Source organism: Melanostigma gelatinosum, assembly GCF_949748355.1.
Source record: "Melanostigma gelatinosum genome assembly, chromosome: 19".
Classification (NCBI taxonomy): Eukaryota; Metazoa; Chordata; class Actinopteri; order Perciformes; family Zoarcidae; genus Melanostigma; species Melanostigma gelatinosum.
This window is the reverse complement of record NC_136652.1, coordinates 3585966-3874323: the sequence shown is the minus strand read 5'-3', so window position 1 is coordinate 3874323 and position 288358 is coordinate 3585966. Positions and strand designations below refer to the sequence as shown.

The following is a 288358-nucleotide window of genomic DNA, read 5'->3' as shown; positions in this document are numbered from 1 at the left end:
ATCGTTTCAGTTCCAGTAAGAAGTCCTCGATTCATGGACGCCGTGACAGTCGAGCCGCCCCTGTATTTCACCGGTCTATGGCGGCCATTCGCACCTGCGCCGGCCCCGCCCCGACCGTCGCCCGGCACGAGCGCACGGCGCAGACCGCGGTTATGGAGAAAAGTTTTTAAAAGCACCGTAGTGTCCAGCCGTGCTATGGCGTCTCAGATCGCGAGGAGTAGTATAATGTCAGTTTATACTGTTGCTACAGTTTTCACTGATTATTGACTTTCGGTATTAGAGTCAATTGAACGTGTTCTGTGAAGCATATAATATAGTCGGGCCGGCGATGTCAGAGACCGGCCCAAACCCCGTCGGCCTACCGGGGATTCCCCCGGTATCCCCGATGGCCAGTCCGCCCCTGCTCTCACGGCTCTCATCAGTGTTGTTTCCAGCGGCAGCAGGAAGCGGTTTTCAGGGAAAAAGCTCTAAAAGATCAACGTACACAACCTGCCCAACAACAAACATACAAAGATGGCAACTAGCTAGTTAGCATTTAAACAGCTAGAGCCAGATAATTCCCCCGTATTGCATCCAACTGAACACCGCTCCGCTCACCCCTCTGTTTCCAAGCACTTTGGAGAACTACGGTGGCCTTCAGGTGATTTAAAAACGTGAAAGGCGCTCTCTTGAGCCAGTGTTTGGTTTGTCTGTTCTGGGCTACTGTAGAAACATGGTGGTGAAACATGGCGGACTCTGTGAAGAGGACCCACTCTATGTATATATGAAGTGCTCATTCTAAGCTAATGAAATCACAACAAATCTTAGTTTCAGGTGATTATACACCAATGAAAACATAGTTATGAATATTATATTTAATTTCTGCCAATAAATCCCCCGAAATACTACACACTGTTACTTTAAGCAGCACATATGCAGCAGATCAGACCCTGACTGCTGTGTGACACCTCTAAAATGTAGCACTGAGCTAGATTCATTGTGTGAGCTGCAGTTTGTGGTGCATGGAAATGGGCCGAGATGAAGACATATGAAAAGGTCAGATGATTTAAGGTTAAGTTAAAAATATTGCAGATCGGAATAGGAATGTGAGCAGAGTGTGAACACGTGAAAAGAACAAAAGAAACAAAACAATTCCCCTCTGTGTCTGTTTTTGGCCTCTGCTTATTCTTCAGTCTTTGCTAAAAATGTTGTGTTCTCCAGTGGTCCATTAGGGAATGCTGGGAATTTGGATCTACAATACAGCATAAGCAGTTCCAATGTCTGGGCTCCTTTTGAATTATCTACCCAATGGTTTCAACCTCTGGGATTCCTCCGCTGAGTCGGTCAGGGGTCTGTATTCTATTTTTAGATGGAATCACATTTCCATCAATTAACCAATTCTGTACAAATCTATACCTGGTATTGTCTGCCAAAATCCACAACACCGCTTGTCATGCATGGCCTGAACTTCATTTCATTTCATGTCAAGTTCGCCATTTGGTTTGAGTCAATCGTGCTTCTTTAGCTGGTGGCTAAATAGTGCGTGTCAACCTATAACGTCAGGGTACCAAAACATATTAAAGATATTGTTTCATGATGTTGAAGTGTGTCCAAGTCTCACCTGATCTTCAGCCATTTCACTTTAAAACGACAAAATCTGGTTCCTGTGAGAAAACACACATGCGGTACAGATGCCTCATAGTATGAAATATGGATTCATTTTGTCACGAGCCTGATCTTACAGGCACAAAGCCAAACACATGAAAACATTTTGGCATCTTTTGAAAAGACGGTTCCTTCGGGGCAGTAATGATGATGTTATATGAAGACAGGGAGAAAACAATTAACCATGTCACTGATAACAGAATAGCCTTTTGAGGGTCATCAGTCACCCTAATTCACAGGAATTCGGTGAAGAGGTCTGAGCCGACCATTCTGCATTAGTTCAGCGCCTTTATGGGGGCCAGACACAGATGTGCACTTGTGGAAAAGTGAATTCCCCCCACTGTGATCGGGGGGCCCGTCACCTGACCACCACACTCTCGTAAACCGAGGCCAGACCTCTGCCACGCCTTTGATCACCATGCACCTTGAAGAACTCCTTCATATATATCACCGCCTTAAAGGGGGGCTCAGAGATCTGATGATCTCACGCATTCCTCACGTGTTCCCTTATAGTGTTTTCTTAGATGGAGATTTATCGCTGTTCCATCGACACAAAAGCACAAGTATCAGCTTTGGAAAAGAGCGTTCAGTGAAGGCCTTTCACAAAGAAAGTCTTTCTGGGCCTTTCTGCATGCTGGAACGGGACAAGTTGAAAACACACACAAAAAAACACTACTTAAAGCTGCACCAATCAACATTATTATATCAACAATGAATCAAATGACAAAGTGCAGTGTGAAAGGGGTTGCTCATCGTGACCCTAAGAGAATTATCACCCATGTTATGTTTTGCTTGTGGTTTTGTCTGTTTTATCATCCCAGCTCCTGACCAAAACAAAGTTAGCGGCTATATCTAGTGAACATAGTGGAGCACATAGCTGCTACAGTGCCAGTGTTTCCCTCGGCAGTTGGTGGAGACCAAAACAGAGCTAAAAGAGAGTGAATTTTAGATTTTTAAATTAATGATTGTTTTGCTTCATATCTGTTTGCTAACATGTCACCTATATTCATTTTGTAAGGTCACTTTGTTTTAATCCACCTGTTGTAATATGCGGTTTTAGTGTGGACACATAAAATGTCTGTAAACACTGGAAGTTTTATTTTTACATTTAATCATTTCACCTTCAGGCCTGAACTAATCTAACAATCCTTTGACACCATGTATATATTTGAAGGTTTACAAACATTCAACATGAACAGTAAGAGTACCTCTAAAACGTATGACCTCACATTGGCCTTTTCAGTGAAACCCCTGCAGTGTGTCACATCTTAGATTTGACCTGTACAGCTCCCCGCTGGTGGTTCCCCCAGCGGTGCTGTTAACAAGCAGGAAGGATGGAGGCATTCCTCCATCCAGGGCCTCCTGCTTCTGCTTCCCTCTCATCTCGCTCTAAATCACAGCAGCAGGGCCTGCAGGGGGCAGAGGGGAACATGAAATGCCGCTGCTCTGACAAGCATTACAGACTGTGACGATGCTGCTCGCTGTAGGACGACTGCTGGGAGCTGAATGCAGGACACGTACAGATGAATAAATGGATGAGGGATGGATGGATACCCTGGACTAATGCATAATGTCCATTGACTCAGGCAGGGGGAAAACGTGAAGAAACCTTTTTACTGACCCCCCTCAAATAGTGCCTCAACTAGTTTCAGTAAAACTATGTGTCATTTTAAAAGACATTATTATTGTTTTTCATTTGAGGCGAGACTTCTTGAGCCTAATTAGCAGCCAGATATGAACATTTAAAATGAAATGCGATAAGTCTTTTGACATAATCGGAATGCTTATGATAAGCCTCCTCTGGTTCCAAGTGCAGCGCAAGAAAAAAAAAGTTATTGGAAAGTGTCTGAACGGCCCAGGTCTGGTTTGAATCAGCTTCAAAAACACACCACTACTTCTTCCCCGGGACTTCACCGAGGTTTATCATCTCTGCCTCGACGCTTTTGTTTTGAAAGCCTTTCAGCAGGCAGTTGAATGTGTCAGGACTGATAGAACAATCAATGAGGAGAGGAGCAGCACTTCAGACAGGACAGTGTGTGTGTGTGTGTTTACAGTGAGTGTGTTTAAGTGATAAGAATGAGGCATTGCAGTAAAGCTTGGTAAAATATGAGAGATAAGCGTACAGACATGAGACACCGTTGACAGTTTTTTAAGGATTTGGTCCAATTTAGCGCAACTACAGCAAAGGTGGTGTGAAGAGAGATTGCAAAAATGTGTAATCTGAACCACCAGCAGTAGAGATAATGGAATACAAGATTAAAATAAGATGTGATGGAGCCTGTAAACTGTCTTTTGAATGGATTAGTTACTTTTGCTCTGATGGCGGCTGGTCCACCACTTTGGTCCAGACTGAAACGTCTCAGCTGTTGGATGGATTGTCCACATGGTCCCCAGAGAAACAATCGAAGTCTTTGGTGATCTGTCTCACATTGCCATGAGGGTCGACATTTTTGGTTTTGTGTGAAATATCTCAACAACTATTTGACGGATTGCCATGAAAGATATGAAATGTCTCCGGATGATGTATTGTACTCACGTTGGTGATCTTCCGACTTATATCGAGCGCCGCAAGCGGATCAACGTTTTCAATTATCCCCCAAAATTCAACATCCAGCATCTACTTGATGCATTGGCGAAAATTTGGGTAGAGATAGTTTCCTGACAATGTAGCCAAAGTTGGTGGTCCCCTGAATTTATATCCAAGTTATATCCAAGTAACTTCTCATTACTGAATAGGAGACCACTACCATGCAGTTGACGTCTTTATTTTCCTTCACTCACCGTGATAAGTTCGCAGAGGAAATGTTTTTGTTCGATGTGCGCTGCTGAAAAGGAGACAACATCTGAGTCGTCATTAAACCATCGCCACTGAAGGAACTTGGAAGAGATCACGGTTCCTGCGGCCCATGGTAGCTCTATATCCCTCATATGAATGCAGACGTTAACGCAGAGTTTTAAGTCTGATGTAAGATGTGAACGTGGTAAATGTTGCATGAAAACATCGACTCGTTTGCATTGTGATTGTGAGCCTGTTAGCATTGAGTTCAAAGCACTGCTGTGCTCATGTGCAATTTCTCAGAGCCGCTATAGCGTGCCTGCAGACCAGCAGTCCTGTTGGTCATTCAGTTACATTAGCATTACAGTCAATCTCTGTGATCTCACCATGCGCAATGTTTGAAACAGCTTTTGAAGCAAGACGTCAACCGGGCCATCTCGGCCATTTTCCACTCAGTAGATTACTGTTTTTGTCCATGTTGACTGCAGACCGGACGGAAAAGGTAAACGTCAATGACCCAGGACAAAGGTCCCAGTCTCGTCTCTGAATCAACTTCACTTTCACTCGGTCTTGTCTCGGTCAAAGACTCTGGAGTTTATTTCAAGACCACTCACTAATCTGCTTGTGCATTGTCTGATTTATTTGTTTTCATCACTACTGTGACTGCTTATAGACAACAAACAAATATTCCCAAACTTTAGATTATCAAGATGTTTCTCATGGTACACGTATACATACACACATATACAGAACATATGGCAATAAAAGAGGTGAATGAAGGGGAATCTTCCTCTGTTTTTATGTTAATGTAGATCCTTCAGAGTGTCTATGGTTTGCATGTTCCATATTTGATTGTAAGCGTGTCATGCAGTGTGGGACTCGGACTAGTGTGGTCTTGGTCTTGACTCAGTCCCGCCCTGCCTTGGTCTTGGTCTTGACTTGGTCTCAACCCCTCAAAGTCTTGGTCTTGTATCGGCCTCGATACACTCTGGTCTTAGCCTCGGTGGTCTTCACTAGGGATGCACCGATCGGCTGATAATGAGTTCTGAACCATTAACAGTGTTTAATTAATAAGCTGCATGTATTAGGCAACATCAGGCCTGACTTAAACATTGCTTTGCAAACTTTGTAAAAGAAAATGTAACAAATAAATATATAGATATAAATGTACTTAATTGTTACCAGCTATTGTTACCAGTTATCTTAATCGTTATCAGCAAACGCAGAAACAAGCTGATGTTCGCTCGTTCGCATCTCATTAGGAAGACGTACGATAAAGTGACTTACTGGACTCAAGGTTTTTACCTGACAGCAAGCATAACTATCAAATGACCGTTGACCGTTGGCCGTTTCTCAAACTGTCACCGTTGCAGCTCAGAAGAAGTGAGGAATGAATAAACTGCACTACAGGGAGTGTGCTCCAAGCATTGGGGGTTTTATTGGGGAGAGGCCTGGGAGGAGGGCTGGATGTGAAACGAGTCAGTTTGTGTGTGTGTGTGTTTGCCACGTGTGTTTTAAAGTGTGTGTTACAGTGCCTGTCAGGTCTGTTACCTCAGGTCTGCAGAAGCCATGCTTTGTTGGTGCTGTTGCTACTGTTGTGTGTGTGTGTGTGTGTGTGTGTGTGTGTGTGTGTGTGTGTGTGTGTGTGTGGTAAATTGCCCTCTGTGTCCTTCCATTTAGTCTCGGGGCTAAACGTACATGACAGGCCCTCACTGTTGCAGCTGATCTCCACAGCCAACAGCCTCCAGCCTCTGATCCCAGACCAGCAGGGCTCCTTATCCCCGCGCAGCAGGGAGAGACCGCTACCGAGGCTGCAATCACACACTGTAACAGCCAGACAGACGAGCTTCTGTTTGGTTATCACTCCAAGTTTTAAGATCTAACTTTAACTTGATGATTTTCAAAATAATTCAGTTGCCCTTGTCTTTCCTCACAGATCGTGGAAAGGATGAAAGCATTGCATTCACTTGTGTGTCTAAAGTAAAACATCTGAGGTGTCTTTAAGTGACAGTTTTGCCTTTGGGACTTTTAATTCTTGCATTACGGTCAGTTTGGAAACCATAAATACCTGTGATGACACGATGATCAAAATTGCCCAGAGTTATCATCAGATTCTTGCTAAAAAGAAAAACGTGGACATAACAGAGTGACCCGCAAATACAAAAACAGCATGAGATCTCCATGGTGACGTCTGGCCTGTAGCCTTAAACAAAGATGATACTTCATCTCTGTAGACACAAGGTGGAAACGACATAATCCCACTGTACAAGTACTGCACCAAACTGTAGGAACAGTTAGCCACTAGCTGGTGAACATTGTGGAGCATTTAAAGGCTAAAGAGATGTGTCCCTCATGAGTTGGTGGAGAGCAAAATGGAGAGTGAATAGAATCAGCTGGATAACTCAGACTGATGCATATGTTACCCCGTGTTTGCTCAATGTGTAAATAAGGCATGTCTCATACATACTTTGGAGTCCCCGTGATTTTGAAGTTCGAGCGTCTTTAGCGTCTGTTCTGAGAGTGGTTGGCTGTAAGGGCGGCTACAGCTCAGGGTCCTTCTACCACACTGGCAGGCGGCTTGATAGAAGTCACTCACAGTAACTTTAGCACACTTCATACTTTGTTTTACAGGACGATGATGATGATGATGGGATTTTGTCTTTGCATATGTTGTTAAATAGTTTAAATAGTTGCACAATATGACCAGGGATGTGATATCAAAGGTTTAAAAAGGCCTTTTCATTTCATCCCAACTTTAAGGTGATAGCTGATGTTGTGGTTACAGCTTGTTGCACTGCCCCCAAATGACAAAGCTTATTTCAGGATTTAGCACACATAAAGAAAGCCAGAATGGGAGTTATACACCACTGACTGCACTGCTTGTGATACAAAATGAGTGTGAGAAACAATGGTCTGTGTGAGAAGTTAATAACGCTCTGGAGCCGCTTAGATTCCTCTGTAAACAGTCCCGCTGTGGGTCGTGAGCAACTGATGGCAGGCCAAGGTCAAGTAAACAAGTTAGCGGGATTCCTCCGGCTCCCCAATCAGCCAGTCGTCGGCCACCTGCTGCTAATCTGCACGGCTACTGGGCCTCTGCAACCACAATACTTTCTGTCACTGATATTCCGCATGAAGATTCAAGCCTCAAATACCTGGCCTGCTTACAGAAATGTGTGTTGTGCATCATACACACGCAGGATTTGTTAACCCTGTTTCATGTTATATGTTGCCTGACTCCTCTTTGGTGCTCAATCAGGTGTACAAAAGATATTGCCCAAATGTTTGGAAACTAAGGCATAGGCCGTAAAGTAGGCCTACCGTCTCCCCCACACGTTTAAACACCCACACACGCACGCACACACACACACACACACACACAAGCTCCAACCTTGGCAGACACTCATCGGCTGGACCCGGAGCTGCTGCCCGTGAAAAGGGAGATTCCCAAAGTAGAGTGAATAAGGTAATGTCAAAGGAATGTTTTACCATAACATTAGGCCCATGGAGGGAGGTGCTGACTCAGTGTGTATATTTCCCACAATCCAGTGAAGCATAAAGATAATGGAGTCGCTTGACAACGTTGGACAAATTAAGGTATAGGAGTTCAAATGGAAACAATTTACAATGTCCTGGACCACTGAACCATTTTCATTCCTTCACTTGAACCCAGTCAGATACGTACATGTAATAGAAACACATCCAGTGTTTGGATCAGAGGTGGTGGTGTCATGGTTTGGCACGAGAACAGGCCCCTGATAAGCAGAAGGGCTTTGCCTGCCAGTTCTCAGAGATAAAAGGAGATCTTGTTCACAGATCAGTGAGCCCTGCCTATCTCTGGTTTGATGCTGAGGTCAAGGTGGCCGTCCCCCACAGCTGGCACATACTGGACAATGTTCCTGGCAACACTCGTTGAAGGAAAATGATTTTATTCCCAGGGCCTGGTCACTGCAGCATTTTAAAACAGCAAAAGTTGAGTTAATTCCGGGGTACACTGGTAGCTCACCGGGTAGAGCGTGTACCTTTAAGGTTGAGTCCTTACCGCAGCAATGTCGGAACCCATCAACCATCGGTCTTACGTCCATAAGCCTCTGGGGTCAGGGGGCTACATTTCTGGGGTTCCGGTGTAGCCCGCGGATATCTGGGCGACGACTTCCTTTTCCATGCGCTGCTCGTTGTTTACAGTCCGATAAGCAACTCGAGATGCGGGACTGGAGTTGAAGTGGAGCCGACCGGACAGTTTCACGAGTAGCCAGTTTACAAGCTATATCTAAACCAACGAAAAGCCAAATTATCGTCAGACGATAGCCGGTGGGTTCCGCCTCTTCTGCTCTCCTCACAGACTGTTTACCTGCATTCAACCTAAACCTGCTCAAACCTGACAGTAACACTACAAAATGGAAACCATACCCTAACACTTCTTTTACCAAAAGCTTGTCCTGTTGCCTACAGATTATATGATTACTGCAGCCGCTTGGATTCTAGTCAAACCCAGGGCCCTTTGCTGCATGTCATCCCCTCTCTCGCCTCTGCCGTTCCTGTCAGTCTCTCTCTATCAAAAAAAGAACAAACACCCATGAAAAAAATCTGTTCACTCAAATTGAATTTCCACAATTTGTGGCAAGAGCAAAGTGAATTATGTACAATTTTCTTCGCAAATTGAGTTCAACTATGGGGAACTTTTTCATTGAGGGACCAGAGAGCTGGAGCGTCTGAAATGGTGGAAGCTGGTGTGAACTGCAAATAAACAAGCTTTGCTAACCAATTATTTAAAGAAGTCCCTTTAAAGCTGCTGTAAGCTGCTGGACTTGAGAATCAAAACACTCGATTCAGAAGCTGAAGAGGTCGTAGTTTGAAATAGGCTGTGAATAAGAGAGGAGATTCCTGCTCACATCTGATGTATGGGATCATACCAGTGGCTCCGTACTCCTGTGAGCTCTGGGAGTATAAGTAACTGTCTCAAACCAAAGTCACTTTCACACTATTCTCTACAGTACAGCCTTTTCCTCGATGTGATCTACAGTACTGTAGCAGTTACACCTTTGCTTTCCTTGATAATTAAAAGTGGTTGAGCCCAAAACACTGGTGTGTTGTCCTAAAACACTACCCCTTCAGAATCCAGTGCTACAGGACTGTGTGTTGAGGGGACTATTCATTCAGTGCTATTCATGTTTTTCCTTTCCATGAAATATCAGCTCTGCGTTCCTCTCCGTCCTGTTGGCCGCTGCTTTCCGTATGCCGTCAGAGCCGTGGGCGTCGAGGACGGCGGACCAACGCATGAATGCCGGGCTTTGTGTGCTGGGAAGTGGGGGCTGCGATCGCCTCTGGTCTTACCGTTTAGGTGGAGGCGTGAGAGGGGGAAAAAACATAGGGTTCGCCTTACCGCTGCTGTATGAAAACCTTACTTTTAATATGGGAATTCCTAACATTTCCACCCTGGTGCTTATGATTTTCACATCAAAAGTGCAGGGAGGAGCTGGGGAAAGTTCTGGCTTGAATTAAAAAAACAAGTTATTGCAATTGGAGGTCCAAGCAATGGCAGCAATTGACGATTCACAATTGGCGAAAGGCCTGCTGGGAGCCAATAATCAAGTTTGCTACCAATCGTCAGCGCTGCATATTCAGGTGGCAGTATCTGTTTCGGCTAAACAGCCCCAGTTTTAATCGAGGGCGGACTCCCATGTGCCTCACCAGATCAATACACATCAGTGGGGACAAAGAGCGCCTTTTAGAAAACAAAACATTCCAAGTAGCGGGAATCCAAAGTGAAACAGAAGCACTGCGGTGTTTGCTTTGGATGGAGTTTCACCGTCACACTGAACCTGAACCTGCTGCTGAAGGCGACGGGTGGCGTAGATGGTGGTTTATAAGATGGCCTACTCCTACAAACACAAACACGCACACACTGAAAGGGCCAACACATTTAAAAGTGTTTTTCCCCCCCTTGTCTCTCAGTCTTTCTCTCTAACTCACACACACACACACAGACACACACACACACACACACACACACACACACACACACACACACACACACACACACACACACACACACACACACACACACACACACACACACACACACACACACACACACAAAGGAAGGCTTTCTTCACTTTTGCTTTTTTAACTCTTCCTCTCATTAAAGCCCCTGCTCCTGCTGCGGCCTGGCTCGCTGGTCCATGAGGTAGTCAGTTGAGGGGTCAGGTTGAGCCGTAAATGCACTCAAGCATGAGTTTGGCCCCAGAAGACCCTAAATTCTCGAGGATGGACATTACCTTCTTGGGAGTTGGGAAGCAAGGCGAGGGGTTAGGGATCTCTTCAGTGTCACATTTTAAAATGGGATCATGCAAGTTAACTTTTTTGTAAAAAACATCAACACATTTTTGTAAAATGATTATTGACACAGGGAATACTGCATATTGTATGCCATTATCTTGTGTATCTTTCTCCTTTTTTATTGTATATTCTCTTTTTAAGCTACCGCAGCCATAAAGAATATCAATCCTTTGCCAGATCGTCCTTTTTTCCGTAAAGGCCACTGTTGTTGCTGCTGGAAACATAAAACATAAGACTTCCTGTGGGGATTTCTTTGCTGAGAAAGACCTACCTGACACCAGACTTTGGAACAACAGAGTAAATGTTTTCATGAACTGGATATAGAGGGAATCACAGCTGTGTTACATCAGTTAGCAATAGAGAGCAAGATTTAGATAAGTGGACATTTTCTATGACATTGTCAAAGGTTATTGCTGATAATGATACTTATAAATATGACATAAATGTTATTTTCAGCGAACAGACTTGACCTCCTACTCTGACCTCAGCAGCCAAGGGCCATGCAGCGGTCACTGTCATTGTCTGATTGAGGGCAAACAATACGATATGATAGGGTACCGTACTGTGTGGTACGAATGACATGATACCAACGATGCAATACTATCCTATGCAATACAATATTACACCATACCATACAATACCATACCATACGGAATGAACCATACGGAACAATGTGATGTGAATGGTATTATACGATACGTATGAACGATTTTAAAACATGCGATACGATATGAACTATACAAAATATATGACACGATACAAAGGATACAAAACAATGCGTTCCAAAAAATACCATATAATACGAACGGTACGATATGATACGAACAATACAATACGAACGATACAATACGAACGATACGATATAATACGAACGATACAATACGAACGATACGATATAATACGAACGATGCGAACGATACGATACGAACGATACAATACGAACGATACAATACGAACGATACGATATAATACGAACGATACGATATGAACGATACGATATAATACGAACGATACAATACGAACGATACGATATAATACGAACAGTACGATACGAGCGATACGATATAATACGAACGATACAATACGAACGATACGATATAATACGAACGATACAATACGAACGATACGATATAATACGAACGATACAATACGAACGATACGATATAATACGAACGATGCGAACGATACGATACGAACGATACGATACGAACGATACAATACGAACGATACGATATGAACGATACGATATAATACGAACGATACAATACGAACGATACGATATAATACGAACAGTACGATACGAACGATACGATATAATACGAACGATACAATACGAACGATACGATATAATACGAACGATACAATACGAACGATACGATATAATACGAACGATACAATACGAACGATACGATATAATACGAACGATACGATACGAACGATACGATATAATACGAACGATACAATACGAACGATACGATATAATACGAACGATACGATACGAACGATACGATATAATACGAACGATACAATACGAACGATACGATATAATACGAACGATACGATACGAACGATACGATATGAACGATACAATACGAACGATACAATACGAACGATACAATACGAACGATACAATACGAACGATACGATATAATACGAACGATACGATACGAACAATACAATACGAACGATACAATACGAACGATACAATACGAACGATACGATACGACCGATACGATACGAACGATACGATATAATACGAACGATACAATACGAACGATACGATATCATACGAACGATACAATACGAACGATACGATATAATACGAACGATACAATACGAACGATACGATATAATACGAATGATACGATACGAACGATACGATATAATACGAATGATACGATTAATACAAACAATACGAACGATACAAACGATACGAACGATACGAAACAAACAATGCAATACGAACGATACAATACGAACGATACAATACGAACGATACAATACGAACGATACAATACGAACGATACGATATAATACGAACGATACAATACGAACGATACGAACGATACGATATAATACGAACAATACAATACGAACGATACAATACGAACGATACGATATAATACGAACGATACAATACGAACGATACGAACGATACGATATAATACGAACAATACAATACGAACGATACGATATCATACGAACGATACAATACGAACGATACGATATAATACGAACGATACAATACGAACGATACGATATAATACGAATGATACGATACGAACGATACGATATAATACGAATGATACGATTAATACAAACAATACGAACGATACAAACGATACGAACGATACGAAACAAACAATGCAATACGAACGATACAATACGAACGATACAATACGAACGATACAATACGAACGATACAATACGAACGATATGATATAATACGAACGATACAATATGAACGATACGATATCATACGAACAATACGATACGAACGATACAATATAATACGAACGATACAATACGAACGATACGATATAATACAAACGATACGATACGAACGATACGATATATGAACGATACAATATAATACGAATGATACGATTTAATACAAACAATACGAACGATACGAACGATACGAACAATACAAACGATACGATACGAACGATACGAAACAAACAATGCAATACGAAGAATATGATATGAAGCAAATGACACAATGCTATGCAACACCAAGCGATGCCACGGGATGGGATGCGATATGATATGATAGGAACGATACAAACTATATGATACAATACTAACAATATAATGTAATGCGAAAACAACTTTTTGTCAGTCTACACTGAAATTCATTTTGAATCCTTGGGCAGTTCCGTTCAAGAAATTGAACGACTACCACCATTTGCACTAATATCCCAAATCCATTGTCCATTGTCATGGTTGTTCTTCAATATATTTTGATATTTATAATGTTAAATGTTCATGCTTAGTGTCTCTGTTCCACTTTGTTGTCTTTATTGTCCTTGATTTTATATTTTGACCTTCCATCTCCATTTATGAGCACAACACATAAAGCACAAAGAAGTTCACTCACTGTTTGGTAAGCAGAGCAACAGTGCAAATGTCAGAACAGAATGTGGCTCTGCCAAAATCTAGCTGTTATTTTGAGTTCAGACCAATTGTTGTCCCAGGAGTACCAGCCTCAAAATGAAAGTTCAAACGAGGGCCAGTTACACTGAAAATGCATCTAAATGGCCAAAATAAGCTGAGCACAGATAATGAAGACAACTTAGTTTCAAACAAGGTTTTTTTTCCCATGGGAGAGCAACATAACGACAAAGCATTCACTGCAAGATGTGGGCAATCGCCGCGGACACATGGTAAACATTATTCAGCAAGTGGAATGCTCATAAATAGAGAAATTGTGCAAATGTGTTGTTTTTATTCATGTATTTTCACCATGTGTGTCGTGGTGTTGGACTTCTGGTTTAGCTTCAGGATTAAAACTTTGCAGATGGAGACTGGACCGGTGGACTCTTCTCCCTCCTCTCTTCCTTCCCTCTCTGTCTGTCTGTGTCTCTCGTGCGAAACCTCTCCGTCTAGCCTCCGCCGTCAGATACTGTGAGAGAATGACTTTTATAGCTCAGTAACAGAGCACCAAAATTAAACAAATCTTGTTAAGGTTATTTTACTGAATATAAAAGCGGTGTTGCTGAAGTTAAGCAGTGGTTTCTACTTTTACTGGGCTGTCTCTGCAGGATTTACAGAACTGTCTGGTGTTGCATTGTGTGTACATCTATATGTATGTGAATGAGCGTGCATATGTGTGTGTGTGTGTGTGTGTGTGTGGCAAAGGCCCCGGTGCTTAAACCTCTGCGGTTCCTAATTCATTCTACCTCACATCCCCATAAACATCCTGCTGCAACTCCCTGGTGGTTTGTTTATGAGCTCAGCCTCTTCAAACAAAGCCCACACAGGAGGTTGGTTTTCATCTCGTATGGCAAAAGGCATCACATCATCCACACTGTGTGCCATCACTGGCAGCAATTAAGTAGCTTGCAAAGTGCCGTAAAATAAAACGAATAAAAACACATCAGCAATCATCAAAATACAAAAAAAGGGTTTTCTCTGTCAAATATGACGGATTATTGCTTTAATAGAGGCATGTGGCACTTAGAGTAAATTGGTGGCTGAAACCCAGCATCTATTCTCAGTTCCTCGAATAACCCCCTGCTTTCTCTTATGCAGGGACAATATGAGACAATGATGTGATTTGTGGAGCGGCGTGCTGCACATTGAAGGCCTATCTTCTACTGTATAAACATTCAATGAACACAGTTCAGCTTTAAAAAGCTTCGGAGACAAAACCAGCTTGAAACATCTTCATCCTCTCAAGGGATAACACCGTCCTCGTCCTCACAAACACTGTGCTAAAGCAGGGTCACTTAGACTGACATCCATGACGATAAGGGGGGGGGGGGGGGGTAATGACCACAATGATAGAGAAATCGTTTTCCCTGCGCCCCGCCCGACATCACTGGGACATCAGTTGTTTCAACAGTGCAGAAGGAAGAGCAGAGGCCCAGGTCTGAGTATTTATTTCGAGATGTGATAGTGACGAGACTTTATCTTGAGAAAATAAATGCAAGCGTGCCTGTGTTAGTGTTGGAGGACCAGATTCTACAAGTTCTTAAAGGTAAAGTACAATAATGGATCTTTCCTTGAATTAGGGGTTTGTAGGGTATAAAAAACTAAATTTAAAATGTTGAAGCTGTTCTGATCAAAACATTTATAACAACATTCAGTCAGATGATGTGTAATGTGACAGTTGTAGCAAACCATCAGCCGACGCTGGACTTCCCTTCGGCTTTGCAGGTCTTTTTTAGTATCTTTCAGCTCATCGAGGGGCATGCAAGAACCACTCATGAAAAGATGCTAAGCTAAGATTCTTAAAGGGCCAGTGTGTGGGATTTGGCGGTATCTAGCAGTGAGGTTGCACACATTGCAACCAATGGAACTATACAGCGTGTGGGAGAGCTGAAAACACTAATGTGCCATGTGTTTGGTTTGTCCGCTCTGGGTTACTGTAGAAACATGCAGTGCAACATGGAGGACTTCCTCAAGAGGACCCGCTCCACAAGTAGATATAAATGGCTCATTCTAAGCTAAAGAAAACACAACTGTTATTATCAGTTGATTATACACTATAGAACACATACTTAATCTAATATTTAACTTCTGCTGATATATCTCCCAAAATACGACACACTGGCTCTTTAAATGACTCGTACGAGTGACTGAAGATACTTTTTGACATTCATATTCTTGTACTTTTCTCGCTGGTACAAACAAAATATACGGTTGGTCCACATCTGTCGTCTGAGTCGTGAACAGGGTGCAAAAAACACGAATGAGACTTAAGAATCATAATGCCTTAATCTGAATGAATTTGGAGTTAAAAAACTGAAACGAAACAAAACGAATTGCATAAACGTTTGAAGAAGCAATCCAAAATGAATATTCTGTTCACCATTATGACCATCATCATTTTGGCTCGCCAATTTTCAGAGTTTTTTTTAGATTCCGTTTAATCCTTTTTTGGCGTATTTTGGCACAGAAACATTGAGTTCAGTAAGATAATTCTCCCTCTGCCAGCTGCCTCAGGGTCCTAATGCAGGTCTCAGCAGTGTCATTCTCTGCTGCAGCCGACAGTGTGACAACTACTACTGAAGGCTTTTATATTCTCTCATGCAACATCTCTGTGACTGTTACGCCCCCTCGTCTCATATTAGTTTGCTTTATGAAGATGTTTTTAAGGTATAACTCCCCGTTGAAGTGTTTCCCCTTCTTTTTGTCTGTCACAGTACAGCACTGCACTGATGACACGTTGTTGGCAGCTACACTATTTATACTGTTTGACACGGCTCGATTCTTTTGTTTTTCTCTGCTGATTCACAACAGCAGCACTTGAAGCTCTGCCATGTGAAAAAAGCCTCACAAAACAAAAGTAAGAGGGATTTAGGAAAATAAAATATTGTTCTTGAATGAGGCTTGTAACTGTCCTGTTTTTGTTCACTTTCATAGCTCTTATTGCAGATGTTTCCATCTACAGCAGCCAGCTGTTTTTCGTAATAAATAAAAAAGAAGCTTCGAATAAGCCACTGTACACGGACACCTGTTCAGCAACAAACAGCAGACAAAGCTAGCGGCTAGCTGGCACACAGTGAAACATTTACTCTGTGTTGATATTACTCAAACTGCAATGACCAGAAGCCGAGTGGGAAATACTGTTGATGCCAAGCCTTCAAGTTGTAGTTCTGAGTCAGAGACGTTGGGGACTGCTGACAGATACAATGTATCCCATTAGGTGGAGAGAGGTTTGGAGGTGAAAAATGGCTGCAAAGCCACCACCACTGGTAATCAGTCTGCAGTCCAATATTTAAACAAAAACAATTAATTTCGTTAATGCAATAGAAACTACAGACTGTTTGTATCTGCTTTCACTTAAAGGGCCAGTGTGTAGCATTTAGGGGGGTATATTGGCAGAAATGGGGTATTATAATAATAAGTATGTGATCTTAAGTGTATGATCTGGAAAAAGAATGGTGTTTCCGTTACCTTATTGTGAGCCGTTTATATCGACATACGGAGCGGCTCCTCTTCACGGAGACAGCCGCCATGTTTCTACAGTAGCCCTGAATGGAAAAATCGCTGGCTCTAGATGGGCCATTCACGCTTTATCGTGTCGGTTCCGTGGTTCCTCTCCATGCTTGGCACACAGGAGAAGTTTCAGCTGGTTGTAGTATGCAACCTCCCCGATAGATGGTGCCAAATCCGACACACTGGACCTTTAACAATCTGCTCCAAATACACAACACAGCTAAAGTAAGGCTAAAGGCTACAGGCTAGCAGTGTGGTTGGGAATAACGCATGAACATTTTGGGGAAAATTTCCTATTCCTCTCATTCTCCCTAAATTGTGTGAATGCGGCATTGGCAGCTCAAAAGCCATACGTTTCTCTCGGGAGCTGATGGAAACCAAAACAGAACAAAAATAGGATTTACATTCATCAAGTCAGCTGAGAAACTATTCCGAACGAATGCTAATGTTGCTCCATGTCTGCTCTATAATGTAAAAAGTCAACTGTTTGCTAATAGATTCGTCATTTGTCAACTTTATAAGGTGATGATATGTGAATGTGGTGTTGCAAAGCCCCAAAGTGGCCAAACAGGCCGACACATTTTAACATTCTGTGTCGAGGCCTTGCTATGCTTTGAAAAGTCCCAAATATCTATCAGCCAAAGACGACACGTTGTAAGAATAGTTGTTGTTTTTGTAAATGGTGGAAATCTGATTTCGCAGGGAAAGTCACACATTTTATTGTTACCAGAAAAGTGTTTAAGTGTTTAAGTGTTACCAGAAAATGTCTGACCACTGCAGCTGACGTCAGCAGGATTAAAGTAATGGAACACAGCATTCATCATCCCTGATAGTGCCGTAACACCAAGATCAGGGTCCAGGAACACAGCTCAGCTTATGGATGTAAGTCATGCGAACCATTCTCCTCCATGACTCTGTACCATCAATTATTCCCGTCACAGCACAGAGGCCAATCAGCAGACCTCTAGAGCAGAGGTCTTCAACAGGGGGTCCGCGGCCCCCAGGGGGTCCACGGAGGTACTGCAGGGGGTCTGCGAAATTTTTGGTTGATTAGAAAATAAAAATAAATAAATAAATAAAAAAATGATCTCAACATGAATCTGTCCATTATTTTAATAGTTCAGTATTGTATGAAAGATAACAGGTATCTTTATGCATGGCAGTGGTACTAATAGGCCATCAGTCATTTTTCGTTTCCACGTTTAAAATTAAAACATCAGTTTGAATATCTTGTGTGCATGATGATCATGCAATTGACAGACAATGTTGATGTTGGCATTGGTATCAGTTGACAAGGTGTGTTTATGTATGGCAGTGGCACGGCCTCCCTACTCACTGTAGCTTACACATGTTTAAAATAAAAACATGAATATATGAACCTGTGTATTATTTGAATAGCTTATTATTGAATGCACAATAAAGAGGTATGTTTATACACGATCCTAGGCCCATTTAATATAGAACACAATTGTATACAATATATATCGTCGGGGGTCCCTGCTCCATCTCTCTATCAGTTTGGGGGTCTTTGGCCTGAAAAACATTGAAGACCTCTGCTCTAGAGTTTAAGTTTCCAATAACGTTGGTGAATGAACTTGTGTCCTGTGAGGGAGGGTCACTGCCAGATTGATTATATTTACATTGCCCTTTTTTAGGGGGGAATGTGAACGCGCTATTCCTAATTATTTCCTGTCCGACTGCAACTTTTGACTTTTGACTTTGACAACTTTTTGAGTGACTTTACTCTTTGTTTTTCTCTGTGTGACAAGAAGCTGGCTTTAAAGTGAAGTCACTTTTAGCTGGAGGACCATAAAAGAGTCAAGATATGGGTCAGATACAGTGGTGTGTGTGTAACATCTGGAAAAGACATGAAGGTACTTTGTGTGATAAGAGCCTGGGTTTGTTTAGGACTACTGTATGTTTGCTGCACACACACACTACAGTGTGACTCATGAACGTACGCCGTCTTGTCAGTGCATGTGGCCCGGCCATCTGAAGCCTCAGCAGGATAAAATCAGTCAGCGGGTCCAGAGCTTGACAGGGCTACGCTCCAAAGACACCTCCCCCGAGGATCAAGTCTTTTCTGTGCAGCGGAGCATATACACACCTGCGGAGGCATTTTAAAGGTTCCTTCAAAGTGCGAAATAACAACTGGGGGTCTCCCATAATAGTCAAAGCAAACAAAACACGCTGGCCCACGCAAATGTGAAATGCAGGCCAAGCCCCGAAGAATGTCAGCATGGCAGCCGCAAAGCATCAGAAACATGCGGCGGTCAGACACCACACACATACAAAGGGTAGATAAAGGCTGCAGAGGAAGCGGTGGGAGCAGATAAAAAAAGGAACGGGGCACAATGGGAACAATGGAAAGGGCTCATAATTCAAGTTTTTCACACAAGTCAGACGGATACAATCACTGTTTCGAGGAATGGTGATGTGAATATGTTACCGCAACAGAAAGCCCTGTTGTTTGTTTTGTTGTGTATGGTCTAATCCTGCCTATTTATAATGGCAGAAAAACAGCCCCCCCCCCCAGGAATGTTAATCTTCCCAAGGGCTTTGGTCAAGAGTCCAGTGGCCCAGCCATCGAACGCCACACAGCTGACAGGGTCGACCCAAGTACATCCCAATCTGAGTTGGCTCCTTGAGGAAGATCCAATCACTTCAAAGCCACAGGAAAAGAAAGAAATGCAGCCCAGTTGCATTTTTTAGAGGCAGCCTCATAGTGTGACCACAGAAACCGACGAAAAGCCAGAGATTCCAGTGAAATGAAGCGAACTGGGAGGAAGAAAAGCAGAAGAGACTCATCAGCGGGTTTCACCCTGCAGCACCTTCAGTCGAGAAATACAAGTTAACAGCACATGAAGTGAAAGAAACAGCCCGACACACTGTCAAATAGTACAGAGCTCCCATTGGACATGGGCTCTTAGGTATCTTCAACATAAATGTTATCCTGTGTTAGGGACTAGAGGAGGGTCCAGCTGTGGACCCTGAGAGAAAGAGGATCAAAAAAGCAGATTTTTAAGCTGTTGCATGGCTCCTTAAAAAAAATGGATGGGCTGTTATGAAATTTGGTTCCCACATTCGTTTTCACTTCAGGATGAATTGTAATAACTTAGGTGCTCTCAGGAATGGCGACGGCCAAAAACCAGGATGGCGACATCCACAATGCTGAGCTGGAGGCTTCCAAACCACAGTCCACAAACCAGTGGGTGACGTCACGATGACTACGTCCACTTCTTATGTACAGTATCTGCTAAACATCAGCAGGTTAGCATTGTGACTAATAGCATGTTATCCAGCCCGTACTCATTCCCAGGAAGTCAAATACCAACGCTTTGTCAGACCCCTCAGCATCTAATACCGACGCACAAGGTCCCCGATAGAGTCTGGATGGGAAGCCAAACACAGGACTTTCAACTGGAAGACCGGTGTCCATGTCCCAAAGTGTGGTTGGGTTATTTTGAAGTGTCTTATGTATTTATGTGCTGTTGTTTATGTTTCTCATGATGTTTTTCCCAAGCAAAGATCAAAATAAATCATTGACTTTGGGACGAGAGGACTCATTTGGGTTTTAGGACTCAATCCTGCAGCAGAGCGGCACATGGAACAATGTGGCATTTAAATAATTCAGACAACAGGTTTTTACTGTACATTTCTTCAGTTCAACCTTCGTTTCCTTCATGTGTGAGCGACCATGCAGGCAGTCTTAAGAGCGAGAACCTTCCTCTTTCATGGTAAAGGGAATTTGAAAATAGCTCCAAAGAGTCCTCCACACGCACACTGTCAGCAGCCTCCGGGATGATGGAATATGTTGCACAGCACACAGTGTGTTTGCAATGTGCTGCAGATAAGCTGGCGACACCTTCCTAAATGACACACAGCCGCATAACGCTGTCATATTTCCAACCGGCAGTAATTCATGCATCTGAGTCAGGAAATGTTACAGATACATCTTGGCGAGCGTTGGCTTCATGGGGAAGGAAGTCGTTTAGGGAAGGAATTTGGCTGAGATGTAACAGGGTGTGACCGTGTCTGCGAGTATCTCTCCAGATGAATTGCCGTTTTAAAAATTATAGTAGACAAAACGGGGGATGGGAGTCATAATTTGTGAGTTTGTGCAAGATGAACGCCACCCTTCTTCACCCCCCCCCGTTAGAGCTCCTCTTATGTCTGGTTTGTGTCATGCATCACGTGGTTTGTGAGGCCTCTCATTTATTCTCGGCCTTATCACGTCTGCCGCTGCCTGGCCAGCATCTCACACCAGCCACAGCGCATTTGAAAGGTACAGTATCCAAATATGCAACTACGGTGAATGAGCCATCAGTAGAGTGGGCCTCCCATCACCAAACAGAGGTCACCACTTCCCAATCTGCTTGTTATGCGCCAGCTTTTTATTTGGCAAGCGTTTATAATGCATTGTTTTGCACCGACCCCCCCAAAAAAGTCAGAGGTCAGTGTGCTTGGAATCCACTTTATGTGTCCGCCAGATACTTTGACTCTTTTAACTGTCAGCTAGATTTATAATGGTGCAGCTAAAGTGCATCAAAACCAAAGGCAAACATAGCAGTCATGGAACAAAATGTGCCACAGTTTGACAGCTGCGTCTTCATTCAACATCCAATTCATGTGATTCATGTCTTAGGTTGGTATAGCAGACCGATACTCGCATTAGATCCATCATGCATGAAGAGGTGGTGGCTGTATGTTTCCTGTAACGGTCTCATGCTCCCATCCTCAGGGCGCCTGGCTATGCTCTCTTGGTGGAGAGTCTGTGACAGAGCAGCTGGGAGAGCTGATCTCATTAGTGGGCCGACGGGAGGACTGCTGAGCTGGGCATTCCTCCGTGGCAGCAGCGGAGGAGATGTACAGCTTTCATTGAGTAAAAAAATGTAGAAATAAACTGGGGCAACAGAAGAAGCGAAAGAGAAAGTAAGCAGCAGTGTTCAAGGCTCTGAGAACATGAATTACCAAATGGAAAAGAAAGAGAAACCCAACAGGATGACATGGAATTTAGCTTTGTGTCTCTGAACCGCTGCTATTTTTAACTTTTTGGCATGTACGCTAAATTTGGATTCAGATAATAACAGGAAAAGAGGTAGAAGGTGGGGGAAAAAAGCATCAATCACACCTCGAGAACAGCCTCCTTATCCAGCGGATAAGGACTTGCTACTATGTTCTGTGTGTGTGTGTGTGTGTGTGTGTGTGTGTGTGTGTGTGTGTGTGTGTGTGTGTGTGTGTGTGTGTGTGTGTGTGTGTGTGTGTGTGTGTGTGTGTCAGATATCATCCTCTTCTCAGATCGGTATCTGTCGTTGGGATCAAAAGGGAGACAGGGCAGACAGGCTGATTGCGTTAAGATCGACAGTAATTGTGAAGGAGGAGGACAGTAAAGCATCACGATGAATGTCATTGAGCTGCTGCTCAACACATTCACTGAAAGAGATTTATTCTCTTTGCTGAATTATTTACCAATACACCAACACCAACACCAACATTACATGCCGAGACTAAAAGTTCATTCTTGACATCGGGAACGATACAAAACGATGCCACCACAAGGTCCACTTTGCTGTGGACTGTGGGGGGATTGTACCGTTTAGAAGATTTTTCCATATGTTGCAGCATTTTATGCTCATCCATGTTGCTGTAGATCGAGTTGAGATTGACACTTATTGTCAGTCGCGTTGGATAAAAGCGTCTGCTAAATGACTGTAATGTACTGTAACGTAATGATGCAATTCATGATCTTAAAAACAGCAAATGACAAAAACAATCAAGTTTGGACTTTTTCTTCAACATTTAAAGTCAGACTGTAACTTTCTAAAGAAAGGAAAAAAGAGGAAAAATGTAATTCTTAAGCAAAAAAATGCAATTGTGGATTCAATACATTCAGGGGTGTTGCTGTTACACCTCTATGTGGTATGACCAGTGGCTGTTGTTTACTAATGTTAGCCGACTGGAACAGACTTGACTCAGGATTCGAAAATGTTAGGAAATAAAGAATAGATTTAATTTAGCCAATTGTAGCCTTCAAACGGGGTTGTGTCAACCATGTTCACTGGAAGAGCCCCCCCCCCCCCCTCGTGATATTCAACACCTCATAAGTGGGAATCTTCTGAAGTTCAGAGTTCACAAGTTGTGAACAATGTTGGTATTCCTTTTTTCTGTCGTTAGGCCTTTGCAATTCCTCGGTGGCTCCGTTCAAAGGCGCCAATAGTCTCGTTTGAAGATAACACATCTACAAATCCATAGACTATAGTGCTATAGGAGCCGGTTCTTTCGGACTCTCGTCTTCATTATTTTGCTGTACACTTGCTTTGGCAAGGTCTAAATTGGGCTTCTTTATAATGCCAGTGAAGCAGTTAAAGTAGAAGAACTGAAAGGGGAAAACGTAGGCTGCACCAGGGCAGAGAGAGAGAGAGAGAGAGAGAGAGAGAGAGAGAGAGAGAGAGAGAGAGAGAGAGAGAGAGAGAGAGAGAGAGAGAGAGCGAGAGAGACCCTGAGCGGGCATGACGGCTGTTGGAGCTCTGACAGGAAACTGTTCTTGTTGTTGCTCCGCTGCTCAGCTCCAGTCAGACTCCACCGCTTCAGCGACTGAAATGTACTTGACTGGATCCACTCATCCCGTGAAGTCATGGCTCTGCGTCTTCACTCACCGGCGGCGCGTCACTGAAGACCTCAGACAGTAACCGTGACACCTTTGCAGGACAAAGCTCTGGAGCTAAACGACCTTTTTCTTTTTGTGCGTTTGACGCGAGGAGGATGGAGACGGGGTTTTACCTGCTCGCCTGCCTCTCGTTGGCCCGGGTTAGTTGGGGTCTCGGATATGCGGAGTCCGGTGTGCAGACGGGACAGAGAGCGGCCAGCAGACACAGGTAGGGTCCACGTGAACGGAGTCCACGCGTGTGAATGTGTTGGTTGTGTTTGCGTCAGGAAAGAAGAGGAGAGCTGCAGTTCAAAACCTTTTAAAATGTTGCCTATGATGAACTGTGGTTCTATAGTGAGGTGCGGGAACGTCCAGGGGTCCTTTAGGGGCTTCCGGTGGGTCCCTCATAACAATATGTGAAATAGTTCAGGGCTGAAACAACTAAACGATCAATCTGATTGATTAATGTGGAGATTTGCTGTTTATTTAATTTGATATAATTGTAAATGGAATATGTGTGTGTTTTGGACTGTGAGTGTGAGAACATGCAGGCTATTTGAATGGTCTTCGGTTCTGGAAAATTCTTCATCAAAACAATTCGATGAATCGAAAAAACATATATAACATCAAAATAATCTGTGTTTGCCACCCTGATGAGGGATTCACTGTAATAAATGATTAAATGAATAAAATAAATAAATAAAACATGATCTCACTCAAATAATAACAATAAAAAAGGATCATTTAAAAACTAGCACCAACAAAAACTCTCCCATGGGGCAGACTGGGACAAAATCCTCTCAATGTTGGGGTCATTTCCCTCATGCAAGTCTCTTCACGAGAAGCACACGTGATGTTGATTGTTATTTTCAGAAGAAATGTCTTGTTGGTGATTAGGTCTCTTACACTGCAGGGCCCCTCCCTGAAGGGGTGTGTGTGTGTGTGTGTGTGTGTGTGTGATGATGCGGGTTGGGGCGGGGGGGGGGGGGGGGGGGGGGGGTTATAGGGATTATAGATATTTACTGTTTCAGGGCCCCCAAGTGAAAAGTGGTTCAGGGGGCCCGGTGTTTCTCGTTTGGAGGGGAATTCATCAGTTTGGCAAACAGGATGTCCCAGTCAAGTGAAGGTGAATGGGCCCTAACGGGGGGTACTGGACTCTGGACGTCGTCAATCCAGAAGACTGATCGGCGTATAATCGAGTTTCAAATTGAGCGATTCCGACTGCCGTCTAGTCCTATTTTATGGGGACGGTGGGGAAATCCTTCAGATCTCAGAGACGCTTGATTAAATGTTGCTTGTAAATCAGTGATGGCCGTTGGACTCCCTGCTCGTAAAGTTGTGGGCCGACACATGTTTGTTTTCATGCTGCTGCTGCTGCCCCCATAGTGCGTTATTAGCATGCCATTGAGCTCCTGCCCGATGGCCCCGTGTGTGGACGGCCCCCCTCACCTCTGCGGACAGATGTGCGAATCGTTTGTTGTGCGGGGTGGTTTACACCGATTGACTGAGAGCGTAGGTGTGTGTGTCTGTGTGTGCACGAATAAAAGGGTGAGGGAGTGAATGAAGTCCATCCCTCACATGTGGTACGTGTCTGCCTGCATGTGTTTGTATTTAACGTGTGTGTGTGTGAGCATGAGAGGCAGGCCAGGCTACTGGGAGTTGAGCTGCTGTAATAGTAGCTTCTATCAGGTTTCTCTCCACATCAGAGCGCAGTGTGCTGCTGCTGCTGCTGCTGAGTGCTGAGACATGGATGGTTGGCCTCTTTGGTGTATGATGAAGCTGAGACGTTGGCTACTGGGAGTGAGCGAAAGAGGGGGGACAGAAAGAGTGAGAAACAGGGGAAAAAGATTGATTGACGAAGTGGAAATGAGTGCCAAAATGTCAAGAGGTGGAGGTAGGTGATTATGAGGGGGGAAGGATAAAGCATTGGGTCGACAGAGGGTGAGATAAGTGAGAAGCACACAAGAGGACTAGAAGAAAAGAAAAGAGAGAACCGAGCAGGCGTGACAAGGGAGGACGAAAGAGTGTGAAAAGGAGGGGAGGAGCAACAGGACAGGAGAAAAGACAGACTGACAGTAGAAGAGAAGATGGGGCCCGGGTCCTCAATCGGCCTTCCCCCTCTTCTGAACCCAGCAGGCTACGAAGGAGTCAGCATGGCTGTCCTGTGACGTACACACACACACATGCAAACCACACACACTCACAAAGTGACACGTCGGGGGGGAAGAATGCGCTGGCCCGTGGCAATGCGGTTTGCCCCTCTGACACCCATTTGAACTCCATTGATCTGTTTTGACAGATGTGTGAAGTACTCCATATGCGATAAAGGCTGTCGGATGAACTGAAGGCATCCAGCGAGGGGTCTCATGCGGGGCTTCAGGACGAGGACCCCCGGGCCGTCCGACACATCTCCTGCCAAAAAATATCAGAGCTAAGACGTCAACCCGCCGGCTGCAGAAAGCAACGGAGGAAGAGCGACGGGTCTGAGTGTAGGTGGACTGCTGATCTGTTAGGCTCACGTACGGTTTGGAGGACATCACCACTGGAGCGTAGCAAGAAGCAGATACATTAATCACACTTCACTAGCTTAGGGCCCCACCTCGGCGATTTGGCCGGCTGGAGAGTTTTAGGGATGGTTGGTGGAGGGTAGCCTGAGCGAAGCGGTTTGGGGAAAGGCTAGTTTGAGGGTCCACTGCGGCTCCCGGGCCTTGCAGACCCCCCCCGGTCCATGTGGGACAGTAGTGGCTGTGGAGGCAGGTGGCCTTCCGGGAGTGGTTTTAAAGAGGGGCGGGAGGGTGGGGTGCGAAAGGCGTAGCAGGCTGAGCTATGGTGGCCGTGGGTATTTGTAGGGTGTGGCCGGAAGTGGCCCCGTGGAGGTGTGGCCCTGCTCCTGAAATTCAGCTAAGGTTTATCTCCAATTCACTAGCTTAGGGCCCCACCTCGGCGATTTGGCCAGCTGGAGAGTTTTAGGGATGGTTGGTGGAGGGTAGCCTGAGCGAAGCGGTTTGGGGAAAGGCTAGTTTGAGGGTCCACTGCGGCTCCCGGGCCTTGCAGACCCCCAAAAGCCTGCCTACGGGAGCAGTGCCGCCTGCCCGTTGCGCATGTCGGTGGCGCTGTGGCGGGTGTAGAGTTGGTAGGCGTGGGAGGGCCAGCGGCCCAGGCTTTGATGGTGGTCTGGGACTCCTCTGCTCGCTGCGATGGTGGCGGCTCCTACGCGGGAGGAGTGGCCAGGGAAGGAGCCGGGATTGATCCCGGAGATGGTTAGGATTCCCCTGAAGTGCAAGAGGAACCAGGATCGTTCGGCGATGCGGCCAGTCTCTGTGGTGAACAGTGGTTCGTGGGGGGCGGTTTGTGCCGTGGCGGTGGCTTCGAGCGCGGCGTGCTGGGATGCTGGAGTCGCCGGAAGCCGGGCTGTCGGAGGTTTGTCCCCGAGCGCTGCGTCCGGAGCGAGCGGAGGAGGAAGGGGGGGGGGGGACTTCCGCGTCCGTTGCCCGCGTTCGGGGGCAGCGGATCGCCGTCTGCCGCGGAGGCGTGCCGGTGTGGGACTTGGTTCGCTGGAAGATGACGGTCGGTCTGGGTCCCCGTACTGGCGGATTGCCCGGAGTGAGGGATTCCGGTCGATGGATGTGGCCGGTCGGCGGGTTCGGCTGCGTTGGGCCGCCGGGGCGCTCTCGGAGGCGATCGGTGGCGTCTGGAAGCCCTGCCTCGGTGGAGTGCGGCCCCGGGCTGTGCGGGTGGCGGCTGGGGAGGCAAACGGTTCGTCGTCATCGGGAGGCCCGGTTAGTAGCAGGTCCATGCTGGCGAGGTAAGGGGTTTATTTTCCTTTCCTGTTCGTTGTTTTTGCGGTGCTGCGGGCGTTCTTGCTGTTTGGTGCGAACGACGTAGCAGCCTTACGGTTTGGTGCGAAAGGCGTAGCAGGCTGAGCTATGGTGGCCGTGGGTATTTGTAGGGTGTGGCCGGAAGTGGCCCCGTGGAGGTGTGGCCCTGCTCCTGAAATTCAGCTAAGGTTTATCTCCAATTATAGTCCACTTATTTCCTTACGTTGGCATCAGGGTGCTCCATGAAGACAGACAAATGGGCACACTTAAAATAACCTGCTTTTATGGCCTTCTGCTTTGTGGATTGTGGCAGGAAAATCAGAAGAGCCAAAGAGACAAACACTTTGTTCTGGGGCCATTAGCCCGAGAATGGCCAACAACACTGCATGCCAAGCTAAGTTCAGGTTTTCATGATTTGGGCGGGGGCTTAGTTCCATGAATGAATCCTTTATGCTATAGCATAATCTCAAATACTAGTGTCCTTTCAAGTTTGTGGTGCCAGTTTGGGCAAGGCCTTTTCCTGTTTCAGTGTGACGATGTCCCCGTGCACGAAGCCAGGCCCGAACAGAAAGGGTTTCCCCAGTTTGGTGTGGAACAATTTGACCGACCTGCACAGAGCCCTGAACGCAACCTCATCCAACACCTTTGTGGTGACATCATCTCCAAGCCAGTGCCAGACAGGCCTTTAAGTGACCGGCTGTTAAGTATAAAAAAATAAACAGAGAGAAACAATGGATTAAAAACGATACGGTAAAATCAAAGAACGCGCAGGATTCCATACTCACCCGCCGGCTGGAGAGAGAAATGAGTCCTGCCTTGTATTGAATGCGGAAGTGTCTTAAAGCTGCATTCTTTCTACTGACCATCAGGGGGCGACTCCTCTATGGTCTCAATCTCTGGTTTCAAGTCTTCTTCAATACAGCATGATGTTCATTTAGTAAATTATAGTCCATTTAGAGTCAGATAGACCATAAAGCAGGGGATGCTTTAGGGCGAGGCTACCTTGTGATTGACATGACGCTACAATGACATTGTCCGGTTTGGGAGTTGCCCGTGTGTTTGTCTTACAACTTCAACCCTTTGACAGTGTTTATTCACTTCATGAATGTTAATTGTTAACAATTTGGTTGGCAAAAAATGGTTTATTCAGTGTTCGGATGTACTTAGCTCCGCCCGCTCTTGTCACTTCTGGTTTTAAAAGAACAAGATGGCGACGGCCAAAATGCCAAACTCGAGGCTTCAAAACAACAGTCCACAAACCAAAGGGTGACGTCACAATGACGATGTTCACTTCTTATCAACTTTACAGACCCCTGACATAGTTTTCTTTCAGTAACAATGAGCAGAGCTGTGACTAGTTCCTGGATATATCTATGAAGGACTGTGACAGGTAGTATGTCCGACCTCACTAACATGTTGTGAAAAGCCTGCTCAGAAGCACTGAGACTGTTAAAGCAGCTATACGTGCTCATGGTTTTGGAATTAGATGGCAAACAATCACATACAATTGCAAAGTTCAGACGTTCGCATTATATGTTTGTTGTAAATACCACACGTTCTGTCACTCGTCCATCGGGACATTCATACATATTACTGCTCCAGATAAAGGACACTGATCTTGAGGAGAATATCAAAAATAGATTCTTTTTTTCTTATTCATCAATCGTAAACATCAAGCTTCAGTCCGTCAGTTAGACAACAATGGCTGCTTTCTAATGCTGACTTTTAGCACCAATATTTGAATCAAACAAATGCAATACTGTCCTCTGACAGTACACCAGGGAAATGAAGCCGAACTCATATCTCAATGACTCTAATCTATTTTTGCTCATGATATTTGTCTGTCTACCTACATACAGTAGAACCAATGGCAACTATTACTGTGTTTACACACACAACAACAAAAGCAAGACAAATGCCAAGCATGGAAGTGTTCTCTGATGTAGCTATGTCGTTAAATATCACTGGGGACCGGCTCACGGCATTATTTGAATGGAACGGAACAGGGTGAGCCAAGAACATATGATTCACCGCGTCATTCAAATGCTGAAAAAAACAGCGTCAGTTTGTAGCTTCATGTCACTGTTGTGATCGCAGCGTTAGTTCATGACTCTTCTGTCGTTGGTGAAATGTAGGAGGTTGTAAAATACTTTTGGAAGACATTCAACATCAGTGAGTCACGTACTCTAATGGTGAAAGAGAATAATCGTCGGTAAGCTTCTTTTAATACGTCCCATTGGCTCCAGAGCAGCAGATGTTTCTTAGCGTAGAACAGCTTTGAGAGCATTATATATATTTCCCAGAATACACTGTAATATGGTGAAAAGGCCTGTTCACTACAGTTAAGTTGCCAGGCGAATGGACTGTGATGGGATTCTCCTCATCTTGACAGACCTCGGAAAACATCCAAACTCACTTCATCTGTGAGGATTTTCTGCATTAGTGCAGTAAACAAATCTCATTATATATGGTAATGTGTACGTGGGAAATGGGATCCTTTCCAGTCACAGCCATTGTGAGTTAATTACCAGAGTTCCTAGCATGCATTTCATCTAAGAAAGCCTTGTTTAGATAAACATTCAGAATGATATAGAGGTTTGGATCCCTTCCCAACACTCTCCCCATTCAAACCGCACCAGAAGGACTGAACCTGTAAACCTGCTCTCAACATCCAGAGTAAATGGAAGCAGACATTTACATGCTGAACTCACTGTTTTATACGTCAGAGCAGTCAAACTAAAGTTCTACCTGCATAAATAGTCCGTGCTACTTTTGCCAAGTGTAGCTTTATGGCCTTTGAGGAAATGTGTGTCTCAAAATGCTCATACCTCCATAAATGGTTAAAACGCAAGCGAGCCACAGAGAAAACCTGCGGCCCTCCGAAAGAACAGACCACAGACGTATCTGAGCAATAACGCAAACGTCAGTATCGTGGACATTCTCAGTCTATCTTCGTGACCGCCAGGCTAAACAATCAGAGAGAAGTTTACACAGTCACGCTGTCCCCAGATGCTGGAACCAGTCCAAAAGGGGAAAAAAACCCGGTGCGTGTGTGTGTGCCTGCCTTTGTGTCTGTCTGTTGGCGTGCGATCGCGAGTGAGTGCACTCGAGTGTGCGCGTGGTCGTCTGCCGGCGGTCCGTGTGCTGTACAGGGGTCAGGGGTCAGGGGTATACCGCTGGAGGGGCCGCTTGACCTTTTGGGCCGCACGGTTCAAACGCAGAGGCGCGCCCCCTTTACATCCACTCATTCAGGTCGCTGTCGAAAGCCGTCCCTTGAAGCTAAATGAAAGATCCCTAAACAATCGGCGCCGCCAAGTGCTTTCTTTGTTTGAGTAGTAACCCCCCCCCCTTTTTACCCCTTTCTTTCATTCCTTCTTCCTCCCACTTACTCTCCCTGTCACTTTCGTCAATGATTGTTCCAGTTTTTACCCACAATGCTCCTCTGGAGAGGAGGGTGAATAAATCCATCCTGCGTGGGCTGAGATGTCAGACATCTTCCTGCCCTGGCTGTGAAGTGTCTGTCTGCCGTTTTATTGAGGCGGGAAATTTACTGGGAAATAAAGTGATGCTCAGACAGGTGCAGGAGTCCCTCTCATGCTGAGTTACAGCTGAATAAATACAAATAAAACGTGTGCAATGGAAGTTTCGCTGCCGCTGCTGGGCAGAGAGGTAATGAAAGTATTTGTGTGTCTGTAGGAGGACAAAGTGTGTTTGTGGTAATTAACAGTGGTCATTTACAAGCTTTACGTGTGTGTTTAGACTTGTTTCCCGTGTTTGTTTCCGTATCCGTCTGGGTGTACTTCATCTAAAGTGTGAAGCCAAACAGCTCCTCATATGCTAACTTTGTGTGCCGGCCTCTTGTCACTTGATGGTATGGCAGACTTTTAGCTCACACTTTTCAGTCTGTTTCCTTGAGTGCGTGTTTCATCATGTGTCCATGTTTGAAATACAGTTATCTCCTTTCTCTCCCCTTATGGGCCGATCACGCCGAGACGCGTCACTAGAAACCGTTGTTTTCCTATTGCCGCGTTTTTCAGGAGTTTTTTTGATGCACATAAAAGTAAAAATATTCTCAACTTTTCAGCGCCAGCCGCGGAGTCGTACCGCTCGTCAATGTCACAGTTGACCGAGGCAGCCAATCAAATCAAGCAAGAGGCGGGCTTTACTTCTCTACCACTGACTTCCTATTTATATACCAGTTGTTGGGGTTGGAACAGACATTGATATTTGTGATAGTTAACTATGATCAACAATATCATTTTCCCCTTCTCCTCATTCAACAACAGAACAAAAGCAAGAGCTCAGTGTTTGCATTAAATCAATTTTCCCCCGTTTACATTTGATTGCCTGGTTGGTTCACTTTCAGTTCTCTCATCTGTGTTGCTTCCAGACACAGCTGCAGAAAAGCTCTAAAACAAACCTCTGTGCACTTCCTGCCCAGCAGCACCAAATGTGAGATGGATCACACAGTTCACACAGTGGAGCGTTTAGCAGCTAATGAAACAGATATATTCCTCAGGTGATGGTGGAGAGCAAAAAGGAGAGTGATTATTGGACTGGCATTATCCAGGCAGACCCAAACATCCCTCCAAATGAATGACAATGGTGCTCCGTATCTGCCGGCTCTGCAAAGTAGCAACTGCCATGTCAATTTGAAAGGTAATAATATGTTTATGTTGTGTTCACAGCTACTTTTTACTGCTCCTAAGTGGCCAAAAATCAACAGGTGTGAAGCATAGACTGTATATAAGAAGTGGACAGAGTCACTGTGACCTCATCCATTGGTTTGTGGACTGTGGTTTTGAAGCCTAGAGTTTGACGTTTGGCCGTTGCCATACTGACCTTTTGCATCCAGTGAATGGAAGTGACCATATTTGGACTGCGGATGAGTGACATAGAGACCCTCTCTATACGGCTCTGGTAGAGACCTGTCAATCACAAGGTAGCCCCGCCCTAAAACATACTGTGCTTTAAAGTCTATTTATAAAGGTACAATGTGGAGTTTTTGAGTGCAGTGCAAATTCGAAGCGAACCGATTGCTTGGCACCTAGAAGTGCTGCTTGCAGCGTTCTCTGGAACTGCTCATTGCTCATTGACTCCAGGGAAGTGAAGACGGGTTTGGTTGTAACGTCAGTATGTCCAGCATCAAGCAGCAAAAGTGAAGTGCAGTCAATAAGGTTGACGACGCGCTGGACCCTGAAGCCCTGCTCCCAAATTGCACCAAGTTCAGCAGTGCATGTTCTTGTGTGCCCATCTATGCACCTACCAAGTGTGAAGCAGATCGGATCAACTGGTGACAAGATGTGCGAAGGACAGACAGACACACACAGAGACACACACACACACACAGACACACAGACAGACACACACAGAGACACACACACACACACAGACACACACAGAGACACACACACACACACACACACAGACACACACAGAGACACACACACACACACAGACACACACAGACACACAGACAGACACACACAGACACACAGACACACACAGACACACACACACACAGACACACACAGACACACAGACAGACACACACAGACACACAGACAGACACAGAGAGACAGACACACACAGAGAGACAGACAGACAGACAGACAGACAGACACACACAGACACACACAGACACACAGAGAGACAGACAGACAGACACAGACAGACACAGACACACACAGACACACACAGACAGACACAGACACACACAGACACACAGACACACACACACACAGACACACACAGACACACACAGAGAGACAGACAGACACAGACAGACAGACAGACACAGACACACAGACACACAGACACACAGACACACAGACAGACACACACACACAGAGAGACACACAGACACACAGACAGACAGACACACACAGACACACACAGACACACAGACACACACAGACACACACAGACACACAGACACACAGACAGACAGACACACACAGACACACACAGACACACAGACACACACAGACACACACAGACACACAGAGAGACACACACACACAGAGAGACACACACACACAGAGAGACAGACACACAGACAGACAGACACACAGACACACAGACAGACAGACACACACAGACAGACAGACACACAGACACACACAGACACACAGACACACACAGACACACACAGACACACAGACAGACAGACACAGACACACAGACACACACACAGACAGACAGACACACAGACACACAGACAGACAGACACACACACAGAGAGACACACAGACACACAGACACACAGACACACACAGACACACACAGACACACAGACAGACAGACACAGACACACAGACACACACACAGACACACAGACACACAGACAGACAGACACACACACAGACACACAGACAGACAGACAGACACACAGACACACAGACACACACAGACACACACACACACAGACACACAGACACACACAGACACACAGACAGAGATTCCTTGCGTAATAGTTAGAGTGCACTAAATAGGACTGTTTATATGGTTTCATTTGTATCACATGCATTAGCCAGAGTATGCACATGGACACGGCGTCGCCACACAGACTGCTGATGGTGAAACTCGGTTCCACTGATGACGGCACTGGAGTTAACCAGATGTGGATTCGCCAAACCAACCAGTTAGACCTCAACTTTGAAGTCTCCCACATGTGAAAGTGAAACATGGTGTTCAACAACATTTGGTTCCACGAGACGGCATTGAGGATGAGGACGAACCGGTTGGTCGGTTTGCCACGTCTGGTTAACTCTGAGAAGGAGCAGCACACGGTTTACCTCACGTTACACCAACACTCAACAGAAAGCATTGTACTCTAGTGTGACAGTTCCCTCTGTATCTGCTGCTGGCCTGATACACATTCTACAAATACATTTTGTGGTTGTAAACGTTTGCTGATACGTGGGGGAACTGGGCTGTTTGTGGGCAGATTAACATGGAGATTAGCTGCTCATTGAATGGAAGACCAAACAGCCCCACTGGCAACTCCCCATTAAACACCATGTTCGGCCGTACGCTGTCATTGTTACACCGCGGTCTGGCAAAGTGGAGCAGTAAGCAGGCTAGCCATGTTTGAGTCTATGTATCTGCATGTCTTAGTGACCTTGTCTGGCTGTGGAAGTCTCGTCAACGTGTAGTGTGTTTGTCTGTTAAATGATTGTGTGCGTGTGTGTGTGTGTGTGTGTGTGTGTGTGTGTGTGTGTGTGTGTGTGTGTGTGTGTGTGTGTGTGCATGCTTGTAATTGTTTTTTACGCTTATGGAAAAGATGCCAAATCTAGTTAGTGGACTTTCATCTGGATTAATGGGACTTTATAGGATTACTGCTCAGAATGCTTGAGGCGAGGCTGGCTAGAGAAAGAGAGGGAGATAGGGAGATAGGGAGAGAAGGAGAGAGAGACAGAGGGAGAGAAGGAGAGAGAGAGAGAGGGAGAGAGAGCGAGAGAGGGAGAGAAGGAGAGAGAGGGAGAGAAGGAGAGAGAGAGAGGAAGAGAGAAGGAGAGAGAGGGAGAGAGGGAGAGAGAGCGAGAAGGAGCGAGAGAGAGGAAGAGAGAAGGAGAGAGAGAGAGAGCGAGAGAGAGAGAGAGAGGGAGAGAAGGAGAGAGAGGGAGAGAAGGAGAGAGAGAGAGAGGGAGAGAGAGCGAGAAGGAGCGAGAGAGAGGAAGATAGAAGGAGAGAGAGAGGGAGAGAAGGAGAGAGAGGGAGAGAGAGAGAGAGAGAGAGAGAAGGAGAGAGAGAGAGTGGGAGAGAGAGAGAGAGGAGAGAGAGAGAGGGAGAGAAGGAGAGAGAGAGAGAGAGGGAGAGAGACAGAGAGGAGAGAGAGCGAGGGAGAGAAGGAGAGAGAGAGAGGGAGAGAAGGAGAGAGAGAGAGGAGAGAGAGAGAGAGGGAGCGAAGGAGAGAGAGAGAGAGAGAGGGAGAGAGAGGAGAGAGAGAGAGGAGAGAGAGAGAGGGAGAGAAGGAGAGAGAGGAGAGAGAGAGGGAGAGAAGGAGAGAGGGAGAGAAGGAGAGAGAGAGAGAGGAGAGAGAGAGAGAGGGAGAGAGAGCGAGAAGGAGCGAGAGAGAGGAAGATAGAAGGAGAGAGAGAGAGAGGGAGAGAAGGAGAGAGAGGGAGCGAGAGAGAAGGAGAGAGAGAGAGAGGGAGAGAGAGCGAGAAGGAGCGAGAGAGAGGAAGATAGAAGGAGAGAGAGAGAGAGGGAGAGAAGGAGAGAGAGAGAGAGGAGAGAGAGAGAGGGAGAGAAGGAGAGAGATAGAGAGAAGAGAGAGAGGGAGAGAGAGAGAGAGAGAGAGAGAAGGAGAGAGAGATAGTGGGAGAGGAGAGAGAGAGAGGGAGAGAAGGAGAGAGAGAGAGAGAGGGAGAGAGACAGAGAGGAGAGAGAGCGAGGGAGAGAAGGAGAGAGAGAGAGGGAGAGAAGGAGAGAGAGAGAGAGGAGAGAGAGAGAGAGGGAGAGAAGGAGAGAGAGAGAGAGAGAGGGAGAGAGAGGAGAGAGAGAGAGGAGAGAGAGAGAGGGAGAGAAGGAGAGAGAGGAGAGAGGAGAGAGAGAGGGAGAGAAGGAGAGAGAGAGAGAGAGAGGGAGAGAGAGGAGAGAGAGAGAGGAGAGAGAGAGAGGAGAGAGAGAGAGGGAGAGAAGGAGAGAGAGGAGAGAGGAGAGAGAGAGGGAGAGAAGGAGAGAGAGAGAGAGAGAGGAGAGAGAGAGAGGGAGAGAAGGAGGGAGAGAGAGGAGAGAGAGAGAGGAGAGAGAGAGAGGGAGAGAAGGAGAGAGAGGAGAGAGGAGAGAGAGAGAGGGAGAGAAGGAGAGAGAGAGAGAGAGAGGAGAGAGAGAGAGGGAGAGAAGGAGGGAGAGAGAGGAGAGGCCAGTGGTTTGGTGCTGTTCAAGGTGTCACTTGAAACACATGAAGAAATCCACTGTTCTCTTTTTTATTTTTGTGAAGGGCATACACCTAGAGAAGCACAGCCACACACTCTGCCAGCGCTGCGCTAACACATTAGTCATCCACAAATAAAGGCTCCTCTTATGTGTGTGTGTGTGTGTGTGTGTGTGTGTGTGTGGGGGGGGGGGGGTTATGTACAGTAAGTGCGAGTGTTTTTGGACGCTGCGGAGACGGGAGGAGCTGTGTGTGTTTTGTTTTCATCCGTATGTGTGTGTGTCCACATCTGTGTCTGCTCAGTGGTGAAAACATGGTTGAGTTTATTTACACAGAGCGCGGTGCCTGTTCTCTGTCAGCGAGGAAACGCTGCCAGCTCCACGCTTTATCTGTGACCCGGGGAGTCAGTGCGTCGCAGGAGCTGTTCTGATTCATCGGCGCTGTCTTTCTTTTTTACATGTTGTGTATCCCTCCCGTGTCGGTCCAACTCCTGGTGGAGATGTTGGACTCCCGTTTCCCAGAGACCTCCAGTCTGACATACTCAGTGCAGTACATCAGACCCCAGATAACCCAGCAAACCCTCACACCGCGAAACCCAACCAGAATCGCTGCGTCGGCAGAGTCGCTTCAAGCTCTGGTAGAAGCATTAAATGCAATGGAAGAAACCACAGAATGGAGCAGCAAAATAAACGTAACGTGATTCTACGTGTGGCGGGAGGAGGCCTGTGGATCGCTGTGAGGAACCGCACATCTCAGCCAAGCGACGTACCAGACTTCACTTTCAATCAGCTCAAGGCAACTTGCCATCCTGTGAATATGCACAATCAGCAAAACTTACAGTGAAGGATTTCTCCACGAGCTGTTTCCTCTTCGTTTTCCTGAAGCAGGAACTGAGCGCAGCCGACACACACACCACTGGCCTGCAATGCTAACCGGCTACAGTGTAACTGTAATCAGACATGGAGTAGTGCAGAATGAATTACATTTGATATTTGAATGCTTTAAGTACATATATATATATATAATTCAGGTCAACCAACCGTCCTGAGAAAAACAACCTCCAACGAGGTAATTAGTCCTGTCCACTTTCCCACATACTGTAGCAAGAGGAACAGGAGGTCACGAGGTGCAGGGGAGGACCGAAACATGATAAACTCTTCCTGTCAGTCAGACAGGCTCTGGAATGAAGGGGAGGAACGAGTCTCACTGGAACAGAGGAGAGGTGTAGTCACACACAGGGGGAGAAAAAATATGAGAGACAGAGAGGGACAGGGAGGGACGCAGGTAGAGGGGCGAGTGGGAAGAGACGGCAAGAGTGAGAAAAAGAGTGAGAGGGGGAGAAAAAGGTGCACACGGACAAGGAGTCGAAAAAATAAGAATACAATGAGTTACACAGAGGGAGACATGCAGACAGAAAGACAGACAAAGTGAGGAAAGCTGCTGATTGACTCACCAGCATGAAGGAACTCCTTGTACTTTTATCCGTAAAACTTTTATCCGTAAAACCCTTCATAGCTCTGCTCCGGCGAATCGGAGTGACACTAATTGGCCATAATAACCATCAGGGATGGGGATTCTGGGTAATACACAAATGATGATGGAAAGCGTCTGAAGGACGTCTGTGCCTTAAAGCTATCTGCAGTTGTTATCAAGAGAGATATCTGAGGGTCAAGGGAGGTCACATTGAGTCACATGTAGACAGGGGGAGTGTGTCTCTTCTGTCTCTTCTAATTCTGTCCCTTTGAGTGGCACCAACATTTGGTGGAGCATTTAGCAGCTGTAAACTCGATATTTCCCTCAGGAGTTGGATGAAGAGGGAAAAAGTACTTCACTGGGAGTGAATATTCCACTTACAGTCGCCAAGCGGTCGGAAACACGACTCCTAATAAAGCTCATGCTGCTCCGTGTTTCTGTGAGTTCACTTTATCATCATGTGGACGCAAAATCAGTGAATCCAGGGTTGAATCTGAAATAGAGAAAAGCCCTTTTGCCCGTTTCTTTTTTAATTTGCACGATAATATATATTTTTATCAAACTATTAAATGCTCAGAATGCAAACATTGTGCTCCAAAAAAGCAACGTGATATTGTTATTATATTGTTATGCAAAGCAAATATAGGCATTAAGCAATCAGGTTGTGGAATGTACACATGCAAAACAAACTACAATGTTCAACAGCACAGAGGCTCTGCAGTCAGACTGTACACTGTATATGAGGTGGACGTAGTTTCCTGACGTCATTGGTTTGTGGACTGCTGTTATGAAGCCTCAAGTTCGGCGATTTCGCCGTTACCATCTTGGAATATGGCCGTCGCCATGTTGTTCTTTGCAACCTATTAACAGAAGTCAGCATATTGGGAATGCGGAGGAGTGACGTAGAGATGCCATATACGTCTCTGGTAGCAGCAGCGACCTGTCAATCACAGTAAGCCCCGCCCTAAAGCACACTCTGCTTTATGGTCTGTGTGACTCTAAATGGACCATAATGTACTAAATGAACATCATGCTGTACTGAAGAAGACTTGAAACTAGAGATTGAGACATAAACTCATGTTTACAATGTTTACTGAGGTAATAAATCAAGAGAGAAGTAGAGTCATTTTCTCATAGACTTCTATACAACCAGAGGAGTCGCCCCCTGGTGGACATTGGAGAGAATGAACGTTTTAAGAAACTTCTGCATTTGGCTTCACTTTTCAGAACCGGAGGTTGCCGCCTGTCTGTATTCCGAACCAAGATCCTCAAACTTTATTACTCTTTTAAACCTTGACAAAGGCAGCGCAGACCAAATCCACTCCTTCCGTTCATACCTTTCACAATAAAAGCCCTAGACATATATGTCAGACGCTGCTCTGGGTCAACAGGATCCAGGTAGCCGGTCCTCTGCCTGCATAAATCTATTCACATCTTTTATAAATTCTGAATAGTTTTAATGTGAAATATTAGCAAGCGAGTATTCCACATTTTCATGTGATTTATTTGCCATGCCCCCAGTGTGTAAAGGCCTAAAGCGTTAAACCTCCTGCATGAAAGCCGGTTTAACCTCAAGTGTTCAACCATAAGTTATATATATTAACTTTAATACAAATGATTCATTGTAATGATCTACACAGCCACTCTTTAGCTCCATGTGTTAGTCTTCCAGCGAGGACTAAATATAACCAATGGTAGTTTTTCACATGGACATACAGCATGTGTGTGTGTGTGTGTGTGTGTGTGTGTGTGTGTGAGTGTATGTGTGTGTGTGTGTGTGTGTGTGTGTGTGTGTGTGTGTGTGTGTGTGTGAGTGTATGTGTGTGTGTGCGTGTGCGTGTCTTTGTGTGGGTTGGTCGTGTGTAGTTTGGGAGGCATACAATGGCAGCCATTGTTGAAATCGTGCAGTTATCCTGAACCAATCTGGCATTTTCAACAGTGGACAATTTCTCTTGAATGTTGCACAGAAAAACTATTCAGACCCTGGGGTTTGAGATATTGATCTGGAAACTCAAACAAGTGTCCAGATTTTTGATTGTTATTTTGTTTTGTGCCAATCTTTCATCTGTTTTTGCCTGGAGACAAAGAGTGTATACAGAGTGTAAGAGGGCTGCTAAGTTTGCGTCAACGCCCGACTCTAAACTCACAAGTCCTTTCCTTGTGCCTGTGCTTTCTCAGGAACTGGTGCGCTTATGTGGTGACACGCACCGTGAGCTGCGTGATGGAGGACGGGGTGGAGACGTACATCAAACCGGACTATCAGCGCTGCACCTGGGGCCAATGTCCTCGAGTCGCGTGAGTATCCATCCCCTCTCTCCATTCGCATCTTCTCTGAATCCTCCTCTCTGTCGCTGGAATCTAATCTGTGTTCTATCCTGCTCCTCCAACTTCCTTTCCTCGGCTCCGCAGACGTTTGTGCCCTCTATCCGATCCATCTCTGTTTCCTGTCTGTGGATACTGAATCCACTCTGCTCGGTTCCTGACCCGGGGACATCCGACATCACAAAAATCGGAGCACATTTACTCAAGATGTGATGGATGGAATGATTTTATTTTTTTTACAAATGTTGTCCTCGCTCCTGATGTTTCTCACCCTGTCGGCTGACTCTGGTCCGGCTACCTGATCCCCCGTGCCAGCCGCGGGGGCCTCGGCCCTAAACCTGGGCTATGCTAAGAATGAAGCCAACAGGGGTTTCCAGGCACCGCAGTCTGGTCTCCCACCCTGTAAAAACAACCTCTTCTTCTCCGTCTTTCTCTTTACGACTCTCCTCCTTCCTTACTTCTTCTCCAACTCCTCCTCCTGCCCCTGTTTTTGTATCCCCCTTTCTCACGCTCCCAGAGCGAGAAACTGGAAGATGAAGTCTTTACTGGGGTGCAGGAAAAGGCCCCCGCGATACCTAGAGTGATGTTCGTGGGTTGGCATGAAGGAGAGTCGGGGCTTGTTAATGCGAGACGCTGCCATACATCTTGAGTGAGACTTCCGGCCAATTCTGGTCTATTTATTGCATTGTTCCTGTAACAGGGAGTCTCTTCAGTCGCAGGGCTAAAGGACACATTAATGATGAAGCTATCCAAATAAAATACTTCATTGTTTTCAGATGTCTCTGAGCGGCAGATTAAGATACAGTACTGGCTAAATGCAGTTTAGGAGAATGGGAAGAAATAACAGTCTGTGGTTTAGAAAGAGCTCTTAATCCCATCCATCATCAGTAGACGAGTTGCAGCTATTTCCCAGACAGCCGATGACTCAGTGCACGTCAGCAGTCAGCGGTGGTATCCAATGCAGGGTTCAGGGACCGCTCCAGGTCCTTAACTGGGTTATCGGGATCACGCTACAGATTTTTCGTTTCAATGTTGCATTCTGACACAAGTCAGCGATGCTCAAGTCTCAAATAACTCTGGAGTCTGAAGACACAAATCATCGGACTAGGAGTCACATGCTGATGGTGTGTCAGGTCCACCATGCTCCCCGTCTTAGTTTAACACAAAGAACAGGAGGGGATGTCGGGTATGTTTTGCAGGAATTGGGTCATAGATCAAAGTACATACGATTTTTGACTTGAAATCAAAGAAATTCTGAGTCGACTAACAATTTTGTAGACGAATCGATTAGTTGATGTAATCGACAGATCTGTAACAATGAGTTCCTCTACAAAGAATCACACAAAAGTACCACTTTAAATATCGTGTTTACCAGAGACGTGCCCATTTTATTCAGCATGTAAAAGTCAATCCTAAAAAGCTACGAATCAAAAGTCGAAGGATCACTGCATGTATTAGGAGTCACCCTTTGGGACCACACATGTCCGTATGAAGTTTCCTGGTGATCCAGCCAATAGTAGCAGAGATATTTCAATCTGGACAAAAGCGGTCGGCCGACCAACCGTCCCACCAGCTTTGCTGTCAAAAACAGGAAGTCCATCATTCATTTAGAATCTCTTGTCAAACCAGAACAAATGAAAGTCCATTTCCGTTTTCGTCCTCAGCTACCGGACATACAGGAGGCCGAGGTATAAGGTAGCTTACAAGATGGTGACAGAAATGGAGTGGAAGTGCTGCCACGGTTACTCCGGGGAAGACTGCCACGATGGGCCGAAGGGAACCGGCGACACCCAGGTCGGTGGAGGGCGACCCCGCGTCACGCAGACGGGCTTCAACACGGCCGGCGGGCAGAGAGGAGAGGGCAGAGACGGTGAGAATCACATCTACGGAAAATAACGTTCAATGTCGTCACGGTAACTCATTTTGTGGAACTGGTAACATGCTCAACATGTGCAGAGCAGGTCTAAAGCATGAATGAATGAATGTGTCTTACTTTTCAAGTCGATATGTGAGAGCAAAATGACAACTTTAAGCAGATCTAGGGACAGTTATATGAAACACAACATTGAATATGCTTTCCTCTAAACATTATTCATGACTAAATCAGCAACAATCAAAGTTCGTCCTCATGGGTTTCCAGGGCCTGTAACAAATATTCAAGGTTCCATACTTTGTAAATATGTAACCTTAGGATCAAACATTTCCTCTCTCGCATCGACATTGCTCATTCTTCGTCTCCAGGCGACGGGGAGAAGATCAAACAGCTGGAGGAAACCATCCGAGGTCTGACCAAAGACCTCCACAACATGCAGACCACCATCCACGGCATGAACCAGCGGCTGTACGTGAGCACTGTTTCCAGCACATCACATGCTCGTGTTATTCACCTGCTGCACCGTCATCTGCATTAAAATGCTGTTTTCTATTTCATTCCAGCAGTTCAGTTTAGTGAGAAAGCGCTTGTTTATGAACATAAATACAGAGATTAGTTAGGATGCTACATTCAGATGAAGCAATGTGACAATTATTCTTACATCCTTCTCTTTGATGTCATATATTTAACATACACCTCTTTTTATGACCAAAACCTGAGGGAATCTCAACTCTTCTTCTTCTTCTTCTTCTTCTTCTTCTGTGTAGGCCTGGTCTGAACGGGGCTATTGTCCCTGCTGATTCAGCTCAGCCACACATGAAGGAAACCATCAACAGCATCCAGACCAAGCTGGACCATCTCTACAACCGGACACAGGTAAAGCAGTATCTTTATGGTCAGAATTCAAATGCAGAGGGTAGACTTCTTCTTTTCCTTCACGTGCACGTGTTGCTTGCTCAGGTCCATGACCAGACTCTGCTCAACATCAATAACCACCTGGTGAACGGAGGGGGCAACGAGCTGGACGGAGTGGCCGGAGGAGGAGGAGGAGGAGGGGGAGAAGGAGGAGGAGGAGCAGGAGGAGGAGCAGGGGGAAACCAGCTCACCACCCTGAAGGAGGAGATCCTGACGGAGCTAGAGAGAAGGGTGTCTCTGTCCTGCTCTTCATGCCAGGTGAATCTCACGATGTAAAAAACGCTTTGTTAGTGATTTCTAGTTGTAGTTTGCGTAAAATGTTTCTGCTTCGCTCCCCGTGGCCTTCTGCTGCCTGAAGCCATACAAAAATATTAGCCACATCCAGGCAGTAAAACAAGAAAATTGCACTCGCACGTAATGCACTGCACGAACGACAAATGAAACAATACTGCAGTGAAAGGACAGATAAGGCAAATTGCAACGAGGCCAAAAAACTATTTCCCAGCAGTTTGAAAGAGTGGAAGGATTTTATTTTGCCCCATTCTACGTGCTTTCATTTTCACTGTAGGTTTACTGTCGCCTCCGTTATGCACTGCTCAGCTGTATTGTGTCGGGAAGAATTTAATATGAATAATATTTACTTGGGGGTATTGGATCAGGAGCAAAAACAAACTGAGCTCTTTTAAAACGAGAATTAAAAATGTAGTTTTTCTTTTATTTCTTCATTGTTATACCACTGGGTTGCGTATGCATTTTAAGTAATTGATGAATTCATTAATTATGGTTTTCGTGCCTCTTTCTTCTTTTACTTTGCTTTTACATGTAAAGCACATTGAGTTTTTGAAATGTAATGCCTTGCCTCTTCTTTGGAGCTGGCAGTCAGTAATGTGTGCTATACAAGTGCTATGCATAATAATCATAATGATTAGTGATAATACTACTAATACTAATGATAAACATTACTCATAAAGCTCTTTTCAAAACAAAGTTACAAATTGCTTTACATGGTCGAACCACGATTGAAATATTTCAGGACTTTAAGCGAATGACAGCAGGAAAATAAGACTGCTGAAACAAATAAAAGGCTTTTTTGAAAAGATAAGTTAAGATGTGATTTAAAAGCTGTCCCTGATTTTGCAAGCGTCGTAAGTACAGTATTGTTTTTTTTTGTTCATCGAAATTGAAGAAGCCAAACAACCTCACAGTTCAGATTAAAATGTCCTCCAGTTGTTGGTACAGACTGTAGGTGTGCACTTTACTCCATTTGGTGCTCAGGGAGGGGGCATTAGACACTATTTGCTTTCAAACCAAACAATTTGGGACACAGACACAAACACCTCAATACATAATCAGTACAAACTATAGAACCAGCAATATAATTCCAGTCTTCATTATCCCTGCTCCCTCTAGGCTGGCGTGGAGGACCTGAGGCGCCAGCAGCAAGAGGACAGGGAGCGCATCCAGGGTCTGGAGAAGCTGATCAGCTCCTTGGACCAGCACCTGAGGCAGAGCCTGGACATCTCCCGCAGTGAAACCCTGCGCTCCCAGGCCTGCTGCAACACCGTCACCGAGCTGGAGAAGAGGATGTCCACTCTGGAGCTCCGAGTCACCTCCACCGCCAACAAGTGCGACGCCGTTAAAGGCCGGCTGGACAAGGAGCTGGCAGGGACGGGCGGCGGGAAGGGACGAGTGACGGAGGACAGGTTGAACGGCAGGCTGAGAGAACTGGAGAAGAGGGTGAATAGCACGGTGAGGAAGACGGAGCAGAGGTGCACCAACACGGGGAACAACGTGAAGGACAACGTCCAGAGGGACGTCACGCAGCTGCGCATCATGGTCCTCAGCCGGCTCGACGACCACGGCTTCAAGATCGGCAAGCTGGAGCTGGACGTGGCCGTCCTCGGAGATACGGTCAGGGACCACAGCCGGCGTTTAAGTCACCTGGAGAACACCACGACCTTCCTGGACAGAAGGCTAACATCCACCACCAACATGTGCAATGAGACCTGTGGACCTAACGGGAAAGGCCGCAAGACTGATGACACTGTGAAAACCTTAGAGTGGAGAGTCGTGGATAACCAAGAGGACATCCAGAAGTTTAACACCAGGCTAAACGACCTGTCCGTGTCAGGGGACTCGCTGGTCGACAGAGTCATCAACTTAACGGACGACGTCAAAAAGATAATAGCTGTGACGGGGGAGAGCGGCGAGCATTTCAACCGGATCGTCACGGAGGTCGAAACGTTGGGCCGCGATCTGGAGGACTGTTCCATTTGCGGCAGCGTGGAGGAGGACCTGCGCTTGCTCGCCAACTCCACCAAGACCGGCCTCGGCAAGTGCCAGGCAGAACTGACAGATCTGCGGAGAAAGGTGGACTCGGGAGAGTCGGCCTGCTCTCAGGTGTGCTCCAACCTTCAGGAGGAGGTTGGGCGACTCAGAGAGGAAGTGGAGGACTGCACGGGACAGTGTAAGGTCGACATGGACGATCTGAAGAAACGCCTGGACGGTCACGCCGTCCATAGCGGTAGATTAGGGGGGGATCTGAAGTCCATCCAAGGAAAGCTGGCCGGGGTCATGGTCACATTTAGCTCCATCAATGACACCCTGAAGGGTCTGGGGAGGACTGTGCAGACACATGGAAACACACTGACCGATCTGAGCAACACCAAGGACAACATCATCTCTGAGGTAAGATGATGAGGGTGATGTGACTGCCACTGCCTGTACACACGCCAAAATGTGAAATACTCGCCTGCAAATTTTATATTTCTAGAGCCTTTATTGTGAAGGGTAAGAACGGAAGCAGTGGATCTGGTCTGCGCGGCCTTTGTAAAGTTTTCCGTCTTGGTTCAGACTACGGAGCTTTAGTGTTATTGTTTCATGGACATATAGGCATACTGTTACAAAGCCTTCTCCATGCTGCCAGGAATTAAATGCTGGTGGGAAATATATTGAATAGAATCAGCCTTTTGACCGTAGAATATAAACTCGCCTCAAGTGTCTAAAACCCACAAATCTTCCAGGAAAATTACTGAAGACATGACATCAGTATTGTCAATGGTAGCGACTGCCTAGCTGAAGAGGTAAAAGTGTTTAGTATTTTACAATAACAAGACTAAGCGACTACAGCCATGCTAGCAGCATGCCCCCTCATTCTCAGGCTCATTCATATGAACGGAGGAAGGAAAATAACTCTGGATTAGTGCATTTTACAATCTAAGGACCTAATGATTTAAATGAGGGCTATACATGTTTTTGTACTGGCAAGCTGATTTACCTCAAAAAGATATATTCACTGAGTTACAGACGTCTTTTTCCCAATGTAAGTCTATGGGGAAAGAAAAGTCTGTTTGGGTCCAATGGCATCACTGATCAACGTGGAATCAGTCTGGAAATTGAAATTCCACCTTTTGGCCAAATGTCTAATTTGTGTGGGGGCACGCTAACATGATAATTGCTAACATCGGCATGCTAACATGCTCAAAATGACAATTCTAACACACTGATGCTAAGCGGGTATAGAGAGCTGCAGGGATGACGTTGAAGGCCAACACAGGAAGTTAATGTATCGCACTCGATCCCTCAACTCAAAGCCGCCGTGTCTTGAGCCACGCTGCTAATGCGGCTACAAAAAGCTAAGATTTAGTGAAAATAATTGTAATCTGTGTAACACAATATGATCTCCCACCTTGTTCCTTGTTGAATATCTCATGACCCTTCAGATTTACCCTTCAGAGTCCAACACCTGCTCCCAATACCAGTATTTCTCAACCTGGGGCTCGGGACCCACAATGGGGTCCCATTGTGGGTCCCGAGCCCCAGGTTGAGAAGCACTGTACTGGTACGTTCTAATACATACAATAGAACTAGCCCCTCAGAATGAAAGAAAGAAAGAAATGATGGTAATTGCGCTGATGTGTTGTGTGAATAAACTGTTCATAGTGAAACAGAGCTTTTCTTTAGGGACTCTGAAAACTACACTATGTCAATCAAACAGGTCTCGTGGTTATCTTGGCAACAGTGTTTTCACATAATATTATGATAGTAGGGAAACATTCGCTCGGATAATATGCTTACATATTTTTGCGTGTATAAGATAGGAAAATAAATGGCAGCAACGACTGAGAAATGTATATTTTTAGTAGAACTTTGTCAAAAGAAACTCATCCAACGTACACACATTAACAAGTGTTCCCCACTCTCTACAAGGTGGACATCTTGCAGAAGGAGCTGACGGATCACGTCGGCGACTCCAAGATCCAGTTCGACAACGTGGGCCAAGAGATCCAAATAATGAGGAGCAACTATGTGACGGAGGCCGGGGAGTGCCGGCGGTCCGGCGACGGCCTGGAGAGGAGACTCTCCAAGCTGGAGGGAGTGTGCGGACGCCTGGACTCCTTTTCAGACGGCCTGGAGAGGATCAGGGACGGCCTGAACCGACACGTGTCTGGGCTGTGGAGCTGCGTTAATGGACTCAATGTCACGGTGACGTCTCACGGAGATCTCATCGACGACATCCAGAACGTCCAGCTGGAAAACGTCCACTCCGACATACACGGACTGAACTCGTCGCTGGTGGACCTAGTGGAGGAGTTCCACAGTTTCATAGAGCAGGACTTCATGGGTGAGTCGCGGGGTCACGGGATTTGACTTTTGGACAAGAGACAGAAAGGGAGGCAAGGTCAGGGTGAGGGACAAATGGACCAGAGAAAGAATCCAGGCGAGAAGCGTTCACTCAAAGAGCCTTTAAAGTCTGCAATCTGCCTGAAAGAGGAGCTTCAGTCAACATGGGGCTGAAAGGAACGCTGGGTTAAATGCCGTAGCTTTCTTGACCTACTGTGCATGTTTTTAAAAGAAAAGAAAATATTTTTGTTGGAGAGCATTTTCTTTCAGGAGGGTTTTTTCCCCCAGCTGTGATTATTATTATGATCATTAGATGTTCTCCTCCCCCAGGTCCACCTGGTCTACCGGGCCCCCGTGGAGAGAGAGGCGAGCGTGGAACCCAGGGTCCTGTAGGACCCCAAGGGAGGGTGGGACCCCTGGGCAGAGAGGGCAAGCAGGGACTAGCTGGACTCCCAGGTAAAGACAACAAGCTTAGTCTCTGAGTTAACAGTTGCTGATTTACAAGCTCTAAAGCTGTACGATACATTCTGATGATAAAAGATAAACAGCAAGAACGGCTTTGTTGGATGATGAACTCACTGTTTTTTTGTCTTTCATCTAACTCCTCAGGTCTAAGAGGCGAACAGGGTATGAGTTGTTCTTACTAAACAGCAAAGAAAGCACTCATTCCTGTTCGATCTTTCCTTTCGTACCAACTCCTCCTCTCTGTCTCCCCTGCCGCGATCAGGTCCTGCAGGGTCCGATGCCCACGTGCCTCGCCTTTCTTTCTCCGCCGCGCTGACCCGCCCGATGAGAAGCGCAGGAACCATTGTGTTCAACGAGGTCTTCGTCAACGAAAATAGGGTCTACGATCCCAAAACAGGTGCGCTTCAGGTCGGCTGGACTTGTAAACAGATGCCCTCTGAGAGCAGAGCTCTCTTTTTATAAGATCACCTCCAGGAAAAGTAGTTTTCTTTATGTGTCGGCCAACCGCTAAGTTAGCATCACACTGGTTCTCTCAACAAAAAGCCAATGGGACTTTTCCATTAGATGGATTTCTGGATTATTGCAGAAATACTTACACGTTTTATTCAGCAAGATAATCTTCACAAATGAACATAACTTTTTTGATCATTGAAGCGTGAATGCAATCGGCAGAAGTAAAAAGCTAACGTCAGGCTATAGAGGAGCTACACCACGGCCACACGAGTGACTAAACACATGGAGGCTGTGAAGGCGGACAAGTCAGCGTGATGAAGTTGTGTCGTCTCATTTAGCTAGTTGTTAGCAAGCGACTTTTGTTCAAGACAAGTGAAATTCACCACATGGATATTTACTGATTTTATATCGTAGAACAAAACGTTAAAATCTCTTCAGCTTGCGTTAACCACAGACTTTATTTCAGGCATCTAAACAAAAACACATTCAAAAAACTCATTGACTTTGAAATAAGGGAACACCGGAAGTGCAAAAATGCTGACTCATTTCCTGGTTTTAGGACTCACCAGACTCCTCTCCATTGCATTGAAATGGTGGCAGAAATCAAGCGACATCTCAAACCTTGGGCAAATCAAACCAAAGTTATCTGCACGGCTTCCTCTGCAGGCATATGTTTGTAGGATCACTCAACCTTTTAAAATAGTGGTGCGTTGTCTTTTTGCTGCCATCCAACAGGTTTTGTTCAATTAAAGTTACTTAGCAAACAGGGATCCAAGAATTTTGATGAAATAAGGGAGTCTGAGCTCATACACAGCATTAAGTTCACCATGTCACCGGCTTCCATCCTCCAGGCTATTTCACAGCTCCAGTGAGTGGGAAGTACTTCTTCAGCGGCATCCTGACGGGCCATAAGAACATGAAGATCGAGGCGGTGTTGTCCAAGTCCAACACTGGCGTGGCCCGAGTGGACTCGGCTGGGTACCAGCCCGAAGGCCTGGAGAAACCCATGGCGGAGGCCAAGCACATCCCCGGAGCTGTGGCCGTCTTCAACATCATCCTGCCCATGGAAGCAGGGGACACGGTCTGCATCGACCTCGTCACCGGCAAACTGGCCTTCTCTTCGGAACCGCTGACCATCTTCAGCGGGATGCTGCTGTACGAGACCACCTGATCGGACGCGGGGTTGATGTAACCAGTCTCAATCTGTCTGCTGGACTGTGAGAGACAGAGCCCCTGGCTGGAACAGAGACTGAAATAACTGGACTGGATTCATTCAGCAACGACAAAAGAAACTTCAAATTTGACTTTTTGTGCTAAAAAGGAAGGACAAAAAAAACTCAATCATTTTTTGTTTGTTAGTTTCACAGCTTTAAGGAAAAGAATTTGCCCCAATGTGTTTTTATTCTATGACGTGTTGTCTTCAGAAACAAGAAGCCACTGCAGGGTTGTCTTGTAATTCCATATTTCATGCTGTTCTACAAACTTGAATTCTTTACAGATGACACGGAGATAGCCCTCAGGTCTGTCTTGTGTTAAGGACAGGACATTTGCTTTGATGATGAAAGATAAAAGATGTGGGGGTCTTTTGTTTTCAAATGTGCAGAGGTTTTCTTCAAGCTCACAGTTTCGTTTTGACCACAGGCAAATTCCCAGAAACATGACGCTGAATGCCAGTTGTCTTCGAGTGATGTCGGGGACACGGTCCAAACCGCCGTTATTTAAAGGGAAATGCACAAATGAAGTCACTGACAGTTCAAGACAGAAACCGCAGCATTTTATAAATCACACTACAGCAAAACAATAAGACCATTTTAGGACATAAGCTATGCCCAGAAAACACGAGGGGAGGAGGAGGAGGAGGAGGAGGAGGAGGAGGAGGAGGATGGCTGGGGGGGAAGAATGGGGATTTCTTTTTTTCTCCCCCTTGTCCTAATAAGGGCCATCTAACGCTGGTGGAGGATCAAGAAGCTAAAGTTATGAAGCTGTTCCTATCATTCTATCTGACAGTGGAATTTTTGTGGAAAGCTACAATAACAAATCATGAAGCTGAACTTTTGTCTCTAGTCTACAAATCCCATCTCCTTCATGAACACGCACACACACGCACACACACACACACACACACACACACACACACACACACACACACACACACACACACACACACACACACACACACACTTCCTGCCTTTAGAAGTCTAACTGAAATGACCAGAAGAAAATGTGTGCATCATATCAAGTATGTAGATATTGTTGAATGGATTTAAAAGGAACATTTTCTGCAGAGACGATACAGAACGGGCCACATGCTGCATTATATTGACATAATGGTGGAAGCAATACATGGATTAATATCAGCACATCAGGGTTTGATCCCAATGCATTGTTCTTTTCCTCCCACAACTTTTCCTTTCCAGTGTGGGAATGTAATGTTATATGTTTCTATGTATTGTATAACCTCGAAGGAATGTAAATATTTTTCAGCGGTTTCGCCCACATAAGATTTTTACGAGTTACCACTTCACCTTGCCAGGTATTGTATATGTTTTGTATGTTGTTTGCCACATGTGTGCCTCAAATACAGATATCCAGTTTTGCACAGCTGATGTCGGCAGTCTCTCATTTATCTGGATTGTGTTCCGTTTATTAAATGAGGCAGTGCGTGCCAGGTTTTACACGCCGTTTAGCCCGCTTCAGACTTATTTCATCTGGCACTTTATTGGCTTTCACAAATACACACAGCTGGGACGACTTTCTATTTCTGGCTCCTACTTTAAACCCCCTCTCAACTCTTCCTCTTGACTGCAGTAGGTTCATTTTAGCTGAAGACATCAAGGAGATGGTTGATAAGCCACTTGTTAGGCTGCACTGCAGTGACACCCTGTGTTCAGTGTCGTTACCGTCGCAGCTGGGATGTCGCTGCTGAGGAACCTTGGAGAGAGTATCACATGTCTTTGCACATTCATTACTTATCAAGAGGTCTCTTTATAAACCCTTTCTGCACTCAAGTCATTCCACCGTCACTCATGCAGACAGAGTCATCCCTGAGACAATGTAATTGATCTATGCACTGGCGGTCAAGTGCAAAGAAGTGTTAATTCTACCTCGGCTACCTAAGGATGTAAGGATGCATGATAAGATGGGACAGATGTAGCCTACGTATGGTCAGCTGTTTGAGCATTCAACAGCTAGACTGGATCTGCATTGCAGATATCCATAATTAAATTATTCCCAGTCCAAATGAGCATTTCAGATAGAAACTAATTGCATTTTTGATATGTAACATTCTGGATAAAAAGTCTGACTATCGTCATAATGTAATAACGACTAGTCAAGATGACTTTGTTAATACTGATGATAGTCAAGCTTGGCTAATAACTTTTAACGGCTTGTCATACTATTCTAGTGAAAATACAATTTTGACGAGGAGAAATGATATTTCTGATATCTAAACTGTATACATTGGACTGGTAAGCCGTTTTAACATTGAACGTTAATCGAACCACACTCCTCTGTAATCATAATGTTAGGTCATGTTAAATCCGCTTGCCATAGCCTTTGGTGTTTGTGTTGGTACTCTGTGGACCCCAGGAAGACTACAATCACTCCGTGAAAGCTGATAGGGGTCCACGTGAAGAATGCAGATTATAATTCGAATGGTGCCAGAAACATCAGATTGGGAATCGGATGAAACAACACGTTACCTGGATGTTGATGACATGTGACGTTTAGGGAACAACGTGTGGACATTTTAAGTAATGCTGGCCTATACTATTTTTAATTGTATTCGGTTTACTTGTTTAGGTGTATTTCTGTGGTTTAGTTTATTTGGATTAAAAAAAATAAATATGATATGCTTTACAGTCGGCGTAGTGTCCACATTTCCTCTCTGCAGTCGTATTTGGAGCCACAAGTTTCATATTACCGAGCTCATCCCCAGTACTTGAATGCAGCATCAGACAGCACCAAAACACAGAACGTACTTCCCGGGATTTCCACGCGTGCCGTTGCCATGGAGCTGAGTTTGTTTATTTTCTCCGGCAGACACGAAATGAATGGTCGTGCTTGAAAACAAACAAACAAACAAAGTAAGGACTTTGTGCCGAAAAAAACTCGGCATACGTGTGACTGTCCTCGCTGTCCGGACGTGCTTGGGTCTGCGAACAACAACGTGCAAGGACCTTTAAAGATTTCCAGCACAGGTAAGAAGCGCGTGCCAAACAAGGAAACGCAAGGTGGCAAGCTAACGTTCATTTACCTTTACCTAGCTTAAGTGTGTAGGTGGGTGGAATGGTGTCTGAGGGTTTATCAGTCTACAACGGCTTTCAATGTTTTGTTCATGCCGCCACATGTTTCATTAACAGCGTTTGTGAGGTTAGTTTTTCTTGTTTTCGATAAGAATGTAACACTCAGTAAAGGGTGAACACGGGTCAAAGGGTCAGTGACCAATCAGAAAAAGTGATTGGTCATACTAGGTTGTCAATTAGCTAGGTAACGCGGCTAACTAGATATTGTATATTTATTGGAGTGAAAGTCACGTTCAGAAGTACAAACTAGCTCACAAAAAGTGTGCTCTAGTGTAACGGTAAGTCCTCCGAAAGGACAACGCCACCGAATGTTCGAGTTCAATTCAGTTAAACTTGTTTTAGGTGGAAAAAAATGACAAAATACTGTGCTCAGACAAAACAAAGCAGTGCACTGACTGCTCATTATAATGGCTCCACAGGCTGTTCAGAGACATAACTACTACACATGTGCTCTGTGACGATTGCTCATTGAGTTATTTAAACTGTACAATATTGAATATACTCACAAAAAGCCACACAATAAGCCCTTTTGACAGCAGCCAGTCTGACATGTATTGCAGGGTAAACACAGGTGTAATTGCTGTAAAACCAGGGCCCTGGCCCACCTGAATAGAACAGGGCCATAATAAATGTTATTAGTTACACCTGTGTTCACCCTGCAATGACATGTCAACATTGCCGCTCGCTTCCACCCTTCGTCGTTAGCATGTACGCCTACATATTTGTCAGGAAGTCATATCTCCTTTTCTATATTATTCTTTTTTTTTTAACCAGCCCTTTTCACCCCATGATGAGTGGCGGAGTAGCAGAGGGCCGCCTGCAGGTCCTTCAGATCTACCGCCTGCTGCAGTGCGTCCATCAAGGGGATAAGGAGCAGATAGAGAAGATGGTGAACCTCGGGGTGGAAAACCTCATCAACCTCACTGATCCGCAAGACAGCAAAGGGGTTCTTCACGTGGCAGTTTCAGCCAACAATCAGGGTGATGGGTCTCTTCTTTACTCCGTCAGATTATAGACATTCTGTTTGAAGAGAACATGAGAGAACATGGTGCTCCACTGGCCTATCCTTTAGAAATGAAGCCACGACTTGGTAAAGGCTAACATTTGAAAGCAATGTATGTCAGTATGTTTACATAACTTGAATACTGCAAATATCCAGTTTACTGTAACGTTATTAGATTTATACCCAAAATTCCTTTAAAACAACAACAAGTTGTTTCTTGAATTCATAGATTCAATTTGGCCTTTTTGCTGCACAGCTTTACTAATGTCCAGGACTTATAAGAGAGCATGTACACAAGGCTACTGTACAATTTATTTTTAAAGAGAAATCAAGCAGTTCATAGAATGTACTGCAAACCCCAAAAACAAGAGGTCACCTCAGTGTCCTGACTGTTCCTGTACTCCTCCGGACTCCTTACAGACTTGGTCAGCTTCCTTCTCTCCCTGGGAGCATACCCCAATGTCCTGGACAAGGAGGGCCACACCCCGGCCATGTTAGCTGCTGAGCTGGGCAATGATGCCATAATGGCACTGCTGGTGCAGAGCAATGCTAATCTGAGACTCCAAGACACTGAGGGCAAAGGTGAGCTGTAGCAGAACTTGGGGAGAGCAGGGTAGTACATATATGTGATAGTTTTAAAGGAACAATGTGTAGCACTAAGGGGAATTTATTGGCAGAAATGGAATATAATATTAATAACTATGTTTTCTTTAGTGTATAATCACCTGAAAACAAGAATCGCTGTGTTTTCGTTCCCTTAGAATGAGCCATTTATATCTAAATACAGAGCGGGTCCTCTCGACAGAGCTGGTCGCCATGTTTCTACAGGAGCCCAGAACGGACAAATCAAACACTGGCTCTACATAGGGGCTTTCATGTTTTCACGTTTTTGCGTTTGCCACCAAAGTTCTCCGATGCGCTTGGCACACAGGAGGAGTTTAGGTCGTTTGCAATCTGCCACATCACCGCTAGATGGCGCTATATCCCTACACACAGGTCCTTTAATACTTTATTAAAGTAGTTCTATTTCATCCTTACTGACCGCCAGAGGCAGTGCTTAACACTGGATGTATTCCGTCGCGCGCATGCGCAGGTCGAATATTTATATCAACAAAGTCACGTGTGACCTCGGATGACCACCGTCGTCTATAAGTTCCGGTGTCATCCTGAGCTCAGTCCTTTTTTCTTCTCGCGTCGCAGGTTAGCTACCATGGTAGCTTAAACAAGGATGTGTCTACGATCAAGACATATTAGAGCTCGTCGCTGTAGCCTTGTGACTACCGGTCGGAGTTGCGGTTCTCTCGCCCTCCAAAGGCTGCGACGAGCTGTCCCTCTTCGGAGGGAACGGTGTGTTCGCCGTTCGGACATCGAGCCCCGGACTGGTGGACGCCCCTATCATCGGTCGTCACCAGTCTGATAAGGGTCAGCTAAGTCGTGATGACAGCAATCGGTAAGATCGATTAACATTGTTTTCTATAACAGTTGTTTGTTCCACGGTTGGCAGAGCGCTTCCGCTCTAGTAATCGAGTGGCGCGCTAACGAGAGCGTAGAATTACGCTGTCGGCCCGCCCTTCACAGTGTTACGGCTATCACAGTTAGCAGAGTGTTCCTGCTCAGGCAAACTTTGTGAGACACTAGATCCGCATTGGCGTTGTGTACATGGAGATTTAATCTTTACATCTGACGTAATTCGCAGTTAGCAGTGTCTTCACTCAGGCTAACTTGGATGCTAGCTGGGACTGCGTCCATCAACTTTGTAAACCTTACGGCTGTCACAGTTAACAGAGCGTCCCCGCTCAGGTTAACTCAGTGGGAAACTAGCTAAACAAAGCTGATACTGGGACTGCGTCCATCAACTTTGTATCCTTACGGCTGTCACAGTTAACAGAGCTGTCACAGTTAACAGAGCGTCCTCGCTCAGGTTAACTCAGTGGGAAACTAGCTAAACAAAGCTGATACTGGGACTGCGTCCATCAACTTTGTATCCTTACGGCTGTCACAGTTAACAGAGCGTCCCCGTTCAGGTTAACTCAGTGGGAAACTAGCTAAACAAAGCTGATACTGGGGCTGTAGCCATCAACTTTGTATCCTTACGGCTGTCACAGTTAACAGAGCGTCCCCGCTCAGGTTAACTCAGTGGGAAACTAGCTAAACAAAGCTGATACTGGGACTGCGTCCATCAACTTTGTATCCTTACAGCTGTCACAGTTAACAGAGCTGTCACAGTTAACAGAGCGTCCTCGCTCAGGTTAACTCAGTGGGAAACTAGCTAAACAAAGCTGATACTGGGGCTGTAGCCATCAACTTTGTATCCTTACAGCTGTCACAGTTAACAGAGCGTCCTCGCTCAGGTTAACTCAGTGGGAAACTAGCTAAACAAAGCTGATACTGGGGCTGTGGCCATTAACTTTGTATCCTTACGGCTGTCACAGTTAACAGAGCATCCCCGCTCAGGTTAACTCAGTGGGACCTAGATAAACAAAGCTGGTACTGGGGCTGTGGCCATCAACTTTGTAGCATTACAACGATCACAGTTAGCGGAATGTGCTCGCTCAGGCTAACTCGGTGAATGCTAGTTATACTAAATCAACATTGAGGTTGTGCCCATTGATGGTTTTTACGCATTACGGCTGTCGAGTTCGCTCCGGCTAACTAGACTAAGCTAATACTCGGTGTGTCCATTGATTGTTGTAAACATTATGGACATATCGGTAGCGGATATCAGTTAGCAGAGTGCCCTCGCTCAGGCTAACTGGTAGCACACCAAGAGTTACAGCACCTGTCCAAGTGGAGAGTGTCCTCGCACTGTAAGGACTGTGGGTTTTTTTTGTCCGTTTTCACAGTAGCAGAGTGCTCTCGCTCAAGCTAACTGGTGGGGCACCAATATCTGCAGCAACTATCCGAGTGAAGAGAGTGTCCTCGCTCCCCTCTCACTATGATAACTGTTTTCCTGACCTGTTCCACAGTGGCAGAGTGCTCTCGCTCAAGCTAACTGGTGGGACACCAATATCTGCAGCAGCTGTCTTAGTGAAGAGTGTCCTCGCTCCCCTCTCACTGTAAGGACTGTGTTCTTTTTGTCCGTTTTTCACAGTAGCAGAGTGCTCTCGCTCAAGCTAACTGGTGGGACACCAATATCTGCAGCAACTAGCTTAGTGAAGAGTGTCCTCGCTCCCCTCTCACTATAAGGACTTGCCTGGCCTGTTTCCACGGTGGCAGAGTGCTCTCGCTCAAGCTAACTGGTGGGACACCAATATCTGCAGCAACTAGTTTAGTGAAGAGTGTCCTCGCCCCTCTCACTATAAGGACTTTGCCTGACCTGTTTCCACAGTGGCAGAGTGCTCTCGCTCAAGCTAACTGGTGGGACACCAATATCGGCAGCAACTATCTTAGTGAAGAGTGTCCTCGCCCCTCTCACTGTACGGACTGTGTTCTGTTTTGTCCGTTTTTTACGGTAACAGAGTGCTCTCGCTCAAGCTAACTGGGGGGACACTAATATCTGCAGCAACTATCTTAGTGAAGAGAGTGGGCTTAGAGAGTGTCCTCGCCCCTCTCACTATAAGGACTTTGCCTGACCTGTTTCCACAGTTGCAGAGTGCTCTCGCTCAGGCTAACTGGTGGGTCACCAATATCCGCAGCGGCTGGCTAAGGGAAGAGTGTCCGAAGGATCACTCGCCACTGACTGCCCCCTGCCTGTTCTCTCAACATTCAGCAGAGCGCTCCCGCTCGGACTGATTTGGAATTCCGCATAAACTAGTGGGACAAGGGTTCCACCAGAATCGCGGCCATGTTAAACTCTCCCGGCTGTAGGACCTGGATAGCTCCTCTTCAGCCGGAGGACGGCCCTGACCTCTTGCCCTAGCAGGGAGAACCCAGGCAGGACCTGCGGCATCACGCCTTGAGCAGTAAGGTCTGCTAGGCTGGCCGAAGTGGAACACCTGATGCGGGAGGTCTACCTCCCCCTGTCAGGGCAGCTGAATCCAGACCAACCTACCCTGGTCATTGGTATGGCGCTTGCACGCCGGGCATACACAGCAGCTGGAACATCCACCTGTGAGTGCCTTCTTCAGGCACCTTCCCGCCCTCACCACCTTTTCTGTTCCTCCCTCCGAGGAATATCTGAGGGAGTTGCGTGCATGGTGGAGACACCAGGGCTCTCTCCCGCCTTACATCAGACCATGCAGGAGGTGGCAAATCTGGCCTTGCACGTATGCCAGCCAGTTAGACGACTATGGCGTCCATCAGTTTCCCCTGAGGAGACTCTGAGGCCCGATGCCAGGTGCCCTCGACCCAATGTCGGGTCAAAGATGACCTGCTATCCAGGGCTTAGGACACAGCAGCGCTGTGCACCGTATCGACAACTCCCTCTCCCACCTCATGCTTTCCCTCGCAGATTCTCTGCAGCGGGCTACTTCGACGCTTCTGCTCAGTGATGCTTCATTGCAGGCGTTTGCGCTCATATCGAGGGAACGTGGATGTATGATGTCCACCCTGGTTCAGACTCGTCGCCAGGTTTGGCTGGCGCAGTCACCCCTATCTGAGACATGTAGGAGGACCCTCCATACTGTCCCAGTGGAGCCTGGTGAGCTGTTTGAGTCAGCTGCTGTACAGGCGCTTCAGCGGACTGTTAGAGCTAGCCAGACCAGGCAGCAGTTCTCTGGTCTTTGCAGGGACATGCCTGCACCCCCAGACCTAGGGGTCCCATTTTTGGCCCACAAGGCCGTTTTCTCAGCCTCCAGCTTACCCTAGTAGCCGCAACAGGCCTCGGCGTCCTGCCAAGAGGCCGGACCGCTACCTATACAACCCTACTTACGTCCCCGTCCCCCCCGGCAGGGGTGCCAGGAGATGTCTCCAGGCCGGCTGTCGGGGTTCTTTCTCCCATCAGCGGATTTCTAAGGGAGAGTGGTTCACGTCTATCGACGCCTGTTCCCATGGTGCATCACCACAACTTTCAGTCCTGGGTGCTTCCATTCGGACTCTCCCATCTCCCCATGGGTGTCCACAGTGTGTTACTGCTGTCCTTTCCCCCTGCAATCGCAGGGCGTGAACATACTGCCGTACTTAGACTGGCTGACCTAGGCGCCGTCCCGGCTTCAGGCGCCACAGGACACTGCTCGCCTTCTCTCACGTGGCCCGGTGGGCCTCAAGGTGAACATGGAGAGGAGCTACCTGAGCCCTTCTCAGAGCATAACCTTCATTAGTGTGGCCCTATGAGGGCCTGTCTGTCGCCCCAGTGCGGATGGCTGAACAGCCTTCACTTGGATGCCAAGTGGCACAGATACAGGGCAATAATATTATCGAAACAGTGTCTATTCATCTATTCACTATCCCCATGGAGGGAGTGCATATCTGGCGAACAGTGTCCCAGGAACCGAGCCCCAGGGGCTCGGTTCCATTCCACCAGGAGATTGTCACAACAGATACCTGCCTCTCAAGGCGGGGTGCAGGGTGACAGAACAGGACAGCCTGGGGGCGGTTGTCTGCTGAAAGACCGCAGGTCCAGGTTCTAGAGCTAGCGCTCGAGCACTTCCTTCCATGTTTGAAGGGAAAGCATGTGCTTGTCCGGTGGACAGCACCTCTGCTGTGATTTCCCATGAACTATCGATGGGGCACCAGATCTGCAGAAGTTGCTACGGGGATCACCGTGGCCTTCTGACTTGGGAGGCCCCCCGCCTGACCAGCCTGTGGGCAATGTACCCACCAGGAGAATGGAACAAGTTGTGGTTTTCCTGTTCCGTTACAAGCCTCCACCGGGAGAGTGGCGGCTGCATCCAGACGTGTCGACCCACTGCCCCCACTGGGTCTCCCTGACGGAGGACCAGCCCTCTGGGTCAAGATGCCCTGGCTCACACGTGGCCAGAGGATCTTCTTTATGCCTTTCCACCATTCCCTCTGCTTTTGCTATAAGCTTGTCAGAGTTCTTCCCCGACAGGAGGGATCTCCTGTCGCAACTAGAGGGTCGGATTTGGCATTCCAATCCCTGCCGCCTTCAATTAGGGGTCACGGGAGGGCCCGACCGGATGCTGAGTGGCTGCATAGAACCAGTCTGACGGACTATTCTGAATGCCAGTGCGCGGTCTACCGGCCGGCAGTGCAAGAAACAGGTGGAAGCTGTTCTCCGACTAGTGTGCGGCTCAGAACAAGGTCCCAGTACAGCGCCCCGTGCCTGCTGTACTGAGTTTCTACAGTCCCTCCTGGATAAGGGCCGGTCTCCCCTGCATGGGACCTACCCTTGGTACTGGACACCTTATGCTTGTCCTTTTGAACCCCTGGCACAGGCGGAGCCTAGATGGCTATCAGCAAGACGGGTTTCTCCTTGCTGTCAATTCAGCTCAATGTGGGGGCGAGCTGCATGCCCTGTCAGTGGAAGAATCATGTCTGAGGTGGAAGGCAGTGTTTCTCCCAAGGGTGTGGATACGTTCACATATAAACCGGCCTATCCAGCTGGCAAAGTTGACCCCCCCCCCTCCCCCATCGGGAGAGGAGAGGTCAAGGCTGCTGTGCCCAGTGTGGGCCCTCAGAGCTTATATGGAAGCCACCGCCTGCATAGTCAGTTATGGTGAGCCTAAGAAGGGCTGTGCTCCTTTTTTTAAAAAAAGGAAAAACAGCACCTGTCCCACTGGATAGTGGAGGCCATTGCCGATACATACAAGGCGAGCGGCTGCGCTCGGCCATCCGGGGTGAAGGGTCACTACCAAGAGTGTCTCCACACCGAGGGCAAGCCTGAGTGGTGTGCCTGTGGGGGATATATGTGCGGCGGCCTCATGGGCATCACCGAGCACATTCACCAAACACTACAGAGTTAACGTTGCCAACCCTCACCCACTGGGGAGGGTTCTTGGCCAATTTTCTCTGCCGGAGCTATAAGGGGTAGTTACTGTGCTTCCTCGTGACTCTTTTGGTATAAGTCATCCAGTGTTAAGCACTGCCTCTGGCGGTCAGTAAGGATGAAATAGAACGAAAGTTACGAACGTAACTACGGTTCTATGAATCCTGGATGACCGCCAGAGTTCTTGGTCACTCGGAATCCCGTGAACTCGCGAGAAGATTCCATAGGACTGAGCTCAGGATGACACCGGAACTTATAGACGACGGTGGTCATCCGAGGTCACACGTGACTTTGTTGATATAAATATTCGACCTGCGCATGCGCGCGACGGAATACATCCAGTGTTAAGCACTGCCTCTGGCGGTCATCCAGGATTCATAGAACCGTAGTTACGTTCGTAACTTTCGTTTTATTGAGATGGAAATCTTTTTGTTTTATTGCAAGAGTCTTGATATAAAGTTTGTGGGCTGAAACATAAAAATAGAATTATTTAGATACAGTTTGAGGAAAATGGTGGTGAGAACAAAATTGGCCCGTGCGCACAAATTCAACGTGCATGTCAAATCTCATATATATGAATATCGAAAACAATTGGAACTGAACTGTCAGGTCAGATTTTTACGAGACAAGTGGGCTTTCTTCCAAACTATATTTTTGATTCTCAGCTATTCTAAACCACTGGGTCGGGGCCCATGAGTGGGCCTCATAGGACTGAGGCACTGCCAAACCATTAGATTCAATTAAAATAAGAAAATTGGAATTTTACAACGCAAGTTATTTTTATATCTAAATCTACTCAAGTATTCACATAAATTAAAAAACATAGTAATTCAAGCACAGCATAGTGTCAATGACCAGTTATGTGTGAATATTGCCACGCCAGTCACAGCATCATCATCAGGTGAGACAAATGTGTGTTGCCGATGTTAGCTAGCTAACTGATGCAGTGACACAAAATGAAATCGTTTTTTTTTTATGAAAAAGTGACGTGGGAGACAACCCACAGCTGACAGAGGCATAACACATATTTACAGCCCAGTTGATTTTTTTCTCTCTTTTATTTGGGAAGGGGATCCTTGAAATGTATGTGAGGTAACGGAACAGCGTCCCTTCCACTAATGTATTCTAATTGGAGCTTGAAGTGTCGATTTCTCTAATAGAGGTGTTTTCCATCTCAAGTCAGTGCAGCAGGTTCGCTGTGAATGCCTTACCTTGTCTCACAACTCATGAAAATGAACGGTGCCTCTGTTTACATATTGATGAGGAGGCTGTATCCCTGACAACTCTAGTGAGCGAGCCTTAAGTTCTTCTCCAGGACCTTGTTAAAGCAGTTGTGATTATGATCCCAATGACAGTGTGTCCGGAGCATCGATTACTGCAAACGACATTATTTTGAGAGTGAGCGAACAAGAGAGGGAGAGAAAGAGAAAGCTTGAGTTACAGTGAGAAGAAAAGTATTTGCGCGTGTGCATGAAGTCATGCTTTTCTATAATGCATGCAGCACCTGTATGTATGTGTGTGCACGCTTGTGCACAGTGCGCGGATGTGTGCACGTGTCCGTCAGACCGCGTAGGTACATCTAATTACAGATCAACCTCTATTGGTGATACCTGTGAAACATGCTGAGTAACCTGATATCGCCCTGCACTGCCAGAGGACTGGTTTGGCCCAGTCTCAACACTCACAGCCAAGCCTTTACCCCATAGGCTGAGCCTCAATAGTCACACGTTTGCCTGTGTTATCCTCAGTGTTATAGAGGGCCGGGTGGGCTGCTTCCTCAGTACAACATTAAAACTATAGTGTGTTTACAAAACGCCCATAAGCTAACAAGCTATTTCTCTATTGTACACTCAATGCAAAAAACATTGTACATTTCATACATCTTTACATGGACTGATCTGATCTGACCAAAAATATAAATATTATCATTATTTATTATCATTTTTAATATTTTTTTGTGGCATTTTGGTCTTCATTGGACAGTTTACAGTTATAGTAGCGACAGACAGGAAACAATGGAAGAGACAGAGAGGTATGACCAACCAGGCGGCAACCTCCGGTTCTGAAGAGTGAAGCCGATGCGAGTGTCTTAAAACCTGCATTCTCTCTAATGTCCACCAGGGGGCGACTCCTCTGGTTGTATAGAAGTCTATGAGAAAATGACTCTACTTCTCTCTTGATTTATTACCTCAGTAAACATTGTAAACATGAGTTTATGTCTCAATCTCTAGTTTCAAGTCTTCTTCAATACAGCATGATGTTCATTTAGTAAATGATGGTCCATTTAGAGTCAAACAGACCATAAAGCAGAGTGTGCTTTAGGGCGGGGCTACCTTGTGATTGACTCCCTGGAAAAAACTACCTGGCGACGGCACTTCTTATATACTGTCAACAACGAAGGTTATGTGGTTATATGGCTATTGGGCTTATGAAGTTATTTTGATAATGTTGATTTTAATATTTCTTCTTGAGATGCAATTTAAAAGCTGAATGTCAGTCAGATATATCTCCCATGTGCCTGAATCCCTCTGTCTCTCATTTTGCTTGTCTTCCTCTCTTTAGGCGTGTTATTCTACTGCATCTACCCCACCAAGCGTCACACCCTCTGCCTGGAGATGGCTCTGAAGTGCCAGGCGGATGTCAACAACGTGTCAGCGCAGGGGACTCATGTCTTCCAGTTGATGTGTGAAAAAACCCAGGAGTGTCCCCCCATGTGTCTCATCGCGCTGGGTGCAGGGGCAGACCCCAACGCAACAAATAAGGTTAAAAAATACAATGGGGACTGACACCGAGGCATTGTGGGAGCTGAGGCAATGGCAATGGAGTGTGTGGGATCTGAGCGCACACACCATAGCGTGATGCCGATATATTCTCAGCTGAGATGTTCTTTGTGCTGTTTGTTTAACCTAAGACGACTCCTCTCCCCTCTTTCTCGTCAGAAAACCGGCGTCACGGCGTTGATGGAGGCAGCCAAGGCGGGCTCCCTGCAGCTCGTTAAAGCCATTCTCAAGAAAGGGGGAAACCCCAACGCCCGGGATCGAAAATGCCTCACAGCACTGCACTATGCCGCCATGGGGGGCTTTTTTGAGGTGTAGTATGAACTCAACTCAAATTACAGAAGTTACTGTTGGTACCAGTGGGATTTCAGATTAAAGATTCTATGTGTTGCTCTGTGGTGTTGTGTGCCTTCTAGTTGTTTCCGGTGCTGTCCGCATACTCAGCAGACATGGGTTCGATCAACTTAGAGGAGTGCACAGCCCTACACTACGCCGCCGCCACGGGCAGTGCTAACTGCTGCAAGTTCCTGGCACAGAGAGGTGATGAGAGAGAGTCTAACGTTAACCCTGTGTTGAAAAAGATAGCTCTGTGGTAACTACTCCTAATGCCATCACAGGGTCAAGACAGGATCTTCACTTTTGTTGTCGTATGTTTTATAAGCTTTAATCTCTGCTGAGAGACATGCAGAGCCAGGAAATACAGTTGTCTTCTCTCGTCACGTATTCGACAAAAACAAAGAAGAAAGTCGTAGAGTATGCAGCTGCAAACACTGTCCCAAATTGAATTAGGTCATTCTACCATGTGTTTATATTTTCCCTAAAACTGTGATGTTCAGGTTGTAACCCCAAACTGAAGAACCAGGAAGGTTTGCTGCCACGTCAGATTGCCAAAGCGGCTGGTCACGAAGCGGCAGCCAAGGAGCTGAGGAAAGCAGAGCGCCAACAGGGGAAAGGCAAAAAATCCAACAGTGCGATCCCCACATCAGCTCTTTGGGCCCTGACCCTCCACGGCTGGTCTCACGAGCACGAGGATGAATTACGGCGAGCCTTTGAGGACAACTCGGACACAGTTACCGCCGAGAGGTTTATTTCAGTGTTGGAAGAACTGAAAGCTCCGGTTGAACTAGATCAGCTCAACACGGTCATCTCAGCACATGGCAAGACGAGAGAGGGCTACGTCAACATTAATGATTTCATCAAAGGTGTCAAGTACATCAAGAAACCATTCCTCCTCTCCTCTTATATTCCAAAAAAGAAAAGGGGAGAAAAGGGAGGGAAAAGAGGCAAGAAGAAGGGTCAATTTGTCCTCCCCTTGCCCATTTGCACCGTCCCACCAGAGCTCATGCCCCGGCGACCGGACGGAGGCCCACCCCACTCCATGATTGAGACATACCACAACTGCTCGGACATCCGCCGATTCGACCGCGATCACCCGCCAGAACATCCCCTGATGAATGACTCAGCGTGGTACGTGGAAAGGCCAGAGAAGGTCTACGTCAATGTCAACTACTGTGTGAAAAGTGGAGACCTGGAGTCTCTGGCCCTCGCTCTCAATCAGGGCGTTCCTGTGGATGTCCAAGACCAGTTCTACAAGACCCCGCTCATGGTGGCCTGCTCCAGTGGCAACTACGAGGTGGCTCAGTATCTCCTCAGTCGGGGGTGAGAAATACGCTTTCTTATTTATTTTTATTTGTTGAGATTTGCAATGATTTTCCCACTGAAGCAATACAGATGTGTTTCTTCATTACATCTGTGAGGATTATTACTGTTTAGTGAAACGGATTATCGACAATGTGAATTTAAAGCAGCTGTTATCAATATTTTAAGAGTAACCGTATGAAAACAAGGGGACAACTTGAAAGGGGTCGCTTGCAGTGAATCAACAGCTTCACTGAGCCTCTAAACCAGTTCCATTCTCAGCTGTTGTGTTAACGTATTCACGTTAATGTAAGAGTAAATGGTGCTGGTTTTAAGTTATTATCCTTAAGATAAATGAGGTATCGGGAGGGTCCCAGAACACTCAGTCACCGAGCAGCTACTTTGTCAGTAAAACCACAGAGGAGCAACTGGTGTATCCGTTTCCAGGGCCAGGTCCCTGGTACTGTGCATGCTGGCTCACTTCAATGGCCGTGACACACTAAAGAGAATGGGACCAGAATAGATTTGATCATTTACGCCTGTGTTTACCTGCTGTGACTCTGTCAAATGGCTGCTGTGGAAACGGCACTAAAGCCAGCCTGTGTTCCGTCAGTGTAACGCTCTCATTAAACTGCAGAGTTGTTTAGAACAGGTCATCTTTCATTGATAAGCGGTGATTTCCGCACCTTCTTTTTTTGCAAAATGTTTTCATCAAATGGTGAGGTCAGAGGTCAAATCTACTCTCTGTTCCTGACAGGGCCGATGTGAATGTGTGTGACCAGTTCTTCTGGACGCCCCTCCACCACGCGGCTTACGCTGGCCAAGTGGAAGTCATTGAGCTTCTGGTGAAGGCCGGGGCCTCCGTAGACGCCCGGGCCCTCGGAGGAGGCACGCCCCTCATGAGGGCCATCGAGAGCTCTCGACCCTCCTGTGTGGACTTCCTCATCAAGGCGGGCGCCAGTGTCAATGCAGAGAACAAGAAAGGTTTGACTGTACATCTAAAATACACAGGAGTTCATTAAAAACACTAATATTGAAATACATTTCATTTGACATATTAAAATAGACAGAGGGAAATATAACTGAATTGGATTTCACAACATTTTGAGGAAGCAACACAGACAATAGATGTGGTTTACAGTGCACACTATGAATTCATAATAAGTTTTCAACTTTGACTTGTCCCGTCATGTGATTGACCATATTTTATTTCCCTTCAGAACAAAACTGCCTCGACATTGCCAGAGCTTTTGCTGACTCCAGGATAATTGACTTGGTCAAAGACAAGATGGACTCTCTGCCCACAACAACGGAGGCAGCCAAGGGAAAGGGGGGCAAAGCTCAAAAGCCTAAACCTGCTCAGGCAAGGGTATAAGTAACTGCATTAAAATCTTCCATCTTGTGGCGTTAAACCTTTTCTGTTTCCCTTATGTTTCAAATTTAAATTTCACTCAGTGCCCAATTCACTGTTCAGTCCACAAAACACATTCAGGCCAATCACGATCGGACACCTCCGCAGTACCAGTCGGTACACCTCAGGCTGCTTCTATCATCTTCGTATAGTCTCATCACACAGCTAAATGGAGCTAAATGGAGCAAAATGACATGATTACTATAGCAAGCTAACTCGTGTCGTCAACGCTGTTTATTGTCTCAGGCCGACTCATCAGACTTTGATGCTGATGTTGCTCCAATACCGTGGTCTTTCTGCTCTTTGCTGGTGAAGATAGACCACCCGAAGAGACAGCCGCTGCGTTGTTTCCCTCGCTGGGGTCTTTGTGGCTGCTGGGATATCGAAGTATACCGTAGCCAACATTTGACTGGAGGTGATCTGCACCCTCGTGTTTCATCTGTGTACTCTAGCGTCTTCCGTCAGCATGAGAAACCAAAGCCTGTAACCAAATCTGATTACTCTAAGGCAGCAACTTGTAAGCAAACTGGACCAGTTGTCTTATGTTACACCTGGACCATGCTAGCAATTCAATTAGCATTTCCTATTAGGAATCAGGCCCAAATCTGACCGAATGTATTGATTCTGTCATTAGCAGGTGATGCCGGAGCACAAGTTCCTCAGGAATATTCACAGTTTAAATGTTGCTGCAAGCAGCAATTCTGGGGAGCAAGAAAAAGTCCATCACACAGAATAACTTGCACACACAATATGGAGCTGTCTACCCGCTGCGCATTTTTTGTCATAATCCAGAAAAGCACAGGGGCGATACAGACCACTTCCTCTGTCTGCTCCTGCAATAAATGATGAAGACAATTGAATTGCAGAAATTCACTCATGACTACAAGAAACTGATGAGCCTATTCAACTTACATCCAATGGAACTCATGATGCACCCTTAAGTCAAACCAGATGCTTTTCATTGCAATGTAACACTCCCATTTAAACTGGCTTTGAACCCGTGAAACTCATCACTGAATTGGTTTGAAATAGGATCCTGTAAATGAGACAGACACAAACCTAAAATATGGTCATAATTCCTGTGTTTTCGTGAACAGGATCTACTGTCAAAGTTCGACAACGTCTTAGAATCTTTAACCTGCGGCCTCTAGTTTGTGGTTGCAAAGTTCCACGGGGCTCTGATCATCGTAGAGGTCACAGCAGGTCATTTTATACGGTGACGTCGAGCTTGAAAACATGACATCACACATGAATAGAACTGGGCTCATTGGAATAGGGGAGAATAACTTATATGTATATATATATATACTTAGATATAGTTTATATCTATAAATACATGTATACTGCACGCAAAAAAACTGCATGGTTGTTGCCCAATTTTCATTCACATATCTTGAGGTGAGAGGTCAAGGGAATCCTTCAAAAATCGCCATCATTACCTACAATTGAGCCTGAGATAGTGCCGCGTGATTCCTCAGGTTCTATAGTCTCATATGATGCCTGAGCCAGCAGGCCATCCAATCACAGACAGGTTAAACCAATTAGTTTGACTAAACTATGATCTTTTAACAGTCTTTTAACTAATTTCTTCGGCTTCATAAAGTCTTCACTGCTTAATTGATTTGTGTGTCAGCTAAATATTACAGGGTTTATATTAAATATTACAGGGTTTATATTAAATATTACAGGGTTTATATTAAATATTACAGGGTTTATATTAAATATTACAGGGTTTATATTAAATATTACAGGGTTTCAAAACGGTGAACACGTAAAGGCACCCGTTGGGCATTGAAAGCTAAAAGCTTGTCTAATCTTTACTTCACTGTTTAAATGTCCAGACAGCGGCCAAATGAATCAGCTGATGTCGACCAGCTCAATATTCACTGAATACCTCAAGAGTTTAAAGCCACAACAAGCTGGAGACATAGCAGGGAAGCTGATCTTCTGAAATGTAAGTTCGGCTGTAGAGATGGACCAGAGGAGACGATGGAGGGATTATTGTGCTGCCTCTAGAATTTAAAACCTGCATTTCTTGGACTGACTAAGCAATGAGTTCAGTGGTCTACCAGAGACTCAGAGAAAACACCTTCAAGTGTTGAGACCTGTGTGTCTCACTGTGAGTACAGCTCTGTTGTTAGTAGAATACTTTGCTCTGGACACATCTTCTGACAAACAGCTGACATATCTTACCCTTCATTTCCTCTGGCTGACCTGGTGCAGATAAACCCTTCCAGCCCTCTTCAGTAACCTCTCTCTGTCTCTCTCTCTGTCTGTCTGTCTCTCTCTCTCTCTCTCTCTCTCTGAGTAGCAGGAGGTGTGCGGAGCTGCAGGAGCGGAGTTTTGAGAGCGAAACTTAACGTGTTTTTCGACACTCTTTTTCGTTGGGTAATGTTGGGTATGATAGTGTAGTGGGGTGTGCAAGGTTCACGGGGTTTTTTTTTGCGTACTTTTATCAGTTTTTTGGGTTTTTTGTGAGCGGAGTGCAGCCGGGCAGCAGGTGCTGTCGGCGTGCTAACCGCTAGCATGCGCCTGGCGGAGCTAACCAGGGAACACGGCGTGAAGATCCCGCCGCTGTTCGGGTATTCGGTAGAGGAGATAAGCTTGGCAGTGGGTGAGCTTGTCGGCCACAGCCACGTGACGTCCGCCGCACGGATGAACAGCGCTGTGGTCATCTTTTTGGACAGCATAGAACTTGCGGAAGTGGTGTTGATGAACGGGATCTCCATCGGTGAGCACTTCCTGCCCACGTATCCTCTCGCCACACTGGAGGTGAAAGTCACTGTGTCCAACGTGCCGCCATTCATAACGGGCGCTGCCATCGCCAAAGAGCTGTCCAAACATGGGAAGGTGACGTCTCCGGTTATAAGGCTGACCTCTGGTTTCCAGTCTCCGCTGTTGCAGCACGTGTTGTCTCACAGGAGACATGTCTTCATGATCCCCAGCAACAGGAGCAGGGTGGTCAACCTCAGCTTCAAGCTCACTGTGGGCGACTTTGACTACGTCATCTTTGCAAAGACGAACGATTTTAAATGCTACAGCTGTGGGAAAGAAGGGCATCTGAGCAGGGCTTGTCCTGGGGAACACGGCTCAAACAAAGACCAGAACCGGAGAGGTACTGAGGACAGAGGGGACAAGCAGGACGGACAAGAGGGAACAAGTGGAGCACAGGAGGCGAGGGTGGAGGAGACGGGTGGGGCTCAGGTGGAGAGAGTGGAGGAGACAGGTGGGACCCAGGAGGCGAGAGTGGAGGAGGCGGGTGGGGCTCAGGTGGTGAGAGTGGAGGTGACAGGTGGGACCCAGGAGGCGAGAGTGGAGGAGGTGGGTGGGGTACAGGAGGTGAGAGCGGAGGTGACAGGTGGGGTACAAGAGGTGAGGGTGCAGGAGACGGGTGGGGGACAGGAGGTGAGAGCGGAGGTGACGGGTGGGGTACAGGAGGTGAGGGCGGAGGTGACGGGTGGGGTACAGGAGGTGAGAGCGGAGGTGACGGGTGGGGTACAGCAGGTGAGGGCGAGTACTGGAGGACAGGTGGAGGCAGGTGGGGAGGTGGCCATGGAAGCAGACGAGGAGCAGCTCAAGGCCCCTCAGCTGAAGAGGAAACAGAGAGGAGGCAGAGGAAGCTCACAGGCCAAGAAAGTGGCAACTACAGACAGTGGAGGAGCAGCCGAGTGTGAGTCCAAGCCGGAAGAGGACCCTGAGTCCGGTTGGGAGGACTCTGAGTCCAGTCAGGAGGAGAACTCTGCTGTAAACAGTGAGCCCTCTACACACGGTGCTGGCAGCTCTCGGGGCTCTGGAGGCTACAGCGTGGAGGAGATCAAGGAGTTTCTGAGGAGGAGTAAGAACGTGAGAAAAGTCAGAGTGGAGGACTACCTCTCGGACAAGGAGCAGCTCTCCAGCTCTGCCAGATCTCACATGAGGAGCAAGGACAGAGGAGGGCTCACGAAGCAGGAAGGATACAGACTCAAGAAAATAGTTCACAAAGTGAACAAAGAACTGGACAAAAGTGGGCGCTGAGTGAGAGTCAGATCTCAGCCTACAGACAATTACAGACACGTTCATGTTTGATGGACCGTATGTGTTGGACCGTTTGAAATGATAACGTATCGTGTTCAGGAAAAAGTTGAACTGATTGTAACAGTTTAGCGATGTTTTGTTTGTTCATATGACTTGAGGAAAGACCAAAAAAAAAGAAAAACGTAAAATAAAGGTTTGTTAAAAAATCAAAAAAATCTCTCTCTCTCTCTCTGTCTCTCTCTCTCTGTCTCTCTCTGTCTCTCTCTCTCTCTCTCTGAGTGGAAGGAGGTGTGCGGAGCTGCAGGAGCGGAGTTTTGAGAGCGATAATTAACGTGTTTTCCGACATTTTTCTTCGTTGGGTAATGTTGGGTATGATAGTGTAGTGGGGTGTGCAAGGTTCACGGGTTTTTTTTTGCGTACTTTTATCAGTTTTTTGGGTCTTTTTTGAGCGGAGTGCAGCCGGGCAGCAGGGCTGTCGGCGTGCTAAACGCTAGCATGCGCCTGACGGAGCTAACCAGGGAACACAGCGTGAAGATCCCGCCGCTGTTCGGGTGTTCGGTGGAGGAGATTAGCCTGGCAGTGGGTGAGGTTGTCGGCCACAGCCACGTGAAGTCCGCAGCGCGGATGAACAGCGCTGTGGTCATCTTTCTGGACAGTATAGAACTTGCGGAAGTGGTGTTGATAAACGGGATCTCCATCGGTGAGCACTTCCTGCCCACGTATCCTCTCGCCACACTGGAGGTGAAAGTCACTGTGTCCAACGTGCCGCCATTCATAACGGGCGCTGCCATCGTCAAAGAGCTGTCCAAACATGGGAAGGTGGTGACTCCGGTTATACGGTTGACCTCTGGATTTCAGTCTCCGCTGTTGCAGCACGTGTTGTCTCACAGGAGACATGTCTTCATGATCCCCAGCAAAAAAAACACAATCATTTTTTGTTTGTTAGTTTCACAGCTTTAAGGAAAAGAATTTGCCCCAATGTGTTTTTATTCTATGACGTGTTGTCTTCAGAAACAAGAAGCCACTGCAGGGTTGTCTTGTAATTCCATATTTCATGCTGTTCTACAAACTTGAATTCTTTACAGATGACACGGAGATAGCCCTCAGGTCTGTCTTGTGTTAAGGACAGGACATTTGCTTTGATGATGAAAGATAAAAGATGTGGGGGTCTTTTGTTTTCAAATGTGCAGAGGTTTTCTTCAAGCTCACAGTTTCGTTTTGACCACAGGCAAATTCCCAGAAACATGACGCTGAATGCCAGTTGTCTTCGAGTGATGTCGGGGACACGGTCCAAACCGCCGTTATTTAAAGGGAAATGCACAAATGAAGTCACTGACAGTTCAAGACAGAAACCGCAGCATTTTATAAATCACACTACAGCAAAAACAATAAGACCATTTTAGGACATAAGCTATGCCCAGAAAACACGAGGGGAGGAGGAGGAGGAGGAGGAGGAGGAGGAGGAGGAGGAGGATGGCTGGGGGGGAAGAATGGGGATTTCTTTTTTTCTCCCCCTTGTCCTAATAAGGGCCATCTAACGCTGGTGGAGGATCAAGAAGCTAAAGTTATGAAGCTGTTCCTATCATTCTATCTGACAGTGGAATTTTTGTGGAAAGCTACAATAACAAATCATGAAGCTGAACTTTTGTCTCTAGTCTACAAATCCCATCTCCTTCATGAACACGCACACACACGCACACACACACACACACACACACACACACACACACACACACACACACACACACACACACACACACACACACACACACTTCCTGCCTTTAGAAGTCTAACTGAAATGACCAGAAGAAAATGTGTGCATCATATCAAGTATGTAGATATTGTTGAATGGATTTAAAAGGAACATTTTCTGCAGAGACGATACAGAACGGGCCACATGCTGCATTATATTGACATAATGGTGGAAGCAATACATGGATTAATATCAGCACATCAGGGTTTGATCCCAATGCATTGTTCTTTTCCTCCCACAACTTTTCCTTTCCAGTGTGGGAATGTAATGTTATATGTTTCTATGTATTGTATAACCTCGAAGGAATGTAAATATTTTTCAGCGGTTTCGCCCACATAAGATTTTTACGAGTTACCACTTCACCTTGCCAGGTATTGTATATGTTTTGTATGTTGTTTGCCACATGTGTGCCTCAAATACAGATATCCAGTTTTGCACAGCTGATGTCGGCAGTCTCTCATTTATCTGGATTGTGTTCCGTTTATTAAATGAGGCAGTGCGTGCCAGGTTTTACACGCCGTTTAGCCCGCTTCAGACTTATTTCATCTGGCACTTTATTGGCTTTCACAAATACACACAGCTGGGACGACTTTCTATTTCTGGCTCCTACTTTAAACCCCCTCTCAACTCTTCCTCTTGACTGCAGTAGGTTCATTTTAGCTGAAGACATCAAGGAGATGGTTGATAAGCCACTTGTTAGGCTGCACTGCAGTGACACCCTGTGTTCAGTGTCGTTACCGTCGCAGCTGGGATGTCGCTGCTGAGGAACCTTGGAGAGAGTATCACATGTCTTTGCACATTCATTACTTATCAAGAGGTCTCTTTATAAACCCTTTCTGCACTCAAGTCATTCCACCGTCACTCATGCAGACAGAGTCATCCCTGAGACAATGTAATTGATCTATGCACTGGCGGTCAAGTGCAAAGAAGTGTTAATTCTACCTCGGCTACCTAAGGATGTAAGGATGCATGATAAGATGGGACAGATGTAGCCTACGTATGGTCAGCTGTTTGAGCATTCAACAGCTAGACTGGATCTGCATTGCAGATATCCATAATTAAATTATTCCCAGTCCAAATGAGCATTTCAGATAGAAACTAATTGCATTTTTGATATGTAACATTCTGGATAAAAAGTCTGACTATCGTCATAATGTAATAACGACTAGTCAAGATGACTTTGTTAATACTGATGATAGTCAAGCTTGGCTAATAACTTTTAACGGCTTGTCATACTATTCTAGTGAAAATACAATTTTGACGAGGAGAAATGATATTTCTGATATCTAAACTGTATACATTGGACTGGTAAGCCGTTTTAACATTGAACGTTAATCGAACCACACTCCTCTGTAATCATAATGTTAGGTCATGTTAAATCCGCTTGCCATAGCCTTTGGTGTTTGTGTTGGTACTCTGTGGACCCCAGGAAGACTACAATCACTCCGTGAAAGCTGATAGGGGTCCACGTGAAGAATGCAGATTATAATTCGAATGGTGCCAGAAACATCAGATTGGGAATCGGATGAAACAACACGTTACCTGGATGTTGATGACATGTGACGTTTAGGGAACAACGTGTGGACATTTTAAGTAATGCTGGCCTATACTATTTTTAATTGTATTCGGTTTACTTGTTTAGGTGTATTTCTGTGGTTTAGTTTATTTGGATTAAAAAAAATAAATATGATATGCTTTACAGTCGGCGTAGTGTCCACATTTCCTCTCTGCAGTCGTATTTGGAGCCACAAGATTCATATTACCGAGCTCATCCCCAGTACTTGAATGCAGCATCAGACAGCACCAAAACACAGAACGTACTTCCCGGGATTTCCACGCGTGCCGTTGCCATGGAGCTGAGTTTGTTTATTTTCTCCGGCAGACACGAAATGAATGGTCGTGCTTGAAAACAAACAAACAAACAAAGTAAGGACTTTGTGCCGAAAAAAACTCGGCATACGTGTGACTGTCCTCGCTGTCCGGACGTGCTTGGGTCTGCGAACAACAACGTGCAAGGACCTTTAAGATTTCCAGCACAGGTAAGAAGCGCGTGCCAAACAAGGAAACGCAAGGTGGCAAGCTAACGTTCATTTACCTTTACCTAGCTTAAGTGTGTAGGTGGGTGGAATGGTGTCTGAGGGTTTATCAGTCTACAACGGCTTTCAATGTTTTGTTCATGCCGCCACATGTTTCATTAACAGCGTTTGTGAGGTTAGTTTTTCTTGTTTTCGATAAGAATGTAACACTCAGTAAAGGGTGAACACGGGTCAAAGGGTCAGTGACCAATCAGAAAAAGTGATTGGTCATACTAGGTTGTCAATTAGCTAGGTAACGCGGCTAACTAGATATTGTATATTTATTGGAGTGAAAGTCACGTTCAGAAGTACAAACTAGCTCACAAAAAGTGTGCTCTAGTGTAACGGTAAGTCCTCCGAAAGGACAACGCCACCGAATGTTCGAGTTCAATTCAGTTAAACTTGTTTTAGGTGGAAAAAAATGACAAAATACTGTGCTCAGACAAAACAAAGCAGTGCACTGACTGCTCATTATAATGGCTCCACAGGCTGTTCAGAGACATAACTACTACACATGTGCTCTGTGACGATTGCTCATTGAGTTATTTAAACTGTACAATATTGAATATACTCACAAAAAGCCACACAATAAGCCCTTTTGACAGCAGCCAGTCTGACATGTATTGCAGGGTAAACACAGGTGTAATTGCTGTAAAACCAGGGCCCTGGCCCACCTGAATAGAACAGGGCCATAATAAATGTTATTAGTTACACCTGTGTTCACCCTGCAATGACATGTCAACATTGCCGCTCGCTTCCACCCTTCGTCGTTAGCATGTACGCCTACATATTTGTCAGGAAGTCATATCTCCTTTTCTATATTATTCTTTTTTTTTTAACCAGCCCTTTTCACCCCATGATGAGTGGCGGAGTAGCAGAGGGCCGCCTGCAGGTCCTTCAGATCTACCGCCTGCTGCAGTGCGTCCATCAAGGGGATAAGGAGCAGATAGAGAAGATGGTGAACCTCGGGGTGGAAAACCTCATCAACCTCACTGATCCGCAAGACAGCAAAGGGGTTCTTCACGTGGCAGTTTCAGCCAACAATCAGGGTGATGGGTCTCTTCTTTACTCCGTCAGATTATAGACATTCTGTTTGAAGAGAACATGAGAGAACATGGTGCTCCACTGGCCTATCCTTTAGAAATGAAGCCACGACTTGGTAAAGGCTAACATTTGAAAGCAATGTATGTCAGTATGTTTACATAACTTGAATACTGCAAATATCCAGTTTACTGTAACGTTATTAGATTTATACCCAAAATTCCTTTAAAACAACAACAAGTTGTTTCTTGAATTCATAGATTCAATTTGGCCTTTTTGCTGCACAGCTTTACTAATGTCCAGGACTTATAAGAGAGCATGTACACAAGGCTACTGTACAATTTATTTTTAAAGAGAAATCAAGCAGTTCATAGAATGTACTGCAAACCCCAAAAACAAGAGGTCACCTCAGTGTCCTGACTGTTCCTGTACTCCTCCGGACTCCTTACAGACTTGGTCAGCTTCCTTCTCTCCCTGGGAGCATACCCCAATGTCCTGGACAAGGAGGGCCACACCCCGGCCATGTTAGCTGCTGAGCTGGGCAATGATGCCATAATGGCACTGCTGGTGCAGAGCAATGCTAATCTGAGACTCCAAGACACTGAGGGCAAAGGTGAGCTGTAGCAGAACTTGGGGAGAGCAGGGTAGTACATATATGTGATAGTTTTAAAGGAACAATGTGTAGCACTAAGGGGAATTTATTGGCAGAAATGGAATATAATATTAATAACTATGTTTTCTTTAGTGTATAATCACCTGAAAACAAGAATCGCTGTGTTTTCGTTCCCTTAGAATGAGCCATTTATATCTAAATACAGAGCGGGTCCTCTCGACAGAGCTGGTCGCCATGTTTCTACAGGAGCCCAGAACGGACAAATCAAACACTGGCTCTACATAGGGGCTTTCATGTTTTCACGTTTTTGCGTTTGCCACCAAAGTTCTCCGATGCGCTTGGCACACAGGAGGAGTTTAGGTCGTTTGCAATCTGCCACATCACCGCTAGATGGCGCTATATCCCTACACACAGGTCCTTTAATACTTTATTAAAGTAGTTTTATTGAGATGGAAATCTTTTTGTTTTATTGCAAGAGTCTTGATATAAAGTTTGTGGGCTGAAACATAAAAATAGAATTATTTAGATACAGTTTGAGGAAAATGGTGGTGAGAACAAAATTGGCCCGTGCGCACAAATTCAACGTGCATGTCAAATCTCATATATATGAATATCGAAAACAATTGGAACTGAACTGTCAGGTCAGATTTTTACGAGACAAGTGGGCTTTCTTCCAAACTATATTTTTGATTCTCAGCTATTCTAAACCACTGGGTCGGGGCCCATGAGTGGGCCTCATAGGACTGAGGCACTGCCAAACCATTAGATTCAATTAACATAAGAAAATTGGAATTTTACAACGCAAGTTATTTTTATATCTAAATCTACTCAAGTATTCACATAAATTAAAAAACATAGTAATTCAAGCACAGCATAGTGTCAATGACCAGTTATGTGTGAATATTGCCACGCCAGTCACAGCATCATCATCAGGTGAGACAAATGTGTGTTGCCGATGTTAGCTAGCTAACTGATGCAGTGACACAAAATGAAATCGTTTTTTTTTTATGAAAAAGTGACGTGGGAGACAACCCACAGCTGACAGAGGCATAACACATATTTACAGCCCAGTTGATTTTTTTCTCTCTTTTATTTGGGAAGGGGATCCTTGAAATGTATGCGAGGTAACGGAACAGCGTCCCTTCCACTAATGTATTCTAATTGGAGCTTGAAGTGTCGATTTCTCTAATAGAGGTGTTTTCCATCTCAAGTCAGTGCAGCAGGTTCGCTGTGAATGCCTTACCTTGTCTCACAACTCATGAAAATGAACGGTGCCTCTGTTTACATATTGATGAGGAGGCTGTATCCCTGACAACTCTAGTGAGCGAGCCTTAAGTTCTTCTCCAGGACCTTGTCAAAGCAGTTGTGATTATGATCCCAATGACAGTGTGTCCGGAGCATCGATTACTGCAAACGACATTCTTTTGAGAGTGAGCGAACAAGAGAGGGAGAGAAAGAGAAAGCTTGAGTTACAGTGAGAAGAAAAGTATTTGCGCGTGTGCATGAAGTCATGCTTTTCTATAATGCATGCAGCACCTGTATGTATGTGTGTGCACGCTTGTGCACAGTGCGCGGATGTGTGCACGTGTCCGTCAGACCGCGTAGGTACATCTAATTACAGATCAACCTCTATTGGTGATACCTGTGAAACATGCTGAGTAACCTGATATCGCCCTGCACTGCCAGAGGACTGGTTTGGCCCAGTCTCAACACTCACAGCCAAGCCTTTACCCCATAGGCTGAGCCTCAATAGTCACACGTTTGCCTGTGTTATCCTCAGTGTTATAGAGGGCCGGGTGGGCTGCTTCCTCAGTACAACATTAAAACTATAGTGTGTTTACAAAACGCCCATAAGCTAACAAGCTATTTCTCTATTGTACACTCAATGCAAAAAACATTGTACATTTCATACATCTTTACATGGACTGATCTGATCTGACCAAAAATATAAATATTATCATTATTTATTATCATTTTTAATATTTTTTTGTGGCATTTTGGTCTTCATTGGACAGTTTACAGTTATAGTAGCGACAGACAGGAAACAATGGAAGAGACAGAGAGGTATGACCAACCAGGCGGCAACCTCCGGTTCTGAAGAGTGAAGCCGATGCGAGTGTCTTAAAACTTGCATTCTCTCTAATGTCCACCAGGGGGCGACTCCTCTGGTTGTATAGAAGTCTATGAGAAAATGACTCTACTTCTCTCTTGATTTATTACCTCAGTAAACATTGTAAACATGAGTTTATGTCTCAATCTCTAGTTTCAAGTCTTCTTCAATACAGCATGATGTTCATTTAGTAAATGATGGTCCATTTAGAGTCAAACAGACCATAAAGCAGAGTGTGCTTTAGGGCGGGGCTACCTTGTGATTGACTCCCTGGAAAAAACTACCTGGCGACGGCACTTCTTATATACTGTCAACAACGAAGGTTATGTGGTTATATGGCTATTGGGCTTATGAAGTTATTTTGATAATGTTGATTTTAATATTTCTTCTTGAGATGCAATTTAAAAGCTGAATGTCAGTCAGATATATCTCCCATGTGCCTGAATCCCTCTGTCTCTCATTTTGCTTGTCTTCCTCTCTTTAGGCGTGTTATTCTACTGCATCTACCCCACCAAGCGTCACACCCTCTGCCTGGAGATGGCTCTGAAGTGCCAGGCGGATGTCAACAACGTGTCAGCGCAGGGGACTCATGTCTTCCAGTTGATGTGTGAAAAAACCCAGGAGTGTCCCCCCATGTGTCTCATCGCGCTGGGTGCAGGGGCAGACCCCAACGCAACAAATAAGGTTAAAAAATACAATGGGGACTGACACCGAGGCATTGTGGGAGCTGAGGCAATGGCAATGGAGTGTGTGGGATCTGAGCGCACACACCATAGCGTGATGCCGATATATTCTCAGCTGAGATGTTCTTTGTGCTGTTTGTTTAACCTAAGACGACTCCTCTCCCCTCTTTCTCGTCAGAAAACCGGCGTCACGGCGTTGATGGAGGCAGCCAAGGCGGGCTCCCTGCAGCTCGTTAAAGCCATTCTCAAGAAAGGGGGAAACCCCAACGCCCGGGATCGAAAATGCCTCACAGCACTGCACTATGCCGCCATGGGGGGCTTTTTTGAGGTGTAGTATGAACTCAACTCAAATTACAGAAGTTACTGTTGGTACCAGTGGGATTTCAGATTAAAGATTCTATGTGTTGCTCTGTGGTGTTGTGTGCCTTCTAGTTGTTTCCGGTGCTGTCCGCATACTCAGCAGACATGGGTTCGATCAACTTAGAGGAGTGCACAGCCCTACACTACGCCGCCGCCACGGGCAGTGCTAACTGCTGCAAGTTCCTGGCACAGAGAGGTGATGAGAGAGAGTCTAACGTTAACCCTGTGTTGAAAAAGATAGCTCTGTGGTAACTACTCCTAATGCCATCACAGGGTCAAGACAGGATCTTCACTTTTGTTGTCGTATGTTTTATAAGCTTTAATCTCTGCTGAGAGACATGCAGAGCCAGGAAATACAGTTGTCTTCTCTCGTCACGTATTCGACAAAAACAAAGAAGAAAGTCGTAGAGTATGCAGCTGCAAACACTGTCCCAAATTGAATTAGGTCATTCTACCATGTGTTTATATTTTCCCTAAAACTGTGATGTTCAGGTTGTAACCCCAAACTGAAGAACCAGGAAGGTTTGCTGCCACGTCAGATTGCCAAAGCGGCTGGTCACGAAGCGGCAGCCAAGGAGCTGAGGAAAGCAGAGCGCCAACAGGGGAAAGGCAAAAAATCCAACAGTGCGATCCCCACATCAGCTCTTTGGGCCCTGACCCTCCACGGCTGGTCTCACGAGCACGAGGATGAATTACGGCGAGCCTTTGAGGACAACTCGGACACAGTTACCGCCGAGAGGTTTATTTCAGTGTTGGAAGAACTGAAAGCTCCGGTTGAACTAGATCAGCTCAACACGGTCATCTCAGCACATGGCAAGACGAGAGAGGGCTACGTCAACATTAATGATTTCATCAAAGGTGTCAAGTACATCAAGAAACCATTCCTCCTCTCCTCTTATATTCCAAAAAAGAAAAGGGGAGAAAAGGGAGGGAAAAGAGGCAAGAAGAAGGGTCAATTTGTCCTCCCCTTGCCCATTTGCACCGTCCCACCAGAGCTCATGCCCCGGCGACCGGACGGAGGCCCACCCCACTCCATGATTGAGACATACCACAACTGCTCGGACATCCGCCGATTCGACCGCGATCACCCGCCAGAACATCCCCTGATGAATGACTCAGCGTGGTACGTGGAAAGGCCAGAGAAGGTCTACGTCAATGTCAACTACTGTGTGAAAAGTGGAGACCTGGAGTCTCTGGCCCTCGCTCTCAATCAGGGCGTTCCTGTGGATGTCCAAGACCAGTTCTACAAGACCCCGCTCATGGTGGCCTGCTCCAGTGGCAACTACGAGGTGGCTCAGTATCTCCTCAGTCGGGGGTGAGAAATACGCTTTCTTATTTATTTTTATTTGTTGAGATTTGCAATGATTTTCCCACTGAAGCAATACAGATGTGTTTCTTCATTACATCTGTGAGGATTATTACTGTTTAGTGAAACGGATTATCGACAATGTGAATTTAAAGCAGCTGTTATCAATATTTTAAGAGTAACCGTATGAAAACAAGGGGACAACTTGAAAGGGGTCGCTTGCAGTGAATCAACAGCTTCACTGAGCCTCTAAACCAGTTCCATTCTCAGCTGTTGTGTTAACGTATTCACGTTAATGTAAGAGTAAATGGTGCTGGTTTTAAGTTATTATCCTTAAGATAAATGAGGTATCGGGAGGGTCCCAGAACACTCAGTCACCGAGCAGCTACTTTGTCAGTAAAACCACAGAGGAGCAACTGGTGTATCCGTTTCCAGGGCCAGGTCCCTGGTACTGTGCATGCTGGCTCACTTCAATGGCCGTGACACACTAAAGAGAATGGGACCAGAATAGATTTGATCATTTACGCCTGTGTTTACCTGCTGTGACTCTGTCAAATGGCTGCTGTGGAAACGGCACTAAAGCCAGCCTGTGTTCCGTCAGTGTAACGCTCTCATTAAACTGCAGAGTTGTTTAGAACAGGTCATCTTTCATTGATAAGCGGTGATTTCCGCACCTTCTTTTTTTGCAAAATGTTTTCATCAAATGGTGAGGTCAGAGGTCAAATCTACTCTCTGTTCCTGACAGGGCCGATGTGAATGTGTGTGACCAGTTCTTCTGGACGCCCCTCCACCACGCGGCTTACGCTGGCCAAGTGGAAGTCATTGAGCTTCTGGTGAAGGCCGGGGCCTCCGTAGACGCCCGGGCCCTCGGAGGAGGCACGCCCCTCATGAGGGCCATCGAGAGCTCTCGACCCTCCTGTGTGGACTTCCTCATCAAGGCGGGCGCCAGTGTCAATGCAGAGAACAAGAAAGGTTTGACTGTACATCTAAAATACACAGGAGTTCATTAAAAACACTAATATTGAAATACATTTCATTTGACATATTAAAATAGACAGAGGGAAATATAACTGAATTGGATTTCACAACATTTTGAGGAAGCAACACAGACAATAGATGTGGTTTACAGTGCACACTATGAATTCATAATAAGTTTTCAACTTTGACTTGTCCCGTCATGTGATTGACCATATTTTATTTCCCTTCAGAACAAAACTGCCTCGACATTGCCAGAGCTTTTGCTGACTCCAGGATAATTGACTTGGTCAAAGACAAGATGGACTCTCTGCCCACAACAACGGAGGCAGCCAAGGGAAAGGGGGGCAAAGCTCAAAAGCCTAAACCTGCTCAGGCAAGGGTACAAGTAACTGCATTAAAATCTTCCATCTTGTGGCGTTAAACCTTTTCTGTTTCCCTTATGTTTCAAATTTAAATTTCACTCAGTGCCCAATTCACTGTTCAGTCCACAAAACACATTCAGGCCAATCACGATCGGACACCTCCGCAGTACCAGTCGGTACACCTCAGGCTGCTTCTATCATCTTCGTATAGTCTCATCACACAGCTAAATGGAGCTAAATGGAGCAAAATGACATGATTACTATAGCAAGCTAACTCGTGTCGTCAACGCTGTTTATTGTCTCAGGCCGACTCATCAGACTTTGATGCTGATGTTGCTCCAATACCGTGGTCTTTCTGCTCTTTGCTGGTGAAGATAGACCACCCGAAGAGACAGCCGCTGCGTTGTTTCCCTCGCTGGGGTCTTTGTGGCTGCTGGGATATCGAAGTATACCGTAGCCAACATTTGACTGGAGGTGATCTGCACCCTCGTGTTTCATCTGTGTACTCTAGCGTCTTCCGTCAGCATGAGAAACCAAAGCCTGTAACCAAATCTGATTACTCTAAGGCAGCAACTTGTAAGCAAACTGGACCAGGTGTCTTATGTTACACCTGGACCATGCTAGCAATTCAATTAGCATTTCCTATTAGGAATCAGGCCCAAATCTGACCGAATGTATTGATTCTGTCATTAGCAGGTGATGCCGGAGCACAAGTTCCTCAGGAATATTCACAGTTTAAATGTTGCTGCAAGCAGCAATTCTGGGGAGCAAGAAAAAGTCCATCACACAGAATAACTTGCACACACAATATGGAGCTGTCTACCCGCTGCGCATTTTTTGTCATAATCCAGAAAAGCACAGGGGCGATACAGACCACTTCCTCTGTCTGCTCCTGCAATAAATGATGAAGACAATTGAATTGCAGAAATTCACTCATGACTACAAGAAACTGATGAGCCTATTCAACTTACATCCAATGGAACTCATGATGCACCCTTAAGTCAAACCAGATGCTTTTCATTGCAATGTAACACTCCCATTTAAACTGGCTTTGAACCCGTGAAACTCATCACTGAATTGGTTTGAAATAGGATCCTGTAAATGAGACAGACACAAACCTAAAATATGGTCATAATTCCTGTGTTTTCGTGAACAGGATCTACTGTCAAAGTTCGACAACGTCTTAGAATCTTTAACCTGCGGCCTCTAGTTTGTGGTTGCAAAGTTCCACGGGGCTCTGATCATCGTAGAGGTCACAGCAGGTCATTTTATACGGTGACGTCGAGCTTGAAAACATGACATCACACATGAATAGAACTGGGCTCATTGGAATAGGGGAGAATAACTTATATGTATATATATATATACTTAGATATAGTTTATATCTATAAATACATGTATACTGCACGCAAAAAAACTGCATGGTTGTTGCCCAATTTTCATTCACATATCTTGAGGTGAGAGGTCAAGGGAATCCTTCAAAAATCGCCATCATTACCTACAATTGAGCCTGAGATAGTGCCGCGTGATTCCTCAGGTTCTATAGTCTCATATGATGCCTGAGCCAGCAGGCCATCCAATCACAGACAGGTTAAACCAATTAGTTTGACTAAACTATGATCTTTTAACAGTCTTTTAACTAATTTCTTCGGCTTCATAAAGTCTTCACTGCTTAATTGATTTGTGTGTCAGCTAAATATTACAGGGTTTATATTAAATATTACAGGGTTTATATTAAATATTACAGGGTTTCAAAATGGTGAACACCGTAGTAAAGGCACCCGTTGGGCATTGAAAGCTAAAAGCTTGTCTAATCTTTACTTCACTGTTTAACTTTGCTCTGGACACATCTTCTGACAAACAGCTGACATATCTTACCCTTCATTTCCTCTGGCTGACCTGGTGCAGATAAACCCTTCCAGCCCTCTTCAGTAACCTCTCTCTGGCTCTCTGTCTCTCTCTCTCTCTCTCTCTCTCTCTCTCTCTCTCTCTCTCTCTCTCTGTCTCTCTCTGTCTCTCTCTCTCTGTCTCTCTCTCTCTCTCTCTCTCTCTCTCTCTCTCTGTCTCTCTCTCTGTCTCTCTCTCTCTCTCTCTCTCTGGCTCTCTGTCTCTCTCTCTGTCTCTCTCTGTCTCTCTCTCTGTCTCTGGCTCTCTGTCTCTCTCTCTCTCTCTCTCTCTCTCTCTCTCTCTCTCTCTCTCTCTCTCTCTCTCTCTCTCTCTCTCTCTGAGTGGAAGGAGGTGTGCGGAGCTGCAGGAGCGGAGTTTTGAGAGCGAGAATTAACGTGTTTTTCGACATTTTTCTTCCTTGGGTAATGTTGGGGATGATAGTGTAGTGTAGTGTGGAGGGTTCACGGGGGTTGTGTGCACTTTTAGGGTCTTTGTTTGGGGGTGTTTGTAGCCGATCAGCGCGAGCTGTCTGCGGCTAGGCGCCGCCATGAGCCTCATTGATTTGACCAGGAAGCACGGGGTGCGGATCCCGCCGCGGTTCGGGTGTTCGGTGGAGGAGATCAGCCTGGCAGTAGGTGAGCTTGTCGGCCACAGCAGCGTGAAGTCCGCAGCACGGATGAACAGCGCTGTGGTCGTATTTTTGGATTGCGTAGAAGCTGCGGAAGTGGTGGCGGATAACGGGGTCGAGGTGGGCGAGCTTTTCCTACCCGCTTACGCTCTCAGCTCGCCGGCAGTAAAAGTCACCGTATCGAACGTTCCTCCGTTCATTAGGAATCTAATCTGTGTTCTATCCTGCTCCTCCAACTTCCTTTCCTCGGCTCCGCAGACGTTTGTGCCCTCTATCCGATCCATTTCCTGTCTGTGGATACTGAATCCACTCTGCTCGGTTCCTGACCCGGGGACATCCGACATCACAAAAATCGGAGCACATTTACTCAAGATGTGATGGATGGAATGATTTTATTTTTTTTACAAATGTTGTCCTCACTGCTGATGTTTCTCACCCTGTCGGCTGACTCTGGTCCGGCTACCTGATCCCCCGTGCCAGCCGCGGGGGCCTCGGCCCTAAACCTGGGCTATGCTAAGAATGAAGCCAACAGGGGTTTCCAGGCACCGCAGTCTGGTCTCCCACCCTGTAAAAACAACCTCTTCTTCTCCGTCTTTCTCTTTACGACTCTCCTCCTTCCTTACTTCTTCTCCAACTCCTCCTGCCCCTGTTTTTGTATCCCCTTTTCTCACGCTCCCAGAGCGAGAAACTGGAAGATGAAGTCTTTACTGTGGTGCAGGAAAAGGCCCCCGCGATACCTAGAGTGATGTTCGTGGGTTGGCATGAAGGAGAGTCGGGGCTTGTTAATGCGAGACGCTGCCATACATCTTGAGTGAGACTTCCGGCCAATTCTGGTCTATTTATTGCATTGTTCCTGTAACAGGGAGTCTCTTCAGTCGCAGGGCTAAAGGACACATTCATGATGAAGCTATCCAAATTAAATACTTCATTGTTTTCAGATGTCTCTGAGCGGCAGATTAAGATACAGTACTGGCTAAATGCAGTTTAGGAGAATGGGAAGAAATAACAGTCTGTGGTTTAGAAAGAGCTCTTAATCCCATCCATCATCAGTAGACGAGTTGCAGCTATTTCCCAGACAGCCGATGACTCAGTGCACGTCAGCAGTCAGCGGTGGTATCCAATGCAGGGTTCAGGGACCGCTCCAGGTCCTTAACTGGGTTATCGGGATCACGCTACAGATTTTTCGTTTCAATGTTGCATTCTGACACAAGTCAGCGATGCTCAAGTCCCAAATAACTCTGGAGTCTGAAGACACAAATCATCGGACTAGGAGTCACATGCTGATGGTGTGTCAGGTCCACCATGCTCCCCGTCTTAGTTTAACACAAAGAACAGGAGGGGATGTCGGGTATGTTTTGCAGGAATTGGGTCATAGATCAAAGTACATACGATTTTTGACTTGAAATCAAAGAAATTCTGAGTCGACTAACAATTTTGTAGACGAATCGATTAGTTGATGTAATCGACAGATCTGTAACAATGAGTTCCTCTACAAAGAATCACACAAAAGTACCACTTTAAATATCGTGTTTACCAGAGATGTGCCCATTTTATTCAGCATGTAAAAGTCAATCCTAAAAAGCTACGAATCAAAAGTCGAAGGATCACTGCATGTATTAGGAGTCACCCTTTGGGACCACACATGTCCGTATGAAGTTTCCTGGTGATCCAGCCAATAGTAGCAGAGATATTTCAATCTGGACAAAAGCGGTCGGCCGACCAACCGTCCCACCAGCTTTGCTGTCAAAAACAGGAAGTCCATCATTCATTTAGAATCTCTTGTCAAACCAGAACAAATGAAAGTCCATTTCCGTTTTCGTCCTCAGCTACCGGACATACAGGAGGCCGAGGTATAAGGTAGCTTACAAGATGGTGACAGAAATGGAGTGGAAGTGCTGCCACGGTTACTCCGGGGAAGACTGCCACGATGGGCCGAAGGGAACCGGCGACACCCAGGTCGGTGGAGGGCGACCCCGCGTCACGCAGACGGGCTTCAACACGGCCGGCGGGCAGAGAGGAGAGGGCAGAGACGGTGAGAATCACATCTACGGAAAATAACGTTCAATGTCGTCACGGTAACTCATTTTGTGGAACTGGTAACATGCTCAACATGTGCAGAGCAGGTCTAAAGCATGAATGAATGAATGTGTCTTACTTTTCAAGTCGATATGTGAGAGCAAAATGACAACTTTAAGCAGATCTAGGGACAGTTATATGAAACACAACATTGAATATGCTTTCCTCTAAACATTATTCATGACTAAATCAGCAACAATCAAAGTTCGTCCTCATGGGTTTCCAGGGCCTGTAACAAATATTCAAGGTTCCATACTTTGTAAATATGTAACCTTAGGATCAAACATTTCCTCTCTCGCATCGACATTGCTCATTCTTCGTCTCCAGGCGACGGGGAGAAGATCAAACAGCTGGAGGAAACCATCCGAGGTCTGACCAAAGACCTCCACAACATGCAGACCACCATCCACGGCATGAACCAGCGGCTGTACGTGAGCACTGTTTCCAGCACATCACATGCTCGTGTTATTCACCTGCTGCACCGTCATCTGCATTAAAATGCTGTTTTCTATTTCATTCCAGCAGTTCAGTTTAGTGAGAAAGCGCTTGTTTATGAACATAAATACAGAGATTAGTTAGGATGCTACATTCAGATGAAGCAATGTGACAATTATTCTTACATCCTTCTCTTTGATGTCATATATTTAACATACACCTCTTTTTATGACCAAAACCTGAGGGAATCTCAACTCTTCTTCTTCTTCTTCTTCTTCTTCTTCTTCTGTGTAGGCCTGGTCTGAACGGGGCTATTGTCCCTGCTGATTCAGCTCAGCCACACATGAAGGAAACCATCAACAGCATCCAGACCAAGCTGGACCATCTCTACAACCGGACACAGGTAAAGCAGTATCTTTATGGTCAGAATTCAAATGCAGAGGGTAGACTTCTTCTTTTCCTTCACGTGCACGTGTTGCTTGCTCAGGTCCATGACCAGACTCTGCTCAACATCAATAACCACCTGGTGAACGGAGGGGGCAACGAGCTGGACGGAGTGGCCGGAGGAGGAGGAGGAGGAGGGGGAGAAGGAGGAGGAGGAGCAGGAGGAGGAGCAGGGGGAAACCAGCTCACCACCCTGAAGGAGGAGATCCTGACGGAGCTAGAGAGAAGGGTGTCTCTGTCCTGCTCTTCATGCCAGGTGAATCTCACGATGTAAAAAACGCTTTGTTAGTGATTTCTAGTTGTAGTTTGCGTAAAATGTTTCTGCTTCGCTCCCCGTGGCCTTCTGCTGCCTGAAGCCATACAAAATTATTAGCCACATCCAGGCAGTAAAACAAGAAAATTGCACTCGCACGTAATGCACTGCACGAACGACAAATGAAACAATACTGCAGTGAAAGGACAGATAAGGCAAATTGCAACGAGGCCAAAAAACTATTTCCCAGCAGTTTGAAAGAGTGGAAGGATTAAGATTTAACATCATCACGTGTCTAAATGAAGTTTTTATTTTGCCTCATTCTACGTGCTTTCATTTTCACTGTAGGTTTACTGTCGCCTCCGTTATGCACTGCTCAGCTGTATTGTGTCGGGAAGAATTTTATATGAATAATATTTATTTGGGGGTATTGGATCAGGAGCAAAAACAAACTGAGCTCTTTTAAAACGAGAATTAAAAATGTAGTTTTTCTTTTATTTCTTCATTGTTATACCACTGGGTTGCGTATGCATTTTAAGTAATTGATGAATTCATTAATTATGGTTTTCGTGCCTCTTTCTTCTTTTACTTTGCTTTTACATGTAAAGCACATTGAGTTTTTGAAATGTAATGCCTTGCCTCTTCTTTGGAGCTGGCAGTCAGTAATGTGTGCTATACAAGTGCTATGCATAATAATCATAATGATTAGTGATAATACTACTAACAATAATGATAAACATTACTCATAAAGCTCTTTTCAAAACAAAGTTACAAATTGCTTTACATGGTCGAACCACGATTGAAATATTTCAGGACTTTAAGCGAATGACAGCAGGAAAATAAGACTGCTGAAACAAATAAAAGGCTTTTTTGAAAAGATAAGTTAAGATGTGATTTAAAAGATGTCCCTGATTTTGCAAGCGTCGTAAGTACAGTATTGGTTTTTTTTGTTCATCGAAATTGAAGAAGCCAAACAACCTCACAGTTCAGTTTAAAATGTCCTCCAGTTGTTGGTACAGACTGTAGGTGTGCACTTTACTCCATTTGGTGCTCAGGGAGGGGGCATTAGACACTATTTGCTTTCAAACCAAACAATTTGGGACACAGACACAAACACCTCAATACATAATCAGTACAAACTATAGAACCAGCAATATAATTCCAGTCTTCATTATCCCTGCTCCCTCTAGGCTGGCGTGGAGGACCTGAGGCGCCAGCAGCAAGAGGACAGGGAGCGCATCCAGGGTCTGGAGAAGCTGATCAGCTCCTTGGACCAGCACCTGAGGCAGAGCCTGGACATCTCCCGCAGTGAAACCCTGCGCTCCCAGGCCTGCTGCAACACCGTCACCGAGCTGGAGAAGAGGATGTCCACTCTGGAGCTCCGAGTCACCTCCACCGCCAACAAGTGCGACGCCGTTAAAGGCCGGCTGGACAAGGAGCTGGCAGGGACGGGCGGCGGGAAGGGACGAGTGACGGAGGACAGGTTGAACGGCAGGCTGAGAGAACTGGAGAAGAGGGTGAATAGCACGGTGAGGAAGACGGAGCAGAGGTGCACCAACACGGGGAACAACGTGAAGGACAACGTCCAGAGGGACGTCACGCAGCTGCGCATCATGGTCCTCAGCCGGCTCGACGACCACGGCTTCAAGATCGGCAAGCTGGAGCTGGACGTGGCCGTCCTCGGAGATACGGTCAGGGACCACAGCCGGCGTTTAAGTCACCTGGAGAACACCACGACCTTCCTGGACAGAAGGCTAACATCCACCACCAACATGTGCAATGAGACCTGTGGACCTAACGGGAAAGGCCGCAAGACTGATGACACTGTGAAAACCTTAGAGTGGAGAGTCGTGGATAACCAAGAGGACATCCAGAAGTTTAACACCAGGCTAAACGACCTGTCCGTGTCAGGGGACTCGCTGGTCGACAGAGTCATCAACTTAACGGACGACGTCAAAAAGATAATAGCTGTGACGGGGGAGAGCGGCGAGCATTTCAACCGGATCGTCACGGAGGTCGAAACGTTGGGCCGCGATCTGGAGGACTGTTCCATTTGCGGCAGCGTGGAGGAGGACCTGCGCTTGCTCGCCAACTCCACCAAGACCGGCCTCGGCAAGTGCCAGGCAGAACTGACAGATCTGCGGAGAAAGGTGGACTCGGGAGAGTCGGCCTGCTCTCAGGTGTGCTCCAACCTTCAGGAGGAGGTCGGGCGACTCAGAGAGGAAGTGGAGGAGTGCACGGGACAGTGTAAGGTCGACATGGACGATCTGAAGAAACGCCTGGACGGTCACGCCGTCCATAGCGGTAGATTAGGGGGGGATCTGAAGTCCATCCAAGGAAAGCTGGCCGGGGTCATGGTCACATTTAGCTCCATCAATGACACCCTGAAGGGTCTGGGGAGGACTGTGCAGACACATGGAAACACACTGACCGATCTGAGCAACACCAAGGACAACATCATCTCTGAGGTAAGATGATGAGGGTGATGTGACTGCCACTGCCTGTACACACGCCAAAATGTGAAATACTCGCCTGCAAATTTTATATTTCTAGAGCCTTTATTGTGAAGGGTAAGAACGGAAGCAGTGGATCTGGTCTGCGCGGCCTTTGTAAAGGTTAAACGGAGTAGTAAAGTTTTCCGTCTTGGTTCAGACTACGGAGCTTTAGTGTTATTGTTTCATGGACATATAGGCATACTGTTACAAAGCCTTCTCCATGCTGCCAGGAATTAAATGCTGGTGGGAAATATATTGAATAGAATCAGCCTTTTGACCGTAGAATATAAACTCTCCTCAAGTGTCTAAAACCCACAAATCTTCCAGGAAAATTACTGAAGACATGACATCAGTATTGTCAATGGTAGCGACTGCCTAGCTGAAGAGGTAAAAGTGTTTAGTATTTTACAATAACAAGACCAAGAGACTACAGCCATGCTAGCAGCATGCCCCCTCATTCTCAGGCTCATTCATATGAACGGAGGAAGGAAAATAACTCTGGATTAGTGCATTTTACAATCTAAGGACCTAATGATTTAAATGAGGGCTATACATGTTTTTCTACTGGCAAGCTGATTTACCTCAAAAAGATATATTCACTGAGTTACAGACGTCTTTTTCCCAATGTAAGTCTATGGGGAAAGAAAAGTCAGTTTGGGTCCAATGGCATCACTGATCAACGTGGAATCAGTCTGGAAATTCAAATTCCACCTTTTGGCCAAATGTCTAATTTGTGTGGGGGCACGCTAACATGATAATTGCTAACATCGGCATGCTAACATGCTCAAAATGACAATTCTAACACACTGATGCTAAGCGGGTATAGAGAGCTGCAGGGATGACGTTGAAGGCCAACACAGGAAGTTAATGTATCGCACTCGATCCCTCAACTCAAAGCCGCCGTGTCTTGAGCCACGCTGCTAATGCGGCTACAAAAAGCTAAGATTTTGTGAAAATAATTGTAATCTGTGTTACACAATATGATCTCCCACCTTGTTCCTTGTTGAATATCTCATGACCCTTCAGATTTACCCTTCAGAGTCCAACACCTGCTCCCAATACCAGTATTTCTCAACCTGGGGCTCGGGACCCACAATGGGGTCCCATTGTGGGTCCCGAGCCCCAGGTTGAGAAGCACTGTACTGGTACGTTCTAATACATACAATAGAACTAGCCCCTCAGAATGAAAGAAAGAAAGAAATGATGGTAATTGCGCTGATGTGTTGTGTGAATAAACTGTTCATAGTGAAACAGAGCTTTTCTTTATGGACTCTGAAAACTACACTATGTCAATCAAACAGGTCTCGTGGTTATCTTGGCAACAGTGTTTTCACATAATATTATGATAGTAGGGAAACATTCGCTCGGATAATATGCTTACATATTTTTGCATGTATAAGATAGGAAAATAAATGGCAGCAACGACTGAGAAATGTATATTTTTAGTAGAACTTTGTCAAAAGAAACTCATCCAACGTACACACATTAACAAGTGTTCCCCACTCTCTACAAGGTGGACATCTTGCAGAAGGAGCTGACGGATCACGTCGACGACTCCAAGATCCAGTTCGACAACGTGGGCCAAGAGATCCAAATAATGAGGAGCAACTATGTGACGGAGGCCGGGGAGTGCCGGCGGTCCGGCGACGGCCTGGAGAGAAGACTCTCCAAGCTGGAGGGAGTGTGCGGACGCCTGGACTCCTTTTCAGACGGCCTGGAGAGGATCAGGGACGGCCTGAACCGACACGTGTCTGGGCTGTGGAGCTGCGTTAATGGACTCAATGTCACGGTGACGTCTCACGGAGATCTCATCGACGACATCCAGAACGTCCAGCTGGAAAACGTCCACTCCGACATACACGGACTGAACTCGTCGCTGGTGGACCTAGTGGAGGAGTTCCACAGTTTCATAGAGCAGGACTTCATGGGTGAGTCGCGGGGTCACGGGATTTGACTTTTGGACAAGAGACAGAAAGGGAGGCAAGGTCAGGGTGAGGGACAAATGGACCAGAGAAAGAATCCAGGCGAGAAGCGTTCACTCAAAGAGCCTTTAAAGTCTGCAATCTGCCTGAAAGAGGAGTTTCAGTCAACATGGGGCTGAAAGGAACGCTGGGTTAAATGCCGTAGCTTTCTTGACCTACTGTGCATGTTTTTAAAAGAAAAGAAAATATTTTTGTTGGAGAGCATTTTCTTTCAGGAGGGTTTTTTCCCCCAGCTGTGATTATTATTATGATCATTAGATGTTCTCCTCCCCCAGGTCCACCTGGTCTACCGGGCCCCCGTGGAGAGAGAGGCGAGCGTGGAACCCAGGGTCCTGTAGGACCCCAAGGGAGGGTGGGACCCCTGGGCAGAGAGGGCAAGCAGGGACTAGCTGGACTCCCAGGTAAAGACAACAAGCTTAGTCTCTGAGTTAACAGTTGCTGATTTACAAGCTCTAAAGCTGTACGATACATTCTGATGATAAAAGATAAACAGCAAGAACGGCTTTGTTGGATGATGAACTCACTGTTTTTTTGTCTTTCATCTAACTCCTCAGGTCTAAGAGGCGAACAGGGTATGAGTTGTTCTTACTAAACAGCAAAGAAAGCACTCATTCCTGTTCGATCTTTCCTTTCGTACCAACTCCTCCTCTCTGTCTCCCCTGCCGCGATCAGGTCCTGCAGGGTCCGATGCCCACGTGCCTCGCCTTTCTTTCTCCGCCGCGCTGACCCGCCCGATGAGAAGCGCAGGAACCATTGTGTTCAACGAGGTCTTCGTCAACGAAAATAGGGTCTACGATCCCAAAACAGGTGCGCTTCAGGTCGGCTGGACTTGTAAACAGATGCCCTCTGAGAGCAGAGCTCTCTTTTTATAAGATCACCTCCAGGAAAAGTAGTTTTCTTTATGTGTCGGCCAACCGCTAAGTTAGCATCACACTGGTTCTCTCAACAAAAAGCCAATGGGACTTTTCCATTAGATGGATTTCTGGATTATTGCAGAAATACTTACACGTTTTATTCAGCAAGATAATCTTCACAAATGAACATAACTTTTTTGATCATTGAAGCGTGAATGCAATCGGCAGAAGTAAAAAGCTAACGTCAGGCTATAGAGGAGCTACACCACGGCCACACGAGTGACTAAACACATGGAGGCTGTGAAGGCGGACAAGTCAGCGTGATGAAGTTGTGTCGTCTCATTTAGCTAGTTGTTAGCAAGCGACTTTTGTTCAAGACAAGTGAAATTCACCACATGGATATTTACTGATTTTATATCGTAGAACAAAACGTTAAAATCTCTTCAGCTTGCGTTAACCACAGACTTTATTTCAGGCATCTAAACAAAAACACATTCAAAAAACTCATTGACTTTGAAAGAAGGGAACACCGGAAGTGCAAAAATGCTGACTCATTTCCTGGTTTTAGGACTCACCAGACTCCTCTCCATTGCATTGAAATGGTGGCAGAAATCAAGCGACATCTCAAACCTTGGGCAAATCAAACCAAAGTTATCTGCACGGCTTCCTCTGCAGGCATATGTTTGTAGGATCACTCAACCTTTTAAAATAGTGGTGCGTTGTCTTTTTGATGCCATCCAACAGGTTTTGTTCAATTAAAGTTACTTAGCAAACAGGGATCCAAGAATTTTGATGAAATAAGGGAGTCTGAGCTCATACACAGCATTAAGTTCACCATGTCACCGGCTTCCATCCTCCAGGCTATTTCACAGCTCCAGTGAGTGGGAAGTACTTCTTCAGCGGCATCCTGACGGGCCATAAGAACATGAAGATCGAGGCGGTGTTGTCCAAGTCCAACACTGGCGTGGCCCGAGTGGACTCGGCTGGGTACCAGCCCGAAGGCCTGGAGAAACCCATGGCGGAGGCCAAGCACATCCCCGGAGCTGTGGCCGTCTTCAACATCATCCTGCCCATGGAAGCAGGGGACACGGTCTGCATCGACCTCGTCACCGGCAAACTGGCCTTCTCTTCGGAACCGCTGACCATCTTCAGCGGGATGCTGCTGTACGAGACCACCTGATCGGACGCGGGGTTGATGTAACCAGTCTCAATCTGTCTGCTGGACTGTGAGAGACAGAGCCCCTGGCTGGAACAGAGACTGAAATAACTGGACTGGATTCATTCAGCAACGACAAAAGAAACTTCAAATTTGACTTTTTGTGCTAAAAAGGAAGGACAAAAAAAACTCAATCATTTTTTGTTTGTTAGTTTCACAGCTTTAAGGAAAAGAATTTGCCCCAATGTGTTTTTATTCTATGACGTGTTGTCTTCAGAAACAAGAAGCCACTGCAGGGTTGTCTTGTAATTCCATATTTCATGCTGTTCTACAAACTTGAATTCTTTACAGATGACACGGAGATAGCCCTCAGGTCTGTCTTGTGTTAAGGACAGGACATTTGCTTTGATGATGAAAGATAAAAGATGTGGGGGTCTTTTGTTTTCAAATGTGCAGAGGTTTTCTTCAAGCTCACAGTTTCGTTTTGACCACAGGCAAATTCCCAGAAACATGACGCTGAATGCCAGTTGTCTTCGAGTGATGTCGGGGACACGGTCCAAACCGCCGTTATTTAAAGGGAAATGCACAAATGAAGTCACTGACAGTTCAAGACAGAAACCGCAGCATTTTATAAATCACACTACAGCAAAACAATAAGACCATTTTAGGACATAAGCTATGCCCAGAAAACACGAGGGGAGGAGGAGGAGGAGGAGGAGGAGGAGGAGGAGGAGGAGGATGGCTGGGGGGGAAGAATGGGGATTTCTTTTTTTCTCCCCCTTGTCCTAATAAGGGCCATCTAACGCTGGTGGAGGATCAAGAAGCTAAAGTTATGAAGCTGTTCCTATCATTCTATCTGACAGTGGAATTTTTGTGGAAAGCTACAATAACAAATCATGAAGCTGAACTTTTGTCTCTAGTCTACAAATCCCATCTCCTTCATGAACACGCACACACACGCACACACACACACGCACACACACGCACACACACACACACACACACACACACACACACACACACACACACACACACACACTCACTTCCTGCCTTTAGAAGTCTAACTGAAATAACCAGAAGAAAATGTGTGCATCATATCAAGTATGTAGATATTGTTGAATGGATTTAAAAGGAACATTTTCTGCAGAGACGATACAGAACGGGCCACATGCTGCATTATATTGACATAATGGTGGAAGCAATACATGGATTAATATCAGCACATCAGGGTTTGATCCCAATGCATTGTTCTTTTCCTCCCACAACTTTTCCTTTCCAGTGTGGGAATGTAATGTTATATGTTTCTATGTATTGTATAACCTCGAAGGAATGTAAATATTTTTCAGCGGTTTCGCCCACATAAGATTTTTACGAGTTACCACTTCACCTTGCCAGGTATTGTATATGTTTTGTATGTTTTTTTGCCACATGTGTGCCTCAAATACAGATATCCAGTTTTACACAGCTGATGTCGGCAGTCTCTCATTTATCTGGATTGTGTTCCGTTTATTAAATGAGGCAGTGCGTGCCAGGTTTTACACGCCGTTTAGCCCGCTTCAGACTTATTTCATCTGGCACTTTATTGGCTTTCACAAATACACACAGCTGGGACGACTTTCTATTTCTGGCTCCTACTTTAAACCCCCTCTCAACTCTTCCTCTTGACTGCAGTAGGTTCATTTTAGCTGAAGACATCAAGGAGATGGTTGATAAGCCACTTGTTAGGCTGCACTGCAGTGACACCCTGTGTTCAGTACCGTCGCAGCTGGGATGTCGCTGCTGAGGAACCTTGGAGAGAGTATCACATGTCTTTGCACATTCATTACTTATCAAGAGGTCTCTTTATAAACCCTTTCTGCACTCAAGTCATTCCACCGTCACTCATGCAGACAGAGTCATCCCTGAGACAATGTAATTGATCTATGCACTGGCGGTCAAGTGCAAAGAAGCGTTAATTCTACCTCGGCTACCTAAGGATGTAAGGATGCATGATAAGATGGGACAGATGTAGCCTACGTATGGTCAGCTGTTTGAGCATTCAACAGCTAGACTGGATCTGCATTGCAGATATCCATAATTAAATTATTCCCAGTCCAAATGAGCATTTCAGATAGAAACTAATTGCATTTTTGATATGTAACATTCTGGATAAAAAGTCTGACTATCGTCATAATGTAATAACGACTAGTCAAGATGACTTTGTTAATACTGATGATAGTCAAGCTTGGCTAATAACTTTTAACGGCTTGTCATACTATTCTAGTGAAAATACAATTTTGATGAGGAGAAATGATATTTCTTATATCTAAACTGTATACATTGGACTGGCAAGCCGTTTTAACATTGAACGTTAATCGAACCACACTCCTCTGTAATCATAATGTTAGGTCATGTTAAATCCGCTTGCCATAGCCTTTGGTGTTTGTGTTGGTACTCTGTGGACCCCAGGAAGACTACAATCACTCCGTGAAAGCTGATAGGGGTCCACGTGAAGAATGCAGATTATAATTCGAATGGTGCCAGAAACATCAGATTGGGAATCGGATGAAACAACACGTTACCTGGATGTTGATGACATGTGACGTTTAGGGAACAACGTGTGGACATTTTAAGTAATGCTGGCCTATACTATTTTTAATTGTATTCGGTTTACTTGTTTAGGTGTATTTCTGTGGTTTAGTTTATTTGGATTAAAAAAAATAAATATGATATGCTTTACAGTCGGCGTAGTGTCCACATTTCCTCTCTGCAGTCGTATTTGGAGCCACAAGATTCATATTACCGAGCTCATCCCCAGTACTTGAATGCAGCATCAGACAGCACCAAAACACAGAACGTACTTCCCGGGATTTCCACGCGTGCCGTTGCCATGGAGCTGAGTTTGTTTATTTTCTCCGGCAGACACGAAATGAATGGTCGTGCTTGAAAACAAACAAACAAACAAAGTAAGGACTTTGTGCCGAAAAAAACTCGGCATACGTGTGACTGTCCTCGCTGTCCGGACGTGCTTGGGTCTGCGAACAACAACGTGCAAGGACCTTTAAAGATTTCCAGCACAGGTAAGAAGCGCGTGCCAAACAAGGAAACGCAAGGTGGCAAGCTAACGTTCATTTACCTTTACCTAGCTTAAGTGTGTAAGTGGGTGGAATGGTGTCTGAGGGTTTATCAGTCTACAACGGCTTTCAATGTTTTGTTCATGCCGCCACATGTTTCATTAACAGCGTTTGTGAGGTTAGTTTTTCTTGTTTTCGATAAGAATGTAACACTCAGTAAAGGGTGAACACGGGTCAAAGGGTCAGTGACCAATCAGAAAAAGTGATTGGTCATACTAGGTTGTCAATTAGCTAGGTAACGCGGCTAACTAGATATTGTATATTTATTGGAGTGAAAGTCACGTTCAGAAGTACAAACTAGCTCACAAAAAGTGTGCTCTAGTGTAACGGTAAGTCCTCCGAAAGGACAACGCCACCGAATGTTCGAGTTCAATTCAGTTAAACTTGTTTTAGGTGGAAAAAAATGACAAAATACTGTGCTCAGACAAAACAAAGCAGTGCACTGACTGCTCATTATAATGGCTCCACAGGCTGTTCAGAGACATAACTACTACACATGTGCTCTGTGACGATTGCTCATTGAGTTATTTAAACTGTACAATATTGAATATACTCACAAAAAGCCACACAATAAGCCCTTTTGACAGCAGCCAGTCTGACATGTATTGCAGGGTAAACACAGGTGTAATTGCTGTAAAACCAGGGCCCTGGCCCACCTGAATAGAACAGGGCCATAATAAATGTTATTAGTTACACCTGTGTTCACCCTGCAATGACATGTCAACATTGCTGCTCGCTTCCACCCTTCGTCGTTAGCATGTACGCCTAGATATTTGTCAGGAAGTCATATCTCCTTTTCTATATTATTCTTTTTTTTTTAACCAGCCCTTTTCACCCCATGATGAGTGGCGGAGTAGCAGAGGGCCGCCTGCAGGTCCTTCAGATCTACCGCCTGCTGCAGTGCGTCCATCAAGGGGATAAGGAGCAGATAGAGAAGATGGTGAACCTCGGGGTGGAAAACCTCATCAACCTCACTGATCCGCAAGACAGCAAAGGGGTTCTTCACGTGGCAGTTTCAGCCAACAATCAGGGTGATGGGTCTCTTCTTTACTCCGTCAGATTATAGACATTCTGTTTGAAGAGAACATGAGAGAACATGGTGCTCCACTGGCCTATCCTTTAGAAATGAAGCCACGACTTGGTAAAGGCTAACATTTGAAAGCAATGTATGTCAGTATGTTTACATAACTTGAATACTGCAAATATCCAGTTTACTGTAACGTTATTAGATTTATACCCAAAATTCCTTTAAAACAACAACAAGTTGTTTCTTGAATTCATAGATTCAATTTGGCCTTTTTGCTGCACAGCTTTACTAATGTCCAGGACTTATAAGAGAGCATGTACACAAGGCTACTGTACAATTTATTTTTAAAGAGAAATCAAGCAGTTCATAGAATGTACTGCAAACCCCAAAAACAAGAGGTCACCTCAGTGTCCTGACTGTTCCTGTACTCCTCCGGACTCCTTACAGACTTGGTCAGCTTCCTTCTCTCCCTGGGAGCATACCCCAATGTCCTGGACAAGGAGGGCCACACCCCGGCCATGTTAGCTGCTGAGCTGGGCAATGATGCCATAATGGCACTGCTGGTGCAGAGCAATGCTAATCTGAGACTCCAAGACACTGAGGGCAAAGGTGAGCTGTAGCAGAACTTGGGGAGAGCAGGGTAGTACATATATGTGATAGTTTTAAAGGAACAATGTGTAGCACTAAGGGGAATTTATTGGCAGAAATGGAATATAATATTAATAACTATGTTTTCTTTAGTGTATAATCACCTGAAAACAAGAATCGCTGTGTTTTCGTTCCCTTAGAATGAGCCATTTATATCTAAATACAGAGCGGGTCCTCTCGACAGAGCTGGTCGCCATGTTTCTACAGGAGCCCAGAACGGACAAATCAAACACTGGCTCTACATAGGGGCTTTCATGTTTTCACGTTTTTGCGTTTGCCACCAAAGTTCTCCGATGCGCTTGGCACACAGGAGGAGTTTAGGTCGTTTGCAATCTGCCACATCACCGCTAGATGGCGCTATATCCCTACACACAGGTCCTTTAATACTTTATTAAAGTAGTTTTATTGAGATGGAAATCTTTTTGTTTTATTGCAAGAGTCTTGATATAAAGTTTGTGGGCTGAAACATAAAAATAGAATTATTTAGATACAGTTTGAGGAAAATGGTGGTGAGAACAAAATTGGCCCGTGCGCACAAATTCAACGTGCATGTCAAATCTCATATATATGAATATCGAAAACAATTGGAACTGAACTGTCAGGTCAGATTTTTACGAGACAAGTGGGCTTTCTTCCAAACTATATTTTTGATTCTCAGCTATTCTAAACCACTGGGTCGGGGCCCATGAGTGGGCCTCATAGGACTGAGGCACTGCCAAACCATTAGATTCAATTAACATAAGAAAATTGGAATTTTACAACGCAAGTTATTTTTATATCTAAATCTACTCAAGTATTCACATAAATTAAAAAACATAGTAATTCAAGCACAGCATAGTGTCAATGACCAGTTATGTGTGAATATTGCCACGCCAGTCACAGCATCATCATCAGGTGAGACAAATGTGTGTTGCCGATGTTAGCTAGCTAACTGATGCAGTGACACAAAATGAAATCGTTTTTTTTTTATGAAAAAGTGACGTGGGAGACAACCCACAGCTGACAGAGGCATAACACATATTTACAGCCCAGTTGATTTTTTTCTCTCTTTTATTTGGGAAGGGGATCCTTGAAATGTATGCGAGGTAACGGAACAGCGTCCCTTCCACTAATGTATTCTAATTGGAGCTTGAAGTGTCGATTTCTCTAATAGAGGTGTTTTCCATCTCAAGTCAGTGCAGCAGGTTCGCTGTGAATGCCTTACCTTGTCTCACAACTCATGAAAATGAACGGTGCCTCTGTTTACATATTGATGAGGAGGCTGTATCCCTGACAACTCTAGTGAGCGAGCCTTAAGTTCTTCTCCAGGACCTTGTCAAAGCAGTTGTGATTATGATCCCAATGACAGTGTGTCCGGAGCATCGATTACTGCAAACGACATTCTTTTGAGAGTGAGCGAACAAGAGAGGGAGAGAAAGAGAAAGCTTGAGTTACAGTGAGAAGAAAAGTATTTGCGCGTGTGCATGAAGTCATGCTTTTCTATAATGCATGCAGCACCTGTATGTATGTGTGTGCACGCTTGTGCACAGTGCGCGGATGTGTGCACGTGTCCGTCAGACCGCGTAGGTACATCTAATTACAGATCAACCTCTATTGGTGATACCTGTGAAACATGCTGAGTAACCTGATATCGCCCTGCACTGCCAGAGGACTGGTTTGGCCCAGTCTCAACACTCACAGCCAAGCCTTTACCCCATAGGCTGAGCCTCAATAGTCACACGTTTGCCTGTGTTATCCTCAGTGTTATAGAGGGCCGGGTGGGCTGCTTCCTCAGTACAACATTAAAACTATAGTGTGTTTACAAAACGCCCATAAGCTAACAAGCTATTTCTCTATTGTACACTCAATGCAAAAAACATTGTACATTTCATACATCTTTACATGGACTGATCTGATCTGACCAAAAATATAAATATTATCATTATTTATTATCATTTTTAATATTTTTTTGTGGCATTTTGGTCTTCATTGGACAGTTTACAGTTATAGTAGCGACAGACAGGAAACAATGGAAGAGACAGAGAGGTATGACCAACCAGGCGGCAACCTCCGGTTCTGAAGAGTGAAGCCGATGCGAGTGTCTTAAAACTTGCATTCTCTCTAATGTCCACCAGGGGGCGACTCCTCTGGTTGTATAGAAGTCTATGAGAAAATGACTCTACTTCTCTCTTGATTTATTACCTCAGTAAACATTGTAAACATGAGTTTATGTCTCAATCTCTAGTTTCAAGTCTTCTTCAATACAGCATGATGTTCATTTAGTAAATGATGGTCCATTTAGAGTCAAACAGACCATAAAGCAGAGTGTGCTTTAGGGCGGGGCTACCTTGTGATTGACTCCCTGGAAAAAACTATCTGGCGACGGCACTTCTTATATACTGTCAACAACGAAGGTTATGTGGTTATATGGCTATTGGGCTTATGAAGTTATTTTGATAATGTTGATTTTAATATTTCTTCTTGAGATGCAATTTAAAAGCTGAATGTCAGTCAGATATATCTCCCATGCGCCTGAATCCCTCTGTCTCTCATTTTGCTTGTCTTCCTCTCTTTAGGCGTGTTATTCTACTGCATCTACCCCACCAAGCGTCACACCCTCTGCCTGGAGATGGCTCTGAAGTGCCAGGCGGATGTCAACAACGTGTCAGCGCAGGGGACTCATGTCTTCCAGTTGATGTGTGAAAAAACCCAGGAGTGTCCCCCCATGTGTCTCATCACGCTGGGTGCAGGGGCAGACCCCAACGCAACAAATAAGGTTAAAAAATACAATGGGGACTGACACCGAGGCATTGTGGGAGCTGAGGCAATGGCAATGGAGTGTGTGGGATCTGAGCGCACACACCATAGCGTGATGCCGATATATTCTCAGCTGAGATGTTCTTTGTGCTGTTTGTTTAACCTAAGACGACTCCTCTCCCCTCTTTCTCGTCAGAAAACCGGCGTCACGGCGTTGATGGAGGCAGCCAAGGCGGGCTCCCTGCAGCTCGTTAAAGCCATTCTCAAGAAAGGGGGAAACCCCAACGCCCGGGATCGAAAATGCCTCACAGCACTGCACTATGCCGCCATGGGGGGCTTTTTTGAGGTGTAGTATGAACTCAACTCAAATTACAGAAGTTACTGTTGGTACCAGTGGGATTTCAGATTAAAGATTCTATGTGTTGCTCTGTGGTGTTGTGTGCCTTCTAGTTGTTTCCGGTGCTGTCCGCATACTCAGCAGACATGGGTTCGATCAACTTAGAGGAGTGCACAGCCCTACACTACGCCGCCGCCACGGGCAATGCTAACTGCTGCAAGTTCCTGGCACAGAGAGGTGATGAGAGAGAGTCTAACGTTAACCCTGTGTTGAAAAAGATAGCTCTGTGGTAACTACTCCTAATGCCATCACAGGGTCAAGACAGGATCTTCACTTTTGTGGTCGTATGTTTTATAAGCTTTAATCTCTGCTGAGAGACATGCAGAGCCAGGAAATACAGTTGTCTTCTCTCGTCACGTATTCGACAAAAACAAAGAAGAAAGTCGTAGAGTATGCAGCTGCAAACACTGTCCCAAATTGAATTAGGTCATTCTACCATGTGTTTATATTTTCCCTAAAACTGTGATGTTCAGGTTGTAACCCCAAACTGAAGAACCAGGAAGGTTTGCTGCCACGTCAGATTGCCAAAGCGGCTGGTCACGAAGCGGCAGCCAAGGAGCTGAGGAAAGCAGAGCGCCAACAGGGGAAAGGCAAAAAATCCAACAGTGCGATCCCCACATCAGCTCTTTGGGCCCTGACCCTCCACGGCTGGTCTCACGAGCACGAGGATGAATTACGGCGAGCCTTTGAGGACAACTCGGACACAGTTACCGCCGAGAGGTTTATTTCAGTGTTGGAAGAACTGAAAGCTCCGGTTGAACTAGATCAGCTCAACACGGTCATCTCAGCACATGGCAAGACGAGAGAGGGCTACGTCAACATTAATGATTTCATCAAAGGTGTCAAGTACATCAAGAAACCATTCCTCCTCTCCTCTTATATTCCAAAAAAGAAAAGGGGAGAAAAGGGAGGGAAAAGAGGCAAGAAGAAGGGTCAATTTGTCCTCCCCTTGCCCATTTGCACCGTCCCACCAGAGCTCATGCCCCGGCGACCGGACGGAGGCCCACCCCACTCCATGATTGAGACATACCACAACTGCTCGGACATCCGCCGATTCGACCGCGATCACCCGCCAGAACATCCCCTGATGAATGACTCAGCGTGGTACGTGGAAAGGCCAGAGAAGGTCTACGTCAATGTCAACTACTGTGTGAAAAGTGGAGACCTGGAGTCTCTGGCCCTCGCTCTCAATCAGGGCGTTCCTGTGGATGTCCAAGACCAGTTCTACAAGACCCCGCTCATGGTGGCCTGCTCCAGTGGCAACTACGAGGTGGCTCAGTATCTCCTCAGTCGGGGGTGAGAAATACGCTTTCTTATTTATTTTTATTTGTTGAGATTTGCAATGATTTTCCCACTGAAGCAATACAGATGTGTTTCTTCATTACATCTGTGAGGATTATTACTGTTTAGTGAAACGGATTATCGACAATGTGAATTTAAAGCAGCTGTTATCAATATTTTAAGAGTAACCGTATGAAAACAAGGGGACAACTTGAAAGGGGTCGCTTGCAGTGAATCAACAGCTTCACTGAGCCTCTAAACCAGTTCCATTCTCAGCTGTTGTGTTAACGTATTCACGTTAATGTAAGAGTAAATGGTGCTGGTTTTAAGTTATTATCCTTAAGATAAATGAGGTATCGGGAGGGTCCCAGAACACTCAGTCACCGAGCAGCTACTTTGTCAGTAAAACCACAGAGGAGCAACTGGTGTATCCGTTTCCAGGGCCAGGTCCCTGGTACTGTGCATGCTGGCTCACTTCAATGGCCGTGACACACTAAAGAGAATGGGACCAGAATAGATTTGATCATTTACGCCTGTGTTTACCTGCTGTGACTCTGTCAAATGGCTGCTGTGGAAACGGCACTAAAGCCAGCCTGTGTTCCGTCAGTGTAACGCTCTCATTAAACTGCAGAGTTGTTTAGAACAGGTCATCTTTCATTGATAAGCGGTGATTTCCGCACCTTCTTTTTTTGCAAAATGTTTTCATCAAATGGTGAGGTCAGAGGTCAAATCTACTCTCTGTTCCTGACAGGGCCGATGTGAATGTGTGTGACCAGTTCTTCTGGACGCCCCTCCACCACGCGGCTTACGCTGGCCAAGTGGAAGTCATTGAGCTTCTGGTGAAGGCCGGGGCCTCCGTAGACGCCCGGGCCCTCGGAGGAGGCACGCCCCTCATGAGGGCCATCGAGAGCTCTCGACCCTCCTGTGTGGACTTCCTCATCAAGGCGGGCGCCAGTGTCAATGCAGAGAACAAGAAAGGTTTGACTGTACATCTAAAATACACAGGAGTTCATTAAAAACACTAATATTGAAATACATTTCATTTGACATATTAAAATAGACAGAGGGAAATATAACTGAATTGGATTTCACAACATTTTGAGGAAGCAACACAGACAATAGATGTGGTTTACAGTGCACACTATGAATTCATAATAAGTTTTCAACTTTGACTTGTCCCGTCATGTGATTGACCATATTTTATTTCCCTTCAGAACAAAACTGCCTCGACATTGCCAGAGCTTTTGCTGACTCCAGGATAATTGACTTGGTCAAAGACAAGATGGACTCTCTGCCCACAACAACGGAGGCAGCCAAGGGAAAGGGGGGCAAAGCTCAAAAGCCTAAACCTGCTCAGGCAAGGGTACAAGTAACTGCATTAAAATCTTCCATCTTGTGGCGTTAAACCTTTTCTGTTTCCCTTATGTTTCAAATTTAAATTTCACTCAGTGCCCAATTCACTGTTCAGTCCACAAAACACATTCAGGCCAATCACGATCGGACACCTCCGCAGTACCAGTCGGTACACCTCAGGCTGCTTCTATCATCTTCGTATAGTCTCATCACACAGCTAAATGGAGCTAAATGGAGCAAAATGACATGATTACTATAGCAAGCTAACTCGTGTCGTCAACGCTGTTTATTGTCTCAGGCCGACTCATCAGACTTTGATGCTGATGTTGCTCCAATACCGTGGTCTTTCTGCTCTTTGCTGGTGAAGATAGACCACCCGAAGAGACAGCCGCTGCGTTGTTTCCCTCGCTGGGGTCTTTGTGGCTGCTGGGATATCGAAGTATACCGTAGCCAACATTTGACTGGAGGTGATCTGCACCCTCGTGTTTCATCTGTGTACTCTAGCGTCTTCCGTCAGCATGAGAAACCAAAGCCTGTAACCAAATCTGATTACTCTAAGGCAGCAACTTGTAAGCAAACTGGACCAGGTGTCTTATGTTACACCTGGACCATGCTAGCAATTCAATTAGCATTTCCTATTAGGAATCAGGCCCAAATCTGACCGAATGTATTGATTCTGTCATTAGCAGGTGATGCCGGAGCACAAGTTCCTCAGGAATATTCACAGTTTAAATGTTGCTGCAAGCAGCAATTCTGGGGAGCAAGAAAAAGTCCATCACACAGAATAACTTGCACACACAATATGGAGCTGTCTACCCGCTGCGCATTTTTTGTCATAATCCAGAAAAGCACAGGGGCGATACAGACCACTTCCTCTGTCTGCTCCTGCAATAAATGATGAAGACAATTGAATTGCAGAAATTCACTCATGACTACAAGAAACTGATGAGCCTATTCAACTTACATCCAATGGAACTCATGATGCACCCTTAAGTCAAACCAGATGCTTTTCATTGCAATGTAACACTCCCATTTAAACTGGCTTTGAACCCGTGAAACTCATCACTGAATTGGTTTGAAATAGGATCCTGTAAATGAGACAGACACAAACCTAAAATATGGTCATAATTCCTGTGTTTTCGTGAACAGGATCTACTGTCAAAGTTCGACAACGTCTTAGAATCTTTAACCTGCGGCCTCTAGTTTGTGGTTGCAAAGTTCCACGGGGCTCTGATCATCGTAGAGGTCACAGCAGGTCATTTTATACGGTGACGTCGAGCTTGAAAACATGACATCACACATGAATAGAACTGGGCTCATTGGAATAGGGGAGAATAACTTATATGTATATATATATATACTTAGATATAGTTTATATCTATAAATACATGTATACTGCACGCAAAAAAACTGCATGGTTGTTGCCCAATTTTCATTCACATATCTTGAGGTGAGTGGTCAAGGGAATCCTTCAAAAATCGCCATCATTACCTACAATTGAGCCTGAGATAGTGCCGCGTGATTCCTCAGGTTCTATAGTCTCATATGATGCCTGAGCCAGCAGGCCATCCAATCACAGACAGGTTAAACCAATTAGTTTGACTAAACTATGATCTTTTAACAGTCTTTTAACTAATTTCTTCGGCTTCATAAAGTCTTCACTGCTTAATTGATTTGTGTGTCAGCTAAATATTACAGGGTTTATATTAAATATTACAGGGTTTATATTAAATATTACAGGGTTTCAAAATGGTGAACACCGTAGTAAAGGCACCCGTTGGGCATTGAAAGCTAAAAGCTTGTCTAATCTTTACTTCACTGTTTAAATGTCCAGACAGCGGCCAAATGAATCAGCTGATGTCGACCAGCTCAATATTCACTGAATACCTCAAGAGTTTAAAGCCACAACAAGCTTGAGACATAGCAGGGAAGCTGATCTTCTGAAATGTAAGTTCGGCTGTAGAGATGGACCAGAGGAGACGATGGAGGGATTATTGTGCTGCCTCTAGAATTTAAAACCTGCATTTCTTGGACTGACTAAGCAATGAGTTCAGTGGTCTACCAGAGACTCAGAGAAAACACCTTCAAGTGTTGAGACCTGTGTGTCTCACTGTGAGTACAGCTCTGTTGTTAGTAGAATACTTTGCTCTGGACACATCTTCTGACAAACAGCTGACATATCTTACCCTTCATTTCCTCTGGCTGACCTGGTGCAGATAAACCCTTCCAGCCCTCTTCAGTAACCTCTCTCTGGCTCTCTGTCTCTCTCTCTCTCTCTCTCTCTCTCTCTCTCTCTCTCTCTCTCTCTCTGTCTCTCTCTGTCTCTCTCTCTCTGTCTCTCTCTGTCTCTCTCTCTCTCTCTCTCTCTCTCTCTCTGTCTCTCTCTCTGTCTCTCTCTCTCTCTCTCTCTCTCTCTCTCTCTCTCTCTGTCTCTCTCTCTCTCTCTCTCTCTCTCTCTCTCTCTCTCTCTCTCTCTCTCTCTCTCTGGCTCTCTGTCTCTCTCTCTGTCTCTCTCTGTCTCTCTCTCTGTCTCTGGCTCTCTGTCTCTCTCTCTGTCTCTCTCTCTCTCTCTCTCTCTCTCTCTCTCTCTCTCTCTCTCTCTCTCTCTCTCTCTCTCTGTCTCTCTCTCTCTCTCTCTGAGTGGAAGGAGGTGTGCGGAGCTGCAGGAGCGGAGTTTTGAGAGCGAGAATTAACGTGTTTTTCGACATTTTTCTTCCTTGGGTAATGTTGGGGATGATAGTGTAGTGTAGTGTGGAGGGTTCACGGGGGTTGTGTGCACTTTTAGGGTCTTTGTTTGGGGGTGTTTGTAGCCGATCAGCGCGAGCTGTCGGCGGCTAGGCGCCGCCATGAGCCTCATTGATTTGACCAGGAAGCACGGGGTGCGGATCCCGCCGCGGTTTGGGTGTTCGGTGGAGGAGATCAGCCTGGCAGTAGGTGAGCTTGTCGGCCACAGCAGCGTGAAGTCCGCAGCACGGATGAACAGCGCTGTGGTCGTATTTTTGGATTGCGTAGAAGCTGCGGAAGTGGTGGCGGATAACGGGGTCGAGGTGGGCGAGCTTTTCCTACCCGCTTACGCTCTCAGCTCGCCGGCAGTAAAAGTCACCGTATCGAACGTTCCTCCGTTCATTAGGAACGATGACATCATCAGAGAGCTGGCCAAACACGGGAAGGTGGTGTCTCCGGTTAGGAGAATGTCCTCTGGGTTTAAGTCCCCGCTGTTACAACACGTAGTGTCTCACAGGAGACATGTCCGCATGATCCCCAGCAACAGGAGCAGGGAGGTGAACCTCGTGTTCAAAATCACTGTAGAGGACTTTGACTATGTCATTTTTGCGAAGACTGATGATTTTAAATGTTACAGCTGTGGGAAAGAAGGGCATATGAGCAGAGAGTGTCCTGGGAAAAACGGTTCTCATGAAGACCAGAACCAGAAAGGCACTGAGGAGGAGGGCAGAGGGGACAAGCAGGATGGACATGAGGGAACAAGTGGAGCTCAGGAGGCGAGGATGGAGGAGACAAGTGTGGCCCAGGAGGCGAGGGGGGAGGAGACGGGGGCGGCCCAGGAGGTGAGGGTGGAGGAGACAAGTGTGGCCCAGGAGGTGAGGGGGGAGGCGATAAGTGTGGCCCAAGAGGTGAGGGTGGAGGGGACGGGTGTGGCCCAGGAGGTGAGGGTGGAGGAGACGGGGGTGGCCCAAGAGGTGAGGGTGGAGGAGACAAGTGGGCTGCAGGGAGTGAGGAAAAGTACTGGAGGACAGGTGGAGGAAGGTAGTGAGGTAGATATGGAGGAAGACGAGGAGCAGCTCAAGGTTCCTCGGCTGAAGAGAAAGAAGGGGGAAAATAGTGGAAACTCACAGGCCAAAAAAGTGGCGATGACAGCAAGTGTAGGTGCTGCTGAGAGTGAGCCCAGTCTGGAGACGGACTCTGAATCCAGTCTGGAGAAAGATGCTGAATCCAGTCTGGAGAAAGACGCTGAATCCAGTCTGGAGAAAGACGCTGCTGCTGAAAGTGGGCCCTCTAAACGCGAGGCCGGCAGCTGTAAGGACTCTGAAGGATACAGCGTGGAGGAGATACAGGAGTATCTGAAGAAAAGTAAGAACGTGAAAGGAGCCAGAGTGGAGGACTACCTCTCTGACACGGAGAAGCTCTCCAGCTCGGCCAGATCGCACATGAGGAGCAAGGACAGAGGAGGTCTCACGAAGCAGGAAGGCTTCAGACTAAAGAAGATAGTTCAGACAATAAGGAAAGAGATGAACAAAGATGGAGCTAAGTAAAGAGACCGGGGCCCACGTCCTCACACCGGCTGTTTCACGGACCGCTGGGGGACGGAGCCAGGACGGGCATCCAGGACGGCACGACCCAGGTCTCAGCAGCATGCTGTGACCCTCTGAGGACTCAACCGGCGGAGCAGGAGCATCCTGAACTCCTGACTCTACAGATCAGTTTTCAGATCTAGGATTAAGTACAGAGCGAAATGAACTCAACGATTCTTGTACATATTGTGAAAAGACACTCTTTTGATTGTTTTTTGTTTTGTTTTTGTTGTGAAGAGTTGCTTCTAATCCTTTGCCACGGCAACGATGTTTTGTTTGTTCATATTACTTGAGACAGTAAAATAAAGGTTTTTCTAAAAATCAAAAATCAAATCTCTCTCTGTCTCTCTCTCTCTCTCTCTGTCTCTCTGTCTCTCTGTCTCTCTGTCTCTCTCTCTCTCTCTCTGTCTCTCTCTCTCTCTCTGTCTCTCTGTCTCCCTGTCTCTCTCTCTCTCTCTCTCTCTCTCTCTCTGTCTCTCTGTCTCTCTGTCTCTCTCTCTCTCTGTCTCTCTGTCTCTCTGTCTCTCTGTCTCTCTCTCTGTCTCTCTGTCTCTCTCTCTCTCTCTCTCTCTCTCTCTCTGTCTGTCTGTCTGTCTGTCTCTCTCGCTCTCTGTCTCTCTCGCTCTCTGAGTGGCAGGACGTGTGCGGAGCTGCAGGAGCGGAGTTTTGAGAGCGATAATTAACGTGTTTTTCGACATTTTTCTTCGTTGGGTAATGTTGGGTATGATGGTGTAGTGGGGTGTGCAGGGTTCACGGGGGTTTTTTTGCGTATTTTTATCAGTTTTTTGGGTCTTTTTTTGAGCGGAGTGCAGCCGGGCAGCAGGTGCTGTCGGCGTGCTAACCGCTAGCATGCGCCTGACGGAGCTAACCAGGGAACACGGCGTGAAGATCCCGCCGCTGTTCGGGTATTCCGTGGAGGAGCTCAGTCTGGCAGTGGGTGAGATTGTCGGGCACAGCCACGTGAAGTCCGCAGCGCGGATGAACAGCGCTGTGGTCATTTTTCTGGACAGTATCGAACTTGCGGAAGTGGTGTTGATAAACGGGATCTCCATCGGGGAGCACTTCCTGCCCACGTATGCTCTCGCCTCACCTGAGGTGCAAGTCACTGTGTCCAACGTGCCGCCATTCATAAAGAGCGAGGCCATCGTCAAAGAGCTGTCCAAACATGGGAAGGTGGTGTCTACGGTTAGGAGGGTGTCCTCTGGATTTCAGTCTCCGCTGTTGCAGCACGTGGTGTCTCACAGGAGACATGTCTTCATGATCCCCAGCGACAGGAGCAGAGTGGTCAACCTCAGCTTCAAGATCACAGTGGACGACTTTGACTACGTCATCTTTGCAAAGACGAACGATTTTAAATGTTACAGCTGTGGGAGAGTCGGACATATGAGCAGAGTTTGTCCTGGGGAACAAGGCTCAAACAACGACCAGAACCGGAGAGGTACTGAGGACAGAGGGGACAAGCAGGACGGACAAGAGGGAACAAGTGGAGCACAGGCGGCGAGGGTGGAGGAGACGGGTGGGGCGCAGGTAGTGAGAGTGGCGGAGGCAGGTGGGGCTCAGGAGGTGAGGGGGGAGGTGACGGGTGGGGCTCAGGAGGGGAGGGTGGAGGTGACGGGTGGGGCTCAGGAGGTGAGAGTGGAGGTGACAGGTGGGGCTCAGGAGGTGAGGGGGGAGGTGACAGGTGGGGCTCAGGAGGGGAGGGTGGAGGTGACGGGTGGGGCTCAGGAGGTGAGAGTGGAGGTGACAGGTGGGGCTCAGGAGGTGAGGGGGGAGGTGACGGGTGGGGCTCAGGAGGGGAGGGTGGAGGTGACGGGTGGGGCTCAGGAGGTGAGGGTGGAGAAGACGGGTGGGGCTCAGGAGGTGAGGGGGGAGATGACGGGTGGGGTTCAGGAGGGGAGGGTGGAGGTGACGGGTGGGGCTCAGGAGGTGAGGGGGGAGGAGACGGGTGGGGCTCAGGAGGGGAGAGTGGAGGTGAAGGGTGGGGCTCAGGAGGTGAGAGTGGAGGTGACAGGTGGGGTACAGCAGGTGAGGGAGAGTACTGGAGGACAGGTGGAGGCAGGTAGGGAGGTGGCCATGGAAGCAGACGAGGAGCAGCTCAAGGCCCCTCAGCTGAAGAGGAAACAGAGAAGAGACAGAGGAAGCTCACAGGCCAAGAAAGTGGCAACTATAGCCAGTGGAGGAGCAGCCGAGTGTGAGTCCAGGCCGGAAGAGGACCCTGAGTCCGGTTGGGAGGACTCTGAGCCCAGTCAGGAGGAGAACTCTGCTGTAAACAGTGAGCCCTCTACACACGGTGCTGGCAGCTCTAGGGGCTCTGGAGGCTACAGCGTGGAGGAGATACAGGAGTTTCTGAGGAGGAGTAAGAACGTGAGAAAAGTCAGAGTGGAGGACTACCTCTCTGACAAGGAGCAGCTCTCCAGCTCTGCCAGATCTCACATGAGGAGCAAGGACAGAGGAGGTCTCACGAAGCAGGAAGGATACAGACTCAAGAAAATAGTTCACAAAGTGAACAAAGAACTGGACAAAGAGGGCGCTAAGTGAGAGTCAGATCTCAGCCTACAGACAATTAAAGACACGTTTATGTTTGATGGACCGTATTTGTTGAACAGTTTTTACAGAACTCTGTAAATGGAACTTAACACAAACAAATAAAGTTATATTAAACCTCAAACCTCTCTCTCTCTCTCTCTCTCTCTCTCTCTCTCTCTCTTTGTCTCTGTCTCTCTCTCCCTCCCTCTCTCTCTCTCTCTCTCTCTCTTTGTCTCTCTCTCTCGCTGAGCGGAAGCAGGTGTGCGGAGCTGCAGGAGCGGAGGTTTTGAGAGCGATAGTTAAAGTGTTTTTCGACATTTTTCTTCGTCGGGTAATGTTGGGTATGATGGTGTAGTGGGGTGTGCAGGGTTCACGGGGTTTTTTTGCGTACTTTTATCGGGTTTTTGGGTCTTTTTTGTTGAGCGGAGTGCAGCCGGGCAGCAGGTGCTGTCGGCGTGCTAACCGCTAGCATGCGCCTGACGGAGCTAACCAGAGACCACGGCGTGAAGATACCGCCGCCGCTGTTCGGGTGTTCGTTGGAGGAGATCAGTTTGGCAGTGGGTGAACTTGTCGGCCACAGCCACGTGAAGTCCGCAGCACGGATGAACAGCGCGGTGGTCATCTTTTTGGACTGTATTGAACTTGCGGATGTGGTGTTGACGCGCGGGATCTCCGTGGGTGAGCACTTCCTGCCCACGTATGCTCTCGCCACACCCGAGGTGAAAGTCACTGTGTCCAACGTGCCACCATTCATAACGGGCGCTGCCATCGCCAAAGAGCTGTCCAAGCATGGGAAGGTGGTGTCTCCGGTGATAAGGATGCCCTGTGGATTTCAGTCTCCGCTGTTGCGACACGTGTCGTCTCACAGGAGGCATGCTTTCATGGTCCCCAGCGACAGGAGCAGGCCGGTCAACCTCAGCTTCAAGATCACTGTGGGCGATTTTGACTACGTCATCTTTGCAAAGACGAACGATTTTAAATGTTACAGCTGTGGGAGAGAAGGGCATCTGAGCAGAGCGTGTCCTGGGGAACACGGCTCAAACAAGGGCCAGAACCAGGGAGGTACTGAGGACAGAGGGGACAAGCAGGATGGACAAGAGGGAACAGGTGGAGCACGGGAGGTGAGGGTGGGGGAAGCAAGTGGGTCCAAGGAGGTGAGGGGTGAGGAAACGAGTGGGACCAAGGAGGTGAGGGTTGAGGAAACAAGTGGGACCAAGGAGGTGAGGGTTGAGGAAACGAGTGAGACCGAGGAGGTGAGGGTTGAGGAAACAGGTGGGACCAAGGAGGTGAGGGTTGAGGAAACAAGTGAGACCAAGGAGGTGAGGGTTGAGGACACAGGTGGAGCACAGGCAGTGAGGGAGGAGGGGACAAGTGGGGTACGAATGGCGGAAAAGGAGAGGAAAAGTAGGGGACAAGAGGTAATGACGGAGAGGGCAAGTGAGGTCCAGCAGGTGAGGGAGAGTACTGGAGGACAGGTGGAGGCAGGTGGGGAGGTGGCCATGGAAGCAGACGAGGAGCAGCTCAAGGCCCCTCAGCTGAAGAGGAAACAGAGAGGAGACAGAGGAAGCTCACAGGCCAAGAAAGTGGCAACTACAGACAGTGGAGGAGCAGCCGAGTGTGAGTCCAAGCCGGAGGAGGACCCTGAGTCCGGTTGGGAGGACTCTGAGTCCAGTCAGGAGGAGAACTCTGCTGCAAACAGTGAGCCCTCTACACACGGTGCTGGCAGCTCTCGGGGCTCTGGAGGCTACAGCGTGGAGGAGATAAAGGAGTTTCTGAGGCGGAGTAAGAACGTGAGAAAAGTCAGAGTGGAGGACTACCTCTCTGACAAGGAGCAGCTCTCCAGCTCTGCCAGGTCTCACATGAGGAGCAAGGACAGAGGAGGGCTCACGAAGCAGGAAGGATACAGGCTCAAGAAAATAGTTCACAAAGTGAACAGAGAACTGGACAAAAGTGGGCGCTGAGTGAGAGTCAGATCTCAGCCTGCAGACAATTACAGACACGTTTATGTTTGATGGACCGTATTTGTTGAACAGTTTTGACTGATAATGTATCGTGTTCAGGAAAAGGCTGAACTGATTGTAGCAGTTTAGCGATGTTTTGTTTGTTCATATGACTTGAGGAAGGAAAAAAAAGCAACTAAAAAAAAAAAAAACGTAAAATAAAGGTTTGTTAAAAAATCAAAAAAAATCTCTCTGTCTCTCTGTCTCTCTGTCTCTCTCTCTCTCTGTCTCTCTGTCTCTCTGTCTCTCTGTCTCTCTCTCTGTCTCTCTGTCTCTCTGTCTCTCTCTCTCTCTCTCTCTCTCTCTCTCTGTCTGTCTGTCTGTCTGTCTCTCTCGCTCTCTGTCTCTCTCTCTCTCTCTCTCTCTCTCTCTCTCTCTCTCTCTGTCTCTCTGTCTCTCTCTCTCTCTCTCTCTCTCTGTCTCTCTGTCTCTCTGTCTCTCTCTCTCTCTCTCTCTCTGTCTCTCTGTCTCTCTGTCTCTCTGTCTCTCTCTCTCTCGCTGAGCGGAAGCAGGTGTGCGGAGCTGCAGGAGCGGAGGTTTTGAGAGCGATAGTTAAAGTGTTGTTCGACATTTTTCTTCGTTGGGTAATGTTGGGTATGATGGTGTAGTGGGGTGTGCAGGGGTCACGGGTTTTTTTTTGCGTACTTTTATCGGTTTTTTGGGTCTTTTTTGTTGAGCGGAGTGCAGCCGGGCAGCAGGTGCTGTCGGCGTGCTAACCGCTAGCATGCGCCTGACGGAGCTAACCAGAGAACACGGCGTGAAGATACCGCCGCCGCTGTTCGGGTGTTCGTTGGAGGAGATCAGTTTGGCAGTGGGTGAACTTGTCGGCCACAGCCACGTGAAGTCCGCAGCACGGATGAACAGCGCGGTGGTCATCTTTTTGGACTGTATTGAACTTGCGGATGTGGTGTTGACGCGCGGGATCTCCGTGGGTGAGCACTTCCTGCCCACGTATGCTCTCGCCACACCCGAGGTGAAAGTCACTGTGTCCAACGTGCCACCATTCATAACGGGCGCTGCCATCGCCAAAGAGCTGTCCAAGCATGGGAAGGTGGTGTCTCCGGTGATAAGGATGCCCTGTGGATTTCAGTCTCCGCTGTTGCGACACGTGTCGTCTCACAGGAGGCATGCTTTCATGGTCCCCAGCGACAGGAGCAGGCCGGTCAACCTCAGCTTCAAGATCACTGTGGGCGATTTTGACTACGTCATCTTTGCAAAGACGAACGATTTTAAATGTTACAGCTGTGGGAGAGAAGGGCATCTGAGCAGAGCGTGTCCTGGGGAACACGGCTCAAACAAGGACCAGAACCAGGGAGGTCCTGAGGCCAGCGGGGGCAAGCAGGATGGACAAGAGGGAACAGGTGGAGCACGGGAGGTGAGGGTGGGGGAAGCAAGTGGGTCCAAGGAGGTGAGGGTTGAGGAAACGAGTGGGACCGAGGAGGTGAGGGTTGAGGAAACAAGTGGGACCAAGGAGGTGAGGGTTGAGGAAACAAGTGAGACCGAGGAGGTGAGGGTTGAGGAAACAGGTGGGACCAAGGAGGTGAGGGTTGAGGAAACAAGTGAGACCAAGGAGGTGAGGGTTGAGGACACAGGTGGAGCACAGGCAGTGAGGGAGGAGGGGACAAGTGGGGTACGAATGGCGGAAAAGGAGAGGAAAAGTAGGGGACAAGAGGTAATGACGGAGAGGGCAAGTGAGGTCCAGCAGGTGAGGGAGAGTACTGGAGGACAGGTGGAGGCAGGTGGGGAGGTGGCCATGGAAGCAGACGAGGAGCAGCTCAAGGCCCCTCAGCTGAAGAGGAAACAGAGAGGAGACAGAGGAAGCTCACAGGCCAAGAAAGTGGCAACTACAGACAGTGGAGGAGCAGCCGAGTGTGAGTCCAAGCCGGAGGAGGACCCTGAGTCCGGTTGGGAGGACTCTGAGTCCAGTCAGGAGGAGAACTCTGCTGCAAACAGTGAGCCCTCTACACACGGTGCTGGCAGCTCTCGGGGCTCTGGAGGCTACAGCGTGGAGGAGATAAAGGAGTTTCTGAGGCGGAGTAAGAACGTGAGAAAAGTCAGAGTGGAGGACTACCTCTCTGACAAGGAGCAGCTCTCCAGCTCTGCCAGGTCTCACATGAGGAGCAAGGACAGAGGAGGGCTCACGAAGCAGGAAGGATACAGGCTCAAGAAAATAGTTCACAAAGTGAACAGAGAACTGGACAAAAGTGGGCGCTGAGTGAGAGTCAGATCTCAGCCTGCAGACAATTACAGACACGTTCATGTTTGATGGACCGTATTTGTTGAACAGTTTTGACTGATAATGTATCGTGTTCAGGAAAAGGCTGAACTGATTGTAGCAGTTTAGCGATGTTTTGTTTGTTCATATGACTTGAGGAAGGAAAAAAAAGCAACTAAAAAAAAAAAAAAACGTAAAATAAAGGTTTGTTAAAAAATCAAAAAAAATCTCTCTGTCTCTCTGTCTCTCTGTCTCTCTCTCTCTCTGTCTCTCTGTCTCTCTGTCTCTCTCTCTGTCTCTCTGTCTCTCTGTCTCTCTCTCTCTCTCTCTCTCTCTGTCTGTCTGTCTGTCTGTCTCTCTCGCTCTCTGTCTCTCTCTCTCTCTCTCTCTCTCTCTCTCTCTCTCTCTCTCTCTCTCTGTCTCTCTGTCTCTCTGTCTCTCTGTCTCTCTCTCTCTCTCTCTCTCTCTCTCTCTCTGTCTCTCTCTCTCTCTCTCTCTCTCTCTGTCTCTCTGTCTCTCTGTCTCTCTGTCTCTCTCTCTCTCGCTGAGCGGAAGCAGGTGTGCGGAGCTGCAGGAGCGGAGGTTTTGAGAGCGATAGTTAAAGTGTTGTTCGACATTTTTCTTCGTTGGGTAATGTTGGGTATGATGGTGTAGTGGGGTGTGCAGGGGTCACGGGTTTTTTTTGCGTACTTTTATCGGTTTTTTGGGTCTTTTTTGTTGAGCGGAGTGCAGCCGGGCAGCAGGTGCTGTCGGCGTGCTAACCGCTAGCATGCGCCTGACGGAGCTAACCAGAGACCACGGCGTGAAGATACCGCCGCCGCTGTTCGGGTGTTCGTTGGAGGAGATCAGTTTGGCAGTGGGTGAACTTGTCGGCCACAGCCACGTGAAGTCCGCAGCACGGATGAACAGCGCGGTGGTCATCTTTTTGGACTGTATTGAACTTGCGGATGTGGTGTTGACGCGCGGGATCTCCGTGGGTGAGCACTTCCTGCCCACGTATGCTCTCGCCACACCCGAGGTGAAAGTCACTGTGTCCAACGTGCCACCATTCATAACGGGCGCTGCCATCGCCAAAGAGCTGTCCAAGCATGGGAAGGTGGTGTCTCCGGTGATAAGGATGCCCTGTGGATTTCAGTCTCCGCTGTTGCGACACGTGTCGTCTCACAGGAGGCATGCTTTCATGGTCCCCAGCGACAGGAGCAGGCCGGTCAACCTCAGCTTCAAGATCACTGTGGGCGATTTTGACTACGTCATCTTTGCAAAGACGAACGATTTTAAATGTTACAGCTGTGGGAGAGAAGGGCATCTGAGCAGAGCGTGTCCTGGGGAACACGGCTCAAACAAGGACCAGAACCAGGGAGGTCCTGAGGCCAGCGGGGGCAAGCAGGATGGACAAGAGGGAACAGGTGGAGCACGGGAGGTGAGGGTGGGGGAAGCAAGTGGGTCCAAGGAGGTGAGGGGTGAGGAAACGAGTGGGACCAAGGAGGTGAGGGTTGAGGAAACAAGTGGGACCAAGGAGGTGAGGGTTGAGGAAACAAGTGAGACCGAGGAGGTGAGGGTTGAGGAAACAGGTGGGACCAAGGAGGTGAGGGTTGAGGAAACAAGTGAGACCAAGGAGGTGAGGGTTGAGGAAACAGGTGGAGCACAGGCAGTGAGGGAGGAGGGGACAAGTGGGGTACAAATGGCGGAAAGGGAGAGGAAAAGTAGGGGACAAGAGGTAATGACGGAGAGGGCAAGTGAGGTCCAGCAGGTGAGGGAGAGTACTGGAGGACAGGTGGAGGCAGGTGGGGAGGTGGCCATGGAAGCAGACGAGGAGCAGCTCAAGGCCCCTCAGCTGAAGAGGAAACAGAGAGGAGACAGGGGAAGCTCACAGGCCAAGAAAGTGGCAACTACAGACAGTGGAGGAGCAGCCGAGTGTGAGTCCAAGCCGGAGGAGGACCCTGAGTCCGGTTGGGAGGACTCTGAGTCCAGTCAGGAGGAGAACTCTGCTGCAAACAGTGAGCCCTCTACACACGGTGCTGGCAGCTCTCGGGGCTCTGGAGGCTACAGCGTGGAGGAGATAAAGGAGTTTCTGAGGCGGAGTAAGAACGTGAGAAAAGTCAGAGTGGAGGACTACCTCTCTGACAAGGAGCAGCTCTCCAGCTCTGCCAGGTCTCACATGAGGAGCAAGGACAGAGGAGGGCTCACGAAGCAGGAAGGATACAGACTCAAGAAAATAGTTCACAAAGTGAACAGAGAACTGGACAAAAGTGGGCGCTGAGTGAGAGTCAGATCTCAGCCTGCAGACAATTACAGACACGTTCATGTTTGATGGACCGTATTTGTTGAACAGTTTTGACTGATAATGTATCGTGTTCAGGAAAAGGCTGAACTGATTGTAGCAGTTTAGCGATGTTTTGTTTGTTCATATGACTTGAGGAAGGAAAAAAAAGCAACAAAAAAAAAAAAAACGTATAATAAAGGTTTGTTAAAAAATCAAAAAAAAAATCTCTCTCTCGCTCTCTGTCTCTCTCTCTCTCTCTCTCTCTCTCTCTCTCTCTCTCTCTCTGTCTCTCTGTCTCTCTCTCTGAGTGACCTAAATCTGACACTTGAAGACCTTTGATTTGTAGCAACTGCACAGACTGCTTGATTTAAAATAAGGCAAGTCTGAAACAGCTTGGTGTCCCCTGCAGGACGTTACTGCAGAAACGTCAGCGCTCGCAGAGACATCGACTGCAACAGCGGGGAAGACTCCTCCTCAGAGGGATTCCAAGAGCGTCATCCTGCAAAACACCAGGATCACGACGGGGAAAACTAACACTGTGGATATCACCTTTGTGCCAAAAACGGTAGGGCTCACTCATGAGTTCAGTACTGTACACATCTACCTGAGTAATTACATAAAGTTGTCTCTGTCTATAACTATTCATGACTTCCTCCTGCCTGAAACCTGTCTCAGGTTTGGGGGAAGCCGCCCACCACCTTGGACTTGGACGACTTCATGAAGCCTTTCAGCCAGAACATGCAGAGGAAAACACTGGAGCCGGCAATGACCACAGACTAGACCGAAAGGAGGTTAGGCAGCAAGAGACAGTCAGACATTGTGGAATCTCAGTCTGTTACCTGAGCCGGCCGGCCACCTGTAACGATCACAGACATTGGATTTACCGTATTAACCTATTTATCGTTACGGCTGCTTTGATCAACATAGTCGGACTATCATGTAACTAAACCTCTGCAGTATCAGAACAATGTCAATACATAGGCAGAAATAGTTTGAAGGACAGCACATGTATAATTTCATCACACTAATCTGTTGTTATTAACAGTCACACAACAACTTCATGCAATTAATAAGAATGTGAATACTCACCAAGGTACTGTACAGCATACCCACAATGCTCAGCAGCTACTGTTTGTATGTTGTCAAACAAAACAAAAATAAAACAGATGGATATTTGTTAATACACTGGAACATGTAAAGATTTTGGTTTAAACTGAGAGCCGTTCTGCTGTCTGAAACCCCACGACCCTGAAAGTCAAAGGTTCTCTACACTAAATGCAGAGCATTAATATATCATCAAACAACTGTTATTTTTGTAACGATATAGAGGAGTAATATCCACCTGAGCAGAGAATGAAGTCACTCTTCCTCTGTGTGTGTGTTGTCAGAGCTTCTCCCTGCTTTGTTCACATAGCCGGGCTGCATGTGCCTTTTAGTGCATGTGATCGTTAGCTCTGTCAGCACCGTTAGCTGCTTGCCGCCGGCTGAGCTCTTGCCATGTTGAGGGCCGTGTGGAAGCAATAGATATGCTCTTAATTCAACACTGTTGGGAACGTAGAGGCGCGTCTTTGGGTTATCAGCATTTAAGAAACTGAATTCTTGACATCAATAGAATTATTAATGTAGTAACAATTATTAATGATGATTAATAACAATGGGGCACCACCCTGTGAACAGGGACTAATAACCAAATGATAAACTAAGTCTCATAATTAGTGGCCAATCCTAATGTCAATAGTCTGAGTATGACTACACATTCAGTGACAGTGAAGGGTTAAGTTCAGGCACAGGCTACTACATCCAGTTATCTTACGCACATATGCACAAGTAATCACAGACGACTGCGCTTTAAAATATAACAGAGTTTATTAAATCAAAATAGTAAATGATCAAATCAATTAATATTGCAACCAACAAACGCTATCACACAATTATATGTCTACTACCTCGTCAAATGAATAAAATGGGGGAGGATATATGTATATAGGTGAGGATGTATGTATGCAAGTATGTGTGTGTGTGTAACTGTGTGTGAAACGAGGGGGGTGTAACCTATTCAATCAGTGATGAAAAGGGAGGGGCCTTAAGAACTACAGCTAAGAACTACAAACCAAGATGGCGGACTCAAGTGACCTAGACAAAATGGCGATCGTAGCTGGTGTGTAATCACGTGTGGCAGCGCAGCACGTGTGTTGGGACAATGGAGGGCGAGAGGTTCACCCAAAATCAGCAGCTCTATGTGTGTGTGTGTCAGGGAAATAAAAAGAGGTCGAGAGAGGAATCAAAGCGTCTGCGTGCGGTTTGCGTTGTAGTGAGAATGAGGAACGCTGATCGTATCTTGCACAAGTCTGCCGTTGTCATTCGTGAACTGACGGCGCTTATGCACGATGGCCGCGATCCTACACTTCACTCACAGAGCTGATTTAAGGAAAATAGAGTAAGAACAAAATGAAATAAAATAATCCCCAAACAAAACAGTCATAGCAGGAAGTACACAAAATGACTGGACTCCTTGGTCCGCGATGATTGCGCAATACCTCAATATAACGCGACAGTGACTTAACACAACAAAATACGGGAATACCAACACATAAATGAATAACCTAGATTAAACTAAGGCTAAAATAAGCTAAGCTATGCCCAGACACCGTGAACTCTTACTGTGAGAAGCTTCGTTGCAGAGGGGAGAGTGTCCGTGGAGGAATTGTTCGTTCCTCGAGGAGTGGGGGCTGCTTTTCGGCACGGCTTTTGAGCTGGTGCGGATTCGGTCCCCTCGCTGCAGAGAGGAGGCCTGTGGTTCAACGTCGGCTGAGGCACGTTGTCGATTCGTACCCCCCGGTAATGATCGGTGAAGAAAAGAGGTTTAGTCGTCCTTCTACCGTTGGTGTGCACGCGAAAGGCGGAGAACGGATCGCGGAAGTGATTCGTTCTCGCGGGGTAGGGGCCTTAAACTCAGAATAGAACACGGTCTGTTTCGACCAGCGAATGGCACGTGCGCGCTGAGATGAGGGTGGATGAGGCCGGCGGTCCTCGTGGGCCTTCTGTTGTCAGCGTGATGCTGGGGGGGGGGGGGGAAGAGAAGAGCCCGGTGGATCTTCTTGTCCCAGGACGAAGTCCAGAGGGAAGAGACCGATTCTCGCTGTGTTAGCGCTTATAAACGGGTCGGCACAAACAGCGGGGGGCACTTTCTTGGCCAATGAAGGGTCAGCATCAGGTTTTGGCCGGAGCTGGAGGTGTGGTCATCTTGGGTGGACAAACGGATCAGATCGCAAGTCAGGCTTGTTGAGAGGGGAGACACATGTGAGGGACTCAGCCAGCCAGGAGGTGGCGCCAGACCCCAACAACACTGAGCACCTTTAAAAGATGCAGTAGGATCACAGGTGTCCGTATGAACGTCAAAACAGGTTTTACATGCTGTTCATAATGGCCATTAAGTGGGAATTATGAGCCAAAAAGACTGTTCATTTGCTGAACTTTATTAGACTAACTCTGCCGAAGCCTCATCACTTACATATGGAAGCTCATCAGGGAGGGGGAGGAATGAATACAGCAAGCAAAACCTGTTACAGCGTGCATGGGCTCTGATCATCTAAATATCTAAGAGCGTAATCACATCACACTTGCTCAGCGTGACTTGGTCAAATGGTCCAAGCAGTTAGTGGGCCCAGTTAGATGGACAGTCTGAGTGTTACAGGCTGTGACTGAATTAAACTGGGCGCAGACTACAGGGGGAAAGCTCCACTGTAAGTACATACTGCGGTTAGGAAGTTGGGTTGAAATCCTCCCCTGACTGCAGTGAGAACCGTGTGGAGCCTGTTAGAAGCTGCTGGCTCGCTCTTTCTGTCTTCATCTTCCACTGGAACATTCTTTACAGCGTGTGAAACACGCACTTAGACATGTGCTGCAGTCACACAACAGACACACGTTTACTCAACAAATGATCAACTCTCAGTGCAGCCAGACGCTCGTCCAGTTCAGTTTGATGCAAAACATCAAGCTGCCGGCAGAAAAAGAACTGCTCTCCGGCCAGATGCAGTTCCGTGTTGAAACCACTGTGTAGCGCTGTTTGGTCATTTTATCATCGCAGCGGGTTTGGTTGGTCATTGAGCTGCGAGAGGATGTAACTTGGAGGGAGCTCTGGTGTTTCTAGCACAGAAAGACATCAAAATGGCAGCCGTGTGCATTCACTCTTCTGATGTTAGCCACTCCGAGTGCTTTGAAAAGGGAAACGGCATTTCCCGTCTTAATGAAAAGAGCATACTGATGTCATTATAAGATGGTAAAGAATGTACAAAGTGTTATCTCTGCCTTGATGAGCAGACTACGTGAATGGCTTCAGGGCGGCTTTGTGTCCGGATCGTATAGTTAGTTGTTGGATGTCCACAGCAGGATTTATCTGAGGAAACAGACACGCTTTTCTGTGTTAAATGTCGCATTGACATCGCACACTCCCATCATCACCACCTCCACCAGCAGATCAAATTAGATTGCAGTGTCCTCGAGGTCCACGAGGACGCAGTTATATAATCAAATATAGGGATGGGGGGCTGTAACGGCTTTGAGGTTGGTAACACAGGGCCTGGATTGTTTAAATATACATCGTCACAACACCGGCGATGACAGGGATGTGAGGAGAGAGGCAGAGGAGGAGAGAGGAATGAGAGCACAGAGAGGAGGCAGAAGGAGGCACGCACATATGTGACGATAGACAGACAGGGAGAGAGAGAAACAGAGAGAAAACATCACTGGAGCCATTCACAACGAGGCGGGAGAGAGACGAGGGAAGGAGAGCACCGACGGCGCGGAGAGAGGAGGGGAGGAGGGGGATGGAGAGAGAGCGTCAGAGGGTGACTCAGAAGACGGGGGGGGGGGAGGAGTGGGCGGGAGGAGAAGATGAGGGCTTTTCTAGCACAATAAGTGGCACACAGGTTAGAGGGAGTAAACAAGGCTGCTGGCTTCTGATTGCCGGCCGTGACGCAGTGTGTCTGTCGGGGGCGTGGGCCCCAGCTTATGCGGTCCTGCAGTATGTGCGTGTCTATTTATGAAGAATATAGAGATACATGTGTGTCTGTTTACATGAGGAAATGCTCATCTTAGTCATGATGTGTCATTTAAGGGTCCATAACAGAGACCGCTATCAGCTGGCCTGTGTGAATACACTATGTGTGTAGAAGAGTGTGTGTGTGTGTGTGTGTGTGTGTGTGTGTGTGTGTGTGTGTGTGTGTGTGTGTGTGTGTGTGTGTGTGTGTGTGTGTGTGTGTGTGTGTGTGTGTGTGTGTGTGTGTGTGTGTGTGTGTAGGCTGGTGTGACTGTGCATTTGTATGTATGGGAGTTTACATTATTCAGGTTCCGCTGTGCCCTCAAGGGGAAATACGTATTATATGCGTCTGCGAGTGTGTGACTGGTAAAATGTTGAGCGTACCTGCGTGCTATTAGTGTATGTGATGTGCGTCTGAGCTCAGATCAGTGTGTGTTGCTGCCAGCAGCACTGCAGTCTCCCAGCTCTGGTCCTGCACCGCTTACTCAGCACTCCAAGCCTTCACTTCCCAACACAACTGGGACACACACACACACTCACTCAGTATATTTTCACTGTTTGTTTATCACATTTTAGTGTGTTATTTATACGATGGCGTGACTTACATTAAGTACGCATGAGCGTACAGATATGCATAGTGTATAGTCCAATAATTGCAGGCTGTATGTAAGCGAGCACACACAGATGGACACTGGACATCTCATACACAGGCATTCACATACACATACACTGAAACACACCGATGCAGTGGCAGTACTGTCTGTTTCAGTGATCGAACTACGTTAATGTGTAATCTGATGAGGCTTTGGCGATATGTCCGAAACGTTCTTTCCTGATATAGATCACATCATATCTCGATGACGATGTGTACCATAATATAGCATGTTTTCTGATCATTTAATAAATAAATAGTCTAAATAAAATAACTAAGAAATCCACAGACCTTGTTGTGAGCAGTTTCATGTAGCAACTATCGTTTGAATGAAAATAGTTTCTACATGAAACTGCTCACAACTAGATCTGTGGATTTAGGAACTTTAGTGGAAAATCATCAGATTTTTGGAGAAATATATCTCATTGTATGATTTCTTCACAATACAATTCCATTGACAGACGATACATTATCTCCCAGCCCTATTTCTTATGTGTTTCTAATATTTTACATGATATTTATTATTGCATATTATTAGTCTCCCTTCATTTTTGTAAAAGATATTAGAAACATCCTTGATTATAATGCCGTCCAGTTCAACACCACTGCAAACTGCAACCCTCAATATTTACCACATATGAACAGCCCTCAGGCAGTATCCGTCCAAACTGAACATTAATAAACATGAATACCTCCGTCTGGCTGAGCTGTTGTATCAGATAACAGCACATTGTACAGATGTACTTGGTAAAGCTGCCACTGAGCGTACTTGCTAATTCATCTTCTGCCGATCAATCACTCAAAACAAATTCATATTTTCAACTCGATTATAGACAGACATAACATGCATACTTTACATCGTACATAACGCTGAACATCAATAATGTAGATTCCGATATTACTCATATCAGTGGATACTCAGCACTGCAGTTGGAAAACTACCATGTGGTCAGTAGTCAGCTGTGTTACTTTAAATTCAATGAATTGAATTAATGATACAGCGTAACACAGCACACGTCCATTACGTAGACGTCAACTGACACTGACAAAATATATCCACAGTTTTAAGTTGAAAGAAAATCCATTTCCTGTAACTTCATGCTGAGATGGATCCAGTGCTCATGGTGTCTCTGTTTCCTCAAAGAGCCAACAGCTGTAAGCACAGGAGCAGGGCAACGGGAAGGCTGCGTCTGGAGAAACAGTGGCGCTGTTGCACAGCCCCTGGTTTAGCATTCATTATTGATGAGGGAGTCATGTTTCACACCAGCCTGACTGACTGTAACACAACAGGGCCTCATGTGTGTGTACTGGACGTGGGTGTAGGTGTTTGGTACCTGCACAGGTTTACTGAGCAAGCTAACGCATTTGTGTGTGTGTGTGTGTGTGTGTGTGTGTTGCAGTGATTCATCATTCATTAGTGCAGCCGTGGCAGCGCCATAGATCTATCCAGCTTTCCAAGCTACAGATTCCAATTTGCTGCAGGCCTGGGACTTTTAATATGAGGGGATTGATTTGAATTTCATCGTGAGACCAGTAACGCTGGGTGGTAAACAGAGGACCGGGTCTTGGCTCAGATATACACACGAAATCCTGGAGGGAAAAAAAGACAAAAAACGGATCAAATAAATATCTGGCCGGAGTGATTGCAGCTGCTGCAGCATTTTACTGACTTCCTTTGTTAAAGTGGAACGTAAAAATGTGTAAATTGCAAAAAGATTTTTACCAAAGAAATCTTGGGTAGATAGGAATCAAACCCACAAGTTAAGCTTAGAGTGAAACACATACCATTGTCAGCATAATGAAGACACATTAAGGGCAACTTCTGTATTTTTCAATCTATTTTCCCATGTTTGTTTGTCTAAATGACTAATACGGACAGCCGTTTTTAAATGGCTCCAGTATTGAGGGAGAACGGACTGCAATGTAATCACTCGGGGCAACTCTTCACAGTCAATGTTCTTCCACTAAACATGTTTGTTGTTGCCACCGACAGGCTGAGATTATTATTACCAGCGTCTGACACCAGGGGGAGAGGACCCTGCAGAGGAATACCACCTTTTTTCTTTACCTGTCACTTGATGTTTGTTATTGAATCATGTGACTTGGAAACATGAGTGAGAGTTGGAGAGAGGAGTACCGGTGTTCTCACAGTTTGTTGTGTTGAAGTACAGAAAGCGTAGCTTAGTGTTACCGAATATATTTTCAATTTCACGGCTTAATATCCAAATGATGTCGACAATTTGGATGTAATGCAAGATTACGTAATGAGGCTTCTCTGAGCGAACAGAAAGAACGGTATTATTAAGTATTCATATCAGTACCTAGATGTAAGTACTTGTACTTGCTCTGAGGAAAGGTTGTACGGTGCATCCGTAGCATTTCTAAAACGTTACGTACAAGCACAGTCCATTTAGCATGAGTGTGGATCAGTGTAAACGCAGCAAAAGATATGCGTTCAGACACGACTCCAAAGGACTGCTAATGTTGCTCTGTGTCTGCTGGATGTTCACCATACTTTATCAGGTCAACTTTATTGGCCAAAAAAAGTAAATCCAGAATCAGTTCATGCAGGTTTAATGTATTCTTCCCTTTTTATTAGCTGCCACTTGTTATTAACAGGCTTCCTATCGGGATCGATAAAGTCTTAAACTGGACAGAAATGGAGTAGCACACTATGTCTGCTTACATGGAATTTACAGTGTCAGCATAATTAACTAAAAAGTGCATTTTTAGCTCTTCAATTTTGAATTATTGTCAATGTGTTGAGATGCTCCCACAGCAGAGAAAGTTTCACAGCTTTCCATTTGGCTCTGTTTTATACTGCAGTATCATCTGCACCCTCCCCCAAACTGTCTCCCTCGGTCCTTCGGCTCAGTCTCTCCTTCTCTTTCACTCTCTCTCATTCTCACACACACACACACACACACACACACACACACACACACACACACACACACACACACACACACACACACACACACACACACACAGCCTGTTGATTAAGGCCTCCTCAGTGGCCTATCGCTCAGCAGTAGTTGGATTCATGAGCAAGAAGGACATTTTAATCAAACTTCAACCAGGAAACAGTCATAAAATATGGATGTTCTACTGTATATAAGGCATTGTCAGCAGGGCTTTCTGATGAGCTTATAAATAATACAGATGGATGCTCCGTAGAAGACGGGAACAGGCAGAGGACAGCTTTCAGAAGTCCTCCTGCCGCTCACACATCAACACATGGCTAGTGGCAACTTGTATCTTTCAGGATTAGTAGTAATTCTAACAATCATATTTAAATCTCCTCAGACTTTTCAGAACAGCATCCATTTTATTTTGATTAAGTTTAAAAAAAAGACAAAACACTGTGATGTACTTATTTTGTATGTGTTTTTGTCACGTGTGGTTATGTTTCTCAGTGGCATTATTTCCCTTTAAGCTATGTTAATAATTTGAGCAAAAAACTGTAGTTAGTAGATATAATAAAAGTGTTTAATAATTCATAATTAAGAATTCATAATTAGTCATAATCATAAGGGTTTTGGGAATGCATAATTAAGATAAACATAAAGTGATGTAGGATTAGTAGCTAAAAGACATGAAGCTTCTGCCAAGTTGCAGAAGTCTAGCTTATATACTGAAGGACTATCATAGAAGGGAGTAAGTCATAACTGACAGGATTTGAATGTGTTAGCTGCTCAGGGAGAGAGAGATGTGGAGATAGGAGTTTACAGAAGTGCGTAGGGAAATTGGCCAATAGCAATTGAGATAGACGGAAGGGGAGGAGTCGCGAACGAATATGTGGGAGGTTTGATTTAAGTCTTTTTCTCTCTCCCGTGAATGCTCTCAGAGGACGGACATGTTTTATACCTGAGGAGCTGAGTTGAGTTTTTTGCAAATGGGGTTTTATTGATTTAATATTTCATAGGAGTATGTACTCCAATGTTTAACTGTAATCGTACTTGCATCAGTGGAATTAAATTCCTTATAATTGTAAACCAGTCTTGGTAGATTTCTTATTGGAGCGTGTCGACTGCACAAAGCAGCCGGACACACGTGCTCCGGCCTTCTCTCTGTGGGGTGTGAGTTTCAGCCTCGACACACATCACATTTATCATTCCCTGTGTATTCTCTCACTGCATGCTAACGATGCTGCGTCCATACTTGCAGTTCGCTAAAGCCGGAAAAGCGAAATATGCAAAGACAAAAACAATTAACCCAAACCCCGAACGTCCCTGAATATCCATATGTTCCCGATGTTATCGTGTATGCCTGTGAAGATGGAAATATGCTGCAAGGTGAGGCGCAGTGGGTGAGGGTTTGTTCCCTGACAGCTTGTGGAGGATAACAAAGAGTTAAAGTGAGCAACAGGAGAGTGAGGCGACTAGGAAGGACGTTCTGCATGGGGGGGTTATGGTAGCTCAAGAGAGAGGAATGGACGTTTTTCAAGTCAGACACAACAGAAGGATAGGTGCGATTCAGCTGGAGTCAGAGTCGTGATTGTGTGTGTGTGTGTGTGTGTGTGCGCGTGTGATAGAGGGATACACCAGTGGGCAGAGTGGTGAAGGGGTGTTTTCTGAAAAATATGCCCGTCATCGCTGCGGCGGGAAATATCAAGCAGTGGGTAGGGGGTGACGGGGGAGGGGATACTGATTTCCTAAATGTAGGAGGGGTGGAAAGTGGGAGGTGGGAGTGGGTTGTTGTTGGGGCGGCGGCATGAGGAGCGAACGCAGCAGTGAGAGGAGAACAAAAAAAGAGGGGTGTTTTCCCAAAGCAGGGCAGCCACTGCAGAGCCTGAAGTTGAGATTTGTTGTACCGCCGCTGCACCACTGAATCGATGAGGAGAGGAGGGGAGAGGAGAGGAGAAAGGGGAGGCCGGTCGGGGTTGCTTCACTGCAGTGGAAGCTTTTTGTCCTCCCCCTCTTGCCTCACCTTGATAGACCCCATCTCTCCCTCTCTCCCTCTTCTCTGCTGTCCTTCTCACTGGAGTCTCATTTATCCATCTTTGCTTGGCTCTCTGTCTCTTTCTGTCCTTATCCTCATTTTCCTCCAGGCAGGACTCTGCTTCCTGATACCTGGCGCCTCGCTGTCCAAAACTAATCCGGCAAAACCCTCTGGGGAAGTTGTGTCTGGCTGTGCGCAGACGTCACAAGCTAGCCAAGGCCTACACTCTTCCTGATTAGCCACATCAGCATCTGCCAGTTGGTAACTTGGCACAATTGCACAAAACTTCAACTTGAGTTTATCTGCGAGGCAATTTAAAGGCGCATGGCGTGCATGTAGGGGGTGTCTTCAGGATGCACTGCTCCAATCTGTTGGATCACCTATACTAACCTAATATACAGGGTGTCGGGCCGATGCGACGTCAAATTTCAGCTAGTGCCCCAAAAGGACCAAAGGAGGAAGTCAGGTGACCTTGATATTACACCACTTCCTGCAGGTGCTTCAAATTGCCGTGGTAGGGGAGAGAAGGTTGGAAAGTGACATACACAGTTAGCTAACGTTGGCTAATGCTAGCTAAGTCACACAGCTACAATGCAGCTTTTAAGAACAAGATTTCAACATTTCGTACGTTTCTTTAAAAGGAGATTGTTTTAACAGATGACATAGATAGAGTGTTAGTTGACATTGACGTTACGTGTAATTAACCGAAGTGTAATAACGACGGCGGGGAACGAGATTTCCTAAAGTCTTGTCCTCACCGTGAGGTTGCTAGGCAACTAAATGAGACACAGTTGCAGTCTCTCTTTACCTTTAGAAATCATCTCCTCAGAAAGAGGTTCATAGATTTTAAATTTGGGGAAAAATTAAGCTTAGTTTTGGATCCCAAAATATTCCAGAAGGAAAATTCACATGTGTGCATCCTTACTTTCAGAGCTAATAGTCCCAGACCAGGATTGCAGCAGGTCACATCCCATGTGGGCCCTTATTCACAGTCCCTCTGATGATGAATAATCAGTGCTTTCCCATTGATGAGTCATGAAGAGCGACACATCTGTTAGAGCCATAATGACGTGAATCAAAACTGTGCTAATACTTGTTTAAAAACATCACAGAGTCACATTATGTTCCTGTCTTCCTTTTGATATACGAGTTTCCAATGTATTTCATATTTAGTCTGTGTTAATGTGTGTTTGATGTGTGTCTGTGTGTACAGCGTGAATGTATAGTTTATACAAATACTATTAATCCACTTGGTTAACAGAAGACTTACAGGCTGCGGTTTGTGTCCGGTACTTAAACTGTGTGTGTGTGTGTGTGTGTGTGTGTGTGTGTGTGTGTTTCAGCGTGCATGGTTTGAACCACAGAGAGAGGGAGAGAGAGACACAGACAGTAAACTAGGATGAGAGAGAGAGAGAGAGAGAGAGAGAGAGAGGGAGGCTGATAGAAGGGAGCAGGAAACCAGACCAAACATGGGCACAGGTGACGCACAGAGGATACCCAGTTTCCATAGCAACAGGCAGGTGCAAGACACTGGGAGCTCATCTCGCTTTCGATCTGCTGAGGTGAAACATTTGCATTCCCAATACACACACACACAAACATAAACACACACACACTTACATAAGAACAGAGCTGTGTGCGTAATCTTAAGTGAATACACACACACACACACACACACACTCACGTGTTAATTAAGAACCACACTGAGGGATAGTACATGGTGAGAAGCATGCTGAGCACATTACAAAAGCAGAGCGTGTGTCATGATAGACACATACCGTATATGTGAACATGGTGCCAGTAAGATGTGATTGGCCAACCAGGACCCCGACCTTACTGAACACACACACACACACACACTGGGAAACGCCTGACACATCGGAGATACAGGGGGATGGGCGGAGGATGAAAGGGAGTTGAGAAGAAGAGGAGACGAATGAGCCAGGAGAGTGAGATTAAAGGGGGTGTGGAGCTAGGGGAAAGGAGTGTTGATCCATACCCTGGGGGTGAAATACATGATGAAGAGGAGGAGATTGCATGGCACCTTTAAAGAAAGTGAAAAGAACTAATCTACCAGTGTACGTCCACGCTAGCAGCTCTGTGCGTCTCTATTTAGCCACCGCATTGCTTCGAGCTAAATGCTAACATCATACCGCTAATATGCTCACGATGACAATGCAAGCACACTTATGTTAGCAGGTATGATGTTTACCATGTTCACCAGCTTATTGAGAGTGTTAGCATGCTAACAATAACTAATTAGGACCAAAACAACCAAACTGCTGAGGCTGATGGGAATGTTTCTCTTCAGGCAGCTGGTTATAAACTGTTACTCAAGTCACTCAGGAAGTAGTCGTAGTAGTTAATGACCTTTTACTTATTTCTCCTTTAAAAGGTAATAATATTGCTTTACCTAAAACTTTGTATCAGAAGCAATTAGTTACTCGTTCACCAAAGTTCCATCGTGGTGGAGCGACCATCCCTAGAGCTGGAAACCAATTGATACAGAAGGGGAAGGACAGAGGAGATGGTATTTATTGCGAGAAAACATGAAGCCATTTATTTCTAACGCAGTGCAATATTCTCTAGTTACCATGACAAAGACAGACACGTCTTCATTAGCCTGCCTTGATACAGAGCTCGTTGCATTTCAATCAGGAGAGACTTGTTTCATAAGTTTAACAATGATTTATTATACAAGAGTCAAATGTGAAAAAGTGCAAAGTCTTTGGCGATTGGACTCCATCCTGAAGTAATATCAGCGAGGGTAGGGATACTGAGGTCCAACAGGCCTAATCCCCCCTTGGAGTCCAGACACTGGTGGTGGTGATGACAGGAGTCGCTGCTATCTGATGATGAATCAGGAGCACGACTGTGATGCTGACTGGAGGCGACTGGGGTGGAGGAGGGTTGCATCTGCTTAGCTGAAATGACAATTGACAGCAGCAGAGAGGAGAACACTATTTAAAGATTGACAGCCACGATATGATTGGCTTGAGGACCCGGTGTGCCGAATCTGGTTGGTTACTTAAAAGTGCACGCCCCCAATCAGCTGATAGAGTACTTACAAGGAGAGGAGAGACAGCGATTACTAGTGAGTGTCTTCCTGATTGAACTTGCGCTTGAGCTACATTTCTCTGCTCACTTTGCACTTCAACTCTAGTCATGTAGCAGGGCAACCTCAGCTGGTCAAACATTCACACACACACATTTCTATGCAATTTCACATCATGCACATATGGGAGATTGAGAGTACGCACATTTTGAGTTCAGTCGGCCGTAATGTGCCACTTCCTGTGAGCTAGCCAGGAGGGACGTTAGATTCTGGGCCAGTGCACACTCGCAACTTCTCCTCTGTACGTTTCCTTTGTCTCCCCTGTTCTCTCTCTGCATTATTGGCTTGTGGTACTTTGTGTGCCACATAAAGTGTTTGTGTGTTTTTATACTATTAGAGCAGGATACTTAATAACTTACATAACCTTATGTTGCATCATGTGCTGCTCTGTTTTTTCAGCTTTGTCTGACCGCTTCTCCACCGCTCCATCCTGCTCTAGTTTAGTCTCTTCTGCTCTTTGCTCTTTTTTTGATTATTTACAAAAACAGACAAAGAGAAAAGAAAAGATGGATGAAAGGGAAATCAAGACGTAGCGAAGAAAGTAAGTAAGGAAAAAAGGAAACCAGAAGGACAAAATCAGAAAAGACCAGGAGAAAGGAGGCCATTGAGGTGAAGAGCTGCGGGTCGTTGTGGATCGATTCTCCCTCTGACAACCATCCTCACCATCAGGGGCGGACTGGGGGAAAAAAGTGGCCCGGGAGTTTACTGTCAGACCGGCCCACTCAATGCATCGCACGTATCGATGTCAGTGGCCTACTTGGAAAAATACCCATACACTTAACATTATTTTCGATGATTACAAAGAAATTACATCATATATGTTTTTTTTTATAACATTTGGATCCACCAATTTGCCTGGATGGACACATTGAATAAAATAATACTCCAAGGTAGTAGTTTGCTCGATGAATATGCTGAACTTTGGGCTAGTATCAGATGGTTATACGTATAACTACAGAGCCTTAAGGAATGAATGTCAGCAGAGAAAGACCACACAATAAAGAAACTGGAATCAGAGGGTAGAATTAGTTTGAACTATATTGAAATGAACAGAACATACGATGGGGTGTGAACATCAGTGGTATCAGTAGTGTTGCATGCTGGGTGTGTGATTGTGTGTGTGTGTGTGTAGGGGTGTTGAAGGTGCATAACAAAACAATAAGTTAAGTAACAGAACCTAAACTAACTCTGCCAGCCCAGGTGCATTATAGTCACATAGTAATAAAAAACAATATCAGTATACTCATGTGTTATTATTACCTCACTACACGAGTAGTTTTTGCAGCAGCTCACTCTTTTCTGCAACACCGTCTATGATTTTCTCACTGTCCAGCATCTGCAAAACATCTGTCTGAGTAGCCATCAACATAAAAGCCTCCAGGTGCTGTTGAGAGCAGGTTAACTTAAACATTATTTGACATAAATTATTAGAAATGATAAGATTGCCCTCTTTACAACTACCACCATGGATAGCTTGCTCATCGATTGTAAGCAAGTAACTACGGCTAACATGTTAAATTAAATAATCTCGATGATGCGAACAGCGCCAGCTTGCTTATTTGACCAGATCATAACGGTCTCAATTTTGGACATTTATCATTTATCTAGCTAACGTTAGCTAGGCTAGCTTGTAGCCGAACACTACCTCATCTGTGAAAAGCAAGCTAACATTGGCCAAGTCAATGCCACAACTTACCATCATAACACTGTCACCAGTCGGTGGTTTCCCAAATAAGTCAGAGATTTTTAAATATTTTGATGCACCTTCCTCCAGATATCTCTTCTTTTTCTCCCTGAGCTTTTCAGCTCCACCTTTAAAGGATTTACGTTTTGGTACCGGTGCCATGCTGCTAGCTCACACTCAAAACGGCTTGTCTCCGAGCGAGTGACGCAAGCTGCAGATACATGAATCCGTGACGGGACGCTACGTCAATAACTGACAACGCATAGTCAAATCAACGTAATTAACACAATGACAGCCACAAAGTCATAAGAACCAGTCACATATATTCATATGACAACAAAGCACATCAATCCAGCAGACCTGCAGCGGATCCACGCATTCCACCACACAAGAGCACGAGCCATCAAATATTATTCATAAAAACGTTACTGCAGATGTAAAAAAACAAACGCAGTTTGTCACTTACCAAATTCTTTGTTGACAAAGAATTTAATCCCAGTACATCGTTTCAGTTCCAGTAAGAAGTCCTTCTCGATTCATGGTCGCCGTGACAGTAAAGCCGCCCCTGTATTTCGCCGGTCTATGGCGGCCATTCGCACCTGCGCCGGCCCCGCCCCGACCGTCGCCCGGCACGAGCGCACGGCGCTGACCGCGGTTATGGAGAAAAGTTTTTAAAAGCACCGTAGTGTCCAGCCGTGCTATGGCGTCTCAGATCGCGAGGAGTAGTATAATGTCAGTCTATACTGTTGATACAGTTTTCACTGATTATTGACTTTCGGTATTAGAGTCAATTGAACGTGTTCTGTGAAGCATATAATATAGTCGGGCCGGCGATGTCAGAGACCGGCCCAAACCCCGTCGGCCTACCGGGGATTCCCCCGGTATCCCCGATGGCCAGTCCGCCCCTGCTCACCATCGGATAGCAGACCTTCAGACCCACACTCATCAATGTCGCCACTCTCTCCCGATCTATCAATACCGTAATGATCAGATGCTACAGCGCTCTCCCCAGTGGGCTGGATGAGACTGAAAGCTATTCTTCTGATGTGCGTTCACAGTTCAGCGCTTCTGTAAGAACAAAACAACTCAACAGGCCTGCAGAGATCAAACACACACTCCTCACAGATCATTTTTGCGCTAATACATGGCAATAATCAGGGATGCAAATTTGACTCATGTGTTGTACTTAAATATACTTGTATTTCGTTGTATTTCAATGTTATGCTACTTTAAGCTTGTACTCCACTACATTTCAAAGGTGGCTACAGTAGTTTATTCATTGACACAAAATGAAAGTTCCATGTTGTAACTTTAGCTACTTTGTATTTTGCTGGCTACAGTAGTTTATTTTAGTTATTATTTAATAGGCTAATCAAATAACTAAATCTGTTAAATATGTGTAGTGGAGTATGTGGTACAATATTTCCTACTGAAATGGAGTAACGTGTATATATAAAGAAACATAAAATAGAACTTAATTTAAGTAAAAGTACCTCAAACTTGTACTTTAGTGCAGTACTTGAGTTAATCATCTTTAGTTTCCTGACAAGAAAAGAAGGTAAGATACATTTAAATGCACTATTTTATGCATTTATGATTAAGCCCTGATGAATACACACAATACAATACAATTGGACACGGCAGCAGAATCATACGAGATGCAGTGTCGTGACAAGCCCTCCTAGGACTGATGAGAACGAGGGCTAATGATGTGTTTGCTACGATGACTAAGGACAGATTTTTTAGGGAGAGAGAGAGATTCTCGTGCTGAGTCATAGCCGGGCTGCTGCTGCTGCAGCACCCTCCCCCACATCCAACCACACAGCCTGGCTAACTGGCTTTTCATCCCTCCTCTTGCCTCTTGCTCTCCTCATGCACACACACATTTAGACACACAAGTTCCCGCTCTGTACATCCCATGGAGTGTGTTCCACCTCTGCATCTCCTCATCGGTAATGTCAGACGTCAGCCAGTTCTGTCCTCTCCGGATCTTTCACACCTCTTAGTCTGTATTCAGCCCGTGCCTATTGTTGTTCGCCTCGTCACTCTTTCACAGCTCCTTTCCCTCAGCCTCCCACCTTCCCCTGAGAAGTTTAATTTAGAATGAAATCAGTCAGAGAGGGAGAGTGAGATCAGAGTGCACAGGTTTGATAATGCCGTGGCTAATCTTCTCCTCCACTTGCTGTGTTTTGCTCTTTGACCGTGAGACGAAGCGCCGCTGAAGCCAAGCTCTCTCTTCGCCGAGTTCCCCAGACACTTCACACACATGCACACGCACCCTCCCTGCAAATACCACTCCCACTTCAAAGGCCTCTTCTGAAAAGTTAGTCATTCTCTTTAATCCCAGCGAGAAGCGAAAAAACAGCAAGCTTTAATGGATGGAAAGAAAATGAGAAGCAAAGACGGGATGAGTTTCATTCTCTCAGTTTATCGGTTCTCTTCTGAATAAAAAAATACATCTCCCCATCTTAAGGCGTTATATTATATTCACATGCTAAGTGACGAACTCACTCCTCAATCCGCCTAAATCCAGAACTAAGAACCTGCAGTTTTTAGACTTTATCAAATTGTTCAATCTGAAGCTGCTCTGCGGAGGATAAAATGTGACCGATAAGCAGCAGCAGCAGTGCCAGGGGGACGTTTCCTGCTATAAGCTGACAATGGTTCAGTCTTCTGATAACCCTGTTCGACATGAACATTATATTAATTTAAAATCCTCACAGTATTAATAGAGTAGTATAATAATAGGAGTAATATTCTCTCACTGATCTGGTAGAAAGAGAATTTGTTTTGGGTGTCATTGCAAGACATTTAGTATTTTATAACAAGATATTAACTATAAAACCAACCTAGATGACATGACATCTGGCATGAATGTAAAGAAATCATGCATGGCCCCGACCGTGGCTCTGAAGTATCACACAGACAGATAACACAATACTGTGTATGGAGTGGTCTCGTGTGACGTCACAGTTTAGCTGTCGGCCATGTTGGAGTACACACAAAGCCACTGGCATGCACGGCTGAGTCGCATAACCTATCGGTGGTGAACTTTTGTGCTGTCTTTGGTTGTGGCAGCAGAGCTGATAGAGACAAGAAATCATTCTTTCGTTTGCCAGCGGTCATTACACATCAAGGAGATGACACGAAGGAGCTATCCAAGCGACGTCGCGAGAAATGGCTGTCACGCATCTCTCGAGATATAAAGGATGGAATTTGGCGTACACTAGAGTATGTGCGGATCACTTTATAAGTGGTCAGTGATTTTATTTACTAATTCGTTTGTGAACAGTATTTAATAAAGGAAATATAAATTAAACTTTGACATGAGAAGGTTACCGAAGCTTCATCGGCCCGTGACAGCAGTCGGTACCAGAGACGTGTCGAGCGTGTACAACAGGCGAAACACAGAGATGCAGCCTCAGCATTGCTTGATATGAGTTTAACGTCAGATCATATATATATACACACACCGATGGATGAAGTTAGGGGTTAGTTTAAAGTTAATTCCTACACACACGCACACAATGACGTGCATGTACAATGTAAACAAACACACGTGTCTGTTTGCGCTGAGTAAACATTGAATATTGCTAAATATCTGACCAGATCTGTATATATTTACTCTTCCAATGACGAGATGAGAATTCTCGACGACCGTTGCTTTGACGTGTCGGACCCATCCACTGACAAACTGATTATAAGCGTCGAGCCCTTTGTAGCACGCCAACTCGTCTTTTGTGTAGGACTGGGGGTGTTCACGAGCTACGCGTAGATGTTGGCGTAGTTTACCGATGGAAGATAAGTAGGATCGGCACTGAAACCATCTGCACTCATCGTATAGGGATCCAAGTTACCAATAACCTTCAATTTGGCCAGGTAGCGAACCTTTGATGCACTATCCAGTGATTCAAAGTATGGTATTTTCGCCGCACTTCCTTGTTTACTCGCCGCCATGTAGGATCTGTATGTACTCCAACATGGCCGACCGACCTCGTAACTAAGGAGATCGTGACGTCGGTGAGACCACTCCATTGAGACATTCACGGCGCTGTCCGGGGTGCTGAAAGAGCAGATCGCTTTGTAATTGGGACCTTTTTCTCTGAGTTCCACCCTTCTGCAAGTTTCATCTCGGATTCTCGAACTATATAGCCAGTGGAGGTGTAAAATAAATACAGAACCAATAGAGTCGCTCATGGAGCAGTTCGATAGTTGTGACTGAATGAAACAAACCAGGTCTGTCCCCTTTGTTATAAATTAAAAAGTCCTCTACTTCAGGAGTCAATTATGTGGAAAAAATAGGCAAATGCACACTGAATACAACTATTAAAACAGTTGAACAACAAAACAACTGATCTGGTTGCTTTACAGATTTCTCTAGCCATGCTAGCGGCATGGCTCTATGGTAATATCGTTTGTCCAAAACTTTGGTCTACTCTAGACTGATATGGAGGGATGGACTTTCCATGGAATTTGGTACAAACATTGATGGTGCCCCAACTGATGAACTCAAGTGACTCTGGTGATCCCCTGACCTTTCCTCCAGCAACATTTGTGGTTTTGATTCAGATAGCTCAACAAGTATTGGATGGATTGTCAGGAAATGAGTACCATCCAGATTAGGATGCTGACGTTACCATTCAGTTCAAAGCATCACTGTGCTTCACTGGAAACTTAATGCAAACCATGAACTGTACCCTAAAAGTTCTTAGTACCGTTTAAATGAATGAAAGCAAGTGACTGGAAAGATCAACTAAGGGTTAAAGTCATAAAGCTCTGGGCATCCAGCAAAAGTCACCACAATGAGGAATAAAATGCTAACGACGTCAGGTGGGTTTGGGACGCTCCTGTGAAAACGTGCGGCGCATTGAGTGTAAAAACGCTTGGCGCTCAACACAAAAGCAGAGCGCAAGTACAAGACGCTGCCCTAGACTGCCCTGTTAGTTTCATTCCCTTAACGAGTTTCCTTTAATCAAAGTGTTACTCCAAAGGTAAGAGTGTTTCCTGAACACTAGAGAGTGACACTGACCATTTTTGTTTCTCCTGTGATTGCTATTTTTTCCCCTCATCAACCATATCAAACCTACATACACATTGCCAGTCATACTAGGGTTGTACGTGTGAGCTAATATGATATTCATTCTCTAATTTGGACCAATTACTCTTTAAATGACGTAATATTGATATTATTGGACGCGTTGACAACCCTGGACCTGCCTCGGGAACCCTTAGAGGCCTTGAAAGCCTCTCTACTCCTGATCCATGGGTCTGCCTGCAAACAGAACTATACACCTCCGCTTCCACCCATTCCTGATTTGGTTTGTTATACTCCTGTTATATTATTGAATCAAGGACCTGTAGATTCATTCTCCTCAATTTGTCTACACGCACGCACATCTGAGCCCCTCTCCATGCATACCTGGAGTCAGTACACACACACACACACACACACACACACACACACACACACACACACACACACTCCCGCCTCTCTTTTCTTCTCCTCTGGCTCTCCTCTCCAAATGGATTTTTCATGCAGAGTTATCATTATGATTAATTTAGGAGACAGGTTCACTTCAGAGCAATTGAAGACACATTTGTTACAGTGCCGAGTGGAGACAGCGGCTGGAGGAGAAGGGGGGGGGGGGGGGGGGGGGCGCTGAGTCCACAGACGATTCAACATGCGGGGGAAACATCATTCTGCTTGTTTCTCACAAACACAAACCTCCAGTGGTGTGGCCAGTGGTCACATGAAGTGAGAGAGAAAACACATGTCTCTGTGTAAATGCCAGTGGATGGCTGCCACGCAGAACATGAGACACTAATATTTCAATCAGGAGAGACAAGACAGGTGAAGAATTGTTTGTTAATAACAGATATGTGGTGATAAAGTCTTGACAGATTCTTTGGCTCTTGGACTCTACAGGGCCATTTGTAATGGAATACCACCGATTAGGTTGGAAAAGCTCAAATGAATATCCTGTGTGAAATGACAGGTACGAAGCATGGATAACCCAGCAGCTCTGCCTTAATGTATAAAATAACTAATCCTTATGGGATTGAATCTATAGCTGTGGCGGGAAAATGTACAACACTGACACGTGCTGATGCCCCATTATAACAACAGCAGTTTATGAAGTCTCCCTCCTTCTTCTGACAGATATCTATTAAAAGCTGCCTGCTGCTGCTGACGTCAGAAGTGTCCGCCATCTTTGACGAGAGCTGCACTGCTTACCCCCCCCCCCCCCCCCCCCCCCCCCCCCCCCCCATTGAACAAGAAGTGAGGAGGAATCATCCGACGCACAGTGCCTTTGCAGCATCCCGGTCCTATACAGCGCGAGAGAGAGAGAGAGAGAGAGAGAGAGAGAGAGAGAGAGAGAGAGAGAGAGAGAGAGAGAGAGAGAGGGAGAGGCTGGTATCGTTCGCTATTGATACACGCAGACATTTCCTCCCATACTGTCTGCGGAGCACCAACAACAGGCTCAGGTAAGACTGGAGACAGTTTTTTCCCCTTCTCGTTTGTCTCATGCAGGTTGAGGTTTAGTGCGCTGAGGTTTTGTTATCCGTGAAACGCAATTGTCGGACGTGTGGTTAGCGCCAGAACGGTGGCGATGCGTTAGCCTGCGTGGTTTGAAGGGGGAGATATGACAGGTAATTTGCAGCATTGTTCAGTGGGAAGAGAAGGGGTGAATGACGGGGAAGAGGAAGAGGAAGCGGAGAAGGCAATGCGTGACCTCCCCGGGTGATAAATCTCAAGCACGCGGTGGATTGCTGAGAGCGCGGATGCGGTGCGCTATAATGCATATATTTCCACTGTGGGCGTTTTCAACTTTTCAGCACCCGGGTCAGCGCTAGAGCAGGGGGAAAACCCCACACCGGGGAGGAGGCTGACGTGAACGTCTCAGCAGCTCGATGTCGTGTCTGAATCACCGCATCGTGAAGGAGGCTCGGCCAAAAGCTTTTCTCCCAGACATTTGTTTTTGGTGTCGTGGCTGACTGAGAACCTCGTATCCCACCTCAAAGCTGATAGACGCAGCAGGGAGACCGCTGATGCCGCAGCAAGATGGTGAACAAACATCTGTCGAGCTTTTTTTTCATGCAGTGTCTTTGCATCACAAACCCGTGTTACATTTATGTGACCGAGGCAGGGGCGGACTGGCCATCGGGGATACCGGGGGAATCCCCGGTAGGCCGACGGGGTTTGGGCCGGTCTCTGACATCGCCGGCCCGACTATATTATATGCTTCACAGAACACGTTCAATTGACTCTAATACCGAAAGTCAATAATCAGTGAAAACTGTATCAACAGTATAGACTGACATTATACTACTCCTCGCGATCTGAGACGCCATAGCACGGCTGGACACTACGGTGCTTTTAAAAACTTTTCTCCATAACCGCGGTCAGCGCCGTGCGCTCGTGCCGGGCGACGGTCGGGGCGGGGCCGGCGCAGGTGCGAATGGCCGCCATAGACCGGCGAAATACAGGGGCGGCTTTACTGTCACGGCGACCATGAATCGAGAAGGACTTCTTACTGGAACTGAAACGATGTACTGGGATTAAATTCTTTGTCAACAAAGAATTTGGTAAGTGACAAACTGCGTTTGTTTTTTTACATCTGCAGTAACGTTTTTATGAATAATATTTGATGGCTCGTGCTCTTGTGTGGTGGAATGCGTGGATCCGCTGCAGGTCTGCTGGATTGATGTGCTTTGTTGTCATATGAATATATGTGACTGGTTCTTATGACTTTGTGGCTGTCATTGTGTTAATTACGTTGATTTGACTATGCGTTGTCAGTTATTGACGTAGCGTCCCGTCACGGATTCATGTATCTGCAGCTTGCGTCACTCGCTCGGAGACAAGCCGTTTTGAGTGTGAGCTAGCAGCATGGCACCGGTACCAAAACGTAAATCCTTTAAAGGTGGAGCTGAAAAGCTCAGGGAGAAAAAGAAGAGATATCTGGAGGAAGGTGCATCAAAATATTTAAAAATCTCTGACTTATTTGGGAAACCACCGACTGGTGACAGTGTTATGATGGTAAGTTGTGGCATTGACTTGGCCAATGTTAGCTTGCTTTTCACAGATGAGGTAGTGTTCGGCTACAAGCTAGCCTAGCTAACGTTAGCTAGATAAATGATAAATGTCCAAAATTGAGACCGTTATGATCTGGTCAAATAAGCAAGCTGGCGCTGTTCGCATCATCGAGATTATTTAATTTAACATGTTAGCCGTAGTTACTTGCTTACAATCGATGAGCAAGCTATCCATGGTGGTAGTTGTAAAGAGGGCAATCTTATCATTTCTAATAATTTATGTCAAATAATGTTTAAGTTAACCTGCTCTCAACAGCACCTGGAGGCTTTTATGTTGATGGCTACTCAGACAGATGTTTTGCAGATGCTGGACAGTGAGAAAATCATAGACGGTGTTGCAGAAAAGAGTGAGCTGCTGCAAAAACTACTCGTGTAGTGAGGTAATAATAACACATGAGTATACTGATATTGTTTTTTATTACTATGTGACTATAATGCACCTGGGCTGGCAGAGTTAGTTTAGGTTCTGTTACTTAACTTATTGTTTTGTTATGCACCTTCAACACCCCTACACACACACACACACAATCACACACCCAGCATGCAACACTACTGATACCACTGATGTTCACACCCCATCGTATGTTCTGTTCATTTCAATATAGTTCAAACTAATTCTACCCTCTGATTCCAGTTTCTTTATTGTGTGGTCTTTCTCTGCTGACATTCATTCCTTAAGGCTCTGTAGTTATACGTATAACCATCTGATACTAGCCCAAAGTTCAGCATATTCATCGAGCAAACTACTACCTTGGAGTATTATTTTATTCAATGTGTCCATCCAGGCAAATTGGTGGATCCAAATGTTATAAAAAAAAACATATATGATGTAATTTCTTTGTAATCATCGAAAATAATGTTAAGTGTATGGGTATTTTTCCAAGTAGGCCACTGACATCGATACGTGCGATGCATTGAGTGGGCCGGTCTGACAGTAAACTCCCGGGCCACTTTTTTCCCCCAGTCCGCCCCTGGACCGAGGCATGGGGGGAACTCGAAACTATGTCCTGCTGGTATAACGGTGGGGAGGGTGGGGGGCTGGGAGGGGGGTTCATGCAAGTAATGGGGGAGAAGCGCGCCGGGGAGGACCGCGGTGAAACCCGCACTATGCCCCCCCCCCTCATCTCAGCATCCATTCATCCAGCGCACACGCACATCGCCCCGCACGCGCTCTGTCTGTCAATCACGCACGGTGTATAATAAAGGCTTGGTGCTAATTTGGTGCCAGAGCCCCCACATGGGCTCAGGTGTGTACATCAGTTTTGGCATACACACTACATATAAAGCTATGGCACGAGGAGGCGATGCTATTGCTTCCAAATTAGACCCTATTAGCCATATGTCTAAGGCATGGAGGCCTCTCCCTGCGTCATTTGCTGTGTTATGTGTCTTAATTTTCAAATTCCAAACTGAAAACATGTAAATTGGGAAAAAAAACGTAGTTCAGGTAAGGATGTCTTGGTGAGAAACAAGTGTTTAGAGTGTCGGATTGACGCCCCTGCTGCCCATACCACGGCTGCAGCGACAGGCAACCCGAGCCCTGTGATGCAGAGATAAGAGGCGATCGATGGACATCCCGAGGTTCGACGATGCGGCAGACTCGGCTGTTGAAGTCCTGTTGATCTGTGTCGCACCTGGGATTAATTAATATGACCATACGTGGGCGGTAGGCTGGCTGATGGTCACCGACTGATGCTGCTGTCACCTGAGGATTGATTGGAATTCATGCAGCGAGCACTCTGACATGGAGATTACATGAACCGAAAGATGCCCTCACATTCCACTGCTGAGTTTGTGGTGATTTGTTTAACACCTTAGAATAGCAAACACACACACATACACACACACACACACACACACACACACACACACACACAAGTTAACTTCATAAAGGAAGAACAGCCTCCAGGCTGTGGACACTGACAGCTCGTGACAATGGCAGATTCTAGCCTACAGTATATATATATATATAGAGAGAGAGAGAGAGCACTGTACAGCCCCCCAAGGATGCTCCAGTTGCCATGACTATACCATGTCCCATGTCGCGTTATGCGGCTTGCACTGTTTGGACTGCAGAGAGAGAGAGAGAGAGGGGGAGAGACAGAAAACAGGGAGGGGGTGGGGGTGGTGGTGGGGGTAGTGGTGGTGTGGGTGTGTGTGTGTGTGTGTGGGGGGGGGGGGTCAGGCCTATACTGCACTACACAGTGAAGGCGCCGCGCTCTCCGGATAAATGGTGACTCACGACACCATCGGCGTGCGCTGATTGTTTCTCAGAAGCAACCCGGCCATTGTTCATTTCACTCGGGCTCTTCCACGGCTGCCTGTATTGCGCCGCTCTGAAATGGAGCCAAAGCCTCGAGTGTGATCGATGCCGGCGAACACCGAACCAGGCCGGCTGGCTGCGCAGTGCGTGTTTTGGTGCGGGTCTCATTTGTTTCCTGTATCTCGCAGCTCCTTTTTCTTCATTGATGTTTTCTGATTCAGGCTCTTACGCTTTAAACTTCAAGGGCAGAGCAGCATGAGTCTATCTGGAGTTTTGATGGTTTGAAAGGTCCTTAACAGGCCCAACCACTCACCTCAAGTGAACATATGCATAAGCAACTCCACACATTGCCCTCATACTACAGCCACATTAACCCTCTGAGACAGACGTCTACAAACAGTCGGAGGGATTTCTACTATTCTTGTGAAGTCTTGGTGTTTGTCGGCCTTCACATATCAAACAACCTCAGCATCGTTTCATGTTTCACACTAGAAGTCTTTTATTATACATAACTAATCTTGGGAGCACACGTCATGCTTCACAACAAGCTGTTTACATTCTAGAACTGGAGATATGAACCAGCTGGACCTGCTCAAAGAGAAGCATCTGTGATTCTTTGCTGGAGGGCATTTTTAAAGTGCCCATGAGCAAAGAACTAGACCACTAGTCCTCTTTTTTTGTGAACTAAAAGCTCCACAGCAGTTGTCACAGTGCAGTTCAGCTTTTATCTGCATGATGAAACAAAGTCATCCCGGTGGATTCAGCAGAGCTCGTTCTGCTGCTGTCGCATTAGTGACTGTGAGTTACTACCCTGTGGTGGTGAAGTACGCTGTTTCTTTCTCCCGTTTCCTGAACCGCGGCGCCCGTTCTCGGTTCATAGTTCAGAGCCCGAGGAGACATGGCTACTCTGCCTGAGCAGGGATCGTGTGTGCTTCTTGGAGACATCACATCGGGTCCTCTATTTGTTTTCAGGATATTGTATTGTCACCATACCCTAGAAAAGATCACAGTATTTACCTTTGTTTTTGACTTAACCAGGTGGTCAGCTTTTCATCACAATAAGAAATATATATATCAACTTTAGCTACGTAATATGATATTTTACAGACGTCAAATCTTTGAAAGGAAATTTGAAATAGTGTAAACTTCAAACAGAGGAGACAGAAACACATGGAGGTGATATACATCTTCTGACAAAGGACTAAACAAGTTAACGCAACACTGCATTTCTAACAGGAAACGTTTGACATTTTGGGAAATAAGCTGAGTGACTTTTTGCCAAGAGTTAGATGAGAAGATAGATTCCACTTTTACATCTGTTTGTTAAATGTGAAGCTCCAACCGGCAGCTGGTTAGCTTAGCTTAGCATAAAGACCGGAAACAGTGGAGAATAGCAAGCCATGCTCCATCCAAAGGCAACAGAATCCAAACAACAGCAGATGAAACAAACAAGGCGGTTGTTTTCTAATAACTGTTTCCCGTCTGTAAGCTAAGCTAAAGGGCTAATGCTAGCTTCATGTTTAACATGCAGACATGAGAGTCCTCATCGATCTTCTCATCTCCCTAGATTTGTAAATGAGATTAGATTCAACTGTATTGTCATTGCCCAGAGTACAGGTGCTGAGACAACAACATGGAGTTCAAACTCTTTGCAAGAAAAAGGTAAAGAAAGTCAAACTGTTCCCGTGAATGAAACGGGAGAGAAGAGCCTTGATTTAGGAGAAACACAGGATCCAGTCTGAGGTTATTCAAATCAAAAGGCAAAGAGTGTTTGTTTACTTCCAACTGAGAGTGAGTGCAAAAGCTAAGTGGAAGCTAAAAATGGCAAGTCCGGGTGAAAGGCAAGGCTGAGCTTTTTTTTTGAAGTGTCCAGTCAGCCCTCGCGGGACGGCCTCTCGCTTTCCCACAGACGCTCTCTGCATGCCAACAAAAACACAGAAACAAAATGGCTGCCCCAGAGGCTTCCAAGACACTGTGCGTTGCTTCCACCATTTTTGTTACGTCATCCTTTATTTTGAGACAGCAATAGTTTGCTTTTATTAGAAAGACACAACACGTTCTTGGTTTTAATCTTTATTCAGCTGCTCTTTTCCGTATCCGGGACGTTTTCTGACACTCGGATCGTCTGGTTGCGTTGTGTTGGGCGGTTAAATGTTCGTCATTGGAGATATGTCACAGATTTGAGCTGCATACGGTGGTTGTTAAGACTCCTTTCAGTGCTTACAAGAAAGCATGCCTTCTCTAAATATAGACTAAATATATATTGTCTCTAAATATTCATCAGTGTGCCCTCTCACAGATGTGAAATGACCGCTGCAGGAAGCGATGCTCCTGCTTTTGAAGCTTTTCTTGAACTGAAAATCAAAAGCACTCCTCCCTTCTTCTTACCTTCCAAAGACACATTTATGGGACAGTTATGTGAGAGGCCAATCCGCCGCTCTGTCAGCCACCGTCATCATTCTGCCATCTGTGCGACGCACTCGCACGGGTTTAGATTGTTATTCCTGTGATTAATGAAAGGAAGATAGGGAGGGAAAAATGGACTTGACTTGAAAGAGAGGGAATGAGAGAAGGGACTGAGATGGAAGGACCGAAAATGGAGACATGGAGAGTGAGAGAAATAGTCGTGACTGCAGTGATTTGAAGAAATGTGTGAAAACGAACGGATCGTTGGTCGTCTTACAACTCGATATTCAGGTAAATGCCAGACGATACAAACACCTTTGCAAACGTATGCGCAGTAATACAAAAATGTGGGTGTCAGGTTTGACTACGGCCAGCTTCAATTTTGAAGTTCAGTCACTTGTACGTGCGTTTGTGTGGGATATGACGCAGACTGCTCCAGTTTCACACATATCACTTTCACCGCTGCATTAGCCACAGCTGCAGCCATCCTCTGTTGTAAAACCATCCCTGCACAACCAAAGCTTCCATTTCCACAATAAAAGCATGCATGGACATCTTGTCCCCGTGTCAGTGAAAAGCATAAAGTCCCCAATTAATCTGCTCGGGTCAACACGAATCCGCCCTCTCGGTTACCTGGCATTGTGTGCTCAGGTGCGGGGACAATGCGACCGTATCAGTCTTCTGCAAACACGGCGCTGTGTGGAGCGTGGAGGCGGCTTTCATTCAATCAGTGGAGTGTTATGTGTCGTTGTTTTTAGTTGTGTGTTGTTGCTGTAGGTCTGTTGGGTCGGGTCATTTATGATGCTGCAGTGCAGCTGAGCAGGGCTGTTGGTGCAGGTTAGCCTGTAGGACAGGACAGAGGGGACACTGAGGAAGTGTCACTCTGTTTCTCACACTTTAACTTCATTATGCAGCACACAAAACTGCATTATACCGTATGAAGACTGCATACATGATAGGGTGTAATGGCATGCATTATGGATCTGGTTTGACTTTGTTATGAATTTGGTTTCAGCTTCACAGTCGCTACGCAGATATCAAACTTTTCAAATGACATGTTATTCACTTAGAATGAATCCATAACACACCGTCTTTAATGTCCATATACAATGTATATGACGTCTTAAAATGCTTCATGAGCAATATAGAGTATCAGATTGATTGATTGTTTAAGACGGACCTCGTGGAGGTCAGCATTGCCCCCTGCAGCATTTACTGTCGCCAGTTAAATACAGTCGCATGCTCCGAGTTTCTCTTCTCTTTCTCTGAATCATTCCACTCATTTCCTAAGCATTGAACAACAATCATGGGGTTTTTTTTTTTTAATGATTCATTTTTTCAACATCTTCTGTGACAGTAAAATAAACAATTCAGATTTTTGGACCAAATTCCAAAGAAGACATTTGGACACATTGGACTGCAAGTTGTGATGAGCATTTCTCACTATTTTCCGATTTTTTTATTGGCTGAACAATTGATCTACAATAAAGAAATCATGAGCTGCAGCCCCAACTGCACTAAAGTTTTTATCGTTAACAACCTTTTGTTGTTTTTAGATACATATCAGCATTTATATATTGTTTTACTGCATATATATATATATATATATATATATATATATATATATATATATATATATATATATATATCATGTTATATATATATATATAACATGATATATATATAACATGATATAAATATATATATATATATATATAACATGATATATATATATATATAACATGTTATATATATATATATTTATAACATGATATATATATATAACATGATATATATATATATATATATACATATACATATATATAACATGTTATATAAGCGTTTTCCACATTCACAAAAGTATTTTTAAATTTTAAAGTTATTCAGCGGCTCGGACTGATAAAGCAGGCAGCCGTGCTGAGATGAGATATTTTCTTTCTAAGATGAATGTCTTCTTTCAGAAGGTGTTTCTCATCTTCTGCCTGCACCTAATTTCTTTTTAATGTCTTTGTTTTTATGACTTCTCAACGATTGAACAGGGTCTTCTGTGACACTGAAGTGGCCTGGCTACTGCGGCCCGGGGCCATGGATCAATCAGAGACTTTATAGCCCTGAATGTGTTCTGTTGGACTGTGAGATAAACCTCTGGGGATCACTCATTGGAATTACTTTGTGGTGTACAAATATGCTCCATGCACATCTGTGACCAAAGGACGAATGAAAGACATCAATATTGATTGGGCATGTCACTGTGGTATCGCCAAAACATCCGGGATTCTCTGCGTCTGGCTTGAATGTTTCCTGGGATTCCATCAAACATGCAGATATAAAAAGGACATCGGGTGCATTTTTCAGCCAGAGGGCCTTCACATCTCTCCGCGCTGAAGTTTATTGCGTCATAAAACACAAGAGGTTGTGCTTCTAATTCAAAACAGGCTGGAGATGCCTGTACGTGAATTGTTGATTGTCAGTCATGGGCTCATCTGCACCGCTGGCCCCTCAAACCCCTCACCCCACCTGGGCCATCCCACTTCTTCTATTTCAGGGAGCGCCCCTCATGTTTTGCTTGCCAAATGCCGTATATCCACGGCCCTCTAGCCGCCAAAACTTTATCTGAAATAGCCACATGGGTATAAATGTGGCTGTGAGTGGTCCCGGGGGTCGGCAAATGTTGCGGCCAGGACCCCTTTCATCCACGGAGACCGCAGAGGGCTGGAGGGTAGCAGCGGCGCTCGGATTTGGTGTGGTATGCTTTGCATACTGAAATATGGCCTCATTTTATTCCCTTTTTCCTCCGTGTGTGTGTGTGTGTGTGTGTGTGTGTGTATGTATGTAACTAGAATAGGAGTAGAACAGACATTCCCTTTCAAATCACCATGGATAGTCAGAGCGGCGGCCATTTTTATGTCTACAGTTGCCATTGCGACTCACTGAGGTGAGGTTTTGCAATAATGACTAAAACAAAGTAGCCGGAACAAATGAGTAAAATGTAACAACTTAATGCTTCATCCACACAGTCTTGTCACAGCGTAGGAAAGCACATTGCTGTCAACAGATGAGTGACGACTTTGTTCAGCCATAGACTGTATATAAGAAGTGGACGTAGTCGTCGTGACATCACTGCCGTTTTGAAGCCTTGAGTTCGGCGTTACGGCCGTCGCCATCCTTCCACATCGGCTTCACTCTTCACAACCGGATGCTGCCGCCTGTGTTCGGCTCATTTTCTGTAACCGGTGCAGCAGTACAGCATGGTGGAATCAGCAAGCTACCTAACTAGCCAGCCATCCGTCTCCCCGGAGCTGCGTCCGCTAATCTTTTCAGCTAGCTGTGACAACACTTGACATGCGTTGTCACCATAACAACTAACAACAATCGCCATTTTCTTTTGCACCAGTCAAATGACTAAATCTATTCTATATCTATGGTGTGCACTCTCAGGGGCGAATTCACAAACGGGTTTGGGCAGATTTTGCTGCTGCTTAACTTTTACAAATAAGACAAAAAGAAAGCGCGTGATTCTCAAAGCACCCGCAGAGGATGAAGCGCACGCCTAACTGCAGATAGCGTCTTGGTGCTCCTGTGACATATGCACATATTCAAATAAGGTAATATGCAGCCATTTGGTGAAAAATGTAGTCTTTTGTATATGATTGAGCCTCATTGCAAAAATAGTTTGATTCACAAAGATCAGCGCTAACAGCTACACACAATTAAAGTGAAATTGTTTGTGTAACTGGAGCACAGACTCTCCTCCACTTTAAATCATGCCATCTCCTTTACAGTCTGAAGGTGTGTTTGAACACACAGACAGCACTGACAGACTGGGATATTAAATCCCAAACACGGTTTCTCTCTGTGTCACGTTTAAATTTCTTGCCTGAAGCTTTGAGGAATGCCTCTGCGCCACGGTCAGGCCCTTTAGCATCAAATCACCAGGCCAGCCCTGTCTTGTATCCTCAGTGTATTTTGTCTTTATTAGTAGATGCAGCGGCAAAGCGAACTTCAAGAGACAATAAATACTGTCGGATGATGACATCGCTTTAACTTCGGTGCTGCATGATAATGGATGAACTGTCCAGCAGTATTTACATTAACATGCACACACGGGTCATCATGTCCCTCAAGCTGTTCAGAGTTATGAAGCTACTCTTTATGAGAGTAGGTGTGTGACTAGAATACCGAGTGAGTAGCCTCCCTCACTTCCCGAACTGACTGACCTCTATACCACTGACTTATGTGTTGTATGACGTGCCTTCTAGGATACTATGAGCATATTACGTGTGAATGTTTGTATCTCTGTGCATGGAGAACACAGGGTCCCTGCCTACCCAGTGGTTATAGCGTTCATCACACAGAAGGGAATTTATTCATACATGCCTCTATATTCTAAAGCTGCCTCTGAGCGTAACCGCTTAGCTTCTCTCTGCTCATTTACAAAACAATCCTCAAAAGCAGATCAACAAAACATCACCAATAAAACATTACGTTTCAGGCAAATGTTCTCATCCTGTATGCAAACTGTCACAACGCTGTGATGTTATTATGCCATAGGCAGGCTCGCAGCAAGGACGGATGGTTATTACTGTCTGTATGAGCAGCAATAATCAGTGTAACACTGTATGTTTAGCATCATTTCTAGAGGGTATATTTGGAAAAATGCATATTGCTTTGACCACAAAGCATTTTAAATATGCAGACTGATTTTAGGTTTGTATGCAGATTTGTTTTTGACAAGTGTGTGTGCAAATGGTACTCCATTTTATATGGCTGCTGGTCTTTGTTTGTGGTGATGGGCTTTTGAAGAAATGTTTTTCAGAACATGGGGATGATCAATTCATCTCTTAATTATTTTCTCAATTAACAATTAATAGTTTGGTCCACAAAATGTAAGGAAATAGTTTATTTCAATTTTCAAAAGTCCAAGTTGACATATTCATATTGCTTGTTTTGCCCGACCAACAATCCAAAATCACAATGTACATTTACGGTAGTTTGATGAGAAAAACAGATGGAACCAGTTCATTTGTTGGGGGCATTGTGTGTAGCTCTGTGTAGCTCTACGTAAACATAGTGCCTTCAGCTAAATGTTAACATTAGCATGCTAGCATGTTCACAAAGGCATTGTAGTCAAAATGTATTATCGTGTACAACAATTATCATGTTCCATGTCCCTTTCCAGGTTAGCGTGTTTGCATGCTAGCATTTGCTAACAGTGGACCGACGACGTACCAACATTCCTACATTCCAACATTCCCATCTTTCGAGCGTGGCTAAAATGACTTATAGGAGCTACATTTGATATTCAGAGCATTAATATAGCAGCAAAGAACTATTTGCAATGTTATGGATGGATGCGAGTCTCTCCGTAGTGCCCCACTGGCTAGCTAATGTCCGCCTCTCTGCGCTGCGCTCATATGGCAGATACAGCTGACAACGCCCTCCCAACTGATGGTGTCGCCATGAAAGCGTAGTACCCACCCTCTGGTTCCCAGGTTAACACTGTTATCTCTGTCAGTACTGTTGCCGTTGTTTGCACTGTTCGTGCTGTTAGCACGTTAGCTTCTAGCCACAGGCTCAGCCGTCGCCATGTTGAGAGCCCTGTGGAAGCAATAGAAATGCTCTGAATTCCTTATAGAGAACATTTCAACAATTAATCAATGATCAAAATACTTTCTGACTCATTTTCTGTTGATGGACAAGTAGACGAGTCATTTCACCTCTAGTTTCATTTTACTCCTCAAATCTGGAATTGAGTGCCCAGTGCTCTTCTGGGGGCCACAGTGGAGAGAGTCATGTGATTCACTTTCACTATCTCAGGAGCTTTTGAAGTGTCTCAAGCAGGCAGCCTGCACTGTTATGACCCTCCTCCTCCTGCTCTTTAGCCATGTGTTTCTGAGATGTGGATGGTTACAGTGGGGGCCAGATGAATAAGTGATGGGGTCTTGGACTTCTCTGGTCATTAATGCATGGCCTTCTTTGTAGAGCGGGGCCACCGGGATGTCGCTGCACTTAATGCTAGCTCCTCTGTGGAGAGACAGCTCCAGCTGTGGTGACGCTCTGGCTTGCTGTGTAATGTTACATCACTGTTGTTATTAGTCAGGATCGCCGTGGTTCCTGGAAGGGTAGCGTCACCTCTACGTCATGGTTTTAATGTGTTAAGAGCATTTTGAAAGCATTGGATATTATTTTACATGCACCATTTCATAGATATTTATCAAATCTGTGCCTAACTGTATCAATCCCACTCGATGACATCTCTTTCAAAGACAAAGGAAAACGTTTGATGCAGGGACAGAGATGGAGCATCTGGTATTGAAAGCAAACAAAATGGCAGCAAGCACACACACACACACACACACACACATAGAGCAAGAGAAGAGAGAGACACACGCGTTCAACTCCATGTGCATAAAACAAAGATCGATTGTCTCTCTTGCCACAAGCAAGACACTACAGTGTTGTTTTTTATTCATTTTCTCTCACTTATTGATAGGTCTGTCTTACAGCCCTTCGAATATATCCATAGTAAGTATTCAGATGGATAATAGGCTGTAAAGAGGACTATTTTTGCAATAATAGCACAACATTTACAAAAGCTCTTCTTAAAGTTCTTCTTAATTTTGTCAGATTTTGAAAAAGGGGAATATTTTTTTGCATTATATAATATTTTTTTTAATGACAGAACATGACTTGTACTAAGCCTGAATCATGTAGTGTATTACAATGTACAGTATATTTGGCAATGGTAATGTCAGATTCAGTACTTATTGATGCACAGTGTATCAAAATGACTTTTGTAGAGGTGTGGTACAGTCCGTGCTCTCTTTTCAGTAAAGTAAAAAGGAAAGAGGAAGAAAGAGAGGTGAAGAAAGAGGAAAGAGCAGGGAGCCAGTGGGAGAGTATGAAGGAGAGGAGAGGAGGGTTGTTAAAGAAGATGAAGAGGAAGAGAGAGGGGAAAGTGTTTGGATGGAGCAAGTCGGCGGGGGCTGGTAATCTTCTCAAGGTAGAACGTGATTGGACAGGGTGTGAGATGTGCTGTCCTCGGGGGTGCAATCTGCGGGGGAATGGAAATAAGAGCTTCTTCATATCTTGTGTTATCGTTCCCGTGGCGTTCCGTGTCACTCTTGAGGTAGTAAACACATGATGAGTGGATGGATGGAGAGCGAGAAAGATGAACGGTCAATGAAAGATATATGGAGTACTTTTTTTTGCTGGTGGTGTAGTGCAGAAATGCAGGTATCTAGCTGTGCTGCTCATCCAGTTATTCCAAATACTGTTGATGAACGCGCAGTGCTCGGCCAATCATTCACCTGCACCCTGCCACGCTAGTCGTATATCACATTTACAGCTCCTTTTTCCACATTCAGTCGTAGTGCTCACCACACTCAGCATGAATACAGTGTATGTGTATATTCCTGCACATACAGTACTTAGATGAGTTTATGGGTTTCGTGCACTGTGCTACAATCTACTTGTGTATTTTTAATTACGTAGAGGTTGATTTTGCTCTTTATTGTCTTCCGGTTGACTTGGAGTCAAAAGGTCAGGGAGTCAGCGTCATGTGCAGCACATGATGACAAGCTGATGGAAACACAGGAGCAGAGGGCGTGGGGGCGTGTGCCAACACACAGTGGCAGACTAAATGAACAGAGGAGATGGATATGGTGGCTGTTTCCCCCCCGAGTTGCAGATGTTTGGTGGCAATGAAGGAGTTGAAGGATTCAATCCATGCATTCATCACGCTGACAGACGGAAAGCAACACGCAGTACATTATAAAGATCAAGGATTACTGAAGTCTGATTCCAAGATAAAGAGATTGCTGTTACTGATCAAATTAACTCATTTAGTTTCATCAGTAAAGCAATTACTCATTTGAGTTGGCAATGTCTTTGTTCCTAATTACCACTAGTTTGTAGCAGAGACTAGACAAAAGAAAAAAGATTGATTACTTGTATAATTGTGCATTATTACTAAAAGTGTGCATGCATGGCAGTTGTTCTATGTCTCTCCAGAAGCAGATATTTTAAGATTATTCTGATGTTATTGTTAATATTGTACATGCAAACTAGAGGTGCTTCACATAAACATCCAGATGAAATATGCCTTGGTTTGATCGGTCGTAAATGTATCTTCCCCCCACACTTTATTACCCAAACTGTCTTTTGGTGATTAATTAGAAATAAAAAGTGGGCTAGCCAAACAGTTAATCAGAAAGGGATCCCCAGATGAATGTGTGTGCTTTGAGAGGGAGTACGTTATGGATGACGGGGCAGCCTGCTGCTTCAAGATTCTGGGACTCAAAGGTCATCGGATTGATCCTTGTAATGGTTTCTCTCACAAGCATTCAACTCCGTCCAGTGCTCTCTCTCTGCTTTGTCGCCGCTAGTTGCTCTGGATAACAGAAGATACAATGTGGCTCTGCATCAGCGCATGAATACATTCTTTCCCATATTTTACAGTTTTATCTCAGTGCAAGTGTAAACATTGGAAGTAGAACTTTGAACCAGACCTCTCAGAATTATATTATTTCATTTAAATTAGTTGTGTTCCTTTTTTCACATTGTGTACATTTATTTATATTTCTAAGCAGCAATAGATAATGAAACCAAAGACAGATTATTGTTAAAAATCTTATCACATGACCCAACTGCCTTACAAAACAGCTGATAAACAAAAGCAAAATATTGTTTTTTAACTCAAGCATCACTTACTAAGTCTTTTTTCCAGAGCTTTTGACCATATAGTCTTCTTCAGCTCGCTCAGGTGACAGAACTTTGCTGACTGAAGATACGGTCGAAAGCTCCAGGAAAAGCCTCGTACGCTCAGTTGCCAACATGCTATCAAACACATGATGTATTTAGAAGTAACCAACAACACCATTTTAGATCCATTCTTTCATGATTAGTTCAATGAATAATTAAACAAGTAGCTTTTCATTAATTTGACCAATTCTCTTCTAGTAATCAATTGTTAATCAAGCAAAGAATGTCTATACTGGTTCGACACGCACTGGTGGATATCATCATAAATTCTTCATTTTAACTGTAATATAATCTGACCCCAGAACATCCACACCGATTCATGCATTGATTATAGAAGCCTGTTATTGCGTAACGACTGCTCCTCCAGTATTTTGCATCTCCTCTTGAGTAAACTTAATGACACACTCGTCCCAGTGCTGAGAGAGCAGGCAGCGCTGAGGGCAGCTAAGATGCAAAATGTGAAGCTTGTAATTGAGACGTAAAGCAAAAGCTCAGCGCGGCCAGTTAAAAACTGAATTGCCCGCAATTTGGTTTGCGTAAGCGGACGGGCAGGTGACGGCGCCCCTACTCTCCTCCCTCAGCGAGGCGCTCTGAAGACTGCTGCTGAATCCGACTGGATTCAGACACTAAGCGATGTGCTGCACAGTCCGAGCTTCATGTAACCCAACATGGCCGCTGCTGCTGTGAAGCGGTGCAGGAGAGCGAAAGGAAGGGAGAGACGGAGGGAGAGAGATGTGATAAACACGATGCATAAATATAACGGATTCCCATTCAACATGACACATTTTATTGGCTAAAGTGAACCGGCCTCTGAATGAATGCTGCAATAAAGAATGAGCCTTTACCCAACGCAGGGCTTAATCATCACCATGCAGCTGTTGATCTGAGGACTGAATCCATCTGCTGACACGAATCCAGAGGAATCTATATACCGCCCGGGGAGGCTTTAATGATTCAGACCATGGCGTGCTGGGATATTGCCATGGCAGTAAATAATGGCTTCATATCATGTGTGTGTATGTGTGTGTGTGTGTGTGTGCGTGTGTGTGGCGTTCGATCGGGGTAATCTATTGAGTGAGGGAGATTTTTCTGTGTTCGTGCCATTTTGGACATAGTGGTCTCATAAAGACACTTACATGAAGGTAAATCTGGGGGATTGCTATATTCTGTGTGTCTTATAACTTGTAATTTAGGAGTACAGCATACAGTGCATTCATGTCTCAAGGGTTGCAAACAGACTGGATGGTCTGTTTAGATGTTTAGAGACATTATTTTCTATTTATTCATTTACCTTACTACCACAATCCTTAATCAATACACGCAGAAATAGTTGAAGCAGATTTGTATCTTTTGGATTACAAATGTTTGTCACAGGGTAGCATCCCGCACAAATACATTTAGAAACCCCGATGTGCAAGTGGAGTTTCTTCCTTCAGAAGAGTCCAAATGTCCGTTGGTTGTGTTTGACAGGGCATAACCAGTGCAGCGGTGAGCCAACGCGGTGTCCTCTTCACCACCCAGGTGCCCTAATGAATGTGCTACTTTAACATACTTAGACTGAAGCTCAAATCTGTGCCTTTAACCAGCTATAACTGATTGTTTTCGGCCTCTTCTGAGGCAGCAGACACAAACTGTAAACACATCGGTTTCATGTTATGTCCTTGTAAAATTGATAAGGTAATAATTTCACAAATTTTCTGAGTTTGTCTCTATTAGTGACACCTTTCACACGCACGTAGTTGTGATGCATTTTTATGAAAAACGTTATAACAGCGGTCACATACATACAGGACATCTGCATTTAACCATGCTCCTGTCTCGCTCAAAGACACTTTACCAGCCAGACAGTAGGAGCCGGGGATCGGACGAACCGCTCTAACCCCTGAGCCACATCCGCCCCGAAATATTGATTATAGCTGCTTTAAACTATAGAAACTTTGAAACTCTGTCATTCCAAATAAATGTACAGCTCCCCTTAGCAATAGACCATTAGAGAGCAGAAAGACAGCCTCCATATACAACGTGCTAATCAAGTCGTCAATGGTTAGAATCTCCTTTGATAGATAAAGGTTCAGTGTCAGCTTTACGTTGGAGGAAATGTGGGATGACTGGAGATCATTCACATATCCGCTGGGTCTGTCCAGCACTGCAGGGATTCTGGCAAGATATAAAAGAGGAGATTGAAAAAAAAAGAATGAAAGATACCATCCCAGTTGTCAAAAAGAGTTGAGATCCCAGGGAAGCTGCCTTAAATGAGGGAATACATGTTCGGTATGTAAATTAGGCTAAAGGGACATAAAGCGTATAATTATAGTTTAACGGATGAAATCTAATAATCATTTTAAAGCAAGCGTGTATTACATAACAAATGTAAAGTGATTTTAACAAATGTAAACCTGATAATAATAATATGTGTATCTGAGTATAGTGCAATCTGTGTGTTGAAAGTATGGAGAAAGGGGAAGTACAACAGATGTTGAACACCCAGACACACGCGCAGAGCTTGATTGAGTAAGCGCCCACACAGGGAAGTTGGGGTGATTTCCTCATGCACACACACAAAAGCTAGGTACTTTTCGAAGCACATGCACCAAATCAATGATGTCATGTTAATCATGGGTTGAGGGAGGACGTGTTGGGGAAGAGGGGGGAGAGACGGGAGAGGCAGCCCAAAAGTGTTATAAAAGAAGTAACTTGCAAACAGCAAGACGGGAATTCACGACGGGACGCCGACCGAGCCATCCATGGAGAAACACTGGACCTCGTTCGACAGCCGTGTCGGAGGACTTCGTCTCTGTTCACGGAAAGAAGACCGCCGTTCGTGGACAAAGATTGAAAGACGGAGATTTTCCTTGACCCCTGCTCAACTTTAACAACTGGACAACGAAAGAACCACAGCCGCCCTAGAGACTTTGTACTGAGCCTCGAGGATCGCTGAACGGACTTTGTTTGCCGCGCAGGAAGGAGCGAGGAGGGTCTGGCCAGACCCTCGTCCCTGACAACTCCAAAAAAGGATCAACAATCCAGCTCCACCGAGCCACCTCGGTATCGAAACTAATGAGTATAATCTAAGAAGTAAATTGTAACGAATCCAATCAAGTATAGTATTATTTTTATGTGAGCTGTAGCCAGGCGAGTTTCCTCGCAAGAACACCAGCTCGACAATCTTTTAATACAGAGCTGAGTCAGTAGGTAGCCCCGTATCGGGCCAGAAGTACCCCAGGATCTAACACAGTGGATCCCGTGTTAATTTCACTTGGAATAGTTATATACCATGCATGCTTCTACTGATTGCTGGAAAAATTACAACTGTAAAATGGAGGACGCAAACTCAATGGACTCATGAAAAGTCTGAAACAAGTCTACGCCATACAGTATATGATGTGTGATGTGTGTTGGGTGCAGTCTGAGCTTTGGATGAACGGGGATGAGATCCTCCAAAACAGCGGGCTTTTGTAAAGCAGCGGTTTGCTGTTGATTTTAGTGGCACTACTAGTGGCCCTGTCATATTTCTGTCACTCTTTTCATTTATCTCAGACTGTCCATAAAAATATGTTGCTCCCTATTTTAACAGCCATCATTCATTATTCCCCCCCTTGGATAAAGGCATTGTTGCAGCAGGATTACTCGCCGCTTAGCCAGAAAACGGTGGAAAGGAGTCACATTTGATTCTTATGGGGGTTTAAACAGTTGGGATGATAGTTTGTGAGGACGACTCGTAGGCATATCCACGGGTAATCTCAAACTCATCTGACACATGACAAGTTGTTTCATGATGGTCTTTAGAGTTTGCCGCCGGTAAATCCTACATCTGGAGAGGCCCCAACTGTTTGGCTTGTGGTGCGAGCCTCTCGTGACCTGCAGAGAGGAGAGGGAAGGATCACAGCTGAAGAGCCAACAGGCTGTTTGTGTGTCTGATCCTAACCCTGTCTGAGGCTGCCATTCAGTCACCTGCTCCCTTCCCATTCATTCCCCAGCAAACAAAGACCGCTGCTGCTGCTGCTGCTGCTGCTGCTGCTGCTGCTGCTGCTGCTGCTGCTGCTGCTGCTGCTGCTGCTGCGGCTTCTTAATCCTCCATTATACGTCCTGCAACGGTCAACAGAGACTTGGGAAATAGAAGTTCTGATTCCAACTATTTCATTTGGCCCATTTTGTTGCTTGCTCTTTCGTCCTCTCGTGTTTTTCTTCTCACCCCTCCGGAATATGTTTTTCATTTTGTACCTCCGGCTTTCAGCTGCTGCTGTTATCCAGGGCGGCTTGAAGCCGGTGGATAGGGAGGAGAGTACCACCTTGCCCAAGGGCATCTTGACAGGGCACAAGTGATGATGGATGTATGTGTAACGGTTTAATTAGTTTGTCTGAGTTCATCTTGAGTCAGAACACGATTAGCTATTGTTAGTATGCGTTTCGAGGAACAAACTGTTTTTGGCTAATCCTTTCGATTTTCGGTCAACGTCGGCCCGTCTGAGCTTGATGGTCTTCAGCAATTGTCTGCCTTCTGTCATTGTTTGTCTTTTTATAATCCTCCATTTACTGGAAGCAAGTGTTTGAAGTGTTGTTTCTTAGAGAGGAGACCATGAATGTATTTTCATCATTACCAAAACCATATTTTCCAAAAGCCAGCTCATTTTTTATCTCTATTTCAATCGTCAAATGATCCAAGTTCTCCATCACCCCACGACTTGTTCATGCCTCATCTGTCCCTTTCTTGTGTTTTGTCTCTCCTCCAGCCCTCCCCGAACTCCCACTAGGATCTTCTCTTCCCTGTTGGAGACCTTCTCCACCCCCCACATCCAGCAGCCATGGCAGAAGACGCGGACATGCGCAATGAGCTGTCAGACATGCAGCAACGCGCTGACCAGCTGGCCGACGAGGTGAGAGCAACAGGCTTGCTGCATCCAGGTGGTTTCAGTTGCGATGGTGCACGGACATGATGGCAAGTGCACATCTATGCACACTTACCCACGGAGTGGACGCAAGCACATTCATATGCATACAAATGAGAGGCACATGAAGCGTTCATTAGAGGGACTTTGAAATGGCGGATCTTAAAACATGACCATAATGTGGAGGATAAATATAATTTATTCAAATAGTAGCAACAACAAAAAGGCCCTCTTTTTATTATTTTCCTCATCTAAAAGCTCAAAGAAACCTCTTAACTTTAACTGCATTTTCACATTGTGTAGGATGTTTTATACCCTAAAACAAATATGTAGTTCTGTCCTTGAACACAGAAATATCAATGATACAGCACTATGTTACGTGTGTGTGTGTGTACCTGCATCATGTGTCTTTACATAACACTGCACAACATCTTGAGTGTGTGTTCGTGTGTGTGGGAGCGTGCGTAACACAAATGTACGCTCTCATGAACGTGTGTTTATGTGTAGGAATTAATGTGTGTGTGTGTGTGTGTTTCAGCAGCATGGAGAGTGAGACAAAGTCTCAAGTCATGGCACAGAGCACATATGTCCACACCCCTTCCAGCTTCACATATGACTCACACTGACACAGCTGAGCAGAATATTAAACACACACACACACGCACACACACACATACACACACACACACATATATAGGGCAATGCACAAAATGGCGTTTATTTCCTCTGTTGCACTGACGTACATGAGCTCAAGGGTATTCTGGTTGCTTTAGATGAAAAGAGAGAGATGGGACCACATAAATGGCCGCTCAAATCCCCACACGATTCCTGACCCAAACACCTTCTCCAGCCGCCACCGCTCCGGGGATCAGCAAGGCGAAGCTGTGTCATTCGCCGTGTTTCCATTCACATATTTCAACACGTATTTTGAAGTATCGCATCAGAAAAGCTGTATGAAAGCAACAGAATTCAATTTTAGCTCACTGGAGGTGGTTATTGTCTTTGTCGAAAAAGAGTCGATAAGCTAAATGAGTAAATGGAAACTTCTTTACCGAATAAATTCTGACATATAGCGAACGTTTAATTGACATGACTGATCACAGCTGCTTCTGCTGTCACCGTCTTCTCGGTTATCTCCATAATGTGCGAATACTTTGTCTGCGGAAATCATGACAAGCCACCGAATAGCTGACCAAAAAAAAAGAACAATGAAAACTTGCCCAATTGAAACAGATTCCTGAAAACCTATCTCCATTTGTCTCTCGTAGTTGGTTAGATGGCCAAGTCCATTTGGTTTGCGTGCTGTTTACGACCTCTACTTCTTCTTCTATGCTGTTTACTGGCAGATTACAGACATGCGTAGCCTACAGTACCGACTTCTGACCAAACTACGCAGTGGTAGAGTTTATGCTCTCCTAACCAATCAATAGAAACACATCTTTTTTTTGGGACATTTCCAAAGTTTTCTTAAAAGTCACCTGATTGAATTGAATGGAAACACGGCTACTGTAAAGAGGACGACACATCGCAGAGCCGAGTGGCTGTAGCTGGCGAGCTTCTTCTTCTTAGAGAGGGAACTGGACCGCACACCGACATATCTATCACCACACAGGCTAATACTGTAACAGACATCCAACAGTTTGGGAAAAGGAGTAGAGGGGGGGGGGGGGGATCAAAGCATGCTTATATTGCCAGAGTAGAGCTGATGTATTCTCGAGTAAATCACTGCTGATTAGATCTCAAATGTGCTTAGCAAGAATTTAATTTTGCTCTCAAATCCAAAGCATCCAGTTGATTGACAGCATGAGAATAACCTCCTCAGAAGTCGGTCACCGTCACAGCTGCGTTCAGACAGCGCGTCTCTGTGAGTTCATGTTGAGTTCATGCCGATAAACGTCGGACGTTGATCCCCTCTGTGTCCCGCTGATTGCTCAAATTGACTCCACTTTGTTGTGATACAAGCTCGCTTATGCTCGATTCAATGAACATACATACAATCAACATACTTCAGACGAGAGATTGTGATTATTCTTTTTTATGTTATCACAGGAGGAGTCCATTGATTCACCCTCTTGGTGTCAGACGACACTGTTTCCTGTTTGCGAAGGCTCTCGCTGTTTGAATCGTCGTTCATGTGTCTTTTATTTCTCCACAGTCTCTGGAGAGCACTCGTCGTATGCTGCAGCTGGTGGAAGAGGTAAGAAAATGAATCAAACTTTGACTTTATTGATGAAATATGACGAGAATGAATGCAGGGACGCACCGCGCCAAGTCTATCACGCACTCTGAGCAAAGCATTATTGTTGATTGTTTGAAGGCCATTTCATTTGATCCTGTCTTTCTGTTACTGTCATTGAAATGTTCATTTTAGCAATTTGGAAAGGGAGGAGTGACAAAAGAGCAGGCACACAGTTAAAATACATGCTCATACTTTGTCTCTGCAGAGTTGGTATTTTGAGTACTCAATGTGTGAATCTGAGGAAGCCAGCTTTTACACAGTGTCCCCCATTATTCTCATTTTTCAACAAAGAACACCATGCTGTTCAGTTTACCATAGAGAGAAAAGCAGCTAGGACACCAGTGGCGCTGGAGCTGTCCTGGTACAGCGAGGACCGTGAGAACGCTTGTTAACTTTGGATACACGTTTGCACGACAGTACATCCGTAAGATGTCAACTCGTCTCAATGACGACAGAATGGCAGGAATGAGACAAACGTCTTGTTGGAATAGGGTTGAACAAAAGGCAACTGAATGAAAAGTGATATGATCTGGTATTCCGCATTGTTATGAGGATGATGGAAGGGAACAGTTCAACATTTGTTTTCAATGCCGAGAGTTAGATCAGAAGACTGATGCATGTCTCATGTCTGTGTGTTTGATACGAAGCTGGAGCCATGAGACAGTCTGCGATTCAAACTTAAAAGTTGTTTTAAAATGAAAAGTCTGACAGAATTACAAGAATTTACCCAAATTGTGTGTATTTTTGGGAAATAGATTGAGATCAAATAAATTGACCTTTCTATCTAACTTTTTGAGATTTAGCACATTTCCCAGAATGCAAACTCTTCCTTGAACATCTTTGCTGCTCGGCACCAAAAGACCCCCTTCAAGAACATTTAGGTCTTTTTTTCTTAACTTAGCATAATTAACACCCCAACAATACCATATAAGGATGCGCGTCCTGCCCCATATGTCCTGTATTGAAGTCCTGCTTTCAGAGATCCAGAGACAAAGGCAGGTCGATACTATTTAACCTGCTAAAGTCAGGGACTGGGTCAAAATAAGGAGTGCTCTTAATGTCAGCGGAATAAAGAAGTCAACTTCTGAAATACGTTTAGAATTGTATTATAATTTGAGTCAAACAGGATAACGTCAACACAATTATGAAGTGTCATTTATATATGGTTTCCTAACTCAAAATTGCCTCAAAGTAATGAAATATAGAATCCATTAGTGGAAAACTGTGCTAACCGCAGACTAACTGCCAATGATTGAATAAAAAATGACAGGATGTTTGTAATAGGAACAATTCTACTGAATCACTCGCTCACCGACAGCAGAGCGGCTTGTCAGACAGGACTGAATGAACCATGTGTCAACCGAGTGATGGCCTGAATAGCATGATACGAAATGAATTAAGGTCAAAGAGAGAGGATACATGCACTAATTAGATGTTACATTCATACATAAATAATGCTGGGATAGACTGAAAGTGAAAGACAAGGAGAACAGAAAGCCTGAGAGTGACACCAGCGGACAGAGATGGAGGGACAGAGGACATAAAGGGGGAGACAGCGTGGACAGCTGGGGGCGGCGTCTGACAAGCTCTCGGTGCAGATCTCAAGGTCACATTGATCATCCGTCGACATGTCTCACCACAGCCCCGTCCAACTGCCGTGCTGCAGGCAGGGAGATTGCTGCTTTACAGGCCGTCAGCACACAAATGGCTCACACGAGGCCGCCAATATTCCCTCTATTTTATGATATCACTCAGGGTTTTCTGATATCCAGTCCCAACTTCAGAAATGAGGAGACGATGGGTTGGAAAATGACAAAGAAAAAAATAAGGATTTGAATATTATTATGAAGGAAAAGTATTTTTTGAATAAAAAGTCGTTTTCAAATTCACTGAGGTTGCTTTTGAGCAAGTAAGAATCTTTCATGTTGCAACACACCAAACCAAATCCACTACTTATCCTGCAAATGAACAACCTACTGCATCTGTAACAAAATGTATGAATCCGCATCGAACCACCTCCACTTCTGCTACAGGGATCCTGCTTGAGTTTCCCCAGGGGTCTCATTTCGACTACTTTGGGAATTCTCCTGGACCGAGGCTTACAGAATAATTTATACACCAGAGTTTCCTCATTGCCCCCCCCTCACCTCTCATCAATGTTACTTTCCTCTCAAACTGCTGAGGAGGCAGGTGGGGCAAGGATGTGTGCTTATGTGTGTGCACACTGACACACCATCATCTTATTTATGCCTATCAGGCCCAACCAGGTGGCACATTTTAGCGGCGCTGCTGCATTTCTAAGAAGCAGAGAGGAGTTAGAAGCCAGTGTCGCTATCCTCCGCCTCCTCGCACTCTTTCTACTGGCATTAAAAGCTGTAGCCAGCCCAGCCTATCAGTGACTAATAGCTTCACTGTTGCACCCATGCAGCCTCAGCTGTTCAGATGGTTCACTGTGGGGAAGGAATTCAACTGAAAATCTGAAGGCTGAAAGGCGAACAACAGAGGATGATACATTTTAAATGTGGGGGAGGGGGAAGAAAGATAGTGTCACTTACAGGTTAAAAGCGATGCTAGTGCATCGGCCAAAGGTGTAACAGCTGCTGAGTCTTAGACAGAAGGGCTGTTGGGTTATTAATTGTGTCCTTTGTACAAGGGAATCCAATGGCAGGGTTCTCATCTGCCGTCAGTGTTATTATTGTTCATCTCCTGGGAGCAATTTCCATGTTTCCTGCTGAAGATGTAATGTCCAAGTTACCTTTGCCCCTTCTAATCAATACTACATGCTGACGTTGGGGGAGCGAAATATTCTAGACGGACACATCCACAAAATGATCACAGCGTATCGTGACGTTAAATACAGCTTTCCAGTATACATGGTAGCAGTTAAATGCTTAAAAAAAAATGATGTTGCAGATTTCCTACCTCTACTTTGATTTTAAGATGTGTCGTATTTTTCCATGTGGATATTTAATAGTTCAACATTTTGGGACATTTTTTTGCCAAGAAAATTGATCCCACTCTCATGGCTGTATGCTCAATATGAAGCCAGATTAGCTTAGCATAAAGACTGGAAGCAGGGAGGTAACAGACGGCCAGCTTCTTTCCAAAGGTTAAAAGAACAAGACCTTTAAAGCACACTAATTAGAACATTGTATCACATTCGTTTTGTGGTTTTATAGGGAGTTAGGTCCTGTAACTATTTCTAGGCCAGACCAGTAACTAGCCAGGCAGACTAGATGCTATGCTAATCTAAGATACTGGAACCAGCTACTGGCAGCTTCATATTTAGCATCCAGACTTGTGAGTGAAATCGATCTTTTCGTCTAACTCTCTACAAGAAAGCAAGTAAGAGTGTTTCCCAAAATGTAAAACTTATCAAACGTATGTTAATCGTGTTATTATAAAACTTGTCACAGTTTTTAATTGAAAGGTATGCAGGTGAGGCCTCAGTTTCCTTCCTTCCCAGCCTGGTCTCCTAAAAACACGTTCCCATACAACGAAAGCGCTTTGTCAATTGTTTTTTGACATATCACAAAAACATTTCTCATCAAGTCCGTGGAAGTCTGCATAGGGAGAAGATCGGCGTGGACGGAGGAATGGACAAACAAACATAGGACTTTCACCCAGAAGGCCTCTATTCGTGTCCCACGTGAAACCAAAATTCAAGTTGACTTATTTCAACGTTATGTGAAACGTTTATCAATACATACCTTAGTTACTTAACAATTGCACTTATTTTAGGCCGAACCATGATCTTTTAGTCAACCTAACCAATTAGTGTTTGTGCATTTTTTGCTTTTGTTTCAATTCACAACGCTAACCACGTGTTTAAAACTGCAACTGCAATCCAGGAGAAAATGCGTTTCCCTCGCCAATGTAATTGAGGAAGCGGTTTAGTTGTGTGAGAATGAAATATTTCGGAGACAAGGTTGTCCATTGTGTTAGCTGAAAGTTAGATTCTCGTAAGGGACGATGTTCTATTGAATTAGAAGAATCCAATACCACAGAATGCACAACAGTGATAAAGCGCTGAAAAAAATATTGTTTCTGGTGAAATGGGAAAATGTGGGGAATGGGAAAATTGCTTATGACAGCTCATAGCCACTGATCCCTTCACTGACCTCTACTTCATTGTATTTGTCCTCCCTCCTTCACCCTCCCTTCCTACCTGGCTCTCTTTGGGGAATAGAGCAAAGATGCCGGCATCAGGACTTTGGTTATGCTGGACGAGCAGGGAGGTAAGTCTGCACGAGAGCATAAGGCGGATTTAGTCACAACATAAAGGTATCAATAACTGAGCTATCCACTTTCAACAGAGCTCATATAATGAATCTGTATCCTGTAAAAAGTAATAGATTCTGTTTAGATTTACATATTGGATTGATTGTTTATGCAGTTGCTTGTTTTCATTTAAATGCATTTTTAAACGAATTCATTCTTTTGCCTGATTTGATTAGAGTGACATTTTCTGATTTGGGTTGTGATTTAATGCATGGTTTATTTGATTGGTCAAAGGGTTTAACTTTGGGGAAATGTTCTTTCTTTCAGCTTCCTTTAACCTTTGTTTCCTTTGGCTAACATTTCTTTCTTTGTTTTGGTTTGCCTAACTGCTTTTGATTTGCCGGCAGCGTTTTCTAATCTTCATTAACAAAGGCAGCGAAAGGAAATCTTGAAAGTTGCCAACACATTCACAGAGGAATATTTAACGCCAGCTACTGCAGTGCCAAAACCCGACAGCTCAACATCAACTCCTGGGCTGTTCTTGGATCTGTTCGTGTAATAATCCTCTCCAGAACTACTGAGGAAAAAACAGTTTGGATGTTAAAATGATCGAAAAACGCAGTGATGTCACAGCTTTAGAAACATTTAACTCACTGCCAACAGATCATTTACATTTTGCCACAGCATCTAATGAGCCTGAGAGGAAGTAAGTGGCAGCAGATAGCCCACCGCTATAAATATAAAGGCAAGATCTGCACACTGTATTAAAAGCTCACAGCAATTTGTAATCCTGCAAAATGTTGTCTTCAACCTGTTGTCCATCTTACCCAGAACTACAATCCCGTCATGTTACGCACCACAAGTTCAACTGATTGACACAAGTGTTCTGCATTAAGACTAATGAAGCGACTGTCCTTCAACCTTCTGTACCGCTGCGTTCACTTGCTTCCTTTTCCTGCTTTTAAAAAGGTCGCAGACGGAGAGCTCACAGATTTGAGTGTGCAGATGTTGTTTCTTTTCGTTCTAACAGAGATCTTTGTAAGGCATTATCAAATCCCCATCACAAAGCAAAGCAAGCAACATGTGGACACAAACACATTCCTCACTCTGCATGAATGAGAGTCAATCTACTCTCAACGACCCTGTCTGCTCCTCCCTCATGGAGGACGGAGCACGAGCCTCTATGAAATAGAATAGGAGTATTTATTATTTTTTTTTACCAGTCAAATGACCACGGAAAACAGTTCAATGTCCGTTCTACACTGTTCTGTTTCTATGACCAGCCTCTGTGTAAATGGAACTGGAAACATCAAGCAAATATAACATATCAAAAATATATGTCATAAATCATCTGTAAAAACACCAATTACCCTAGAAACTGCTATGTAGAAAAATACATAGAAAAAGCTGAAAGATATAGTGAATGATAATCTGTTATTGGCCCAAAAGAAAACAAATATAATCTTTTTTTTAAGGAAATGAGGCAATTTCAGTTTAGCAACTGGCTAAAATCTGAATTCATACCAACTTATTCAATACAACACATAAGAGGTTGAGTCAAATGTAGACTATAAATCCCCAAAAAATCTAAATGAAAACTACGGTACTGTTGTCACTCGCCCAAAAAGAGTTTTTAAATATTCCAATCAGGTCAGGCCTTTCAGTTGGCCAGAATTTGTTTTGATACCGACAACTGGCACAACTTTGTGGTCACAAAGAAAGAAAATGAAAAGGAAGGTTGAGATAAACGTTTTGGAAAGAAAAATCGAATTCTTTAAGATAAGGTAAAAGTCGATCATACTCAGAAAAGACATTTAGTTTTGTTAACGGTAACCACTTACAAAGAAGTAGATTTAATGGTCTGCTTTGTGTTGGTGAGTTGACAATGCCTCATGAAGAGATCTCTGTGAGATCGAAGTGTTGCACAGTGGAAATTGCTGAGTGTGCGGATCTTTTGCCTCAGTTTGAATTCTTGATCAGGCACCTGTTGAAGGCTTTTTTCTTTGTTCACCTCTTTAAATGGGCCCTCCTTAAATGGGTTCTGGTCAAAGATGACTTTTTAAATGATTATAATTTGGCCAGTCTGTCTTCAGCCTTCTCCTGTTAACACTACTGGAATCCCAAACGCCCAAACAGGTGTGAGAGCAGCTCAACAGGCCCTGCCACCCTTGTGACAGTCCAGAGGTGTAAAAGAAAACGATCGATTTAGCTGGTAACGACAAAACATTCAATCACTCCTCTGTCAACACATGCACTGCTTTGTACAATCCCTGGTTACATGCAGTTTATTAATGAGCAAGGCCTGCAACCCACAGTGTACAACACAAGAGTGCCACGTCAGACGGCTAATACTGACAGTGCAAAACTATGAAAAAGGTACGCATTCGGCTCTCGCAAGGACGTGGGACTCGGATGAAAGCTCTATCCGTCCTCTGACCATCCAAACAAACGTTTTAATGTATGCTGCATGGTCAATGTCCTTACCCCACTTCACTCTAAAACACTGCCTGAACATGGATCCTTTCTGGGTTGAATAGATTTACAGCAATGCATGCTAACCAGGGATTTTACAAATCTGAAAAAGTCAATGAATCACTTTTTGAATCTGCTCCATATGTAACTGTGCCTCACCCTTTCTCACTCCGCTCGCACCGCATTTCCTTTGATCACAAGCAGGATGGAAGGGTGTTTGTGCTGTGGAACCGTCACCATCCAGCACATCAGCGAGACAAAAGGCTCATAAAAAAGAAAGCAGAATCGCATCACACTAGAAATCCTTTTAAGTTGTACCTTGAACATTTGCAAAAAGCAGACAAACTAACGCAGTTATATTTACTCAATTGTGGCCGCAAAATGTAACATTGCAATTCAACAAAACTGGTACTAGAAAGAATGTTGAAACTCTTAAAAGGTACCTCAACTAAAATAAGGTATGTTCACCATGAGAGCCATTTATGTTTCAATACTATTTGAATAATTGCAGTAACTGTCGTGGTTTGTATCGTGGCTGCTAGGGCTTGGACAGACCAAAGAACAGATACAAATATAAATGTATATTTATATATAAAATTAGATGGATGTTTGAACAGCAAAAAAAAGAGATGCTTTATCTCACCGTCTTTCTTTAGAAGTGGGGAAAAGCGTGCTGTCAGTGTTGCACGATGCTGGCATCACAAACAGCTCTCACGTGACATTTCTTAGCTTTGGTCTGATAAATGATAAAATACCGGCTCTGAACACAGTTCCACGGATTTGAACAAGGAAGCAATCTCTTATCCTCTCTTATCTGACTTTAAGACATAAAGTGTCACAAGGAACAATTCAGGGCTTAGTTTGACATTTTTTGATATCGGGTATATTTGCTCTCCTGCAAGGAGTTACATGAGAGGATTGATACAATTCTCACATCTGTGTACTGAATATGAAGCTAGAGCCAGGAGACGGTTGGAGAGTGGTATCGATCTTCTCATCTAACACTTGGTGAGAAAGCGACTGAGCGTACTTTCCAAAATGTCGAACTGTTCCTCTACCATCAGTGTTGAAATCTATTTACTGTCATTTCTTGAATTTTTTGTGCTTTTTCAATACCATTCTCTGGCCCACAAACTCCTTAAGTGCACTCAATGCACTCAATAGAAAGTCTTAATCTCTGACCCTGACACATGCAAATACAGATTAGAGTACCAGTATGACAGTTACTGTTCATCATAACTCATATGTCAATCACTCAATGAAATTCATTCCACTACTGTCATCCCTTTGTCCTGACCAGAGCAACTCGATCGTGTTGAAGATGGCATGAACCATATCAACCAAGACATGAAGGAAGCCGAGAAAAATTTAAAAGATTTAGGGAACTGCTGTGGGCTTTTCATATGTCCGTGTAACAAGTAGGTACTGACAATGTGCCCCAAAGGTTCTTTACATATGTGGTGGCGTCCAGTTTTTACTCTTTTTTTTTCTTCCTCTTTTTTTTAACTTTTACTTTCTTTCGTCACAGTGAGTGTCTGAAGTTGTTGTCTTCTCTCCTTTTGTCCGTTTTTTTATCTCTCTCTTCCTCTCCTCTTCCTCCCCTTCTCTCTCTCTCTCTCTCTCTCTTCTCGTGCTTCATTCTGTGGGGGATAAATGACTTGTGTTTAATCAGAGCAACTGGAGCGCATCGAGGAGGGAATGGACCAAATCAATAAGGACATGAAGGATGCAGAAAAGAATTTGAACGATCTAGGGAAATTCTGTGGTCTTTGCTCCTGTCCATGTAACAAGTAGGTGCTGCTTGCCTGCCTGCCTGCCTGCCATTCAGAAATAAGAGTCAATATCTGAGAAGTCTAAATATAATCGAGGTAGAAGTGACATCACGACGGCCATCAGCCAATAGTCCGCTCTGCTCCATCTCCAAATAAATTCAGACTCTGTCCATTTCACATCCACACGAGGTGGACTCCAGTATCCCAGAATTCATACCTCCACGACTGGCAAGCATCCCATAGCCCAACAGTCTGAGCCGTTTGCTACATGATTGGCCTCTGAGAAGCAGCACATGTACAACACTACCCCATTCTTTGCAGCTGCTTGTGCACAGTCAAACCAGACGTGTGCAAATAGACCGGGTGAGACCAAAATCCTATAGAGCCAAGATCAAAAAGTCCAGTCCTCCACATAAGCTCTTTTCCACTCAGCCAGGGCCATGGTTCATCAAGTGCCTCTCTTAACACCATTCTACCAAGGGCCCTTCTCAAAGCGCCCTGTCCTCTGAGCTTCCACTTCTCCAAACACCCTGTAGATTGGGAGTCATCTACATGCAGGTGGAGCCATTGTAGAAGTCCCACCTGTACAATTTGTAACTGATTTCTTCCTGAAGGGGAGTTGTTTTGTTTTAGTATAAATGCAAAGCGATGGGAATAGGGGACTTCTACAATGATTTTGCCTCCCCCAACTGTAAAGCCACTGAGATCCAACCAGAAAGAGCAGGGCTGGGGCTGCTGAAGCATCTTGGCACTCAGATCATGTTATGTGTTGACTCCAGCTGGAACTTCGGTGATCTCGGTCCCAAAATGCCTTCGGTCAGCCTGGTCCGGGACTGTTTGACACTTCTCCTCATCTGCATGATCTCTGCCACCACCGCACCGCTCTAACATCCAGTAGATCCTCACCTCTTTGTGGGCAACGATACCTTTTTGTTTCCCTCTGAGCACCTCGCCCCCACACACTCCCCCAACCACCATTTTTGAACCGCCAGGTGCCAATGACATGGAATGACTGACGAGCATGACCCTTTTGAATGCTCCTGCATGCATGACAATGCAACGCATTACAGCAACGCCACACATGATGATGCTAAGATCATGATGCTGACATTAACGATGACGGTGATGTTGATGATGTTGATGGTGATGATGAACAAATCTTTTATTTTTCATTTAGCTTAAGCAGTGCAAAGCCTGGGGCCCTTTCTTCTGGCAAACAGGGAACAGCAGAGAGATCAAATTCATTTAAATTGTTTTATTTGGAAAAATGTCAAATCTGGGAAGCAAACATTGAAACACTGATTCAGCTTAAAACGGATACATTTCCAAAAGTTGACACTGTATTTGAACACAGCCGAATTGTTTGTCGAAAACTATGCCAAAATATTCGAGCAATACTTTCATATAAATTGCAACTGAAAATTTTCTGGATGATAACAGTCATAATTTTTTGTTCTCGCATGAGAAAAGAAGAGACGGTTAAAAAAAGAGACAAATGGCAACATTGTCAAATGCTTGAAGGAAGGCATTGAACACATCACAAGAAGAAGAAAATGACACATTCGAAGCAAATGAGAAAAACAGGAGGGATCTGTGTGCAGGAGCAGGAAACTGGGTTAGGACACATGCGCAGTGAGCTCTCGTCAGGGGTTTAGCAACGTTTGTTGTGTAAATGTGTACGTCACGCCGCTGCGTATGCACTTCGTGGCACCCACCTCTTCACACCGCTGCCTTGTTTCCACCATCTGGTTCTGTTGCAGTTTCTCTGCAGTGCCACCTCCCCTGCAGAGCGCTGCTGCGCCAAACAAGCCTTTATCCAGGCAACGTTGCTGTTCGCTAGGCTCCCTCTCCCGCAGGGAACTCGCTCACATGTCGGTCAGCCATAGAGGGGCACGATAGCTTGCTGGGAAATTGAGTCAAACTGAACACATACATAGATGGATGCTAGAAAGACAAAAATTACGTATTTTTGTTGGATTTCTTTCACCACTCAGAAACTTAATTCCACCATACATGCTGGGATTCTTCTAATCCCTCGGCATGTAGGCTGAGGTTTTCTGGTACTTTGGATTGTGGCTTGCGGCATGCCACTGTTAGTGGATTTTGATTGGATGATAGCAGCTCAGCTTGCAGGCCACTCAGGGAATGAATTAGATAGAATGAGCTCACGGGATCCGCAATCCTCATACGATCGCATCAGATCATTTCAGTTCAATCACAGCAAATCTGATCAGAGAAGTGCATTCCAGCCATTATGAGACTGCTGGAAAGCAAACTGCAAAGGAGACCAAACTGGATATCAAACGGAGGGAAGTGATGTTATGGAAATATTGACTAACAAAGGGAAGAGAACAAAAACAACTGAAAAGAAGTAGGTAGAAAAAGAAAGGACTCAGACCGAGGGGAGAAAAGTGTTTTCGCTGAGCTGTCATCAAAAGTGCCTTCAGATTCTGGAGATGCAAACATGATAAGACCGTAACTGAATTAAATTTAAAAAAGATGAACCTCCATGTTACCTTCCCCTCTATCCATGACTCCTTTTGTGCCAAAACGGACGCTGAAGTTTGACCGGCAGAGTAATGCCGTGTTCACACCAAACGCGACGTGAATTGCGTTAATCGCGTCTTTCGCACCGCCGGTCTCGCCGGGGACCATTTGTGTTCATTCGCATGAATCGCGCTCGACGCACCTGAGAGGGGGCGTGGCTTACCGCCCTGAAAGCCGCCATCAACCATGGAAAAAATAACCTATATTTCTGCTTAGTACGTGTTGTGGAAGTCCCAGATATAACGGGAAACTAAACGCCGTCTTGTCTGGGTTCATAACATCATCCGGAGGAGCAACGTGGATTTTATCGAGCTGTATTCACTGTGCCACACATCGGCTGGTTTACTACAGCTGTATGAACACAAAATAAACTGATTTGGCTGTGATTTAACTGCAATAAACCGACAAAAAGGGACTCCGAAATAACTACGTTCTCTACGCAAGACGACAAGCAAATAACTTTTTAAATATTTTTTTTTCTCAATGAAGCTCGGATCGATCGGTGCTAGGCTATGCTAACATTGTAGCAGCTCCATCAACACTCAACATAACATCATATAGACGGAAATACGGCAGCGTCTTTTTCATTATTTGTACCATATAGTTTACACACACACACATTTCTACACATAGTTTGGTCCGGTCTCTATTGATTTGAGGTATCGTAGAGCTCTGGGTGAATGCAGCCGATTTGTTTCCTGATTCAACAATTCAACAATTCAATCGCGGCTCAGCGTCACGCCATTTTTTCGCCGAAGTTGAAAAATTTCAACTCACGCGGGTTTGGGGTGTTTTTGCCGTTCGAGGCGAATTTGCGCAACTTCATCCGAATTTGCATCGCGCCAAACACGCCGCACCATCGCAAAGTCGCGTCACTCCAGTCTCATCGTGTCTGTGCATAGACTTTGTATGTAATCTACTCGCATGAATAATTCGCGCTGCGTTTGGTGTGAACACAGCATAAGGCGACATTTACAAAACCCACGTAGCCGAGCCATGATTGCATATGGTGTTAGCACAGCTGTATTTCCCGCACACTTTCTTCCCATGAGACAAAAGCAGACACAGATTGAATCCATCTTATCACACTCTTCACTCCTCTGCCTCGCTGTTATCTGAGATCCAACTCCCAACCTGGAAGAAAAGCAGCGACATTTAAAAACTGAACACAAAGCGAGGGCAGGGGTTGTTGCAGTGGGTTTAGGAATAGTTAACCGCGGTGTTAATCTCTGTTGACTCCCTCTAGTTCCTTGTTGTTTTTTGTTTCCTTTTCACGTTTGGCAGTTTGTTCTCCACATTACTCGTCGTCCCTCCTAACAATGTCACAGTCCTGTACACTCTGTGTGTTGTGTGTCCGCCAAAAAGCTCGTCTCTTCTCTGTTTTCTGTCGCACTGGGACATTTAACTGGAGGGGGGTTTATCATCACAACGAGACAGAAATACCATTAGGATAGATTACATTTTTTTTTTAAGGGTAAGGGATGTTGACGCTATTAAAATGCATGCTCACATTATACGAAACACACAGCTGTGACTTGTGCCTGGTTGTAACTCGTATGTTATATACCTTCAAGATATAACATCACACACATTACTACTGTGTAACAACAGAATGAACCTACCTGTACCTACCAAACCCAATTCACCAACCAGTCTGTGCCTGCTATGCTTTGCTTGACTTAGTCTAGTCCCCACCATATATTTCTGTGCCAGATGCATGAAGCCAAATAACACCTTTTATGTCAGCTGATCACACCTGACACGTTTATATGCTACTGCAGTGCCTCAAATGCAAGGCTCTCTTTGTAGATGTGACGGGGGAGGCGGCCTGGTTGAGGTAAATGCTGTGTTGCTTGGTCAAAACTGTTGAGTAACTGTCCCTCCTCATCCTCCACATTCGCTGTTGGCGGCCAGGATGAAGAGCGGAGGCAGCAAGGCCTGGGGGAAAAACCAGGACGGGGTGGTGGCTAGCCAGCCCGCCCGCGTGGTGGACGAGCGCGAACAGATGGCCATCAGCGGAGGCTTCATCCGCAGGTAAGAGGGGTACGCGCCGTTATGCCTGAGATGGACATGAAGTAAGGGGATGTACACAAATGCACATGTGGACAACAAGGTGTGATGAATGCGAGCGTCCATGTGAAGGTGGTGCAGAGTTGTAAGAGAACCAGGTAGGGATCCACACACAAGAAACGGACAAAAGCAACCAGGCGGAAACCTCCGGCTCTGAAGAGTGAAGTCAAAGTGGAAGTGTCTTAAACTTGCATTCATTCTAATGTCCAGCAGGTCCTCTGGTTGTATAGAAGTCTATGAGAAAATGACTCTACTTCTCTCTTGATTTATTTCCTCAGTAAACATTGTAAACATGAGTTTATGGTCTCAATCTCTCGTTTCAAGTCTTCTTCAATACAGCATGATGCTCATTTAGTACATTGTGGTCCATTTAGAGTCAAATAGACCATAAAGCAGGGTATGCTTGAGGGCGGGGCTTACTGTGATTGACAGGTTGCTGCCTCTACCAGAGCCGTATACGCCATCTCTACATCACTTCTCCGCATTCCAAATATGGTCGCTTCCGTTCACCGGTTGCAAAAAGTCAAGATGGCAACGGCCGAACTCAAGGCTCCAAAACGGCAGTCAACAAACCAATGGGTGACGTCACGATGATGAGGTCCACTTCTTGTATACAGTCTTTAGAAGCACTGGGTACAGCGTTGGACATTCTAAAAATATGTTCATTCACTTTCTTGTCATATACTAAGTGGATTAATATGAAGCTACAGCCAGGAGACCATTAGCTTAGCTTAGCATAGCATAAAGACTGTAAACAGGAGGAAGCAGTCCATATACTAGAGCCTCACAACATCACAAATTACCAAATTATAAAACAACTCCTTGTTTAATTTGTGCAAAAACTTAAACCTATAAACCCACAATGTGTGGTTTTTACTCTTCAGTTTTTTGTACATTAAACTAAAGATATAGAACATGTTAATTAGCTAGCTCTTTCCATTTGCTTCCAGACTTTTAGCTAAGCTAATGGTCTCCTGGCTCAAGCTACATGTTGATCATACCAGCATGGGACTGATATCGAACTTCTCATTTATTGTAAATCCCTGCAAGAAGTCAATGAATAAGTGTGTTTCCCAAAATGGGGAACTATTAACATATTTAGGTTTTGCATAAAAAAAACCATTAGTTTTAACCGAACCAATTGAAATAGCATGAATTGGTTTACAGTGGCGGGCCACCATCTTTACGTTCTTAACGATGTTCACCGGGTTCCGGGACGCCGGGCTCCATGTCAGCGTCTGTGGGCAGCACCAACATAATGTGTCACAACAATCAGTATTTAAAGTTGTATTCGGTTATTACCAATGACATGACACGATTCAAGGTTTGGGATAACTGCTCGTAATTTTGGACTGTCCCAAATTTTTCTGGATGGTCCTGCATTTTTCCTTGACATAACTTAAACAACTAACTCTGAGAATTAGAGTTACATGTTTTTATTGGCACACACTACTGGTAATATACATTTATGTTGTATAGAATTGTCTATTTCACACAGACACATATTAAATCTGTAATGTGTGAATAGATTTGATTTATCTCAATCTATTTTCTCTCCAGTGAACACAATGGTCTGCACGGTGGTGGAGTGGCTTGTAATGGTTCGATCCCCGATCCCGGGTGTTCCTTCTGTGTGGAGTTTGCACGTTCTCCCCGTGGCAGCGTGGGTTCTCCGGCTTCCTCCCACAGTCCAAAGACATGCAGAGCTTAGGTTATTTGGAGACTCGAAATTGCCCATAGGTGTGAATGTTTCTCTGTCTCTATATGTGCCCTGCGATAAACTGGCGACCTGTCCAGGGTGTACCCTGCCTTCGCCCAATGTCAGCTGGGATCGGCTCCAGCGCCCCGCGACCCTGAATAGGATAAGCGGTTTGGATAACGGAATGGAATGAACACAATGGTGCTTGGAGATTCTGCTGCTCTGTAAATTGAATTGGACCATTGCTGTAAATCAGCTGAGATCATATTCAATACTTTTTGGCATCGCTGTGGCTCTAAATGTGTTGCAGTAAGATATATTATGAACTGCTGTGCACAGGAAAAGGATGAGAGATGAAATGTGGATGAGGGGGTCACACTGAGCGCCTCACTGAACCCGGTCCACGTGGCAGCATGTGCTGTGTTTGACCTGGTGTGTTCACGCAGACGTCGGCGTATTTTAATCTGCCCTTGTGTGTGTTTAGGGTAACAGAAGATGCCCGGGAAAATGAGATGGACGAGAACCTGGAGCAGGTGGGCGGCATCATCGGTAACCTGCGCCACATGGCCCTGGACATGGGCAACGAGATCGACACCCAGAACCGCCAGATCGACAGGATCATGGATAAGGTACCAAGATCTGGATTTATAGCATGTTATTATATTTATTATAAGGTTACGTGTATTTTGTTGCGTAGTATGCAGCTTTATTTGTAAAGATAAAGGTAATTACAGTTAATAATATACCCTTTCCTATTTTGAACTATACTTTCCACTGAGTGTAATGTTTTTTTCATTTTTTTAAGATGATCTGGCTCATTTTCAGCGACCCGTCACACATTCATACAATAACTGACTTTTGAATATAAATCCACCACTTCTCAGTCGCAAGCCAGCTCCTCAGACCTTTTTCTGATCGGTTGGAAAGACCGAATGAAATCTGGAAATAACGTCAAAGCCAGAAGACGAACATCTTTTTATTTTATTCAAGTCTCTTCAGCTCTCTGAAGAGAATATCATTTGGGAAATGTAGAGCGCAGGACAGAAGATGTGTTTGTTCATGTGTTTCCCAGCATTTCTATAAATATAGCTGACTTTCAACAGACTAAAATCCTGTCCAGTCTCATTTTAAGTGAGTGGATGAAAGATGGTTTATAAACCACAAGCAGCAGAGACCCTTAAAGAGAACAATAATTATAACAATGAAATCTATTTGGAAGAGATGATTCAAAATCATACTTAGGCCATCAGTCCAAATTCTTTTTCCCTCTAAGAAATATTGACCAGACACCAAATAACAATGTTTCAAACGTTTTTTACTTTACAATTTAATTACTTTGTTTGTAAAAAAACATTTCCCAACATGAGGGTCTACATGCTGTTTCAATGCCTTCTCAACACTGTCAGCAGGAATACAATCTTTGTAGAGAAATAATGACTGTTCTTTTATTTGTTATATTATATTATATCATTGTTTGTATATTTGTGTATCTAAATGTGAAATTTAGGGTTTATATTATGAACTCAAAGGCATCAGTAGTAGCTCCAGATTAAATGGTGGATGGATGGTGGTGTCTCTAAGCCACAGTAACCCATCCACCACTACACAGTACTTACAGCAGTACTAATGCTGCATTCACATGAAATCAGGCAGACGGTAGACGGCAAACTGGTTATCATTTTAGATGAGAGCAGGACGGTAAGGAATACCAGCAGTGGTGACGGTGGACATTAGAATATTTGAACTTTTTGTCATCCTATCGTGACAGAATTTACAACCGGACGACTTCAACCACATGAGGAGAAATAGTTTAAATTTGAAATAGAATTTTAAGAGAAAGTTGCATTTTATAGTCACATGCATTAGTAGAATAGTTTAACAAAATAGCTGACACACAATAATTCGATTTCACATATTTTATTCCATCACCATAGCAACATATCGTCATGCGTCTGACTGTTTGTTTTTCGTGTGCCGTCCAGAATGTTGACCGTCTGCCTGATTCCACGTGAATGCAGCATACATGTTCCTGTCAACTTACAATAACAAACCAATACAAGCAGGCTGATGACTGTTCCCGTCCTTCTTTGTCCCCTCTTCCTTCAGGCTGATTCCAACAAGACCAGGATCGACGAGGCCAACCAGCGCGCCACAAAGATGCTGGGCAGTGGCTAGACGCCCCGACCCTGGAGTCGGCGTGACCATCCTGGAGTCCCGCGCCGCACATCTACAGGCGCTGACATGCTTTCATCATGGTATTGACCTTCTAGGTTTGCACAGATGCACATATCACCCCCCCCCCCCCCCCCCCCATTGTAAATGTTGTTCTGTGTGTCGTCCGTCGAGCTTTTTCAAGATGATTGTCCTCGTAAAAAGATGATTTCTTATACTCCGCATATCATTCTTTCCAAAGGTTGTATATAGTGCTGACTTGATGGCTCTCTCGCTCACCTGTGAAGTTTTTATTCTCTTTATCAGAATATATATATATGTATGTATATATATATATATATCATTATATATCATATAAAATATGTATATATATATATATATATATCTACATATGATGTACACTGCTCTGGATGACAAGTATATTATAGGAATGCTATACAAGCTGTTTGTTTTGATTCTTTTTTCTTTTCAGTATCTCAGTATCGTCTTAGTCGAACTATGTCATCCCATGTAGGCTGCTGTCATGCTCCTTATTTTGGTGTTGTGGTGACAAAAAGGCAGGCGACTGAGGGGACAAACGGGAGTAATGGTTGACTCAGCGATGGTAAAGACGAATGGGATCGCATAGAGCACTTACAATCAAAAGGCAGTCGTTGGTACATTTTCCTTCATCGCAATCACCCTGAGTTACTGTTTAGACAATGTGCAACTAGACTCTCTGTAGCTGTATTAGACATTGCATTCCAAGTGATGTGAATTGTGCGTTCTCTGCATGACAAATGGTAGATTTTAGTCTTATAAATAAAACCTGTCTGAAAAATATATATAAAAAATGATAACATGGCAGGAGCAGATTGACAAAACGCATGCTCAGTATTAGGACACAGTTGATCGTTCCATACTCCTGCAAGTTTGCAATAGTGCCACTCTTTTTGTCTCGATATATTTACCGACTGTGACCATCTCGTAAAATAATGCAAAAAGGGATCAAAAAAGTGAGACGAAGATGAAAAAAAACCATGAGGACTTGGGGTTGTATCGCAAAAAACACAATGACCTGTTTTCTAAATGATTATGCAGTTCAGTGATGAAGATGTTGATGCTGAAAGATGAGGACTGGTTGTGTACTGTAACATAGGTTTTGGATGCTCTGAAAATAACGTTGCAATGTAAAGCAAAGACGCATATTTCTGAGACACCTTACTTTTATAAGAAGACTGTATCTGTATCTCCCCGTGTGGTTTGTTATTGGTAAATAATGATACTATTGAACAACAATAACTATACTCTGAAACAAAAAAATACATTCAAAAGGTTTTTTTTGTTGCGTCTGTACTTTAGAGCTATGCACACCAAATCGCCAAACTGTCGAGTAGTTAGAGTAAGGTGATTGAATACCGAAACCTGAATGACTCAATAGGTTCAACCGTGAGATTGATGTCCTCAACGCATGTAATATTAAAGACTCCCTCTGTATCCTGTCAGTGTGTGAAGTGGTGGACATTTTTTAGCTAGCTGAATTGATTAAAAGTAATAAACCCTAGTCGCACCCGTGTCTGTCTTTATTGCTGCAGCGAGTGGGGAGTCTCTCGCTGAGGTCCAGGGGGATATTTACAGGTGAACACCACTCAGGTTATGCATTCGTCAATGTGGACTGTCACTGATGTAGTCCAGCAAATGTCCTCGGCTCCTCACTGCTCCAAACTAGCATCATCTTTAGGCGTAGAGCAGTCCAGACATAGTTTTATAAACTTTGTTCAGGAACAGGGCCACGCCCAGAACACAGCTCATTTCCTCTGCACAGAGTATTTAAGCACAACGAACCCGTTCACTCCCTCTTCGACTCTTGTCTTCACAAGATGTACGACAGACGCTCTCTAACTCAGCAGACGCTCCATCCCTACCCCACATCCCTCTACCTCGACCCCTACCCCACATCCAAACGAGCAAACACTCTCTGACTCAGCTTTCATACGACTCAAGACAGACGAGCAACGCTCTCTGACTCAGCAGACGAGCAACACTCCATCCCTACCCCACATCCCCTCTACCCCTACGTGCGACGCAAGACAGACGAGCAACGCTCTTTGACTCAGCTTGCATACACTTCAACACGAGGCACAACAGACAAGCAACATCTTAAAACCGCTTACCTTTCACAAAGGCTCTCCTCGACCCTTCCGGACGACCAGCCATATCCCGAAGCTCCCTCCTTTTCTCACCACGCTCGTCGCAAGCAACTTTGGCTGCGTTTAGCCATCGACATTCGTCGCGGCTCTCGATAACCATCCTCCGTAGACTCCGAAGCTGTCCGCCCCCGCCTTTCAACAGTCTGACCCTAATCCTCTCAATTCTTCACCCACGCCGCTCTCCCAACAGCCGGAGTTCCAGGCGCTCCAACGACCGGTGAAACCACCGCGACCCTCATTCACCATTCCGAGGCTCCCACAGTCTCTATATATTCCACTTCTCCGACTGGACAGTCTCTCAAACGAAGACAGCAATCATCCAACACAACAGTCCTTTACATCAGTCCGTTACAAAGCGCAACTTTCCAAACACCGATAGCACAACACCCCTCTCGCTCTCCGAGCCTCCAGAGCACTTCCGGGTTCCCGGCGCCACATCAGGCGCGCGCCGATGACGTCATGGCGCATCACACGGCGGAAGAAGCCCATCCATCTACATCAGTCCCTCCAGAGGGCCAGGTTGTATACTCTGATGGTGAATCATTGATCTGAGCTTAATAAGGCCATAAGTACCCGATTAGGGTAATGAGACCGGTACCAAGGCTATGAATTGATCCTCTTCAAGACGAGCCACGATTAAATATCTGTCAACTGCATGCGGGAGTCAGATATACGGCGTTCAGTAGGAGAAGGTGTTTTAGCGTAAGTTAGGCTGCTGCTTCCAGTCTGCTGTTGGCCTCATCTTAGATGTGTTTAGAGTAGGGCAGTCGACTGCGTCCTACCTTAAGTTGTCCCATGCCATACTGACTCTGGCCGTCAAGCTCCCCCCGTGCCAGAGACATCGCCTCACAATGTTTCCCCCCCTAATGCCACAATTAACCCAGGCACATCCATCCTGGCATCCTTTCATGTTCTGTTACTTCTGCCTTCCATGTTCCACCCACCTCAGCAAACTTCGGCTAACTCCTCCCACCTCTACCGGCTACCCCAGCTGCACAGACCACTCCAACAACAGAACAGATAGGTATACGGCACAGCTAAGGGAGCAGCTCTGGGTCGGTTTTCTTGCCAGGGACGCAACAGTAGATTCTTCCTCCCTATGCCCCCGCCCCACTAGCAAAGATCTCCTTGGAGAAACGCTACGCTGGTCAAAATAGAGAAACGAGAGTGTCGGAAAGCTGAGCGCAGGTGGCGAAAAACTAATCTCCAGGTTCACTGTGACATCTATAAAGAGAGACTTCGCAATTGTAATTTGGAACTTAGAAATGCAAGGCAGTCCTTCTTCTCTGACATCATAACCAAAAACAAGAACAATACACGCGCCTTATTTGCTGCCGTCGACAGGCTAACAAACCCTCCAGTGTCGGTAGCTGCTGAGCTCCAATCCACCTGGGCATGCAATCAATTTGCCTCCCTTTTTACTGACAAAATTCAGAAAATTAGACAAGCAGTCAGTGCCTCCACATCAACCAGAGGATATGTGTTGTCCCCTTCTCTCCATTCAAATATCATGACAAAATTTCATTCAATCGACCGTAGAAGCCTAGAAGACATTATACAACATCTGAAGTCATCCATCTGCTGCTTGGATATTCTACCAACACACTTTTCAAAAATATTTCAAACTGCATGACCACTGATCTTTTACAAATTGTAAACACATCCCTACTCTCAAGTGTCTTCCCACAAGCCCTAAAAACTGCAGTTATTAAACCACTCCTAAAGAAGGCTAGTTTAGACCACGTAACAATGAAAAATGATAGGCCAATATCAAACCTCCCATTTTTAAGTAAAATAATTGAAAAAGCGGTTTTCCAACAGCTGAACAACTTCTTGGCCGTAAATAACTGCTTTGATGTCTTCCAGTCAGGCTTTCGACAGCACCACAGTACTGAAACTGCTCTTGTTAAGGTTTTCAACGACATCCACGTAAACACAGACAATGGCAGAAGTTCAGTCTTAGTATTACTGGATCTCAGTGCTGCATTCGACATGGTCGACCATGCCATACTCCTAGAAAGACTAAAAATCTGGGTGGGACTCTCTGGCACAGCACTTAACTGGTTTGAATCCTACTTGAAGGACAGATAATACTTTGTGTCCTACTTGAAGGACAGAGAATACTTTGTGTCTGTAGCTAATTACACATCAGAGCTGACTAAAATGACATGTGGTGTTCCCCAAGGTTCAACACTGGGGCCTCTTCTGTTCAACATCTACATGCTTGCATTCGTTCAGATTATGGAAAACAACAAAGTGTGTTATCATAATTATGCAGACGACACACAAATCTACATAACTATGTCACCAGGGGACTATAATCCCATACAAGGGCTGGGTAACTGCATTGAACAGATCAACAACTGGATGTGCCAGAATTTCCTTCAATTAAACAAAGATAAAACAGAAGTAATTGTTTTTGGTACCAAGGACGAACAATTGAAAATCACCGCTCAGCTTCAGTCACTGATGTTAAAACCCACAAACCAAGCCAGAAATCTCGGTGTAGTTATGGATTCAGACCTCAACCTGAACAGCCATATCAAGACAATTACAAAATCAGCCTACTATCACCTGAAGAATATATCAAGGATTAAAGGACTTATGTCTCAACAGGATTTGGAAAAACTTGTCCATGCATTTATCTTCAGCAGACTGGACTACTGTAACGGTGTGTTTACAGGTCTCTGTAAAAAGTCAATCAGAAAGCTGCAGCTGATTTAGAACGCTGCAGCTCGAGTCCTCACAGCCTCACAGCCTCACAGCCTACCTGACGATCTCTCACGGCACACTGGCGGGCTACGGCTCAGGGGTGAAAATCACTGATCTAGACTACTTCCTCACTGTCACGCTACCTTCTTCAAACCCAGCACACGGTCTAAACACTCAGCTTTCCTCCACCAGATAAAATAAATAAATAGAATCAATAGATTAAACAAAATCCTCCTTGCCACACATCCCGTTAGTTGCCACCGCCGTTACAAACCTCCATGACTACGTCACACTTGACGAAGCACGTAAACCGAGCTAAACTGACACCAGTTCCTCTCCCGGAACGGCGTCGCCTTCTTCCTGTCACGGGAGTTCACGGGTAGGACCCAAATGCAGACCACAGGAGACAGAGTCCGATGTAACAGGGTTTAGTTAGAAGGTGCGTGAAGGTGTGGAGCCCGTGGTCCGACACCGGAGGGCAGGTGGATTGCTGGTGTGAGTCCCGTGGCTCGACACCGGAGGGCTGGTAGCTCGACGGTGTGTCTGGAGTCTAAGAACCTGGAGTCCAGGAGTCTGGAGGCAGGTCTGAGAAAACACCAAGCACATGGCATAACAAAACAAACAGGGGAATGACAGACACATGAGGAGAGGAGATTGGGGGGGGAAACAGAGGTCAACACACAATGGGTGAGACAGGGATCCTGACACTTCCACGATGAACACATCACCAAGCCGAAAGACATCCAGCTTTTAACAGACGCAGCACCCTTCGATCAGCTTTGACGGCTTCTACAATGACAATCGGTCCTTGGCCGCGTGAATTCTCATCCCCCACACCTTCCTCTGCGATCTACGAAACGCATCCCATAGTCATAGTAACCATTCTTTGGGGCATGAATGACCGTTCATGCCCCAAAGAATGGTTAAAGACCATTGCCATCCACTCAGAATATAGCGCAGACGGCATCCTAAACAACGTCGCCCCCAAGCTCTCATCGTACCTCACCGGACAGAACCTCTTCCAAGCTTTCACAACTCCTTCAGCCTTCCATTCCTGTCACTCGAGATCCTTACCCCCACAACCTTCAGTCACTTATCCATTTCCCTCCTTAAGGTCAAGCCCTCCACCGTACATGTTTACATAAGCGGAATTAACTTCGAAACAAACTGTCCTCAGGGCTCCATGCCCAGCCTACCCACTCAAACGTCGCCATGCTACTCGAAGGTCCGTAAAGCCAAACTACGCCTAAATGGCTGCCCCTCACTTCGGACCTCCTCACCTGCGGCATCCTCACCCTCCGCTCAGGTCATCCATCTCCCTTCATGGACAAAGCATTAAAGTCCACGTTCTTGCCAGCTTCATTCGCTGCTCCGAGTTCACCGCCTTGAACTCCATCCGTCCGGAGATGCCACCGCATCAGACATCACATCCATCCTCCCGACACAGTCATCTATCACCTCAACGCCACAAGACCAACCAATACGGTCCACCTCAACCCATCTACCTTTTCCAACCAGACTCGTACTCAAGTCTGTATGAACCCATCCACGACTACTTAAGCTCAAGTTCAACCAGCCGAACTCCCCGCAAGATCCCCTGTTGCGGTCTCCATATACCCCCCGAGTTTACTCAGCGCCGCCTCCACCGCTTCAAGCCAAGGAATTTCCGACCACATCCTCAAGATACCTGATTGTTGGCCTTCCCCCACATACCTCTCACAAGTTCATTCCAACCCGAACGACACCTGAAACGCCATCGGCATCAGTCTTTATGGAGCTATCTTTGGGAACTCTGCACTGCCAAAGCTTCCGAAGAGACAGCCCCCACCCTACAAGTCTCCGTTCCCGCCAGCCGCCGGACATCAACGGTCCCCCTTCGATCGCCTAACCTCCTTCCTACAAACCCTCCTCATTTATTCTTCCTTATATCCCTTCATCTCTTCATCCCTACCCTACATCCCTTCATCCCTCGACCCTACATCCCTTCATTCCTCTACCCCTACATCCCTCTACCTCGACCCCTACCCCTCATCCCTTCATCTCTTCATCCCTACCCCACATCCCATCATCCCTCTACCCTACTCCCCTTCATTCCTCTACCCTATATCTATTCATACCTCGACCCCTTCCGCTTCTTGAATCTAACAATCATTCCACTATGCAATAAACCTCCCGAAACTCATACAGTTATTGGTGTGGTCCTTGTTCGTGAAATGTTCCTAAAAATCATGATTAGGACACTGGCAGTCAACGAGATTAATGTAGGCTGTGTGCAGCTAGAGCAGGGGTCGGCAACCTGCGGCTCTTTAGCATCTCTGCTGCGGCTCCCTGAGGTCCCCAAATGGCGCACCGGATCCGGGCCCAGGAACTAAAAACCGAAAGATCATTCGGAATTATATATAGTGGGCACCGAGTTCAAATTTTAACCGGCACCTCTTATTCAGCCGTTACAGCACTTGTTCGGCGGTGCAGGAAACACACTGACCAATGCATTGCAAATCACATCACGTGATGCAGTTCAGCCAATCAAATATGAGTATTCTGACAAGTTTCCTGATTCGAGCGAGGTTTACACACACCGTGACACACGGGGGAAAGACGAGGAAATAGAAAGAAGAGTCGGGAAATTGTGCTGATAGAAGACGTTATCTCACATGATGTTCTCCAAAAAGGGAAACGTGTTCAGAGAGAATATAATTTATCAGCAAGAATGAACAGAATCGTAAATATGTTAATTATTCCCACAGGCAGTTAAATCCTCAACCCCTGTCAAGCACTTTCCCTGCAGGTGGCTGATCATGATTTTCAGACCCCCGCCCTCTGTAAACTATCAATGGATATATCCAAAACAAGAAAAGTCAAGGAGGAAAATAGAGTTTAATTCTGCACAAACTGGGTTGAGTGTGTGCCTTTAAGGCACACACTCAACAGTGTGATACTTCACCCAGTTTTGAAATTGTGGGAATCATACATAAATTACATTTATAGCACAGATTAGATAAATATAAATGTTATCATTATTTGTTTTTTACTTTTCATGATGACAGGTGAGGCTCTGTCTCCCCTGTCTCCCCTGACCGCACGTCCCTGTTTGCTGAAAAGTGTCACGCTGGAGATGAGCGAATAAGAGCGATTTCTCAGCTGCTGCAGCAAACTGAGCTCTTCATAAGAGTTTGATGTTGTTATATCAGGTAAAATTGCAGTAAAATGTCAAGAATTGTCTTTATTCTTGTTCTATATTTTCATAAATACAACAAACTATAGTTTTTGTAGATATAATGTAACTATATATACAACTTTATAAGCTGTGATATCAAATAGCTTTTGCGGCTCCAGACAAATTTTATTTGGTGGAAAATAGAGCAAAATGGCTCTTTGGATAGAAAAGGTTGCCGACCCCTGAGCTAGAGTATTAATTTAGAAGAAAGAAATGACTAAGACTCAAATGTAAAGGATCCAGCCAGTAGAGCCGAGTTTAACATGATACTTAAAGCCCCTGAACTCTTAAGTATTTCTCTAAAATATTCGATATTCTTGACCAAATCGGCACCAATCTTACCTACATATTCATCAAGAGTTTAACACGGAAAAACTTCTTCAGCACTTTGTGGGTGATGTTCGGTCAGATTTGATTGACAGCCATCTCTAAAGCCCAAAAGCCAAAATGTGAAAATGAGATGTTGTGGTTTTATGGCGGGTTGTGTGCTGTTCTAGGTCTATACGCTTCATGTTAGCCGAGCTAACAGGCTGCTGGCTGTCGATTCATATTTAGAGAGTGGTTTCTATCTTCTCATCTAACTCTGCAAGAAAGGGAATAAGCTAATTTCCCCAAGCTGTCAAACTATGATGATGATGAGATTACATTCTTGATAAAGTGATTTACAATGTTTTCGTGGACCTGTGTGAGCTGTTTTCAATGCGTCCGTCTCCATCACGCCTGTCGATGCAGAAGAAACAGTGTAGAACAATTCATCAAAAGTGCACGTTTAATGTGTATCTTACAACAGTGTTGGGATCTAAAGGAGCGTGTTTGTGTTATCAGCATTTAAGAAACTGAATTCTTGACATCAATAGAATTATTGATGTATGTAACAATTATTAATGATTATTAATATAAACGGGGCACCACCCTGCGAACAGGGACCAATAACCAAACGATAAAACTAAGTCTCATAATTAGTAGTCACTCATAATGTCAATAGTCTGCGTATGACTATTCATTCAGTGACAGTGAAGGTTTTAATTTCGAGCACAGGCTACTACATACAGTCTTATCAAATACATATGCACAAGTAATCACAGACGACTGCTCCTTAAAGTATAACAGAGTTTATTAAATCAAAATAATAAATGATCAGATCAATTAATATTGCAACCAACAAACGTTATCATACAATTTTATATGCCTAAACTAAAGAATGAATAAAATGGATGAGGGTGTATGTACGTGTGTGTATGTGTATGTGTGTGTGTGGGTCTGTGGGTGAACAGGAAGGAGAGTCTTACAGCTACCGCTAAAAACTACAAAGATGGCGGCGTCGAGTGACGCTGGCCAAAAGGGGAGGGGCCTTAAGAACTACAGCTAAAAACTACAAAGATGGCGGAGTCGAGTGACTCTGACAAAATGGCAGTTAGGCTGCTGTATGTAATCACGTGTGCCGATGCAGCACGTGTGTTGTGAGGCGATCGTTTCAACGGGGTTTTTCCCGGGGTAGAGCTAGGAGCTGTGTGTGTGCGTGTTACGTGAGAGGAGGAAAGAGAAAAAAGGAGCGAGAACTCGAAGTGAATCACGCTTCGGCGTGCGATGTGGTAGGGAGCCTGAGTTGCTGGTTCTATCATGCATAAATATACCGCTGTCGTCTTTGAACTGCCGGTAACTTATGCCGTGATAAGCCACGCACCTCAGCTCACTCACCGAGTCGAGTTAATGAAAAGAGAACTTCCACACGGAGTGGAAGACAATGAATGAAAATAATCCCAAAGAAACAGTCATGGCAGTTAATACACGAATACAGCGGCGCTTCTCTGCGCCGTAATGATTGCGCAATATCTCGATATCACGCGACAGTAACTTAAACACACAAAAACACGGGAATATCAACATATAAATGAATGGCCTGAATTAAACTTAAGTTAATTTAAGCTAGGCTATGCCCAAATGCCAAGAACCTTACTTGTAGATGCTTCGTTGCAACGTGGAAGTGTTCGTGGCAAAGCTGTCCTTTTTCTTCGAGAGGAAGGGGGGGGGCGGCTTCTCAGCGCGGCGTTTAAGCTGGCGCTGTTTCGGTCCGTCGTGGCGTGAGCTCGTTCTGGAGCGAAACGCAGACATGATCAATCCTCGCTTCAGGGAGGATGACTTAACTTCGGTTGAGACGACGTGGTCCGTAGGTCTCCCGGTAATCATCGGTCAGGAGAGGTCTAGACGTCTTCCTGCCGGGGTGTGCGCAAAAAGGAAAAGGAGCAGGAAGCACTGAACGGATCGCTGAAGCAGATTCGTTATCGCGGGCTGTTTCATCCAGCGAAATGGCTTGTCAGGGTCTGATGAGGGGAGAAGGCCGTGGCTTCCTCGTGGCCTCAGTCGTGCTGGAGGGGGGAGGAGAGGCCGATGTGTCTTCATGCGTCCAGGACAAAGGTCCGGGCGAAGAGAGCGTGGTGTGCTCCCTGTTCGACGGAGGTCGACGGGAAAAAGCAAGGAGGTGTGATCTGCAGGCACTTTTGTTGAACAGGGGTTGAACCACAGGGGGTCCCGGAGTCTCTTGGCCTTCGGCCAATGAGATTGCAGCGGTTACCATGGTTTTTTGGGGGGGGGAATTCACACCCTAGTGTGACATTCCTTTGCTCTCCTCAAACTACAACTCAGGATGAGACCCTTGCTTGACAAAGTGAAGGCCTGATTCTCTTTGTCCACAGCACATGTTTAAGCCACTATGGTCAGAGCCCAACATCCCCCCTTTGTTCTGAAGAGCGAGGTGTTGGCTTCGGTCTTTAGAGCAAACCAAGGGCTGGCATGTGCATCCATGTGGTGGGGAAACCTGAAGAGGTGAGACAGTCCAAGTGTTCCTGAGACCAAAAGCAGTGGTTAAAACAGGCAGTGTTCATTGTTCATAGAGTTCAAGGTTCATAGTGGTCAAGTTCATGGTGTTCAAGGTTCATAGTGGTCAAGTTCATGGTGTTCAAGTTCAGAGTTCATTGGCATCTGGGCAGATGACTAAGGTGGCATCTGGGCAGATGACTTTAACTACTTCTATCTACATCTACTATCATACACAATTCAAATCATAGGTGAGCAAAACATTATTCCCAAATAATTCAATCGCTATTATGATGTTGTGATATTCTAGCATTGTGGCACAGTGTCAAAGAAAGTAACAACCCAAATAAACAAAACAAAACACAAAAGAGAGAGAAGGAAAGAATAGAAAGACAAGAAGCAGGTGAGGGGCAAACAGTGGTTACTGGTTCAACTCCTAGACAGGACTGGAGTCCGTCGGCGGAGCAGTCGTAGGTTGGCTACGTGGTGTTACGAATAGGAGGGAATCCAGTTTAGTCTGTCGCTTCTGGATCTATTAGTACATGATATGTGCGTCTATCTCTCTCTGATCGGTAGATTTAGAGCGAGTCCTGTGTCTAAGTTTTAGAATCTATCGATATTGGAGTTGCGTTGCCAAGACTATAGGCCAGAGGTACCTGTGAGGGTTGCATAACAGTAGTGGTAGCAGATTTACAGATTTCGTTAGCACGGCTAGTGTGACTAGCTAGGCTGGTCTCTCGCTGCTCCAGCTGTTGACAGCTGAGCCTTCTCGGATGAGGTCCTGGGTTAAATCTGACTGCTACGGCAGAGGTTATGTCTTCTTTGGTTACTTCTGGTAGAGTCTATAAAGCATGCAAAGGGTTCTCTATGAGAGTGGAGCATCAGTTTACAGTCACAATGGTTTGTCAGGTCATGCAACTGTTCTGGTTGAAGTTGGCTGTGTTAGCGGTTAGTGCATGTCTACAGGGTGAGTTGGAGCATGCAGTTAAACGTTAGTAGTCAATAGTAAGCTACCATTCTGCCGGTTGGTTTCGGCATTGGCGAGATTAGAGTGTACTTCCTGTGAAGTGCATCTCTCTAAGTTTCTGTTGTCAGAGAGCCCACCCCCCTCGCGCTGTTCAAGTGGCGAGGGCGGATATCCCCACGTTACCGTCAGCACTCAGGGAAACGTCGCAAACAGTTTCACTCTGGAGTGTGTCATGGCGGGCTGGTGATATCTCCCTCCCCCCACCCTCCTAATTAGAGATGGAGACAGGTCCGGCGCACAGGTCAAGTTCAGTTACCTACGGCACTGGCGACTTGACAGAACCGGCCGATGACTCGGCTGAAAGAAGGCGGTGGCTTCGTGGAACAAGCTGGAGGTGGCTCATGCTGAGAGAGCAGGAGAACAAGGCTTAGTTGACCAAAGGTTTTACGAGCTAGGGTGCTCGAAAGGGCCTCTAAGGTTGTGGCACCCTAGAGGTGTATGCGAAAAGGTGGGGAAACACATGAGGCTCGTTTCTGACCCGGAGTCGGGTAGAGCAAGAGTGTTATGACCCCCCAGTAAGACTGAAGAATATGTATAGATATATACATAACGGGCATTGCCTTTGCGAGCAAGGTCGCCCAAGAAGGTTGAAGAACGAGGTGCGAAAATGGGAGTGGTCGTTTCCGGAAGTGTGCTGAGTTCTCTTCCCCCCCCTACCATGTCGACTTGGCAGCAGGGGGAAAGGTCACTTGGCTTAGTCAGGTGGGCTGCGAGTCAGCGTTACCTGATGGGTTGCCCTTGAGGGTGTCTTTCAACCCCCTGGTTCCGTTGGTCTTTCGACCGCCAGGGTCGTTTGTTCCTCGGGGGTGACCAGGGCTCGCTAGGCCAAGTCCTCTCGTCGTCTTCCGACGCTAGGTCGGAGTCGCTCGACTGTTGGATGCCTAAGACTATGGCGGTGTCTTCGTACCGATTTGTCGGCCGTCCGCGTGTCTCCCATGCAAGTGGCGCGTACTTCCTAATCTCTGGCATGGTGAGGTTACTCGTTCTGCAGTGCATAGTAACATCGTATCTCACGTTGTCGTGGAGATTGTGCAAGAAAAGCGACTTGAAGGCATGGTCTTCTTCTAGACCTGGGGCGTTACGTCCTTGGAAGTACGCAGATCTCAAACGCCTGAAGTAGTCTCTCGGAGACTCTAGCCTTTCCTGGGAAATGGCAAAGGCGCAGAGGGTGGCAGAAGCTGGGTCGTTGTACAAGGAGTACTCCTCCCTAAGGGCGTGACAAAGGGATGAATAGCAGTCGCGGATGCTCGGCTGGAGCGTTTCCACGAAAGCGTGGACGCTTCGCGCGGTGGTTTTCCACACTAGCTTTAGCTTTTCGCGTGATGAGGGGCGCGATAGGTCGAGGAGGCAGCGATCGATCTCCCTTGGGTAGTCATCGATGCTCGAGTCGTGATTATCGGGATTGAAGCGCTCTACGTCTTTCACCAGAGACTCAATCTGTCGAGTACGCAGGCCTCCACGGTTGATGGGGCCTGAGCCGTCCGAGTCGTCTGAGTCTCCATACTCGCGATGGTGGTAACGACTATCATCCTCCCTCCCTGAGGGGGATGGGGTCAGTTCTTGTTGTGCGCGTGAACCGCGTGGAGGATTGCGTTCGCCTGAGGTGGTTTTGAAGCCACCTGGGCCGTCTAGGACCTGGTGTTGGTCCTCTCTCCTCCTGGTTGGGGATGTCGCTTTCAAGAAATGCAAGGTGGTTCGGGTCTCGGGGAATGAGGGAGCCGAGACCAAGAAATGACTGGGCTGAAAGGCTCGATAGGGGGTAGCAGTACCTACCGGGGTTGCTGGAACACCTTGAAGCGCTTTCAGTTTGTCATCGCTCTCTGATGCTTTAGAGAGTTCTAGGTTGACCTCTCTGAGGTCACTGCGCAGGCTACTATTTTCTGACTGTAGGGCTCTACAGTCACGTGACAACTCCTGAACCTCTGTTCGGAGTGTCCAGATCTCGCGTTGCTGCTCGTCGCTCTGTGCCCGGGTTCGGGCAGCTTGCAGCTGCATTTTCTGGTGGTAGATGAGCAGTATTTCGCCGATTACGTCCTGAATCAGGCGCTCTCTGTTACCTGCTGGGTTATTTACATAAGCCACCAGCTGCTCTAATTGCTCGTCGCATAGGACAGCAGTGTATTTTGCAAAGTACTCTCTTTCCTTTGCTGTGAGTCCGAGGACATCAGCCACCGCATCTCGTAAGGCGGTGTCTTCTGGAGCTACAGCTCCAGGAATGGGGGATTTCTCGTCGCTCATTCTCTCTAATGAGCACGACTCCCAGTAGTTGTTAATTCCCTAGTGTTAGAACGGAAACTGTTAGTGTTTACGGTTCTCAGTGAAATGTCTAGCTCTGTGACTTACGTTTCTACTGTTAGATGTTAATTACTGTTAGTGTTACGGTTCATGCAGGCGCACAGTGAAATGTCTAGCTCTGTGACTTACGTTTCTACTGTTGCTGCTCTGAGGTATCACTACTGCTTTGCAGCCAGAGGTGCGAAAATGCTAATGTGGTTTAGCACTTTGGGCCTGTGACAGCTGTGTGTAACTTCTTTGGAGGGATTTAAGAAAGAAAGCAAGGTATTACAAATAAACGATCAAATCTACTACACAGCTGGCTGTTAGTTTTAAGAAATGAAACGAATAATTAAACCTGGAAACGAAATAAAATTTCGAGAAGGGAATTAAAGATTAAGATTAAAAATCAAAATTTAAAATCAAAAATTTAATTACAATACCTATTTTGGGAAATAAGTTTCAGGAATTTGGATCATTCAAAAGAAGAAAAAAAATAATTTTTCGAAAAAAACTATTTTTTTGGAAAATTAATTATTCAAAAATAATTAAGGATTAATGTGCATATATACTGTAACAAAACTGGAATAACGTAGCCTCACACGGGGCACCATTATGTTGGGATCTAAAGGAGCGTGTTTGTGTTATCAGCATTTAAGAAACTGAATTCTTGACATCAATAGAATTATTGATGTATGTAACAATTATTAATGATTATTAATATAAACGGGGCACCACCCTGCGAACAGGGACCAATAACCAAACGATAAAACTAAGTCTCATAATTAGTAGTCACTCATAATGTCAATAGTCTGCGTATGACTATTCATTCAGTGACAGTGAAGGTTTTAATTTCGAGCACAGGCTACTACATACAGTCTTATCAAATACATATGCACAAGTAATCACAGACGACTGCTCCTTAAAGTATAACAGAGTTTATTAAATCAAAATAATAAATGATCAGATCAATTAATATTGCAACCAACAAACGTTATCATACAATTTTATATGCCTAAACTAAAGAATGAATAAAATGGATGAGGGTGTATGTACGTGTGTGTATGTGTATGTGTGTGTGTGGGTCTGTGGGTGAACAGGAAGGAGAGTCTTACAGCTACCGCTAAAAACTACAAAGATGGCGGCGTCGAGTGACGCTGGCCAAAAGGGGAGGGGCCTTAAGAACTACAGCTAACAACTACAAAGATGGCGGAGTCGAGTGACTCTGACAAAATGGCAGTTAGGCTGCTGTATGTAATCACGTGTGCCGATGCAGCACGTGTGTTGTGAGGCGATCGTTTCAACGGGGTTTTTCCCGGGGTAGAGCTAGGAGCTGTGTGTGTGCGTGTTACGTGAGAGGAGGAAAGAGAAAAAAGGAGCGAGAACTCGAAGTGAATCACGCTTCGGCGTGCGATGTGGTAGGGAGCCTGAGTTGCTGGTTCTATCATGCATAAATATACCGCTGTCGTCTTTGAACTGCCGGTAACTTATGCCGTGATAAGCCACGCACCTCAGCTCACTCACCGAGTCGAGTTAATGAAAAGAGAACTTCCACACGGAGTGGAAGACAATGAATGAAAATAATCCCAAAGAAACAGTCATGGCAGTTAATACACGAATACAGCGGCACTTCTCTGCGCCGTAATGATTGCGCAATATCTCGATATCACGCGACAGTAACTTAAACACACAAAAACACGGGAATATCAACATATAAATGAATGGCCTGAATTAAACTTAAGTTAATTTAAGCTAGGCTATGCCCAAATGCCAAGAACCTTACTTGTAGATGCTTCGTTGCAACGTGGAAGTGTTCGTGGCAAAGCTGTCCTTTTTCTTCGAGAGGAAGGGGGGGGGGGGCGGCTTCTCAGCGCGGCGTTTAAGCTGGCGCTGTTTCGGTCCGTCGTGGCGTGAGCTCGTTCTGGAGCGAAACGCAGACGTGATCAATCCTCGCTTCAGGGAGGATGACCTAACTTCGGTTGAGACGACGTGGTCCGTAGGTCTCCCGGTAATCATCGGTCAGGAGAGGTCTAGACGTCTTCCTGCCGGGGTGTGCGCAAAAAGGAAAAGGAGCAGGAAGCACTGAACGGATCGCTGAAGCAGATTCGTTATCGCGGGCTGTTTCATCCAGCGAAATGGCTTGTCAGGGTCTGATGAGGGGAGAAGGCCGTGGCTTCCTCGTGGCCTCAGTCGTGCTGGAGGGGGGAGGAGAGGCCGATGTGTCTTCATGCGTCCAGGACGAAGGTCCGGGCGAAGAGAGCGTGGTGTGCTCCCTGTTCGACGGAGGTCGACGGGAAAAAGCAAGGAGGTGTGATCTGCAGGCACTTTTGTTGAACAGGGGTTGAACCACAGGGGGTCCCGGAGTCTCTTGGCCTTCGGCCAATGAGATTGCAGCGGTTACCATGGTTTTTTGGGGGGGGGAATTCACACCCTAGTGTGACATTCCTTTGCTCTCCTCAAACTACAACTCAGGATGAGACCCTTGCTTGACAAAGTGAAGGCCTGATTATCTTTGTCCACAGCACATGTTTAAGCCACTATGGTCAGAGCCCAACATCCCCCCTTTGTTCTGAAGAGCGAGGTGTTGGCTTCGGTCTTTAGAGCAAACCAAGGGCTGGCATGTGCATCCATGTGGTGGGGAAACCTGAAGAGGTGAGACAGTCCAAGTGTTCCTGAGACCAAAAGCAGTGGTTAAAACAGGCAGTGTTCATTGTTCATAGAGTTCAAGGTTCATAGTGGTCAAGTTCATGGTGTTCAAGGTTCACAGTGGTCAAGTTCATGGTGTTCAAGTTCAGAGTTCATTGGCATCTGGGCAGATGACTAAGGTGGCATCTGGGCAGATGACTTTAACTACTTCTATCTACATCTACTATCATACACAATTCAAATCATAGGTGAGCAAAACATTATTCCCAAATAATTCAATCGCTATTATGATGTTGTGATATTCTAGCATTGTGGCACAGTGTCAAAGAAAGTAACAACCCAAATAAACAAAACAAAACACAACCTAACAACAGTCTGAGGCTGGCTGCTTCAAATGTAACCAGCGGATCTGTCGTGCATAACTGTGGCTTGACAGTGCAGATGGAACGGACACCTGCAGCCTTCAGGTGGCTGTAAAGAGTCACCAGTGAAAAGGAAAGACCTTCAGTATAGAACTAAAGTGCCCCAGAGAACAGCAGTGTTCACATTTACTCGTTGGAAAGAACCCAGCGCCTGTAAGCTAACCCTAACCCTAACCCATGATGCAACGATCGACAGGGACGGGGCAGACTCAGAGGTTTGAGGATCACAGCACGAGCTCGCCAGCTGCATCACACCATTAGAATGCCCTCCTTTGAACAAATGGAGGCCGGAAAACTCCATGAGCTGCAAATGATGAGCAGGCTCCACCTTGTACTGGAGCAGCAGCACAAAGGAAACAAACAGGTACAGTAGTACTCCAGGAAATATTGGCTGCCCAAGTTAACTGGTTTAGTCGCCAGTACTATTCATTTTTACGGTTTAAATATATATTTTTAAAGTTTTAACGGTTGGCATTTGAAATCTAATACCAATACACCAAATGAACAACAACAATAACAGTACTGATGAATTGATATATTGTTTTAGTGGTTATAGTTTTGTATATCTTGTCTTGTATGTTGGCGACTAAAGTTTATAGTTTAGCCACCTTCTTTGTACGCCATGAGAGAGCTTCTATTGACATGCACTACCTCTCATGTTTCTCATGTTTCATAGTTTCTCTAAGTATTAAAGAAAAATGAACAGTTCTTTAATCGACAAAAAAACTGCATTACTTAGTTACTTACCATTGTCTTTGCTATATTACACTTTAGAGAGTAGAGTTTGTGGATTAGAAATGAATACAATAAAGGTGCATTTCAGCTGAAAGTCATCATACAGAATAAACCTTTCTAACCACATCTCCACATGTAAGGGACTATTTGAGTAATCCTCTGTGTGCACACCAGATGGTGTTCTAATCCATCCGAACAAGCAACATGTAAAATGCTTATTCTTCACCAGAGTCTCTGTGCTTTCTCACCTCACAGGTTCTGTGGATCCTGGTTACACCTGGACCTGGTCGTGCCTCCTGCCGTGGTTCTGTCATATACATCGAATGTGTTGTAACTCTGTTATGTTGTTCATTCTGTACACTATTGTACTCTATTGTACTGTATTCTATTGCACTTCAGTCCATCCTGGGAGAAGGATCCCTCCTCCCTCCTCTCTCCCTAAGGTCTCTCCCTCTTTTCTCCCTGTTAAAGGGTTTTTTGGGGGAGTTCTTCCTGTTCTGATGTGAGGGTCCTGGGACAGAGGATATCTAAACCTATGATATTTGTATTTGGGAAATTTGTAATTTGTGATTTTGGGCTATACAAAAAGAAATTGAATTAAAACAACATTTTTAAACTTGAGATGTCTTGTGTCTACCCGACGCAGTCAAGAACACAATATTAAAGCTCATGCTTTGTTTCTATACAACAAACCAAAAGTTTATTTCTTGTGTTTTCAGTTTTGAAGCCAGTACAGGAAGAAAAGTGGAATTCTGTGATAAATGGTCCAGGGTTTCAGTACGTTCACAATAACTAACCTTACACAGAACTGAACAACACTAAAAGGGACCATTGGTAGGCGTGTTTGTTATAGTTGGGTTCTCCCCTTCATCCTTCCTTCTTCCTCAAACTCCTGCCAAACACAAGGCTTGAATATATGTCAGCACAATTAGGCCTGAGTGACAAGAGAGGACAAACTAGGAGACCAGAGACATGTGCATGTACGACATCCAACAACAAACAGTAAACCCCAGAAACATTTGATCAGAGACACAGAGGAAAGAAATGCTGAAGAAGTAAGTATAACTGATACACTGAACATTTTTACACCGGAGCAGATTAGTCGTAAGTTACCATGGTGATCTAGTGGTTAAAATAAAGTCACCATCGTGACATCAAAAACTCCAGCTTTAGGCTCAACATAGCTCACTACGACGTCAATCTCCCTTCATAGTTCACTCCTCTGGAAGAAGAAAGACTACAGAAACACACAAGAGGCAAAACTCAAGCCCACCATTCACTCAGAGGAGAAAGGAAACAAACAAGCAGTGAGATCCAAACATCACTGGCCGTGGACCAAGATAGCTTCAGGACTTATGGCAGGAAGTCACAGGCTGAGTGTGAGAATGGAATTAAAGGTAACTAAGGTGTGTTTTATCTGTTGTGACACAGTCTTTAGAAAATAACAATTCTTTGGAACATGACTCCTACAGGTAATGATTGCACAATGACTGATCTGCTGGAAGGTTAATGGCAACAGGTACAATGAAATATTCTTTGGAATCCTCAGACAGGGAACAATTGCATTACTGGCAACAGATAAGAGGCCTGAAGTCATCAAAGAAAAAGCAAATAACTGAAGGTTAAGACCAAAAGATGAGTTTTAATTCAGGATTTAAAGGCCTCAACTGTTTGATGTGAGCAGAAAGGTCATTCCTGAGGAAGGGGATGTGATATGAAAATGTTTATGAATGATTGAATGTTACGTCTCTGTATCACTTTATTCTGCACATTTCAATGAAGACAACTTTGTAAAAAGTGTAACAAATACAAGTGAAAATCCTTTACCCAGTCTTTTAACTTAAGAAGTTCCTCATGATGTAAAAATGCTTTTTAAGAGAGCTCAGACTTCTTTCAAGCTGCATGTTTGAACAAACTATCATTAGTCATGATGATTAACACGTTAGCTGAATGCAAACAACAAGAATAAAGCTGATTCTGGCCCAACAAGGAAACAGTTGTTAACTTATTCAAAGCAGGTGTGACTTACACAGAACTGGACCAAACACATGAGAAGAACCCAAAGCGTGCTGATGGACCAGCACAGGACAAGAAGGAGAACCTATGATCTCATCAGCATGACAGACATTGACTTTAAGAGCCAGACTCATTCGATTCATTGAGACTGACCCGTCAGAAGGGTAACAGCAGCACAGAGAGGGCCCAACACTGTAGAGAGCTTTACACAGCCGAGGTCACAGATAAGAAGTTTGAAACATGACGTCAGAAGAGAGCGTTGGTGAATAAATAAACACTTTTGTCTTCAGACGTCTTCAAATAACTCACTGTTTGTTTACCAGCAGCCCCGCTGAGGACGTGTCCAACAGACACGGGGTCACCCATGTGTCCCATTGTGCATGGAAGGTTGGACTGGTTCATATGAACACATATCAATAAACACACAATAAACACATGAGCATTGGAACAAGGTAGCTCTGGTGATTGTTTTGGAAAGAATTCAGAGGTTGAGTTTGATGATATTTACTGAAAGGTAATCAAGATATCAATAGTTTGATAAGATATTATATACTTTAGAATATGACTCCTCACAGATAACAAATGAAACAATCAGCTACATGTTGTAGAAATACCAGTACAAGTACTGCATTCAAAAGTGTACTTACAAGGGTGATTGTGGCTCAGTGGAGAGCAGGGTCGTCGTTCAATCAGAGAATCGGCGGTTCGATCACCGGCTCCACTTGCCGCATGTCGATGTGTCCTTGGGCAAGACACTCGTAGCTCTGACTACGGTGTGTGAATGTGTGTGAATGTTAGTTAGTCCTGGTGGGCATCAGTGTATGAATGGGAGTGAATGGGTGAATGACGACGTGTAGTGTGAAAGAGTAAAAGTACCAACATCAAACTATATATCGTACTAAAAGTAAAAGAAGACATGATACAGAAGGGCCATTTCAGAATAATAATTATATTTTTGAATTATAATTATTAAAGCATCAATGTGTACATTGCTTTAATGTTGCAGTACTTTACTTTATATAGTGCCAGGTATCAAAGGATCAATAAAGTCTACATCATCATTAATCTGTTGATCATGTAGTTGTATTACTCTGAATCTGTAAAGTAACTAAAGATATCCAATAAGTGTAGGAAAATACAAATTACAATATTAGCCTCTGAAATGTAGCAGAGTAGTACAAGATGTATAAAGTACAGCAACCTCAACATTGTACAGAAGTACTTGACTCAATGTATTGAGTTACATTTCACCACTGTGGACTCTCATGCTGGTTCAGAGTAGATCCAGATGACTGCAGTGCAGCAACACCTTCTGACACACGTTTGTACAAACTATTGTTGGCCATGATGAATAACACGTTAGCTAATGCTAGTGTTAGTCTATTACATATTTAAATGTTGTATGATTTATCTGATGTCATCCACCAGCAGCAGAACTTCCTTCCTGCTCCACTATTTTCGATTGCGCTTCAGAGAGATCATAGATTGTAAATCACTACAATAAAGGTGCATTTCACAGAATCAACCTTTCAAACCACATCTCCACATGTAAGGGACTATTTGAGTAATCCTGTGTGCACACCAGATGGTGTTCTAATCCACACAAACAAGAGACACCTCATCGTGTTATTCATTGTAGAACATAACATTTTAAACTTGAGTTGATTTTAATCCGATGTCTTTACATTAACTTTAATATTTAAAAATAAAACTGTATTTCATTTATCGTCACTTTTGAAGCAAGTACAGGAATAAAAGTCATTCTCATTCTCTCTTCCTCGCGTGCTTGTTATAGTTGCCTTTTTTTCCCTTCATCCTTACGTCTTCCTCAAAGTCCTGCCAAACACAAGGCTTGAAGATAGCCCAGCACAATTAAGCCTGAGTGAAGAGAGAGGACAAGGAGGACAAACTCGGAGACCAGAGACATGTGCTTGTGGGACATCCAACAACAAACATTAAACCCCAGAAACAGTCTACATTTGACCAGAGACACAGAGGAAAGAAATGCTGAATAAGAGACAGCATTGAACTACAGACGCTGGTGGAACAGAGGCTGACCCGGACATGACGTCACAGCTTCGACTCTCTATCCTATAGAGAGTCGAAGCTGTGACGTCATGTATGTGTATTATTAGATTGTTATTATTATTATTAGATTCACTGAGACTGACCCGTCAGAAGGGTAACAGCAGCACAGAGAGGGCCCAACACTGGAGAGAGCTTTACACAGTGTGTGTGTGTGTGTGTGTGTGTGTGTGTGTGTGTGTGTGTGTGTGTGTGTGTTCATGTTCTGCTTCTTTTCATGATAGACGTAGGGAGACCAGAGACATGTGCTTCTAGGACATCATTTAATAAACTGATGAAGGGACATTTTTCACTTGTGTGAAAAATTAATGAAAAATACTTTACTTTTATTCCTTGTAAAAACAACATTACCTTGAGAATTCCTTATGACGTCGAAATTATTTAAACAAAAAAATAATAAGTTAGCTGATTCAATATGTAGAGTTCATAAAAAGGGTAGTTTTATTGGATTATTTTCATTGATTTGAACTTTGGATAATATATTTCACAATTATTTATAATATTGTTGGCATTCGTCAGGAGTGCAAGCAACAAGAATAAAGCTGATTCTGTCCCAACAAGGAAACAGTTACTTTCTCAAAGCAGGTGTGACTTACACAGAACTGGACCAAACACTTGATAAGAACACAAAGCGTGCTGATGGACCAGCACAGGACACGCGAGAGAGAGAGAGAGAGAGAGGCACACAGCTTGGATGCTCATGTGTTTGTGGGACAACAAACAAACACAGGCTCAGAGAGATGCAATGCTTTTCAGGACGTTTACTATGTTCTGGTCAGCAGGACAGACATTGACTTCAAGTGCTGGACTTATTTGGGTCTTTGAGACTGAGACTGGCCCGTGAGAAGGATAATGATTCAGGTTCAAGCAAACACAAGCAGTGAGATCCAAACATCACTGGCCGTGGATGGCAGAAAGTCAGAGGCTGAGCGTGAGAATGTAATTCAAGGTAACTAACGTGTGTTGTATCTGTTATGACACGGTATTTAGAAAAATAAGAAATTCTTTGGAATATGACTCCTACAGGTAACGATTGCACAATGACTGACCTGCTGGAAGGTTAAGGCAACACACATTAGCCGTGGAACAAGGGATTTGTTGTTCTTGATTTGGCAAGAGTTTAGAGGTGGAGTTTGTTGATATTACTTAAAGGTTATCAAGGTACCAATCTGGTTTGACAACATACTACTTTCTTTGGAATATGACTCATGACAGGAAAGACTTGCACAATGGGAAAGAGCATCTCTCTATATAAAGGCAGCTGACCTGCAGTGAGTACAACAGAATCCAGAGGACCAGCTGACTTCTTCCTGCCGCTCTATCACTGACTGTCAGCACACACGTAAGTCTTCAAGAATGTCATGTTTTATGGTTGTGGAACATAAAGTTTTCTATTTCAGATCTTAATTGATTATATTCACTGTGAATAGTGTAAATGGTGGCTGTGGTGGTGGGCGTGGGTGGCTCAGCTGTGGAGGGGGCGGAGTGTGGGAGTGGTTCGGGGAACGGTGCCGGTAAGGGACTTAATTAGGCGCAACTGGAAGGGATCCTGATTGTCTCACTCACGGCTGTATTTAATCCCACAGTAGAGACTGAGGCGAGGAACGGACAGGACGGAAAGCTCCTCCGGTGACGGCCCCCTCTCCATTGGCGGGGGTGGTCCTCCACAAGATGAGTGCCGCCGACGACGTGCAGTCATTTCTGGACACATTCGAGTTGACGGCGGAGGCGTGCGGCTGGCCCGCGGCAGAGTGGGTGGTCCGGCTTCTGCCTCTCCTCACGGGGGAGGCACAAACAGCAGCCCTGGGGCTGCCACCGGCCGCGAGGCACTGCTACGAGGACGTGCGTAAAGCGGTCACCGATCGCCTGGGCCTGTCTCCGGAGGACCACCGGCGGAGGTTTCGTGAGGCCAGACTGGGACCCGAGGACCGGCCCTTCGCCTTCGCTCAGCGGCTGAGGGACGACGCCGCCAGGTGGCTGCAACCAGAGAGTCCAGGGGGGGCGCAGGGAGTAGTGGAGAAGGTGGTCCTGGAGCAGTTCGTCGGGGCGCTGCCAGCTCGCACGTCAGCTTGGGTCCGATATCACCGGGCTCCGACCCTGGGGACCGCCATCACCCTGGCAGAGGACCACCTGGCAGTTCATCCCAGCGGCCCGGGAGACAGTGGCCGCCCCCTGGCTCCGCATTGTCCAGGCATTGTGGGTAAAAATTAAGTGTGTGCATGGGGATATTCACAAATATCCCGTGGTGCCAGTAGAAATTAGACACATGGGGAGAAAACATAGTCTGAAGGTTGCGGTTAGCTCCCGCCTTACGCACCCCCTGATCTTGGGAACGGATTGGCCAGGGTTTGGGAAATTAATGGGGCGGGGTGCGGGGGTGCGGTCACGACAGACAGGGTCATGCGGTATGTGTGCTGTGCTCAGCGGTGACAAGAGGTTGTCCGACGCTGCAGATGGGGAGGGGGAACCAGCGGAGCCTCCCGTGGAGACTCCGCTGGGTCCCGAACTACACTCCATGGAAGATTTTCCACTTGAGCAGTCTCGGGATGATACTCTACGCTCAGCCTTTGACCAAGTGATACGAATTGATGGTCAGTTGGTGCGACCTGACGCAGCACAGTCATACCCGCACTTTTCATTGATTAGGGACAGACTGTATAGAGTGAGTCGTGACACTCAGTCAGGTCAGGAAAATACCCAGTTGTTGGTGCCGAGAAGCCGCCGGGAAATTATTTTCCAGGCGGCTCACTATAACCCGATGGCTGGCCACATAGGATATGAGAAAACACTGGACCGGATAATGGCCCGATTTTATTGGCCGGGCATTCGGGGTGATGTGCGGCGTTGGTGTGCATCCTGCCCAGAGTGTCAGTTGGTAAACCAGCCGGCCATTCCGAGGGCGCCTTTGCGTCCTCTGCCGTTAATGGAGGTCCCATTTGAGCGTATCGCCATGGACCTCATCGGGCCATTTCACCGGAGTGCACGCGGATATCGCTTTGTGTTAGTCCTAGTGGATTACGCAACACGATATCCCGAGGCAGTGCCGTTGCGCAACATTTCTGCAAAGAGTGTCGCGCAGGCTCTGTTTCAGGTCATCTCCCGAGTCGGAATCCCGAAAGAGATTCTGACTGACCAGGGCACCTCGTTCATGTCACGCACACTGAGAGAACTTTACGGATTACTGGGCATTAAATCTATTCGGACCAGTGTGTACCACCCACAGACCGACGGTCTGGTGGAGCGTCTGAATAAGACTTTAAAGTCCATGATCCGTAAATTTATTCACGACGATGTCCGTAATTGGGATAAATGGCTTGATCCTCTGTTGTTTGCAGTGCGGGAGGTTCCCCAGGCCTCCACGGGATTTTCTCCCTTTGAACTACTGTTTGGCAGGACACCACGGGGGGTGCTCGACCTGATTAAAGAAAACTGGGAGGAGGGTCCGAGCACCGGGAAAAGTGAGATCCAATACGTCCTGGACCTGCGAACAAAACTCCACACACTGGGTCGACTGTCACGTGAGAATTTGCTCCAGGCCCAGGACCGTCAACAGCGGCTGTACAACAGAGGGGCAAAGCTGAGACAATTCGCACCGGGAGAAAAGGTACTTGTATTGCTTCCTTCTTCCAGCTCTAAACTCCTCGCCAAGTGGCAAGGACCCTTTGTGGTCACACTGCGGGTGGGGGATGTCGACTATGAGGTGGTGCGTTCTGACAGGGGCGGAGCTACTCAGATCTACCACCTCAACCTCCTAAAAGCATGGAGAGAGGCGGAGTCTGTGTCTCTGGTGTCCGCGGTTCCTGAGAGGGAGGAGCTGGGGCCGGAGGTTCCAAAAGCCTCCGATCCAACCTCGCTCCTTTGTGAAGCCCACCTCTCCGGGACCCAGAGAACAGACATTGCACAGTTGCAGGAACAGTTTGCCGATGTGTTCTCCCTCCTGCCAGGGCGCACAAACCTCATAATGCACCACATTGAGACTCCTCCGGGTGTGACGGTGCGGTTACGACCCTACAGGTTACCTGAACATAAAAGAAAAGTGGTTCAGAGGGAATTATCGGCTATGCTGGAGATGGGGGTAATAGAAGAGTCCAACAGTGCCTGGTGTAGCCCCATTGTTCTGGTTGTCAAGAAGGATGGGTCTATACGGTTCTGTGTGGACTATCGCAGGGTGAATGATGTGTCACGATTTGATGCTTACCCAATGCCCCGGGTCGACGACCTCCTGGACCGACTAGGCACTGCACGGGTTTTTACGACACTGGATTTAACCAAGGGCTACTGGCAGATTCCTTTGTCGCCAGAGTCCAGGGAAAAAATGGCCTTCTCCACTCCGTTTGGGTTATACCAATTCACCACACTTCCCTTTGGGTTGTTCGGTGCCCCAGCCACTTTTCAACGCCTCATGGACCGGGTGCTGCGTCCGCATGCTGCGTATGCTGCCGCCTACTTGGATGATGTGATCATCCACAGCACCACCTGGGCGGAGCATGTGCAGCGTGTGGGTGCGGTGCTGGAGTCCCTGAGGCAGGCGGGGCTCACCGCCAACCCGGGGAAGTGTGCGGTTGGACGGAGGGAGGTACGGTATCTGGGGTACCACTTGGGTGGCGGGCAGGTGCGCCCTCAGGTGGACAAGACTGCGGCTATCGCAGCCAGCCCGCTGCCCAAGACTAAAAAAGAGGTTAGGGGGTTTTTGGGGCTGGTGGGTTATTACAGGCGGTTCATCCCCAACTTCGCAGATCTGACCAGCCCCTTGACCGACCTGACCCGGAAAGGTGCCTCAGATCCGGTCCAGTGGTCGGAGCAGTGCCAGTTGGCGTTTGAGCAGGTAAAACACGCCCTCTGTGGGGAACCACTCCTTCTTACACCTAACTTCTCTTTGCCCTTTACTCTGCAGACTGACGCATCGAACAGAGGGCTGGGGGCCGTTTTGTCCCAGCGGGTACAGGGGGTTGACCGCCCAGTGCTCTACATCAGCCGGAAGCTATCCGAGAGGGAGACCAGGTACAGCACGGTGGAGAAGGAGTGCCTGGCCATCCGGTGGGCGGTCGACTCCCTGCGCTACTACCTCCTGGGGCGCTCTTTCACCCTCTGTTCGGACCACGCCCCGCTCCAGTGGCTCCACCGCATGAAGGATACTAACGCCCGGATCACTCGGTGGTATCTGGCTTTGCAGCCGTTTAACTTCAAGGTGGTCCATAGGCCGGGGGCGCAGATGGTCGTGGCCGACTTCCTCTCTCGCCCTCAAGGGGGGGGGGGGAGTAGGTCAGGCCGGATGGCTCCCCGGCCTAAGTCGGGCGGTGGGGGTATGTGGTGGTGGGCGTGGGTGGCTCAGCTGTGGAGGGGGCGGAGTGTGGGAGTGGTTCGGGGAACGGGGCCGGTAAGGGACTTAATTAGGCGCAGCTGGAAGGGATCCTGATTGTCTCACTCACGGCTGTATTTAATCCCACAGTAGAGACTGAGGCGAGGAACGGAGGAGGACGGAAAGCTCCTGCGGTGTGTGCTCGGAGGCGAGGCAGGAGAGCACCTATTCACAACAATAAAGAACGATTAAAACCGTCATTCCACCGTGTGCTGGCATCATTGTGCTCCCCAGACCCACCGGGTAGCAGAGAACCTGCTACAGTGGCATTATGCATGCACAAATAAAAAGCTATTTACGTTAGATGTCATTATGGTGATCCATATTTCAGCACTGATATTTAAATTTGTAGTGATGATATTGGAGCTCACCTGAAGACGCACAGTCATGCTGCTAACTGTTTACTCATGATGTGTCTTTCTTTAATGCAGTTACCCATCATGACCACCTACATCTCAGAACTTGATGTGTCCCTGAGTGATGTAGAGGAGCAAGATCTCAATGGCAAGGGCTTCAAGCAGCTCCCAGTTGATCTGAACAAAGGAACAAGTGGAAATTGCATCTATCTTTGGTACAAAGAGGGGCAGAAAGCAATCACTAGCCTTCAACTTACATTCAACGATGACATGACTCCTGGATTGTCACGTGCAGGGTACAAAAAGATCGATAAAAATCTCAATGCTGGAGCAAGAGGTGATTGCATCTACCTTTGGTCCTACCAAGGGTCTGGAGAGTTTGATACTCCCATAGTGGAGATTGATGTCACTACAGATGCAAACAATGAAGCTTCGAAGTTTGGCTTCGGCTGGGAGAGACTGGCCTGTGATCTGAACCGCAATGCCGAAGGGGCCTTGATCCACATCTGGGTGAAGAGAGAGAAACAAACCTACATCTGCGACATCACTGCCACTGATTCCTACGGATCAGATGGCGACCTGTTTGGAAACCATTACATCCGTGTGGATGAAAATACCAACAGGGGAACAGGAGGATCCAAGGTCTTCATCTGGTACCGTCAGACCACCGACCCCAAGCTTGCCCTCGCTGATCTGAAAGTGTCCATCAATGACAAGGAGTATCATGAATATCAGCAGCAAGATTACAGTATTGTGAATGTCAACCTCAACGATGGATCCGGTGGTAACCCAGTGTACCTGTGGTACAAGAAGGAGGAATCCAGCGATCCCATTAAGACCATCGCCCTGCTTCTCAACACAGCTTTGGCTGATGACTACAGGAAGGCTGGTTTCACTGTAATCGAGAAAGATCTCAACGCAGGCAATGACGGCCACGCTCAGTACCTGTGTGTGTATCAGTGAAAGCAAAAAGCCATCTTCATGGTAGCAGAGCTGAGAATTCCCAACACTCACTGAAGTGGGAAGAAAAGTCCAGCAATGAAGTTAAATCTTTTTGGTGATGGACTCTTTCACTTTTTTTTCTCTTTTTCAATGTAAAAATGACGATTCATTATATTAGTCACTCAATAGTATCACAAAGTATCAAAGGTTTATGGGTTTAATGTTAAACTTGCTGATTAGATCAAAGAGTCCTGTTTTATTCGAGGACAGGATGGAATAGAAGGTGAAGGAGATCAGACTGATATGAAAAGGCTCAATACAACAATGCAGTTCAATCTTTTTGGTGATGGATTCTTTCACTTTTTTCTCTTTTTCACTATATAACAATGTGATTATTATCGTGCAGTAATACTACTGGCAATATCAGAAAGTATCATTAGTATATGATTTCTCCTGTTAAACCTGATGTCAATGAAATTAATCAAACTATTTCACATTGTTTTTAACACTGTTAATGAATGATTGAATATTAAGTCTCTGTATCACATTATTCTGCACATTTCCTGCTTTTCAATAAAAACAACTTTGCATATGAAGTGTGTTTGCTTCAGACTCTATAGAAACTTCACTTTGAGTGTTTTCATGTGTTTTCATCACCTTTCATCACCTACTCAGATCTGTGACTCCAGTCAAGTCAAAGGTGCAGTACCACAGTATATAAATACACGTTAAAGTCCTACATTACTTTCTGGTTATAATTAATAATGCATGACAATGTACATTGCTTTAATAATGCAGTTATTTTACTATATTTACTGCCAGGTAGCAAGGGATCAATGAAGTGATGTTTTGGACTCACAGTGGTGGAAGAAGTACTCAGATCTCTGACTCAAGTAAAAGTAGCAGTACCACAGTGTAGAAATACAAGTAAACGTCCTGCATTCAAAAGTTTACTTCAATTGAAGTAAAAAAGTACTAACATCAAAATATACTTAAGTACCAACAGTAAAAGCAAACATTATACAGAAGGGCCCATTTCAGAATAATAATTATATTATTGAATTATAATTATCAATGCATCAACATGTACATTGCTTTAATGTTGCAGTGTTTTACTTTATATACTACCGGGTAGCAAAAATAAAGTCGACATTGTTATGAATGAAGATCGAGTGAACAGACTGAGATCGAGGCGTTTAGCTCAATTCAAGCAATAACATTTATTTGTGACAGAAGTATTATGTCCAGCAGTTAAACGTGCACGGACCCTAGCAAAAAGTCAAAGGAGCAAAAGTGAAACCTAAGAGCCCTTATATAGAGTGAGCAGGCGTGTCATCTGGTTCTCCTTGTGGAGCCATTGGTCAAAATCAAAGCAGAGGCGGATTTGTTTCTTAGCATTCAAATGGCCTGATGGAGCACTGGGCAACGTCACCCACAATGGCTCACGTCCGGAACCCGCCTTCTCTGGAACGTCAGTGTGTGTGAAATGTTGATGTATAGCATATTGTTAACACTTAAGGTGCAGAAAAAAGGGTGCAGTTCTAAACTATTTCGAAGTCTCTGTGTGAATAGATAAAAATAGCTCTTCTCCTACTCTAAGATGGCAGTTTCTGCCCTAATCTGGTGGTTTAAGCAAGTGTTACTTTCAGGGCCACTGTATCTGTGACCACAGTGACCTCACAACTCCGCAATATAAGCTTTACAAGTAAAGCGCATATTATTTAACAGTGAATGAATATATTTTATTTACAAATCCCCCTTTTCACACCTGCTAGGTGTGAACTTCTTAGACTGGTGTGTCGTCGTCTAACTGGGAGTTAGTCAATGAACGCAACTCTGGTTCTTCTTCCTGGTCCCATGACCCCTCTGGGTCAGGGGCCGGCAGGTCTCCATTCAACAGTGGATAAGCACCATGTGGAGGTGGCTGCCTTTCCTTGGAGAGAGCTGTGGTAATAAGACAGCCTATCAAAGTTCGGAGGCAGGGGATGCAACAACAGCCACAGGTGATGAGAATAGCTAAGAAAACCGCAATGGAAACCGCTATGGACATGATGAGGGCCTTCCATTTGCCAAACATGGATTCCATCCAATCAGAGAAGGGATTGTCTATGCCTGATGCCGCATGCATTTCTTCCGAGAGGGTGCGCAGACTATTTAAGGCCTGAGTGACCGAACCGTCTGGGGCAGTGTTGTTCGGAATGATGGTACAACACATTTCTCCAAACATTGAGCAGACACCCCCTTTTTCAGCTAACAACATGTCCAAAGCCATTCTATTCTGCATAGCCATAAGAGAGGTCGGCGAGAGTTGTGCGGCTAAGCCTTCAACGGCGTCCCTAGTGAGGTTAACAAGACGCAAGACATTGTAATGGACATAGTTTATGCGGTCCACGTTTTTGTTGGGAGTGATCGGAAAGAAGGCTGCGATTATGGGAATGTTTTCAAAACCTGCGGCGACTTGGTCAGCTAGTTTGTATTCGTCAGGAACGCCTCGTGGGATGCCTATTGAGTCTATATAGGTGGGGCCTCCAGTAAGCTCGAAGGAGCCTGAGGCAACTTCTCGCTTGATGATGTGTCGCCTTCTGCGTTTGGTGAGAGAAACGGCTAGACCGTCCGCTCGTGCTAATCTATGACCTATTAGGGTAAGGGGCATTCCGAGTCTGACCATTGCACAAGTTCCGACGGTTTTGCTAGCTTCTATTCTAGGTACCAAGCGCAGGTCTCCGCAGTAGTAGAATAAACCTGCTCTGGCCCAGGGCCCAATGTCTGAGCCATCGCGGGTCTCATTACACCAATCAGGGGAAATTTTGCCCACATTCAGCTGTGGTCTGACTGCTGTGAAATTAAAACACATGTACCTGTTAGCCTGACCTCTCATGGCGGAAAATTGGCCCAATTTTGTTTCATTTACGATAGGTGGAAATATCGCGGCAAGTGTGGTACAATTTGTGGGCGTAGCTTGTCGTGTGAGACCTATCATACAGGCATAGCCCTGAGGATCAGTTTGCGGGTAGAGAGGGGCTGGTTCGGTGAACATGGCAGGTCGGGCGGAGGCGCAGGCCACGCACCCTGTCATATTTTGTCTGTTAGCATTATCAGTGATCCAATTTAACCAAACATTATCATTGCCATAACCTGTGGACCTTCGCAAGACCTGCAGGGGAGTCATTCCAGTATAATCTTGAGAAAACACTACGGGAGTGGTGGCAGATAGAGATGCCAATGCTAGGGCAGACTTGGGCTGGGTGTGTTCGTTCTCTACCTGGGGGAATATGTTGATCTGGATACCGACCAAGGGATCTTTGTGTGCGATGTCGACGCCTAAGATGAACCATGCCCTGGTGTTACCGTAAAGACTTGCTGTGATGTTGTTTATCGAGAGGGTAAGAGTGTTAGTTGTGGCGCTAAAATCTCTCTGTAGGCAAATTTTGCTCCACCACCTATACGCTGGGCTGGTGGTTGTCAAACCATTGGGGACCCATCTTCCGGTGTACTTAGTTACAAGACCCCAATGACTGCACCACCCGCCCGTAGTTGGTCGGGGTGTGCCGCTAGTCTCGCAGCTTTTCACTATTGGGGGTGTGCCACAAAGATAAACATTATAGCCCCGCCAACCCCTTATATTGCCGTTACAGGTTACAACGTCGCACAGATCAAATGTGTATGCACTGGTGGAACCGGCTGTGTAGTTCAGAACGAGTTTGGATCTACATGCTGTTGTATGGACCAATGTTGGGGTGTTATGTCTTGTTCGGCTGTGAGTCATCAGGGATGGACAGGGAAAAGGGGCAGGTGAATTAGAAGTCTGATTCGGGAAAGGGGCGGTAGAATTAGATGGGTGCTGGTGTGTCTGATACATGTTTGTAGTCCCCACAACATGAGGGCAGCAAGTATCCCCATACCCACCCCCACCCCCATCATAGTTTTCTTCACCTCGGCGGGGTCTACATGAGGGGCCCCTAGAGAGCGTCTAGACTCTCGGTGCATTTTCCAAATTAGTGCGAATTTCTCCCAGTGTTCTGGTTGGTACCGGTGCTGGGACACAATGTGTCAGGTGGTGCCAAGGGGCGCCTGATTTGCCCTTGACCTGGACCGAGTGTGAAGTAACCTCCTTCACCTCGTACGGCCCAGTCCACCTGGGGTCAGTCCACTTGCGCTTGTGAACCTTGACCCTGACCCAATCACCTACTTGTATCTGCTTTCCAGCTGCCGCTGCTTCTGATTCGCTCGTTCCACTAGGCCCTGAGATTGCGGGTGATAGACTGACCTGAATCGGTGTGTGATTCCCAGAAATTGCTCTACCTGTGCGAGCATGGTGTTGCTAAAGTGTGATCCGTTATCAGAGCGGATGCATCTCGGCACTCCGTAACGGGGAATCAGTTCTGTCTGCAGCCACTTTACAACTGTCTGCGCGTCTTCTCTCTTGGTGGGAATTGCTTCCACCCATCTTGAAAATATGTCTACCATTACCAAGATGTACCTCTTTCCCTGCACTCTGTTCTCTGGTCCCATATCTGTATAATCTATGCTGATGTCTTGGAAACAGGCAGAGGGCACGGGATAAGATCCCATCGGTGTCTTGAATGGTTTTCTTGGGTTGTATTTTCCACAAATTTGACATTCATCGCAGAAGAGGAAAGATATCGCTTCCATGTGCGGATGCCACCATAGTTGTTTTAAATTGTCCAATGTCCGTTTCTTTCCCTCGTGTGTAGGTCCGTGGGCCCCTGGTAGGAGTGCTGCACACAGTTCTGCTGAGGCAACCACTCTGCCGTCGTGGGCTCTCCACAGACCTTTGTCTTTTGAGGCTCCTTTCCGTGTCCATTCGGACCATTCATAAGGTCCTGCTTTCTTTTGATGATCTTTGATGTGTTCGATGGTAAGCTCAGGTGGGCCGGATGTTGGCTTCATAACCATTTGGCGAGGTGTGTAGCCTCCAGTTTTCTTGGCTGCTCTGTCTGCCGCGTCATTACCGGCGCTGATTCGTGATCTGATTGTGTCATGTCCTTTGCATTTCATGATGTCCACCCCCTTTGGTAGTTGGATTGCTTCTACCAGCCTTCTCATAGCTGCTTCGTGTTTTATGGGGTGGTCATTTGAAGTGGTGAAGTTGCGTCTTCGCCATACAGGGCCATCGATGTGGGTCGCTCCATGGGCGTAAGCCGAATCTGTGAAGATATTTACAATTTTGTCCGTGCTCCACTTCAGAGCCTGAATCAGTGCTTCCACTTCCGCTAGTTGTGCTGAAGCGGGTTGTGGCAGAATCCCTGACTCCACTGTTTGGTGATAGCCATCACTCTTCTGTTCGACCACTGCATAGGATGCAATGTTCCCTTCTTCTCCTTTGTAGCAGCAACCATCCGTGTAGAGCCAGGCCTCAGCTGTGAGGTGGGGAGTGTTCTGGAGATCCGATCTCAATTTGTTTTCTTGTACTGCAACTTCCTCGCACACATGTGGTTGTCCATCCGTAAAGTTAGCCGACATATTTCTTGTGGCTGGCACAAAGGTGATGTGTGGCATGGTGCAAGTGTGTTGAATCTTTGTTTTTCTTGCGGCACTGAACGTCAATTCTTTACTCATCAGAAACGCCGCCACGCCATGGTGCGTGTGTACTTCCAGTGGATGGCCCATGACAATATGAGAAGTTTTTTCAATTGCTTTTGCCACTGCTGCAACATATCGTGTGCACGTGGATTGACCATTTTCCACAGCGTCCAGTTTTGATGAATGATACATCAGTACCTGTCTTTCACCCCCCTTTTTCTGGAAGAGTACAGCATTGAGTAGGCTGTCTCTTTCAGAAACATCAAGGTGGAACGGTAGGGAGTAGTCTGGGGACATTAGTGCGGCGGCATGTGCAAGTGCTTGCTTCAAGTGGGAGAAGGCTGCTTCAGCCTCTTTTGTCCATGTGAGGGTGGCAGTAAGATTTCTTGTGCCCACTTCCTTCAACATCTCTCTGAGAATGGTGGTGTTGTTGGTGTAGTCTGGGATATGGGCTCGTGAGTAGCCTGTTAAACCCAGAAATGAGAGGAGAGCGGCAACAGTGAGCGGTTGGGGATGTTGCAGGATGGTGGCCCTGTGCGTGTGTGACAGGCCTTGCCCGTCTGATGAAACATTGCGACCCAAAAACAACACTTGGCATCTGGTGAACTGTACCTTTGAACGTTTGACCTTGTAGCCCTTTTCGGCCAATAGAGTGAGGAGTCGGACAGAGGAATCAAGACAGAGAGCAGCTGACGATGTTGCTGCCAAAAGCAGATCATCGACATATTGAATCAGAACTACGCCTACTGGGAGGGCGAGGTCAGCAAGATGAAGGCGTAAGTGGTGGTTGAATAGACCTGGGGAGCACCTGTAGCCCTGGGGTAGGGAGGCATACGTATACTGCTGATTATTAAAGGTGAAGGCGAAGATGGGCTGAGAGTCTTTGTGCAGTGGAACACTGAAGAAAGCATTGGACAGATCAACTACTGTGAAGTGGGTGTGTGCAGGGCTCAAATTGCTGAGAGAGAGATGAGGATCTGGAACCGGATGACCTGTTGGAACCGTGATTTCTCTCTGCAGTCTGTGCTTGAGCCACTCGTTTTGTCAAATCGTTGGTGAAGAGCCGAAGGTTGTTGACTGATGGAGGTAGTGGACTGGCCGCCTTCCACCATCCCTCCTCTTGCCATCGTTTCATGCAGTTTTCCCAATGTGTCTTGTCTCTTTTCCATGCAGTCTTGCCTCCAGTCTCTGTTACTGCTTTTTTCAGTTTTGCACGCAGTACTTCTGAGTAGCCACCAGATGGAGCCACAGCTCCAGCCATGTCTTCTTGTGTTCTTCTCTTTTTTTTCAAATCAAGTTTTTTCAATTCAAGTTTTTTCAATTCAAGTTTTTTTTTTTTTTTTTTAAATCAATTCCAATCTTTTTTTTTTTTTTAATTCTTTTTTTTTCAAATTTCAATTTTCAATTTTTCAATATAAAATGTTTGGATGCAGTACTCCCGAATGTCCACCAGATGGAGCCAAAGCTCCTGTTGAATGTTCTTCTTGCAGTTCCTGAAGTACCCACAGAGGGAGCCAAAACTCCTGTCAAATGTTCTTCTTGCAGTTCCTGAAGTACCACCAGAGGGAGCCAAAGCTTCTCCCAAATGTTCTTCTGCAGTTCCTGTAGTGCCACCAGAGGGAGCCAAAGCTTCTCCCAAATTTTCTTCTGCAGTTCCTGTAGTGCTACCAGAGGGAGCCAAAGCTTCTGCCAAATTTTCTTCAGCCCACTGACCTTGAACGAGACTTCAACTGTCTCTAGTCACTATCTCTCACACTCCCTAGAGCTGCACCTGGTTCTTATCTACAATTTTCACTCCCTTTTTCAGTGTCTCTGCCTGTCTGAATGCCTGCTCTGTTTTCGCTTCTAAATTTGTTCACGGTCCCTAAGGAACACAATTTCCAATAAATCTGTAATCTTTCTAACTACACCAGTAAAACTGACACGTATACTAACCCTCAGCTTTCCTCAGTCTATCCTAGTGTTTTGTGTTTTCTGTGGTGGGTGCAAAGCTTGTGTCTTATGCTTGTATTCTGCTCCACTGACCGTCAATCACTGGCAAAGCACACGAACCTGGTGGAAACTTCAACTCCAATTCTCAGCTGTCTCTAACACACATACACTTTCACGCAATCACTCTCATCAATCATACCAAATTGAAACCATACACTGCCGTCACTGAGATACGCACAAATCACATATGGATCTGTTCTTATAGCGTTTTCACGAGCACGGTCCCGAAGGAAATGGATACCTAATAGGCATTACTCAACACTCAATCGACCACACACAGCCGTGATTCCACAAATAATGCACACAAACCTCGTCAGGAGAGATCTATTGATCTTATTGTTTACAGTGTACACCTTGTGCGAACACGGTCCCTAAGGAAATGGCGATATCTTGTGCTACAATTGAATCGATGTCTTCCCAGAGTACATCTATGCTACATTCAAACCCATACACTGCCACTTCTGCAATACTGGTACACAAACCTCATCAATTCAACCTCATCAATTTAACCTCATCAATTTATTTTTCTCAATTAAAATTCTCTGGATGGATCTTCGTTTTACAGTGTACAACATGCATGAACGTGGTCCCTTAAGGAAATGGCGTTTTGCAGTCTCCAGACACACTACTTTCACATCAGCGTATTTCAACAACAATTTCTATATACTTGATCCAAACCTCAGCTTGCTACGTCGCATAAATCAACAGTGTGGCCCGGTATTCAGTCTTTCAGACCGTCATTGGTCAGCGAACCGAAGCTTTCGCCACGGCTGTGTAACCTCTGAACAGTCAATCAAAACTTACACGGTGAACACAATGCCAGCTTATACAACTTCACAACCATCAATTTCTGTTAGATCCACTCACACACATGTACATTCTATGCTAAAAACCCCCACTGCTGTCATAACAACCCTGTCACAATGCTACGTAGTTTATCTTTAGAAATTTTGTCAATTCAATTCATTACTCACACCCCAGTACTTCTGATCAATTCAATTTAGTTGTTCCTATATACAATCTGCAGAATTCATTTAAATAGGCTCTGCTTTACCTTTTGATTCAGCGCGCTGTTTGATCAGTTTCCCAGAGGTGATAAGAATTGCTCCGGTCGGCAGCCGGAATCCCCAGCCTCTCGGGAAACGCCCTTTTTTCTTTCTGTCGACAGAAGAAAGTCTGTTACTCGATGAAAAATCCTCTTGGATCATTAGAAACCCAAACTCTGCTACCATGTTATGAATGAAGATCGAGTGAACAGACTAAGATCGAGGCGTTTAGCTCAATTCAAGCAATAACATTTATTTGTGACAGAAGTATTATGTCCAGCAGTTAAACGTGCACGGACCCTAGCAAAAAGTCAAAGGAGCAAAAGTGAAACCGAAGAGCCCTTATACAGAGTGAGCAGGCGTGTCATCTGGTTCTCCTTGTGGAGCCATTGGTCAAAATCAAAGCAGAGGCGGATTTGTTTCTTAGCATTCAAATGGCCTGATGGAGCACTGGGCAACGTCACCCACAATGGCTCACGTCCGGAACCCGCCTTCTCTGGAACGTCAGTGTGTGTGAAATGTTGATGTACAGCATATTGTTAACATTTAAGGTGCAGAAAAAAGGGTGCAGTTCTAAACTATTTCGAAGTCTCTGTGTGAATAGATAAAAAGAGCTCTTCTCCTACTCTAAGATGGCAGTTTCTGCCCTAATCTGGTGGTTTAAGCAAGTGTTACTTTCAGGGCCACTGTATCTGTTTCTATCGTACGAACGGGTGACGGAATGCCCCATTCGGCGTTTTTGACCTACTTACAGTGACCTCACAACTCCGCAATATAAGCTTTACAAGTATAGCGCATATTATTTAACAGTGAATGAATATATTTTATTGACAACATCATTTATTTGATTATATTTATTGTTATTACTCTGAATCTGTAAACAAACTAAAGGTATCTAATAAGTGTATTGAAGTAAATACATGAAGATTATCCTCTGAAATGTAGCAGAGTAGTACAAGATGTATAAAGTACAGCAACCTCAACATTGTACAGAAGTACTTGACTCAATGTATTGAGTTACATTTCACCACTGTGGACTCTCATGCTGGTTCAGAGTAGATCCAGATGACTGCAGTGCAGCAACACCTTCTGACACACGTTTGTACAAACTATTGTTGGCCATGATGAATAACACGTTAGCTAATGCTAGTGTTAGTCTGTTACATATTTCAATGTTGTATGATTTATCTGATGTCATCCACCAGCAGCAGAACTTCCTTCCTGCTCCACTATTTTCGATTACGCTTCAGAGAGATCATAGATTGTAAATCACTACAATAAAGGTGCATTTCACAGAATCAACCTTTCAAACCACATCTCCACATGTAAGGGACTATTTGAGTAATCCTGTGTGCACACCAGATGGTGTTCTAATCCACACAAACAAGAGACACCTCATCGTGTTATTCATTGTAGAACATAACATTTTAAACTTGAGTTGATTTTAATCCGATGTCTTTACATTAACTTTAATATTTAAAAATAAAACTGTATTTCATTTATCGTCACTTTTGAAGCAAGTACAGGAAGAAAAGTCATTCTCATTCTCTCTTCCTCGCGTGCTTGTTATAGTTGCCTTTTTTTTCCTTCATCCTTACGTCTTCCTCAAAGTCCTGCCAAACACAAGGCTTGAAGATAGCCCAGCACAATTAAGCCTGAGTGAAGAGAGAGGACAAGGAGGACAAACTCGGAGACCAGAGACATGTGCTTGTGGGACATCCAACAACAAACATTAAACCCCAGAAACAGTCTACATTTGACCAGAGACACAGAGGAAAGAAATGCTGAATAAGAGACAGCATTGAACTACAGAAGCTGGTGGAACAGAGGCTGACCCGGACATGACGTCACAGCTTCGACTCTCTATCCTATAGAGAGTCGAAGCTGTGACGTCATGTATGTGTATTATTAGATTGTTATTATTATTATTAGATTCACTGAGACTGACCCGTCAGAAGGGTAACAGCAGCACAGAGAGGGCCCAACACTGGAGAGAGCTTTACACAGTGTGTGTGTGTGTGTGTGTGTTCATGTTCTGCTTCTTTTCATGATAGACGTAGGGAGACCAGAGACATGTGCTGGTAGGACATCATTTAATAAACTGATGAAGGGACATTTTGGACTTATGTGAAAAATTAATGAAAAATACTTTACTTTTATTCCTTGTAAAAGCAACATTACCTTGAGAATTCCTTATGACGTCGAAATTATTTAAACAAAAAAATAATAAGTTAGCTGATTCAATATGTAGAGTTCATAAAAAGGGTAGTTTTATTGGATTATTTTCATTGATTTGAACTTTGGATAATATATTTCACAATTATTTATAATATTGTTGGCATTCGTCAGGAGTGCAAGCAACAAGAATAAAGCTGATTCTGTCCCAACAAGGAAACAGTTACTTTCTCAAAGCAGGTGTGACTTACACAGAACTGGACCAAACACTTGATAAGAACACAAAGCGTGCTGATGGACCAGCACAGGACACGCGAGAGAGAGAGAGAGAGAGAGGCACACAGCTTGGATGCTCATGTGTTTGTGGGACAACAAACAAACACAGGCTCAGAGAGATGCAATGCTTTTCAGGACGTTTACTATGTTCTGGTCAGCAGGACAGACATTGACTTCAAGTGCTGGACTTATTTGGGTCTTTGAGACTGAGACTGGCCCGTGAGAAGGATAATGATTCAGGTTCAAGCAAACACAAGCAGTGAGATCCAAACATCACTGGCCGTGGATGGCAGAAAGTCAGAGGCTGAGCGTGAGAATGTAATTCAAGGTAACTAACGTGTGTTGTATCTGTTATGACACGGTATTTAGAAAAATAAGAAATTCTTTGGAATATGACTCCTACAGGTAACGATTGCACAATGACTGACCTGCTGGAAGGTTAAGGCAACACACATGAGCCGTGGAACAAGGGATTTGTTGTGCTTGATTTGGCAAGAGTTTAGAGGTGGAGTTTGTTGATATTACTTAAAGGTTATCAAGGTACCACTCTGGTTTGACAACATACTACTTTCTTTGGAATATGACTCATGACAGGAAAGACTTGCACAATGGGAAAGAGCATCTCTCTATATAAAGGCAGCTGACCTGCAGTGAGTACAACAGAATCCAGAGGACCAGCTGACTTCTTCCTGCCGCTCTATCACTGACTGTCAGCACACACGTAAGTCTTCAAGAATGTCATGTTTTATGGTTGTGGAACATAAAGTTTTCTATTTCAGATCTTAATTGACTATATTCACTGTGAATAGTGTAAATGGTGGCATTATGCATGCACATTTAAAAAGCTATTTACGTTAGATGTCATTATGGTGATCCATATTTCAGCACTGATATTTAAATTTGTAGTGATGATATTGGAGCTCACCTGAAGACGCACAGTCATGCTGCTAACTGTTTACTCATGATGTGTCTTTCTTTAATGCAGTTACCCATCATGACCACCTACATCTCAGAACTTGATGTGTCCCTGAGTGATGTAGAGCAGCAAAATCTCAGCGGCAAGGGCTTCAAGCGGCTCCGAGGTAATCTGAACAAAGAAGCAGGTGGAAATTGCATCTATCTTTGGTACAAAGAGGGGCGGAAAGCAATCACGAGCCTTCAACTTACATTCAACGATGACATGACTCCTGGATTGTCACGTGCAGGGTACAAAAAGATCCATAAAAATCTCAATGCTGGAGCAGGAGGTGATTGCATCTACCTTTGGTCCTACCAAGGGTCTGGAGAGTTTGATACTCCCATAGTGGAGATTGATGTCACTACAGATGCAAACAACGAAGCTTCGAAGTTTGGCTTCGGCTGGGAGAGACTGGCCTGTAATCTGAACCGCAAGGCCGAAGGGGCCTTGATCCACATCTGGGTGAAGAGAGAGAAACAAACCTACATCTGCGACATCACTGCCACTGATTCCTACGGATCAGATGGCGACCTGTTTGGAAACCATTACATCCGTGTGGCTGAAAATACCAACAGGGGAACAGGAGGATCCAAGGTCTTCATCTGGTACCGTCAGACCACCGACCCCAAGCTTGCCCTCGCTGATCTGAAAGTGTCCATCAATGACAAGGAGTATCGTGAATATCAGCAGCAAGATTACAGTATTGTGAATGTCAACCTCAACGATGGATCCTGTGCTAACCCAGTGTACCTGTGGTACAAGAAGGAGGAATCCAGCAATCCCATTAAGACCATCGCCCTGCTTCTCAACACAGCTTTGGCTGATGACTACACGAAGGCTGGTCTCACTGTAATCGAGAAAGATCTCAACGCAGGCAATTGTTGCCACGCTCAGTACCTGTGTGTGTATCAGTGAAAGCAATTCCCAACACTCACTGAAGTGGGAAGAAAAGTCCAGCAATGCAGTTAAATCTTTTTGGTGATGGACTCTTTCACTTTTTTTCTCTTTTTCAATGTAAAAATGATGATTCATTATATTAGTCACTCAATAGTATCACAAAGTATCAAAGGTTTATGGGTTTAATGTTAAACTTGCTGATTAGATCAAAGAGTCCTGTTTTATTCGAGGACAGGATGGAATAGAAGGTGAAGGAGATCAGACTGATATGAAAAGGCTCAATACAACAATGCAGTTCAATCTTTTTGGTGATGGATTCTTTCACTTTTTTCTCTTTTTCACTATATAACAATGTGATTATTATCGTGCAGTAATACTACTGGTAATATCAGAAAGTATCATTAGTATATGATTTCTCCTGTTAAACCTGATGTCAATGAAATTAATCAAACTATTTCACATTGTTTTTAACACTGTTAATGAATGATTGAATATTAAGTCTCTGTATCACATTATTCTGCACATTTCCTGCTTTTCAATAAAGACAACTTTGCATATGAAGTGTGTTTGCTTCAGACTCTATAGAAACTTCACTTTGAGTGTTTTCATGTGTTTTCATCACCTTTCATCACCTACTCAGATCTCTGACTCCAGTCAAGTCAAAGGTGCAGTACCACAGTATATAAATACACGTTAAAGTCCTACATTACTTTCTGGTTATAATTAATAATGCATGACAATGTAAATTGCTTTAATAATGCAGTTCTTTTACTATATTTACTGCCAGGTAGCAAGGGATCAATGAAGTGATGTTTTGGACTCACAGTGGTGGAAGAAGTACTCAGATCTCTGACTCAAGTAAAAGTAGCAGTACCACAGTGTAGAAATACAAGTAAACGTCCTGCATTCAAAAGTTTACTTCAATTGAAGTAAAAAAGTACTAACATCAAAATATACTTAAGTACCAACAGTAAAAGCAAACATTATACAGAAGGGCCCATTTCAGAATAAGAATTATATCATTGAATTATAATTATCAATGCATCAACATGTACATTGCTTTAATGTTGCAGTGTTTTACTTTATATACTACCGGGTAGCAAAAATAAAGTTGACATCATTTATTTGATTATATTTACTGTTATTACTCTGAATCTGTAAACAAACTAAAGGTATCTAACAAGTGTATTGAAGTAAATACATGAAGATTATCCTCTGAAATGTAGCAGAGTAGTACAAGATGTATAAAGTACAGCAACCTCAACATTGTACAGAAGTACTTGACTCAATGTATTGAGTTACATTTCACCACTGTGGACTCTCATGCTGGTTCAGAGTAGATCCAGATGACTGCAGTGCAGCAACACCTTCTGACACACGTTTGTACAAACTATTGTTGGCCATGATGAATAACACGTTAGCTAATGCTAGTGTTAGTCTGTTACATATTTAAATGTTGTATGATTTATCTGATGTCATCCACCAGCAGCAGAACTTCCTTCCTGCTCCACTATTTTCTATTATTTCATCTCTATTATTTATTGTAAATAAATGAGATTGTTGACGTGGGGTGAATCAAGCATTCTCATATTCAGGATAAATATTTAACTCAAATTTTTCTGGTGTGTCGTTGGTAGTTTATCTTTGTATCCTGGCAGCTTCTCATTAGGGCCCGAGCACCGACGTAGTCGGAGCGTAGGAGCTATTGTTATTCTGATGTTTATTATTATCATCGTACCACCTCCTGCAGCCTGACACACCAGACTCAGGTCCCACTAATGATTCCCCTATCACTATATAAACTCTGGTCCGCAGTCTGGGGTTGTCAGGTCGTACCGTATTTCACCGGCTTCAACCCCGTGGCATCCTCTGCCCTCCTTGGTGGTTACGGACTACACACCGCCGCTCTGCCCTCCTTGTGTTAAACGGACTACACACGCCATCAAGCTGCCAGCCCTCCGGTGTCGAGCCACGGGACTCACACCGTCGATCTGCCTACTCTCTGGTGTCGGACCACGGGCTCCACACCTTCACACACATTCTGAATAAAACCTGTTAATATTTAACTTCTGTCTCCTGTGGTCTTGCGTTTGGGTCCTACCTGTGAACTCCCGTGACAATCCCAGTAAACTGACAGTCTGTTATGTTACAAACACTGAAGCGCATTCACACTCATTCATTTTCTTAATGATCTTAACAGGCTGACATTTATGATTGTATCGGAGGTACACTCAAAACATTTGAGGCTTAAGACCTGGCAACAAGATCTTGCTACGCTGCTGGTCTACGCAGGAAATACCGTTTAACTCGTGCACGCAATGTATGATGGTCACAGAAATGCATGGCCGCGTCAACCAGAGCCCTGCCAGTACCAGGAAATACCGTTTAACTCGTGCACGCAATGCATGATGGTCACAGAAATGCATGGCCGCGTCAACCAGAGCCCTGCCAGTACCAGGAAATACCGTTTAACTCGTGCACGCAATGTATGATGGTCACAGAAATGCATGGCCGCGTCAACCAGAGCCCTGCCAGTACCAGGAAATACCGTTTAACTCGTGCACGCAATGTATGATGGTCACAGAAATGCATGGCCGAGTCAACCAGAGCCCTGCCAGTACCAGGAAATACCGTTTAACTCGTGCACGCAATGTATGATGGTCACAGAAATGCATGGCCGCGTCAACCAGAGCCCTGCCAGTACCAGGAAATACCGTTTAACTCGTGCACGCAATGTATGATGGTCACAGAAATGCATGGCCGCGTCAACCAGAGCCCTGCCAGTACCAGGAAATACCGTTTAACTCGTGCACGCAATGTATGATGGTCACAGAAATGCATGGCCGAGTCAACCAGAGCCCTGCCAGTACCAGGAAATACCGTTTAACTCGTGCACGCAATGTATGATGGTCACAGAAATGCATGGCCGAGTCAACCAGAGCCCTGCCAGTACCAGGAAATACCGTTTAACTCGTGCACGCAATGCATGATGGTCACAGAAATGCATGGCCGAGTCAACCAGAGTCCTGGCAGTACCCTCAACGTGCGTGAAGTTGGGAGGGCCCGATCAATGCTGCTTGCAGCTTGCATTTCTCATTTAGTTTGGTTTTGAGTGAGTTCTGTAGCGTGAGCGGCTCCTGCCCCTAACACTGCCAAGTCTTCACCCAGGGAACTCACCTTAAGCTCCTCTGCATGTTTCAGTCGTCACATCTTATCGCACTATTAACGGACAGGGGAAGAGGGGTACATTGTTTTAAAGGACCAGAACACTGTTTTAGTTTCAGTCACTTACTAATGGTAAGGCTGTGTTTTTATTTCTGGTTTTTCACACAAGATTCACAAACAACAATTTCAATTCAATGAAACAGTATCAGTGGCTACAAGAACTCATTCTAGCATTCCTCTCTGTCAGCCTTTGCTGATTTTGTAATGAGGTCTTCTTCTGTCAGCTCTCTGACGTTCCCATTCTCTATTTGGGGTGGGGAGAAGGCCCCCCCACTCTCAGTTTTTCTGCTGCTTTTTATGCTGCTCTTAGGCTGGCACCTCCTTCATTTCATGTTTTTATTGATTTATTTATTTTTTATAATTTTATTTTATACATAATTTTAATTTGTGAATTTTAATTTGTTGTGATTATATTGCAGCACACCTGAAAAGGCACAGTCATGCTGCTAACTTGTCATGTTTCCTCATGATTTGTCTTTCTTTAATGCAATACAAAAAACTTGTCCACGCATTTATCTTCAGCAGACTGGACTACTGTAACGGTGTGTTTACAGGTCTCTGTAAAAAGTCCGTCAGAAAGCTGCAGCTGATTCAGAACGCTGCAGCTCGAGTCCTCACTAAGACCAGGAGGGTGGATCACATCACTCCAGTTCTGAGGTCTTTGCACTGGCTTCCTGTCCAACAAAGAATTGACTTTAAAATCCTGCTGTTGGTTTACAAAGCACTGAATGGTTTAGGGCCAAACTACATCTCTGATCTGCTGCTACCTTATGAACCATCCCGACCCCTCAGGTCGTCTGGGACCGGTCTACTTTCTGTTCCCAGAGTCAGAACTAAACATGGAGAAGCAGCGTTCACTTTTTCTGCTCCACATATCTGGAACAAAGTCCCAGAAAGCTGCAGGTCTGCTGAGACCCTCAGCTCATTTAAATCAAGATTGAAGACTTTTCTGTTTGCTGCTGCCTTTAATTGAACCACATTCAATTAATATATTCATCAATTTCCTGCATTTTATTTCTTACACGGTTTCTTTAATTGTTTTTAAATCTCCTTTTCTTTTGCCTTATGTTTTGATGCTTTTAATGGTTTTATGTGAAGCACTTTGAATTACCTTGTTGTTGAAATGTGCTATACAAATAAACTTGCCTTGCCTTACAAGCTGTTTGTTTTGATTCTTTTTTTCTTTTCAGTATCTCAGTATCGTCTTAGTCGAACTATGTCATTCCATGTAGGCTACTGGCATGCTCCTTATTTTGGTGTTGAGACTGAGGGGACAAACGGGAGTAATGGTTGACTCAGCGATGGTAAAGACGAATGGGATCGCATAGAGCACTAAAATCAAAAGGCAGTCGTTGGTACATTTTCCTTCATCGCAATCACCCTGAGTTACTGTTTAGACAATGTGCAACTAGACTCTCTGTAGCTGTATTAGACATTGTATTCCAAGTGACGTGAATTGTGCGTTCTCTGCATGACAAATGGTAGATTTTAGTCTTATAAATAAAACCTGTCTGAAAAATATATATAAAAAATGATAACATGGCAGGAGCAGATTGACAAAACGCATGCTCAGTATTAGGACACAGTTGATCGTGCCATACTCCTGCAAGTTTGCAATATTGCCACTCTTTTTGTCTCGATATATTTGCCGACTGTGACCATCTCGTTGTAAAATAATGCAAAAAGGGATCAAAAAAGTGAGAGGAAGACGAAAAAAACCATGAGGACTTGGGGTTGTATTGCAAAAAACACAATGACCTGTTTTCTGAATGATTATGCAGTTCAGTGATGAAGATGTTGATGCTGAAAGATGAGGACTGGTTGTGTACTGTAACAGGTTTTGGATGCTCTGAAAAAAACAGAAAAAAAACATTTGCAATGTCGCATATTTCTGAGACACCTTACTTTTATAAGAAGACTGTATCTGTATCTCCCCGTGTGGTTTGTTATTGGTAAATAATGACACCATTGAATAACAATAACTATACTCTGTGTAGGTGACGATCGGCAACTTTCCATTAGTCACCGAGAGGCTGAGCAGGGGAGATTTAAACTTGCGGACGCGGTGGCTGTAACGTAAATGACTTCCGGAATCCAGTGGATGAGTTTCGAGTGTTTATTTGTGGGCAACAAATAAATGTTGTTTCTAGATAGCATACAATCATAACTCAAATAATTTGTCAGTATTAATGTGAATAACGTGTAAAAATAACATGAAACAGCGTGAAATAGCGGTCAACAAAAAATAAGGCTCCCTCTCTCACCCCCTCTCCTTCTGTTGATAAAACTAGCTTATATGCAGCTTTAATTAGCAGCTAGCTTATATACAGCTTAATCAGCCACTAGCTTATATATAGCTTTAATTAATCACTAGCTTATTTGCAGTTTTAATAACCATTAGCTTATGCAGCTCTATTAACCACTCATACAATACACACAGTACACGCTAGGGCAAGGAAGAAGCAGGAGGGAGACTACTGATTTAACTGCGCCACAAGGAATAGGCCGCCATCTTTAGATAGATAAGGGAGGAACAATAGACAGTGAGATACAGGGACAACGCCCCAGCAGACTCCCCTCTTCACACTTTTCCCAGGTCCTCTCGCCTCAACATCTCATTACACACTGACAGAAGAAACGCCTTCTGGGAGGGGCCAATGTGAACGGACGTTCAAGGCCTCCAACCAGGTGTCATACACGTACAAACGTGCCACGCCTGCATCTTTGAATTTGACCAATGGGCTTCCATAAGAAGTGACTATATGAATTATCACGCTGCAATGTTCAGGCGTTCTTATGGCAGATCTCAAATATGAGTGAAGCTTTATTAACCCATGCATGTTTGATTGCTGGGCTGAATAACTCTGTTGATAAATAAACCTATTGCTTTTGATATAACTATACGCCTCTTGAGAGCTTTTGTTTCATTCTTAAATCCGCTCTAAGTGTGAAAGATAGCTTTATTTTCACAACAAATTGGTGGAGGATGCGGGCAACTTGATACAGAGCACATCGGATTGGAATGTTAACCGACCTCTCTATCTGTGATTTCAGAAATAAAAGGCGAGTCTCCCCTGAGGCTGGGAGCCCTGGTATTTGCCACCAGGTCGTGCCTGCAGTTCGGGGAACAGTCTGATAGTGTCGACACAACAAACAAGGTGAGCAGAAGCCTATTTAACTGAATTCTGCATATTGTATTTATAGACATGATCCAAATTTTATCAGACTGACCGAACTGTGAGTATGGCATAGTCATAGAGTACTGGTAAAGAATAATCACACTGCGGCGGAGTTATTCAGCCCAGACATTTGGGGGGTCTGTACACATGCGTGAATGAGTCCAACAGAAAACGTAAAATAAAGACGAAAGATTGCGCTCCTGTGACAACGTAGATGTGAAGTAATGTGAGCCGTGTCGCGCGCCTCTTCTGTCGCGGTCACGCGCTTCGCACGAAGCACTCGAATTCATGTCACAAATAGCGTAATTTTTAACGAAATTTATAAGACGTTTTGGGCTACGAAGACATTGTATAACATGACGGGGATATATGTATATGTCATTGATGTCATTGATAAACTGTATTGAGAGAGTTGACCGTGAAGTATTACCGTATCAAGACGTCAAGTCTCAGGACACTAAATCCGTGTGTTACGTGTGGTGTAAAACCGAGTTAACTCTGCGTAGAGTGACCTTTAGATAGTTTCTGCACGGGAGCACAGGTTTTAAGTTAACAGATGTATCGTTGATAGCGGACGAAGAGAGAAAATTACCGTATTGAGACCATCAAATCCCAGGACACTAAATTCGTGAGTGGCGTGCAGTGTAAAAACATGATATCTCTGCTTAGAGTATCCTAGACGTAGTTTCTGTACGAGAGCGCAGAATTTAAGTTAATCGATGTGTCGTTGATAACGGACGTTGTGTAATGAAGTAACCAGAGAACAGGTCCAGAGCAGAGGCCTTGGTTACTTAACTGTGTTAAATTGTGTTGTTGTTCTACTGCGCTTGTGGTGTAGTGGCTAGTATATAGGACTTCCACGCGGTAGCGCTGGGTTCGATCCCCAGCTGTACTTGTATTTTATAATACGCAGCGGTTGTGTTGATGCATTAAAAGTAGCGCTGTTTGTTTTGTGTGTAGGATAGGGAAAGAATTGATTATTATTTGACTGTATTTGTTTGCTGAAAAAGCAGTTTGTCATTTGTGTCGTGGTCAAGAGGTCAGCGATACGACAGTCTGTTTGCTGAGTTTGAGAAAGTGGATTAACTGTCGCGTGTTCAGAGCCGGCAGTGTGTTTCAATTTTGTTTGAATGAAAGTGAATGTTTGGAGCGTACATGTAAGAGAGAGAGAGACAGCTGAGGAGTTGATGTGTTGCAACAGGTTCGTGTGCTCTTCAAAATTGACGGTCAGTTGAGCAGAAAAACACGCATTAGACACAGACGTTGCAATCACACACAAACATAAAACACTACGATAGACTGAGAGACAGCTGAGGGTTAATATAAGTGTCTGTTTCACTGGTGTAGTTACAAAGACTACAGATTTATTGGAAAATTGTGTTCCCTAGGGACCGTCAGCAAAGTTAAAAGCGAAAACGGAGCAGGCACTCATTCAGTCAGACAGACGCTGAGAAAATCAGGGAGGAAAAGCATTCCTGATAACAAAACAGGTGCAGCCGTAGGGAGTGTATCGGCTCCAAGGACAGAGGGCTGAAGAAAATTATAATGGGGGGGGGGTATGGGCATACTAGTTGCCTTACTGATCTGAGAAATTCGAAACCAAGTATCAGACACACCAGCACCTATCTAATTCAACTGCCCCTCTTCCCTCTCCATCCCCGAATCAGACACACACCCGAACTAGACATAGCACCCCACCAGCTTCTGATCCAGACGATTCAGATGATAGAGACCTAAAACATCGAGTTACAGCCATTGAATGAGTAATTCCAAAACATAGAAGTTCACACCTAGCAGGGGTGAAAAGGGGGATTTGTAAATAAAATATATTCATTCACTGTTAAATAATATGCGCTATACTTGTAAAGCTTATATTGCGGAGTTGTGAGGTCACTGTAAGTAGGTCAAAAACGCCGAATGGGGCATTCCGTCACCCGTTCGTACGATAGGAACAGATACAGTGGCCCTGAAAGTAACGCTTGCTTAAACAACCAGATTAGGGCAGAAACTGCCATCTTAAAGTAGGAGAAGAGTTTTCTTTTTTTATCTATTCACACAGAGACTTCGAAATAAGTTTAGAACTGTATTCATTTCATTTTCTTCACCTTAAGTGTTAATAATAAAGTGGATCAACATTTCACACACACTGACGTTCCAGAGAAGGCAGGTTTCGGACGTGAGCCAGTGTGAATGAAGCTGTTCAGAGCTCCATCAAGCCATTTGAAGGCATAAGAGAACTGCACAAGAAAATTTGGGAGAAGCTTTGGCTCCCTCTGTTGGTACTTCAGGAACTGGAAAAAAAAGAACATTTGACAGGAGTTTTGGCTCTTTCTGTGGCCACTTCAGGAACTGCAACAAGAACAGTGGACAGGAGCTTTGGCTCCATCTGGTGGACATTTGGGAATACTACATCTAAACATCATATATTTCAAATCAGTGAAAACATTGAAGAGCAGGAAGACATGGCAGGCAAAGAACACACTTATGATAAACACAGAGCAGCAGTAGAAGGATCAGATGTGGAGCTCAAAGCACGGCAAGTGTCACTAATGAAGAGACAGCTGGCAGAGCTTGACTCGGCTCAAAAGACTGCTAAAGACAAAAAGAAGCAGGAAGGAGGAACTTTCTACTGCTACAACTGTGGAAAACCAGGTCACTACGCACGGGACTGCCGCTCGCGTGGCCAGCAACAACAACAAGGCCCACCACATGGAAGAAGAGGAAATTACCAGAGAGGGAGAGGCAATCAGGATCCAAGAAGCCAGAATCAAGCTGAACAGCAATATCAGCAGCCACCTGCCTGGCAACAACAGAGACACTGCTGCAACTATTAGCCTCAAAAGAAAACCAAGGTCCAAACATGTGGGAGACAAGTCACTTTCCTGGGTCGCACTCTCTCATCAAGCGGCCTAGCTGTAAGCACAGCCCACAGAGAAAGCATCCTTCATCATGACAGACCTAGCATTGTGGGACATATGCTGTCATTCCTGGGTCTAACAGGCTACTCTCGTAGTCACATTCCGGACTACGCGGACCTCACCACCTGTCTCAGAAGCCTGCTTAAGGAACCAGGAACTAGAAACACCTCAGCCCCTCTAGTTTGGACACAAGAAACAGAAGAAGCGTTCACCACTCTCAAGCAGACTCTGGCACATGCATCGGCACTTCAAGCTCCAGACTATTCACTCCCTTTCCACCTAGATGTTTCTGAACAAAAAGGAGGGATGGTAAATGCAGTTTTGTATCAGAAAAAAGGGGGAGAAAGCGAGGTACTCATGTATCACTCATCAAAGCTGGACCCAGTTGAAATTGGCCAATCCACCTGTACAAGACACATGGCGGCAATTGCAAAGCCGATTGAGAAAACATCCCACATTGTCATGTGCCACCCTCTGAAAATCCACACACATCATGGGGTGGCGGCATTCCTCCTAAGCAAAGAATTCACGTTCGGAGCTGCAAGAAAATCGAAAATTAAAAAAGAATGCACAAGATCACACATTGTCTATGAAACAGGAGGAATCAATATGGCATCATCACTACAACAGGGAGATCAACCACACAGCTGCGAAGCAAGGGCAATCATTGAAAACAAACTAAGGCCAGACTTAGGAAACACACCAATCCTAGGAGCAGAAATGTGGTTATACACGGACGGATGTTGTTACAAAGGAGATGAAGGAAACACAGCATCCTATGCTGTGGTGAGACAATCCGAAGATATGGAACACTCAATAGTAGCATCAGGTATCCTACCTCAACCAGCATCAGCGCAACTGGCAGAAGTCGAAGCGCTCATACAAGCCTTGATAATAGCAGAAGGAAAATCAGTAAACATCTTCACAGATTCGGCTTACGCACATGGAGCAGCTCACGTTGATGGGCCCATGTGGCGAAGAAGAGGATACACGACATCAATGGACGCACCCATCAAACACAAGCAAGAAATCATGGCACTGGTGGAAGCTATGAGCCTACCAAGCAGAGTGGCAATCATGAAATGCAAAGGACATGATGGTAAAGCAAGGACCAGAATAAGTGCGGGAAACGACATGGCAGATGAAGCTGCTAAAGAAGAAGGAGGATACAGACGAAAAAAACAGATGGTTCTGAAAACAGCCATACAAGAGCCAGAAATCACTGAAGAAACACTGATTGACATACAGAAGAAGGCTGGATCATACGAATGGTCCGAATGGCAAAGAAGAGGAGCAACAAGAGGAGAAAGTGGTCTTTGGAGATCCCATGATGGCAGAGTGGTAGCACCAGCAGAATTGTGTGTCTCACTGATACCAGAGGCACATGGACCAACGCATGAAGGAAAGAAAGGAACATTACAAAGGATGCAAGCACTGTGGTGGCACCCACACATGGAAAGTATGGTGTCCCTCTTCTGCGACGAATGCACCACCTGTGGGGATCACAATGTGAAGAAACCGTACAAAACACCTATGGGCTCTTATCCTGTACCATCAGCCTGCTTCCAGGACATCAGCATAGACTTCACTGACATGGGACATGAAAACAGAGTACAAGGAAAAAGGTACATCTTGGTAATGGTGGACAGATTCTCAAAGTGGGTGGAGGCAATCCCAACTAAAAGAGAAGACGCACAGACAGTAATAAAGTGGCTGCAAACACAACTGATACCTCGCTATGGGGTTCCTAGATGCATAAGGTCCGATAATGGTTCACATTTCAGTAATAAGCATTTGCAGGAAGTGGAAGCCAGACTAGGAATCAGACATAGGTATGGATCAGTGTATCATCCACAGTCACAAGGTTTGGTAGAAAGGGCAAATCAGACGCTAAAATCAAAAATAGCGAAGACATGTGCAGCATCAAAGCTGACATGGGTTGAAGCTTTACCACTAGCTCTAATGGCAATGAGGAGCGCACAAGGAAATGAGACGCATCTTTCACCACATGAGTTAATGACAGGGAGGCAAATGCCTGGTCCTCCAAGAGACGGTAGTCATATTCCTGCCCTAGATGTGCAGCAAGTAGAAATGAAGGCATATATGACTGCATTAATCATTCTCACGGAGGCTCTCTCCAAACAGGTCCAGCGAACCAGTGCAGCTGACCAGGAAGAGGTAAAAAATCTCATCCGAGTGGGTGACTGGGTCAGGGTCAAAGTTCATAAGAGAAAGTGGACTGACCCCAGGTGGACAGGGCCGTACGAAGTGAAGGAGGTTACTTCACACTCGGTCCAAGTCATAGGTAAAGCAGGAGCACCTTGGCACCACCTGTCACACTGTGCCCCAGCACCTGAGCCGTCCAGACCTCTAGCAGAGGTCCGAGGTGATCTGACGCAAAATGCAGGGTAATTTGTTTTGTAATTTGTAATTTGACTTTTCAGCAACCACCAATCCCTTATCTTTGTCTTTAAACAACGTCACCAAGAGCAGTACAGGAAAAATCAGAATATGGTTCGCCCTATTAGTGGATGTGACCGGAAAGGATCTGCAAGTAGGAGTTCAGGTAAACATCATCCCTTCCCCACAACCAGAGACAAACCATAGCAAGCAATTAGCTGACCTAGCCGTCTCACCACCACCGGACCCACCAATTGTCTTGTCAGAAGATTTCTCTAAATGGACTCCCCAACAGGTGATCCAATTAGCTACAGGACATGGAAACAACAATGTTTGGTTAAATTGAATTGTTGATAATGCTATAAAAAACAAAATGAGTGGCTGTGTAGCTTGTGCTGCAGCTAGACCAGCTATGTTCACCGAACCAGCACCACTATATCCTGAATCTGACCCAACAGGATACGCGTGCATGACAAATATGACTAAAATGGCTACTCCACCAAATTGCACGACTCTGGCATCCATATTTCCACCAATTGACAACCAAACTGCAGTAGGTTATTTCAAAGCTTACAAAGGACTAGGATCCAGATATGTCTGTTACCATTTCACCAACGATAGAGCTCAAACCAACCTAGGCAGATTGCCAGAAGACTGGTGCAACATGACACGACCAGGCTCAGAGATAGGTTCTTGGGCTAGGGGAGGACTATTCTACTACTGTGGGGGTCTGCGCTTATTCTCTAACATACCAGCATCTACAATGGGAGTGTGTGCTATGGTGAGGCTAGCAATGCCACTTACCTTAGTGGGAGACAAAATACTACAGGAGCAAAACAAAGTACAAAGCCTGACCCAACGCAGACGCAGACATATCTTAGAAAAAAGAGCAGCTGGAACTGAGTTCAGTCTGGACAAAGGTCCAACCTACATAGATGCAATCGGAGTGCCCAGAGGAGTGCCTAATGAATACAAATTGGTAGACCAAATTGCAGCAGGTTTTGAGAGTATCGTGAGTATAATTCCATGGATAACAGTGAATAAAAATGTTGATCGTATCAATTATGTGCATTACAATGTTCTTCGTTTGGCTAATCATACTAGGGATGCAATAGAGGGTCTGGCTGAGCAGCTGGCCCCAACTTCTTTGATTGCTATGCAAAACAGAATGGCTTTGGACATGTTGCTTGCTGAAAAAGGGGGTGTTTGCTCAATGTTTGGAGACCTGTGTTGCACTATCATCCCCAACAACACTGCGCCGGACGGTTCAGTCACAAAAGCACTGAATAGTCTGAAGGCACTGTCAAAAGAAATGCAGGAAGCATCAGGTGTAAACAATCCATTTGGAGATTGGATGGAAAACATGTTTGGAAAATGGAAGCACCTGATCTTGTCAATAGCAGTGTCAGCGGGAGTGTTCGTTGCAATACTGGTGTCATGTGGATGTTGTATAATACCCTGTATTCGTTCTTTGGTTGGCCGTCTTATCACCACTGCCCTCTCCAAGGAACCACCACCACCCCCTCCTTATGGAGCTTACCCAGTATGGGAAGAGCAGACCAGCCTGGTAGGGTCAGGAGAGGCAGAGCCAGACACAAGCGTGTGAACAGGGTAGGAAGGTTAAGAAAGTGACGTCCTTCAGACGTCAAGAGAGGGATTTGTTGATAAAATTAGCTGATATGCAGCTTTAAGTAGCAGCTAGCTTATATACAGTTTAATTAGCAGCTAGCTTATATACAGCTTAATCAGCAACTAGCTTATATACAGTTTAATTAATCACTAGCATATTTGTAGTTTTAATAACCATTAGCTTATGCAGCTCTATTAACCACTCATACAATGCACACAGCACACGCTGGGGCCAGGGAGAAGCAGGAGGGAGATTACTGACTTAACTGCGCCACAAGGAACAGGCCGCCATCTTTAAATAGATAAGGAAGGAACAATAGACAGTGAGATACAGGGACAACGCCCTAGCAGTCTCCTCTCTTACATGCTCTTTCCCAGGTCCTCTCTCATGCAACATCTCACACACACTGATAGAAGAAGACGCCTTCTGGGAGGGGCCAATGTGAACGGACGTTCAGGCCTCCACCCAGGCTGTATACATGTACAAACATGCTCCGCCTGCTACTTTGACTTTGGCCAATGGACATCAAGGGGAGGGACCCTATATTAAGCTTCACACTGCCGTGTCCAAGTGTGTCTCATGGTGAATCTCTGCGAAGTGCAACCATTAGAACCCATGCATGTTTAATTGTTTGGGCTGAATAACTCTGTTGATAAATAAATCTATTGCTTTGATATAACTATACGCCTCTTGAGAGCTTCTGTTTCATTCGTAAATCCGCTCTAAGTGTGAAAGATAGCTTTATTTTCACAACACGGTGGCCTTAAAAGTATGTTTGACATGTCAAGCCTTTCCCTGCAGGTGGCTAATCATGATTTTCAGACCCTCGCCCTCGGTAAACTATCAATGGATAAATCCAAAAAAAGAAAAGTCACGGAGGAAAATAGAGAAATAATGCAGTTTTTACAAAAAAACTGCATTACTTAGTTACTTACCATTGTCTTTGCTATATTACACTTTAGAGAGTAGAGTTTGTGGATTAGAAATGAATACAATAAAGGTGCATTTCAGCTGAAAGTCATCATACAGAATAAACCTTTCTAACCACATCTCCACATGTAAGGGACTATTTGAGTAATCCTCTGTGTGCACACCAGATGGTGTTCTAATCCATCCGAACAAGCAACATGTAACATGCTTATTCTTCACCAGAGTCTCTGTGCTTTCTCACCTCACAGGTTCTGTGGATCCTGGTTACACCTGGACCTGGTCGTGCCTCCTGCCGTGGTTCTGTCATATACATCGAATGTGTTGTAACTCTGTTATGTTGTTCATTCTGTACACTATTGTACTGTATTCTATTGCACTGCAGTCCATCCTGGGAGAAGGATCCCTCCTCCCTCCTCTCTCCCTAAGGTCTCTCCCTCTTTTCTCCCTGTTAAAGGGTTTTTTGGGGGAGTTCTTCCTGTTCTGATGTGAGGGTCCTGGGACAGAGGATATCTAAACCTATGATATTTGTATTTGGGAAATTTGTAATTTGTGATTTTGGGCTATACAAAAATAAATTGAATTAAAACAACATTTTTAAACTTGAGATGTCTTGTGTCTACCCGACGCAGTCGAGAACACAATATTAAAGCTCATGCTTTGTTTCTATACAACAAACCAAAAGTTTATTTCTTGTGTTTTCAGTTTTGAAGCCAGTACAGGAAGAAAAGTGGAATTCTGTGATAAATGGTCCAGGGTTTCAGTACGTTCACAATAACTAACCTTACACAGAACTGAACAACACTAAAAGGGACCATTTGTAGGCGTGTTTGTTATAGTTGGGTTCTCCCCTTCATCCTTCCTTCTTCCTCAAACTCCTGCCAAACACAAGGCTTGAATATATGTCAGCACAATTAGGCCTGAGTGACAAGAGAGGACAAACTAGGAGACCAGAGACATGTGCATGTACGACATCCAACAACAAACAGTAAACCCCAGAAACATTTGATCAGAGACACAGAGGAAAGAAATGCTGAATAAGTAAGTATAACTGATACACTGAACATTTTTACACCGGAGCAGATTAGTCGTAAGTTACCATGGTGATCTAGTGGTTAAAATAAAGTCACCATCGTGACATCAAAAACTCCAGCTTTAGGCTCAACATAGCTCACTACGACGTCAATCTCCCTTCATAGTTCACTCCTCTGGAAGAAGAAAGACTACAGAAACACACAAGAGGCAAAACTCAAGCCCACCATTCACTCATAGGAGAAAGGAAACAAACAAGCAGTGAGATCCAAACATCACTGGCCGTGGACCAAGATAGCTTCAGGACTTATGGCAGGAAGTCACAGGCTGAGTGTGAGAATGGAATTAAAGGTAACTAAGGTGTGTTTTATCTGTTGTGACACAGTCTTTAGAAAATAACAATTCTTTGGAACATGACTCCTACAGGTAATGAATGCACAATGACTGATCTGCTGGAAGGTTAATGGCAACAGGTACAATGAAATATTCTTTGGAATCCTCAGACAGGGAACAATTGCATTACTGGCAACAGATAAGAGGCCTGAAGTCATCAAAGAAAAAGCAAATAACTGAAGGTTAAGACCAAAAGATGAGTTTTAATTCAGGATTTAAAGGCCTCAACTGTTTGATGTGAGCAGAAAGGTCATTCCTGAGGAAGGGGATGTGATAGGAAAATGTTTATGAATGATTGAATGTTACGTCTCTGTATCACTTTATTCTGCACATTTCAATGAAGACAACTTTGTAAAAAGTGTAACAAATACAAGTGAAAATCCTTTACCCAGTCTTTTAACTTAAGAAGTTCCTCATGATGTAAAAATGCTTTTTAAGAGAGCTCAGACTTCTTTCAAGCTGCATGTTTGAACAAACTATCATTAGTCATGATGATTAACACGTTAGCTGAATGCAAACAACAAGAATAAAGCTGATTCTGGCCCAACAAGGAAACAGTTGTTAACTTATTCAAAGCAGGTGTGACTTACACAGAACTGGACCAAACACATGAGAAGAACCCAAAGCGTGCTGATGGACCAGCACAGGACAAGAAGGAGAACCTATGATCTCATCAGCATGACAGACATTGACTTTAAGAGCCAGACTCATTCGATTCATTGAGACTGACCCGTCAGAAGGGTAACAGCAGCACAGAGAGGGCCCAACACTGTAGAGAGCTTTACACAGCCGAGGTCACAGATAAGAAGTTTGAAACATGACGTCAGAAGAGAGCGTTGGTGAATAAATAAACACTTTTGTCTTCAGACGTCTTCAAATAACTCACTGTTTGTTTACCAGCAGCCCCGCTGAGGACGTGTCCAACAGACACGGGGTCACCCATGTGTCCCATTGTGCATGGAAGGTTGGACTGGTTCATATGAACACATATCAATAAACACACAATAAACACATGAGCATTGGAACAAGGTAGCTCTGGTGATTGTTTTGGAAAGAATTCAGAGGTTGAGTTTGATGATATTTACTGAAAGGTAATCAAGATATCAATAGTTTGATAAGATATTATATACTTTAGAATATGACTCCTCACAGATAAAAAATCCGCCTGAGCACCTGGGTCCAGAGCAACTCTGGCAGTCAGGTCGCCCACCCGAGATCCTGTGTCCGGATTCCTCCTTCCCGTCCGACCGCCCTCCTGCCTGTCCCCCAGAGCCCTGTGGCGGGTTGGAATCAGCCAATTTTTTATATTCTTTTTCTATTTTTGCCTGCTCCCTTTTAGAGTAACTTTGAGTTTGTGTTTGACTTTTTAAGTAAAGAACTTTCACTTTAAACTCCACCTCGTCTCCAGTGTCTGTGTCTGCACTTGAGTCTCCGATCTGCCCCTCGGGCGTGACAACCGGGGTGCTATGACAAGACCAGCTGGGTGTCATCGGCATAACAATGGCAATGTAAAAATGATTATATTCATTATATTAAAATGATGATTGATTATACTACAGTCCCTCAACAATATCACAAAGTGACAATGGTTTATGGGTTTTAATGTTAAACTTGCTGATTAAATCAAAGAGTAAGCAACTGATATCAGACAGATATGAAAAGGCACAGTCCAACAATGTTGTTAAATTACTTTACTAATTCACTTTCCTATTACTTACAATCATGTTGCATTTAACCCAAAAACATATAGAAAACTAAACATTTCTAACTATCCACATGTAAGGGACTATTTGAGTAATCCTCTGTGTGCACACCAGATGGTCTTTAATTCCATACAAACAAGTGACATGTAATCAATGGTGTTATTTATAGTGGAACATAACATCTTGAAACTTAAGATAATTTAAAACGGATGTCTTGTGTCTACCCGACGTGGTCGAGAACACAATATTAAAGCTAATGCTTTGTTTCTATACAACAAACCAAAAGTTTATTTCTTGTGTTTTCAGTTTTGAAGCCAGTACAGGAAGAAAAGTGGAATTCTGTGATAAATGGTCCAGGGTTTCAGTACGTTCACAATAACTAACCTTACACAGAACTGAACAACACTAAAAGGGACCATTTGTAGGCGTGTTTGTTATAGTTGGGTTCTCCCCTTCATCCTTCCTTCTTCCTCAAACTCCTGCCAAACACAAGGCTTGAATATATGTCAGCACAATTAGGCCTGAGTGACAAGAGAGGACAAACTAGGAGACCAGAGACATGTGCATGTACGACATCCAACAACAAACAGTAAACCCCAGAAACATTTGATCAGAGACACAGAGGAAAGAAATGCTGAATAAGTAAGTATAACTGATACACTGAACATTTTTACACCGGAGCAGATTAGTCGTAAGTTACCATGGTGATCTAGTGGTTAAAATAAAGTCACCATCGTGACATCAAAAACTCCAGCTTTAGGCTCAACATAGCTCACTACGACGTCAATCTCCCTTCATAGTTCACTCCTCTGGAAGAAGAAAGACTACAGAAACACACAAGAGGCAAAACTCAAGCCCACCATTCACTCATAGGAGAAAGGAAACAAACAAGCAGTGAGATCCAAACATCACTGGCCGTGGACCAAGATAGCTTCAGGACTTATGGCAGGAAGTCACAGGCTGAGTGTGAGAATGGAATTAAAGGTAACTAAGGTGTGTTTTATCTGTTGTGACAGTCTTTAGAAAATAACAATTCTTTGGAACATGACTCCTACAGGTAATGAATGCACAATGACTGATCTGCTGGAAGGTTAATGGCAACAGGTACAATGAAATATTCTTTGGAATCCTCAGACAGGGAACAATTGCATTACTGGCAACAGATAAGAGGCCTGAAGTCATCAAAGAAAAAGCAAATAACTGAAGGTTAAGACCAAAAGATGAGTTTTAATTCAGGATTTAAAGGCCTCAACTGTTTGATGTGAGCAGAAAGGTCATTCCTGAGGAAGGGGATGTGATAGGAAAATGTTTATGAATGATTGAATGTTACGTCTCTGTATCACTTTATTCTGCACATTTCAATGAAGACAACTTTGTAAAAAGTGTAACAAATACAAGTGAAAATCCTTTACCCAGTCTTTTAACTTAAGAAGTTCCTCATGATGTAAAAATGCTTTTTAAGAGAGCTCAGACTTCTTTCAAGCTGCATGTTTGAACAAACTATCATTAGTCATGATGATTAACACGTTAGCTGAATGCAAACAACAAGAATAAAGCTGATTCTGGCCCAACAAGGAAACAGTTGTTAACTTATTCAAAGCAGGTGTGACTTACACAGAACTGGACCAAACACATGAGAAGAACCCAAAGCGTGCTGATGGACCAGCACAGGACAAGAAGGAGAACCTATGATCTCATCAGCATGACAGACATTGACTTTAAGAGCCAGACTCATTCGATTCATTGAGACTGACCCGTCAGAAGGGTAACAGCAGCACAGAGAGGGCCCAACACTGTAGAGAGCTTTACACAGCCGAGGTCACAGATAAGAAGTTTGAAACATGACGTCAGAAGAGAGCGTTGGTGAATAAATAAACACTTTTGTCTTCAGACGTCTTCAAATAACTCACTGTTTGTTTACCAGCAGCCCCGCTGAGGACGTGTCCAACAGACACGGGGTCACCCATGTGTCCCATTGTGCATGGAAGGTTGGACTGGTTCATATGAACACATATCAATAAACACACAATAAACACATGAGCATTGGAACAAGGTAGCTCTGGTGATTGTTTTGGAAAGAATTCAGAGGTTGAGTTTGATGATATTTACTGAAAGGTAATCAAGATATCAATAGTTTGATAAGATATTATATACTTTAGAATATGACTCCTCACAGATAAAAAATCCGCCTGAGCACCTGGGTCCAGAGCAACTCTGGCAGTCAGGTCGCCCACCCGAGATCCTGTGTCCGGATTCCTCCTTCCCGTCCGACCGCCCTCCTGCCTGTCCCCCAGAGCCCTGTGGCGGGTTGGAATCAGCCAATTTTTTATATTCTTTTTCTATTTTTGCCTGCTCCCTTTTAGAGTAACTTTGAGTTTGTGTTTGACTTTTTAAGTAAAGAACCTTCACTTTAAACTCCACCTCGTCTCCAGTGTCTGTGTCTGCACTTGAGTCTCCGATCTGCCCCTCGGGCGTGACAACCGGGGTGCTATGACAAGACCAGCTGGGTGTCATCGGCATAACAATGGCAATGTAAAAATGATTATATTCATTATATTAAAATGATGATTGATTATACTACAGTCCCTCAACAATATCACAAAGTGACAATGGTTTATGGGTTTTAATGTTAAACTTGCTGATTAAATCAAAGAGTAAGCAACTGATATCAGACAGATATGAAAAGGCACAGTCCAACAATGTTGTTAAATTACTTTACTAATTCACTTTCCTATTACTTACAATCATGTTGCATTTAACCCAAAAACATATAGAAAACTAAACATTTCTAACTATCCACATGTAAGGGACTATTTGAGTAATCCTCTGTGTGCACACCAGATGGTCTTTAATTCCATACAAACAAGTGACATGTAATCAATGGTGTTATTTATAGTGGAACATAACATCTTGAAACTTAAGATAATTTAAAACGGATGTCTTGTGTCTACCCGACGTGGTCGAGAACACAATATTAAAGCTAATGCTTTGTTTCTATACAACAAACCAAAAGTTTATTTCTTGTGTTTTCAGTTTTGAAGCCAGTACAGGAAGAAAAGTGGAATTCTGTGATAAATGGTCCAGGGTTTCAGTACGTTCACAATAACTAACCTTACACAGAACTGAACAACACTAAAAGGGACCATTTGTAGGCGTGTTTGTTATAGTTGGGTTCTCCCCTTCATCCTTCCTTCTTCCTCAAACTCCTGCCAAACACAAGGCTTGAATATATGTCAGCACAATTAGGCCTGAGTGACAAGAGAGGACAAACTAGGAGACCAGAGACATGTGCATGTACGACATCCAACAACAAACAGTAAACCCCAGAAACATTTGATCAGAGACACAGAGGAAAGAAATGCTGAATAAGTAAGTATAACTGATACACTGAACATTTTTACACCGGAGCAGATTAGTCGTAAGTTACCATGGTGATCTAGTGGTTAAAATAAAGTCACCATCGTGACATCAAAAACTCCAGCTTTAGGCTCAACATAGCTCACTACGACGTCAATCTCCCTTCATAGTTCACTCCTCTGGAAGAAGAAAGACTACAGAAACACACAAGAGGCAAAACTCAAGCCCACCATTCACTCAGAGGAGAAAGGAAACAAACAAGCAGTGAGATCCAAACATCACTGGCCGTGGACCAAGATAGCTTCAGGACTTATGGCAGGAAGTCACAGGCTGAGTGTGAGAATGGAATTAAAGGTAACTAAGGTGTGTTTTATCTGTTGTGACACAGTCTTTAGAAAATAACAATTCTTTGGAACATGACTCCTACAGGTAATGATTGCACAATGACTGATCTGCTGGAAGGTTAATGGCAACAGGTACAATGAAATATTCTTTGGAATCCTCAGACAGGGAACAATTGCATTACTGGCAACAGATAAGAGGCCTGAAGTCATCAAAGAAAAAGCAAATAACTGAAGGTTAAGACCAAAAGATGAGTTTTAATTCAGGATTTAAAGGCCTCAACTGTTTGATGTGAGCAGAAAGGTCATTCCTGAGGAAGGGGATGTGATCGGAAAATGTTTATGAATGATTGAATGTTACGTCTCTGTATCACTTTATTCTGCACATTTCAATGAAGACAACTTTGTAAAAAGTGTAACAAATACAAGTGAAAATCCTTTACCCAGTCTTTTAACTTAAGAAGTTCCTCATGATGTAAAAATGCTTTTTAAGAGAGCTCAGACTTCTTTCAAGCTGCATGTTTGAACAAACTATCATTAGTCATGATGATTAACACGTTAGCTGAATGCAAACAACAAGAATAAAGCTGATTCTGGCCCAACAAGGAAACAGTTGTTAACTTATTCAAAGCAGGTGTGACTTACACAGAACTGGACCAAACACATGAGAAGAACCCAAAGCGTGCTGATGGACCAGCACAGGACAAGAAGGAGAACCTATGATCTCATCAGCATGACAGACATTGACTTTAAGAGCCAGACTCATTCGATTCATTGAGACTGACCCGTCAGAAGGGTAACAGCAGCACAGAGAGGGCCCAACACTGTAGAGAGCTTTACACAGCCGAGGTCACAGATAAGAAGTTTGAAACATGACGTCAGAAGAGAGCGTTGGTGAATAAATAAACACTTTTGTCTTCAGACGTCTTCAAATAACTCACTGTTTGTTTACCAGCAGCCCCGCTGAGGACGTGTCCAACAGACACGGGGTCACCCATGTGTCCCATTGTGCATGGAAGGTTGGACTGGTTCATATGAACACATATCAATAAACACACAATAAACACATGAGCATTGGAACAAGGTAGCTCTGGTGATTGTTTTGGAAAGAATTCAGAGGTTGAGGTTGATTGTGGCTCAGTGGAGAGCAGGGTCGTCGTTCAATCAGAGAATCGGCGGTTCGATCTCCGGCTCCACTTGCCGCATGTCGATGTGTCCTTGGGCATGACACTCGTAGCTCTGACTACGGTGTGTGAATGTGTGTGAATGTTAGTTAGTCCTGGTGGGCATAGACATGTGCCAGACCAGAGACATGTGCTTGTAGGACATCATTTAATAAACTGATGAAGGGACATTTTTCACTTGTGTGAAAAATTAATGAAAAATACTTTACTTTTATTCCTTGTAAAAACAACATTACCTTGAGAATTCCTTATGACGTCGAAATTATTTAAATAAAAAAATAATAAGTTAGCTGATTCAACATGTAGAGTTCATAAAAAGGGTAGTTTTATTGGATTATTTTCATTGATTTGAACTTTGGATAATATATTTCACAATTATTTATAATATTGTTGGCATTCGTCAGGAGTGCAAGCAACAAGAATAAAGCTGATTCTGTCCCAACAAGGAAACAGTTACTTTCTCAAAGCAGGTGTGACTTACACAGAACTGGACCAAACACTTGATAAGAACACAAAGCGTGCTGATGGACCAGCACAGGACACGCGAGAGAGAGAGAGAGAGAGAGAGAGAGAGAGGCACACAGCTTGGATGCTCATGTGTTTGTGGGACAACAAACAAACACAGGCTCAGAGAGATGCAATGCTTTTCAGGACGTTTACTATGTTCTGGTCAGCAGGACAGACATTGACTTCAAGTGCTGGACTTATTTGGGTCTTTGAGACTGAGACTGGCCCGTGAGAAGGATAATGATTCAGGTTCAAGCAAACACAAGCAGTGAGATCCAAACATCACTGGCCGTGGATGGCAGAAAGTCAGAGGCTGAGCGTGAGAATGTAATTCAAGGTAACTAACGTGTGTTGTATCTGTTATGACACGGTATTTAGAAAAATAAGAAATTCTTTGGAATATGACTCCTACAGGTAACGATTGCACAATGACTGACCTGCTGGAAGGTTAAGGCAACACACATGAGCCGTGGAACAAGGGATTTGTTGTGCTTGATTTGGCAAGAGTTTAGAGGTGGAGTTTGTTGAGGTGGAGTTTGTTGACTCCTACAGGTAACGATTGCACAATGACTGACCTGCTGGAAGGTTAAGGCAACACACATGAGCCGTGGAAGAAGGGATTTGTTGTGCTTGATTTGGCAAGAGTTTAGAGGTGGAGTTTGTTGATAGTACTTAAAGGTTATCAAGGTACCGCTCTGGTTTGACAACATACTACTTTCTTTGGAATATGACTCATGACAGGAAAGACTTGCACAATGGGAAAGAGCATCTCTCTATATAAAGGCAGCTGACCTGCAGTGAGTACAACAGAATCCAGAGGACCAGCTGACTTCTTCCTGCCGCTCTATCACTGACTGTCAGCACACACGTAAGTCTTCAAGAATGTCATGTTTTATGGTTGTGGAACATAAAGTTTTCTATTTCAGATCTTAATTGATTATATTCACTGTGAATAGTGTAAATGGTGGCATTATGCATGCACATTTAAAAAGCTATTTACGTTAGATGTCATTATGGTGATCCATATTTCAGCACTGATATTTAAATTTGTAGTTATGATATTGGAGCTCACCTGAAGACGCACAGTCATGCTGCTAACTGTTTACTCATGATGTGTCTTTCTTTAATGCAGTTACCCATCATGACCACCTACATCTCAGAACTTGATGTGTCCCTGAGTGATGTAGAGCAGCAAAATCTCAGCGGCAAGGGCTTCAAGCGGCTCCGAGGTAATCTGAACAAAGAAGCAGGTGGAAATTGCATCTATCTTTGGTACAAAGAGGGGCGGAAAGCAATCACTAGCCTTCAACTTACATTCAACGATGACATGACTCCTGGATTGTCACGTGCAGGGTACAAAAAGATCGATAAAAATCTCAATGCTGGAGCAGGAGGTGATTGCATCTACCTTTGGTCCTACCAAGGGTCTGGAGAGTTTGATACTCCCATAGTGGAGATTGATGTCACTACAGATGCAAACAATGAAGCTTCGAAGTTTGGCTTCGGCTGGGAGAGACTGGCCTGTGATCTGAACCGCAATGCCGAAGGGGCCTTGATCCACATCTGGGTGAAGAGAGAGAAACAAACCTACATCTGCGACATCACTGCCACTGATTCCTACGGATCAGATGGCGACCTGTTTGGAAACCATTACATCCGTGTGGATGAAAATACCAACAGGGGAACAGGAGGATCCAAGGTCTTCATCTGGTACCGTCAGACCACCGACCCCAAGCTTGCCCTCGCTGATCTGAATGTGTCCATCAATGACAAGGAGTATCGTGAATATCAGCAGCAAGATTACAGTATTGTGAATGTCAACCTCAACGATGGATCCGGTGGTAACCCAGTGTACCTGTGGTACAAGAAGGAGGAATCCAGCAATCCCATTAAGACCATCGCCCTGCTTCTCAACACAGCTTTGGCTGATGACTACACGAAGGCTGGTCTCACTGTAATCGAGAAAGATCTCAACGCAGGCAATTGTTGCCACGCTCAGAACCTGTGTGGTCTCACTGTAATCGAGAAAGATCTCAACGCAGGCAATTGTTGCCACGCTCAGAACCTGTGTGGTCTCACTGTAATCGAGAAAGATCTCAACGCAGGCAATTGTTGCCACGCTCAGTACCTGTGTGTGTATCAGTGAAAGCAAAAAGCCATCTTCATGGTAGCAGAGCTGAGAATTCCCAACACTCACTGAAGTGGGAAGAAAAGTCCAGCAATGCAGTTAAATCTTTTTGGTGATGGACTCTTTCACTTTTTTTCTCTTTTTCAATGTAAAAATGATGATTCATTATATTAGTCACTCAATAGTATCACAAAGTATCAAAGGTTTATGGGTTTAATGTTAAACTTGCTGATTAGATCAAAGAGTCCTGTTTTATTCGAGGACAGGATGCAATAGAAGGTGAAGGAGATCAGACTGATATGAAAAGGCTCAATACAACAATGCAGTTCAATCTTTTTGGTGATGGATTCTTTCACTTTTTTCTCTTTTTCACTATATAACAATGTGATTATTATCGTGCAGTAATACTACTGGTAATATCAGAAAGTATCATTAGTATATGATTTCTCCTGTTAAACCTGATGTCAATGAAATTAGTCAAACTATTTCACATTGTTTTTAACACTGTTAATGAATGATTGAATATTAAGTCTCTGTATCACATTATTCTGCACATTTCCTGCTTTTCAATAAAGACAACTTTGCATATGAAGTGTGTTTGCTTCAGACTCTATAGAAACTTCACTTTGAGTGTTTTCATGTGTTTTCATCACCTTTCGTCACCTACTCAGATCTCTGACTCCAGTCAAGTCAAAGGTACAGTACCACAGTATATAAATACACGTTAAAGTCCTACATTACTTTCTGGTTATAATTAATAATGCATGACAATGTACATTGCTTTAATAATGCAGTTATTTTACTATATTTACTGCCAGGTAGCAAGGGATCAATGAAGTGATGTTTTGGACTCACAGTGGTGGAAGAAGTACTCAGATCTCTGACTCAAGTAAAAGTAGCAGTACCACAGTGTAGAAATACAAGTAAACGTCCTGCATTCAAAAGTTTACTTCAATTGAAGTAAAAAAGTACTAACATCAAAATATACTTAAGTACCAACAGTAAAAGCAAACATTATACAGAAGGGCCCATTTCAGAATAAGAATTATATCATTGAATTATAATTGTCAATACATCAACATGTACATTGCTTTAATGTTGCAGTGTTTTACTTTATATACTACCGGGTAGCAAAAATAAAGTCAACATCATTTATTTGATTATATTTATTGTTATTACTCTGAATCTGTAAACAAACTAAAGGTATCTAATAAGTGTATTGAAGTAAATACATGAAGATTATCCTCTGAAATGTAGCAGAGTAGTACAAGATGTATAAAGTACAGCAACCTCAACATTGTACAGAAGTACTTGACTCAATGTATTGAGTTACATTTCACCACTGTGGACTCATGCTGGTTCAGAGTAGATCCAGATGACTGCAGTGCAGCAACACCTTCTGACACACGTTTGTACAAACTATTGTTGGCCATGATGAATAACACGTTAGCTAATGCTAGTGTTAGTCTGTTACATATTTAAATGTTGTATGATTTATCTGTGTCATCCACCAGCAGCAGAACTTCCTTCCTGCTCCACTATTTTCTATTATTTCATCTCTATTATTTATTGTAAATAAATGAGATTGTTGACGTGGGGTGAATCAAGCATTCTCATATTCAGGATAAATATTTAACTCAAATTTTTCTGGTGTGTCGTTGGTAGTTTATCTTTGTATCCTGGCAGCTTCTCATTAGGGCCCGAGCACCGACGTAGTCGGAGCGTAGGAGCTATTGTTATTCTGATGTTTATTATTATCATCGTACCACCTCCTGCAGCCTGACACACCAGACTCAGGTCCCACTAATGATTCCCCTGTCACTATATAAACTCTGGTCCGCAGTCTGGGGTTGTCAGGTCGTACCGTATTTCACCGGCTTCAACCCCGTGGCATCCTCTGCCCTCCTTGGTGGTTACGGACTACACACCGCCGCTCTGCCCTCCTTGTGTTAAACGGACTACACACGCCATCAAGCTGCCAGCCCTCCGGTGTCGAGCCACGGGACTCACACCGTCGATCTGCCTACTCTCTGGTGTCGGACCACGGGCTCCACACCTTCACACACATTCTGAATAAAACCTGTTAATATTTAACTTCTGTCTCCTGTGGTCTTGCGTTTGGGTCCTACCTGTGAACTCCTGTGACAATCCCAGTAAACTGACAGTCTGTTATGTTACAAACACTGAAGCGCATTCACACTCATTCATTTTCTTAATGATCTTAACAGGCTGACATTTATGATTGTATCGGAGGTACACTCAAAACATTTGAGGCTTAAGACCTGGCAACAAGATCTTGCTATGCTGCTGGTCTACGCAGGAAATACCGTTTAACTCGTGCACGCAATGTATGATGGTCACAGAAATGCATGGCCGCGTCAACCAGAGCCCTGCCAGTACCAGGAAATACCGTTTAACTCGTGCACGCAATGTATGATGGTCACAGAAATGCATGGCCGCGTCAACCAGAGCCCTGCCAGTACCAGGAAATACCGTTTAACTCGTGCACGCAATGTATGATGGTCACAGAAATGCATGGCCGCGTCAACCTGTTAACTCGTGCACGCAATGTATGATGGTCACAGAAATGCATGGCCGCGTCAACCAGAGTCCTGGCAGTACCCTCAACGTGCGTGAAGTTGGGAGGGCCCGATCAATGCTGCTTGCAGCTTGCATTTCTCATTTAGTTTGGTTTTGAGTGAGTTCTGTAGCGTGAGCGGCTCCTGTATGAAGGTAGATTTGTGTCTTTATTTTTCAAAAGCAAAAAAAAGTTTCAAAAGCAAAAATAAAAGTTTCAAAAGCAAAAAAAAAGTTTTAAAAGCAAATATATAAACTGAGAATAATTTATTTGTTAAAAAAATAAAAGCTTTGGTTTTGAATCCAAACGTTTTGAAACTAAAAGTTTTGAAACTAAAAGTTTTGAAACTAAAAGTTGTGAAACCAAAAGTTTTGAAACTAAAAGTTTTGAAGCCAAAAGTTGTGAAACCAAAATTTTTGAGCCAAAAGCTGAGTTGGGTGTAGTGGGCGGGGCATACGCTGCTGAATGTATCAGGAGTTTCTATTGGTCCGTTTGACTTGCGTCTCGTATCTGCATCATCTACACCAGCAGTTCCCAAACTTTTTAGGCCGCGCACCCCCTTCTACATCCCGACCGGGTTCGCGCACCCCCCCCCCCCCCCCCTTAATAAAAAAAAAAGAAAAAAGAAGCAACAGAGCCTTTTAAGCCTTCATAGCCGCATAAGAATCGGACCAATGAGTGAACAGTTTGCTCGCGCGTGGCATTTGTTTACAAGATTTAGTCCGCTGTTAAATGTTGCAGTGTGAACACAAACCGAACAAAGGAGCAACTGCAACAAAGCAAACGAACTGAAGGTGTGAAAACGCCCTGAAACACTGCAACAAAGTTTCAATAACTTTCAGTGACACAAGGCGTCACTTTTAAAGAGCAATCAGGATGGCGAGCACACATGCACAGGCTCAGAGGCAGATTATCACATTTCATTTACAATTAATGAGCGACTAATGTAGCCAGGATGTCTTCGGACAAAGCATCGATGCACAGTGTTGTTGGACACCGGGATCATGTCCAACTTTTTTGCTTCTTTCTCCCCAATCATACATTCCACCATCTCTCTGGCAGCTGGCGAGCTCACGTCTTCGGCGATTGTGTGCGGTAGCCCCTTTCTCGCTATTCTGTAACCAGATATGAAGCCCGTAGTGCGTCATTCATAGACCAACACATGAATGAGACTCCAGTTGTTTTTGGCTGTTTTGTAACTCCTCCAATTTCGATATTAAAATATGTAAGGGGCTTTTGACTTGCACTGGCATGCTTGGTGTTCAGGTGGCGACGTAAATAAGAGCTTCAGACTGTTAGCCAGAACCTCACTGCACACCACGCACTGTGGCTTTGGGCAATCTGCATTGCCAATCCAAGTGAAGCCCAGACACAGATACTTTTCATCATATTTCCTCTTTTTTTCCCAGTCTGCGCCGTCTCATCTTCCTCTGACTCTGGCTCGATTTCTTCTCCCGGTCTCTCCCCAACGCACCTCTCCGTTCCCCTCGCCTCCGATTCCTCTCTCTCTCTCTGTCCCTCTCCTCTTTTACGACTGATAGCTTCAGATGTCCCACCTGACAGTTTTTAAATTAAAATTACATTTTTTTTAAATATTTAATATTATTACACCATCAGACCGCCATTACACTTTTCCTCTCGCGCACCCCCTAGAGGCAGCTCGCGCACCCCCAGGGGTGCGCGCACCCCACTTTGGGAATCCCTGATCTACACAAACGGGAGGTTACGTGACATGGAGGTAAGTTGACTGCTCTGTTTTGTCAAAATGATTGTAAATATAGCAGCACTTCACTTTCTTCTCATGTTGTTCGTGTCGTGGAGTCTCTTTTTAAGAACGACATGGAGGGCTGCTGTGTTGACATGTAGCCCCACTGTGGGCGAACGTTACATGCACCTGAGGCATCTATGTTAGCTAAGGTTAGCTACACATGTATGACACAATTTAAAACAAATCCTATGAGCTTGGTTCTCTCTGACCGAGGTAGGTACAGATGACGAGGTTACAACCATGTTACTGTCTTGTATTAAACGTGATGAAGATAAGATAAAGTGTGGCCTCAGATAATCATAGGCCTTGTGTGTTTTATTTTTTCTTTGAGAAATTTAAGGATAATGATAATCGGTTATTGTTTCTAGGGTGCTCTTTGGCTTCAATGTGAAACATTTATTTTGAGTAAAGAGAAATGAGCTAGAGGCCAAGGCACTCCAATTACAATGCTCAAAATGTATTTTACTGACATGTCCATGTCGGGTTAAAAGGAAATGTATATCGTTGTCTACATGTAGTAGCAAAGCCTTGTTCAAGGCCATTTTCCTCAGCCTGCTGCCCGAAAGGCTTAACTACTACACCTGGACAGCTTGACTTGGAGATTATTTCCCTTTAAATCATTTTTTCTGTATTCAGGGCGATTCGACTTCATGTGAAGACTAAGCGCATGCCCATGCTTCAGCAACTGCGTGAGGTCCTGAAAGTGTGTGACCTCATCAAAGTGATGCAGACAAAGCCAGAAGAGTGTTGCAGTCTCTTCATCTTCAGAGACGACGACTCAGTTTGCACGAGTGTTGCTTTGAGTGTTGTACTAGTTGTACTACATAGTATTTCCATAACTTCCTTTCTGCTTCTTAACTAGCTAAGTTTTGAGGAATCTCATTGTGTATCACTATGTTTGAAATGTAGGTGGACTCACATTACATCATGACCCATCTGGCCCCGGAGTTGAGTGTAAGTGGTTCAAGTAAGCAAGTGAAGGAATCAAAAATCTTGGAGCACTTCCAAGATTTCCTCCTAGAACTTGACGGTATGTCCAACCATTCATTTAAAATAATTATTTGTGATTGAAAGTTTAGATTTCCACCCTAATTCTATACCATAGAACTGTCTTAATGAGCATCATATTTAACTGTTTGCATATAAAATGACTGGAGAGATTTATTCTGGTCTACACTTTGTATTTCTCTTCACGATGCACAAACTGATGGCGACACTGCAGGAGAGGCTTTGACTATCCTCAGTCATGCAGTGGATGACTGGTCAAGCTCACAGACATCTGCTTTTGGAAGATCGGCAAACATTCAAACTCACAGTGAAATTTGATCATTGGTGTCTGAACGCCATGCCTAACCACGCTGTGTGTTACCCAAGTGTCAGTGCTCTCACAGACACCATCACATTCCCAGTAGCCCACATTAAAGATGATGAATCTTTTAAAACACTCCTGCAAACTGCCATTAAGTCTGGTGCAGGATTTAATAGAGTGTGATAAATGTGTTAAATAGTTGTTGGCAAGAGCATGGTTCTGTGTTTCACTTGTGCTTATTCTTTATGTTTTCTATTCTTTAGTGAAACAAACAAAATGTTCCAGAATCATTTTATACTGCAGCCATTTATGCCACCTTGTTATAATGTGAGTGAGCAAAATAAACACATAAGTATCTATTTACTGTGCTTTATTTGTGATCAGTTAAAAGTGCATACTGGTTTTAGAATAAGCACATGAGATGTGCATCAAGTATATCAATCAAACTTCATCCAAAAAATGAGGCCAGTTGAAGGACATGCATATAGATGTCCCGTCCAAAAGAAGAGGAATCGACGGTGGGGTTTACTTGCTGCACTGCAGCAAGACCTTCAGCTGACAAGGGGCACGGCATCTCTGCTACAGTGACCCCATGCTCTGGATCAGGTTCCTCATCGTGCAAGTGTTCTGCTTGCAGGATCTGAGATGGACCAAACACATACATTAATTATGAATATAGCCATTGCCATAGCCAGTAGAGACCCTTTTACAAGCCGATATCCTGCATCAGGTAGATCTCACCTTTTGATCAAGTACAATGTCTGATATATCAGAGTAGGTGTTTCTGACTGAGAGATTATGCTCCCTCATCCTCCTGTAAAGTGTGGATCTTGAAATGCCATGGGCAGTAGCCAGAGTGGTCATTGGTAGGTTCATGCTTAGAAGATTTTCAAGGACTTGGGTATTAATGCTAAATTTTACTCGACCCACAGTACCATTCCATTCTGTCACGGGAGTTCACAGGTAGGACCCAAACGCAAGACCACAGGAGACAGAAGTGAATATTAACAGGCTTTATTTAGACTGGGTGAAGGTGTGGAGCCCGTGGTCCGACACCCGAGTGGCAGATCGACGGTGTGAGGCCGGTGGCTCGACACCGGCGGGCTGGTGGGTTGACGGCGTGAAGTCCCGTGGCTCGATACCAGAGAGTAGACCGATCGACGGTGTGAGGCCCGTGGCTCGACACCGGAGGGCTGGTGGGTTGACGGCGTGAAGTCCCGTGGCTCGATACCAGAGAGTAGACAGATCGACGGTGTGAGTCCCGTGGCTCGACACCGGAGGCTGGCAGCTTGACGGCGAGTGTAGTCCATTTAACACAAGGCGGGTAGAGCGGCGGAGTGTAATCCGTAGACCACAAGGAGGGCAGAGCGGCGGAGTGTAATCCGTGGACCACAAGGAGGGCAGAGCGGCGGAGTGAAATCCGTAGACCACAAGGAGGGCAGAGCGGCGGAGTGTCATCCGTAGACCACAAGGAGGGCAGAGCGGCGGAGTGTAATCCGTGGACCACAAGGAGGGCAGAGCGGCGGAGTGAAATCCACAAACACAAGGAGGGCAGAGGATGCCACGGGTTTCAGCAGGTGAAAGACGGTACGACCTGACAACCCCAGACTGCAGGGCCAGAGCTTATGTAGTGACAGGAGACTCATTAGTGGGCCCTGAGTCTGGTGTGTCAGGCTGCAGGAGGTGATCGGCCGGAGTGTCCTCAGCTGTGCACAATCAAGGGTGCGGCCATGGGAGGTGTCTGGAGGCAGAGGACAAACACAGAGCACATGGCACACAATAACAAACGGGGGAATGACAGAACACATGAGGAGAGGAGATCAGGGGAAACACACACCGGGTCAGACAGGGATCCTGGATCCTGACACATTCAACTACAGCTACACTGTCAAGTAATGGAGCAACAGTGCTGTTTGAAATGTGAGACTTGATCACTTCACTTAGATTTTGTAAACCATCTACTACACACTGAGGAATATCCATATAGACTGCCCCTGCTCGAAGAAACTGCAATTCCTGAGAGATAACCATGTGCAGGTAATCAACATCAATTGGCTCTCACCTTAAACTCATCTGCATGTTTCAGTCGTCACATCTTATCGCACTATTAACGGACAGGGGAAGAGGGGTACATTGTTTTAAAGGACCAGAACACTGTTTTGGTTTCAGTCACTTACTAATGGTAAGGCTGTGTTTTTATTTCTGGTTTTTCACACAAGATTCACAAACAACAATTTCAATTCAATGAAACAGTATCAGTGGCTACAAGAACTCATTCTAGCATTCCTCTCTGTCAGCCTTTGCTGATTTTGTAATGAGGTCTTCTTCTGTCAGCTCTCTGACGTTCCCATTCTCTATTTGGGGTGGGGAGAAGGCCCCCCCACTCTCAGTTTTTCTGCTGCTTTTTATGCTGCTCTTAGGCTGGCACCTCCTTCATTTCATGTTTTTATTTATTTATTAATTTTTTATAATTTTATTTTATACATCATTTTAATTTGTGAATTTTAATTTGTTGTGATTATATTGCAGCACACCTGAAAAGGCACAGTCATGCTGCTAACTTGTCATGTTTCCTCATGATTTGTCTTTCTTTAATGCAATACAAAAAACTTGTCCACGCATTTATCTTCAGCAGACTGGACTACTGTAACGGTGTGTTTACAGGTCTCTGTAAAAAGTCTGTCAGAAAGCTGCAGCTGATTCAGAACGCTGCAGCTCGAGTCCTCACTAAGACCAGGAGGGTGGATCACATCACCCCAGTTCTGATGTCTTTGCACTGGCTTCCTGTCCAACAAAGAATTGACTTTAAAATCCTGCTGTTGGTTTACAAAGCACTGAATGGTTTAGGGCCAAACTACATCTCTGATCTGCTGCTACCTTATGAACCATCCCGACCCCTCAGGTCGTCTGGGACCGGTCTACTTTCTGTTCCCAGAGTCAGAACTAAACATGGAGAAGCAGCGTTCAGTTTTTCTGCTCCACATATCTGGAACAAAGTCCCAGAAAGCTGCAGGTCTGCTGAGACCCTCAGCTCCTTTAAATCAAGATTGAAGACTTTTCTGTTTGCTGCTGCCTTTAATTGAACCACATTCAATTAATATATTCATCAATTTCCTGCATTTCTGCATTTTACTACTGCATTTTATTTCTTACACGGTTTCTTTAATTGTTTTTAAATCTCCTTTTCTTTTGCCTTATGTTTTGATGCTTTTAATGGTTTTATGTGAAGCACTTTGAATTACCTTGTTGTTGAAATGTGCTATACAAATAAACTTGCCTTGCCTTACAAGCTGTTTGTTTTGATTCTTTTTTTCTTTTCAGTATCTCAGTATCGTCTTAGTCGAACTATGTCATTCCATGTAGGCTACTGGCATGCTCCTTATTTTGGTGTTGAGACTGTTGGGGTCTGACCATATGGCTTAAACATGTGCTGTGAACAAAGAGAATCAGGCCTTCACTTTGTCAAGCAAAGGTTTCATCCTGATTTGTAGTTTGATAAGAGCAAACCTCCTCGGGAGGAATTTCACACTCTGGTGTAAATTCCCCCCCCCCCCCAAAAAAAACCATGGTCACCTGAATGCACCGCTGCAATCTCATTGGCCGAAGGCCAAGAGACCCCAGGACCCCTGTTGTTCAACCACTGTCCAACAAAAGTGCCTGCAGATCACACCTCCATGCTTTTTCCAACTATCCCTCCGGGGTAACAGGAGGCACGCAAACACTCTCTTCGCCCGGACCCCCCGTCCAGGCCACAGACGATCCAGCTTCCCCGCCAGCGCGACGCTGGCCACGAGGAAGCAGCGGCCCTTCTCCCCTCCTCAAACCCTGACAGGTCACAAGCCATTTCGCTGGACGAAACAGCCGTGTTCCACGCTGAGTAAAGGCCCACTCCGCCCGCGATAACGAATCCGCTTCAGCGAGCCGTTCTCCGCTTTTTGCTTCTTTTTCTTTTTGTGCACACTCCGGCAGGAAGACGTCTAATCCTCTCCTGACCGATGATTACCGGGAGACGTACGGACCACGTCGTCTCAGCCGAAGTTAAACTGTCCTCCCTGCAGCGAGGATAGATCACATCTGCGTTTCGCTCCAGAGCGAGCTCACGCCACGACAACACAGCGCCGGCAAAGCCGCGTTGCAAGCAAGCTCCCCCTGCTCCCCCTTCCCGATGAGGAAAACGGACCGCTTTGCCACGAACACACTTCAACGTTGCAACGACGCATCGACAAGTAAGATTCTTGGCATCTGGGCATAGCTTAGCTTAAATTAACGTAAGTTTAATTCAGGCCATTCATTTATATGTTGATATTCCCGTGTTTTTGTGTGTTTAAGTTACTGTCGCGTGATATTGAGATATTGCGCAATCATTACGGACCAGAGAAGCTCCGCTGTATTAGTGTATTAACTGCTATGACTGTTTATTTGGGATTATTTTCATTCATTGTCTTCCACTCCGTGTGGGAGTTCTCTTTTCATTAACTCGACTCTGTGAGTGAGCTGAGGTGCGTGGCTTATCACGGCATATGTTACTGGCAGTTCAAAGACGACAGCGGTATACTTATGCATGATAGAACCAGCAAACTCAGGCTCCCTACAACATCGCACGCCGAAGTGTGACGCACGTCGAGTTCTCGCTCCTTTTTTTTCTTTCTTCCTCCTCTCACGTAACACGCACACACAGCTCCTATCTCTGCCCCTGGGGAAACCCCGTTCAAACGATCGCCTCACAACACATGTGTGCCCAGGCACACGTGATTACGTACAGCAGTCTCACTGCCATTTTGGCCCGCGTCACTCGACTCCGCCATCTTTGTAGTTTTTAGCTGTAGTATCTTAAGGCCCCTCCCCTTTTGGCCCGCGTCACTCGACGCCGCCATCTTTGTAGTCTTTAGCGGTTGCTGTAAGACTCGCCTTCCTTTTCACCCACAGACCCACACATACACATACACACACACACACAGACATACACCCTCATCCATTTTATTCATTCTTTAGTTTAGGCATATAAAATTGTATGATAACGTTTGTTGGTTGCAATATTAATTGATTTGATCATTTATTATTTTGATTTAATAAACTCTGTTATACTTTAAGGAGCAGTCGTCTGTGATTACTTGTGCATATGTATTTGATAAGACTGTATGTAGTAGCCTGTGCTCGAACTTAAAACCTTCACTGTCACTGAATGTATAGTCATACGCAGACTATTGACATTATGAGTGACTACTAATTATGAGACTTAGTTTTATCGTTTGGTTATTGGTCCCTGTTCGCAGGGTGGTGCCCCGTTGTTATTAATAGTCATTAATAATTGTTACATACATCAATAATTCTATTGATGTCAAGAATTCAGTTTCTTAAATGCTGATAACCCAAACACGCTCCTTTACGTCCCAACAAGACTGAGGGGACAAACGGGAGTAATGGTTGACTCAGCGATGGTAAAGACGAATGGGATCGCATAGAGCACTTACAATCAAAAGGCAGTCGTTGGTACATTTTCCTTCATCGCAATCACCCTGAGTTACTGTTTAGACAATGTGCAACTAGACTCTCTGTAGCTGTATTAGACATTGCATTCCAAGTGATGTGAATTGTGCGTTCTCTGCATGACAAATGGTAGATTTTAGTCTTATAAATAAAACCTGTCTGAAAAATATATATAAAAAATGATAACATGGCAGGAGCAGATTGACAAAACGCATGCTCAGTATTAGGACACAGTTGATCGTTCCATACTCCTGCAAGTTTGCAATAGTGCCACTCTTTTTGTCTCGATATATTTGCCGACTGTGACCATCTCGTTGTAAAATAATGCAAAAAGGGATCAAAAAAGTGAGAGGAAGACGAAAAAAACCATGAGGACTTGGGGTTGTATTGCAAAAAACACAATGACCTGTTTTCTGAATGATTATGCAGTTCAGTGATGAAGATGTTGATGCTGAAAGATGAGGACTGGTTGTGTACTGTAACAGGTTTTGGATGCTCTGAAAAAAACAGAAAAAAAACATTTGCAATGTCGCATATTTCTGAGACACCTTACTTTTATAAGAAGACTGTATCTGTATCTCCCCGTGTGGTTTGTTATTGGTAAATAATGACACCATTGAATAACAATAACTATACTCTGTGTAGGTGACGATCGGCAACTTTCCATTAGTCACCGAGAGGCTGAGCAGGGGAGATTTAAACTTGCGGACGCGGTGGCTGTAACGTAAATGACTTCCGGAATCCAGTGGATGAGTTTCGAGTGTTTATTTGTGGGCAACAAATAAATGTTGTTTCTAGATAGCATACAATCATAACTCAAATAATTTGTCAGTATTAATGTGAATAACGTGTAAAAATAACATGAAACAGCGTGAAATAGCGGTCAACAAAAAATAAGGCTCCCTCTCTCACCCCCTCTCCTTCCAATCCTTCCCCTAGTCCAGGGGTCGGCAACCTGCGGCTCGCGAGCTGCATGCGGCTCTTCAGCCCCTCTGTTGCGGCTCCCTGAGTCTACATCCACACAAATACGTTTTTTTTTAAAACGATCTCCGTCCACAAGTTTCAGCATCATTTTCTAAGTCAGTGGTCCCCAACCGGGCCGCGGACCGGTAGCGGGCCGTGGATCATTTGGTACCGGGCCGCACAGAAATAATAAATATTATAATATTTCCGTTTTATTGATTATCAGAGTCTGAAAGAAGTTTTATTTTGAAAACTGACCGGATTCTCTTGCAATTTCATCCGCCTGTGCCTCTTGACATGTCAAGACGTTTGTCTCGGTCACGTGATACGTAACCTCAAAAATGAAGCCCACAAACTAGTGAAAATGAGTAAATAACTTTTGGAGAGCTTCTTTGCAAAGAGGGAAAGGCCACTAAGGAGACAGAAGAAGAGCTACAACTTCCAAGAAAAAAGAAATCTTCATTTAACAGACAACATCAGGAGTAATTCTGATGCGCCAACCCCGCTCTGCATGTGGCGACAGGAAGATCAGCTGCTGGAGATTGGAAGTGACGGTGGCCTTAAAAGTATGTTTGACATGTCAAGCCTTTCCCTGCAGGTGGCTAATCATGATTTTCAGACCCTCGCCCTCGGTAAACTATCAATGGATAAATCCAAAAAAAGAAAAGTCACGGAGGAAAATAGAGAAATAATGCAGTTTTTACAAAAAAACTGCATTACTTAGTTACTTACCATTGTCTTTGCTATATTACACTTTAGAGAGTAGAGTTTGTGGATTAGAAATGAATACAATAAAGGTGCATTTCAGTTGAAAGTCATCATACAGAATAAACCTTTCTAACCACATCTCCACATGTAAGGGACTATTTGAGTAATCCTCTGTGTGCACACCAGATGGTGTTCTAATCCATCCGAACAAGCAACATGTAAAATGCTTATTCTTCACCAGAGTCTCTGTGCTTTCTCACCTCACTGTCAGGATCCAGGATTCCCCTGTCTGTTGTGGTGTGCCATGTGCTCTGTTTGTCCTCTGCCTTCAGACACCTCCCAGGGCCGCACCCTTAATCGTGCACGGCTGAGGACACTCAAGCTGATCACCTCCTGCAGCCTGACACACCAGACTCAGGGCCCCTTAATGAGTATCCTGCCACTATATAAGCTCTGGCCCTGCAGTCTGGGAGTGTCAGGTCGTACCGTCTTCAACCCGCTGAAACCCTGTGGATTACACTCCACCGCTCTGCCCTCCTTGTGTCTGTGGATTGCGCTCCGCCGCTCTGCTCTCCTTGTGGTCTACGGATTACACTCTGTCGCTCTACCCGCCTGGGGTTAAACGGACTACAATCGCCGTCAAGCTGCCAGGCCTCCGGTGTCGAGCCACGGGACTCACACCGTCGATCTGCCACGCGGGTGTCGGACCACGGGCTCCACACCTGCACCCACCTGTCTATGAATAAAACCTGTTTAACATTCACTTCTGTCTCCTGTGGTCTTGCTTTTGGGTCCTATCTGTGAACTCCCATGACAGAACGACCTGACCATAATGGACCCAGCAACCACAGGAGCAGCTACGCTGGCCGGATATAGCACGCAGCTGGAGGCACACCAGCAGAGGCTCATGGAGATGCGTCAAGCCCTGCAATCCATGGAAGCTGAGGTTTCTGAGGGGGACCCAGCAACCACAGGAGCAGCTGCGCTGTACAGCACTACCAGGCTGCTGGAGGAGACGAGACGTTCCCTGGCGAAGATGAGACGTTTCGCTGCGGAGGTTTCTCGGGTTGGCTGGTGCGGGCAGGAACTAGCCCGGACAGTCAAGTCTCCACCAGTTCCAGCACCCGCACTATTCCCGCCTGTCCTCGCTCCGCCGGTCTGGGAATCCCCCGTGCCGGCTCCGAGTCCCTATGATGGAACACTGGGGAAGTGTCAAGGCTTCCTGTTGCTATGCCAACGGGTGTTTGACCGACAGCCCCTGACGTTCGCCTCAGACAGGTCCAAGGTGTCTTACGTGGTCTGCTTACTGCGGGGAAGGGCTTTGGACTGGGCCATGTACACAGTGAGCAGCGACCAGCCTAATACTGTGGGGTATGTGGACTTTGTGACTGCTCTGATGAGAGTTTTTGACCCTCTGGGGAACGCTGAGTATAGGGTCAAGCACCTTCTCAGCCGGAGACGGAGCCATGCAAGGGTAGCGGAACACTCGGTGGCCCGGCCGACTCCGGCTCCCCGTAGTCAGACTGCATTGCAGCCAGCTCCTGTTCCTGTCACCTCTTCACCACAGCCAGCTCCGGTTCCTACCGCCTCTGCGGCACAGCTTTCGCCAGTCCCGGCCGCCGCCGTCGCAGTGCAGCAGCGACCTCCAGTTCCCGCCGCTGCCGTCCCGGAGCAGCAGCAACCTCTAGGTCCCGCCGCTGCCGTCGCAGTGCAGCAGCGACCTCCAGTTCCCGCCGCTGTCATCCCGGAGCAGCAGCGACCTCCAGTTCCCGCCGCTGCCGTCCCAGATCAGCAGCGACCTCCAGCTCCCGCCGCTGCCGTCCCAGAGCAGCGACCGCCAGTTCCCGCCGCTGCCGTCCCGGAGCAGCAGCGACCTCCAGTTCCCGCCGCTGTCATCCCGGAGCAGCAGCGACCTCCAGTTCCCGCCGCGGTCATCCCGGAGCAGCAGCAACCTCCAGTTCCCGCCGCTGTCGTCCCGGAGCAGCAGCGACCTCCAGGTCCCGCCGCTGCCGTCCCGGAGCAGCAGCGACCTCCAGTCCCAGCTGTGGTCTCGGAGCCGCAGCTATCCCCGGACCTCGCGGCCGCGGAGCCAGAGCCGCTCTCTGGTCCTGCCGCCGCAGGGCCAGCTCCAGTTCCTGCCGCCGCAGGGCCAGCTCCAGTTCCTGCCGCCGCAGCTCCAGTTCCTGCCGCCGCAGCTCCAGTTCCTGCCGCCGCAGCTCCAGTTCCTGCCGCCGCAGCTCCAGTTCCTGCCGCCGCAGGGCCAGCTCCAGTTCCTGCCGCCGCAGCTCCAGTTCCTGCCGCCGCAGGGCCAGCGCCAGTTCCTGCCGCCGCAGCTCCAGTTCCTGCCGCCGCAGCTCCAGTTCCTGCCGCCGCAGGGCCAGCTCCAGTTCCTGCCGCCGCAGCTCCAGTTCCTGCCGCCGCAGCTCCAGTTCCTGCCGCCGCAGGGCCAGCTCCAGTTCCTGCCGCCGCAGCGCCAGTTCCTACCGCCGCAGCTCCAGTTCCTGCCGCCGCAGCTCCCGTTCCTGCCGCCGCAGTCCCAGTTCCCGCCGCAGCGCCAGCTCCAGTTCCTGCCGCGGCCGCGGCCGCCTCTACGCCAGTTCCTGCCGCCGCAGCGCCAGCTCCAGTTGCTGCCGCCTCTACGCCGCAGCCCGCTCCAGTTCCTGCCGCCGCAGCGCCAGCTCCAGTTCCTGCCGCTGCCACCTCTACGCCAGTTCCTGCCGCTGCCGCCTCTACGCCGCAGCCCGCTTCAGTTCCTGCCGCCTCAGCGCCGCAGCCCGCTCCAGTTCCTGCTGCCTCAGCGCCGCAGTCCGCTCCAGTTCCTGTCGCCGCCTCCGTGCCGCAGCCTCTCCCACACCCGGCCGCCGTCCCAGAGGCGCAACGACCTCCAGTTGCCGTCCCTGAGCGGCAGCAACCTCCAGTGCCCGCTGCCGTCTCTGAGCAGCAGCGACCTCCAGTGCCCGCTGCCGTCTCGGAGCAGCAGCGACCTCCAGTGCCCGCTGCCGTCGCGGAGCAGCAGAGACCTCCAGTACCTGCCACTGCTGCACCAGCATCCTATTCTCCAGAACCCTTCCGCCCGCCCGGCCGTCCGCCGGAGCACCCGTGTCCGGAGCCCTTCCGCCCGCCCGGCCGTCCGCCGGAGCACCCGTGTCCGGAGCCCTTCCGCCCGCCCGGCCGTCCGCCGGAGCACCCGTGTCCGGAGCCCTTTCGCCCGCCCGGCCGTCCGCCGGAGCACCCGTGTCCGGAGCCCTTCTGCCCTCCCGGCCGTCCGCCGGAGCACCGGTGGCCGACGCTCTTCGGCGGTCCCGTGGCCGGTCAGATCCTGTCATCCCTCCTCCGGACCCCCGCCGCCCACCCTAGTCGGCCTTATAGCTGTGGGGACATCCCTCCTCCGGACCCCCTCCACCCGCCCTGTGTTGGGTCTTGTGTTACGTCTGGAATCCGTGCCTTAAGGGGGGGGTACTGTCAGGATCCAGGATTCCCCTGTCTGTTGTGGTGTGCCATGTGCTCTGTTTGTCCTCTGCCTTCAGACACCTCCCAGGGCCGCACCCTTAATCGTGCACGGCTGAGGACACTCAAGCTGATCACCTCCTGCAGCCTGACACACCAGACTCAGGGCCCCTTAATGAGTATCCTGCCACTATATAAGCTCTGGCCCTGCAGTCTGGGAGTGTCAGGTCGTACCGTCTTCAACCCGCTGAAACCCTGTGGATTACACTCCACCGCTCTGCCCTCCTTGTGTCTGTGGATTGCGCTCCGCCGCTCTGCTCTCCTTGTGGTCTACGGATTACACTCTGTCGCTCTACCCGCCTGGGGTTAAACGGACTACAATCGCCGTCAAGCTGCCAGGCCTCCGGTGTCGAGCCACGGGACTCACACCGTCGATCTGCCACGCGGGTGTCGGACCACGGGCTCCACACCTGCACCCACCTGTCTATGAATAAAACCTGTTTAACATTCACTTCTGTCTCCTGTGGTCTTGCTTTTGGGTCCTATCTGTGAACTCCCATGACACTCACAGGTTCTGTGGATCCTGGTTACACCTGGACCTGGTCGTGCCTCCTGCCGTGGTTCTGTCAGATACATCGAATGTGTTGTAACTCTGTTATGTTGTTCATTCTGTACACTATTGTACTCTATTGTACTGTATTCTATTGCACTTCAGTCCATCCTGGGAGAAGGATCCCTCCTCCCTCCTCTCTCCCTAAGGTCTCTCCCTCTTTTCTCCCTGTTAAAGGGTTTTTTGGGGGAGTTCTTCCTGTTCTGATGTGAGGGTCCTGGGACAGAGGATATCTAAACCTATGATATTTGTATTTGGGAAATTTGTAATTTGTGATTTTGGGCTATACAAAAATAAATTGAATTAAAACAACATTTTTAAACTTGAGATGTCTTGTGTCTACCCGACGCAGTCGAGAACACAATATTAAAGCTCATGCTTTGTTTCTATACAACAAACCAAAAGTTTATTTCTTGTGTTTTCAGTTTTGAAGCCAGTACAGGAAGAAAAGTGGAATTCTGTGATAAATGGTCCAGGGTTTCAGTACGTTCACAATAACTAACCTTACACAGAACTGAACAACACTAAAAGGGACCATTTGTAGGCGTGTTTGTTATAGTTGGGTTCTCCCCTTCATCCTTCCTTCTTCCTCAAACTCCTGCCAAACACAAGGCTTGAATATATGTCAGCACAATTAGGCCTGAGTGACAAGAGAGGACAAACTAGGAGACCAGAGACATGTGCATGTACGACATCCAACAACAAACAGTAAACCCCAGAAACATTTGATCAGAGACACAGAGGAAAGAAATGCTGAAGAAGTAAGTATAACTGATACACTGAACATTTTTACACCGGAGCAGATTAGTCGTAAGTTACCATGGTGATCTAGTGGTTAAAATAAACTCACCATCGTGACATCAAAAACTCCAGCTTTAGGCTCAACATAGCGCACTACGACGTCAATCTCCCTTCATAGTTCACTCCTCTGGAAGAAGAAAGACTACAGAAACACACAAGAGGCAAAACTCAAGCCCACCATTCACTCAGAGGAGAAAGGAAACAAACAAGCAGTGAGATCCAAACATCACTGGCCGTGGACCAAGATAGCTTCAGGACTTATGGCAGGAAGTCACAGGCTGAGTGTGAGAATGGAATTAAAGGTAACTAAGGTGTGTTTTATCTGTTGTGACACAGTCTTTAGAAAATAACAATTCTTTGGAACATGACTCCTACAGGTAATGATTGCACAATGACTGATCTGCTGGAAGGTTAATGGCAACAGGTACAATGAAATATTCTTTGGAATCCTCAGACAGGGAACAATTGCATTACTGGCAACAGATAAGAGGCCTGAAGTCATCAAAGAAAAAGCAAATAACTGAAGGTTAAGACCAAAAGATGAGTTTTAATTCAGGATTTAAAGGCCTCAACTGTTTGATGTGAGCAGAAAGGTCATTCCTGAGGAAGGGGATGTGATCGGAAAATGTTTATGAATGATTGAATGTTACGTCTCTGTATCACTTTATTCTGCACATTTCAATGAAGACAACTTTGTAAAAAGTGTAACAAATACAAGTGAAAATCCTTTACCCAGTCTTTTAACTTAAGAAGTTCCTCATGATGTAAAAATGCTTTTTAAGAGAGCTCAGACTTCTTTCAAGCTGCATGTTTGAACAAACTATCATTAGTCATGATGATTAACACGTTAGCTGAATGCAAACAACAAGAATAAAGCTGATTCTGGCCCAACAAGGAAACAGTTGTTAACTTATTCAAAGCAGGTGTGACTTACACAGAACTGGACCAAACACATGAGAAGAACCCAAAGCGTGCTGATGGACCAGCACAGGACAAGAAGGAGAACCTATGATCTCATCAGCATGACAGACATTGACTTTAAGAGCCAGACTCATTCGATTCATTGAGACTGACCCGTCAGAAGGGTAACAGCAGCACAGAGAGGGCCCAACACTGTAGAGAGCTTTACACAGCCGAGGTCACAGATAAGAAGTTTGAAACATGACGTCAGAAGAGAGCGTTGGTGAATAAATAAACACTTTTGTCTTCAGACGTCTTCAAATAACTCACTGTTTGTTTACCAGCAGCCCCGCTGAGGACGTGTCCAACAGACACGGGGTCACCCATGTGTCCCATTGTGCATGGAAGGTTGGACTGGTTCATATGAACACATATCAATAAACACACAATAAACACATGAGCATTGGAACAAGGTAGCTCTGGTGATTGTTTTGGAAAGAATTCAGAGGTTGAGTTTGATGATATTTACTGAAAGGTAATCAAGATATCAATAGTTTGATAAGATATTATATACTTTAGAATATGACTCCTCACAGATAACAAATGAAACAATCAGCTACATGTTGTAGAAATACCAGTACAAGTACTGCATTCAAAAGTGTACTTACAAGGGTGATTGTGGCTCAGTGGAGAGCAGGGTCGTCGTTCAATCAGAGAATCGGCGGTTCGATCTCCGGCTCCACTTGCCGCATGTCGATGTGTCCTTGGGCAAGACACTCGTAGCTCTGACTACGGTGTGTGAATGTGTGTGAATGTTAGTTAGTCCTGGTGGGCATCAGTGTATGAATGGGAGTGAATGGGTGAATGACGACATGTAGTGTGAAAGAGTAAAAGTACCAACATCAAACTATATATCGTACTAAAAGTAAAAGAAGACATGATACAGAAGGGCCATTTCAGAATAATAATTGTCAAGTTCTCCCCTTCTTTGTGCAATCTCCACTTGAAGGAGTTGGACATCTACCCAGAGTTGCTGGACTTCACTCAATAACCACACTTTTCTTTTCCTCTTATCTTCTTTTATTTTGTGATTTCAAGGTTTCAGGTAAGTCGGTACTTTGCAAGTAAGCAAGTAGTTTGCAAACAAGCAGGTAGGTGAAAAACCTTTTGAACCAATAAACAAGAAAAGGGTTGTTTTTACAATGTTCTGGAAAATATACATTTTTAACAATTATTTCCTTTTCCCTCTTAAATTAAACAAAGTGCGACATAAATTCCCCAACTGTTATTATTAATGCATTTAGGGATTTCATTAAGTTAACTTCAGATTTTAAATATTTTACATTTACTTAATTTAAATAATGCCACCACAATAATATAATATCATAATCATTTTAACTAATTTCTCTGCTACATATAAGCTCACTAAACAATCATGACATCATTAAATTATGAATGAGACCCAAACATGACACACACTGGCATTCATAGGGTTAACGACCGCACTGCCGGTTCGGCCCCGTGGCTAACACTAGCGGCTATCGCCTGCACAAACATTTACTTTCAATTGTCCGCTGGGTCTCCTGATGGGCTTGGTGTCTTACCGGCTGCCTCTCTGGCGTTTGTAGGTCTGTTTGCACGGGGTTGGATGTTTTTGCGCTAAGCATTGCTTCAGTTTGCGGCTTCGCTTCACTTCCTTCCTTCCTTATTGATGTTGTGTGCCACCTCATTTATAGTCCGTGCGGCAACTCGGACTGCCGAAAGGTTCCTTTCCGGTTTGCAACATGAGTTCATTAATTATTTCTTTAGTTTGACTTCACACCTCCCACTCGATCTTCGCCTGGAAACGGTGTGAAGATCGACAGCTTCAAAGGCAAACTTGGTTCTCCTTTCCCTGCTGCGTTTGACTTTCTGCCTGTTCCTCTGCAGGTAATAGGACAACGAGCCGCCTGACGTCCCTGTGAAGGACGGTGGCTTGGATCTTTTCCCTCCTGATTTTGGGAATTGACTTGCCTTTCAGAGCTCTCGTGACAGGGACACAGTAGCTCGGGAAAACTCTTACATTGACGTCCCTTACAACGCCTTTATCATCTGGGGTCGTGCCGATGACTCTGCCAAGCTTGAACTGCCCTCGTAGCGCATTCTGGTCACACAGCCACACAACATCTCCAATGGCAACATTTCTTTGTTCAGTATGCCATTTGCTTCGGACAAATAAGTTTGGACCAGCGAGTTGGCTCCAGCTCCTCCAGAACTTGGTCACCTCCGACTGCATAGCTCTCAGTCTTTTGTACGGGTAGTTGTGAAAGTCAAAGGTTTTCAAGTCCCCACTTTGAGAGGCCCGGCCCAGTAGGAGAGTGTTGGGTGTGACATACTGAATGCAGTCCTCTTTGCTCTGTACTCTTGCGTCAATTGGACGCTCATTTGCTAGGTTGGCTGCGATGTAAAGAGTTGTCTGGAACTCACTGTAGCTTAGTGAAGCCTCATTCCCAAGATTCTGGAATGCCCTCTTTACAATTCGCACAGCAGCTTCTGCAGCACCATTCCTGTGTGGAGAATCGGCTGGATGGATTTTCCACTGCCACTCAGTTCCATTCCTTGCTGCGGTCTCTTCAAGGTTTGCTTTGTCTAGGTCCAAACCCCTGTAGAGCTCCTCCAGGACTGGTTTTGCTCCAATAAAATTGGTGCCTGGGTCCGACCACATCTTTCTTGGATGACCTCTGATTGCCGTGAACCTTTGATAAGCCATTAGGAAGCTTTCAGTTGACAGGGTGTTTGCCAGCTCGGTGTGAATGGCTCTGCTTGCCATGCAGCAAAAGACAACTCCCCAGACCTTAAGTGTCACTCTTTTCTTGACGTCATCTTTAACTTGGTAAGGGCCAAAGAGGTCAACTGATGTGAACTCAAATGGCGCAGCAGGTTCAGTCCTTTCTGGCGGCAAGTCAGCCATTACTTGTTGACACGTCTTTGCTTTTCCTCTCCTGCAGACCATGCAACCATCAACAACTTTTTGTGCGATCCTCCTCCCTTTAATGACCCATGCCTTCCTCCTCATTTTTAGGAGGGTTCCAGCTACTCCCTCATGACCTTCATTGTGGGCCTCTCGAGCTATCAGCTTGGACACCCAGGCGTCATAGGGTAAGAGGGGGATGCTAACTTGAGCTTCCTTGAAGCTTTGTATTCGGCCTCCACAGACCAGTAGCCCAGTGTCTTTGTCTTTGTGGACCACAAGCCTGTCTAACGTAGTGCCAGGGAAGGTTGTGTTTTCTTGCGCTGCAAGAAAAATGTCTCTCAGGGCATCCTCTCGTTCCCTTACAGAGATGACTCCTGTGGAGGAGATTGCCTCCCACTTTGGACTCTCCACAGCTTGGCTTCCTTTGCCAAACTGTTTAGCTGCTCTCCAGATCCATGCAACTGTCTTTACCAGACGGCTCAGAGTGCTGTATCTCCTGACATCCACCAGCGTTTGGATTGCAGACCCTGCAGGTAGCCTCCGTTGCTCTGTTTGTGCCTCCTGTTTCAGTTTGTGTTCCACTTGCTGCTTCTTAGCCTGAGCTCTGGTCAGTGCAGCAGCATATGCCTTTTTTTGAAGTTTTGTGACGTTCTCCCTGGCAGTGGCTGCGAGTTCTTTGGCTGATGTGATTGGCCACTCCTCCACTGGCAAGCTTAGAAACTTTGGACCTTTTTGCCACTCTGAGTCCTCATCGAGATCTTGATGGCTGGCTCCTCTTGTTATAATGTCGGCAATGTTTTGTGGGCCAGGAATCCACCACCAATCCTGGACCCTTGTGTTGCTTTGAATCTCCCCGATCCTATTTGCGAAGAATGTTTGATAGCCATAGCTTTCCCGTTGTATTGCACCAAGGATGGTCTGGCTATCAACAAAATGGTACCACCTCTGAATCTGGATTCGGCTGTGCAGTTCAAAGTACTTTTTCAGCCGTGAGGCAACCACTGCTCCACACATTTCTGCTTTGACAGCATCCCCTCCTTGATCCAAAGGAGTAAGTTTTGCTTTGGACTCCACCAGCCGGATGACCGGGCCCTGGTCTGAACTCCATCGGAGGTACATCACTGCTCCATAAGTATGCTCGCTACCGTCAGAGAATGTGATCGCCAGGGGACCATCAGTAAAGCTTGGGGGAGTCAGTGCTCTGGTGAACTTGACTTTGGCAAGTTGGCCGTACTCCTCAAAGAGCTTTATTGCGTCCTCCCTGAGTGCATCTGAGAGCGCAGTATCCCATGAGTCCTTTACAGGTGCACTTCCACCCTTTGCTTCCTGGAATGCCCTACGTACCAGGATAGCTCCCTTCTGCTTGATGGGAGTTACCAGGCCGACTGGATCATACAGCCCTGACACTTGGCTCAGCAGTGCTCGCCGAGTCAGGGGGTTGGGTGTTTGGGCTCTTATCTGCTCCTGCAGAAGGTTTTGGCTGAGTCTCATCTTTTTCTTTCTCTTTGAGAAGTTTATTCCCACCATGACATGGAGTTTGTCCTCTTCTACCATGTAGCCAAGGCCGAGTGCTTTATTATCCTCCTCTCGCATCTGGTTTGGTAAGACCATGGTCTTTTCCGCAGCCTTTTCCAGCTTGTCACTGCACTCTTTCCTCCCACTTTGCTCAGAATAAACCCAAGGTTTGAGCTCGAACCCGCCAGCTTTCAGAATCTGTTGCACATTCGCCGTGATGGTTTTCAGCTGGTCTAAGTCATTGTGGGACGTGAGAATGTCATCAACGTAGCTGTCTTCTTGAATAACCTGCCGTTCCTCTTTGAGGTGAGTGAAAGGTGGGAGGTTGGCAGTTTCACGCATTGCAAGCTGTGCGATGCATCCTGCTGGCTTGTCACCGATGTTTACCCTGGTGATTGCATATTCCCCCAGCTCTTCGTCCTCTGAATCACGCCAAAGGAATCTATGCAGGTGCATCTCCTTTTCTTCCAGCCAGACTGAGTTATACATCTTCTTTATGTCCCCCAGAGCAGCATGCACTCCACCCCTGAATCTCAGGAGCACTGCACGAATCTGGTTGAGGACATCCGGGCCTTTCATCAGTAGGTCGTTCAGGCTCACACCTCTGAACTTTTGACTACTGTTCCAAACAAGTCTCACAGGGGTTGTGACAGAGTGGGGGTTTGGAGCAATGAGGTGACTCACATACCATACTGGCCCATGCCAGTTGATCACTGTGTCTCTGGATAACTTGGTTGCAGCTTTCCGATCTATCATGTCATGGACTTGAGCAGTATAGGCAACTTTCCATTCAGGTTCTTTGGCCAGTTGCTTTTCCGTCCTGAGGAATGTGGCCTCCACAGTCCTTTTATTGTTCGGCAGGGAGTCTGGGTTCCCTACCCATGGATATCTGGTATGCCAGTGTGGTTCTTTGCTGTGGGCGTCTCCTGTGACGTAGGTGAGACCCTCTTTCACCACTTGGAGTTCTCGCTCCTCGGCAAGAGTCATTTCCTTGCCACCCGGCTGACAGTTCCCACAGCGGCAGCCTCCACACTTTGGCTCACATCCTGCGCCGATGCTGTCCCATCTCCACCACTTTAAAAAGTCCTGGTTGATGGCTGAAGTGCTTGATTCACAGAGCTGGATGGTGCCTTGATTATTTGCCAGCGGACCCTCTGGGACCATGCTGGTGAGTTGTTCCTCATATCTTGCAGCCGCTGCTCTCATCGACCTCGCAAAGTGTGTCTTCGACATGTGAGCTGACACGGTGAGTTCTTCAAAGAGTTCAGGATGCGTTCCTCCCACTGTTTTCCCCAGTGGACCGTCCCACAGCACAAGGTCTCCAACAGCTCTGATCCTCTGTGGCGCTAGTTGACCTTCTTTGTGGCTAATGAGCAGACTTATTTCTTTAGGTCTCCGGAGTTCATCCAGCGGTGTATCTGGGAAGAATCTCTGGAGCTCCTTTGGTTCCACATGTTTGTGTATCTCTGCAATGCTGTCCAGTCCATAACACACCAATTGGTGGGCTCTGAGAGTGCCTTTTGGTGTCTTCACTCTGATCTTGAGGAGGTATCGTTTCGTCTCTACACGAACCTCCATGCCCCCAACTCCATGGACGACAAGTGCGACTTCTTCATTTTTGAGGTTTAGCCTGCTTGCAGTCTTGTGGGTTATGTAATTGGTGTCAGAAGCCAAATCGATTAATGTTCCAATTTTCTGCCCAGCGTTTGCTGTGACCTCGACAAGCATCATCAGTACTGGCAGCTCTTGAAGTCCGCTTTCCCCTAAAAGGCTTGGTTGGTCTTTGACAGTATTGAAAGCCCTGGATGCAGTATTGGAAAACACATTTCGGCATTGGTTTGCCAATTCAGGTGAGAGTTTCCCGAAGAAGCCCTCCTGCTCCTCTGTGTACTTCCTCCTGCCTTTATCCCCTTCCGGACCGAACCTGCTCCTCTTCTGACCATCGCTGCTTCTCTTCTGACCATCGCTGCTTTTCTTTGCCTCCGCGTTGGGGCACAGATAGAAGTGATGCTCAGGAGTATCTGCATCCTTGCAGTCCTGGTTTCTGCACAGGAATCCAGGTTTGCACTGTGAGCCATCGCCATGAACCTCCAAACATCTTTTACATGCTCCCAACCTTTTTACTGCAGCTCTCTTCTCTGCTAGTTTCAGCGCTCGGAACTGTCTGCAAAAATAGATCTTCCACTTGTGTTTTACATCACTGCAGACCACACACCCTTCCTGGTCGTTGCTTGATTTGGTTGACTTGGTTCTGGCATATCTTGGCTCCACCTTGGTTTCTCTCTTGTTTGGCTCTTCCTCCATCAGTTGCTCAAGCTGTTCATATATGCTCTCCTGGTCTTTGAGGAATGCCAAGAGACCGTCGAACCGACCTCTTGAAGTCACATCATTCCTCCTGTCAGCTGCATACACAAGCCATTCCTTCTTGAGTGTCTCCGGGAGTTTACTTTCAATGGACTTAGTCACAAGGGGATTTTTTATAGCACCTGTGTCTCCAAGGTCACTCAAATCTTGAAGTGCTTTTTCCACAGTTTTAATTAAGTCGACGATTTTCCGTGGCTGGTGACTTTTGACAGCTGGCATCTTCTGTATCTCCTCCACTATTTCTATGGCAATGGATGTTTGGTTGCCGTAGCGGTTCTCTAGCACACGGAAGATGTCATCAGATGTGTTGTAAGCCGTGAGCCGAAGTTCTCGTGTGATCTTATCCTCCAGGCTGTCTAGTAGCTGGACCTTTTTCACTTCTTTTGAGCCTGTTGGCTCTCCCTGACTCTGCAGCGCTTCCCAGTCCTTCTTCCACCTGTGAAAATCACGTTTGATGCCACCAAACTTGGGGAGGGCTGTTGGCTTTAGCTTGATGGTTGGTATCCGATAATTAGATGTAGCTCTCACCTGGGCTTGTCTATCAGTATCCTCCTTTATGGTTGCTTGTATGAAGTCAGCCTTTCTGGAGACCATCAAGGGGACGTGAAGTTCGAGCTCTCTCACATGCCTCTGAAGCTCCCCCTGAGCCTCTGGTGGGGCCCACTGCTTCCATCGGCCATGCGTGTCCTTTGCTGTTCCTACCAACCCTTTCAGTTGGTCCAGCATGAATTGATACGCTTCCTGGTTAATGTTTGGTTGCACAGCAGCGACGCGTTCGCATGCTGCCTCTGCTGCTTGTAGTGCTATAGACATTTCCCTACTTCCAAAATTGACCCAAAGCGTCTTCTGGAGCAACCTCTTGACCTCCTTCAGCTTCTCTTGGCACTCATTTGTAGTTTTTTCCAGGTCGGCTTTTGCCTGCTCCGTTAACATGACTTCATCCGTTTCCAGCTCTGCTTCGAGATCTGCAATAAAGCCAGCTTCCAGCTCATCATTTGCCTCCATGACGTTCTCTCCTAGTGCCTTGAGTTTGTTGAAACTGTCTCTGAGCTCTTCTTCAGACATGTCCGTATGTGACCGGGTTATACTGTTGACCAGACGGGAAAACACTCTTTTGGCTGTAGTTCTTTCAAGTTTCAATTGTTCAACTGATTTTCCAGCTTCTTGATTAGCCATGTTTACTTTTATTTTTAAGGTCCTTTAATTGTGAATTTGACAAGTGGTGTTTCCAATGGCGCCTCTACTGTTGCTTATGGTGCTTTATCCTCCACTCTTTTTCCTTTCCAGGATTCCAGGTTTTTTGCTCCTGCTGTTCCAGCTTTAAGCTCCTGTACTTTTTCCTGGCCAGCTTTATGGTACTGGCGGTTTTTCACTGTCAAGTTCTCCCCTTCTTTGTGCAATCTCCACTTGAAGGAGTTGGACATCTACCCAGAGTTGCTGGACTTCACTCAATAACCACACTTTTCTTTTCCTCTTATCTTCTTTTATTTTGTGATTTCAAGGTTTCAGGTAAGTCGGTACTTTGCAAGTAAGCAAGTAGTTTGCAAACAAGCAGGTAGGTGAAAAACCTTTTGAACCAATAAACAAGAAAAGGGTTGTTTTTACAATGTTCTGGAAAATATACATTTTTAACAATTATTTCCTTTTCCCTCTTAAATTAAACAAAGTGCGACATAAATTCCCCAACTGTTATTATTAATGCATTTAGGGATTTCATTAAGTTAACTTCAGATTTTAAATATTTTACATTTACTTAATTTAAATAATGCCACCACAATAATATAATATCATAATCATTTTAACTAATTTCTCTGCTACATATAAGCTCACTAAACAATCATGACATCATTAAATTATGAATGAGACCCAAACATGACACACACTGGCATTCATAGGGTTAACGACCGCACTGCCGGTTCGGCCCCGTGGCTAACACTAGCGGCTATCGCCTGCACAAACATTTACTTTCAATTGTCCGCTGGGTCTCCTGATGGGCTTGGTGTCTTACCGGCTGCCTCTCTGGCGTTTGTAGGTCTGTTTGCACGGGGTTGGATGTTTTTGCGCTAAGCATTGCTTCAGTTTGCGGCTTCGCTTCACTTCCTTCCTTCCTTATTGATGTTGTGTGCCACCTCATTTATAGTCCGTGCGGCAACTCGGACTGCCGAAAGGTTCCTTTCCGGTTTGCAACATGAGTTCATTAATTATTTCTTTAGTTTGACTTCACAATAATTATATTATTGAATTATAATTATTAAAGCATCAATGTGTACATTGCTTTAATGTTGCAGTACTTTACTTTATATAGTGCCAGGTAGCAAAGGATCAATAAAGTATACATCATCATTAATCTGTTGATCATGTAGTTGTATTACTCTGAATCTGTAAAGTAACTAAAGATATCCAATAAGTGTAGGAAAATACAAATTACAATATTAGCCTCTGAAATGTAGCAGAGTAGTACAAGATGTATAAAGTACAGCAACCTCAACATTGTACAGAAGTACTTGACTCAATGTATTGAGTTACATTTCACCACTGTGGACTCTCATGCTGGTTCAGAGTAGATCCAGATGACTGCAGTGCAGCAACACCTCCTGACACACGTTTGTACAAACTATTGTTGGCCATGATGAATAACACGTTAGCTAATGCTAGTGTTAGTCTATTACATATTTAAATGTTGTATGATTTATCTGATGTCATCCACCAGCAGCAGAACTTCCTTCCTGCTCCACTATTTTCGATTACGCTTCAGAGAGATCATAGATTGTAAATCACTACAATAAAGGTGCATTTCACAGAATCAACCTTTCAAACCACATCTCCACATGTAAGGGACTATTTGAGTAATCCTGTGTGCACACCAGATGGTGTTCTAATCCACACAAACAAGAGACACCTCATCGTGTTATTCATTGTAGAACATAACATTTTAAACTTGAGTTGATTTTAATCCGATGTCTTTACATTAACTTTAATATTTAAAAATAAAACTATTTCATTTATCATCACTTTTGAAGCAAGTACAGGAAGAAAAGTCATTCTCATTCTCTCTTCCTCGCGTGCTTGTTATAGTTGCCTTTTTTTTCCTTCATCCTTACGTCTTCCTCAAAGTCCTGCCAAACACAAGGCTTGAAGATAGCCCAGCACAATTAAGCCTGAGTGAAGAGAGAGGACAAGGAGGACAAACTCGGAGACCAGAGACATGTGCTTGTGGGACATCCAACAACAAACATTAAACCCCAGAAACAGTCTACATTTGACCAGAGACACAGAGGAAAGAAATGCTGAATAAGAGACAGCATTGAACTACAGAAGCTGGTGGAACAGAGGCTGACCCGGACATGACGTCACAGCTTCGACTCTCTATCCTATAGAGAGTCGAAGCTGTGACGTCATGTATGTGTATTATTAGATTGTTATTATTATTATTAGATTCACTGAGACTGACCCGTCAGAAGGGTAACAGCAGCACAGAGAGGGCCCAACACTGGAGAGAGCTTTACACAGTGTGTGTGTGTGTTCATGTTCTGCTTCTTTTCATGATAGACGTAGGGAGACCAGAGACATGTGCTTGTAGGACATCATTTAATAAACTGATGAAGGGACATTTTGGACTTATGTGAAAAATTAATGAAAAATACTTTACTTTTATTCCTTGTAAAAACAACATTACCTTGAGAATTCCTTATGACGTCGAAATTATTTAAACAAAAAAATAATAAGTTAGCTGATTCAATATGTAGAGTTCATAAAAAGGGTAGTTTTATTGGATTATTTTCATTGATTTTAACTTTGGATAATATATTTCACAATTATTTATAATATTGTTGGCATTCGTCAGGAGTGCAAGCAACAAGAATAAAGCTGATTCTGTCCCAACAAGGAAACAGTTACTTTCTCAAAGCAGGTGTGACTTACACAGAACTGGACCAAACACTTGATAAGAACACAAAGCGTGCTGATGGACCAGCACAGGACACGCGAGAGAGAGAGAGAGAGAGAGGCACACAGCTTGGATGCTCATGTGTTTGTGGGACAACAAACAAACACAGGCTCAGAGAGATGCAATGCTTTTCAGGACGTTTACTATGTTCTGGTCAGCAGGACAGACATTGACTTCAAGTGCTGGACTTATTTGGGTCTTTGAGACTGAGACTGGCCCGTGAGAAGGATAATGATTCAGGTTCAAGCAAACACAAGCAGTGAGATCCAAACATCACTGGCCGTGGATGGCAGAAAGTCAGAGGCTGAGCGTGAGAATGTAATTCAAGGTAACTAACGTGTGTTGTATCTGTTATGACACGGTATTTAGAAAAATAAGAAATTCTTTGGAATATGACTCCTACAGGTAACGATTGCACAATGACTGACCTGCTGGAAGGTTAAGGCAACACACATGAGCCGTGGAACAAGGGATTTGTTGTGCTTGATTTGGCAAGAGTTTAGAGGTGGAGTTTGTTGATATTACTTAAAGGTTATCAAGGTACCACTCTGGTTTGACAACATACTACTTTCTTTGGAATATGACTCATGACAGGAAAGACTTGCACAATGGGAAAGAGCATCTCTCTATATAAAGGCAGCTGACCAGCTGACTTCTTCCTGCCGCTCTATCACTGACTGTCAGCACACACGTAAGTCTTCAAGAATGTCATGTTTTATGGTTGTGGAACATAAAGTTTTCTATTTCAGATCTTAATTGACTATATTCACTGTGAATAGTGTAAATGGTGGCATTATGCATGCACATTTAAAAAGCTATTTACGTTAGATGTCATTATGGTGATCCATATTTCAGCACTGATATTTAAATTTGTAGTGATGATATTGGAGCTCACCTGAAGACGCACAGTCATGCTGCTAACTGTTTACTCATGATGTGTCTTTCTTTAATGCAGTTACCCATCATGACCACCTACATCTCAGAACTTGATGTGTCCCTGAGTGATGTAGAGCAGCAAAATCTCAGCGGCAAGGGCTTCAAGCGGCTCCGAGGTAATCTGAACAAAGAAGCAGGTGGAAATTGCATCTATCTTTGGTACAAAGAGGGGCGGAAAGCAATCACTAGCCTTCAACTTACATTCAACGATGACATGACTCCTGGATTGTCACGTGCAGGGTACAAAAAGATCGATAAAAATCTCAATGCTGGAGCAGGAGGTGATTGCATCTACCTTTGGTCCTACCAAGGGTCTGGAGAGTTTGATACTCCCATAGTGGAGATTGATGTCACTACAGATGCAAACAATGAAGCTTCGAAGTTTGGCTTCGGCTGGGAGAGACTGGCCTGTGATCTGAACCGCAATGCCGAAGGGGCCTTGATCCACATCTGGGTGAAGAGAGAGAAACAAACCTACATCTGCGACATCACTGCCACTGATTCCTACGGATCAGATGGCGACCTGTTTGGAAACCATTACATCCGTGTGGATGAAAATACCAACAGGGGAACAGGAGGATCCAAGGTCTTCATCTGGTACCGTCAGACCACCGACCCCAAGCTTGCCCTCGCTGATCTGAAAGTGTCCATCAATGACAAGGAGTATCGTGAATATCAGCAGCAAGATTACAGTATTGTGAATGTCAACCTCAACGATGGATCCTGTGGTAAGCCAGTGTACCTGTGGTACAAGAAGGAGGAATCCAGCAATCCCATTAAGACCATCGCCCTGCTTCTCAACACAGCTTTGGCTGATGACTACACGAAGGCTGGTCTCACTGTAATCGAGAAAGATCTCAACGCAGGCAATTGTTGCCACGCTCAGTACCTGTGTGTGTATCAGTGAAAGCAAAAAGCCATCTTCATGGTAGCAGAGCTGAGAATTCCCAACACTCACTGAAGTGGGAAGAAAAGTCCAGCAATGCAGTTAAATCTTTTTGGTGATGGACTCTTTCACTTTTTTTCTCTTTTTCAATGTAAAAATGATGATTCATTATATTAGTCACTCAATAGTATCACAAAGTATCAAAGGTTTATGGGTTTAATGTTAAACTTGCTGATTAGATCAAAGAGTCCTGTTTTATTCGAGGACAGGATGGAATAGAAGGTGAAGGAGATCAGACTGATATGAAAAGGCTCAATACAACAATGCAGTTCAATCTTTTTGGTGATGGATTCTTTCACTTTTTTCTCTTTTTCATTATATAACAATGTGATTATTATCGTGCAGTAATACTACTGGTAATATCAGAAAGTATCATTAGTATATGATTTCTCCTGTTAAACCTGATGTCAATGAAATTAATCAAACTATTTCACATTGTTTTTTAACACTGTTAATGAATGATTGAATATTAAGTCTCTGTATCACATTATTCTGCACATTTCCTGCTTTTCAATAAAGACAACTTTGCATATGAAGTGTGTTTGCTTCAGACTCTATAGAAACTTCACTTTGAGTGTTTTCATGTGTTTTCATCACCTTTCGTCACCTACTCAGATCTCTGACTCCAGTCAAGTCAAAGGTGCAGTACCACAGTATATAAATACACGTTAAAGTCCTACATTACTTTCTGGTTATAATTAATAATGCATGACAATGTACATTGCTTTAATAATGCAGTTATTTTACTATATTTACTGCCAGGTAGCAAGGGATCAATGAAGTGATGTTTTGGACTCACAGTGGTGGAAGAAGTACTCAGATCTCTGACTCAAGTAAAAGTAGCAGTACCACAGTGTAGAAATACAAGTAAACGTCCTGCATTCAAAAGTTTACTTCAATTGAAGTAAAAAAGTACTAACATCAAAATATACTTAAGTACCAACAGTAAAAGCAAACATTATACAGAAGGGCCCATTTCAGAATAAGAATAATATTATTGAATTATAATTGTCAATACATCAACATGTACATTGCTTTAATGTTGCAGTGTTTTACTTTATATACTACCGGGTAGCAAAAATAAAGTCAACATCATTTATTTGATTATATTTATTGTTATTACTCTGAATCTGTAAACAAACGAAAGGTATCTAATAAGTGTATTGAAGTAAATACATGAAGATTATCCTCTGAAATGTAGCAGAGTAGTACAAGATGTATAAAGTACAGCAACCTCAACATTGTACAGAAGTACTTGACTCAATGTATTGAGTTACATTTCACCACTGTGGACTCATGCTGGTTCAGAGTAGATCCAGATGACTGCAGTGCAGCAACACCTTCTGACACACGTTTGTACAAACTATTGTTGGCCATGATGAATAACACGTTAGCTAATGCTAGTGTTAGTCTGTTACATATTTAAATGTTGTATGATTTATCTGTGTCATCCACCAGCAGCAGAACTTCCTTCCTGCTCCACTATTTTCTATTATTTCATCTCTATTATTTATTGTAAATAAATGAGATTGTTGACGTGGGGTGAATCAAGCATTCTCATATTCAGGATAAATATTTAACTCAAATTTTTCTGGTGTGTCGTTGGTAGTTTATCTTTGTATCCTGGCAGCTTCTCATTAGGGCCCGAGCACCGACGTAGTCGGAGCGTAGGAGCTATTGTTATTCTGATGTTTATTATTATCATCGTACCACCTCCTGCAGCCTGACACACCAGACTCAGGTCCCACTAATGATTCCCCTGTCACTATATAAACTCTGGTCCGCAGTCTGGGGTTGTCAGGTCGTACCGTATTTCACCGGCTTCAACCCCGTGGCATCCTCTGCCCTCCTTGGTGGTTACGGACTACACACCGCCGCTCTGCCCTCCTTGTGTTAAACGGACTACACACGCCATCAAGCTGCCAGCCCTCCGGTGTCGAGCCACGGGACTCACACCGTCGATCTGCCTACTCTCTGGTGTCGGACCACGGGCTCCACACCTTCACACACATTCTGAATAAAACCTGTTAATATTTAACTTCTGTCTCCTGTGGTCTTGCGTTTGGGTCCTACCTGTGAACTCCTGTGACAATCCCAGTAAACTGACAGTCTGTTATGTTACAAACACTGAAGCGCATTCACACTCATTCATTTTCTTAATGATCTTAACAGGCTGACATTTATGATTGTATCGGAGGTACACTCAAAACATTTGAGGCTTAAGACCTGGCAACAAGATCTTGCTACGCTGCTGGTCTACGCAGGAAATACCGTTTAACTCGTGCACGCAATGTATGATGGTCACAGAAATGCATGGCCGCGTCAACCAGAGCCCTGCCAGTACCAGGAAATACCGTTTAACTCGTGCACGCAATGTATGATGGTCACAGAAATGCATGGCCGCGTCAACCAGAGCCCTGCCAGTACCAGGAAATACCGTTTAACTCGTGCACGCAATGTATGATGGTCACAGAAATGCATGGCCGCGTCAACCAGAGCCCTGCCAGTACCAGGAAATACCGTTTAACTCGTGCACGCAATGTATGATGGTCACAGAAATGCATGGCCGCGTCAACCAGTTAACTCGTGCACGCAATGTATGATGGTCACAGAAATGCATGGCCGCGTCAACCAGAGTCCTGGCAGTACCCTCAACGTGCGTGAAGTTGGGAGGGCCCGATCAATGCTGCTTGCAGCTTGCATTTCTCATTTAGTTTGGTTTTGAGTGAGTTCTGTAGCGTGAGCGGCTCCTGTATGAAGGTAGATTTGTGTCTTTATTTTTCAAAAGCAAAAAAAAGTTTCAAAAGCAAAAATAAAAGTTTCAAAAGCAAAAAAAAAGTTTTAAAAGCAAATATATAAACTGAGAATAATTTATTTGTTAAAAAAATAAAAGCTTTGGTTTTGAATCCAAACGTTTTGAAACTAAAAGTTTTGAAACTAAAAGTTTTGAAACTAAAAGTTGTGAAACCAAAAGTTTTGAAACTAAAAGTTTTGAAGCCAAAAGTTGTGAAACCAAAAGTTTTGAGCCAAAAGCTGAGTTGGGTGTAGTGGGCGGGGCATACGCTGCTGAATGTATCAGGAGTTTCTATTGGTCCGTTTGACTTGCGTCTCGTATCTGCATCATCTACACCAGCAGTTCCCAAACTTTTTAGGCCGCGCACCCCCTTCTACATCCCGACCGGGTTCGCGCACCCCCCCCTTAATAAAAAAATAAAAAAAAGAAGCAACAGAGCCTTTTAAGCCTTCATAGCCGCATAAGAATCGGACCAATGAGTGAACAGTTTGCTCGCGCGTGGCATTTGTTTACAAGATTTAGTCCGCTGTTAAATGTTGCAGTGTGAACACAAACCGAACAAAGGAGCAACTGCAACAAAGCAAACGAACTGAAGGTGTGAAAACGCCCTGAAACACTGCAACAAAGTTTCAATAACTTTCAGTGACACAAGGCGTCACTTTTAAAGAGCAATCAGGATGGCGAGCACACATGCACAGGCTCAGAGGCAGATTATCACATTTCATTTACAATTAATGAGCGACTAATGTAGCCAGGATGTCTTCGGACAAAGCATCGATGCACAGTGTTGTTGGACACCGGGATCATGTCCAACTTTTTTGCTTCTTTCTCCCCAATCATACATTCCACCATCTCTCTGGCAGCTGGCAAGCTCACGTCTTCAGTGATTGTGTGCGGTAGCCCCTTTCTCGCTATTCTGTAACCAGATATGAAGCCCGTAGTGCGTCATTCATAGACCAACACATGAATGAGACTCCAGTTGTTTTTGGCTGTTATGTAACTCCTCCAATTTCGATATTAAAATATGTAAGGGGCTTTTGACTTGCACTGGCATGCTTGGTGTTCAGGTGGCGACGTAAATAAGAGCTTCAGACTGTTAGCCAGAACCTCACTGCACACCACGCACTGTGGCTTTGGGGAATCTGCGTTGCCAATCCAAGTGAAGCCCAGACACACATACTTTTCATCATATTTCCTCTTTTTTTCCCAGTCTGCGCCGTCTCATCTTCCTCTGACTCTGGCTCGATTTCTTCTCCCGGTCTCTCCCCAACGCACCTCTCCGTTCCCCTCGCCTCCGATTCCTCTCTCTCTCTCTGTCCCTCTCCTCTTTTACGACTGATAGCTTCAGATGTCCCACCTGACAGTTTTTAAATTAAAATTACATTTTTTTTTAATATTTAATATTATTACACCATCAGACCGCCATTACACTTTTCCTCTCGCGCACCCCCTAGAGGCAGCTCGCGCACCCCACTTTGGGAATCCCTGATCTACACAAACGGGAGGTTACGTGACATGGAGGTAAGTTGACTGCTCTGTTTTGTCAAAATGATTGTAAATATAGCAGCACTTCACTTTCTTCTCATGTTGTTCGTGTCGTGGAGTCTCTTTTTAAGAACGACATGGAGGGCTGCTGTGTTGACATGTAGCCCCACTGTGGGCGAACGTTACATGCACCTGAGGCATCTATGTTAGCTAAGGTTAGCTACACATGTATGACACAATTTAAAACCAATCCTATGAGCTTGGTTCTCTCTGACCGAGGTAGGTACAGATGACGAGGTTACAACCATGTTACTGTCTTGTATTAAACGTGATGAAGATAAGATAAAGTGTGGCCTCAGATAATCATAGGCCTTGTGTGTTTTATTTTTTCTTTGAGAAATTTAAGGATAATGATAATCGGTTATTGTTTCTAGGGTGCTCTTTGGCTTCAATGTGAAACATTTATTTTGAGTAAAGAGAAATGAGCTAGAGGCCAAGGCACTCCAATTACAATGCTCAAAATGTATTTTACTGACATGTCCATGTCGGGTTAAAAGGAAATGTATATCGTTGTCTACATGTAGTAGCAAAGCCTTGTTCAAGGCCATTTTCCTCAGCCTGCTGCCCGAAAGGCTTAACTACTACACCTGGACAGCTTGACTTGGAGATTATTTCCCTTTAAATAATTTTTTCTGTATTCAGGGCGATTCGACTTCATGTGAAGACTAAGCGTGAGGTCCTGAAAGTGTGTGACCTCATCAAAGTGATGCAGACAAAGCCAGAAGAGTGTTGCAGTCTCTTCATCTTCAGAGACGACGACTCAGTTTGCACGAGTGTTGCTTTGAGTGTTGTACTAGTTGTACTACATAGTATTTCCATAACTTCCTTTCTGCTTCTTAACTAGCTACGTTTTGAGGAATCTCATTGTGTATCACTATGTTTGAAATGTAGGTGGACTCACATTACATCATGACCCATCTGGCCCCGGAGTTGAGTGTAAGTGGTTCAAGTAAGCAAGTGAAGGAATCAAAAATCTTGGAGCACTTCCAAGATTTCCTCCTAGAACTTGACGGTATGTCCAACCATTCATTTAAAATAATTATTTGTGATTGAAAGTTTAGATTTCCACCCTAATTCTATACCATAGCACTGTCTTAATGAGCATCATATTTAACTGTTTGCATATAAAATGACTGGAGAGATTTATTCTGGTCTACACTTTGTATTTCTCTTCAAGATGCACAAACTGATGGCGACACTGCAGGAGAGGCTTTGACTGTATCCTCAGTCATGCAGTGGATGACTGGTCAAGCTCACAGACATCTGCTTTTGGAAGATCGGCAAACATTCAAACTCACAGTGAAATTTGATCATTGGTGTCTGAACGCCATGCCTAACCACGCTGTGTGTTACCCAAGTGTCAGTGCTCTCACAGACACCATCACATTCAAGATGATGAATCTTTTAAAACACTCCTGCAAACTGCCATTAAGTCTGGTGCAGGATTTAATAGAGTGTGATAAATGTGTTAAATAGTTGTTGGCAAGAGCATGGTTCTGTGTTTCACTTGTGCTTATTCTTTGTTTTCTATTCTTTAGTGAAACAAACAAAATGTTCCAGAATCATTTTATACTGCAGCCATTTATGCCACCTTGTTATAATGTGAGTGAGCAAAATAAACACATAAGTATCTATTTACTGTGCTTTATTTGTGATCAGTTAAAAGTGCATACTGGTTTTAGAATAAGCACATGAGATGTGCATCAAGTATATCAATCAAACTTCATCCAAAAAATGAGGCCAGTTGAAGGACATGCATATAGATGTCCCGTCCAAAAGAAGAGGAATCGACGGTGGGGTTTACTTGCTGCACTGCAGCAAGACCTTCAGCTGACAAGGGGCACGGCATCTCTGCTACAGTGACCCCATGCTCTGGATCAGGTTCCTCATCATGCAAGTGTTCTGCTTGCAGGATCTGAGATGGACCAAACACATACATTAATTATGAATATAGCCATTGCCATAGCCAGTAGAGACCCTTTTACAAGCCGATATCCTGCATCAGGTAGATCTCACCTTTTGATCAAGTACAATGTCTGATATATCAGAGTAGGTGTTTCTGACTGAGAGATTATGCTCCCTCATCCTCCTGTAAAGTGTGGATCTTGAAATGCCATGGGCAGTAGCCAGAGTGGTCATTGGTAGGTTCATGCTTAGAAGATTTTCAAGGACTTGGGTATTAATGCTAAATTTTGCTCGACCCACAGTACCATTCCATTCTGTCACGGGAGTTCACAGGTAGGACCCAAACGCAAGACCACAGGAGACAGAAGTGAATATTAACAGGCTTTATTTAGACTGGGTGAAGGTGTGGAGCCCGTGGTCCGACACCCGAGTGGCAGATCGACGGTGTGAGGCCGGTGGCTCGACACCGGCGGGCTGGTGGGTTGACGGCGTGAAGTCCCGTGGCTCGATACCAGAGAGTAGACCGATCGACGGTGTGAGGCCCGTGGCTCGACACCGGAGGGCTGGTGGGTTGACGGCGTGAAGTCCCGTGGCTCGATACCAGAGAGTAGACAGATCGACGGTGTGAGTCCCGTGGCTCGACACCGGAGGCTGGCAGCTTGACGGCGAGTGTAGTCCATTTAACACAAGGCGGGTAGAGCGGCGGAGTGTAATCCGTAGACCACAAGGAGGGCAGAGCGGCGGAGTGTAATCCGTGGACCACAAGGAGGGCAGAGCGGCGGAGTGAAATCCACAAACACAAGGAGGGCAGAGGATGCCACGGGGTTTCAGCAGGTGAAAGACGGTACGACCTGACAACCCCAGACTGCAGGGCCAGAGCTTATGTAGTGACAGGAGACTCATTAGTGGGCCCTGAGTCTGGTGTGTCAGGCTGCAGGAGGTGATCGGCTGGAGTGTCCTCAGCTGTGCACAATCAAGGGTGCGGCCATGGGAGGTGTCTGGAGGCAGAGGACAAACACAGAGCACATGGCACACAATAACAAACGGGGGAATGACAGAACACATGAGGAGAGGAGATCAGGGGAAACACACACCGGGTCAGACAGGGATCCTGGATCCTGACACATTCAACTACAGCTACACTGTCAAGTAATGGAGCAACAGTGCTGTTTGAAATGTGAGACTTGATCACTTCACTTAGATTTTGTAAACCATCTACTACACACTGAGGAATATCCATATAGACTGCCCCTGCTCGAAGAAACTGCAATTCCTGAGAGATAACCATGTGCAGGTAATCAACATCAATTGGCTCCCTTGTGATTACTGCAGAAAGCCGATCCCTGACCAGCAGTGGTATCAAAACATGTTTAGATGTGTATATGCAGATGAATTACATTTTGAGGAGAGAGGTCAACATACCTGAACAAAAGCTCTTTGTGGAAGAGGTTCCATTCTGTAGAAAAGGGAATTATGACCACACTGGATTATTATAAATACACAGACCATATAGTCATATCGTATAACAAGAAAAGCCAGTCATTGCCAACAAACTAAACAATGGAATGATTTAACAAATATACAGAACCCCTCCATAATGCACAGACACGTTTAAATGTAAGTTTAATGCGTTTTGTGTCACTATTTTACTCTCTGGAGCTTATTATAAAGGCACAAGTGGTACAATTTTGTTAATTATCAAGTATAAAATGATACAAGCCTTTGTATGGGGTCAACTGATAATGTTTTGGGTACCTTTGACTGTTACATGATTCGTACTTGTCAGCAGGAACCCAAAACTTAATATGTTTGTGTTAATCAATTCAACTAATTTAATAGGTTTATTTACAATTGCACACAAGAACCTATGAATAAAAATAATAGAGTTGTAGCACATGCATGTTAATTTCCATGCGAGGCATATATGTGATCTAAAATACACTGATTTAAAGTATTTTCCCAGAGCCTGCGTTCATAATTGCCAATTTATCGACTATCATGTATGTGTGTGTACTGCACAGTTCCGCCACAAGGTGGTGCGTTTGAACAAATAAGGGACGTTTCAAGCAGAGGTGGCAGAAGTAGTAAAAGTTTTCTTCGGTGTCTGACCAGTGTAGTCATAAGACGCATGTCGTTTTTAGATACAGTGTCGTCATCTGTACCTACCTCGGTCAGAGAGAACCAAGCTCATAGGATTGGTTTTAAATTGTGTCATACATGTGTAGCTAACCTTAGCTAACATAGATGCCTCAGGTGCATGTAACGTTCGCCCACAGTGGGGCTACATGTCAACACAGCAGCCCTCCATGTCGTTCTTAAAAAGAGACTCCACGACACGAACAACATGAGAAGAAAGTGAAGTGCTGCTATATTTACAATCATTTTGACAAAACAGAGCAGTCAACTTACCTCCATGTCACGTAACCTCCCGTTTGTGTAGATGATGCAGATACGAGACGCAAGTCAAACGGACCAATAGAAACTCCTGATACATTCAGCAGCGTATGCCCCGCCCACTACACCCAACTCAGCTTTTGGCTTCAAAACTTTTGGTTTCACAACTTTTAGTTTCAAAACTTTGAGTTTCAAAACTTTGAGTTTCAAAACTTTTAGTTTCAAAACTTTTGGATTCAAAACCAAAGCTTTTATTTTTTTAACAAATAAATTATTCTCAGTTTATATATTTGCTTTTAAAACTTTTTTTTTTGCTTTTGAAACTTTTATTTTTGCTTTTGAAACTTTCTTTTGCTTTTGAAACTTTTTTTTGCTTTTGAAAAATAAAGACACAAATCTACCTTCATACTCCTGCCCCTAACACTGCCAAGTCTTCACCCAGGGAACTCACCTTAAACTCATCTGCATGTTTCAGTCGTCACATCTTATCGCACTATTAACGGACAGGGGAAGAGGGGTACATTGTTTTAAAGGACCAGAACACTGTTTTGGTTTCAGTCACTTACTAATGGTAAGGCTGTGTTTTTATTTCTGGTTTTTCACACAAGATTCACAAACAACAATTTCAATTCAATGAAACAGTATCAGTGGCTACAAGAACTCATTCTAGCATTCCTCTCTGTCAGCCTTTGCTGACAGAGAGGAATGCTAGAATGAGTTCTGCAGCTCGAGTCCTCACTAAGACCAGGAGGGTGGATCACATCACCCCAGTTCTGATGTCTTTGCACTGGCTTCCTGTCCAACAAAGAATTGACTTTAAAATCCTGCTGTTGGTTTACAAAGCACTGAATGGTTTAGGGCCAAACTACATCTCTGATCTGCTGCTACCTTATGAACCATCCCGACCCCTCAGGTCGTCTGGGACCGGTCTACTTTCTGTTCCCAGAGTCAGAACTAAACATGGAGAAGCAGCGTTCAGTTTTTCTGCTCCACATATCTGGAACAAAGTCCCAGAAAGCTGCAGGTCTGCTGAGACCCTCAGCTCCTTTAAATCAAGATTGAAGACTTTTCTGTTTGCTACTGCCTTTAATTGAACCACATTCAATTAATATATTCATCAATTTCCTGCATTTCTGCATTTTACTACTGCATTTTATTTCTTACACGGTTTCTTTAATTGTTTTTAAATCTCCTTTTCTTTTGCCTTATGTTTTGATGCTTTTAATGGTTTTATGTGAAGCACTTTGAATTACCTTGTTGTTGAAATGTGCTATACAAATAAACTTGCCTTGCCTTACAAGCTGTTTGTTTTGATTCTTTTTTTCTTTTCAGTATCTCAGTATCGTCTTAGTCGAACTATGTCATTCCATGTAGGCTACTGGCATGCTCCTTATTTTGGTGTTGAGACTGTTGGGGTCTGACCATATGGCTTAAACATGTGCTGTGAACAAAGAGAATCAGGCCTTCACTTTGTCAAGCAAAGGTTTCATCCTGATTTGTAGTTTGATAAGAGCAAACCTCCTCGGGAGGAATTTCACACTCTGGTGTAAATTCCCCCCCCCCCCCAAAAAACCATGGTCACCTGAATGCACCGCTGCAATCTCATTGGCCGAAGGCCAAGAGACCCCAGGACCCCTGTTGTTCAACCACTGTCCAACAAAAGTGCCTGCAGATCACACCTCCATGCTTTTTCCAACTATCCCTCCGGGGTAACAGGAGGCACGCAAACACTCTCTTCGCCCGGACCCCCCATCCAGGCCACAGACGATCCAGCTTCCCCGCCAGCGCGACGCTGGCCACGAGGAAGCAGCGGCCCTTCTCCCCTCCTCAAACCCTGACAGGTCACAAGCCATTTCGCTGGACGAAACAGCCGTGTTCCACGCTGAGTAAAGGCCCACTCCGCCCGCGATAACGAATCCGCTTCAGCGAGCCGTTCTCCGCTTTTTGCTTCTTTTTCTTTTTGTGCACACTCCGGCAGGAAGACGTCTAATCCTCTCCTGACCGATGATTACCGGGAGACGTACGGACCACGTCGTCTCAGCCGAAGTTAAACTGTCCTCCCTGCAGCGAGGATAGATCACATCTGCGTTTCGCTCCAGAGCGAGCTCACGCCACGACAGCACAGCGCCGGCAAAGCCGCGTTGCAAGCAAGCTCCCCCTGCTCCCCCTTCCCGATGAGGAAAACGGACCGCTTTGCCACGAACACACTTCAACGTTGCAACGACGCATCGACAAGTAAGATTCTTGGCATCTGGGCATAGCTTAGCTTAAATTAACGTAAGTTTAATTCAGGCCATTCATTTATATGTTGATATTCCCGTGTTTTTGTGTGTTTAAGTTACTGTCGCGTGATATTGAGATATTGCGCAATTATTACGGACCAGAGAAGCTCCGCTGTATTAGTGTATTAACTGCTATGACTGTTTATTTGGGATTATTTTCATTCATTGTCTTCCACTCCGTGTGGGAGTTCTATTTTCATTAACTCGACTCTGTGAGTGAGCTGAGGTGCGTGGCTTATCACGGCATATGTTACTGGCAGTTCAAAGACGACAGCGGTATACTTATGCGTGATAGAACCAGCAAACTCAGGCTCCCTACAACATCGCACGCCGAAGT

The 288358-nt window shown here is 45.2% G+C and overlaps 7 protein-coding genes across 9 annotated transcripts; 6 read left to right on the top strand and 1 right to left on the bottom strand.

The window, feature by feature from the left end:
* The first annotated feature begins 24045 nt into the window (after window positions 1-24045).
* LOC306793339 (EMILIN-1-A-like) lies at window positions 24046-50728 on the top strand. Its single transcript, XM_079290912.1, has 12 exons — window positions 24046-24297; window positions 40419-40535; window positions 42227-42432; window positions 42804-42903; window positions 43203-43311; window positions 43396-43608; window positions 44761-46038; window positions 47560-47974; window positions 48304-48429; window positions 48583-48600; window positions 48701-48835; window positions 49743-50728. Exons 1-12 carry the CDS (start codon window positions 24185-24187, stop codon window positions 50060-50062), a joined length of 3150 nt encoding a protein of 1049 aa, XP_079147038.1. The 5' UTR covers window positions 24046-24184; the 3' UTR covers window positions 50063-50728.
* A 3257-nt stretch (window positions 50729-53985) lies between these two features.
* Window positions 53986-68004, top strand: LOC306793469 (ankyrin repeat and EF-hand domain-containing protein 1-like; the record flags this gene model as incomplete). The annotated part of the gene is made up of 10 exons (XM_079291115.1): window positions 53986-54178; window positions 54622-54783; window positions 63590-63789; window positions 63967-64116; window positions 64221-64344; window positions 64641-65463; window positions 66200-66426; window positions 66663-66811; window positions 66917-66970; window positions 67951-68004. 10 exons carry the CDS (start codon window positions 53986-53988, stop codon window positions 68002-68004), a joined length of 2136 nt encoding a protein of 711 aa, XP_079147241.1.
* A 7547-nt stretch (window positions 68005-75551) lies between these two features.
* Window positions 75552-83358, top strand: LOC306793468 (ankyrin repeat and EF-hand domain-containing protein 1-like; the record flags this gene model as incomplete). The annotated part of the gene is made up of 10 exons (XM_079291114.1): window positions 75552-75744; window positions 76188-76349; window positions 78944-79143; window positions 79321-79470; window positions 79575-79698; window positions 79995-80817; window positions 81554-81780; window positions 82017-82165; window positions 82271-82324; window positions 83305-83358. 10 exons carry the CDS (start codon window positions 75552-75554, stop codon window positions 83356-83358), a joined length of 2136 nt encoding a protein of 711 aa, XP_079147240.1.
* A 1353-nt stretch (window positions 83359-84711) lies between these two features.
* LOC306793467 (EMILIN-1-A-like) lies at window positions 84712-95048 on the top strand (the record flags this gene model as incomplete). Its single annotated transcript, XM_079291113.1, has 12 exons — window positions 84712-84828; window positions 85343-85434; window positions 86490-86695; window positions 87067-87166; window positions 87469-87577; window positions 87662-87874; window positions 89062-90339; window positions 91880-92294; window positions 92624-92749; window positions 92903-92920; window positions 93021-93155; window positions 94063-95048. 12 exons carry the CDS (start codon window positions 84712-84714, stop codon window positions 94380-94382), a joined length of 3129 nt encoding a protein of 1042 aa, XP_079147239.1. The 3' UTR covers window positions 94383-95048.
* A 3261-nt stretch (window positions 95049-98309) lies between these two features.
* ankef1a (ankyrin repeat and EF-hand domain containing 1a) lies at window positions 98310-119007 on the top strand (the record flags this gene model as incomplete). The annotated part of the gene is made up of 10 exons (XM_079291112.1): window positions 98310-98502; window positions 98946-99107; window positions 101702-101901; window positions 102079-102228; window positions 102333-102456; window positions 102753-103575; window positions 104312-104538; window positions 104775-104923; window positions 118637-118792; window positions 118903-119007. 10 exons carry the CDS (start codon window positions 98310-98312, stop codon window positions 119005-119007), a joined length of 2289 nt encoding a protein of 762 aa, XP_079147238.1.
* Window positions 119008-140047: 21040 nt separating this feature from the next.
* snap25a (synaptosome associated protein 25a) lies at window positions 140048-180807 on the top strand. 3 transcript variants are annotated; one of them, XM_079290647.1, is made up of 9 exons: window positions 140116-140143; window positions 142059-142134; window positions 159917-160060; window positions 162228-162269; window positions 166501-166549; window positions 170677-170794; window positions 175238-175357; window positions 177577-177721; window positions 179199-180807. In XM_079290647.1, the coding sequence occupies exons 3-9, from the start codon at window positions 159989-159991 to the stop codon at window positions 179265-179267; spliced, it is 615 nt and encodes a 204-aa protein (XP_079146773.1). In that variant the 5' UTR covers window positions 140116-140143; window positions 142059-142134; window positions 159917-159988; the 3' UTR covers window positions 179268-180807. The 3 variants fall into 3 exon arrangements, with proteins under 3 accessions (XP_079146772.1, XP_079146773.1, XP_079146774.1); XM_079290646.1 differs by lacking the exon at window positions 142059-142134 and having other exon boundaries at window positions 140048-140143; XM_079290648.1 differs by lacking the exons at window positions 140116-140143; window positions 142059-142134 and adding an exon at window positions 141152-141244.
* Window positions 180808-265510: 84703 nt separating this feature from the next.
* Window positions 265511-271981, bottom strand: LOC306793229 (uncharacterized protein). Its single transcript, XM_079290742.1, has 2 exons — window positions 266046-271981; window positions 265511-265605 (listed from the first exon to the last, which is right to left on the bottom strand). Exon 1 carries the CDS (start codon window positions 271865-271867, stop codon window positions 266309-266311), a length of 5559 nt encoding a protein of 1852 aa, XP_079146868.1. The 5' UTR covers window positions 271868-271981; the 3' UTR covers window positions 265511-265605; window positions 266046-266308.
* Window positions 271982-288358: the final 16377 nt, after the last annotated feature.

Bases quoted from the DNA above. Each gene is read 5' to 3' on its own strand.
- snap25a (XM_079290646.1), top strand. From the start codon at position 159,989: ATGGCAGAAGACGCGGACATGCGCAATGAGCTGTCAGACATGCAGCAA. The intron at 160,061-162,227 runs GTGAGAGCAACA...ATTTCTCCACAG, and splicing joins CTGACCAGCTGGCCGACGAG to TCTCTGGAGAGCACTCGTCG. The intron at 166,550-170,676 runs GTAAGTCTGCAC...GTGTTTAATCAG, and splicing joins TATGCTGGACGAGCAGGGAG to AGCAACTGGAGCGCATCGAG.
- LOC306793339 (XM_079290912.1), top strand. From the start codon at position 24,185: ATGGAGACGGGGTTTTACCTGCTCGCCTGCCTCTCGTTGGCCCGGGTT. The intron at 42,433-42,803 runs GTGAGAATCACA...CTTCGTCTCCAG, and splicing joins GAGAGGAGAGGGCAGAGACG to GCGACGGGGAGAAGATCAAA. The intron at 43,312-43,395 runs GTAAAGCAGTAT...TTGCTTGCTCAG, and splicing joins ATCTCTACAACCGGACACAG to GTCCATGACCAGACTCTGCT.
- LOC306793229 (XM_079290742.1), bottom strand. From the start codon at position 271,867: ATGGTCTCCAGAAAGGCTGACTTCATACAAGCAACCATAAAGGAGGAT.